Source organism: Rissa tridactyla, chromosome 18 (assembly GCF_028500815.1).
Source record: "Rissa tridactyla isolate bRisTri1 chromosome 18, bRisTri1.patW.cur.20221130, whole genome shotgun sequence".
NCBI lineage: Eukaryota > Metazoa > Chordata > Aves > Charadriiformes > Laridae > Rissa > Rissa tridactyla.
In genome coordinates, this window is record NC_071483.1 from 2,377,781 (window position 1) to 2,659,871 (window position 282,091).

General features: G+C 52.7%; 4 protein-coding genes across 10 annotated transcripts in view; 1 reads left to right on the top strand and 3 right to left on the bottom strand.

Annotated features, from left to right (window-relative positions):
- Positions 1 to 15,047: 15,047 nt before the first annotated feature.
- Positions 15,048 to 134,358, bottom strand: GRIK3 (glutamate ionotropic receptor kainate type subunit 3). Of its 2 annotated transcripts, none has more exons than XM_054223932.1 (16): positions 134,239 to 134,358; positions 67,550 to 67,726; positions 66,651 to 66,908; positions 65,111 to 65,292; positions 60,968 to 61,021; positions 56,606 to 56,779; positions 53,936 to 54,079; positions 50,616 to 50,723; positions 46,694 to 46,807; positions 42,127 to 42,330; positions 33,095 to 33,318; positions 27,025 to 27,143; positions 24,121 to 24,338; positions 16,758 to 16,980; positions 16,269 to 16,519; positions 15,048 to 15,242 (listed from the first exon to the last, which is right to left on the bottom strand). In XM_054223932.1, exons 1-16 carry the CDS (start codon positions 134,351 to 134,353, stop codon positions 15,048 to 15,050), a joined length of 2,760 nt encoding a protein of 919 aa, XP_054079907.1. In that variant the 5' UTR covers positions 134,354 to 134,358. The 2 variants fall into 2 exon arrangements, with proteins under 2 accessions (XP_054079907.1, XP_054079908.1); XM_054223933.1 differs by lacking the exon at positions 134,239 to 134,358 and adding an exon at positions 71,275 to 71,366.
- A 124,588-nt stretch (positions 134,359 to 258,946) lies between these two features.
- ZC3H12A (zinc finger CCCH-type containing 12A) lies at positions 258,947 to 267,870 on the top strand. The gene is made up of 6 exons (XM_054223866.1): positions 258,947 to 259,067; positions 259,207 to 259,737; positions 262,921 to 263,060; positions 263,839 to 264,073; positions 264,632 to 264,738; positions 264,843 to 267,870. The coding sequence occupies exons 2-6, from the start codon at positions 259,250 to 259,252 to the stop codon at positions 265,865 to 265,867; spliced, it is 1,995 nt and encodes a 664-aa protein (XP_054079841.1). The 5' UTR covers positions 258,947 to 259,067; positions 259,207 to 259,249; the 3' UTR covers positions 265,868 to 267,870.
- Positions 267,871 to 271,353: 3,483 nt separating this feature from the next.
- Positions 271,354 to 276,007, bottom strand: LOC128919016 (uncharacterized). The gene is made up of 7 exons (XM_054223961.1): positions 275,942 to 276,007; positions 275,586 to 275,718; positions 275,165 to 275,221; positions 274,847 to 274,943; positions 274,561 to 274,727; positions 274,354 to 274,456; positions 271,354 to 271,640 (listed from the first exon to the last, which is right to left on the bottom strand). Exons 2-7 carry the CDS (start codon positions 275,709 to 275,711, stop codon positions 271,354 to 271,356), a joined length of 837 nt encoding a protein of 278 aa, XP_054079936.1. The 5' UTR covers positions 275,712 to 275,718; positions 275,942 to 276,007.
- A 2,014-nt stretch (positions 276,008 to 278,021) lies between these two features.
- MEAF6 (MYST/Esa1 associated factor 6) overlaps positions 278,022 to 282,091 on the bottom strand; it is a 7,378-nt gene continuing 3,308 nt past the window's right edge. The window contains exons 6-9 of one of the 6 annotated variants that reach the window (XR_008469777.1): positions 280,138 to 280,167; positions 279,977 to 280,034; positions 279,302 to 279,335; positions 278,022 to 278,831 (exon numbers count right to left, since the gene is read on the bottom strand). Coding sequence is in view for 3 of the 6 variants with exons in the window: in XM_054223814.1 (XP_054079789.1) it covers positions 279,233 to 279,335 (103 nt within the window). In the remaining 3 variants the exon portion in view is untranslated. The other 5 variants (XR_008469778.1, XM_054223816.1, XM_054223817.1 and 2 more) reach the window with 5 other exon arrangements.

Here is a 282,091-nt window from a genome sequence, read left to right on the forward strand (position 1 = left end):
TGAACAGGTAGAAGCAAAACATACCCTAATTAACAATACAGCCGGATAAAGAGAGCTCTGATGTGGCCCTGGCAGCCCCCGCAGACACGGCAAACCGAAATCTGGTGGGTAGGCGGTTGCGTGAGCCGAGGGTAGGCAGACGCAGAAGCGATGGCACGCGACAGGGCTTGTGTCAGTGCCTGCTGGAGAGACTCAGGTCAGTCTCTGGTTGGGAAACATGATAAAAACTTGCAGGAGAAGCATAATTGTAATTCTAAAATTTATGAAGTTGTTACCTGGTTGCCTGGTCTGGACGTGGCTCCTGAAAACATCCTGCCTGTGCAATCCCAGATTCCTCCGTTGGATACAAGGACACGGCATCTACCAAAAAAATGTGTTGGGCTTTGTAGACATCCAGCAGGACTTGTTATGAGGACACCGCCATCGCCCCTGGCCCTCCTGTGGGCAGCATCTCCCTTCTGGGCTCCTGAGTGAGCCGGTATCAACGTGTGCTCGCTCTCGTCCCAGACCCTTGCACCTCCCCATGGCTAGCCAAGACCTGCTGCTGCTATTCCACAGCTTGTAATGGACTGCAATCAAATACTGAAGCAGCTCGAGAGGGAATTTCAGTTTGTATTTGTTCAGATTCTGGATTATTTCCCTCCCCCAGCTCCCCATACTATTATGAATGATTTTTCAAATTCAAGCTTACTGTTCATGTGAGCCTCATCTGTGAACTCTGCAGTAGCTTGTTTCACAATGCGAACGGTAGCATGAAAATAACCTTTCCATAAATAAATGCTGAATGCCAGGGAGCACCTGCAGCATGAATGAAAAATCAGAGGCGATAGGACTATTTCAAATTCCAACCACCCTCTTTGCAGTGGAGGAAAATGCTCTGTTAACACCTCCCCACACTGTGCATTTGCACGGGAGAAGGATCAGCGTTTGCATTAAGTTCTCCAAAGTTTTGATAACCTTATTTCCCCCGAGGGAGTTTTCAGGCAGGATAATGTATAGCCCCTTGTTGTATGTTCCGGATTCCATTTGCGAGAGACCAGTATTTTATTGCCAGACCAGCATTTAAAAATTGCTCTCTATTTTCTTAGCTTTCTGTGAATTTATGGACCCCAGAATGGAATGAAAAGGACTTTTTGATAAGATGTAGGCTTGATTTTTATTTGTTAGTTTTGATGGGAATCTTTACCCTATGGATTAATCTTGCTAGTTACAAAAAGTAGTTATTGAAAATGCCCGCTTCTTGCCTGCAGAGGTGAGGGAGCGGAACTGGCGGCGTGTGGCCCGGTTCCCCAGGCACAGACAGCCTTTCTTGACTTGCAGGTGCACGTCTGCAGAAACGCCTGGTGATTTGAGTGCCCAGCCACCGGCGTCGCGAGGCAGGCAGTTCCAAAAGGCGAGTGAGTGCTCAGCTTTTCCTAAAAATAGGACCTCTTTGAGGCGTTTCAAGTTCCTTCCTTTATTCCTCTCTTTATGCCGTCCTTGAGCAGTTGCCGGGGCCAGCCATGTATTGTACTCTAATACTTCCCTGTAGGCTGCCTTTTGATTGACGATACAGTGCCTTCAGATCCCTGCTGCACCTTTCTGCTGTTCCTGCTATCCACTGTCCCCGCAGAGCTGGCTGCTCCCAGAGAAGCAGCCGGATGATGAGCCCAGAAGCTGGAATTGCCTCCTCCTCCTCCTCCTCCTCCTGTCTCCCACCGCCGCCTTCGCCCTGGCCCTGTTCCTTGCCCCTCATCAGCTCTTGCGACTTAGCTGCAAGCTGCTTTCTCTAACCCGGGATTTCCAAGGGCTGGCAGCCTCTAGGATCTGCGTCCATGCCTCGGTGAGGTCGGGGAGCCCGAGTGCCCGAGCAGCCACGTGCCACTGGGAGCAACACTCCATCCCGTGCTGGGGAGCCCCGTGTGTCCTGGTGGCCACCAACCACCTCCCTGCCGGGCTTTGCCTTCCAGCTTGAGAAGGTGCATCAAATTTGCCCGCTGAGTTTTCCACTTGTTTTTTATTTACTGAAATATCTATTAAAGTGTCTCCCATTCACTGGTCTCCTGAAGGATTGAGGCTTTGATGCAGCCTGTAGAAGTGTTTCCTGGGGTAGCGGTTTGGGCTGTGTGCCACTCCGACGCAGCTGTGGTCTGAGATCCTTTAAATGCATGGGTTCCTTTCCTGAAGCGTTATCAGAGAAACTCACTAATTGCTAATTGCTGCTAATTAATCCTGTGTATGGTTTATCATCTTTATGAGCAGATGAAGTATAACTTTCTTCCCCTCCTCGACAACTTGAGAACATTTAAGTCTTTTGTGTGGCTTGTTATATTGTCACATTTCAAACCCCACAGTTACTGAAATACTTAGTAATTAGCTTATATCCCTGGGATTCTTGATAACTGTATGGGTTTTTTTCTAGTCCTGTATTACTCTGTGTATTTTCATGTCATATGGCAAATTAATTCCATTTTAATTTCTCGATTTTTCTCTGAACACTTTCAGAGTCATGGTCCCCGTGAGGCTGGTCTCTGTGGCCTCTGCCCCCCTGGGGTGACACTGCGTTGCCGGTGCACACGTGCACGCTTGGGCACGCTGCCGAGTGGCTTTCCGTGAGCGTGGAGCTGCCACCACGACCTGCTCCACCGTACAGCGAGGGCTGGCAGGCGGTGGCCGCTACACCACGTTGCACTGAAGGAGTTTTTGAGGTCCCTGAGCTCACCCTGGGTTTTTCCATGCTGGGAACTGGGTCAGCTCCCTTGTAGCCGGCGGCCGGCTTGCGTTAGACAGCAGTTGTAGGCTATACTGTTTGTTACTGCTAATTGTGTGTCTTTGCCTGGAGATGTCTCTGCTCATCTTTGTAGCTAATTCCAAGCAGACTCTCTTTTACACTCTGAAAAGTTTGGCTAAAATAAAGCTAACCAGAGTTTTGTGCCTGCTGTGCACGTGTGCTGTGGCTGGGAAGGAACTGCTGGTGCTGGGACTGATGAGTAAAAGCCTCTTCTGCGCCCAGCCTTCAGCATTGGTGGTACGGTTAGATTTTTGGACCTTCTGAAACAAAGCTGAGTTCTGAGGTGTTCTTGTGGTTAGTAAATAAAAGGTATACACATTATTATTTTCGTTAGCATTCTATGATCTTAACTTGCTGTCTGCTGGCAAGGTAAAAAAACCTTTCAAGAAGTCTTTTAGTCCAGCCCTTCTCCCCCAAAAGCTCTGCTGTTCTAAACCAGCCGTGGAATAGCAGCACTGGCTCTGCAAATGTCATCGTACTTGTTGCTTCTTGATAGCAACACTAGATAAATGGATCTTCCCTTCCCTCCAGGGGTAATGACAGTTTAAAAATGCCCTGTCCTGCCTCCACGTCCTTCATTTGGCAGATTTTTGGTAGTTTATATAATTTGGCAGCGATCCTCTGTCTAAACCATGTCCAACATTTCATGCAATAAACTTAATGGACTTTTCCATCTTTGAACAGCTGAATTCTTTCGGAGCAGCTGCTCTGGGTTATTGATGGCCTAATTAGAGTGCTGCCTTAGGCCTGCCACCAGCCTAGGAAAGACTTTTTTATATATTCCAGTGCAAAACACAGAAGCGAAGTGTTTCCAAACGCTCTTGCTTAAAGGAAGGGAGCACCTAAGCTTTGGGTTGCGGGAGCGCAGAGGTGGAGGCTGGGGAGAACAAAATGGCCAGAGTGGGGAGAGCTGTTGCAGCAGCTGATGGGCAAGGTCCTGAGACATTGTCAGCCTGGCAGAAATCCTTCTGAATGGCTGCAGCGGATTCATGCAGAATTTTTATCTTTTTTGGAGCGGAGGTCTGCCCATCCTGCCCGCTGCCAGCCTGGGGATGGCGTGGAGAGGCCGAGCTGCGCGTCAGCGGGTCCCTGCAGCCCTGCCAGGGCAGGCGGCATTTCTCTTACCACAACAGTTTGAGAAAATCTAAACAATTTTAGATTGTTTTTAAATTTTCATTAGAAGTTTTGTAATGAAAATGATTATTTTCCCCCTGCCCCCCGAAAAACAATAACATTGCCCTTTCCACCCAGCTTTGTTGTTTACTTCATCAATCATCCTTGCTTGGGAGCTCATTTCACAGGAGTGCCACAACAACTTTCTTGGGTGTGAAAATTGAAATTGCAGTTCTTGTGCTTGCATACAGAAGTCACCTGGCATGTGTTCATTGGTGAGTTAGTCCAGACTCTCTCATCAGATCTCGATTCTGAGGGGAATAAAAATTACAACTTTACTTTCTGGGACCATTCTGCAGCATCTGCCTAAATTGCGCTGTTCTAGAAAACATTTGGGATTGTAAATTTGTTTACCAGACCTTTCTAGCTCTCAGCATCCACTGGAAAAAAGCCTAAAAAGGGAGTAAGAACAAATTCAAAAGGCTTCCAAATCTCATATGTAACATTCATGGTCATTTAAATAGTTCTTTAGGTCCAAGTTTGGAGCACTCGGACCTCCCCGACCAGGCCTGCCTTTTGCAGACAAGGCTGAAAGAGATGAGAGGGAGCGAGAAAACCCGACTCAATTAGTCTGGAAGGGCCAGGTCCTCGGAGGAGCCGTTTGGAGTGCAGTCTTTAAGATAATCGTGGGTTTGTGTTTGTGTAAGCGGATGCCAGAGGGCTGCTCTTTCTAAACTGCTTTTAAACCCAAGGTGCCCATGGTGTGCACTGTAAATCCTGCTGGAAATAAATAAATAAACCCACCGACAAGCGATTCAGCCGTCAGAATCTCAGACGGTTTTGTTTGTGTTATTTTTATTTGCCTGGGTAATCGAATTTGTTGGAATTAGGGGTTTGTCTGGATAATAACATTTTCTAACCCTCTGGAAGAGAAGAGGGCTGTGGTGAATACCGATGTACGGAGTGCTGTATTGATTGGAATAAGCTGGCCCTAGATAGCATCAATTACCCACTTCTGATGGATGTTCGCTTGCCAGCTGCCAGGTTTGGATTGCACAGCATTAGCCGCCATTTCTGTTGGCTAGAAATGCTCTAAAGAAAATGTGCCTCCGCCTTTGCTGGGGATCTCTGGCACAGGGAGACGACCCGCAGCACCAGTGTCCCCGCTAGAGCCAGCAGCTCGCCCCAACAGCCCGAGCGCTGGCAGCCCGTCCCACCACCTATTGATGGCAGCCTGCAGCCCGAATGTCTGTGGCTACTCTACTTAGCTAATTGCCTCTTTTCTAATGTTCTTTGGTGATTACTAAAGTCAGACTGCCGGATCTTTGGCGACAAAAACAAGGTAATGGTTTGCAAAGCACCTTAAAGGCTGTTCCTCCGCCTGGTTCTCCGGGGTGAGGCTGGAGAGATGAGAAGAAGGGGCTGTAGTTTGTGAGTACAAGTGTAGATGAGAGCTGAGCCATATCCTAGCTGAGCCAAATCCTGCCCTGTTAATGGGTAAGGATGTATAATGTAGATAGTTTGTGTTCTTGTATAGCTCTATGTAGAGGAAAAAAATGCAGCAGCTATATATAATTTTTCCAGTTTCCCCGGTGTTGTTCAGCGCAGAAGCAATGTGGGTGATGGTCCCTCGTGCTCAGGTGTGTGATGGGGCCGCGCCGGGGCTGTTCAGCCCTGCCAGCTCTGCACACACCGAATTTCCACCCAGGAGGTGGGCAGGGCCTCTGTGCTGGCCACGGTCCCTCACCCCCATGGTCCAGCCACGGGGGCTCCCCACGGGCTCGCTCGTGTGTTTGGGACTCTCCCCATCCAGGAGCAGCCAGGGATGGCTGATGCTGGCAGGCTCAGAGCCATCAAGGAGGTTTGGGGTTAGAGACAAAGTGTGTTTTGGGCCACGGAAACACCAGGGCAGCAAGGCAACACGGAATTTTAGACACATATGTATGAATGAGCTCTAAAGCTAGAAATGCGAATGGGGCTCTGAGGTGTGACTGTGTTGCAGTGCATCAAGAGGACAAGAATTCATCCTAAGAGACAAACTATTCCAATTGTATTACCTGTTGTAGCTGCGCGATCATCTGCAGGAGAGATTGGGATTAGCAGTGTAGTAACGACCTGCTGCGTAACACGCAGCTACTCAAACCTCTCTAATACTTCTGTGAACTGAAGGAGCCCCCCCCCAAGCTCTGTTCCCATCTGACGAGAGTGGCAAAGCCATTAGCTTGGAGCATATTCGTTAATGTGGCATAAGCAGCTAAAGAAGATGTATTTATGCTCCTTCATTTGCAATTGATAATCTCAAGAGTGAGAGGCTGGTAATAAATTTTCTTCACTGGGGCTTCTCTCCCCGAGCAGCCCACGCCGCAGAAGGGAATCGACAGCTCATTTACATAAGATAATGAAACTGCAGCAAAATAGTAAAATTGCAAAGCAACTTTGTTTTAATAATGACAGATGCTTCTTAAGCACTTTAATTATGTCTCTCAGAACAGTTTTAGCTAGACCACAAAAAGGGAGAGCAATATTGCTGAAATCCTGGGAATAAACCCCATTCCCTTTCCACAACGTGAAGTCTCCTCCAACCCAAAACTTGTCTGCTTTGCTCAAATGCTTTTCTGGCTCAGGGAATGCCTGTTTGGGGTCCTGAGGGAGGGCAGACGAGTCTTCGCAGGCAGATACCCCCCCGGGCGGGATGGCGGGGGTTGCAGGCAGTGGGATCCCAGCCCGGCCATCACTGGGGGGGGCTGCATTTGTTCCAGCTCAGAGCAAGAGCCGGAGGGACGAGGCCCGGGCAGGTCTGTGTGCTGCAGGCACCAGAGCCGGGGGGACACTGGGATTTCTTGTGCTGTCCCACTTGACTTTATGGAGGTAGCTGGGAGCAGTGGGGCTCTCCCATGGGTTTGCTGTGGTCCCAGAGGGGCCAGTGTCCCCCCCCTGCTCCCAAACCCTGCAGGCTCCCACTGCGGGAGAGCGAACCGTGCGGGTACCCCCATGGGCTGGTTCCCCCCGGCACCCCCAGCCCCTCCGCTCCCCGGCTATGAGGAGCGCAGAGGCTGCCACCGACTGTAAAAATGGTGCAGATCTGCATGGTTAATGATACCCGCCATAACAACAGTGCGAGCAGCAGCCTAAACTTCCCTGAGCAAAATCCACTGTCAAAGTGTAGCAGCCACTTTGCCATAAAGAGGCAGTGAATGGTGCGTCCAACAAAGCATAGGGAGAAAGATAAACACATTAATAGAGAAAAAGCCATAATGTGAGTAAACAGCATGCATGTAGAAAATGGAAAGACATCCTGGGCAGCAGGGGAGGATGAAAATAAGCTGACTAGTGCTGAAGGGTAAAAAGCCCTAGAAGGGTGGGATGGTGCCTGATGTGCCTGAAATCTTTCTGCAGCACGCTTTCAGCCTTTTCTGCAATGATTCATCAAACCCTGCACTCTGCCATGTGCCCCCTTTCTCCCTGTAATGATCCCCCTTTCCCTCCTGCTGGAGATCATCTTCTGGTTCCGCCTGCTTCCCTTTAGTGCCCACAAAAAGAAGCCACTGCAGCCCTGGTCCTCCTTTTAGCCAGGCAGAGTGTCTTTGGGGCTGTGAAGTATTAGCTGTATCACAGTCAATTTGCTAATCTACAAAAACCATTTCAAGGCACATTATATACAGAGCCCATATGTTACTTCAGTGCTGCCAAAAGAGTTCTTGTTTACTCAGATGATGCTTTCAGTCGGTGTTCGGCGTGTACTAAATAGCACCATTGATACTACTTAAAATAAAAGGTGTCAGCACCCTGTCTGCCCCAGCAAATTGCTCAGCGCGTTCAGCTCTGACAATGTCCCTGGGCACTAACGCCTCTGGCTGAGCTGCTCCTGCTCACTCGGTCGGCAGCGGGGCCTGATTCTGCTCCGGTCCTGACCCATCCTTGGTGCTCTCTCGTGTTGTAAAGACCATCCTTGTGTGCTCCCCCTCTCCCTCCGAACAGTTCTCTGGCACCACGGGAGGTGGCCAGGCAGGAGCATCCTTAGGAAGGTTGTTCTTACCTTGAGGCAGGGGGATGGGCTTTTTTATTTATTTTAATACTTTTAACATCTGGAAAAGCAGAGGAAAACCAAAGCCATATGTCCAAAGCTGCTGATGCTACAAGCATCTGGCAGAAGAGCAGCTTCTGCTGGGGTGAGAGGAGCAGGCACAGAGCCTGTCCCTGTCACCAGCCCCAGCTGGGAGTGCAGTCGCAGCCCCATGCAGTCCTGTGCTGTCCCGGGGCTGCCGTGCCCCTCAGCCCCCGCTTCTGCTGACAGAGCCGGTCTCCTGCTCTCCACCCTTTCTTGCCCCTCAGGGTACGACACGTCTTTCAGTTTTCTCGTGTCTTCTGCTTTGTTTCTTTTCCTCTGTTTACCTGAGCTCTTGCGAGATGCGCAGCTTTCCAAGCCGGAATCCCAGGTTTTTCTAGTTAAAAGTAGAACATTAACATACACCACTGGCCCCATGACTAGTTTGAGATTTCAGTTCCTGGGTGAAAATATCTGATACAGAAATTGTACAGAAATTCTTGAAGGAAAATATCCTTCCAAATTCTTCCAGATGTCACGAGCAAGTTTGGATCCAGACCGGGTGTCCAGCAAAGGCTCAGGATAGGTTCTGTTTTGTGCCGGCTGCTGGCGAGCTCACTTCCCTGCTGGGTTTCACCCCTCATTGACGTTCCCCTCGGGTTCTGCAGGGCCCAGCCTGCCCTGCTCCCACTTGGTTCCTCCCGGAGAGGGACAATGGAGTGGTCTCTGGAGGAGGCTCCGTAGCTCAGCCGACGACATCCCCTGTGGTGCCATTGCTTCAGGTTCTGCCCCGCGGAGCAAGAGCTGGCAGTGGTGCGAGCCGTGCTCACCCCGGCACACTCAGCAAGCTCGCTCGGGATGACGATAACGCCACTTCGGAAAATCGTATCAAGAGCCTGAAAGCCTCTCGATGCCTGAAAGGCCAAGGGCTTTTTCAAGTGGAAAGTTATTTTATTACCTGTAGTTAGAGCTCCCTGTTTCCATGGCTGTCATGGGCCTGTATGTTAAGGATGCATACCCAATTCTTCCCACATACAGTGACTGCTCTTGGGCTGTTAAACCGACCGCGTGGTAAAATAGAGGAGAAGCTGGATTCTCTGCTGCCCTCATTCTGTTTCTTCACCAAATTTTCTTTAAGGAAATCAGATGTATTTTGCTTATGAAAACATTTATGCCCCAACTTGCCTGAGTCCTTCCTGAGTGACAAAGGTTTGGTTGGAGGGAGGAGGAAAGAGCTGGTGTTGGTAGTTGCTGGGTAGAGAGCAAGAGGAGCGCGAGGGAGGAGTCGCGGTGGTTCTGGTCGGCTGTCCTTCCCCGTGAGCCGGCACAGGGATGCATCAGAGCTCTGACATCCAGGGTCAGGAAAACACCTGCTCGCAGATGTACAATTACCGCTTTAAAATGGGATTTTGCTGAAAAAACTGGAGGTTAAAAATTGTTCTCTCTGCTGAGCTGAAAATCTAAAATGTCTAAAGGTGCCTGGATGGAAGAGGGAGGTGGGAGGTTGGGCAGAGATGCTTCTCACCATTTCCCAATTTTCTCCCTCTTTTGCCCAGAGGGACTAATTGGCACTCAAAGGGAACCGATCTCCTTTTTTATGAGTGAAATCTGTTGTCTGATTAATTATTCATTTGTAGCATGATTGGCAGCTTTGAGGCGGTGGGTCCACAGGCAGTAAAGGGTGATCCGTTGACTGACAAGGTTAATTGCTGCCTTGTGTTATTGGTGATAACGATTTATGTTGACAATTGCTCACATTTCTAGTGCAGATGGGGGTTTGCCGCGCAGGGTCGGCCGGCGCTGCCCTGTCCTGCCCTCTGCTTTCCTCAGCAGACAGGAGCAGCCGTTCCCTTGTGCCACCATTGGCACGTGGGAAGGGATTTCGTTCCCAGAAGCTGGTCTCACATTCTGTGGGCAATGTAGAAGAAGCTTTGCAAAGGCATCAGTTGCTTTTACCTTTTTTTCCCTTCTTTTTGACGTGTTCTCTGCATATTGATCAGGGCTCAGAATATAAAAGTGAGACTCGGCTCTGCTCTGAAAGTCCCTCCTTGGCAGGAGCGTCAAAGCTGCGGTTTTACAGGGGGCCCGAGTGAATCAAGATGAGAAAGATTTATGAGGGTGACCCTTAAAAATAATTAAAATGGGAAGGAATTGTCTTTTAAATCTCAGTGTACAGGAAGTGGCAACTTCTGGGGATTGTTTAATAAATGCACAATCACAGTGCCTAAAATGCCACCCTTCTACCCCAAACCCAGGGCGATGCCCATCTCTCACCGGGGAGGAGAGGAGGGCTGTGGGGACTGAGGCTTGCCAGGCCGGCCCCGGGGCTGTGCCTCTGCCTTTAGAGTTTGTTTTATTCCAGCTTCCAATAGCACAGCTCAGGTCGCTCTCATCCTTCCCGTCCTGGAAACCGCAGACATTTTATCCCTGCCTCAATACAATAAAGCAGAGTCATAAAGATTTCAGACTAATAAACATTGGCCTTTAGGGTGCTTTCAGCTTTTATCAGGCTAATAAGATTTTTGACTTACATCGAAAGGGAAAGCAGGTAAACAGAGCTTTTATGAACCTGGAAGCCCGCTGGGGACCCGCTGCACTGTCGGAGCTCTGGGGCTCAGGCACCTTCCCGTAATGAAAAGCACACGCGGCCCGCGGGCGAACCACACCGGGAGAGTGGTTCTGCAGGTGGCTCTTCATGGAGTACCTGGGCTTAATGATTTGTCTGACACCAGCCTTTCCCTCAGTCCATGGGGCAGGGAGAGTTTTTCTGTCTGAGCCTCCTCAGCTGTCCTACCCCCTCTCGCCGAAGGTGAAGCAAACCAGGATCTTTCCTTCCTCCCCGTGGGCTGTGGCCAAACCCATCATCATCGCTCCTAACGCGCACAGATCCCCTCTGCCCAGCAGCGCTGGCAGCTCGTCTCCCGACAGCAGGGCGTCTAGTTGCGAACTGTTTTTTTTTATCACTAGCTTTTTATGGCTGATTGTCAGGAGAGATGGGGGATGTCGTTCAACAGCTCGTTCTTAGGTATAAAATTTCCACAAGGAAGAAAGGAACTGCTCAGTAGAAACAGGCGTAAACTTCATTATTTTCTAGAAATTATTTTTATTTAAAATTTAAAACCATATTACTTCATACAGCAAACTGTGCACTTTGATATATCACAGTGTCTTAAAAAGGAAAATAATCAGAATTTTTTCTTTTTTTTTTTTTTTGGAAATTTTATTTACATCAGCCTAGAATGATCAGCAAGTAACACAGTTACTATGAAACCAAAATTGTTACAAAATGTTTACAAAAAACTATATTCATAGAAATTCTGCATGTCCACAAAGGAAAATCCCCTGAATGTCACGGAGACCATTTTTTTCCTTTTTTATCCACTCTTTTCTGTTTTTTTTTTTTTCTTTTTCTTCTTTTTGTCTTTTTTTGAGAAATATGTCAAAATAAGGTACAGAGAGCAGAGGGCTTGCTACGCCAATGCCCAGGACCGTGACTCCCACGCAGGGACGTGCCGTCACCCCTGCGGTCGCTGGGTCTCCGCACGGTTCGGCTGCACGTGGCTCAGGCTGGTGAGCGCCGGGTGACAGCTGCCAGCACCTGTGGGGGGGACCCTTTGTGGTGACATTCCCAGAGACCCCCCCCGTGCTGGCGCCCGGCCAAATCCTGCTCCGCAGAAGCCCCCACCGAGGGGAGAGCGGTGGGTGCCCGGAGCTGGAGCTGGTTCCCTTGTGCACGTTCCGTCTCTTTGTGGGTCTCTCGTCTCGCCGTCGTACCCAACACGCTGCTGGTTAACTCCAAACAGAAAAGCAACCCCAACCAAAGCTACCCACTGTGCCCCTGCTCTGTCTCACGGGAGAGCTGGAAGGAAAAAGCAAGTGATAAAGGGACAGTGAACTGAGGTGACAACAGTTTAGATACAGTTTAATAGCCCAAACCTGGTTTTCCTTTATTTCCTCCTCACTTTTTCAGTCCTTCTGCCCACCAAGCGAAGAAAGGAACTGATTGAAACACAGCTGGAAGTCAGATGATTTCTAAGACATGAGTTGCCGACAGTCACAAACAGGTCCCAGAACGGCTGGCAGGCAGCTTTGAGGCTTTGTGGTCAGGTCTGTCCCTTCTGGAGTCTCCCAGCGCATCGCTGCCAAGAGTGGGGCTCCTTCTCCTCCTCTGCCATGAAACATGTGTGGCTTACGGGCTCCCACGCTGCCCGGGACGGAAGCGAGGAGCACCCAGGGAATAACAGGAGAGATTCCGGTCTCTGCCGAGCGCTGTAGCCGCAGCTGAATTGCCCCTCGTTCCACTGGAGCTGCCCCCGGGCGGCAGCGGGAAGGCTGGGGCTGCGACCGCCAGCTCGTGGGGAGCAGGAGCTGGGGGGGAGCGGGGAGGCAGCGGCTCCCACGGCTCCTGCGTTGGTTTGAGCGGTGCGGAACATTTCCGTGTTGTTAAATGTCAAATGTTTTAATGATCAGGATTTAAACACAGAGCCGTGATGTAGATGCATGAGGTTAGCTGCTATTCCATGGCTGGTTTCTGGGCAGTGCGGAGAAGGACAGGAAAGGGTTCAGCTGCAGGGTTTGGTCATGCCGGCAGATAGCACCGGGCATTCCAGATGCTCACCTGTCACTCCGGGATGTTTGTGCATAAAATCAAATCAAACCGGTGTCAAAAATGAATAAATGGGGTTTATGGCATTAGTAATGTTTATTTATTTATTTTCTAAAAATCTGTCAAGAAGAAAAATGAATGCTATTTTCTGTGGTATTTTACACTCTGGACATTTAAAGCCCATTTTGCTTTTCTCTGCCTTAATTGTAAAAATCTCTTTCTAAGAGCTTAGAATTCTGCAAGGGAAACAAAATCTACTGCTCTGACAAGCCTATGGGTTTGCAAAGAAATGCACAACGTCAGTAGCTTTGGGAAGCAGACCCATACTTCCACTCTATCCTCTGCCATAGGTATTTAATCAGCAAACCATTGAGAATGTGATGCCCATTGAGTTGGCAGCTTTCACCCCTAATTTTTCATGGTTTCTATGAAAAGGTGAAAATTAACGTAAATTCTTTGCGTACCTTTACTTGAGTCAAAATATGACAAATTCATTTTTTTGTTTCGGGTCACTGTGTTGCTTCTTTGCACCGCAGAAAAAAACAAATTAAGGACAAATTCTGGTCTGTGATGGCAGGGGGGAGCAGCTCTCTCCCCTTGAGCTAATTTGCTAATTCTCATCAGCTCCACAGATAACCTTCCTAACTGAGCCTCTGATAGAAACAGGTGGGAAAAAAACGTGAAATCAGCTACAAACAGGTTTGTTCCTTTGGGCGAGGATAAATTTCCAGAAAGGCCTTGCAGCTCGGGGAGGGCAAACTGGGTCAGTTCCGCTGCTGGTTCCTGCGGTGGCCGTGGCACCTCGCTACGCTCACGACACGGAGGGCCAAGATTCGGGATGCAGAGCTCGAGCGCCAGCTGCTCCATCGCTGCCCTGCCCTCTGAACCGGGATTTGGGTGGTGGGTGCAGGAGGGGTTTCCAGCAGAGCACGAGCTGTGGCAGGTCACCGTCACCCTTACGTGTGCAAGGGAAGGAGGTTGCTCTTTTCTTCAACGCCAGTGTTTAAATCAGAGCTTTTAGGCACGTTTAAGCACCTCTCCTCGTCATGTTCTGGGTTACAATGGGCAGAGCCATTTCTGTTTGTTTCATTTTGCAAATGAATCCGCAGAGTGTCCCACTGGCCACCCGTGTGGTTCCCCGTGGAGGGATGGAACTGAGTGACGTTGCTTGAGCGTTACTTTAGGTCAGCAGAGGGGTCTTTGGTAATTCTGGCTAAATTCATCTGCAGGACCAGGCTTCTGGGTTATGCAACCTGAAAATAAGAACACGGTTCGTGGAAGATTTCTTAAAAATGTTTTAGTCTATGTTTGCTTAAATCACGTGGAGATGCTGCCTGAGGGGCTGCGCTTCCCCGGGCAGAGCAAGGGGGGTGTCAGGCTTGGCTCCCACAGTGCTGCGTGTCCCAGGCCAGCCCTGGCCCTGCAGGCTGAGGCTTCGTCTCTCAGGTCTCTGACGCCGTGGAGAGCGTTTAGTCCTAAACCAGACATAGGGTCCTCTCCTGGTCTGAGTGCGGACACGGCAGAGCTGCCGTTCAGCACTGCTGAATTTCATGGAAACTGATACCGTTTGGCTCTTGGAAACAGCTCTGCTCCTGCAAAAGCCTGTGGACTCGGCCGCTCACCACACTTCTTCAGGAGGGACTGAGCTTTGTGGGAAGAGCGAAGGAGCTGAGGACCTGGAGATCAGGGTGTCACCCTGGGCGCGGGCTGGAGTTTGGCAGGGGATGTGTGGGTGGTGGCACTCAGAGATGGCAGTAGCTCCCGCCCGCTGTCCCATCCCTGGCCAGGAGTTCGGCTCCGTTCAGGTGAACTCGCCCCTTCGCAGTCAGCTGTCTTGGATCTCCTGATGAACGTGGGTGTTGCCTTCTTCCCCCACACTCCCCGTGCACTTCCAGCTGCGGGTGGCCACAGCCAGCACAGCCGTGAGGTAAAGGGCCACCGTGAGCTGCTTTGAGAGAAGGCACAGCCTTGACCACCATGGTGCTTCACAGATACCTTTCCCTTTCCTGGACAACGTATCCTAAATGTGCTGTGTATGTCAGTGGAATAGATGCTCACTCGCGCTGCACCCGACCAAGTGTTTCTTTTTATTGCCATGCTAAAGAAGCCTCTCTCGGGGGCTCCTCCGGACCCGCCGAGGGTCAGTTTGGCTCAATCCTGTTTCGCCTCCGTGTGTTTTCAGTATGTAAACATCAGACTCCTGGGTGGTAGTGTGTTTGGACTCCATGAGGCCTGTAGGATCTAAGCGTTAAAGAAAAAGGAATGAAAAATAACAAAAACAAAACAGAAAAGCCCCAAGACCCATGTTACAGTCCGTGCTTTGAAGTTCTTGCTTCTATGCCGGTGATCGATGCAGCTGTATTGTAAAGGCCTTGTTCTTGAAATGAACCAAACCAGGCTTTTTTTTTTTCCTGTTTTTTTTTCTTGTTTTTTAATCCTTTCTTCCCTAGTTAAGAGTGCATCCAGCCTTGTCTGCTGCAATTCCTTCCCTCCCGCCCCCCCGTTCCCATTCCCTAGGGAAACACAGGTGTCAATCCAGTGTTGCAGGTCATGTTGTCCTTCCCTGGCAGCCGTCGGTCGTTGAACGTGTGCATGTTGATCACGGCGTCCGTCTTCACCATGACGGGGGGCTGGGGCTTGTGTTTGACCCGTCGCTGGCAGGTGAGGGACAGCCGGATCTCATCGGCCATGGCGCTGCAGAAGGAGCGCTGGGGAGAGCAGGGACAAAAGGCACCGTTACTCCTGGCAAAACGCTCTGCTAACCTCTCCGTGAGCAGGAGGATGCTGAAACTAGGCTCTGCAGAGGGCAAGCACGAGGGTAAGGCTGCATTTAAGGCATCAGCTGTGCTTAGTGGGACTTCAGTGACGCATGGGCGTCTGGTTGACCCCTCTCTCCTTTGGCAAGAATTACAGCTTTGACAGACTAAATCCTGCAAAAAGGCAGAGCTACAGGCGGCTGTCGGAGTGCCAGTGCTTTGTGTGATCCCTGCTGGGGGCCGGTAGATTTATGTGCTGGGAAACAGAGGGCTATCGAATCCTGCTGGGCTTGCTAGTGGGCAGTTTTCCTTCATCTATCTAGTCCATCACATGGGCAGCTCGCTTTGATTCCTGGTCATGCACACAAATGCACTGTCCACTTACCATACCATGACACATGAGGAAGAGGAAAAAACATCAAAGCAGTCCTCGTTTCATGAGCACTAATCAACCACTGCGGGTGGGAAGGGCTGTTTGTTATAAGTGTTGGGAAAAGTTGATAAAATAGTATGAGGCTTCCTGGTGGACCCTGGCAAGTTTCTTGAGGCCCTTTGAACAGGAGTGGGGAGAAGAGATGGAGACTTCATGCGTTACGCCCGGAATATGCAACACGATTGCATGTGATAGTGGTGAGTGGATGGAACAGCTCAGAAAGGTCCCTTCCCAGGGACCTATGTCCGTATTTTTATGACTTATGTGTTGGCTTGCTCAAAACTACCCTACAAATGTTTACTAGTCTAGTTACTGCAGCAGCAGATGACCCTGATCAGAGCAGACGTGATTTACCCCCTCACCTGAGGCTGTCGGAGCGGGACAGACGCAATGAGCCTTAGGGAAGGGCATTTCGGGGGTGCTGCGTTTCAGCCCTTGCAGCCCCGGATCCCTCTGCCCGTCTCCCTGCCTGTCTCTGGGGCCAGCCTGTAACATCCTTAATGGCTGGGCTAGTGGTGGCGCAGGCAGACCGAGGAAATCAGTACCTGCTCGCGCTCCGCCGTTTTGCGCAGCTTGTAGATGAACTCCACCATGGCCACGAAGACGGACAGCACCAAGCCCGCTGCCAAAACGATGAAAATCCCACCGATGTTTTGGATGCCCAGAGCGCTGGCCTCCTTGTTCTCATCCTCAGGGCAGCCGTTCCCTCGCCACCACTTCTCCTTCATTACGTGGAGCTTGTCCTCCTCCTGGAGCTGGAGGATGGCAATGGTGATCTTGTCCCTGTACGGTGACCCTGGGGAGGGGGAACACCGTTACACACAGCGGGAAAATAGGACAAAAGTCACATAAAGTAGGGAATGTGTCTGCGCTAAGCAGGGCTGTTCAGGCCGCTCTTCAACAGGCAGACAGTATAAGCTTTGGTATTTGGAAACTCGCTGGTGGGAGTGGACTGTCTTAATCCCATCTGTTGTATTTGGGGTTACCAGCCCCGCTCCAGGGCTACCTGCAGGAACCCCACCACTGTCACTTACCCATGGGAGTCCCAATGCCGTAGCCTTTGGAATCGATGAGGCCCCCGATCTGAGTCAGGTTGCAGTTCCTCTGGGTGATGTATTCGATGGTGGTTGACTCCATCAGCAGGGCGTAATCGGCTGTGAGGGTTCGCTGGATTCCTTCCTCGTTGTTTTTAACAAGTGCTGTGGGTTTGCTGCTCATGAAAGCCCACATTTTTTCAAATGTGGAAATTTTGGATTTCTGGAAAAACAATACCCCCCACCCCCAAAATAAGAATTAGTCATCTTTTTGCTGAAACCTTGTGTCTTTACAGTAAATGCTAGTTTGAGAACAGGTCACATAATGGAACTATTCCCAATTTGACCTTGTCTTAAATATCTCTCTGCTTTCACGGCCTAACATCGTTTGGCTTCGCGTTGCCGTAACGAGAGGCAAAGGTTCCAGCACACGTTGTGCAGACATTCAGCAGAAAGTCAGCGCTCCAGAGACCTTCTCCTGCAGGTGGAACCGAGCTGTTCCTTCGCGTCAGTCAGGTACGGCGAGGCCCTGCCTTGATGTGCTGCAGAACTTGCTGGTGTGACAGGCTATCAGTATGTCTGTTTAGATGTATTTGTTTCCTAACCAGAATTCTGTTTATCCTGTAATGTTTCTGTACAATGAGAGAAGACAGAGAACATTTCAGAGGGCATGTTTTTCTCTTTTGGACACACTCTATTATATGTTTGTCTTTCCTCAAGCATTGCAAGGAAACATGTCTCCTCTGAGATATGTGCAACTGCCAAACAAATTTAACGTATCCATATAAACAGAGGCATAGAAATATTCAAGATGATTGTCTTACGGCTAAAAATAAACATGGCTATTCTTTCACTATCAGCAGGCATTCTGTTAAAAAAGGAATATGTTTTCTAACTTACTATTCACATGAATGTCTTTTTCTTCTTCTATAAAATGTGTTGGGTGAGAAGAAATGTGGTTATTTTATTTCTTTCCATAACATTTGAAACACAGCATTTATCTACGACCACCTTCTGAATTGTCCCTATGTAGGTTGTCACAAAAGACATAACCGGCTTCAGTCCAGAGAGACTCCCCGGGAAAGGCACATCCGCGTTCTGCTGTACCCCCTTCGCTGGTGGCCGCATTCCCGTGGGTGAACGTGGCTCTCGTCAGCCCAGCTCTGCGCACCCAGCTGAGTGCTGGAAAAGCACTTGGATATTGAGGCTTGTGTTCCTGCTGCTGCCCGCTCCTTTATGTGCCGTTCTTCTTCTCTGCCTAATTTCTTGGTTTTCTGAGATCTCATTTTGCCTTCTTATTTTATAAGAGGCAGCTTAGTCAGCCAAAACCTCCTCCTCCACAGCACTACTTAGCAAGAGCCTGAAGCTGGCTGATAAGTTGGAGGGGCTGATAAGTCTTTGTGCTTTGCTTTGAATAAGGGGAACTGCTCACCTGCAGCTGCACGAGGAGTTGCTGCGCCAGAAGCACTTTTCTGGTTTAGCTGTTGTTTATCTCTGTTTCTGGTCTCTGTCCTTCCATAAAAAAGCAGGAGATGGAGCCCCAGCCCATCCCAACTGCTGCTATCACATCTCCCCCTCGTTTTTCAACATCACCCAAAACATGCCAGCATAGGTACTTCTCAGAAAAACACTATAAATAAGGGTAAATTAGCTAAGAAAAAAGTGTCCCCCATGATGCTTCATATTCCAAATGCTTCGCCTGTCCACCTCCTTTATTTGGCATATTTAACAAAAGTTGGCACGTGGCTTAACACCCCGAAACTGGTCAGTATAGCACCGTGACACAGGCTGTTCCTCTGTCTTTAACCCTGGGGGCTCATTCTCCTGCCTGAAATAACCACGGACTCATTTCTTCTCACTTAAAGCTCGTGCTTGTTATAATCCACTTGATGAACGTGCAGTAGTGGATGTGCCACAGCAAACTCCATTCAAGAGGCAGGATAATCTCCCTCACTTGAAAATCTGGGCCAGTGCCTGTAAGGTAGATTTGTGCCATCTATCAAAGCTCAAAGAGCAGCAAGAAATGTAGCCTCCAAAAGGATTATTAAATATCTGTGCATTACAATGGGTAATTGAAATGAATAGCATACTCGGCTTGCTGATAACGACTTGTTTAACATTTATATAGTTCACATCAGAAGCCTCTGGGTTCACTGGCTCTCCCTTTCTCTCCTTCTCTTCCTGCATTTAATGCTCCTTGGGTGTTGACACAGAGCTCTTAAACAACATCAGTGTTCTCCCAGTTTAAAGCATAGAGCAAAATAAACTGGCAAAAAATCAATAGGCTGCATTTAGTGAAGCTAATAGGACTTGCATGAGGCATTGTAGCTCTTCAGGCAACTTAAATTACATGAGACAGGGCTCCCTGGAAGAGAAAAAACACTTTTCTCTTCTCCTCTTAAATCACCGCTTCTGACCAGCTGAAAGGACTTAATTGTGTTTTGAAATGCCAGGAGGAGCCCAGCTTTCTCGGGCTCCCGGGCGCGCGGGGTGGGGGCACCCACAGCAGGCAAGCACCCTCTGGCTGGAGCTGGCCTGGGTGAGGGCTCGCCGCAAGGCCGGAGCTCCCCGTCGCTGCCGGCTCCTGCTAAAGAAAGAGCCGAACCAGAGACCCGTCACCACAGGGCCCAGCCCCTCCGCGGAGAAGGGCTGTCTCCCCGCAGCAAACCCCGCTGGTGCCACAAAGACAAGGCTGTGGCAGCGCTTTGGGGAGGGCAGCCCAAGCCCCCGACGCAGGCAGGGCGCCTCGACGCGCCTCTCTGCTCAAGGCAATCTCCCGCTCTGCCCGGACTCTACAGCCTGCCACCTCCTTGCTGGAAATTTATTTCCTATTAGTTTCTTTAACTTAGCTACCATGAGATAAGAACGCTCCTTTTCCAAGTGAAAACGCACCAACTGTAATTCTCAGCACAGCACTAGCGGTTTGATAGACCTGGCTATTTGTTAAAAGTCCAATTTAGAAGCGATTGTCAGTCATTGTGAGAGCAGTCATCAATCAAAAATTGCAGGAGCGACCACGGTGAGGAGCGTACAGTGCTCCAGCTCATACCTAATTCTGGGGAGCTTTCACCACTGTACATTTCTTCCTATTTGGGGGAAAAGTTGTTCCTTCCTCCCTTTCCTCCTCTCAGAATACTTCGGCCACACTGCAAAGGTGGTCGCTTATTTATGGGAATTTGGGTGGCCTCACTTGAGCATGCACCATTCAAATAAGCAAAAACATCTTGGTAGTAATTTAATAGTCAGTAAGGAATGCACATAAATTATGTTCATTTGTTGGACCTTTTCTGTGTGTGTGTACGTTTTGTTTTGCCGCATCTCTGATTTTACAGCTTAAGTAATCTACCTTAAAAAATTTTACTGGGATTAATTACAGGTTTGAACTGATATTTGCTGGGCTGTGGCTAGACGCAAGTTTCTTCTCTGTGGAGTCATCATTTACTTTCACGGGCGGTATCAAAGCAATGCGAGTTGGTGGCAGGCAGAGACCCTCCTGTGCCCCTGCATCCTCCGCGGGGTCCCCAGGGCCCCCTCGATGACAACTCTGCCTTGCCACCAAAGGTAGATGTGGAGGAACCGCTTGGGTGCTCTGAAGCATTAAGATAAATGGCCTGACACTGACTTCTTCCGGGCAGAGAAATTCCAGAGTCGGGAACTCTGGAATGTTAGGAATGATGGAGATTATGGCTAATGAAGAAAGGCGGTAGTTTAACGCTGCTGCTCAGCGCAGCCATGGTTCACACCAGGGGGATCCTGTCTCCCCTCTTACACCTCTCCCACCCATTCCTGGGAGTGGAGCTCCTCCTCATTTTTGTGGGGATAAATAGCATCAGAATCTGCTCTGCCGTCCTCTGCATCTTAATCAAACCCTGCGTTAGTGCTAAATGAGATGCACGTATGAAAAGCTGAGTACCAGCCCCTCTGAATGCTGCAATTGCAACAGCGCCGACAACGCCTCTGAATTCATTCTTTAGAGTCACAGCTCAGAAGCTGCATTAATAACCAATGCTTCAAGACCAGTCACCCAAATAAATTAATGGAATAGTTTAGAGGAGCCACTACAAGGCATCTTGCCAAGACATATATGCTTTTTTATCAGTGAAATTGGCAAGAAAGTAACTTTCAGGCTTAAGATTTTCAATTCCAGCCTGTATGAAAAAATAAATTGATTTTCACCATCTGAAGATACTTACTCTTGAGGATTTAACATTTCTGTACAAGTGAATATATATATGTACACATACACACGCTCTCACACTCGTACTCCAAACTGCACGTTAGACCCGACATTTGTTCAGAGAGAGACAGCATCCTTCGCAAGAAGGACGTGAAGGATTTCTGGCATGATTTATAACGAAAGCTAGGTGCCGCTCCTAAATTAATTGATCCATGTTGATTCCTGTAACTCGATCTGCATTGCCAGGGAATAAATAGCTTCTCAAAAGTTCTTTTTGTGAAGTCAAAATCTGCCAATCTGGTTGGTGGAACTCTCTCTTCTGCTCGCCCGTTGCCGTGGCCGGTTGGCTCGGCTGCGCAGGCAAACCCCTTTGTGGGAGCGAGAGCGCTCGCCGTGGGTCTGCCCCAGAGCTGTGGTCTGGCTCGGCTCAGTCAGGAACTTCTGCAGTGACTTTGCTGAGCTGTGTGGGACCCTCGCTCAGCCTGGCCACGGGCACAAATCTGGTCGGCGTTTGGGAGCTGTGGCAGCACCAGTGTGCAAGGCGTTTGCCTTCCTCGTCCTCCCACTTCCCACCACTCCCTTGCTCAGCTCTGGGACGCCACTCTCCCTCTGTGGCCCTACGTCCCGCTTTGTCACAACTCCCCGGTGCCGGGAGGGCCACAGACCCAGACGAGGTTCAGCGAAGGACAACGATGGCCACAGCCACCAGTCACAGAGGATGGGGGCCACAGGGCCCAGGCTGTGGCTTGTAGGGGGCAGTGTGTGTGGTTTGCAGCTTCGTGAAGATGGAGATGTGGAGAAGTGAGTTCCTAACGTGAGGGCAGCTGCTTTGGGGAAGAGTCATACAAGGAGTAAGGAAACAGTTTGGGCTAAGTAGTCCTAGTGGATAATCCACAAAATAGGTACGATGGGGGATCCCCGTCAGGCCGCTGCTATCAGTCTGTTCGGCAAACTGGAGGGGGGCTCGGCCACCAGATCTGCAGGCACGTTCCAAGAGCAGCAGTCGCACAGCCCGCGGGGGCCGTCTCTGCTGGTCACCCCCCACTGCAGCAGAGCAGGGGACGGTGCGGGAAGCCTTGTGCTGTCGGCCGTTCCTTCAGTCTACCCATCTGGAGGGAGGGCAGATCCTCAGCAGACACTGGAGGGGCCCATTGCTCTGTCCCCAGACCCTTGTGCTCTTTGACAGACGTCGCTGGGAAGGTGGCACTGGCAGAGCGGCCCTACTGAAACCACGCAGCGTTTGCCCAGTCGTTTGACCTCGCTGGGCGGTGGGAGAAGTCCTGGCTCTCCCGTGTTTCTCTGTACGCGAAGGACAAGCGAACAAGGCGTCATCCCACACGAGCGCTCTCACGGCTCCCGTAATCGAAGGGCTTGTCAGAAGGGACATCTCCAAACGACAGCAGCAACAAAAAAGAAAAAGGAAAGTGCACTGCATTGATAAACCCTGCCAAATGCCCGTTAGAAGACTGAAGAATGATTCTAATGGCTAATGATATGAAGTGATAAATATACTCTGTCCTTGATGATTTTTAAAAAAGACAGTTTCCTTTTATTCCCATGTAAAACTCTTCTTGGAAAGAGTAGTTAAAGCACAGCGGTAAAAGTCTGTCTTTTCCTGATAGCCGTTGTAGGTTTATATTGCTTTTGGAAGGTAACGTAAGGCATCGGACCATGCCAAAGACAAAACTGCATGCACCAGCTCCACTGCAGAAAGCAAACTAGCCGGCAGCAACCTGCTATTCTATGCAACATTTTAATTTCCCAGAATTAATTAAAGATCAAACCAAACAAAATCCTCCATGTTTCTTTACCAATCTGTGTTTCTGCCTGTGGACGTAAGCACAGCGATTCAGAAAGTATAGTGGCTCCTTAACCAAATCATAGCCAAGAAAAGTTGCAGAAGGATGCTGCTGTTTCTTGTCATTAAAATTCAGCACATTGGCTTCCTTTAATGAGTCTTGGCAATTAAACTGCTGACAGCCCGGTGTAGCTGCCTTTACACTGTGCCTAGGCAACTTGTTGCAGTATTCCAGGCACAACCTGCTTTTTAAAGCATGAACTGTGTTTGTCACACTTTGGCCCATGTATTTCCTTCTGAATGAGGAGGCAGAAGGACTATTCCCCGCGCTCCCGTGGCCGTGGCTCCGCTCTGCCCGCGCTGACCCCGGGCCCAGGAGGGCAGCGCCAGCCCCCGAGCTGTGACTGCTGCTCCCAGGGCAGCCCAGAGGACTCCACACCTTGCCCTGAAAAGGCGGCTTTTTGAGTTCGTCGGTGAATTTAAGTTCCTCTCCAAGCCACAGTGATCATTCCTTAGATTAATCACCCCTCATTTCTATCCCTTTATTCTCCCACTCTTTTTTTCAAAGCATGTTTTTACAGGCTGGCTGTGGTTTTAAAGATCTTTTTAAGTCCCTCAGTTTCTTTCAATTTTTGAGGCAACAGTGAAATATGAATACTCTTAGCAACCTCCTCTGCAGTGTTGGCTAACTTCTGAAATTAATTATGCTTTAAAGAGAAGAAATTAATGTAATTCTACTCTGATGCATTGGTGGTGTTACCTTGCACTGGATTTCAGAGGTTAATAAAACTTGACTACATTAATGTGAGTACCTGAAGGACAAGGAAGATATTTCAGCTGTAAAAAACCCCGGGCAGGGAGGGCACTTTGCAGCACCTTCCAGGTTTCGGTCGCATTTGTTCCCTGTCCCTGGAGGCTGGCGGGGTCACCCTCGAGGGCTCTGAGGAGCCGCTGATGTAGAGACAAGGAAGGAGCTGCCAAGGGGGAGATGTGGAAATAGGGAAGATACTTCAGGGAACATAAGATTTCTCTGTAGGGCTTTAATCTAAGATAGACCCATCCTGTTGTGCCTAAAACGTGCCTCCTTTTAGGGTGTCTGAGCCAATATTGGGTACAGTCTCCAAAGCTGTAAAATCAATATAACTTTGTAATTCTAACTTCAATTAGCAAGAGGGAGAGGGGGATTTAGCCATGATGTGAATCTAGGTAAGCTAAACTGACAGGGGTCAAAGTCTTGACAAGGATGCGAGGCTGAAACAACCTGCATGTAAGGAGAAGGCAGTGGTGGCTTAGGAGGCTTTGTCTCTTTGGTTCTTTGTTCTCTCTCCCATTGGCCTGAGAGCGTCGCATCTCTGCCTGGATGGCAGAAAGCCTTTGCCTGGTCTCACCTTGAAGAAGGTCATAGTAGCTCCATCCTTCACTGCTCCGTACTCTATTTTTGTCTGCTTTGCCAAGTCATCTGCTGAGTCGATGGGGGATTCCATCCTCTCCACCGTCAGGAAGGCGGCAAGGTTGGCCGTGTAGGACGAGATGATAATTAGGGTGAAGAACCACCATATGCCACCAATGATCCGTGTAGACAGTGCTTTGGGCATCAGCTCAGAGCCTGGGGTGGGAGAGGGCGAAGGAGAAGGAAACAAAGAGAGAGAAAGGCCCCATTTTATATATACGTACATAGATTATATACACACACGCATATATATAAACGATTGGGTTTCACTGTCAAAACTGTAACAGCTACGTAATTAAAGCCAACTGGTTTTGAGGCAAATTATCCAGACATCTTGCACGCAAGGAAATTGGTGGGTTTTTTGTAGCATTTGCAGAAAACCCTCTCCCTTTATTGCTGACCTTGGGTACAGCGCACAATTTACAGGAAACATTCAAACTGAAGTAATTAACTAGGCTGCTTTTATGAGATTTAAATAGCAAGCCATTTATGAACTTTTATGAGTGTTTTGTTCTGCCATTTAAAAAGTGCTTTGCTTTTATATGGATTACTTTTCAAAGGACTCACTCTAGGGAGTGTGTTCAAATACACAAGGTTTAAAAAAAAATCAAACAGCGAGAGAAAGGAACTATCAGGGCCCAGTACTTTGAATACTGGTTAGAAGTAGGGAAGCAGGAGATGTTACAGCAGAAAAGGTGTAACAGGTCTGGAATGACTTTTATTGAGCAGACCTGAAGGATTAAATGGGTTGTGCTATTTTTGTAATTGCCCAAGACACCTTTTAAAGCCAGGAAAGAGCTTTGGGTTTGAAACAACTGCATGCAGAGGATAAATCCAACCTGGAATTTGCAACAAAGATTGGGCTTTGCAAAGCAATTTTAAGCAGTGTGCCATCAAAGCATAGCATGGAGTGTAGCTTCTCTCCTATCTGAATGCAGCAAGGAGGCACCAGGGAGCAGAGGAGCCTTGGATATGGAGGGCTGCTTCGGTTCTCCTCAAGATCCTGCTTCTTTCCCGTTCCACCTCTTGCCCTTTGATGCATTGGACGGTGTGACATAGCTTTGAAATATTATTTTTTCTTAGATGCATAATAGAGTTAAAAAGAACACAGCTCTTTTCATTTATCAGCATCTGATAAGAGGATGATTCATCCTGCCAAACCACCTTGCTGGGAACTGTCACTGTCCGTCAGGGCAGCTGAGATCTGGGAAGAATCTGTGTCACCCGCTGCAGCAGAGGCGGCAGGAGGATGGAGCAGTAGCACCGTGCATGCCACCAAGCTGATGCTGTGGTTCTTTTGCTCTCTGGCTATAACTACTGATACACGGTAAATTAAAGTGTGACAAATGTTTGACATTTTCCACTTATTTCTATTCCTGGATTTTCTGCAATTAGATCACAGCTGAATTTCGTTCTTTATTCAGAGCTGCTCACAAGCTCCCCCTCTGCTGTCTTCCTAACAGATTTACTCTATTCATTCCATCTATATGTATTCCACTTGCTCTATTCCATCCACATATATGAATGTAATTCCATCCGTATCCCATTTCTAAGGTTCATTGTGGTATCTTACACCAGTAACACTGAAAGCGTTTGGTCTCGTGGGCAGTGGCTGCCAGGCAGAGCTGCCTGGAGGAGCTCCTCGCCACCGTCTGCCCCCGCAGCCTTTGCCCTGTGCCCGCGGGAGTCTCGGGCCATTGCACAACGTGCAGAATGACCAGGTGAGGATACAAATGGAGACAGACCAGAGGGCAAGACGCCCTGTCTTCTGTAAAAGTTGATTTAAAACCGAGCCAGGACAGAGATCCTGAAAATACACAAATTGCTTGAATTAACAGAAGTAGGAATTTACAGAATCTGTGGGGTGCTGCTGAGTTTGCCAAATTAAACAGCGGAGGGAGATGAAGGCAGTGTTCCTCCTGGGGGCACGCTGGGTGGGTGCTGCTCTGCGCACACCTGTGCGAACATGCCACCGCTCCATCATCTGGCTGTGTGCTTCCAGATGGCAGGCTCCGGAGCTGCTCCTTCTGACACCTGCCAGAGCGTGCACGCTTCATTAATAGTAATTATTGTTACGCGGTGGCACGTGTGTGCCGGCAGCCAGCTGCAGCTTGCAGAGCTCTGCCTCGTGGGGCAAGCAATGAGTCTGTCCCGGGAGCCCCGGGGCGAGCTGTTGGGATGGGGCTTTGACCCCGCAGAAGGTGGAAAGTACGAATAGGGGCAGGTGTCAAAAAAAAAAAAAAGATTGGCAAGCTCCGGCCTGCTCTGACACAGGGAAATCGTACAACTTTCTTGGCATAGAAGCCTTGGACCTTTTCCTGGTGCCCCAGACAGGGCTCGGCCCTGGCACACGGCCCCCCCGTTCCTCCATGCAGGCCCGGCGTGGTGGTTTGGCTCAGGGGGTGAAGTTCAAAGTGAGAGAATCACAACAAACGCAGTCGCCCAGAGCTCCTGAACTACAGGTCGCAGCTGGTCCCCCCTGACGAGATTATTGCCGCATTAGCCCTTTGCTGGCCATGGTCCCAGCCCAAGACTGCCCGTGGCTCCCCGGGGAGGCTCCCTGGGGTGCTGCCATGCCCCAGGGCACATCCCCGTCGGGAGCGGCAGGCACCCAGCGCTTCCAGCACAGCGGGTCCCAGGAGGTGCTGGGGGAGCTGCCTCCCCTCTCCCACACCTCACGGCCTTTCGGCGGGGAGCCGGTGCTGACAAGCGCTTCTCTGCCTTTCCAGACGTTTTATCTGGTTCCCATCACAAACAAAATAAATCTTAAATTTAAAAAGCCACGACAAAAGGCCTGTGCTGGAGCCGGTGGGGGGGTGTGGGCGGGGAGGCGCCGCCGTACCTTGCTGCATCAGTGCTCCCATCCCAAACCAGAAGCTGTTCAATAGGGTGAAGTTATTCTCCACGATGTCTGATCCGGGGTTACAGGGGTGAGCATCGTACCACTCGTACGGGCTGAACCTGCGGCGGCACATGGAAAGCGAGAGCTCATTAGTCGGGATGTGGCATGACAAGACCCTAAAGGAACAGGAGAAAAAGAGCCTTAATGCATCTCGTGCTGCTGTGCAGGGCCTGCTGACCCCTTCAGTTGTGAGGCTTATTACAGAAAAAGACAAATTCAGCCAAGATTTTCAGAAGTGACCAGCACGGCTGTAAGCCCCGTGTCCTGCATTGCGGACAGCAGGGAAACCTGGGAAGCCAGGTCCTTCTGAGGGATCTCAGGTTGCTTCCCCAAAGCCTTCAGTCACTTCGGATCATCTCTGCAACACTACGTCAGACGACAGCAATGGAGCACACGACTATGGGATGGGATGCGGTGCAGACACAAGACCTCCAGCCCAAGTACGCAACAATTCCAGAATGGGGGAAAAATGGCATTTCTGGATCGACTGAGGAGAGATGCTGCAGTGGTTCTGCAGCGGTAGCTGGGACAAACGGCAGTGTTTGCACGGACTGTCCTGCTAGTGCCCATGGCAATCGGGGGGGTTTAGCGAAGTGAGAAGCAGAACTTTCCACCGTCCTGACAAACAGGAATCCTGCACGGTCAGGGCACCGGCACAACAGGGGAAACTGGGGTGGGTTTGCCGCGGACTGCTGCGATCCTCGGCCCCGATGCAGATGGTGGGAGAACATTTATTCCCTGCAGGGGCATATTTCCATGGAGCTCCCTGTAGTTCTTGGGCAAAACCAAGAAAATTTTTTATGATAATTTCTGCAAATCCTGCCTAGGATTGGTAGGCAAGCACCGCTGTGAACATAGCTCTTTTAGGCAGGAGCTGGGGAGGATACTCAACAGGAGAGGTGCTAATATTTTTAGAGCTGTTTATTTACATTTTCTAAGAGTCCCAAATTTTGCAGAGATTAAATTAAAAACATAATTGGTATAATTGCTTTTGAACCAGGCATTAATTATCATCTCCGCTTCCTTCTGAAATCTCTGTAGCTTTACAACAGCCCTTTCTCAAAGCCCAGCCCACAGTTTGTATTAGGAGCTATTTCTCTCTGTAATTCTCTGCCAGCCGCGCTGCTACCCAAGGAGACGTCTTCTTGCTTCGTTTCACAGGCGCCCGCAGTCAGACAGTTGGATATACTTGGAGAAAAGAGACACAGCTCTTTCACAGGTGTCCCTCAGCACAAAACAACTCCCCTCCCCGGGGCACACACCTACCCCAGCCTCTGCTCTACACCATGGCGCCGTGAGACTCCCTCAGAGCCCCGCGCACGGAGACGTCTGCAGCCACGGAGCCGCGGTCCCTGGGTGCGTGAACGCAGCAGGGCAAGGCACAGGAGGGTGCCCGCAGGGAAGACCTCACCACGGGAGATGGACTGGGTGCAATGCACAGGACTCGTGGTTTTAGAAAAGTTCATCCTGGGTACATCTGTCCTCAGTTTTGCTTCTATTTTCCACATGCAAGATAGAGTTTAATGACCTCTCCTTTTATCTTGCCGCCCTGCAGCGGGACCGTTGCCCGCTCTGGGTTTGCAGGGTGCACCCTCACAATCCTGCTCGTTCGTCCACGTAACGGCTGGGCCGGTCTTACTGCCCACCTCCCCCTGCTTTTTGAAATAAGAGAAAATCAGAAAGGAAAACAAAACTCAGGCTGAATTCAGACGTGGCTTTACATGCTGCCTGTGTCTTTAAACTTGCTGTAAATTTCTGCCCGAGGTGCATAAAGGATGGCACCTAAACCCCTTCTGTTGAATAAAGCCAGAGTTCAAGAATTAGATGAAAACTTTCTTGGGCTGCCAATGAAAGGATATGAAACAGAAAGGGACTAGGTAAGATCAAATGAGCCTGACAAGATGACACGATGAAGAACTTCAAGGTCTCTGAGTGAAAACCTACTGGTGCTGCTCAAATTACAGAGAAATATTCAGAAAACTGCAAAGCAGCAACAGAGTCTTCAGTGCTTGAAAAGCGAGTGGGACCATTAGCGGCAACAGAGGGGTAATGAAGGAAGAAGCGAGCGGAGCTCGTTGACCCCATATGGCTGGAGCCACAGTAAATGGGGGCTGCTCAGGATTCACCGCTGGCTGGCTTCCCTCTTCCTCAGGTGTGGAACGGTGTCTGAGAAATATTCCATCAAAACTGCGATTATTTTCTTGTCTCTTCTTGGCCTTTTTGGCAGGGAAACAGGGGAGCATTTCAAAGAAGGTTTAAAGATCTTAACACAAAATACTTTTGAGTCTAAATTGCATCTCCAGGGACATTTCTTATGGATGACCCAGTCCTTGTTGCAATTAAGATGAATATTAAACCCACCCGCCCTGTTGTGCACCCAAAGGTGATTAGCTGTAATTTGAAGGCTGTGTGAGTCTGGGGACGGGTGACAATTCAAGCCAGCCAGCTGCACGGCCCCTGCAACCCCGCACCAGAGACACCAGACAAATTACCCCCACAAAGCCTTATAAATTGCTAGTGTCTATAGCCCTTTTGGGGGCTGGGGTGGTTAGGAGCAGAGGCTCCATCAATAACTAAGAAAGACTGATTAAAAGGGGAGATGGATCAAATACATCCTTTGCCTGCCTCTAAATAGTCCCTAAGTTGGTTTTAAGTGGCATTGACCTATGATTATAGCGTCAGCAGAGGACTCTGGTGCCTAGTTCAGGATATTCGTGTCTCTGAATTAAGGCTTTGCTATTTTGACTGTGGTTTTCTCCTGAGAATTGAATTTTAGAGGCCTTGCTGGGGTCAGAAGCGGATATTGTTTCCATTACTTCTGAAAGCAGTAAATATTTTCCCCATGAAATCTCTTGCTCTTCATCTCTATGTGTTGAAAGATCATTCCTGCAGAACCTTAATTACACTGGATACTTGGTGTTCTTGGAAAGAACCAGAAGACAGAAGAAATGTCAGGAGCAAAACATGTGAAAAAGAACCTGTAATTGCAGTATTTTATAGGTTTGATTTCAGGCACAAAATAGCCTGATAGGGAAAAATTGTTGTATTATATCATAACTGCTTTGATGTAGAGAGATTATGAGGCTCATTTCAGGTTATCGCGGAACAAAACCAGAGACTTAAAGCACGGTTTTTCAGGTTTTTAGCCCTCAACGCCAGCCCCAAAGCCCAGCACAGCAAGTGGTTGTTGTGTTCGTGGTGCCAGGGCAATCGCCAGAGGGGCGTCAAAACAGCCCCGCGGTTCCTGAGCGCGGCCGCCGTGTGTTGGGGCACTCGAGGGCTCTGGCTCAGCCCAGACCCCACCTCCAGCACCGGGCAGGGCAGGGGGGTGTCGGGCCGGTACCCGGTTGCGTGCCTGGGTGCCCGGCTTGGTGGGTTGGGGCAAGAGCTGCGTGCACATCGCTGCCAAGGGCAGGATGGGGTGCCCTGGGTGCCTGGGGCTGGGCAGCCCCGCTGCCCTCTGAACAGAGCATCTTCATTTTCCTCTCTGTAAACAGGGGTGTCAAAGGTGTCCTCACCTCGGGGCCTGTCCTCGCATTTCCTTCTACCTTTCCTCAGTATTTACTGTAATGAACTTCACGGGCAGATTCAATTTGCACATTTAGCGTGCTTTGAAAGTGGGATCTGGACAATTTGGGCTGGATTTGGCCATTATATGAGTTGGGAAAAATAAACTCATAAATGTAAAATTGTATTTGAATTGTCATTCCAAGCCGCGCAAGCAGTCTAGTACTTTATGGCATTAAAGCCAAAGACGTTACGGCAGCAGAGCCCATCTAGCTATGTTCTGCGTGGCTAACAGGGACATAAAGTGAAGGAGTTCTATAAGTCATCACAATATTTTTCCTTTTCATAATTACCTCAGGCTCATTTTCCCAGAGGAGCATCTTTTCCTGCTGAGAGCCTCTGGTTCCTCTCTGACACAAAGCAAAACCACTAAGGACCTGAAAGGACCTGGTCCTGCCCCACAGGATGCCCTGACAGTCATCCCTGGGCTTCAGATGGGGCAGGACGGAGCCGGCGGCAGAGTTTTGCCCAACTTCCCTGTTTTTTGCGTGGCCCCTGCCACTGCCAGGGGTTCCGCAGTGCAGAGCTGGTGGGAAGGTGGAGCCGTGTGTTAATGGCAACGCGCCTCTTGTCCTCTGACAGTACAACAATAACAAGCGCGACCATTTCAGTGCATCACCCCACCTGCTGCTGAGATGAGCCGCTGGGTTGTTTTTATGAGTTGCCGTTTGCGCTGCAGTGCTGGGAGCGCCCAGGCCTGGGCTCCCTGTGGGCACCGGGCAAACTTCCTGCAAAGCCGGCCGTGCCCAGGCGGCTTCTGTGGGACCTCAGGAAGGTGCCTGCAAACCCCGTGCGTGGCCCTTTGGGTAGCGGTGCAGCGCTAAGACTAGGATGGAGGATTGCAGTTAAAATCTTGAAGATGGAGGGCCTTCTGTGTCCTCTCCCCTCTCCGCCTCTGCCCCTCTGCAGGGGGAGAATGGGGCGATGCAGCTGCTTCTCCGTCCCAGCTGGTTTGGAGCACTAACGCTGGCTGCTGAGCCGAGTTTACTTTGACAACTGCTGTTATGTGTAATTAGGATATTACATAGTAAACTCAGGAAATCATCTCTAAATGCCTCCGTGGACCTGAGGGATGTTGAAAATTGCAGATTTGTTGTAACATGAGGGTTAATGGATTCTGGTTGCTGTAGTTTCGTATTTAATCTTTACTTTGACTATCTGATTGATGTCGGTGGATTCGATAGAAGCTGGTTTCAGAAGGATGCCCTGAGGAAAGCGCTGCACAGCAGCCTGGGGGACGGGGTCTGCGCAGAGCCCCAGTCCAAGGTCAGCGGGGAGGTTTCTGAAGGCACTACTGGCATAACTGGAACAAATGGGAACCGCGTCTCTAACTGCAGATTGTACTTAGGACATTTCCCTGGGCTTGGTGTTCACACAAAACGTTTAACCATCCAGCGAGGGCTGTGCGTGGCTGGGGAGGGCGGCTGCCCGGCAGGAGGGAGCCAAGTGCTTTGTTTTGGTTTGAAAAGGTGGAATCACACATTGAGAGCAGCTCTGGACTGTGCGTCTCATCAAAGACTCTGTGAAATTAATAACACATGCAAATATATGCAAATTCTGCTGCCTTTAAATATAGAGGTTTTAAACATGCTAATTAGATGCATATTAATTTTGTAAACAGACACATTGTCTGATCCATGGCAGCGAGTTCTCCATTCTTTTGATATAGGGAAGGGTTTGTGGGAGCTTTGCTGGTGGGAGGGTACAGAGAGAGGAGCTGGAAGTGGTGCTGGACATGGGAGCTTTGTGTGCGGGATGCAGCGGAGAGGCTGGGCTTCTGTCAGGAGAAGGTGGCTGAGAAGCGACCGAACAGGAGCATGAACGGTGAGGAACGATACAGAGCAGAAATATCAGATTTCCCATTCCCCTTCATCATACCAGGGAGATGCCAATGAAACGACAAGGCAATGAAATTTCTAAAATCACAAAAGAAAGTGCGTTTTAAAATTCTTTTGTACTGGAAGTCTACTAAATCTGTGGAACTGCCTGCCCTGATACAGCAAAAGAGGCTTACGGGTTTATGTTAATAAAGCAAACAAACACAAGCGCATTTGGTATGGTAAAGCAGTACAAAGGATATAACACAGGCTGGAGCTAGCGAAGAAGAAAACAAATTTCCCCTGTGGATAGCTCATCTTCAGTTTTGACCACAGGGTTTGCATCACCCCTACAACCACGCTGAGATAGAGGTCTGAGAGAGGACAGAGCCCTGGAGCCTGACAGTGGTGAGCAACCCCACGCCAGGAGACAGCCCGCCTTTGGGTACCGGCCAGAGGTCATTCCATTACTGACAGGGGTTTAATGCTGCAGCTCCCCCTGGGTGTTGGATCCCTGCGACACACCAGGCAGCAAAACGCATCTGCGCATGGGGAGGACGTCATGTCACATGGCAGCAGATGTGGCGTGATGGCAGTCGGGTGGGGTGGCACCCGCGTCCCCTTACCTGGCTATGACAAAGAGCACGCAGCTGACCCCCAGGTAGGCGAGAAGGATATACATCCAGATGTCAGGAGACAGGGGGTTGAGGAAGGAGAACACGCTGGGGTTGGTCCCGTTGGGCTTGCGGTACAAGATGCTGACCCCCAGCGTCATAAAGGGCTTGGAGAAATCTATCGCTTTCTCCCGAACGTGGGTGATGGTGAGAGGAGCAACGGCCAGATCAGCTTTCTGTGCACAACACAGAGAGAGAAAGAGGGCATCAGAAACCAAGGCGTTTCCACCCCCTGAGAAACACCCACGGCACTCACACTGCGGTATTGGGCCAAAACCCCCCAAAGCCCCCCCGGAGCTCCCCTCTCCCTTTGTGCATGGGGCACGTCTGCCTTGTGCTTCTGCTGGTGCCAGGCTGGGCGTCCTGCCCCCTCCCCGGGCACAGCCTGGCGCCGGGGAACCGCTGCCGTTCTCACCCGCAGTCTTGCTGTGCAGTGAGCACAGAGCCATCGTCAGAGCCGCCTGCGTCGCACAGGATGGGGTTTGGGCAGCTTTCTGCGAGCTCTGCTCCAAAACCCTGCGGGTGAGGGGCAGGGACGGCTCCGTGTGCATCGGGCACAGCCGCACCTCAGACAGGACAGGCGGAACGTGGGGATGCTGTAACACGGTCCAGTTATTGCAAAGACTTTTCATCACCTAGACAAAACCCCAACACAGATGCAGGGTCTCTAAAATACGTTGGGCGAGATTCTGGAGGTGGTGGTGTGGATATATTTATCATCTTTAAGAGACCCATTCCTGACTGAAATCAGTGGTCTGGAGAACGAGACGTCGTCTGTTGTTTGCTCGTTATGTTCTAGGAGTTTCATTGTCTAGGTTTTCAGTTGGTATTAGCTGGCAAAATACAGCACAGGCAACAGCGAGATGTTACCAGCTCCACGGTTTTTGCCTGTGTGCAATGAGCTCATTTTGACAGGCTCTTCTAAGATGGTCAGAACGATTGTATCTTAAAATGGTATAAAACATCTGGGATCCTCGCTGCGCTTTCTTCTTGCCACAGAACTCTTTACAACAGGGAGTCTGCTGTGTGCAGATCCCACCGTTAGCAGAGATGATTTGGTTTTGTTGGCCTTTCAGTGTTGCTGCGAGAGGAGAAAGTCGCGGAGGGAGGCCACTCCGGAATGAAGCTGCAGGAAGCAATATTGAAGCAGCGTGAGGTAAAAGGTTCAATTTCTTTCCTCTCAGTCGACTTCATGATAAAACTTGAAAGGCTGGTTCCGAGGGAGCCGTGGCACGGGGCAGGAGTGCTGCCGTTGGGGAATGCTCGCGGGCTGGTGGGACTGAGCCAAAGCCTCGCAGGAACCCCTTGGGTCTGTCTCCCAGGGAAACGCTTCTGCTAATTAATGGTGGACTTCACCGCTCATCAGGCTGGAACTTGCCTGAGTGGCACGAGGAATTTAGGCTGAGCATATCATTCATCCTGACTTCTTGTACAAATTGTGTTTCTTTCTGTTATTTCTGTGATTTAATGATTTCCATGCTAGATTCAGTGAGCAACCACATACAACCTCTTTGTGTGGCTTAAGAGCTGCGTTTATTTCCTCTCGCTAAACATTCATTCAGGGGCTTAAAAAACCCTCCCATAAATACATCCAGGGCAGCGTCAGGTGCCTCGCCTGCGGCTGGCGAATCACTCTTTTGGTGTCACTGACTTCAGAGGAAACGCAGGCACAGAAACCACGTTTCTCAAGTGGAACGGTACCTCCCCCCATGCCAGGTGCCGAGCATTCCCGCGCAAGATTTACTTAACATCTGGTTCTGAAAATTAAAATTCTAAATTAACCATGAGTGATAATTACGTAGAGATATAGTGGATTTCTCATTACTTGCAAACTTTAAATCAATGTTAGCTGTCTTGCTAGAACATGCTTTATTCCAACAGAAGCTATGGGTTCACTGTCGAAATTGGTGACAATCCCTGGCCTGTGTTGTGGAGGAAGGTCAGACTAAGGGTCTCATTTGACCTTGCAAATTTTGTAATGAAAGTCAGTGGAATATTTTTAGATAGAGGAATCTGGGCCTTTTTCTATAAGAACAGTTTCTCCATGAGCTTTTATCCATTGCATAGGTATATACGTGTGTGTATGAAAGGGTCTCCTCTCCAAAGGATGGAGCTGTAGAGGTCCTGAAGAGAAGAGTTTCACGAATCCTCTAACAAGGGTAAAAATATGTATTTTTTTCTAACATGGTTCTTTAGCTGAGCCCTGGGTTGGTTCCCTTTCCTCGTCACTTTCCAAATGTGGAAGTATATTCTAAAATCAGCTTGGTACAGAAAATGTCCGTTTCAATCACTGGCATTTCTCAAAACTTGGAGAAAATGGAAACAATATGTTCCCAATGAGCCCTTTTGTGCCGGCTGTGGTGACATCGATGAACACGGAAGGACAGTGGTTTCGGGGAGTGGACGGGCCTTGGTGGCTGCCCAGCTTGAGATGGGGGTCTGCACCTCGGGCGCAGCGTGGGACCGTCCCGGCAGAGGGGACCCGGCGGGTTTGGAGCTGGGCTGCTCTCCCCACTTGAGAATTTTGGCGCAGCCATCTCCAAAGTCACCAGGCAAAAACGACAAAAGAAATACAGCATTTCAGCTGCTCCGTCGCTGCTGCGGGGGTGTCCTGACTCACCAGGGAAAACCGAAGGAGACGCTGAAGGATTTGGCTACGGATTTTTCTGAAGGAGGAAACAAATGAGCAGCTCTGTGGTCAGTGCTCACTCGCAGCTGCCTGTCTGAAAGATCCGAAGCCACATTTGTCGAAATGATAGAGCAAGCTAAATAACAGCTAGGAGTTTGTGCTTTACCGCAGAAGATGAAGAGAGAGAAATCTGCATGGATGCCTAAGGATCAAAACGCTTTTAGTGCAGAAATAAAATTTTACTGTGTCATTTCAGCAGCTCCTGTGATGTGATCGCAGCCCCGTGTCCTTGGCAGTAAACGTCACGCGCGGGCGGGATGGAGCATGCATCAGGGAGCCCGGTCTGGTGCCGTGTCCTGAGCTATTAAAGGCAGGACGGGGCTGCACTTCGATATCCTTTTTATCAATGCAAATTTTTCTGAAGGTGGCCTCTAATTAAGGGTTTGCTGACTGAGAGGATCTAAATCAAAACCCGCCAAGGGTGAAGCTTTCATTTGTCGTGCTCTGACATTACAAACCGGGAAGTCAATTACCAGGCCCTGGCTGCTTCTCTCCCTCAGCCCCAACTTTTATGCAGTTGCACAGTAAGATGGGTTTTATTAAAAATGAGGAATTATAGCAAGTGCCAGTGGCTTAAAGGCTCTTATCCAGCAAAACCACTTAAGCACACGCTTCTGTTTTACTGGAGCTTGCACGCCTTCCAAGTCTTATGTATGTTCCTAAGTGTTCTGCTGAATTGAGGCCAGAAAGATGAATGTTGCCAAGGCAGCTACACACCAACTGCAGCCGCTTCTCTAACACACCTTGAAGGGTTTGAATCTCCTTATTCACCCAGCGTTACAGCATTTTCACTTGGCTGGAACTGATGTGGGTTCACCAGGCGTTCAGTGGATGGAGGATAGTATTCTCTGAAGAGATATTTGGCTTTTATCAGAAAATGCTAAGTCTTATCTTCAAGTCCTCAGTTATCACGGAATGTGGCCTGCGGGTCAGAACAGCTCTTGCCCGGCCGTGGTGGAAATCCCGCGGCGTCCGCCCTCGGCTGGAGGAAAGCTGCGTGTGACGGCCAGTCACAGCAGAGCCCACGAACAGCGTAAGCACCAAGATAAATATTTATTCAAGAAAATAAGGTGTCTCTGTGCTTATTTTGCCAATCTGAGTTAGGTATTTACATAAACTAATTATGCGTGTGTTGCCTGAGAGACAGGTAAATAGTGCATATTTTACTTATTTAATTGTTATTCAGGTGTCTGTCTGGCAGCATCGACGCTTTCATCCCTCAGGCTCTTCTGTCCCCAGCTCTGCCAGCGCTGGGGCTGCAGCGCTTCCCTGCTCCTCTGCTCCCACCGCCCCGCCGCAGGGCCCATCTCTGTCTCCTCCTTTTGCTGTGCCGCCGTGCCTTGTCCCAGCACCTTGTCCCAGCATGGCCCGCTCCGTGCTGGCCTCCTCCTGCGCCTTTCTACACCGTCCCCTGCAGCGGGGCCAGCACCCGGGCGTCCATGGGCACAGAGAGCCCGGAGGCAGCGGGTCTGCCTTTGCCTTGCAGCCCCCAGACGGAGACAGAGGGGCTGCGGCTTTAGCAGGCGCCAGAGCGCGCTGAGCGCCCTGTGCCCGCAGCCCTCCCCTCTTGCTGGCCAGGGGTAGGAGAACATTCAGCCTGAGAAGTGATGCTCGAGGGAGAAGTGATGCTTGAGAGAGAAGTGATGCTGGAGGTCGTGCCCGGCAGCATCCCAGCTGCGCCTCGCCCTGCCACTGCGTGCATCCTGTGCAGGGGTCAGCCTTAATTGTCTGACTCCGGCTCTTAATCGCTGCTCTTACAATTTCAGTCCTAATTTAGACATCATTTTTGTCAATGAATATATTTAATATCAGTGGTGAATTAAGAACAGATGTCAGCAGGGAAAACCTTGCTGAAAGCCGAAGAGGAGAAATGAGGACCGTGAAGTCCCGTTGGGCCTCTTGTAATCTTTTCTCTAGGGAAGTTCCTCAGAGACAGAACTACCATTAATTGTACCTAAGAGATGTCAAAAGCTGTAGGGTCCCAGGCAGAACGGCCGTGTTTTCAGAGTCAAGCCCTATGCTATGAATTACTGGCAGGTGAACAAGTCAGGGGAGGGAAAGGCAGATCCAGAGAGACCTGCAGAAGGAAACGGGGAACTCGGTGCTCCCAGTGTACAGCTCGTGCGCTTCCAGCACTCGGATCACGGAATGTGATAAATATGAATCCACCCACTAACGGTGCTGGGCACAAAAGGAGAAGGTGCTGCCAGCTGTTTTGGTTTATTTCCATCCCCTCCTGAACGCTGAGTTCCTGCAGTGTCTAAACAAGAGATGGAGGACACTTCATCCCACAAAATTGGTTTTTTCCTGTTCCCGGCCCAGTGGCTTCCAACTGAATCCCCAGTTCATGACACTTGAAATAAACATCCACCAGTGCAGGAACATTAATGGCAATGGGGCAATGCGGTGCAGTATGAATTTCTGCCAGAATTTACTGTCAATAAATGCCTATTTATTGTGAAAGTGTTAAATCAACTGTCATAAATCGTCCCTAAGGATAGACATTATATCTTCTCTACAGTTACCATTGGCAGGGATTTCCATTAGAAACCCTATTATTTTTCATACCTTTTTTATTCCCACATGAAGTTTCAGACTGAATGGAAATTTGATATGCACTGTCTCAGCAGAAGACAAGTTTTATTTGTGAACAAGTTTGTGCAAAATGTCCAGAACAACTCATTCTGCCGGTTTTATGTGATTCTGCCCACAAACAATAGGGAAGATTTGCAGGCATTACTTTGCCAGACAACTAGAATTTATAAATCATAATGGACGGGCCACAATGCATAGTGTAGTTCTGCTTGTATCAATAACAATTTCTATGAATAAACATCAATATCACCTCACTACAATGAAAGGAGGAGATCTGACAGTTGCCGGGTTCCCTGTTTATTACGGACGTGGGGCACAGCCGCTTCTGTGTGTTGCCTGGGTGCCCCCAGCCTCCCCCAATGCCAGTGTAGGCGAGTGCATTCAGCTTTCATGGCCCCTCTGATTGAGGCCGGAGAGAGTGACAATAAACAGCAACTGCGGTGAGGAAAGAGTCTTGTTCTCCAGGGAATGGACTGAACTCCCTCAAAACAGGGATTTTTTTGTGAGAAAGGAGGGGCAGCGGATGAAAGGCAGCGGGGCAGGGCTTTTGGCATCTACCCGCGTGAAGCTGTCTTCTCCAGATCTGCTGCTGGCGACCTGCAGGACAGGGTCATGCTGTGAGCTGCTCTGACTGCTGTTGCTTTTCCTGTTTATGCTTAAGGCCAGACTAGAAACAAAGCAATTTTACAAAGAATCGTAGCCTAAGGCATTGCTGCCTATGGCCAGGCATGTCTGGATCAGAGCGGAGAGGGGAAGGAGGGTGACGCGAGACTCCAAAACAAGCCATGAGAGCTCGCTCTGTGTAACTGTGTAAACAGCTCATCCTCCGTCACGTGCGCTGGGATTTACACCTTGGCGTGGCAGGCACCATCACCCCTGAAACACTATAATTATGTGCCTCCCTGGGCTCCCCTGCCTGCCGCCCGCGCCCGCCTCCTCTCGGGCTCTATTTCTCAGCCCCAGCAGAAGGCCACCCGCGTGATGCACTGCCCCTTGCTTTGCCCATCTCCTTTTCACTGAATTTCAGCCTCGGATCAGGCTATTCCTGGTACATCTGCTGCTCCCACAGCTCTCAGCCCTTCCGAATGATAACAATTACCATTTTAGCCTCTTATTGTGCCTCAGAGCACCCTCTCCTATGCATAGGAGAGTCAACCAAGCCTGCACATCAGCCCTCCGGCGTCTTCAGCAACGCGGAGACTTTCTGCAGAGAGTTAATCCTGGCCGGGGTGTCTGGACCTCACAAAATCCTCCCTGCTTTATGCTCCCACCTGACTGATCCCGATTCTCTTCTGGGAAGGAGACACTGAATATGGGGGAGAGCCAGCCCAGATTTCAGACTCACAGTGTGGGCAGCCCTGTTTTCATCGCTACAACTTTGTTTGAATGCTGTCCCCGACACTTTTCCTACTAGGTGTGAAATAAGTTTGAACTTTCCCATTGCAAATGCCAATCAATTGTTCCTTTCCCCACGCAATTTGAAGATGCTTTGCTGCTGAGGAAGGGCCCCATCTGGTTGCAGTTTCACTTTTTAATGCTTTACATAAACACTGCTATAAAAAGCAATGACATGCAGATAAAGAAAATAATGGCTTCATATGGGATTTGGGCAGTGGTTATAAATCACTCCAAGACGTGCACCCAACCACGCCTGTGAGAAAGCAGAGCTCAAACTTGATGCTACGGTAAAACTTGCAAGAAGAGAGGATTTGGTCCTTTCCTGTTTGCTGTATGTTAAAATTGCTTTTTAAATAGGTTGCCAAGAAATACTTTAATGCAGGCTGACCATGAATGTCATGTTACTTAATGAGGTTGTTCCCCATACCTTCTCCTCGGTCTGTCTCTTAGCTGACCACAGCTTTGGGAATGGCTGAAAGCCTCCCGAGAGCCCTGTACCATCTTGCAGGATGCTGGAAGTGCCATGGTTTGGACTAAATGACGGTCTGGCTTTTATTCCTTATATCTTATTTCCTGCTTCGGAGAGATTTACTTCTTCAGAGCCCTACGCCACAGACATGGTGCGGTGAGAGCCGCAGAGCGGTGCCAGCGGCGGGTGCGGAGTGCAGGCCGTGTCTCCAGCGTGCTGCCGAGTGCCGCAGCCTGCGCTCTGCGTCTCCTCTCTGTGTCACACATCACTCGGAGCAGCAAAGCACCAGCCTCTTCTGCTGGGATGCTGAGTGTCACTTGTCTAACTTAGCAAGGCTGTTGCATAAGAGACTACGGAATCTGTATTTTGAGCTGTATGGAGTTTTCTGGAAGCAAAAATACAAAGGCAGGTTTGCACAGCCTGCGGTGTATTCCCCTGTGAGACCCAGCGTCCTGCTCCCCCGGGGGCTGTCCTTGCCTGCCCTTGCCGCACTTCCCGCTTCTCCGGGGTGAGCCATCTAAGGACTACAGCGCTCTTCGCAAACTGATTAAGCATCACTTTGTCCCTATAAGGGACATAATCATTATCATCTGCATTTTACAGATGGAGGAAGCATTGCACAGAAGCAACTTGTCCAATGTCATTTAGGGCAGACAAGCCAAATCCGGAAACACAACCTAGATCCCCGAGCCCCAGCGCCGCAGTCTCACCGCCAGACAATGCGCCGTTATCTCTTCACAGCGCAGCCCATTTAGTGAAGTGACTCACCCAGCAAATACATTCTTCTCACATGAACTGTAAGAGCATCACAGCTGCTACGTACGTGGGATTATTTTTGTCTCTTTTCTGCTTAGGCAATGTTTTCAAAATGCAGCCAGGAACTTGAGAGGTGGTCCAAGGGCTGCTCCACTTGAGCAGGATGTTCAGGAGAACGGAGCCGTGTTACAGCTCTCGAGCTGCTTGTACCGCTGCCTGTGCTGCGGAGATCAGAGATTCATTTTGTCCTGATCTTTTCTTCCAGAGACCTTTTCTGGGAACCAGAGATTCGTAAAAACACAGCTTTCCACACCTCCCTAACTGGGCTTCTGGGATCACAGGATGTGCTGGAGGCAAAATATCTAATTAGGAGATGGAGCGACCTCTGGCTCGAGTGGAGGTTTCAGACTAGGTGACTTTTTGGTGGCTGCGAGAGTAAAGCTGTCGCAACAGTTTTACTGGTGTTTAATGGGCTTTTAGAAGTGGCCGCGGAAGGAAAAGCACAGCTGCTGTGTTGCAGGGGGAGCTCGGTGTCCCAGGAGATTTTAGAAAATAAGATGTGTTTATAAAAACATAAAATATGTTAAACTGTCCCCTCTACACCTGCTCTTGCAGTCTGGATACATCATCTGGATCCAGCCGAGCTGTGCCTGGCACGCGCCTGGGGACGCTGAGAACCCGGGTTTGTCCAGGGCAGAGCAGCAGCGTGCCGGTGGGTGAGAGCAGGCGCTCCCCGCTCCTGCCCCGCGGCAGAGCCAGCGTGCGCCCGGGCTCCGGGAAACCTCTTCCCCCTCTCTGAGCACCCAGCTCCAGCAGCCCGGCGGGGAGGGGTTGCGGCGGGAGCCACGGAGTCCCTTTCGGTGCTGTGAAAATACCCATTTTTAGAAACTCCAAATGAATATTTGGAAAAGTCAAACAAAGGATACTCTTCTGACAAACCGTGCAACACAGGCCGAGCCCAGGCGGGGTCAGGAACTCGCTGCGGGTGTCCCGAGCCAGGGAGCACCCATCCCAACCCAGGCAGAGAGCCTCGGGGACAGCCCTCGGGTGCCCGCGCCGCAGATGCGCCGCACTCACGTGGTCGATGAGCTCCTTGATCATGCCGTTCCACTGCCCCTTCTCATCCTGCGCCCCGTATTTCCCATCCTCCACCAGCCGGATCTCGTAGGTGAAGCCCAGGATAATGGCCAGCTCCTTCAGGAGGTCGATGCAGTAACCCTCAAAGCGGTCGTTCCCGAACAGGGCCGTGTCGGACTTACGGAACATGACAAAGGGCTCTTCCTGCACAAGGGAAGGCAAAAGGTCTCCGTTAAGGCTCAGCTGCGGTCCCAGCTCCCACCGGAGACAGGGCCACCCCCGCGGGTCAACCTGAGCCGCGCAGCGCAGGCTCTTCAGGCAGGGTTGGCACCGTGACATGTTGGGAATAAATTAACTTTGCACAGCACATCAGCTAATTAGCAACCTTGTTTACCCCACAAAATTTAATTTTGTCTCTTCTGAGCAGCCAACTGTTTTCCATTTGGTAGGATTTCAGGGAGAAAAATAACCATTTCATGCTCTGAAAATGAAGAGTGTTGAGAAACAATAAAAGGGGGGAGGACAAATTCAACCCCAAGTCCTGCAGAGCAGAAATGCAGCCGACCTGCTTCGCGGTCCCTGTCGTTCGCTGCAGCGACCAAGAGCCTGGTGGGTTAAATACAGGGCGAGGGAGCCGTGTGTGGCTGGTGGCCATCCCAAAACATCCCCCCGTTTAGCTTGCTCTCGTCTTGGCCAGTACTAGCTGATGGGAGATGGGGCCCTACTGCTGCCCAGAGAGAGTTTCTGCCGTCTGCTCCAGCTACGCGTGGCGTGGGAAGGTTGGGGGTGTCTTTAATCACAGCCATGCAAGCACCAGCACAACCAAAAAATAACTAATAAAGTGCTTTACAGCAGGCTTTGCCCTATGGATCCCTGCCTCTTAGCGCAGGCTGGCAGGTGAAGCAGCAGCCACCCAGCAAACCGCACAGCCCCTTGGCGAGTATCAGCCTCGGGCAGCCACCGAGGCCGAGGGACACTGGGGAGCCCCAGGGAGAAAAGGTGTAGAGGACAGATGGAAATGGCAAGAGATGGTGGGCAGCAGGCAAAAGCTAGAGGGCAAGGGGAGGATGGGATATCAACAGCAGCTAATGCATGGCTCGAGTCGAAGGTATCTGCGAGGCTACTGTCCCTGCCCGCAGGGTGGCCGGGGAGGGCTCCCGCTTTGCTCTGGCGAGCCAGCCGTGTTGCTGGTGTCCCTGCGGTATTGCAGGGGGACGGGGAGTTGAGGTCGCAGGAGGGAAGGTCTGGGGTCCCGGTGAGAGCGTTACTGAGACGCCCAGTTTGGTGGAGGAGGTATCTGCTGAGCCTCAAAGCAGGGTAGGGAGAGGATGAGAGAGCACCTGAAGCTCCATTTGCAGAATTATAAAGCAAAACTGATAACATCACGCCTATAGAGTTTAGCTTGGCACGCGCAGCTCGGTTAAATCCTGCTCTCCCCGGCCTCCTCCTCAGCTTTCTTCTCTGGAATTAGCGCTTTGTTTGTGAATCAGCTGAATCTATGGATCTTGATATAAATACACCGGCTCCAGAGCAGCCATAAAGCACTATTAATTTTGGGAAGCGCTGTAGGGATTACATACATATTTAACAGCCGAAGCACTGAACATTAGGACGCCACTCGCTTCAGTAATGTATCTCCAGGTCTCAAACATTTCCTAGGGGGTAATTCTGAACTCTGTGAACCACTTATTCACGGACTATTTCACAATTTATTACTGAAAATGGCCAGACATCCAATTCACAAGCTCTCTCGGTTTGCTAATCGATTTCTCAGTGAAGGTGCCCTCAATTTCATAACTTCACAGTTCCCATATTGCTTGGGGAGAGTGGCGCTGGCTGCTGGGGTAATATTTCTCTTCCAACAAGTCACTGCAATATGAGCAAAAGGGGAAAAAATAACCTTTTATGCTTTTCCTTTTAAAGGTTCCTCCTATGGCTTTTCTACAATCATTTACACCAGTGCAAAAGTACAAAGGGGTGTTGCAAATGCAAATAAAATTCAGGGTTGTATTTTCTGATTAGAATCCAGTCTATGAAGATGCAATTATTGCAGAACTTGGGTCTAAGCACATTTCATCCTCCTGCAGGCAAGAGAATTGCAGGACAGCTGTGGATTCGAGGTAGATACCCCGTGGCACGTGTGCCAGGCCCAAGGAAGGGCACAATTAATAGGAACTGATACCACCCTTGTAGATGATGTAATTTGTATGTGCTCGGGAAGTGCGAGATGAAAATTTTGCCCAAAATAAGCATGTCAAAGGCAGGCGGCTGACAGGGCTCCTCCTGCCTCCATCATTTTGCATTATGCCGTGGCCTTTGAGGTACAGTGATTATCGCACCCTAGACCCAGACGTTTCCACAACTCTGGCCATGCGTCTCACCCCTGACAAGATGTATCTTCTCTGGTTTCCCTCAGTCCTGTCCGTACGGCTCTCACTGACATTCCAGCCCTGAACTTACCTGCCTTCTCCCCGTCCCTCCAGCCTTCCCCCTGTCCCTCCAGCCTTCCCCCAGTGCTACCAGCCCTCCCACCCCAGGAATTGTCCCCGATGTGCGGCGCACAGCTCTAATTAAAGAGAGTGGGGGGAGAGGAATCACGGTGTAACTTGTGGTGAGTTCTGTCCAGCCACAGTACGGGACGAACAATTCCCTTCGAGCTGATCCTGAGCCTCCCCCTAGCAGTGACGGGGTGCGACGTGTTATTCATGTTGCCCTCAAAATTTGCATCTCTCACATCCAGGCACTGGCAGCACTTTAGGTTACCTTGCTGAAATGAACTGAACCTGGCATGGCAGGTCTCTCCATTTGGCCTGTTAGAAAACTGCTGCTTAAATTTGTGCTTTCTGAACACACCGAGAATGCTTAAATGCAACAGGAAAAAAAAGAACAAAGAAACAAAGTGTGTGTGCATCACGCCTGAGTGCACGCACACTGCTGCAAGGGTCTCAACAGGCGCAGTCTTACAATCTGATGCATGTTGAATTGTTAAAGTGCCTTTTGCTCGGTCATTTCTCCACTGCTGCTGCAGTAACTCCTGAGGGGACCATTCCCTTCAATAACCGTAGCCGGTAGGGAACCGTTGTGGCCGCCACCTCTGCCAACACGCGTGGCACAGGGACACTGCCCCGCACAGGCTGCGCTGCAGCCGCGACCCGTCGCCGTCTCACAGACTGGCATGGTAGAAAACTTTTGGACTGGGAAAGGAGGGAACTTTTCCAGTCTCCCCTGTATGTTGAGACATGAAAGAGCATGTTACTGAGCGCAGCGGAAGAGCTGAGCCTGTCCCTGACTCTTGGAGAGAGGGACTTTAATGTATATGTTCCATTGGAACAAATATTGAGTGATGAATGAGAAGTTTGTTAGGGGTGGCTAATTTGCAAGGAAAGCTGCCGCAGCATCTGTATCCGGCTCACATTCTGCCTGCTTCCATTCTGCTAACCTCCTGCCGAGTGATACAAGACCTTTGGTTCCGGTCCTTCGTCTACCCCGGACCAAGTGTTCCCTTTCTCTGTTCTGCTCCGTGCACTTTCTTGGTCCCGTTTCTCCTGTAATGCCCACCCCACTCTGGCAGGTCCCGTCCCTTTGGGAAGGCACAGACCCCAGAGGGAGCGCACTGCTCCGGGCTGGGGAATGCGTCCCCAGCTGTCTCTTTAGCATATATGCCTTTATGCTCCCTGAAAATATGGAACATAAAGGGGCCAGAAAAATTTCCATTGGCAAAACCTTTCCATTCAGGCCTAATTGTGCGTAGGCTGTCCAAGGGCTGATGCTTTTTGTTGCTGCCTGGTGACACGCCATGAGCCTGCGCTGTGTAATACAGCCATAGAGAAACCAATGCCACTAGTCATAATTCATTAGATAGTAAATAAAAATTCATTCTGATCTGATGCCTGCCGTCAAATCCAATAGCGACTGTGAGAACAAAATGCAGCGTGACAGTTGGAAGCGGAGGAGACCTGTTAAGCAACCGTGGTTTGCTGGATAACGGCATTACTCTTAGCTAGTTTATCAAATACGTACTTAAGAGGGGGAAAGAAACGGGATTGTCACAGCTAAGCCAGAGCGTCTGGTTGTTCTCAGTATTTTCTGTTTTCTCCTGTAACAGACCACTCCTATCTGAGGTAGCAGTGCTGGCCATCTCACCGTGCCCGCCGCTGCCCGCCCGGGCGCTGGTGGTAAATGGGCAACTCAGAGTTTTCCTGGAGCTCAGCACACACAAAGCCCCCGCGCCCGCCAGTGGGGAGCGAGGGGACACAGGGGACCTGCCGGGCAGCTGAAGTGGAGGAGCTCGGCCGGGATGAGCGGGAGCCTCCTGGGCACGGGGAACGTGCGCGGTTCCAGCCTCACCGACCGCCATGTGCTGGCTGGCAGCCGCTCGGGAGCGGTGGCATTGGAGGGTGTCGCCGGTCACCTTGGCGCATGTGCCTGGGCATGGCGGTGCCCTGCGGAACCCAGCCCATGTGCCGGGGACTGGCAGATCTGTGCTGGGGTGCTGTGAATTTGCAGAGATACCAGATATCCCTGAGATTTGCGGGTGGAGGAAAAAGACAGGCTTGCAATCTCCTACCAGGACAGTGGTGACGATCAGAGATCTGTTGCTCAGCGAGTCGGTGACATTAGGCCCTCGTCCTTTGGAAATTTCTGTGATGTTCAAACCATCAGAAGGGCTCCACGCTCCAACCTGAAACGAAGCAAGCAAACGACCGCATGAGCACCCGCTTACATTCCTCGCTTCCTCTCAGCATCCTACCCGCCTGGAAAATGGAGCTTGCTTCTTTCATCTACAGTAAACAGAAGCAAAGCCAAAATGATCAGCTCATATCACCTAAGTAGAAAATTTACATTAACCCTTTGGTTGCAGGTCACTCCAGCTGCGCATGTGGAGTAAACAACCCTTCCGCTGCCCTCTGATGCAGGTGCATGGAAGCAGATGACGATGACTGGAATTTAGGGGCCAAATGAATAATTTGCAAAGGTACGGTGTAGAGCAAAATAATCAAACCGTGCTGAAGAGTCAACTCTGGGCAAGCATAAAGCAGAACAAAAGAAAACAAATACGAGGGAATTTTCTTTTTTATTTCCCCACCAAAGCAAATTGGTGGGGCGAGTTAAAAATGACTTGACCAGCTCTGCAGATCCCTGGTAGGGACCGTTCCTGTCCTCTGTGCTGTGGCAAAGTAGACGGACATTTTGAACAGGTGCCCTTGGAAGGGCCCTGGTGGCCCCTGCAGGGAAGCCCAAAGCCCCCGGCAATGGGAGGTCTCGGTGCCGGCAGCAAACCCGGAGCAGGGAACGGCAGCAGCTTTGCTCGGGCACGAGCACAGGCAGCGCAGCTACGCTCCTCATCGGTTTGAGGTGCTCTGTTTTTCTCAAGCTCTCCATTTCAATAAATTATTAGACTTTGAAGAAGTCTATTGACCCAGAAATAGCAAAGTATGCCCCTCTCTAAGAGAAGTCGTCTGAGCAACTCTAAGCCTGTTAACCTGATCTCTGCGGCCCAGGGGAGGCCTTAGAACAAACTTTGAAGGCAGGATGGGCTAAAGGACTGTGACGGTGAGATAAAATGTCAGGAAAGCTGGAGGAACGTGGGCTCGCTGCCAACAGATGAGCAGGGTGGCCACACAGCCAGCCTGACAGCCAGGAAAAATGAAAACCCCACCTGGAAATGGGAACAGAACGATCCGTCTGTAGGGCCAAACTGTGAGACAGGACGCAGGGAGAAACCAAAGGCAGACACTCAAACCCACTGGGGAGCCAGGAACTTCCCAGATTTTATTTATTGCTATTTTTAAGACTTGTCAACCTCTTCAGCAGTCCGAGGGGAGGACTGGGTTTTACTGCATCCCCAAAAAGAGCCTGTGTAATGAGCAATGCTGCCTGGTGGGGGAAAAAAAACCAAAAACGTAATAAATTCTAGAAGAGTTTCCATGAACTTTGTGAAAGGCTCTAAATATTTCAGGCAAAGTGCGAGCAATCCCCTATAGCTCCTTCGATCACACGAGGGCTGCGATGTCAAAAGATTATTATTGTGCATAGGAGAAGAGAAGCGAGTCTGCGAGGCCCCTGCCAGCAGCGCCGCAGACTCGGTTAGCTATGCCTTGCTAAGTTGTCTTTAAGAAAATTAAATACATGGCACTTAAGACTGAATTAATCAGTTTAAAATATTAAAAAAAAAAGGAAAGAAAAAGAAAAAAAGTGCATTAAGAGACCTGCGCGAGTCAGATAGTCAAACTACATGTAATTAGGTTTAGTTAATACTCCTGTAATCCCTGGAACATCCAGGAGTATAAGGATCAGGAGTTCAATCCTAAAGCTCAGCAAACATAAGCTATTATACATAATGCACCATCCGTATGGGATTTGTTTGTAGTTTGGCGTTTTGTTATTTCAGATTAACTATTGACAGAAACCTAGCTTCAACAGAGATTTGACATCGATACTTTAAAACCCCTCTAGAGTTGACAAGAAGCTTTCAAAAAAATAATAGTGGGAACTGTGAAATCTCTGAATTGTCGGAGACAAAAGTTGAAGGGCTGCACAGAGAATGCATCAAGGTTTGGCGGCTTCCTATGGGCTTTGTGTGACACACAATAGCAATAAATACGGCTGGTGCCAGCTATTCTCCAGTACACCTGAGGAGTGTTAGTTTGACAGACAGACATTGCAGCTGCACTTAAACATTTAGATTCACATGGTAACCAAATACTCGCACATTTTTTTGTTATTCTACCAACACAGCTCTCGGGCAGTCTGCCGGTGCCGCTGTACTCCAAAAAGACACGTCAATTTTTTTTGGTTTTGACTCTATAAACGAAATATTTTGTAAAAAACAAGAGGTCAGGCTACAAAGATCGTCTCCTGCTCAGTTCTTGTGAGGAGGTGGCGTCTTCCCCTGCTGCCCTCTTGCCTCCTCCTGCCCGGGCTGGGCTGACGGCAGCTGAGACTGAAGGTCACTGGGTTTATTTGAAATGTTTTCTTTAGTCTGTATTTGACACCAAAACCTACTCCTAGTGGGGAGTGCTGTGGTGACCTTGAGATTTTTTACGTGCAGCGCAGAACTACTGCTGTGGTGTGAAAGTGTGGCAACAACTTGTTTCAAAGCGAAGGAAAAACAAACTGTAAAAAAGGGGGATGGGGAAGGCAAGCTGTTTGGTCCTGGGGAGCTTCACCGCGCAGGATCCGTCCCCTCCAAACTGGGGGGGGAGGAACAAACTGCTGCCTCCCGCCTCCGGGGGCTGCCTGCTTGCACCGTTTGATTAATGCCCCAGCCTTAACCGGAGAAGTCATCTGTGCGTGTTGGGCTGCTTGCTGCATGGCTAATTGAAAAACTCCTCGCTCGGCTCCCGGCGGCGTGTCCCGCGGCAGCAGGACCTGTCCCCTGCCCCAAGGTCCGGGACCGGGTGCTCGGCCCTGGCTGCCGCAGGCACCTTCTGCATGTCCAGGAGCAGCCACTGCGCTAGAAAAGGATTTGCTGCCCCGTCGCCAGCGCTCTCCTGTCAGTCTGCGAGAGCGGTAGCGGAGCGGGGACTCGGGATCACTCACAAACGGGGTCAGGCTCTGGCAGCCCTCGGCGGCCTCGAAGGCCGTTACTGGGCGCCTGGTTAGGGCACAGCTCCCTGTCGGCATCAGCTGTCTGCTGGGCGCCGCTCGCGCCACTTCAGGCCACTTGCTGCTCTCTTTGGTCTTAAATGAACTGATCTCACCTTGAAACCCGTGTTCTAGGAGCTGTAATGCTTTGCATATTGCCTTTTTTTTTTTTTTTTAAAGTAATTGAAGAAAAGGAAATGAAATCCCCATGAACACCTGGGAATCAGATTTGCACATCAGCATTGCCTCTCTGTGCCTAGAGATTTGCACTAATTAGGAGGATCTGAGGCTGCAGCCTTTGTGCCCTGGCGCCTCTGGGTGGCCACCAAACAAAGCCCCTCCAGCCAGCCAGGCAAAACCACGCTCCGCTTTTTTTCTTAGATAACACAGGGAAGAAACAAACAAAACGACACTGCATCCTCCTCCAAAATCTAGGCTGTAATAAGCTGGGGCCATTTCTAAGCTTGAGGCAATTTTCATTGTGGGAAATCACAGTGAGATGATGCTTTCAAGAGCTTTTGCCTCCTCAGGGAAAAATCAATGTTTTGTAAGCGAGCCCAGGCAGATGGGGGGTGGGACAGGCTTTATTCCTTCCCCCTTTGGCCCGGGCAAGGAGAGGTTAACAGCTGCTCAGAAAGTTTCTTCTGCTTCCACTGTCCCAGGAAAGTGCCACAAGCACTTCTGCAGCTAGTGACTGTAATCCCACGCACATTGCACATCGCTTCAGGGGTAGTGAGTCATGGTTGAGGCATGGAAAAGGATCTGAGAAATCCCACAAAGTAAATATCCTTTCATAGAAAAAACAGAAAACATGGAAACAATACAACAGCCAACCATCTTCTCTGTTGCCTGAGTATCAGAGTTAGACTAAGCCATACGCAGACTAGACAAACCCTGCCTACCTTTTCGAGACCGTCTTCTTTGAGGCTGATGATATCCAGATCAAAATCTGTCCGTAAACCACTAGTTTTGTTAAAGACAATTCGTCCTGTTAGTCCTTCCCACTGAGCCTGTGGAAGGGAGAAGAAGTAGCAGGGCTGTTACTCGGTATCATAAATAATCTTTTGCCCTTCACTGTATGTGCTTGTAATTAGTCCTTATACTGGTTCTTTCTCCCCAAAGAGCATGATTAATTAATAATCACCTCCGTCACTGTTCAGACTGCAGACAGAACTGTAGATTTTCTTAACTCTCTTGCAGTCCTTGCTATGATTTTTGTTCGCACCTTTTGTGTTCACCAGCTGTTGCAGGACATGATGACTCAGTAGAAAACCGCTTGCATTTATCACGGCATCCTTGTGTGCTGCATTTATCCTTGTAGTACTGATAAATACCGGGCTGCAGGGAGCCTGGGTTTGGGACAAATCCAGTCAAGCTCATAAATAATCCTTTTTTGCACGAACCTGATGATGCTTCCAAGGTGTGTGGAAGCTAAAATGTCCTGAATGCTTCCCTCCTTCCTTTCAGATGGAGAGCGGAGCGGCAGAGGCTAAGGGCTCGTCCGTGCTAGCGGGCTCGGTCATTTTGGAATGGGCCTGGGAATGTGGTGGGCGCGTGCTGTGGGGGTACCCCCCTTCAGCTCTGGCACTGTAAGCACGGGGCTGGTGCCCAACGGAGCCCCATCCCTGGAGATTTTACACCTGACTGGACGAGGTCCTGCACAACCTGCTGTGACCTGGGCAGTGGTCCTGCTCTGAGCAGGACCTTGGAGTAAAGATGTCCAGATTCATTTCAAACAAAAATATGCTGTGATGCCGTTTCTTTTCCACCGTACACTTTGCAGCACCATCAGACTGAATTCCTCTGATTTAGGAGGGGAGAGTGCCCCAAATATCGATGCTAGCTGTGTTAGCAGAGCAGGTGCTAAGGGACACATGGTATACGATGCCTGCTCTGCCCGGGGACAGTGCTGGGACGTGCTGTAAGATCTCTCCCAAGGAGGATGCTCCCGGGAGGGTGCCAGCCTGCCGACATGGTTTGCTGCTTTGCGATCGCGTCTCAGCAGTGGAGAGCTGGGACTCGGGCTCTTTCCCCTGAGCAGGGCAGACCACGCACGCTCCTCCCTGACGAATGTGTTTCCTTTATGGGTGGGGGAGCTTGAAATATCCCAGGGTGGTGAAGGTGGCATAATGTGTTCTCGGGGGGGAGCGACTGGCATGTTTCCCAGTAAATACGCTCCTCTGGCTCTTCCTCATTAATTCCTGAGGAACAGCCTCCTCCCGGCCTCGCCACCCGTGAGTTTTAGGGGCGGCTGTGCTCAGTTTGCTCATTTTGGTGTGCAGGTGCTTTGCCTGTGGGATGCGCAGCCTTGCGGAGCCCCCCGGGAGCCAGGAAAAACATGGAGTGTTTAACGTACCCGACTGGAGCAAACACAGCTCTGTGCTGAGCACCGAGGGGCCGCACGGCTCACGGGACCAGGCTGGGGGCGCAGGGCATTGCTGCGGTCCCCCATGGGATCTGATCCCGCCGGTGTCAGCCCCGACTCCGCAGGCAAACTCCGAGTGCCCGCCTGTCCCCTCGCCTCCTGCCCCGGCGCTTGGCCCTGTCCCCCTGCTTTCTGGGGAGCCCTGACAGCACACGGGGTGAGGGTGGCCTCCCCGGGGCTGGCAGGACCACCGTCCCAGCCCCTTTGCCCCTCGGCAAGCTGGAAGAAGCAGGGCTTCACCCCAGAGGGGCAGCTCTGGAGCCGTCCCGTGCCGGGGGGGCACCCAGGGGCAGCGGTGCTGGTGTCTGGGGGAGCCCGGGGCCGAGGGAGCGGGTGTCCGCGGCGAGGCTTTGTCTTTCCGGGAGGGCAGAGAGAGCAATTACTGTGTGTTCTGATTGCAGCGGGGAGGCAGCTTATCCCTGCAACAAGCTGACACGGTGCCAGGGAGGGAAACAACAGGCAGGCACTGGAGTGTGAGGCGCTGGGTAATTTGCAAAAGGAGCCAACCAAACAAATTATTTACACTCTCTTTTGGCAGCCAGCTGGAGCGGCTTTCTGCAGAAGTGAACAAAACACGAAAAAGGAGAGAGAGAGAGAGAGGCAGAGAGAGGAGAGATATCATCTTCAGTGCCTATTAAGAAAAAAGCTCATTCTCCCTTTGCAATGGGAATGATTCCTCCTCCCTCGCAGCCGCGTGCTCCCTGCGGCTCGGGCAGCGCCAGGGGTACGTGCGCTCTCACCGCACTGACGTGCCTGTGCTCGGGGTCCGTGGGGGTCTGCAGCACAAATCATTAACAACGATTAACAACGTACTTCTACTCTTTTCTGTTTAAAAACTTTAGGGGATTTTATACCCAGACTTTTAAATGTGGTCCAGTCGCGTGTCCTACATGGCAGCCTGTTCTGTAACTCCCCGTGTGAAGTGCCCCAGGCACAGAAGTTTTAAAAGGCCTTAGGGTAAATAAGGGGGTTTTATCTCAAAGATGTATCTGGTAGGGTTTGCAGTATCCTCCTGACGCTCTGCCTCCATTTTTTTCCTACGTGAGGGCTCCTTTTTGCAGAGAGAGCAGAACGCGGGGGGTGAGTGCAGGGTGCGTGCGTGGGGGGGTTTGGGGAGGGCTGGCCGCCTCTCACAGCGCTGCGCTCCCTCCGAGAGCTCACTGCTCTTGAGTCTGCTTGCGTGCTTAAGCCAGATGCAAACAAACAATTACGTGGGCTGAACAGAGAGAAATCATAATGACTGAACCCAGAGAGGGAAGGAAGCTGCCTCCTCGCTCCCCTGGCTCCCCACTTGCTAAAGCCACAGCTCTGCCAAAGCCGTTCATCAGCACACAGGCAGCGACGCACGGCGCTGCCAGCGCTGCCACTGGGATTTAGCGGCACTGAATGCCCTTTGTGGACCCCAAGCAAATGTTCCTGTAAAAGGCAAATGGCTATTGCTCTGCTAAGAAACGGCCTCGGAGAGGGAGCAGTCCAGCTGCTCCTGACGCAAGAAGGGGCCAGGGCAAGTCTCAGTGACCGCATGGGAGATTTCGGCTTGTTTTGGACGTTTTGGCGTGGCTGCACGGATGTTGTTTTGAAGGCAAAGACAGGATTTTTCCTTTCTGGGTGCACCCAGCAGCCTGGTGCTGCTCATCCAGTTGTACCTGCCCAGGCGGGGGGATTTTTTATACCCCTGTCCCTGCCAAGTCTCTCTGCCGCGAGCATCCGTACCTGCGCGCTGAGCAGCTGCGCTGCTCCTGCTGGGGAAGTTTTGCGTTAGTGGGAGGCAATCATGGTTGCAAATTGTGCTTTTACCTCTTTTATAAAATTCATGAAGCGGCCACCGAACCTCCAGGCTTTGTGGCGATGGCACTGCAGGGAGTTCACGGTCATCTGAGGGGCGCGCTGGTAGCAGACGGAGACCACGTGCACTGCGTCGTACAACAGGGCAGCGTCTGTCTAAAGTACAGGGGAACAGCATTTGTGTTGATAGCGGTCCCAGAGCAAGGAAGCACTGGGATGGCAAAGCAGCCGGGACGCCCATTAAGTGTCACAGGAGACGCTGCAAGAACCCCCTCTGAGTTACCCCCTGCCCAACACCCGGCGGACCCAAGGGTTTCTCTGTCCCGGGCCCCCGCCGACCATCCCTGCTCCCGGGTGTCCAACCCTGCACCCAGCGCTCCGAGGGCAGGGCTGGGCTCTCGAGAGACCCCCGGCACCTCCAGAAATGGCCGTAAACGCGTGTGCTTTAACGCAGGGCTAGTCTAAACCTCTCGGCTGACCTCTCATGCTCAAAACACCGAGTTCTGCACGTGACACAGCCTCACAAGCGTGTTTTTCTGTTATGGAGCCCTTTAGACTGAAAGATCATAGTTCTGTCTTAAAATAAGAGATTGTGAAAATGTCATTTGTCTGCGTGCATCTGTTCTGGTTATTTCTAGCGCATTTACTACTGTATTGTCAAACAAGGAAGCTAGCTATTTCTAAATGTAGAAGATAGTAACAAAATTTTCTTATTTCGTCTGTTTCGTCTGAGTGTAAAAAAACCCTATACGAGAACATACAATCCACACTATTTCATACATGGGGAAATAAGAAACAGAGAAGTTAAATGGCTTGTCCCCGGGCATGGAATTTTCCAAAATGACCCAAACCGTCACTGAAATCAGGACCTCGCAGATTTGTAACGTCTTCCCACATTTCAGTGATTTGAACTAGGGAGAACTCCTTTTTTTCTTCCATATAATGTGATGGGTTTAGATTCAATTTGAGATGCCCCATCTCATCTCCAAACACTGATCAAGAGAATTGGATTTATTTTTCACTCTGATATGGTCAGTCCTTCTGGTGAAAATACATTATTTGTTGGCTTCACAAAGCTACAAAACAGATGTGAGTGCAGCAGCAGACTAATAAAACACAATAAAACAAAATAATACGGCAAATAACAGGGCAAATATCTAACAGGACATGGCCATGGAGAAAATCCTCCAGCGTTGGCAGCCGTGCCCGTGACCTTCCCTTCCCGCAGCACCCGAGCACGACGAGCAGGCACCGACCCGCGTCCCGTGGGCTTGTATTCACAGCAGCAGGGACGGGGTTTGGGATTTGGGGCTGGGGGAGAGGGGGTACGAGAATATACGTCCAAGCAATTTCATGGTGAATTACATACTGTAATTCCCAGCTGAGATCGGGGCCCGGCTGGGACAGACAGCAGGCAAACACAAGTGAAAGGCAGGATCCCCTCTGGAGAAGCGAAGAGAGAGCAGGAGAGGAGCGGGCTGGGGGGGCAGCACCCCTGCAGGCAACACGATGCTGCAGCTGTGGGCAACGCTGCGGAGAAGCAGAAGGCTAAAGGAGAATGGGGGGACTCTCCTCTAAGACCAAAAAAATAAATGAGGGATACGAGGAGCCATTTCAAGGTGAAAGTCTGGGAGGCTTTGCCACTTGTGGGGGGGTTCTGGCAGATCTAAAGGGAGAGGGAAGGAGGGCGCCAGTCAGCAGTTCCGGGGGTCGGAGGCAGCCTGGCAGGGAGGACAGATGGGCGAGCAGGTGCTGTACCTTCCGAGCAGTAACTCAGTGGAGCAGAGCTGCCATCAGACCCTAAAAGGAGTCATCAAAGCTGCAGCAAAGCCCGTCTCTGGGCACAGCTTTGGCTCTTTATTCCCTGCATCGATCTCAGCGAATCGCCTGGCCCAGCCCCGCGTGTGCTGCGCTCCCAGCGCCCAGGAGCTGCCGTTTGGCTGCTCTCGGGGGCTGCGGGGAGATGGTGGGAGCCGGAGCCCTGCGAGCCCCTGTGGGACAGGCCCCGGCTGCCCGGCTCCTCTGGTGGGACAGCAGCGTTTGTGCTCTCCAGCGCTGCTCCCAGGGCTGGGCAGAGGGACCTGGAGGTGACGGTCCTGCCCTGAGCCGAAGCAGGACTTGTGGAGGGCAGCCCAGGGGACAGGGCGCCCTTCCCCGCCTGCCCCGGGCTCTGGGGCACACACAGCCTGGCCCCTGCCAGGCCAGGCGAGCACGGGGAAATCCTGCTGCGCCTCAACAGGGGGTACAATACCCTGGTGGCAGCTCCTCTCTTCTTGTTCCCAGCACTAAAGAGCCAGGGCGCTTCCCCATCGCGCTCAGCCCTTGCTGGAACTGAGAGCTTTGAGTTTTGCACGTCCTGGGGGCAGCTTTTTACTGGCAGGAAGGGCGGGGAGGGAAGGATCACGGTCTCTCAAAACTGGAAAATCTGGGGGCATCTGGGCCTGCAACAGCAGAGTGTTAACGCAGCAGTGGGCTGCAGGGCATCCACCAGCCAAAGGCTGCATTTGAGGGGCAGTTATTAAAGAATGCCAGTAGCTACCTGGGGAAAGTACCTGGGATGAGTTGTTACTAGTACAACAACCAATAACGATAACCTTTAGCCCTTAATAATGTTCCTGCCTTCCCTACCACTCCAAAGCTGCTTCCCAGACTTCACCTGTGCTTTGTTTAAACTTCTCATACCATCATCACGCCATCGAGCAGTCCCAGCTCCGCCTTGGGCGCCGACTGCAGCCGCTCCATGGACCACTTCTCGATGATGGAGGATACGTGCGGGTTCTCCACATTGAGGATCCGGAAGCCAGTCAGGTTCACTCCAGAGTAGCGATATGGTTCTAGGTCTAATGCATAAAGATCCTTAAAAGAGAGAAACCAGTTTAAACATTTTGTTTAGCTTTGTTTTGTTTGTCTTTTCTGCATCGATTCATATCTGTGTGTGAAGTGAGAAGGCAGAGCCCCCAGAAGGTGGGAGGTAGGACGGTGCCCTCGTGAATTTGGTGGATTGTGCTGTCTGGAGCCGTCAGTCGCTGCCTGCAGAGACTCGTAGGTGTCAGTGGAATTCGGGTGTCGTATGCGCAGGTTCACCCACACACAGCAGAGGGAAACTCCTGCCAAAGAACTCGTTCTGTGCATAAAAGAGGCAAGTGAATTGTGGGGAGAAAACCAGAATCGCTATCTGTAACTGTGAAAAAAGAGGCTTGTGACTGAGGCAGAGGGGACAAGGCAGAGTTCCTGCAGCCGAAGCTCCCTGGGGCCTTTCCACGGAGGATTTGCTGTGAGTGCTGAAGCCCGCGGGGTGCTGCAGATGACAGAGTAACTCTGAATGCAGAATGCCAATTTGCAGACGGCTATCAAAGAGGAACTAAGACGCGTTTCTTGACATTACGACCAGCCTACACAGTCTGCAATTGAATGAGAGTGCCCTTTATGCGATTTAAAAAAACCCCAGCCAGGCAGTCCTCAGCTCTGCTGGCAGCCAGCCCGCGAGCATCACTTGGCAGGCGGCGAGGGGGGCACGCGGAGGCCTCTGCACTTCTTTAATGCATCTCTTGGCTCCGCCGCACGCCTAAATATTAACTTCAGTTCAGGGATTAACTTCAGTGCTCGGTAACTAGTCCGAGTAGTCTGGGGTTAGACAGCATGGCAAGAGCATTCCGCAGCTGAGTGTCTCAGCAAAACCCCAGGGCAGCTGACCTGGGGGGGGTCATCAGTGAATATGGAGAATGGCAGTTGGGAGGGGGCTTCATTAGCAGGATGAGACATACTTAATCAGAGTTTATCCCGAACAATGTCTGCAAGTGATCAATGGTAGTAAAAACGTGGGGAGGTGGAAAGGCAGCACCACTGTCTGCTGTGATAGAGGGTGGGGGGCGAATATGGGAATGATGCTCATGGCTCTCACAAGGGATTACAAAAAAGAGTTTAAATACGGCATGAGATTACGTGGCTGTACCGGCAGGACATGGCCACGCTGCGGGTTCACCCAGACACGGCGTCCGTCAGCAGCGAGCTCTGCTCTGCCCACGGGGGAGCACTGGCCCTAAAACACACCGCCCGGAGCAAAGCATAACAACATCAGCTCTCGCCAGCAACCGCGACTTCACTCGCAGTGGGAGAGCTAGGAATTCTTACAGCTGTTTTGCTTTAATAAGCTTTGGGGGTTTGATCTTTTCCGTAAGCGCTGGCCTCTGACTTTGCGCCCCAAGGCATGCTGCTGATGGATGCCGGGTTTTAATCTGCAGGTGCAGCCGGGGAGCGGGTCATTAATCACACCCACCGCAGAGCCCAGGGTCTTTGCTGTTTGGTTGTGCGTTGTTTTTTTTTGTAATGAAAAAAATGCAAGTACAAACCTCTACGTTCTGTTAAAGGGCATTGTGAAAACCAGGCCATAATGTTGACTTTTAAATGACTTATGGTAACTAAGGGCAAATACAGTTGTTTAACCTCAGACAGATGCTTATATCACCTGGACGTGAGGGTGCACAGCCGTCCTGTGCCTCACCTCCTGGGATAGATTTATTTTTTCAGGATTTGTAACTTTTTGTCAAACACTTGAGTTTGTATTCTGGAAATTGCTGCGGGGAAATAAATTTTGGTGGCAAAAGCAGATCATTTCCTCCTCAGAACGTGACCACACGTGACAAATCCGATCCACTGAGCTCCAGACCTCCTGGTCTCCATCGCTCAGCTGGCAGAGCACCAGCCCTGGCCTCCTTTCACATCCTACCGGCGTTTTGGGTGCCCTCCCCGTCCTGCTGCTCTCCACTGACCCTTCGATTCCCCCAGTTCCTACAGAAGCCAACTCCCATCAGGCCCCTCTTGGTTCCAGTTTAAATCTCAGCTGCACCCTGATTTATCATCTCCTGGAATTACAGGATAATTGAGAATACAAGCTGAGCGTCAGAACATGGAGACGTGGTGGTGGTGGGGGGATTCCCATATCAGTTTCGTCTGGATTTTCTGCTCCTGCACAGCCGCAAAATGAAACATCTGGTTCTATTTTCCACCTCATCTACATTCTCTTTCACTCATTATTTTCCGTACTGCAAATTAATTCTCCCCTCCATCCTACTACCTTTAAGGAAGTTTCATTCTGGGTGTTTCTGTGCGGCTCTTCCCCTTTCGTACACGTGCTCTCCCCCCTCCCCAGTTCAAAGCCCCCAGCTTTGGCTCATCAGTCTCAGAGGCAGAGCCCTCGCCAGATCCAGCATCCGCAGGGGGAAGCTGCAGGAGGAGGTGTGCGGGAAGGACATCCTCCGTCTGCTGCCCTGCAAAGCAGCTCGGGGTGATGTGCCAGCTACGGATCGCCGAGGATCCTGCCTGGGCATGGATTTGCTCGGGCAGCCGTCGCTGGGAGGAGCGGCCATGGCTGTGATGGGAGGCGTGGAATAACGACCTCTGAGGTACTGAGACACGTGCACGCTCGTGTCGTGTCACAAGCCTCAGGTACACTGAGTTTAACAAGAGTTAACGCCTGTGGAAGGCTGGAGTGTTTGGTTTAGTGCCTAATGGGGAGAGGGCAGGGCGGGTGTCTCATTTTTGTTTATGTCGACTCCAGGCACGGGAAGAGATTCCTGGTTCTGCCCCTCTGTAGCTGCTGTAAGCGGCAGAAGCGAGAGCAGGCAGTGGGGAAACTTGTGTATTTGCAAGGACTCATTTTCACATTCCTGCAAGTGTTGAGTTTTGGGGGTTGTTGCTGCTCGGGACCCTGCAGGCTGTAAAAGCTGAGAGCTGTGCCTGCGTCAGGCTGAGGTCTCCTCCTCCTCTGGTAGAAAAGGCTGATGGGGCTCTTCATGCTGAAGTCAGTGAAGTGTAGTCTTGCTGCCTAGCAAAATGTTGAAGCGTTTCATGCCAAGTGTTGATACACTGTACTCAGTATTGACTAGGGACCTTTTAGAAACATTCAGTATAACATAATAGACTAATTCATTAGCACCCCATGGGTCTAGTACCGTAGAAGCTGAAGCACATGCATTGCAAGCTAGGAAAACATTGCCTTAAGGAACGACAGATTAAAATATCTTTCCCATGATATAACTGTTATTTCAGGAAAGTGGCATTAATTGTGATTGCTTATCTATTAATTTATTATAATTCTTCTTTCCCCACCTCCAGGCTGTACCTACACATGAAATGTACTCTAGGCTCAGCTGGGGCTGATTAATAGGAGGTTATCTGGGAAATGCTTAAAGCTGCCTGGAATAGATAATGGCAGCAGGGGTAATTAAAATGTCTTTTGCATTCAAAAAATAAATTTTGCAGTTTTTAAGGGTTAGTTTAGTCTGCTTCTTTCCTAAAGGCAAAAAGATAAATTGGCTTTTCAAAATCACACAAAATTCAACAGTATATTAGACAATAGCATCCTAAACGGAAACAAAAGTGGCATGCCAAAAAACCCAAACGCCTCCTGGAGTCAGAGAAGAACTGGCCCGTGTTTAATGAGAGCAGAGTTAATTTCAAGCTGGGCTCTTCTCATGCAAAATAAACCTGCAGCCCTGAACTCCTGACCGCAGCAGGGCTGCTCCTGCCTTTCAGGGAGGCTTAGGCGAACACCCAGAAACACACATCCAGTTCTCACTGAAACTCGGTCCCAGCAGATCCCGTCTGTGGGACTGCAGCCTCCCAAAGTCACACGTATGCTCGTCTTTCCGTGCATGGGCAGCTGCACTGAAATCAAAATGACGGGGAGGGGCAATAAACCCGGCCCCTGCGTCTGTGCAAAGCCGAAGCAGTGAGCCGGCCCGAAAGCAGCCACAGGAAAGACTGACCTCTCTCGGAACGAGCCCCCGGCAGCGCTGCGGGTGCGGAGATGTTCCAACCAAATTGTTGTGGGCTGATTCTAACCTGAAGCTAAGTCCAGCCCTGCTCTCGCCTTCTGTAGGGTACCAGCCTTCCCTTTCCCCTGCTTTTCCCACCCCTCCGCGCCCGTGTCCTGCAGCTGTGTGATGTGACAGGATGGGACCCCAGCCCGCTCTCCTGCCTCCTCAATTCCCGTCCCGGCTCGGCAGTGAGAGTAAATGCGTTTGCACAGATGAGATACTTTACCAGAGTGGTGAAGATGAAGTGGTAGTATTCTGTCATCATTCCCATTGCCATGGCCTTAAGAGAGCAGGGAAAGGAGGTTAGTAAGAGCGGATACAAAAATATACCAACAGTCATGCAACATAGAACTCCGCAGAGCTGATCTGGTGGCTGCGGCAGGAGGCAGACCCAGAACCACAGAAGCTGGATTCTGGATGAGTCCCGTGAAGCTGTTCAGCACGTACTTAGCCAGCGGGAGGCACGTGCTCAGGTGCTCAGCTGAACAGTGGTCCTCGAACAGCTGAAACGGCAGCAAAGCCTCAGTGTCCAGCTCTCGCGGAGGCCGGTGGCATTTCTGGGTGCCACAGAAAGCTGGGACACTGACTGCGGCACACCGCTGTGCTCCCAGAACCTTGCAGGGACACAGGCTTGCTCCTGTCAGCACGGCTGGGAGCGAGAGGGTTGCTTGTCCTTCTCAGGTACTAAACAATGAGCAACCTTACATAAACCTGTGCAGAACGACCATAAGGCAGCCTGTCCTTATGGTTACAAGTCCATGTACTGGCTGAGAAATTAAGGAAAAGGCTTTTTATTTGTTAAAATCATATTTCTGATGCTCTGCATCCCCTCCCCTTCAGTGTCCATTCATATAACGGTACATAGAGCTCTTCTCTGTGTGTCCCTCCTTCCCGCATACACCAGCCAGACTCCAATGCAGTGCCGGGTTTAGAAATGCGTCGGGAAAAGTAGAGGCACATGGATGGGGAGTGGGGACATCTCCCGTCCCTCCGCCCTTGGAGACGGTGGGCCAGCCGCGAGAGCTCTTGGCCAGCGCGAGCGCTGGGTGTGCCAGCCCCGACACGAAGGATGGTTTGTGCAGATTGCTGGGATTTGCATAACTGAGCCGTGGAGAGAACATGCTGTTCTGTGAGGTTTGTCAGAGGGACTGCGGGCTGAAGGAACCTCGGCTGGACGACCTTGTCCATGCCCTACGCAACAGGAGGGGAACGCGACTGTGTCCATGAGAAAGGTCACCTTGAAGTTGGTGGCAGGCTACGGGAAAGAGACACCCGTGGTTTTTTGAGTGTCATGCTGAATCTGTGAGCAAGTTTTGTGGAGAAAACATGCAAGAGAACTTTAAAATCTCCACCGGTGGGAAAGCCACTTCAAGTCCCTCCAGGAAATGTTTGATTCCCTTGGGTTTTGCTAGAATTACTAGGGCAGAATTTAGCTCCGAGGAAGGAAACGACAGTTTGAAAAGAAGCGAGATGTCAAAAAACAAGGGAAAAGGAAAGGACCTAGATCATAAGCCTAGATACTGTAACTCTAGAGTGTGACTTTATCCCACGTTTTCTGGCCTGGAAATACCTTTGGGAAGCCTGGCAGCTGCCTGCGGAATGCGCCGCCCCGTCCCCCTCCTCCTGCCTGGCCGGTGGGGCTGTGGCACGGCCGGGAGGAGCGGGGAGCCGGACCTCAGTGCGTGAGGCATCAATTAGATGATGTGAAACCAATCGAGAGTAAATCGTGAGATTCCAGTTCAGGTTCTACAGCCGGATCAGTGGTAGATGAGAAGTCCAGACCTGCTGTAAGAAGGGAGCCCCAGCTTCCCAGTGCTGGCAGCCTGTGTGCAGGATTCGTCTGGGTTTGTGGGGAAATGAATAAATGATAAACCTGGTGGATAAGCTACAGGCAATCGCCAGGCTGAGAATGGGAGCCCCATTAAAGTTAAGACAGGCACATCTGTGCGCGGCAGAGTGCAGCAACTGTTCAGAGGCAGCTGCCAAGGAGAACAGAGAAGCTGGGAAGCCAGAGAACAGATGTAAAGCGTTAACAAGTCACCAAAAATGAGCAAGTCCAGAGAAGCTGGGGTCAGATGGGAAGGTCTCACGAGCAGGCCCGGCTCTGTGATAGGTTTCTACAATGATTTGTTTGTCCAAGAGGGTAAAATAATGAATGGTTTGATGTCTCAGTCGCTCCAAGGAACACAGACTGGAGCAATATGTGGCAATGTCATCTGTGCATCTTTGTGCCAGCTCTTGTGTTGTTATCCATGGATTACTAACCCATGAGTTTTTTTACTAATGCGGTTTAAAAAAGCCGCCCGGATTATCAGGGACCTGCCTTTCTGCTCGTGCGCTGTGGGAGCGTCTCGCCTTAAATGACTTGGGAGCAAGATGTGGGCTGGCTGGGTGCTGGGTGCTTACTCAGAGCTCCCTTAGGCTGTAGTTGCTCGAACCGTTTTATGTTACCTAAAGATGCGCAGTTAAAATCAGAACCAAGTGGTGGAAATTTTAGCACGAGTCTTGAGAGAAGCCTTTTGCCCCGGGGCGGGCAGCGCAGCCGAGAGGCTCCAGGGACGTTCCCTGGAGTTACCAGCAGCCAAAGGTCTGCAGAGATAACTGGTGTAGTTACCCAAATGTTACAACAGGCAAATAATAGCAATAATATATCAACGTTACTGTTTCTGGGACAAACAGAAGACTGGGCCATTCTTCCCTGACATGTTTTGCATGGTTTTTTTTCTGTATGTTGCTTTTCTAACACTGCAAAGCAGAAGCAGAGTCCCCTCTTCCAGGAGAAGGCTTTGGCTTTACCCAGCTCCACCTTCCAGTGAACGTGTGGAGCAGAGCGTGAGGAGGGCACTGTGGAGTGCTGACCGGGACCCTCTTTTTCTACCCGACCCTATGGAAAAGAGCCGTTTCACAAGTGAAGGTGACACCTCAGGGTGTGCATTTCTTCATATGGGTAGAAAAACTGGGAGAAGATGAGGTTTCTGAACTCCCTAATTCTTCAGCAAATGGGGGTGCCAACAGCGGGAGAGACGCGTGGGTGGCAGTGCCCAGACCCCCCCTCTGCTGCCCACTGGAGCGGGCGAGCGTGCAGAGGCCAGTCAGGGGATGGCTTGGGCTTGTGAGCCTGCCCAAACTCTGAAAATGTTTAACAGTTTTTTCCTGAGTAAAGATACACGATATAATATTGCTAAGCTCAAATCCATGGCTTTGGGTCCTGAAAAAACCCCAACGCACACACAGAAGCAGCCAGAAGGACTTAGAAAGGCTTCCTTCCCCCTAGTCCCCCCTCTCCTCCATCTTCCTCACTCCACACTCGCAGTGATGAGCAGAGCAGATGGCACAATAAACTATAATAAACTGCATAATAAGTGAACAGCACCAAACACAGCCAGCATGTTAAAATAATAGGCAGGAGACAATGAGTCCCTTATATTGCTTTCTTTAATAATCCCTCCCAGGCTTTCTGATTTCTCTGAGCACTTCCCTTTATTTTGCATCAAGCAGGCTGCAAGAGAAGTCTCTTTCCGTGCGCTTGCTTTCTCAGCCCTTCAGGGGATTTATTTAATCTATGTGGTAGTGTCTTGCTGGGCTGATATGCGCAACACTTCCACTGGCTGGTTTTTAGCATTCTGTGTGAGAGCATTTTCCTCTGCCTCATATTGACCCTGAAACCTAAAGGCACTTGGAAATGAGGAGCTGGGGTGAGCAGCAAACCTGCTGGTCTGCGAGAAACGCCAGCGGAGGAACTAGGGGAGAAAGGAGAGAGACCAAATGAATGGAAAATCACTGACATCTGGCTTAAAGTCCAAGAATTGCACATGGAGCTCATGAAGGGACAGAAGATGCTGTCCCTGCCCGGCTGGTCCGGGGCTGGCTGCCGGCAGCGAGACACCAGACCGGGCACAGCTCGGAAACAGCGAACTGAAACTCAGCGTTTTATACCCTGCCCTGCCTGGGCACGTAGAACCAAACCCGGGGGCATGAGGTAGCACAGAAGGGAAAGAAGATATTGGAAGTCGTCAAGCATGAAAAGCTCGTACCGGGCTCAATGAGCAGTGACAGCGGTGGCACAGAGAAGGGACAACAGCCTGGTCTCAGCGCTGCCTTCGACACAGGCCTGGCACTTTCTGCTCCCGTAACGTTTGTCCTGTGGTACTTCCAGTTTTTCAGTGAAAACTACATTTTCTGTAGAAAACCAACAGTATCCTTGAAGGATGTACATGTGGTAGTTTTTAGTGTAGCTGCGGGTTGCGGACAGAGGGAAAGCCGCGGGTCTGCACCCCTGCCTGCAGGGCTCTCCCCGCAGCACGGCCACCCCGTACGCCGCGTCCCTCGGTGGCCACTTCTGCTTGGCCTCCATCGCCCCCCCGCTCACCTGCTTGAGGATCTGAGCCGCCATCAGGTGGCTGCAGTCGAAGATGATGCGGAATTCCCTGCCCCGCTTCATCTCCTTCAGCAGCGGCCGGGCGTCGTCGGTGTCCAGCGGGAGCTGGCGGATTTTCAGGCGGATGTTGTACCTTGATGGGGCCATGATGAGCTCTTGCAGCCGTATGAGCCCTTCAGGCATTGCACAAAGACAAACCCACAGTGTTACAGGAAAGTCTGCCTTCGCCCTGCAGGCTGGGTATCACCGCAAGTTATTTCTTCCTAGGTTATTTTATGGAATGCAATCAAGACTTTCCTCCCTCCCTCAAACGGCCGGTGCTAAAGGCGTATCCAAGCCAAGGTGTCATGTGTCAACCATTAAACCCCCAGATATTTCCAGAGCGGTTGTTCTGGGGCAGCGTGGGTTTCCCTGCCGTTTCCCTGCTGCCCCTGCATCCGCCTCTGGCAGAGCTGGGTTCCCTGCGCCAGGCAGGAAAAGAACAGCAGATCGGTCCTAACCTTTGACAGCTCTGGCATCACGACTTATTTTCTTAAGCAAATGTGCCCTTGGGAAAGGACAGAATATGATAATCAGCTATGCAACAAATTAAAATCCGCAGTATTTACCATGCACAACAGCAGAAGAAAAAAAATTAATATGGGCTGAGATTTATGAGTGGCATAGTTTATAATGGTCACTTAATCACAACTTGTAACTTTCTTACTACCCTTAGAATTCATTTCTTTTTTTACGCAGAAGGTAGAAAGCCAGGCTGGATGCAGCTGAGCAGGAATTATTGGGATCTAATGTTGCAAGAAGAAATTCAGCAGATGCCGATTGCAAGGAGGAAAAGAGAAGCGTGTCTCTCTGCATAGTGGAAGAAATACATTAGAATACGCCACGAAGGGAACATACTGTGACCCACATTTGCAAAACAGGAATGTCACACTGTGTTCTCATCAGCCCTCCCCTAAAGAAACCATTTGGTTTAGTGGAATTAGGTTGGACAGGCTATCCAAAGTGTCTTTTGTTTGGGGTTTTTTTAATCTATAATGCTGTGCAGTGCTTTGCTTTGTTTAACTGTCAACAGCTTGCTTTATGTGAAAAACTTTGTCAGCTATGTTTTAGAGAATTAGCCAGAAAACAAAAAAACTTTCCAGACCTGCTTTTGCATTTAGCTGGGAAACTGCACCCTCAATGGCAGCCGCAGAGCCAGGTCTTGTGCTGATGGGCACCGCGGTGCCAAATCCAGCCGGGCTGAGCCAGATCCCCCAGCAGACAATTAATCCTGCCCTGGACCCTCTGTCGGCCAGGGTGGTGCTGGGGGTTACCCCCTTCCTAAGCGCTTTGGGAATGAAATGTTTCAGAAAGGATCCCAGGGCCTTCTACAATGCGTGCCTGAATGCCGAGGAAGCGGTGTGTCCCCGTGCACCGATCACCGCACGGGGGGTCACTTTGCTTCTTAAAAGGGTTCATTAGAAAAGCTCCTAAATGGGCCCACAACAAATAATCCCCTGGATTCCTCCTTTAAAGCCCCTCCTTTACCTACCTGTGCTGTCATCGTAAACCACAGTGGCTGACCTCCACTTCAAATACTGCACGAGGTCCAGAATGGCGTGGCTAAGGGAGGCGTAGTCGGGATACAGGTTGACATAGAAAGTGTCCTTGTTATCCAACGGGTGATGCTTCCATCGAAGCTGTATGTGGGGGACTTCCAGGGCATTGCAAATAGACTGGACGGCATTGGTGCAGGAGCCTTGGGAAGGTCCAAATATTGCTACCACCCCCAGAGCGAGCTGGTCACAGGCTGGAAGAGGAAGGGGAGGGAAGGAATGATGGGGTCAGTGTCGGACGGGGAGGGAAGGAAGGATGGGGTCGGTGTTGGATGGGGAGGGAAGGAAGGATGGGGTCAGTGTCGTACAGGGCACTGCTGCGGAAGGGCGAGCGTCAGGGCAGTCTGACCTGCAGCAGGGGTCAGCGGATGGACAGACAAACTTCTGGGCATTAACAGCAGCATGGATATTAGGTAATTACAACAGTGAAGAGAGGCAGAGGAATTCTGGCAGGCACGGGTCTGGACCAGTGGTTAGAGGCACAGGGACATTTCCAGAGGAGGGAACAATGGCTGTGGTGTGTTAGAACAGAATTTCTGCACTAGGGATGTTAAAACTGCCAGGGATACACTAAAATAAACAAAGGCATGGCCTACACACCTTCGTTCAGGATTAGAAGCAAACACTGAGAGGAGTTTTGTGAGGTTTGCAGAGGAAAAAAAGAATAGTTGTTCCCCTTATATTAAAATTCCTCTGGAAGGTCGGCTCCCGGAGGAGTTCTCATCTCCATCACTGGCTAGAGCAGGGCACAGTGAGCTGCTGGGTCTTGAGCCAGACCGTGCCTTTTTTTAATGACTAAATGGCCGCAAAGCTGCTAAGTGTGCTGCGCTCTTACCTTTCTTAGTTGCTTCAAAGCTGTCGTGGAAGTGTATCCTCTGAATGTCGTAGGTTAGCGTTGTGTTAGGCAACAAAGTTCTGTTTCTATTAATAATATTGGCAGAAAATCTGAAGGCTTGCTCCTCAGCACTCATAACCTGGGTGTTGGGGCCATCTGCATACTCAAAGATTCCTCCTGCAAGACAAGACAAAGACAGCATTAAGCCGCATAAAGTTTGATTATTAATCTTACATAGCAAGGACGAGAAAACTCTTCGGCAGAGCTGTAGCACTTGCAGGCTGAACAAAGCTTGCTCCCAGGACATTTCCTGGACTGAAATAGAGACGTGAAAACATTTGGGTTTTTGTTATATGCTGGTCCATGAAAGCATTCAGCATGCCAGCTTTGCAGGGCAATAGGGGACAAATTTAAAGACTCGGAATATATTTACGAGGCAGATGAGTGTCTTCCCATAGAACTTTAGGAGCAAACCGTGGAAATTGCGGGCAGGCGTATTGCCCAGCTGCAGAGATGCTCCAGGTGGGGGCTCCGAGGAGTCTCTGGGGTACGAAGGGCACTGCCCTTCCCTCCGCGCCATGCTGGACCCCCTGCCTTGTCCACCCATCTCCACGTCCTCGCGCAGGAGGCAGGCGGTGCAGCACTGCTGCTTGCTATTTTTAGTGACGTCTTTTACTGTTCCTTGTGTTTAGTTACCCAAGTTTTTAATTCAGACCAGCAGAGACTTCTGAATTTGCCTGCCCTACAGCTTATCTGCTCAATAATGCACATCTTGAATGCATGCTTTCCTGTGTTCAAAAGTTGTTAATGCCATTACACCTCCCCAAGGGCAGCAAGCTCGTGTCACAGTATCGCTGGCTTTCTTGGCTCTGTGTCTGTGAGTCTTGTCCCCGGTTCCCCACTGACAGACACTCTAATTGAAGTGACTCAGTGCGGGCGTAAATTATGTAATTGCGTGTCCTTGTCTCGAAGATGTCGGCACCGTCCTGCGCCCGTCCAGAACCACGGAAAGACACATAAACCTCGCTCTGTCTTATTAAAAAGTAAACCAAAATAATTAATGGATGAGCGAGATAAGCAACCGCAGTTGGTAACAGATGGCCTCTGGGTTCATTAGCAGAAGGAAAATCTTCCTCTTCGATTTAAGGTAGACCTAAATGTTTTGTTCTAGACAACAGATGTCTTCTCAGCCCTCCTAGTTTTCAAGCAACTGCATGAATCCTCCTCCAGGAGCCAGAACACATTATCTATGGGGTTTGTGGCAATTTGGTGTAAGCCAAGAGCGCCGCTTTGGCAAGAGCCAAGCTGATGTTTCTGTTGACAGCCATAGTCTGTGTGTCCTCCCAGGAACCCGACCGAAGCCATGGGCTGAGGAACCGCAGTAGCGACGCTTGGAGATTGTCACAGCAAGGGCACGAAGGAAGTTGCAGAAGGCTCTGACTTCTGCTCCCCATGATTGTGGCAAGTCACTTCCCTCCTCCTGCAGACTTTGGCATCTGCGTCCCCAGTTGTAAAGTGTGTGTGCTTAACTAATTTACAGTCATAAACATCCAAAGCCATTTGAGCTGTTCACTGCATGTCACTGGCAGAAAAAAAAAAAAAAATTACTGATCTCAGTACTAACTTGGGTAATAGGGGGAGGAATAAAGAAAAAGAGGCCGAATGCTCATTCTGGAGACCCATTTCAGTCCCATGTGGTTGCCAAGCAAGTCACTTATGCCCAGGTTATCAATATAGAATGCCTAGCAGTACAGGCAGGAGCCTAGAAAATGTATCCAAGCGCCTCTTCCTCACGGGATCACGCCAAAAACATTTGGTTATTGACCTGTGCAAGGAAAATTATTCATCCATTGCAAAGTCTGCACATGCTTGTAGCTCAGTCTAAGTTTCTTAGGGCAGAGAAAGTTCATACAGAATATTACAGCTGAAACAATAAACAAAACTAAAGCGAGCGTGAGATTCATCCCTTGTCTTTCCGTTGAAAGCTTTACTGTCCAGAACATTTTAGCAAAGGATTTTTTGTTTTCTAGCATCATCCTGAAATGATAACTGGGTTCGTGTTACATTGATTATCAACTAGCTGACATTAGGCTTTCTCCTAGCCTAGAGCTTTCAAGGTTGCTTTGGAGCATGTCTTATTATGATAGAATATAGAAGGACTGGGTATGTGGATTATTGGTGTTTGATCCCAAATAAATTCACGTTCCAGACATCCAACTGGATATAATAGGCTTTTTGACAGAAAAGAATTTTCTGTGCAGCCGCCCAGTACCTTGAGTTTAGTGCCAGGCAGTGAGAAAGCAGACAGGCAGAGGTGAATGGATTTCTGGTGATACTGCTGGGTGCCGAATATACTGGGACAAGGGGGAATCTCCCGCAGGTGCCAAGGTGTTGAAGAGCAGCCACCGCATGCCACAGCCTGCTCTTTCCTCGGAACGCTGGGGGACGGGGAGCGTCGGACGCGGGTCTGCAGCCGAGCACAGCCCCGGCCCCGCGGCAGCTCCCGGCTCGCGCTGCCGTCCCTCGTGGCTTCTGCGCCTCTCCTTCAGAGATGCTCATTCCGATCATTATTTAAAGAGCCTAATAACCAGCTTGAAACAGCTGATTAATGCATAATCTTCATCATGATTACATAGCATAACTGGCATTAATTTGAAAAGCCAGATAATTATGAAAATAATTGTTGCAGCTTTTTCATTTGAGCAAAATGGAGAGTATCAGCTTGTGCTATTGAGGGAACGAGGGGTGTGACATCGGCCGGCTGATCACCGGGCTGGGGGGGACCCCTGCGGCCCCGCGTCTTTCCTCAGCGGGAAAGGCGAGGCAATGCAAAGCTGGGCAATCTGCTGCAACGGGGTCGGACGAACCAACCCGGCCAGCTCTCCCCGCGCTCCCCGGAGAGAGTGATCGCGTGCGGGTCTTCCCCCAGTAACCTCCCCAGGACTCTACTCTTATAAAAAGACAGAGAGTCAATGGGCTATAAAAAGCCAACAACAGAATAGTTTCCACTTTTATATACTACCTATAAACAAGTTTCATCTGAGATAGTAAACCAAATGTCCTTTAGCGTTGCTGTCTGTCACTAAACCATTGCTGCCTCCACCCTATTTTTTCTGATATTAATCTCCAAATGTCTTGGAGATTAATTGATGCTGCTCACTTGAGCCGGCGCTAATGACCTTTTCCCAGTATTGCCTCTGTCTGTTCAGGTCCCAGCTTCCCCTTCCTTCTTTCTTTACCTCCCGTAGCTTTGCAGCTGGATAAAAGAGGGCCGTGCTGAGGTCTGTCACGATTTGCAACGTCCTCCTGATGTTCATGAGAGAATTCGCTTCCAGATGTACCCAGGAAGGGACGGCGCCTGTTCCTTGACCGGGCAATGCAGCCCCCAGAGTCCCTGCTGCAGCGCCAGCTCTTGTTCAGCACAAACGGAGGTTTAACAACTCCAGGTTGCCTTTGTTTGCATATACATTTCTCCCTGAAAACCTTCTTTTTATGCCATGTTTGTACGGCCTTTAGCGCAATGGGATCCGGGTCTGGCAATCAGCCTGTAGGAGATGCCTCAGCACAAACCGTCGATATCCTCTCAGGGAGGACAGGATCAAACGCTATCAACTGGTATCACTTACTTTTACTTATTTTTTGGCAGAGTCATCCATTATTACATCTGACTGGATTTTAAATATCAATCACCAGGCAGGTTAAATAATCGCTCAGTTGTCTCTTACCTTTAAAGCAGGCTAATGGCTCTCCAGAGAACGTCAATCAGCAAATGAGAAAACACGCCAATTAGGATCAACTTGCCCTCTTATTATTTTATATTATTTTATTTGATGACCACTGATGTTGTTGCTGAGGTGGGGGTTTAAAAATTCAAAATGAGAATCCAAAGGATATGCCTGAAACTCTTATTTTAGACCCAGACCAGCGGAGCAAGAGCAGGGCAGGCCCCGGGAAGGGGCAGGTGCTGCGCGAGAAGGGAGCTTTAGCTGCAAAACACAGAGGATTTCGCTCTAACTGAGTAGCAGAAAATTAGCCTCTCTGTTCAGGGTAAAATCTGGATCCCACGAAACACCCCAATCCCGCGGATGTCAATCAGAACAGGCCCAAGTCTGTCTGCGCCAAGCGAAGACGCGCTGAGCTCCTCCCGCCCCCAGGAGCTGAGGCTGGAAGAGCTTTGGATGGGCCCCAGGAGGAGCCGGAACGGAGCTGGGTCAATGGGATGGGAATCCTTTTCCAGTGCTTGGGCTCATCCCGAGCTGCGGCTGCGCAGGCTGAACGCAACCAGAGTTATTTTTAGCTTTGTCAAAAGCTAAGTCAAGAAAGTCAAAGTATTTCAGGTTTTCGCTTTCTCCCCTCTTCCCCTTTTTAACAAAACAAACAGCTTCATTCTCAGAAAGAATATTCCAACAGCCCTCAGTGTGTGGTGTGATCTCTTATCTTTTACTCCTTAGAAAATCACTGAGTTACTTAGCTTTGAAGAACAACTATTTCTGATAACACTTTTCTCTCCCCCGCTGACAGTGTTGTTAACACATTTAGACAGCTTTCTGACAGTCTCCTTCCATGTGACATCCTGGAGAAATTCTTGTTTTGAAATAGCTCTTAGTGAGGCTGGAGCCAGCCTGAGCTCCTCCGGCGACGCGGGAGCTCTCCCCTCCCTCTCGTGGACCTCTCCTGCCCCAAATTTTGTGTGTTTTTTCTCCAAGGTCACAAAACATCTGTCTTGTTGAACAGCAGGGTTGGCTGTGGCGAGGCAATTTGTCCTCTTCTGATGGGCTCTGGTTGGGGGACAGCATCGGCAAACGGGCCGATGAGGACCGGTACCCATCGTGTAGCACCTGCTCCTCCAGGCAGGTCCCCGAGGACGGGGGACGGGAGCAGAGCCCTTCCTCACAGCACCTCAGAACTGCTGCTTCTGCTTGTCTGACCAGTCCAGGGCAGAGAATTTCTCTGTCATGGTCCCTCCGGGGCCAGTGTTTGTATGGATAAAGAGAAATGGGACAACACTGGTGGGAAGTAAAAGAAAGTTCTCCGGGGCTGATGTTTGTATGGATAAAGAGAAATGAGACAACACTGGTGGGAAGTAAAAGAAAGTTCTCAGGAGCATGAGGTTGTGCGCTGGGAATGGAGCTAGAACTCCCAGCGACTGCCCGTCGGCGTGGGGCTGTTACAGTCTCAGATGTGATAAAACTGCAGAGAAAGCAGAAAATCCAGAAGGCAATAAATATCACCCAAAAAAAAAAAAAGGAAAAGCAATGACAAATTTGTTCCCAAGAATCTCTGCTTGCACTTTCCCCCAAGGAGCTGCTACTATAAAATGCTCCACAAGTAAACGCCGCTGAAGCTGGAGTCGGTCCCTGGCTCAACCAGGCGTCGAGTGGAGCCCGGGTCTCATGTCGATCCCAGCTGGTGTTCTCCTAAAGGAAACAAATTCATCCTATAAATTGTTGGGGAGCTCCCGAGGAGTGTTGGGGGCTCCCACCCTTCAGCACCCGTTCCGTCGAGAGCCCTTTTCACTGCCCGGGCAGCCCTTGCACCCCGGAGGTGTGTGGGAGCCTCTGCTGTGCTGCTCCTCCCCGGGCTCCCGTGGGGTGTCTGTGTCCATGTCCGTGTCCATGTCCGTGTCTGTGTCTGACGGCAGCAGCCCAGGCTGTGCTCCCTGCGGCAGGGCCATGCATGGGCTCGATGCAAGGGCAATAAACAGAACTTGCAAACTTATTGAAACAAACCTTCTGAGAAGGAACTGGAAACCATTTCTTAGGTCTGTCAATCCGTTTCTGACTTTCACAGAACAACGGCACGGCAGGATCTGAGTTCTGTCCCCATAAACTGCTGCTGATCATACATCAGCCCTGTCACTTCAGTGTGGCACTGCTTAATGTGATGCAGCACAGCCACAGCTCCAAAGCAATTTCAGGCTTCATAACCACCCCCGACGCACGGGAGCCCCCGCGCAGGAATCTGCTGCTGCTCACAGGCCCTCGCTGGCCCTGCCCGGGGAGGTGCTCCCTCTCTGGATGCTAATTGCTAAAAACCCCAGAGGAGGATCTGACTCCGAACACGGGACGAGGATTAACCTCCGAGCCGGTGTGTCTGCATCGCTTACACTCACACGCTGCCTCTATCCGTTATGCATCTCTCTTGTAAGAACTGGGAAAGGAATGGGGCCTGTCTCCGAGCAGACAAACGTGTCTCTCCCGGCAGTTTCTCTGGTGCCCAGGGTATTTCCAGATGTATTTTCCGAGGGCCCCTGGGTTCACTCTGCCTGCACGGACTGACGATGCCCATCATGTACCTCCCCCACTGGAAGTGTCCCCTGTGTCCCCGGTTCCCTGCAGCCAATGGAGCCATGCGGGGGCTCAGCGCAGCCCCGCCATGCTCTATCTGCCACTCAAAGAGCCTGGTGGGGGGGTTCACGTCTGCCCCAGCTTGTATGGCCAGATTTGCTCCCTCACGGCCTTCAGAAGAGGCGAGACCTGGGGCAGGGAAGGCAGCTCTCGCCGTGCACTGAGCCCCCCGTGAGCTCAGAGGAGGGAGAGACAGAGGGGAACCGCCGGTCCCCGCGGTGGCCAGGAGCTCCCTGTCCCCATCCCCACAACATGGTCAAAAGCAAACGTGAAAATTCAGATTTCCAACCCTAATGGCAGCCCCAAGGCACCAGCAGCTTCCGCCAGGACAACCGCCACTGTGAGACATGGGCACAGGGCCCAGCACTGGGGGGCTGGTCCCACGCTTGGCTGCTTGCCCCCAGCCATGTCCCCCGCACTGCTTCCCTCTGGGGGGGTCCTGGGGACCCACTGCCGCTGGCGGGGGGAGCTGGCAAACCCAGGAACACCCCCAGGATCTCGGATTCCACCACGTTTCGCAGCAGAGTGAAAGGCCAGGTACTTGCTGAGCAATGCCAAGAAAATGAATTCAAGCAGAAAATCAGATCTGCAAAACGTGTGTGTCCCATACGGAGGGATTTTCCCCCTGCCAGGACAGACACCCGGCACAGCAGGTTCAGCCCTTCCCAGGAGACGGCGTTTCCCTCTTTTCTCATTTTGATATTGAATATGCGAAATCCTATTTCATTTGCACTGTATTAGGTACTTCATGTCGCAGGGGGTGACATTCTTGTACGTATAAGCTGTTTAACAGACGAGCAGTCAAGTGGCAAAGAAATGCATTATTAATGCTTCTGGTTAAATTAACTGATTAAAAACACTGTAGCTAAAATGTATATATCAGCACTTTACTCACACTAAATGAGAAATTAATGGAATATGGCGGCTTGTTTTGTTAATGAAGAGTAGATAGGGATGCTCTGGAGAGGGATGCGGCCTCTAATGGAAATTAGCGGGGGGTCCGTGGGCCACAGGGTTTGGTGTTTGGGCCAGGAGTTGGTGTCCTGGCCAGCGCGTCCGGGCGCGGGCACGGCTCGTCCTGCGGGGCCGGGGCACGGCGGGGCACACGGAACCAACGCCTTCGGGCTTCTGGAAACAAACTTTCTCCTCGTTTGCGGCTCCTACTGGCTTGGCCTAATTGGCAATGTTTCCTCTGCCATTTCTTTGAACGAGCTGTTCTGGTGGTGCATGTTTTACATCTGAGAAAGAGCGTTTACCGCAGCAGCAGCACGTAACCCTGACCAAGGCAGCGGATCAAAGCGCTAATCTGAGATCAAAGGCCTTCAGCAGTGCTACAGCAGAAAGAAATTAACTTAGCAACAGATTTCTTAATGATATTTACATTTTTAATTTGCATAATACATGATTAAAATGAAATGGGCATTTTTATTTTTTAAGCAGGCTCAATTAATTAAAAAAAAAAAAAAGCGGCATCATAATCTCCTAGGAATAGATCCCCAGCAAGATAAGGGCGATGAAAATGCCAGGAAACTTTCAATTTACCCAACCCACAGCTCACAGCATAACGCAGATCTCCACAAGTGACCAGTGAGTTGCAGCCCAAGATGCCCCCGAGAGGCAGAGAGCCAGAGGGTGCCCAGTGGCACCCCGTCGTACCGGTTTCCCTCACTGGTGGCTGGGAAAGGCTCCCAGGGGCGCTGCAGTTTAGCGTGAAGCTGGCTTCTTTCTCGGCAAAAGGCAGATCTTGCAAGCTCTGGGCTACTCGCTCTCGAATCGTTCTTACTATCGGGTACATCACCGAGTACTTGGGCTCTGGAAAGCTGGGGAGGGACGTTTTACAAGGCATGTAGTGATGGGGTGAGAGCTAATGGTTTTACACTGGAAGAGGGGAGATATAGATTAGATCTCAGGAAGAAATTCTTGGCTGTGAGGGGGGTGAGCCCCTGGCCCAGGTTGCCCAGAGAAGCTGTGGCTGCCCCATCCCTGGAGGGGTTCAAGGCCAGGTTGGACGGGGCTTGGAGCAACCTGGGCTGGTGGGAGGTGTCCCTGCCCAGGGCAGGGGGTGCCACTGGATGATCTTCCAACTATTCTATGATTCTAAGATTCTAAGATTCGTTAGCAATTCAGACTTTTTGTGCGTGGGCTGCCAGAGGTGTGGAGTGAAAGCGCCATATTCATTCCTGTCCCCACTTTGGGACCCTGCGCTGCTGGGGGGAGCACCCAGGCTGGCCCGTGCCCACCAGCGCGGGGCCAGCCCCTGACCAGACCTGCCCAGGGCCGGGCCCCCGCCTGGGCTGCACCTGCTGCGACCAGCCCCCTCCCCAACACCTTGCTGAGACTGGGGAAACTCAGCAGACTTGGCCTGGAAATCACCGATGGCCGAATAAATCGGGCATGCTCCGATGTCATTTTTACGGTCGTGCTTTGGGCTATAAGCAAGTTTTAAACTGTAATATATGGGAGAAAAAAAAATGTCTGAAAGCTTAAAATTATTCAGGATCTGTAATATAGGGTTTAGGCAACACAGCTGTAAGTATATTTTTCTATTGTGTTTTATTGGCCTGTGGAGTAATCTAGTGTTGGGTGTGATGTCCATCTGGCGCCCGGCTCGAGTGAAATACGAAGCGGAGAAGCAATGCCACAGCTGGAATAAATCCCGGCTCACGCCTGTGATTGACTGGGCTTGTAACAAAACCTGCGGGATGATAAAATACTTCAGGTTTGTCTTTATTATGTACTGCAGAGCTCAGCGCTGGCGCCGTGTCTCCCTGCACACCCTCTCCGGCTTGGGCCCCCCCTGCCACCGCCGCGCTGTGTGTGCACAGAGGTTAATTATGGGTGCTACACGCGCAGAGATTAATTATGGGTGCTACAGCAGAGCCTCCACCCGAGCCGGGAAAGGCTTTTCTCGCTTATCCCAGTGCAAATCGGGTCCCACTGGCTAATTTGTGAAAATTCATGGTAAACTGAATACAGGGTGTTGAAAACCCGAAAATGCTTTTTGGGGGGGGAAATAAATTGCCTTCTGAGTTAAAGGGGAATTTGCAAATCTGTGGGCTGCGCACCAAGGGAGCTCGTCCCAGGGGCACGAGAGCGCTGGACCCCGGGGGGTCCTTCCCTCCCGGCTCCTAGCTCCTCTTTTACCTGGAAATAGAAATATACCTGGTAGAAATACAAAAGTGTCCTGCAATGAAATGAAGTCTTACGTAAAAATCCAACCCAATTAAAATTACAATTATTGCGTGTTAATTAAATTCGTCTTAAATATTCATTGCTAAGCCCCAGCTAATAAATGTTAATACCCACCTGGCATGTAGCGTATAATATTAGACTTAAGAAATCTAAATTAAATCCTACACTTCATTTACAATGTAACCAAATACCGGCAGTCAACTGATTGTTTCTCATTCTTGTGTTGATGCTTCCAAAAATCAGGCCTTGAAGTAAGATGATGCATTGAATAGCAAATGCAGTTCTGCAAATATTATGACATGTTGTTTGTCATCTGCCCTAAATATTTAACGGTTCAGTTTTACAAGATTTTTATGCCACATGCTGAGGATTTGCTCCCAATACATGCTGGATTGGATTGACGACATGGATTCCATTCAGGAGCTGACAGCCCCAAACCCTCGTCGGGGTCTTTGCTGTTACCAGCTTCTGGTTTTGTCCCCCTCTTTTAAAAAAAGAAAGCAGAGAAAGCGGGGGAAAAAAACGCTACGGAGTTCTCTGGAAAAATTGTTTCTGCTTAATCCCATCTACTTTCTACAGAAAAACCTTTATGTAGGAAAAGATCAAAGGTCTGTAATAGATTTGGGCAGATTTGCGAGGTGCGCGGTGCGGGAGGGAGCGCAGGGCTCCCGGTGATTAAACCGCCTTGTGCTGCTGGCGCTCAGGGGCAGCCAGAGATGGAATTGGGAGATTTAGACACCTATTTTAGCCTTTTTATCTTCCTATTTTAATGTAGTTAAACAGAGAGAAAGCCCAGCCTTTGCCAGGCTGTCGTGCGTGTGGGTGCTTGAGCTGGGGGCGGTGGGGAGCGGGGGCTGCTCCCAGGCAGGGTTTGGGGACGGGACCTGCCCCCCGGCTGCCCCGGCCGGGCTCCAGGAAATAACTCTGGAGCCCATTTTTGGTGGGATGGGGTTTTTCCTATCGATTTCTAGGTGGTCGCTGCGTAGGGAGCGAGCAGGGAGGGAGGAAGAGGAGGGTTCCTGGCAGCGCGGCGCAGGGAGCCCCCAGCCCCAGCACACCCTGGGGAGAGGCCAGTGCTGCCTCGGCACCATCCGTGTCTCGTGGGGAAAAAAGGCTCAGGAGTTTCTAGATATTCCTTTACAATCTGCCTTGCGCGGTGGGAAAGACCTGCCTAGGGTAGGCATTTTGTAAATGCACAATGTTCAAAATTTTTTATGAATGGTTGTTTTTCCTTTTATTTTTTTTTACCCCATTTCTTAATGGTTAATTCTGAATGTCCAGGGTAATTACAGCTGAAAGATTTGCTGACTTAAAAGCAGCACTTTATTCTGGGGAATGAAAGAAAAAAAAGGGAATGACAAAAGGGCCTGCTCTGAAAAATGCTTTCATTATTTTCCTGTCATCTGTACTCTCGATTTACAAACAGCTACACACGGAGCAGGGGGACGTGCTGGAACTGCCCGGCAGCACGACCGCAAAGGAATTTTAAATTCCCCTAAATGATCAAAATCGGCTATTAAAAATCTTTTCTACCTCATGAAAATGAGAACGATGCACATGAAAGAGCACGCGCCTGGAGCCGTGATGGGTGCCCTTGGCTGAACACGCGCTCGCTCCGGGCTGAGCGTGGCCGTACCGCGGGGTCCCCATCGCGGGGCTGGCACCTGCCTGCGTCTGGCCACGCGTCCTGGCTGCCCAGGAGGTTTTATTGTGCTTTTGGCCCCGCTGCCCAAGGCCAGGGCTTGGCACGTGGTGTGTGCGGAGCTGGTTTCACACCAGAGCGGGGTCCTGAGCGCGTCCACGCTGGGGTGGAGCAATAGGACGAGGGGTAATGGTTTTAAACTAAAAAAGGGGAGATTTAGATTGGATATTAGGAAGAAATTGTTTGCTGTGAGGGCGGTGAGTCCCTGGCCCAGATTGCCCAGAGAAGCTGTGGCTGCCCCATCCCTGGAGGGGTTCAAGGCCAGGTTGGACGGGGCTTGGAGCAGCCTGGGCTGGTGGGAGGTGTCCCTGCCCAGGGCAGGGGGTGCCACTGGCTGGGCTTTAAGGTCCCTTCCAACCCGAACCATTCTATGACTGTGGGAAAACGGGGTTGGATGGTGCAGCGAGAGGGGACCAGACCTGTCGGAGAAGCCAGGCTCCGTCCCGCTCCGCACCCAGCTCCGGGGAGAGCAGCACCGGCCACAGGGCACCCTACGAGCACCCAAACGTCTCCCACCACCTCCCCTCCTGCCCCCAGAGAGGTGACAAGCAGCGAGTGCCACCTACAGCGTGTCCCCGCTCGGGGCTGGGAGCTGCTCTGCCGGGTGATCCCACTGCCGCACCGACAGGGCTGGATGCGGTTCAGTATGAAATGAACCAAATGTGCGCTAATGAAGCTGAATATTCATTATTATGACTAAACAAGCTAAGTGAATCACAAAGTGAGTAAATTATTAGTTTGGGAGCTCAGAAAAGGGGAAATTTGAAGACCGTTCCAATTATAGAGGAGGTGGAATAGGAAAACTTTATTAATAGGTTCAAATCCAATTAAAAATGCATGTTAGTCATGGTACAGTGCTTCACACCTTTGTCATAAGTGACAAGGGAAGTAACTGTACCACTTGCCTGCTCAGCAGTGACCTCCCCACTTAATTGCTCACACCAAACCCCAAAGCTTTGATGTTTTGTGATAATTCCAAGATTTATCATAGCGATCACTGTTTATTTAATGCTAAGGACACTGTTTCCTCAACTACAGCATTATGAATTACCAGGGATTATGTGTTCAGTGGCTACTATTGATTCATGCAGAGCTAATTAATGAGATAACATCACCCAATCATAAACATGAGCAATAACACATGCCTCGTTAGCACAAACGAGCAAATTGCTACAGGGAGCACGGAGGGTGGGGGCAGGTCTCTGTAAGGGTTAATGGGGTAATATCTACTGATGGAAGTAAAACTTCTTTTCTGAACTCTTAAGCAGCCCATGACAAGCAGCACCTGCCTGCGGCTCTGTGGGCAGCTGGGTTATTGCTGCCCCCTAATTGCCCTGTGGGGTGGGTATTTCTGCCCTGGGGGGCAGCTGGGGCTGCTCTCAGGAGTGCTGGGAGAGGCTGAGTGACTGGAGCATGAAGCAGACCTGTGGAGCTTAAGGTATGGTTGTTGAACTTTCTTTAGATTAAAAAAAAAATCCTTTTTTGTTATTTGGAGCCTCTCCTGTAGGTGATATGGGAGCTAGCACCTTCTGCCAGCTCTGGAGCGCGGCGTGGCTGAGGAGGCCTTTGTAGGAATGGGGTTTTGGCCAGGCAACTGGTGAGACTGGGAAGGCGGCTCGAGTCTGGGAGCTCCCTTTGCTGCCGGGAGCAGAGCCCTGCTCAGGCCCAGGTCTCCCACCCCTGTGTCCCTGCCGTGGTCCCAGGTCTGTTAGCACAGGGTAAGGCACTGCGGGTGAGACTGAAAGGTAAACGGACTGGTTCCCGTGGTGTGTTAAATAACTGCTTACTTTCTTACTTTTTTCTGGAGTTGGTTTTGGTTCCCCCCCCGCTATTTCCTTCATTTTAGGTGAATCAGTATCTCCTGTGTGATGGCTGTATGGAGTAAACTAAACTGGGAGATATAAGCTAACGGTATGATGCATTGAATGGAAAAAATTATTTGTTGTAAGTTCGGCAAAGTCAGGAGGAAGGGACAGTTGTGAGCGAGAGATGCAAAAGGAGCTTAAAATGCAGCTGAGCTGAATTTGACTGTGATTATAAAGTGTATTCAAGGAAGAGATTTCTGACAGGAGAGCTGAGGAGTGAAGGTTTCCTATTTCCCACCCTATTTATAAACCTGTGAACATGAGCTGGCATCTCCCCTCCCCGCAGTGGGGTTACACTCAGCAGACTGTCTGTGGGCAAACAACGTGAAGTTGGGCAAAACAATCCTCCCCCTCCTCCTCCCACGCGTGGGAGGCGCAGCCGTGGGGCAGCCCCACGGGGGTTACTGCGGCCATGTCTGGGCCGAAGACCTGCGTCAGGGACAGTGTCCCTGAGTTATCCACAAATTTACAGATGACTGGTGCAGAACTCAAGTAATATCTTCCGTTTCAAAGAGCTAAGTGAGGAAAAAACCAAGATTAATACGTGGAAGGGTCCATCCAAAAGCAAACGTGGAGAGGATGCTGCAGACACATACCCTGCCATAGTGCCGAGCATCAGGTTTATGTATTGCTTTCTTCCTGATGCGTGTAATATATTTAAAGGCTATTTGGAAAAGGTGCTTCTAGCATCTTCTAGCCCAGCAGTAAGTGGGACTTTGCTGGGAGCAGCAGTGGATCCGCTGAACCGAAGCGTCGGGTCACTGCCACGCGCCCTGTGCAAAATGCTGAATTAAGCGCCTGCAGATGCGTCGGTCCCAGTACTGTCCCGAGGGCGGCTGGGGAACCTGCAGGGCGCCCAGCCAGCTCTAGAAGCTGTGGAATTGTGTATCGCTCTGCCCCGTGCCGCCTGGGATGGTTCCGCATGCATGGCCATGCTGGGCACGGGGGGAACCTGTGCTGCTGCAGGGCGTTGGGCGCGAGCCCCCGCCGCAGAGCTGTGTCCCCCCCGGTGCCACTGCGCAAGCAAAGCTGGTGCCCAGCGAGGTGGCTGGGCTGGGGGGCACGGGGGGGTGGCGTTGTGCGTGTCCTGCTCTGTGCCAGGCTCTTTAAAGCCGGTATCACAACCCCCTGCTCTGCCATGAGCGTGTACGGTCCGTGTGCTTCGTGGGATTCCCTTAATTAAAATCAACTAGTAACATATTGGGGCTGTAATAATGAAAATACTTGAGTTAGCATTGGAAATCAATTGCGTTATTTCTGGTTGTGCTGTGGACCTTGCTGTTGAAATGTAGAAACAATGAGGAAAAGACCTAAAACTAAAACATGACGTGAGCTATAAGGCCCCTTCATGCTGGTGTGCTCTTCCCTTTCCTTCGCCCCGTACAAGTGCAGGGGCGGGTGCAGCAGTGCCCCGGCAGAGCCCCCCCTCCCTGGGGCAGGAGAGGGGCAGCTTCTGGGATGGTCCCAGCTGTGGAGATGACCTTGCCCTCCCCTGAGCGGGGAGCAGTGCATGTCCCCTGGCTTTGCTCGGGTCCCTCTTGGGCAACTACTTGCAAGAAATGCAGTGAATTATTTTACTACTTAAATACTGTTTATGGAAACACTTCAAGGCCTGACCTAAGTCACATCTCGCCAGACAACGAGTTGGAGTAACGCTACTGCTCAGTGCTTCGCTTGGCTTTGTAGTATAAAGAGAATACTACAGCTTTATAGTGTAAAGTGAAAAACCAGACACCAGCCAGAAGGCAAGGGGCGGGGGAAAAAAGATGTGACTTTTAAAACTGGTAGGTGGTGAATGCTGTCCCTCCCACCTGGCCAGCAGGTCTGGGGACTCACTGGGGAGCTCGGGGCCACACGACGCCTGCCTGGCCCCTCCTGCTAGACAAGAGCTGTTTAATGCCCGCAGCGCGGTGTGCGACGCGGGCTCTGACCGCAGGGAGGAAGCCAGCCCAATTTAACAGCATGTGGCAGCTGCTCTGGGTTTTACCCTGCGGGCCCCCCTGGCTCCCCGAGGGGGACAGGACCCAGCTCAGCGAGATGAGGACGGCGGCGAGATGTGACAGGGTCTGCAAGTGGTGAGAAGGCATCAGCTCTTATTTGCACAGATCCGGGGGAGGGTGAGTGGAGATAGTGAAGATCAGATGGAAATTTTAGGCTGGACTTCAGAAAGAGCTTCCTTGCTGCAAAGCCAACAGACTGAGGACGCAGCCTCTTAGGATGGAAACCTTCCTGCTGTCGCAGATGAACTCCCACTGCTGTCCCCCCACTCCTGGCCTGTGTCCTCAGGAATGTCCTCCCAGAGACCTTGCAGGATAAATGAGGCTCCTGGGAACTGCTACAGCCAGGACAAACTGTTTTTGGTTGACAGACAACCCCAAATAGTGGGTGTGCTGCAGTACTTGTGACACGATGAGGAGCAATGCTTCAATTTAGACGCTCGCTTTGGCAGAGCTGCGTAGGGAGGGTGGTGGAACAAGAAACCCACAGGGCAGCAGAGTCCTGCTTCTTCCCTGGAGACCAGGCAGTGTCCTGGGCTTCTGCAGAAATCATTTTGGATGTGCCACGTGCTTCACAACCATTCAATAAACCAGCTTTCCCAGTTGCCCCTCTTTAAACCGCCTGTGACAGAGGATTCCCCGAAGAGCCAAGCTGGCCACGCTGACGGCTCAATCACAAAGCAGGGGATGGCTGTGAGCTCTAAGAATTGCCTCCTCATCCTCCTGCAGCCACCCAGCTCAGATCTCTCCTCTTTCTGCCCCTGTGCTTTGAGCTGCCCAGGACAAGCATCACCTCCCCATTGCTGGTCCGCTCTTGCAGGCGGGAGCAGCTCCTGCCAGCGCCGCCTGCGCAGCATCTCCCCGGCTCCGGCTCACAGCCTGCTCCGCTCCCTCTTCATCTCCTCCGTCCCCCCTGCCTGAAAACTCCCTGGCGATTGCGGGGCTGCAGATGGATCCGGATGGACAGACAGCGCGGGTGGACCAGCAGCTTGTCCTGCTGACCCCTGTCCTTGGCTCTTCTTCGGTGTCCCCCCCCCCCCAATACCTCGCTCTGCTTCCTCGCCCTGCAGCTTTGCAGCGCTTTGCGGGGGGGGACACACCAAAGGGGCTGTTTGGGGAGGCACCTATTTTAAAAAATAAGCTGTCGCTTCACAGTGAAAAAGAAACCCTCACCTTCACATTTTTTTAAAGAAAAGGAAATGCAACTGTTAAATGCTCTCCTGGTATGTTGTCGAGCAAATGGAAGGAAGTGTCTGGAAGCCGTGCTGTAATGGCTTGTGATGCTTTCCCACCCAGGAAAGCACTTGGAAAATCACTGGGAGGAAAAAAATCTTAGTTTACTCTGCAGGAACCCTGGGTTTTATGCCACTTTTGAGTTAGTGTGAGGAGCTTTAGGACAGTGAAAGCTCCACTCGGCTGAAGAAAGGACAAATGTTCCCAGGGTGGAAATTTGCTCCAGTTATTGGTATTAGGAAATTTATAGCTCCCCTCCTTGTATTCGCTGTGACCTGCCAGCAGTGACTAAAAATTCAAGGTAGTGTCCATGTCCCCACGAGCCAGGTCGAGCCCTGCTTGCTGGGGGAGGGCTCTCTGGAGAGGGTTTAGCTCTGGTTTGGCTGGAGATGAATGACCGGCAGTTGCAGGTTGCAGCAGCGCAGCTGGGGGGTAGATGGAGTGAGAGCTTTCCCCGGGATGACAGGCACAATGCGGCCATGTGGGGGTTTTCTGAGCCGTAATTGCTTTTCTTGGATGAAGCAGCAATGGGAACTGGGAATGAAATTGGTGCCGTGTTCGCACATTCACAGCTGGGGGTACCCCTTCACGGCTGAAATGCAGGAGGAGATGAGGAGATGCTGCCTGGGGCTTTCCCCAGGGCTGTGCGGGGTGAGGTGTCCCCAGGCAGAGCGGTCACCAGGGGGTCTCCGCCTGGCCCCTGCTTGCTTGCAAACACTTTTATTTTTAGACAAGAGCTGTTGCTAATGGCCTGGTGATCTGTGGGTGTTTCTTACCCTTGAGGAGAGGCAAACGTGGAAGGAGAAGCTGTGCTTGATATTAAACACCCCCAGTTCAGGGGTATTTCCTGAGGAAAAATGACCAAAGGTGGTGAGCAAGTGATACAAAGGGAAACTATCGCCTGAACTAGCAAAACAGCGCTCAGTCCTACAGGGCTCTGACGCTGAGCTGGTTTGCAGCTTCGCTCTTTCAAACAATCCTTTGGGATGTGCCTGCTTTCTGACAGGGTCAGGAACGACAGGGGCTTTGTACACACGACAGGTAACTGGATGGCAGCATGATGAGCTGGAAAGGGATGTAACCGAAAGCATTAGGAGATGCATTGGAACTTCCATAACTTAATCTAAACTTAAGTGCTGAAATCTGGGGAAAATCAGATTTTTCTTGTCCCTTCTTGCTGGCTTCTTAGCAGGAGCGACCTATCTTTTGAGGACGTGGAAAACCCGAGCGAGGGCTTGCGGTTTGATGCTGTGTTTGTCCATCTCTGCTTCGCCTGGGTGAGCCTGGCCCAGCCCCAGCTGGGTGGAGCAGGTCCCGTGTCCCCCGGCTGTCCTGCAGGTCTGGGGGAGCTGCTGCCCCTGCTCCTCACCCAGGCTTCAGCACAAAAAGTGACTTGCAAATCCTCCTCCGGAAAACTTGGGCCACATCCCTGACGGTACCCTACCCTGCTCACTTCAGGGATTTTAATTGCCATAATCCTTTTCCATGTTGTAGTAATATAGCGCTCGCTTCCCCAGTAAACAAGAGTTAATTTGGGTGCATTCAGTTCCTTGGATTTGGGAGGCTCTTCCTGAAGCATTCATGTTGAACTAACAAATTTTTATTAATGCTTTCAAATGGAGATGCAAATGATGTGTTATCTCAGATGTCAGGCTTGATGAAACCAAAAATCCCTGTGGTTCAACCTCTGCTCCTCCCGCTTTGTGTGGCGGAGCCTTAATGCAGTAATGATATTGCAATACCCTCGGAGATGAATACAGAAGCCCTAACTGGATTAGCATGCTGAACTGTTTATTCCAGCTGGGCTTTCTTGGCTCACAAGAGCTTGTCTGAACTTCATTCATTAACGTGCTGTTAAAACAAGTGAATGGGTTTGAAATGTAAGTTTGGTCTTTCTGCTTCCCCTCACCTGAGCAAGCGCACAACCATTGCTTCCTCCTGCAGAGTAATCCAAGCACAAATCCTTGGAGCAGCCAGGTTAATCTCTTCGGCAATTGCAGCCGGTCAATAGAATCCAATGGAAGGGTGAACATATTGGATTGGGAGGCAGAGATAACCCGGTTATTTCCTTTATCCCTTAATGAAGGGATGGCTGCCCAGCGCTCTCATTCTGAGGATCGCACAGCGGCGTGGGGGCAGCCGGCTTTGGCTGCTGAGGATGCAGCAGCTCCTGCTTCATGCGTGTCCCTGGGTGGCTGCTCTGCTGGGGACCGCGAGGACAGGTCCCCTCGGCTGGTGGGCAGTTACGGTGATAGCTGAATGTGCTACGGAGATGTGTGCGGCCACCTGTGTGCTGAGGTGCGGCTTTTTTCCTCTATGCAGATTTTACTGTTAATAATGCTATTTTTAGCTTCTCCTTCCATAACTCATACAAGCATGTATTTTTGTTCTCTTTCAAATATATCTTACTAGCAAATCTGAAACACATTCTATTGCATGCGTATAAGAAACTGATTTTTTTTTTCCTTGAGAGTTCTTCAAATAATCCTTGCTTGTTAAGTGCTGAAACAAAGATATGTGAAGGTCTATTTCTGCAGGAGGGACATACATTAAAGGTCACAGGGAGAAGATACGAGGGTTGCCTATGGAGCTAAAGGGATAAACACAAATGCCTTTCTCTCATCCTCTTGATGCTCACCCGCCACCAGTGGCAATAATGCAGCCTTTCCCGCAGGAGAGGAGCGGGGGGAAAGGCACCTTAGCTGTGCTGAGGAGCTACGTCTGCTGAATCTCTTTCTGCGAATTTTCATTTTTTAAAATAGTATCAGATACTAATAACCAAGCCTTTTCCTGGTTTAATAACAAGGAATCTTCCCAATGTCAATGGCATTATTAGAAACGATGGGGCCAATTAACTCCCAGAGTTTCCCTGTGACCTTTGAAGTCTGCGCTGAGATACCCTTTGTATAAATAGACTAAAATAATATTGAAGGATGATGGTTGTTTCTTCAGTTTAGTAGCAAAAAAAGGCTTTCCTTAAACAAATATGGCAAGCACATGGAGAAAGGTCAGCAAACCGAGTCCCACAGCCACTGCAGAGAGGATGGTATTTAAACCCCAGCTTGGCTCAAGGCTGAGCACCGCTGTGCTGGGTGTGATCCCTCTGGCAGCGTCCCCAGGTGTGACATGGGGAGTTTGTCCACGCTTCTGTGCCTGCAATGCACCCAACTATCTCTGGGAAGTCAGGTGTCGGTCTGTGCCCCTCTGAAGGGCTCAGCCCTGCTCGCTGGGGCCAGACATCCCAGAAGGAGGAGAGGTTTCTCCGTGGAGAAGGTCTATGGTGAAGTAGCCTTGCAGCGGGCACTTTACTGAAGTCCACGTGACCCTGGGTATCTCGGTTGCAGCCCTTCTTCCCCAACCATGGAGAAAGGATGCAATTACGTATCAACAGGCAGGAGAGTTGGGATGTCCACACTGCCATCTCAAACTGCCCCAGCAAATGGGGGCCAGCCCCGGTCAGTGTTATGGCTGCAGCATGGACAACATGTGGCACCTCCCAAGCGTTGGCCTCTGGGGAGAAGCTGCCTTAGGTTGTGTTTTGCCCCAGCTCTTTTGGACCAAGGCAAAGCCCCCTCATGGCACTTGGGTGGCTCAGCTGAGCAGGAGCAAATACTCGAGGTCTCCATGAACGTCTGCCAGGCGCCTGCTCTGCACCCTGGGGTGGGACTGACCCAGCCAGGACACCCCTCCACCATGGCACAGCTTTGTCCTACTTGTGTCACCGCTGCCCGTGTGCTGCCTGCACCGATTAATGAGGCGGCATTTTAGGGCAGAGCACTGGGGAGTTGGTTTAATTACCAGGTTACGAGGTATTTGTGCTTAAATTAACTGTGGCTCCGTTTTCCTCCTGTTACACGAACTTAGTGAAAACACCACTGAATAGCGCGGGTTCTCTAGTGAGTGGCTGTGGCTTTATCATCTGATTAACAACCACAAGCTGGACTGAAGGTCACAGTATTATGTTCTCCATGGGTGTATAAAAATAAACACATAAGATGTCCTTTCAGTATTTCTGTGCAGGGGCCCAGAGCATAAACATGGCCATAAAATCACTGTAACATCACACAGCTCAATGACAATATATTGTCTAATTATGGAAGGCTCAAAGACAACCTCAAGAAGATATAAAGTGGAAGTGTAGGTCTGTGGATGGATCCGAGATGAAACTGGGTAAAAGAAATGGGCATCAATGAGTTGTGCAGAAACAAGGACTTGAGGAAATTCAACTATAAAAAGATGGGGGAGAAAGGGTTGTCTGTATAACTAGAAAGCAGCTAAAACAACAGACCAAAAGGGAAACGTAAAGCTGGAAATTGGGTAATAAATCTCTGCCCTCATCAAAGAAGAGACAGTTCTATTGGAAAATAAAAACAACATTCTAGAACACAACAAAGTGGAATTTATAGTCCAATTAAAAATGCATGACTAAAAAAAGAAAGCCTCCAATACTTTTCTTATTTTAGGTAGAATACAATGAGAGCAGAGCATATTGGGGGGGGAGGAAGACTATTGGTAACGGCCGGAAAACAATAGCTAACATGTGCGATTGATGACAGACTTCTCTCTGCCTCGGAGATGCTCTGCGAAGTCACAAGCTGCTCCGGAGCTGCTGCTTCCCCTGGGCTTTGATCCATTTGCTCTAGGGCAGCGGAACGTCTGGCTCTGGTGCTGCAGCCTGAGGTCGAGAGACCAGGAGCAATGGAGCCCGGGGAAGAGACGGCCTCACTTGTGCTGGGCCTCTGCTTGGGCTACGGGGGACAGCTGTGCTGTGTGGGAACCTTGTAGACATGACTTCAACCTGATGCTTTTAAAGTATTGGGAGATGCAACTGGAGTTCCTGGGGTGGCGTCAGCAGAGGAAGCTGTAACAGGAGTCAGGAGCAGCCATATGGCTCTCAGCCCCTGGAGGAAATGCGATGTCAGAGCACTAATGTGGCTACAAACCTAAAGAAACAGCCCACAGCTCGATGGCAACAGATTGTCTAATTATGGAGGCCACAGAGACATCTTTAAGCATCATATAAACCAGAAGTGCAGATCTGAGGGTGAATCTCTAACTCCCAAAGAACACGCAAAAGGGGGAGAAACACTGCTGTGCTGCACAGGGAGGACGCTTCCCTCTTGGCCACCACTGGTGTTGGCACGGGGGAGGAGAGAGGGGCCCTGGTAGTGCCTCCGTGGGGACGAAACGGCCCTGGAGGGAGGGAGAGAGAAAAGCAAACAGCATTACTATCGCAAATGCTCCTGAAAACTCAGGGCAGCTTTTGCATGAGCAACAAAAGCCGCGCTAGCCACGCAAACCATCTGGAGCTCCCTGTGGGGATTCAATAAACTCCCTCAAATTGCTTTAGACATTTTCCACTCTCTCCACTCATTTTATGCGCAGAGTTCAGCGAGACTCTGTTTCCTATTCGAACACCGCTTGTCACTTATATTCGGGTCATTTTTGTTCTCTCTGCCAATACTTTGTTCTCCTGGCTCTTGAGTCTCTCGTGTCCTGCCCAGTGCCAGCTCTGGGTGCGGAGGGGCCCTGCGCCTCAGCACAGTCAGCCCCGTCGCGCCGTGAGGGCACAACACCTTCCCTTGGACTGTCACAGCGACGAGGTGATCGCTGGTAGGTTTGTGTACCAGGGAACGACTCGGCTGCCCGCCCCGTCCTTCCTCTCCAACTGCTGTCTCTCTTCTCCCCGCTCGTCACCAGCTCCTGCCCCTCTGTCCCGCCTGGGCTCCAGCCCCGCTGCAATGCGCGCAGCGGTGCCAGCAGCGCCAGCTGGTGACCACGTTTCTGTCTGTCTGCTGCTTATCAGGAGTCAAGCCACAGCCCCGCTCGCTCCAGCGCTGAATTATGATATAAAAATAAGCATAGGCCTGATTATTGGCTTTGTCTGCTTTTTGCAAACAGATGCTCCATTGTTTATTGAGCCTGTTCTCTAAATCCACTGACATGTACATGGTGTTTTAGATTTGCAGCCACTCTTGTATCTTAATTTTTGAAGTGCACCCTTTAAAATGCCCAACAGATGCGTTTTGCGTGTTGTCTGGTAGCATGACCTTCTCCCACAGGACGGTGTATTTAGCAGTGACCCCAGGCCAGAAGAGCCTTGTTTCCCAACCCTATCGGAAAAGCAAATCCCCCCACAACCTTGATCTAAAGAAACCGTACATGTGTGTATCACAGCCTTCCCTTGCTGATGCTCACTCATTCATCTCGAGTAACGAGAAACTTTGGTGTGCTGGAGCTGACCCCTGGCTCAGAGTCTGATGGTTTTCTTCTAGAAAGGCTATGAAAATATGCTGAATCATGTAATTAATCGCTGATCGTTCCATCTCACAAGGTATAGAAAGCTGAACTCTTAGGAAGTTGCCCAGCACACGTCCTCTCCTCTATTGGATGACCAAATAGGTACTTCTGGTGCCTATATAGACTTAATTTACTCAAATACCAATTTTCTGTGCATATATAAGCTCTCATGATGATAAAATTAGCTTGCGTCAAACATTCTTATCTGTAAAATGCTGCCCGTTTTCTATGTGCAGACGTGGTGTGTACATGGCAAGCAGTTTCATTAAAGGAATCCATTTTACATAGGGAATATTCTGAAATATTATGCCTGCCATGGTTGTTATGCACGTATTGGATAGAAAAGAACCCCCTGTTCATCATGCTGTTTGGGACCTTTTCAAATCTCGGCCCAGTCCTGTCTACCACTATTGCAAGAGTGTGCCCTGAATAAGGGGATTTGGTGAAGCTCTGCAATACTCAGCAATTTCAGCTCCCAGGGATACGCAGGAACAATTTTCCTCATGCTCCTTGGCATTTCAGGTTTCATTTCTGAAGAAACTTAAAACTCAGCCCAAATTACTCTGTATTTGCCTCCCATCGGAGCAAAACGATATGATAGCATTTACTCTGTTTCATTTCATTGTTTTCATTTACCCTGTTTCTCACTCAAGTAGTTTGTGTATGTGTCCTGCTAAATAAGAAGGAAAATGCAGGTGCTTGAAAGGGTAAAGCCCAGCCTTGAATCACCGACTCTCAGCAAGCTTTGCTGGCTTCAGCTCTCCAGCCAGAGGAGACATGGGAGGAATCTCCTTTCCCGAGTCCTTTCTCTGGGTCCGTGCTGGCGCGGAGCGGAGGTGGCCGTGTGGTGCCCCTGGGTGACGGCAGTGCCACCCTGCGCTGGCTCTTCGCCGCCGCGGCAGCCGGCGAGGCTGCACATAACCAAGGCTTTTCTCAGCGCCTGCATTTCCAGTGGGCTTTAATGGAAAGACAATAATTGCTGCCTGAAAGTTTTGATGCTGTGTAGGTGAGGACAAATGTTTCTGCTGTGGTGCTGGGAGACGCATGTGCAGAAGAGCCTACCTGAATGGAAAAAGCCCACAAAGAAATACTGACCTAGGCCAGATGCTCTCTGCTGATGATGCCAAATCGAGGTTTGTTCTGCTTCTAAGGTAATAATAGAGCAATTTTTCTCAGCATCTCAGTGACAGACATCTCTTCCCGGAGTCCTTCAAAGTAAAAAGCTCCTTTTTTCAGACCTCACAGAGGTCACTTAGGCTATGGTGCAACAACACTACATGGCTTTCAACAGCATTTTCAATTAACACCAAAATCTAATGAGAGTACATCATCACAGGTATTCGACTGCCACGGGACAGATAAGCGACGCAGACTTCAAATGCAGTGTCTTCAGAAACCCAGCTAAAAAAAGCTTTTTATGCCTATTAGCCTGATACGTGCTTTTTCACTTGTGCGTTGCGCCAAGGGGATGAGAGTTAGTTAATCCTGAGAGAAGGAGAAACCGCTTTGCCCCGTAAGGACTCGGATTGGTCCCAACAAGCAGCGGTGAAATGGGACGGGTGGTGAGCAGCAGCAGCAGCAGGCGCGTCTGATTAAAGACTGGGCGCAGAAGCCGTTCTGCCATCGGGACCCTGAGCAGTGGACAAGACAGGATGATGTGCCCCCGTAGCTGAGACCTTGCTATTAATTTTTTCATGCCTTGCTCTGTTCGTGCATCACAACCGCACACCCGAGTCCAGCCTTCGGTCTCCCCCCATCCCTCATGCGGCGACTCTCCGGGCCCCGCTCCTCAGCTGCCTTGCATAGGATTGCAGTTCTGTTTTTCTGCATTAGTGCATCTTTAGGATTGCGTTTATACTCCTGGTTTTAAAGCGTGCCCAGACCCTCAGCAGGGCACGGTGTGAGACAGGTCGCGCCCTGGGATGCTTTGAAGCCCTTATTCATGGGGGATGCAGCGGGGAGGGCAGGAAGGTGAGGTGGGGACCAGCGAAGGGTTGCACGGATAAAACTCTGAGGTGCTTTGGCAACCTTGCTGGTCTCTCAGCGTGTTCCAGGCATTACTGCGACCTGCACGTGGTTTTAGTTCTCCCAGTATCAGCCAGTGGCAGCCTGGTGCTCGTGCTGCCCATGGCCATGCCCATGCCGGCGCATGGTGGGCACGGTGCGGAGCCACCTGGTCATTCCCGCATCCGACCACAACCCTCACCCCACCTGGGGACCGGGGCAGTCAGCCCCTCTGCTTCTCCCTTGGTCTGGAAGAGCTTGACCAAACTGAAGCGCTTTAAATGAAGTACAGGTCTGCAGTTATCTCTGAGCACAACTGGTGTTTCTTAGTGACTGGGAACAACTGGCTTGGAGGGGGAAATCTTTGGCTCCTCCAAATAGCCGCAAATCACCTGAGTCTGGGGCCACTTTTGTTGCTTCAATAGGCAGGAAAAAAGTCAGTGCAAATTCAATAGGGACCCGAGTTTAGAAGTCGTATATTAGATTTGTGCCCTAGAAAAGCAAGTAAAGAGGAGGAACCTTTATTATTAAGTGTCCCTATAGCACAGACTATCTGAGAGTGAATTCGCCTGGCAGATTCAATTGGAAATAATGTTTTCAAAAACAAGATGCATCTGTTCTCACCTCCCCTAATGAAATTATTTAGCACACTACTATTATACTGTTTCAAGAAATAAGATTCACTGGATGATAAAAATGACAGAAAAAATTGATCCAGGCAGAGGAAGTATGTACGGAGCGACAGTAGTACCCTGAGCAGCTGTGCTGTGCCAGTACACTTCATATAAACTTCTTTTTATAGGAGAAGCACTAACTGCTTTAAAAAGGTGCTGGCTCCTGTTTTATTCACAGTTAGCTACGGACACGCGTTGTTTAGAGTCCTTGGTTCAGGAAGGTGTAGGATGTGTTACTTCCCAGTGATGGGAAGGGTTGGAGCGGGGCAATGATTAAACCAAATAAAGAGGAGAAAAAATAGCCTTTGGGATGCTTTTCTTCCAGAATCAAACTTCAGATTCTGGTGTCCAAAAGCATGGTGGTGGTGACAGTTTCAGATATCCACTGTAAAACACAGAGACCTTCGTCCCTTGCTCTTAGAACAGCGTGAACTCTCTACTCCTCAAATGTGTAGCCCTCCGAGGGGATGCCTCCACTAGGGAGGCTTCACAGGAGGCTTAGAGTGATTTCCCTCCCCCCTCTAAAATTTGATGGGAAAGCAAGAAATGCCAACCTCCGTCTTAATGCCCGTGACCTGTGCCATGCAGACCCCTCCAGACGCACCTTCCCAGCTTCTGGGCCTTTTCACCATCCTCCCAAATGGCTTCTCGGGTTAATTTATGCCGGTCGCTGCCTCTGGGCTCCGCACAGCTCGGCCCCCATTCACACCAGCGCCGAAACCCAGCGCTGATAAACGAGACGGCTTTACCACCCAAACCCCAAACCTCATCACAGAATGAAGTCAGACTTACATGACAACTGTTTCCCATGAAAATGTGTTGAGAAGCATTACATTAGCGCTACTGCTAAATGCTTCATTAATTGACTTTCCTGCCAGCTCTGCCAAGCTCACATTAACTGGTTTATCCTGCCCCCGCCTCCTGTGCACCGCTGTCTCCCCGACTGCTGGAACCTCCCAGCTCTTACACGTTTTGTTAAAATCAGGCCGTGATCGCCCAGCGCTGCTCTCCCAGTGCTGCACTGGGAGCTGCGGGGAAGCTCTTCTGGGTTTTGAGTCTCTCCTCACAACCGCAGTCTGGGAAGAAATACAACTCAGCAGCCCTCAGTGATACCAGATATCGCTTTTCTTTTCATGTCAAGATCAGAAAATATGTATGAATCCTTTCTGTGTATTACTCTTTTGCTGTTAGCAACAACTACATTGTATTCATCTAATAATGTCCCGTTGATTTATTAGCATTTTGTAGGATTTCACCTGTTCTCCTCTGCCTTGCTAACCATGGATATTTTACCAGGATGTCTTTAGATTTTCTTATAAATTTTCTACTTTGCATAACTTCTAATTTATCTTTATTGCTATCAATTTCATATTTTTCCTTTATGCTTTTTGTGTTTTGTTTCTGGCTTTTCATTTTATTGCTGGCTCCAGTTCAGCAATAAACTGGGATGGGCTCCTAGCCAAAGCTCTCTTCTTCTCCGATTTGCCAAAGAAAATGTATCTCCGTATTCTGGTAAATTCTCAGAAGCTGCCTCGTCGCAGCTCCCTCCTCCTGCCGGTGCGAGGGCCGGGGAGGCTTCCCGGGGGCTGCCGGCCAGGATGCCGGTGCCAGCGCTGCGTGAGCAGGTGCCAGAACCAGAAAGTTACTTAGAAAGATGAAAGGACTCGGTGTGGTGCATCTCCACCCCCTCGGAGCATCAGCTGTGACACAGCTCTGGTTGGCACAGACAGAGCCCCGAGTGCTGCACTGCAGGGAAGGGGGTTTTCAGCTCCGGCCGGGCAGCGCCTTTTCCCAGCGTGCTTGTCCTTCGCTCTGGCATGGAGACACAGCTTGGAGGAGTAGAAGGACGCTCCCTTGTTGCCACAACGGAGTAGCTGCTTCTGGGACTCTGAAGCACCTTATCCAGGCGCTTCCGAACAGGTTTTTCCTTAGTCAGATAGGAATTGAGCCATGTCCACCCTCGCGGGTGTCTGACCAGCCCGTCTCCAAGTTCTGTGGGTGCTGGGGATGGAGCCTGGGGAGGGCGTTTGCCCCCGGCGCGGGCTCTGCGGGTGGGGAGGTGGAGAAGGTGGCAGAGCTGCTGCCAGATCCTGACTTACGGTAACGAGGAGGGCGCGCAGAGCATCGGCTGGCACGCGCGGCACTCCCACCTCGGCATATGTCCTCCTGCCACTTAGCATCAGCCAGGTTTTGCTAATGGGAATTATCAGTGCTTTCATCTGCGCTGCTGACTGAACTGCTGCACGATCCCCACCGCTCTGCGGCCCGGCGAGGAGCCGCTGGCACAGCCTGCAGCGAGACACTTCCCGCGCTGGCTCCGGTGGGATCCTCCTTCCCAGGTCCCCTCCAGACCCAGCCTGGGGTCAGAGGAGGGCTGCAAAGCGCCCTCTGAGATTCTGCAAAAGCATCTGTTGGGGTCCAATCTCTCCTCTTTTAAAACCTCCTCCAGGATGCCTACAGCATTTCCTGCTCTTCAGTGGGAGCTGCAGAAAGCTTTTCAACAACCATGGTAAATTCAAAGTACTGGGATTTAAAACCAGCGGTCGTGGGGGTCCTGATGTACCTGGCTAAGAGAAGGCTCCATTTTCTTTGCTCTCTGCAAGCCCACTCCAGCAGTGCTATTCTGAATAACGCACCAGTTCCTAGAATCTCAGGCATAGGCTGAGATTGCAGTATTTTTAAGACATAATGAAAAAGGTAATTTTCCCAGCCTCCCTGCAATCTTCATCATTGGGGAGGTATTTTGTGCAATTTTCGGTACTAGCTATAATCATGCTCCCAGAGATGATAGCACGCTGCTGCATTGCCGGGGGTTCTTTGAACCCTGCGGTGCTTTGGGCCCCCCAAGTAAAGGGAAGAAAGAGTGAGCACAGCCATATAGGTGCCATCGCTGCTGGAGCTGCTCACGGATAAAGCCCCCGCGCCGAGAGCACAGCGTGTCGTCCTGGCAAAGGTTGGCCTAATACCCAGATTTGAATCTCTGATCATGAGATGAGAAGCTTAAAAAACCGGAGATCAAAGGTGAATGAATCCTTTGAATGTGTTAGCACGCAGAACATATGTCCTGTGAAAGGGACACCAACGTGTCCCTGGCGACATACTACTGTCTGTCACTCTTGTGCCATGCTGTCGCTTCAGGGGAGAAACCCACAGCACTGAAATTATGATGAGCGTCATAATAATTTTGGCAGGATTAGCTGCTGCTCAATGGAAGGGACATGAGGTTCATGTGATGACCAGCGCATTAGCCTTTGGAGACATGATGGGACTTGGAAGAGCTTCTGGATTGCCAGGGACTCGGTAGCCCTCGCTCCATCTGTGATGAATTTGCTGAAGCCGAGGGCGCAGGGGGAAGCGGAACAGGCGTTACGGAGGAGATAAGGGCCAGAGCAAGAGGTGCAGGTCTGAAGGCAGCAAAGTTACGTGGCTGCCATTTCTTCCCTGCTCCCGGGAGACCCTTTGGAGGCAGGTGTTGAACCCGGCTGGGGACGGCAGGGAGCAGCGCTGTGGCTGGGGAGGCTGCCATGCTCTCACCCCGCCACGTCCCCCTGCCCCGCAGAGAGGGTCTGTTCCACCAAGAGACCCGGCTTCGTGGAAGATGATGTTTCAGAGTTGTGGGACAAGATGTGAGGAGCGTGTCGCTGATGTCTGAATATGTAGATACGTGGGGTACTGGGAACAGGCCAGTGCTCCCGCCAGCGGCTCTGTAGTCGGAGCGCTCCCAGCAGTGATGCTGGTTGGAATGAGCTCCATCTACTGACGCAGCAGCACTGTCACACAGCACCGTCACACAGCAGCACGGTCAAGGGCAACGCTGACTTGGAGGCTGCGTTTCGCTCCCCAGCTGCTTGTACCGGAGGAGTGGGACGCTGAGGGGTCACAATAGCACGGGGTCCGCAGTGCCCTCGCAGCAGCAGCTGATGGAAGGAAAGTGCAAAGCTCTGTCACCGGCAGAAGGGAGCACAGGAGCCCGGGCAGCAGCCGCCGTGGTGCTCATGAAATAAAAACATGTCTCTTGCGCTACATGCCAGAAGCCATTATCCAGAAAGCAAATCATCTACTGAAAGGACTGTGAGGAGAGCACAGCTCCAAGGTCTGCAGGGGTCTTGCACAGAGCAAGGGGTCTGCAGCAGCTAATCTGCAATCATTCACTTAATCAGGACGTCTCTGTCACAGCCTCGCTGCCTTGCCTTTCTGGTGGTAGGGCTTGTGATATATATTTGTAGGCATAGGACACAAACAAGCTGTAATGCTCCATCAGATGATGTTAGAGATTTCAAGGAAAAGAGAAATGAAAATGTCAAACCTGTTAAGCTTTGGAGTGCTTTCACCAGAACGTGGGCAGGAGGGACTCCAGGAGGTTGTTTAAAAATAGGAGCCAGAGGGAAACTGCTCTCACAATGGTGACATTCTGGTGTTGATGCTCTGCTGGAGCACTGCTCACTCTGCTTTTTATAGATCACAAAAGGGGAAAAAAAAAAACCCAACACAGAATCATGTGATGCTTAATTTATGAACCCACTCAAAAAGCAAGGGCTCAAAACTCAGCTCAGTCATCTGAAGTTCAGCCTTGATGGTGTCTGTGTCAGAGCGCTGAGTGCTGAACAAAGAGGCAGAAGAGGGTAGGAGAAACACAGTCAGTTGTCCAAGGCTTGGGGCCTCTTATCGTCGTGTTCACTTGTGCGAGGGCAGCACAGGACACTTAGACCTCGGGAAGGCGGTATCTTACACCTTCTTTGCGTCTCTCGAGCACAGGTCCCTACTCAGTGTGGCGCAGCAGAGCAGCTCCGCTGCCTGCGATGGCTCTGCGTGCTGCTCCGCTGCGCTGGGGCTCCCCTGCTCGAGTGGGGCAGGAGCCAGAAAGCCAATGAAAGTGGATTGCCTGAAAGCGCGGGGGGAGGAATGAACACTAGGAGGAGTCTCAGGAACTCTACGTATTAGGGTAACGTAGTTTTTTCTCCTCTGTGAGGTCACTGTGCACTTACAAGATCAGGCAAAGGTCACCGATCAGGATTTTAGCCTGCTTGTTGCAGTTAAAGGCCATTTCATGCTGCATGTAACTCAGGCTTTCGCTCCACTGAAACGTGCATATGTGATAGCGTAAGTCTTTTCTTGTGATTATTTACATGTAAGCCTTTGGTTTATACTATGTTGGATAGGGGAGAGCGTTACTAGAAAGCTTTTTGTTAGCTTGAAACCAGTGCATGGGGAAAGGAAGCATAAGATGCACAGAGGCTGATGTTCCTCCCTCTGCGGTCCCTCCTGCAGCCCCCGACTGGCTTCGCACCAAGAGCAGGGAGCAAAGGATCGGGCCCACGGCATCTGGTGCGGAGTCCTGTCCCTCCTTCCTCCCTCCCCTTCCCGCACAGGGATGTCTTCACTTGCCACCACAATGCGATTGCTCCCGTGTGCCAAGGAGGAGCTTGGCAGGGCTGTGTCTGATGGCTCTGCCAAGAGCTGCTTGGCAAACGCGCTATTGATAGACTGGGAGAGCAGATATCGGATCTGCAATATGGCCCAGCTCCGACGGTAAGCAAACAAACTATTGTGCCGACCTGCGTCTTGCTCAGCTTGTTGAATCTCCCCTTCGTCTACCGGACCAGAAGTGCCGGTGCCTGGCAGTTGCTTTGGTGACAGGGGCACCCGTGGGTGCAGAGAGTGGCCGCAGGGCCTGCGGCTCTCCCGGGCAGCATTCCCCCCCGCCCCGGGCAGCATCCCTGCTGCAGACAGACCCAGCATCTCCACTGAGGTGTCACATGAGCTCGGGGGAAGGTTTCTTTTTGCAGCAATTCTTTAAGGCTACCAGGATTCCCTAATGGTTACAGCTGCTCTGTTAACATAAAAGTGATTTGTTCTAAGCCTACAAATACAGAAACATTTTGCCCACCCCATTTTTCTTCTTGTCTGAGAGGAGGCCAGACTAATACATCACAGGGTCCGCAAAGCGACATCACAACCATCAACTAACGTGCAAAAATGCTAGGAATCCTTCTGTCCGTATCTCCTACCAGACCGGGGACTCCCGTTGTCCCTGCCCTGCCTGTTCTCCATCACCCTGTATCCAAGGCTCAGCCACGCAGGACGGAGCCGGGGACCAAACCGGTGCCTCCTCAGTGCCTGGGGGGTGAGGAGTGGGTCTGCCCCGGTCCCGCTGCGCTGAACTGACAGATGAAATACTGCGCTCCGGGAAGTCTGAAAGAAGGGGTGGATTCCTGCGCCCCTTTTCCAGCTCTGACTTTGTACGGTGCCGTACGCCGTCTTCCCTGTCCCCACGCTCCAGCCACTCTTTACTCCATCTGCATCATGCAGCTCCCACCCTCCCTTTCCTTCCCCTTCCTTTGTTTTCCTCGGCTGTTCACATCAGAAGCTCTTCACCACTGGCTTCTGCTCTGCGGTTGCAAAGCCCCTCTCGTGATAGGGCCCCTTTGATGTCCCAGCCTCCTCGCGGTCCCCGTCCCCGCGCTGGCCCGAGCAGCGTGCCGTGAGTCGGGCGCTGGGCACGGCTCTGCCACAGGTGGTCTCCGCTCCTTCCTCTGGGCTGCTCGGCAGCCGTCCCTCCCTCGGCCCCGCGCGGAGTAATCACAGCAGTGAAGAGACAGGGAGCCTGCACATACACCCAGCAGCGTAAAGGGCAAGGCAGAAATAGTGAGAATAGTGAGTCTCATCCAGACATTCGGGTGTAAGATGACAAAAACATAAACAGCACGCTCGTGCCTGTAACCGAATTGCAATTCATAGCCGGGCGAGCGGAGCTGACGGGCAATGACAGCTCCTCTCATCAGCTTTTCAATTACCTGCTGAACAGGGGACCTCACAGACGGCAGGGAAGTCACCGGCCCTTATAGAAAGCGGCTGAGGGATCAGCAGCTGGCCCTTCCCTCGAAGAGGGGAGGAATAAAGACCAGCTTAGAAGGTTTCTAAGCCCTCAGTCAATCCCCCGGCGGTATCGATTGCTCCTGCACGAGGGTGGGAGGGAGATGGCCCCCGTGCCCCCCTGCCCCACCGGTGCTCCTGCGGGGCGACGTGCCCCCATGCCGTGGGGCTGTGTCCATCCCCGGATACCTGCGATCCCGGATTTCTATCCTGCCAGCGGGGAAAGGGCTTTCCCGACGGTGCGGTCAGCGGCTGCTTTATGCAAAATTAGTATTACTACACATGAATGCAAAGGATGCTCCCCCGCCGCCGGCGCCTGGGAAGAGAGCCGCAGTGAGCGGCCGACTCCGGCTACCCGGCGGTCACTGCCTGGCTTTGGGTCAGATAAAAAGCACCTCCTTTATGCAGAAATCCCGACGGAGCAGAACTCCTCGGCCCCTGTGGCCGCCCAGGAAAAGGGAGGCAGGAGCCGCAGCGGCTGCAGAACCACTGGGGCCGGGGGGAGGGAGTGGAGCTGGACTCCATGGGCTGGAAAAAGCGAAGCAGGGAAACAAAGACTTTGGTCACATAAAGAGTCGTAACGTTCACCTGATAAAACACACAAACTCAGTGATTTAAAGGGGGGAAAACTACTATTTGTTTCCAAATTTACAGGCAATAATACTTGATTTAGATCCTTGTCTGCCTCCTGTATAGACTGCAGTATAATTTAAAGGACAATAAAGTCTGGGACCATAATACCATCACCACGATAAATCAGGCTAGCTACCACTACTCAGAACAGAAATTATTAATCTGTGTTCCAAATGATATGCCTGCATATTGCTTATTTTAGCTGTTTATGCAGCAAGCTGAGATAGCACTTTCCCCCGTTATTATTTTTTACTTTTGCAATGAAATACTGTCTCCTCCTACCAAAGGGGCATTTATTACCTGATATATATGGGGGCAGCCTAGCGTGTTGCGCAAAGCATCTAATATCAACTTTACAGCGTACGACTGCGCTGTTCAGTTCTAGGATGTTCTTCTCCATGCTGAGGGCACTCATTCATCCCTGCCGGCAGCAGCCGGAGCGCGGCGGTGCTGGGCACCGGGCAGGATCAGCGGTGCTGGTGGGCACCGGGCAGGCTCGGTGGTGACGGTGGGCACTGGGCAGGCTCGGCGGTGGTGCTGGGCACCGGGCAGGCTCAGCGGCGATGCCACATGGTAGGGAAGGGAGCGGGCCGTTCGGAGAATCCATCTGTGGCCCGGAATCCGGTGACACTGTTAGTGCCGCCCCCGGGAATACCCTGGCCCCATTCTCCTCGCCTGGGAGCGTCTGTGCCCTGCAATTACAGGCCATCAGTGGTTTTGGCAAAGTGTATTTACAACACTAAGACAGAATTTCACTTTTAAACATTCAAATTTAGGGGAATTTTTAATAATGCAAGGGAGAGAAGCCTGTTAAATTTGGAGGGACAAAAGGACCCATTTTCGTGACAAAGTACACTGAAGAGCCGATCCAACTTTGACTAGTTTTCCATGGCTGTTTGGGCCCTGGCTGCACGTGCTGCTGGGGTGGGCGCGTGTGTGGCGGGTCCCCAGCGGGTCCGGCCGAGCCGCCCCGTGTCCCCGCAGGAGGGTCACAGCGTCTGCCCCAGGCACAGCTCTGCAGGCTGCTGCCAGGCGGCCACACTGTCATCTGCTGATTGCCATGACTTCAGGTAGATATAGAATTAGGTAGATATAGAATCATAGAATCATCTAGGTTGTAAAGGCCCTTGGGATCATCGAGTCCAACCATCAACTCCACTCTACACGGTTCTCCCTTACACCATATCCCCCAACACCACACCTAAATGAGTCTTAAACACATCCAGGGATGGTGACTCCATCACCTCCCTGGGCAGCCAATTCCAGTGTCTGACCACTCTTTCTGGGAAGAATTTTTTCCTAATGTCCAGCCTAAACCTACTCTGCTGCAGCTTGAACCCATTCCCTCTTGTTCTATCACTAATGACCTGTGAGAAGAGACCAGCCCCAACCTCTCTACAATGGCCTTTCAAGTAGTTGTAGAGAGCGATGAGGTCTCCCCTCAGCCTCCTCTTCCTCAAACTAAACAGTCCCAGCTCCTTCAATCGCTCCTCAACTGCCATCTGACAGTTGACAATTTGAGCAAGGGAATGATTCACCCAAAGCAACAAAAGCAAGAATGAGACTTTTCAATCCTCTTCCCTTGGGATAGAACCTAATTAAGCGCAGCAATCCGAGGTCCTGGCTGAGCCAGGCACTGCTCGCACGCCCCGCTGGCCCTGAAAGGGCGGCAGGACGAGCATCGCCGCAGACGTCTCCCTTTCTTCTTTGTAAAGTCACAACTATCATCGGGAATTTCCTCATCCCCCCCGACTCAGCTGAACACAAAAAGCCATCCCAGGGAGCGCGCAGGAATTGCCGCCTTTTCAGACCCTTTCCCAGTAACTCCGAAGCAAGGGAGTGAAAATCAAGAGATTTTAAACTCTGTACGGCTGGGGACCACTCTCGCATCTTTACTGAGATTTGACCATACGAGGTCTACCTTCCTCTACTGAAAATGACTGGCATTTGGCTTTCTGTTAAGGAGTGATGAGACTGGCCCTTGAGTAGAGAACACCCTATGTGGGGCCTTAACCTGAACGCGAAATATTATGAGCTTTGTATTTAAAGTTAGCAGAATTGACCACTCTTCTGAAATCCCTGGGACTTCATGAGAGGAGAAGGTACCCCTGTCACCGGCAAACCCGCGCGCGGCTCTGCTCGGGAATTTGTCTGCATTATCAAGGGATGAGCATTGTGTTCATTTGCAGGAGTGATCTGTTTTCATCTGGAGTAAAACATTAAGATGTTAACATGAATTTCAACATGCTCCTCAGGACTACTTAAAAACTTGTGTTTTTAATAAAGTACAATTTATTTGTTAAACAAATAGCGTATTTAAAAAAAATTTTGCAGCCTCCTACATTGTCTGCAAACAACGTTCTGTCTGAAGCAACGGGCTGAAAGTTGCATTTGTACATAATGAAATATTCAGCACTGAAATTTTCCCCAGGAATGTCCCCATCTGCTGCTAGATTTCTCTTTCATGCTAATTATTAAATGTATCTATCTGCACAGAAATAAATAATACATTTCCTTTAAAGAAGCAGAAGTAAAATTTAATGAGCGTTCGGCGTTGGGGTGTGTTTTTCCCTTTGAAGTTGTAGTAGCCTTAGCGCATCCTGAGCCCTGGGCGTCCCCACTCCCAGCACAAACCAGTAGCCTGTGGAGGAGCAGCCCGCTGGCTCCCAGCCCGGCTCCTCGCAGCCCCTCTGTCTCCTCCGGCAGCCTCGTGCTCCTGTCGCCTCTCGTGAGCAGCCCAGCTCCTCTCCAAACCCAGTCCTCAGCTCATAAATACAAATTTTTACAGCTATCGCCAAGCAAACCGCAGGACCTAGCGCCGCGCGGAGGCAGCCTGTCCCCCGAGGAAGCCCTGGTCCCCCCAGAGCCTCATCAAACCCCAACTGGAAGAGCTCCAGTGACCTTGATTGTTTCGCTTCCTTGTGAGCTAATTTCAAACCTTCATGGAAGGCTTGTTCAGGAATAACGGCAGAGTTTAGTTCACAAAACATCTCGCAATATGGTGCCCTTTCCTGGTGAGGACCATGCTCTCGCAACTCAGCGTGTGGCATGAGGTGTAGGAGTTACACCGGCCAGGGCCAGCGCCGTCGGGGCACGGGGGCGGCTCCCGGCGCTGTTGGCTGAGCAGCTCCAAACTCCTCGGAAATCTTTTATTTAGCATGAGGAGCCTGAGGTTCCTCTGGTGCCGCTTTGGTAGAGCCTGATGGAGTCAGGTCTTGTGAGCTGTGGGGTGAGACGGGACCCGGGACCATCCTCCTCTGGGGAACGTTCTCTCTTCTTATCTCGCGTTAAAAAACGTAGTGAAATTTTTAAGAAATATGAAGGAATGACAGTGTTACGCTACAGATACAGAACATGCTTTGTGGAAGAAAGCATGAGAAAAATTCTCTTTCCTCCTCGGCGTAATTACCGACGCGCTTATAGAAATGTTGCCCATTTTCAAAAATAAGCCTGAGCTGCGACGGTCGCCTGTGGGACCCGCCATCGCCTCTCCCATTACACACCGGTTCTGGGGGCAGCAAGCCTGCTCTCTTCTTCAACAGGATTCCTGCCCTTTTCGGTGACTCCTCCAGACCACGGCAATACAAATAACAAGTACCAGTAATACCATTTCTCACAAGAGGCCTCGCACGGCAGCTTATCTGCTCCCTGCTGCAGGAGCACCGCACCGCGCCCCCGCGGCGTCCTCCATATCCGCACATCGTCTCTCTTCTGACTGGAGGCAAATGTGTCCCTAATAGTGCAAACTGCTGCAGAAGCGTTAATGAAACACGTCGCAACTGTAAAGTAGGAAGAAATCTGTTACTATAAATTGCGTTTCGATTTCCTTACTACCAATTAGACTAAGGGAGTCAACCAGGTCATATTTGTGTACGGCTCCTCAGGAACGAGCTTTCGCAGTTAAAATAACAAGAGCAAGAGCTGTTTAATTGTTTACTCTGCCTTTCTCGAGGGAAGGGTCGGTGCCCGGACACGGCGAGGTCTGGCTGGGGATGGAGACGCTGAAGGGCATCTGTCCCTCTGTCTGTGCTCTCCTCATCAGCCGATTTCCCTTCCCACAGCCCGACGTATCCCTGCTCTTAAACAGGGGACCTCTGCCAGCGGTTCCATAGTCCTACCTCTAAGACGATTTTCTTAATCCATAATTTATATCCCATGTGTTTCATGTTATATTGTGGTTCTGAAAATCTACAGAAAGGCGTCTTGTTGATGACAAATTTTGAAGTTAAGTACAAATCCTGTTTGCACCTTCCCTCTTTATGCCACAGGAACTTTCTGAGCAGGAAAAGCGAGAGCCACAGATGTCAGGCAGATTAAAAGATCTCTGTAAATGAGGTTTGATTCATCCTTCCATCATTCCTGGAAGAAACACATTGAACTATACTCCAGAGTTTGCCGTTCAGGAGGCCTTCAGATGAAATCTTGAAACACTTAAAATCTGTATGTTTGGTAGAAATGGCAGGTCAAATGGTTGTGCTGAAAGAAAGTATTTTTAGTTTGTCACCTGGGCAAAAAGCTCCTTTGATTTTTAAAAAAACCCCACATATTCCTGATGTGGAGATGAATGGTAACTGTGTGGTAAAACAATCTGGGATCCCTTCGCAGGCAAAGTCCGCGTGTGTCTGATCTCCTTCCTCTTGGTGCCAGTGGAGATGAAAGCTTTGTCTCCTCCGACGCTGGAATATTTCATTCCTCCTCACATCTGTTTCCCCCAATTTATTCCAAATGACAATGGAATTAACATATATAATGGCAAGCAAAAAGCTGACTTAAAACGCTTTCCACAAACTTTCTGTCCAAAAGATTCCGCTCTGTCCCTTTCAATTAGCCGTTCGGTTTACTCTCAGTTAATTGCAAAGTCATTCTGACAGTCTGCTGTAGAACAGGGGGAAAAAAAGACTGAGGCAGAAGCCAAAGGGTGTAAATTATTCAGAGATGTCATGCATTTCTTGAGGGGACCCAGGTGACGTCTGTTAATGCCCAAGGACTCAGAAGACTCGGAAAACTTGGGAGTAAATTCGAGCCTTGCCAAGCTATCCCAATCCGAGGTGACATCTTGTCCATTAGCAGCTCTGTGTACCTGTGCCCGAGCGGAAGCAGCACAGACACGTGTGACACCTCCTGGGTATTTAAAAGCTGCTTCTCTGCGTCACTCGTCTTCCCCCTGTGCCCAAACCCTCTTGGGTGCCTCCACCTGCACCCTCCCACCCCGGTCCTGCCCCGGCTGCAGGCTCGGCGGCTCCTCCTTGGAGAGCCAAGTGTCAGTGGCCCTGGGGACACGGGCCAGGGAAAGCCACCAGCCGGCGGGAGCTGCCTGGGGGGCGGAAAGGTCCGTCAGCCCAAGGAGCTGCTGTACCCTGGGGACTCCCAGCTGGGCCACCATGGCTCGGGGCCCTCACTGAGTTACAGGAGGGGATGGAGGCTCCTCGGGGGGTCATTCGAGAGGAAAACGCGTGGTAGGAAACCGTGTTTGCACCTGGCAGGGTTTAAAATGGAAGCGAGGAGAGGAGAAAGGGGAGGAGAGGAGAGGAGAGCTGTAGGGACAGGATCGGGAGAGCTGCAGGGACAGGGCCAGGAGAGCTGTAGGGATGGGACTGGGAGAGCTGTAGGGACGGGATTGGGAGAGCTGTAGGGATGGGATTGGGAGAGCTGTAGGGACGGGATTGGGAGAGCTGTAGGGACAGGATCGGGAGAGCTGTAGGGACGGGATCAGGAGAGCTGCAGGGACGGGATCGGGAGAGCTGTAGGGACGGGATCGGGAGAGCTGCAGGGAGGGGATTGGGAGAGCTGTAGGGACGGGATTGGGAGAGCTGTAGGGACGGGATTGGGAGAGCTGTAGGGATGGGATCAGGAGAGCTGTAGGGACGGGGCCAGGAGAGCTGTAGGGACGGGGCCAGGAGAACTGTAGGGACGAGATTGGGAGAGCTGTAGGGACGGGATCGGGAGAGCTGTAGGGACAGGGCCAGGAGAGCTGTAGGGACAGGACTGGGAGAGCTGTAAGGACGGGATCAGGAGAGCTGTAGGGACGGGGCCAGGAGAGCTGTAGGGACGGGATCGGGAGAGCTGTAGGGACGGGGCTGGGAGAGCTGTAGGGACGGGGCCAGGAGAGCTGTAGGGACGGGATCAGGAGAGCTGTAGGGACGAGACAGGGAGAGCTGTAGGGACGGGACCAGGATGCAGGCTGCTGGCTCCTCTGCCCAGCCCGGTGCCACACACCAGTACGGGCCAAACGGATGCAAAGCGCTCCTTTGGCAAAGCAGAGCAGGCGGGAGGCGAGCTGGCCGGGCTGGTGGGGAGGAGAAGGCGCGCAGGGACGGGAGGGAGCCGCGGCTGCAGCTCGAGCCGAGTCTCTGCACGTTTCAGTAGCCAGGTAGGGGACGACGCCGAACCCCATCTTTTCTGGGTCACCTGATGAAGCAACCGCGGGGCAGCGTTCCCTATTACAGCACAAACTAACGCATTATGTCTTTGTTATGCTAATGTCCCAGCACTGCACAATTTAAATAGCACTTCCAGAAAAATTAAGTATGTTCATTGACACAGTGAAATGTTTTCACCCTCCATGTAACCTTCACAGTTTCTGTACAAAATCTATCAGTCAGTAAACTATTCATCTGCGAATGCTTACCAATTATTATGCTAATGTATTACAATACATTACAGTGAATTCTTTTTAAATGCCAGGAAATGCAGCTGTCTGGCAACCTACCTCGCCTGCATTATGGAGCTATCAATAAACAGCACAGCATTTGCAACTGGATTTTGACTGCTTTGTCAGAACTATGCAAAAAATTCCTTATCATTTAATATTACGAAGAAATTCAGGAATTAAAGCGGTGTAATGTATTCTCCGTGCAGTGGACTCGAGAATGGCACGTAAATACAACGTGGATGGCTGGTGCGTGGGTTTGCACCGAGCCAAACTTGTGTGCGAACATTAGGGCGTGCAGCACAGAAAGAGTACTGTCTGTCCCCAGGAGCCAATACACACACACGCACGCTCTGATGTGTGACTGCTCCATAAGTCATATCTCTTTTTTGGAACTGAGTGATATTGAAACTTAGACTAGCATATGTAGACTGCAAATGGAGGTACTAGGTTATATATGGAGTACAGCACATTAATAGCTCACGCTGAGATGATTCCTTCCCCAGATCATGGGAACTGCTTCCAGGTACCAAAAGGAACTCTCTCTTTTGTTGCCTGAGAGAGGAAATATTCAATGTTAATATAAACTTGGCTGTACTCTAAATCACTGAGGAATGATACGATAAAAATCCTAATTTATTATCTAGAATTAATATCTCTTGTTGAAAAGATGAAATTGCTTAGTCCGTGTATTTTAAATTCCGTTGCATTTTTAACGCGCTGCCTGTGCTGGGAGGTGTGTGCAGAGGGTGACCAGCCCCGGCGTTTCTCTCCCGGCAGCCCTTTGCGTCCCCGTGCCCGAGACCCTGCACATCCATGTACCGGCGACTCGCAGCATTCGCTGTACGCTGTTCCGTGGGCTTACATAAATGTACATACTCGGTATTTTTAAACATTTGCCTTTGCATAATATTTTAATGAATTCGCTTATTTCTCTGTAGCACGACGCGGAACACTGGGGAGAGACTGTGCATACGTTAGCGGGGCAAAAAACTCGTGGGCTGCGAGGAGGCCCCCGGCGACCAGGCTCGGGAGCGCCGGCCCTTTGGCCGATCCCAGAGGACATTGTCTGTCCTGCGGGATGCGCCAAGCCTGGCTGCACACCCGGCTCCCTCAGATAAGATAATCACACCTTGGAGGCAGTGGAAATCTCCATTTTCTCAGAGGAGGTGACGCCTGGGGCCACGAGAGGCTGCCAGAGCCTGACGTCCCAGTGGAGCCGAGCTGGCTGAGCCGGGAGCTGGCCCCCGGCTGGACCTGCCAGGTGTCTCCTGGCCGGCAGCGGGTGGTGTGCGGGGAGAGCAGAGCAGGAGCCCGGCATTTGCCACCCGAGCAAACCCTCACCCTCTGTGCCAGCTCCACCGCTGCAGCCAGCCCTGCCTCCTCCCTCTGAGGCGCCCAGCCTGGGGGTGTCAGAGCATCTCCTTTTCCTCCTCCTCTTCCTCCTCCTCCTCCTCCTCACACCTGGAAACTTGCCCAGCATGATGGGGGAGTGCAGCTTTTTGGTCCAGGGGCAATCTCGGGGCTTTGTGGCTGGCCGGTCCCTGAACGCACGGCTCGCTGCAGCACGGAGCGGTCGGGACATGGTTCTGCCGCAGCCCGTTTCTCCGTCAGCCCCGTGGCTCGTTAGCTACCTAGCCTTTGTAAATTAAGGTGCGGCAGATGTTTGAGAATTTTTAATCGAAAATGCAAAGAAAAATAAATACAGCTAGAGGCATCCATCAAAACTTCTCTAGTTCCCATATTTGTCTTTTCTCAGAAGCTAATATCCATGAATTTGGCTATTAGAGTCATAATGTTATAATTATTTCATTTAATACTCTAATTATCCCTTGTGATTAATCCTGACCATAACAGAAATGTTTGTGAGTCTGGAAGGCATGTTCCAATAGATTTTGCATTATGAATGTTAATTTGAGTTAACAAGTATGATAGCTGGAGGAAAAGAAACCAAAGAGCATGAGGGCTCTAAGCTTCTGAGCAAGCACAGGATCTTTTCCTGCCTGTTTTTGCTAGTAACTGGGCCGGCAAGCCCGAGTTTCTGCTGGCGTGGGTTCTGTGACTTCGGGGGAGCATCGGGCAGTCGGGGTCGCGTGGGGGGGTGGGAGCTGGCTTTGGGCAGCCCCATCTCCAAGCCGTGTATCGGCACGTACAGCCCCGCTGATGGCACGCGCTCACGCTGCCATGGCCACGCGGGTACAATCTTCGCCGGCTTTGCCCTGCTCCCCTTGTCCAGGTTTAGCTGTACGTATTGTAGGGCTTCGCTTCGGCCAGGCGGTATTTTGATGCATATTTGAGAGCCATCCTACCCCACTGCCAGCTGTATTCAGCTACAAAGTCGCGCTCAAAGACGGTAAAAGTATCTTAAATTCCTAAGTATCTTCAGTGCAGATGCAGCACAGCCACAGCGCACCCCTGCGAATAGAAGCACAAAAGCTTTTCGGAATATCCTGTCTTCAGGTCCCAGGACCTTGGTGAGGGAGTTCTGCAGCTGCCAGCTATGTATTGGATGTTATACCCACAAATATCTATTTACACACCTTTAGACTGCAGCTGTACCGAGCTGAAAATGCGCTGTCTGGGTCAACACCGAACCCAGCACCGAGTCTGGCGGTTTCGTTCACTTCTCGCTGCAGAGGTAGCACAAGTGCTCAGAGCCGTGCGCACGCGGGCTCTCTCCCAGACAAGTGTGCATTCAGATGCACACCCAGCCCCACACGCGCCCTCACAAACCTTGCGTGCTGCCTCCCGGGACCGGCCATCTGCGCCTTTATGTACAGAGGCAAGAAACGTATGGGCAGAGGGAGGCCATGCTGCTGGCACAGCCCTGTGGGGACAGGCTTCTCTGATCTTGCTGAGAGAGTTGGGGGGGTTCAGCCTGGAGAAGAGAAGGCTCCGCGGGAGACCTTCCAGCCCCTTCCAGTCCCTAAAGGGGGCCTACAGGAAGGACGGGGAGGGACTCTGGATCAGGGAGGGTAATGATAGGACGAGGGGTAACGGTTTCAAACTGAAGGAGGGGAGATTTAGATTGGGTATTAGGAAGAAATTCTTGGCTGTGAGGGGGGTGAGCCCCTGGCCCAGGTTGCCCAGAGAAGCTGTGGCTGCCCCATCCCTGGAGGGGTTCAAGGCCAGGTTGGACGGGGCTTGGAGCCACCTGGGCTGGTGGGAGGTGTCCCTGCCCAGGGCAGGGGGGTGGAATTAAATGAGCTTTAAGGTCCCTTCCAACCCGAATCATTCTATGATTCTATGATCTTTAGAGAAAGACCTTCCTATAAGGCAGGTCTTTAAACAGCACCGTGTCAGAAGGAGCCAATGGTATCCTCACCTCACGGGCTGAGACAGCGGCTGTAAACAAACCCCCATTCAATACGGAAAAGCGAGGGAGAAGAGAGACTTCTGACCCTGTCGTCTACACGCAGGACTCGGGCAGAGCCAGCTGGGCCCGTTTCACTGCGCTCCTTGCCCGACGCTTGCATTCAGCAGCAGCCCCTCTTGCTCCACCTCCACACAGTCAAACCAAACACTACATAGATTTTTTTTCTTTGTATACACGAACTATGAGGTTGCAGAAAACAGCCTTTCAAACTGAGGAATTATTGCTGGCTTCTGTGTCCATCTATCAAAATAACTGCTGACAAAGGGAGAAGTCTTTGGCCTTGCATGCACTGAAGGATGCCCAGCAAGAGAAATACGTATGTGAGGAGAACCTTTCACTGCACGGGGATATTCCTGCGGCCTTTACATTCCCGTCACCAAAACGGTCGGTCTTTGGGAAACCAGGAATCCTAAAGATGATGCTCCTGCTCCCGTTGTCCGAGGCTCCCAGAGCCCCGGCGGTTTGCCGGCCCCACGGGTGATTTTCTGCCCCTCCTCCCCAGCCAGCGCTGTGGGGTGGTGGCACCAGAGCTCTGCAGGACCAGGCTCTTTCTCCATCCGGGGCTGGGCTGTACGCGGGCTATTCACTCCCTTATATGCTACTGCTTGGAAACCATCACCGCTCAGAGAAAAAAATAATTAAAATAAAAATTGCTAGTGGTGACAACCGTTTCGTCCACAAGTACAGCCCTTATTCTCTTGAATCCCGTCGCTTCCGTTGTTTCCAGAAGAGCTAACAAGCTGGGTGTCTCCAGCTTTCCTGGGTGCTGTCGGAACCACCCGGGAGGTGCGGGGTCTCGGGCAGGGAAGGCAACGGTGGCTGAGAAGAGACAAAATCCTGGGATGTGAGCAGGTCCCTGCGGTGCCGCTGGCAGGGTCCATGTTCAGAGCCATCCTCGTGTACCCGCTGCCGCAGAGGCAGGAGCGGCTGGCCAGGATCCGCTTTGTTTTGCAATGAGAGTTACCAGCAATAGACCAATTACCAAAATTTACTAAACAGCAGCAAACACCTGCATACACAAACCCGCTTTTCCTGTAAACAACGGACCACCTGGCAGCGCCTAACTTCCAGGGGTTTGCAAATGCTGTTCTTGAAATGTTTCTTCAGGGGCTCTCAAATGTTTGCAAGTCGGTCTCTCTGAAGCCAGCACTGCACTGACACGGGGATGGAGCTCGCTGTCTAATTTTAGGCACTGAAATGGGAAAGACTGAGCCAAACGTGGCAAAGCCGCCTTGACAGCCTGGAGCGGAGAACAAGGCTGCGGCAGAACCTCCCGAGGGCTTCTGGTGTCTCCTGGATGGCTGGGGGCAAACAGGGAATCGCCCCAGGCTGAATTATAGATAGGGAAATTAATGTCACCTGGTTTCTTCCCTACTAGTGCACAGCCCACACACTTGTTCCCATTTTAGTTCACCCTGTAGTAAGTCCACAGCTACTGGATTTGCCACCTCTGCCCCGTTCGCTGCACTGCGCCCGCGTTCCTGGCTGCCTGGTGCCACACGTCCGAGACCCGCGTGCCCTGCCCTGCCCCGCGTGCCTCTGCGCACGGACGCAGCCCCTCAGTGAGCCGGGACGATCCAGATGTTGAGCAGCTGCAGAGGGCAGGCACAGCCAGAGGGGGCAGAGGGCTCTTCTGCGAGAGCGAAGGGGCAGCTCCTCTGCCTATTGCCATGTCGCGCTCCAAAGGTGGCTGCCACCGCGCAACGGGGCTGCGGCCTTCAGCTGATGGAAAGATGATCTCCAGTCCACCGAAAAGTTCCCCTCTGGCAAAATACTTCTGCTGGGCTGTCGGGGGTATCCGTGTGCTTGCGGAAATCACGGAATTTCAGAGTTGGAAGGGACCTCTAGAGATCATCTAGTCCAACTCCCTGCTAAAGCAGGATTGCCCAGAGCACATCACTCAGGGCTGCATCCAGGCGGGTCTTGAAAATCTCCAGAGAAGGGGACTCCACACCCTCCCCGGGCAGCCTGTTCCAGGGCTCTGTCACCCTCACCGTAAAGAAGTTTTTTCTCATATTTGATCGGAACTTCCTATGTTCCAGCTTGTGCCTGTTACCCCTCTCCTGTTAGTCGGAACCACTGAAGAGAGTCTGGCTCCATCCTCCTTAAACCCCCCCTTTAGATACTTGTATGCCATAATAAGGTCTCCCCTCAGCCTTCTCTTCTCCAGGCTAAAGAGTCCCAGCTCTCTCAGCCTTTCCTCATAAGGGAGATGCTCCAGTCCCTCCATCATCGTTGTTGCCCTATGCTGGACTCTCTCCAGCAGTTCCCTGTCTCTCTTGAACTGGGGAGCCCAGAACTGGACACAGTATATTCCAGCTGTGGCCTCACCAGTGCAGAGCAGAGGGGGAGAATGACCTCCCTCGACCTGCTGGTCACACTCTTCCCTACACAGCCCAGAATTCCGTTGGCCTTCTTGGCGACAAGGGCACATTGCTGGCTCATGGATAATTTACTGTCTACTGCTTGGACGTCTGCTGCAGGACGTGGAAGGACGGGTGGAAGCACTCGCTGCGCTTTACGGAGGGGTTAAGGACGTGCTGCGCAGCACCACCCAGGGATGTGCTTTAGACACTTTTCAGACGGAGCCACATTAAATTTCCCAGAAGGAGCAAACCCTGTCCTCTGTCAGCAGAACCATCCCCCAGATCGCCCATTAAAAGCCGTTTGGGTGTTTTATAGCGAGGAGCAGACGCAGGGGGCTGCAAGGACACAGGCACCCTACGCGGGGTCACCCTCGCCCCAGCTCAGTCTCCTCCTGGAGACACCCTCCCTCGGGAAAGTAGCCCAAACCTCCTTCAGATCCGAGGGAAGGAGCTGCAACCCGGAGCTGCCAGCAGGGAAACGCTCGTCCAGCATCTGCTGCCCCGTCGCGATACCCGGGCAGGACGGGCAGCGCACCCCCAGCGCCCCGAGCAGGAGCCGGCCCCGCGGCTGCTCCGGCCTTCGTTTGATTAACGAGCGCAGCCGGCTTGGCTCCAGCGGGAGCCCCGTTTCCAGAGCAGCGAACAGCAGCGAAGCCAAGTCCCCCTTTTCTGTGTCTCCGGCAGCCAATTACTCATTTCCAGTGCGACAGTCTGTGCTTAATTTGGCAGTTAGGGGGTTGCCGAAGGAAATAGTGCAGCAATGTCCTCTTAGTGGGAGTCTCAGAAACAATATTCTAAGAGACAGGAGAAAATTAATGCGAAAATGCGGTGTTTACAAGCCCCTGTCGCTGCCCATGCTTGAAGGACTGACTATTAACACCTGGTCAATAACAAGATCTTTCTCTAAAGATTTTTTTAAAAGGCATCAAGGAGGATATTGAAGAGCATGAAAATAATCTGATTAATACGATGTCTCCTTGAAACATTTCTGAAACGTGTGAAGTGTTACTTTTACTGCAGTGTACTTTTCCGTCACAAAGTGAAAATCAAAGTGCAGAACAACACAAAATGCAGAGATCCTTACTACGCGGAATAATGAGGCCATAAAACCAAACAATAAAGTTAAATAATTTACCATAAATATCTAAAGCTCTGAAATTATTCTCTACATTAACCGCCTATGTTTAAAATGATCTTTGCATTCACCATGTCACAGATGGCAACATCAGACAAGAGAGTCCTTGACAAAATCTCGCTGTAATTATTCTTTCCACAGCTGCAGTTATTTTAATGCCTTTTCAGTTAAGCTGAAAGAGACGCACACATTTTATAAATAAGGGCTTTTAACCAGTTTGACAATGAAGCATTTGAAACGTACAGTGCGAAAAAAACAACCCAAAAACTTTCGCTGCATCTTGAAACCTGGGAGAGCAACTGTGCAGGCTCAGGGCAGGAAGACAACTGTTCTTTCTACGGCGATATTCGGCAATTAAAGCTAAAATTACGTTGATTGTAATGGCCTGAGATAGCTGTTACTAGCATCTTTCGGAGTTGCTCAGACGGAATCTATTAATGAGTTTAATTTGGGCTCGCAGCTCAGGAGAGCCCTGTCTCCGCTGAGGAGCTGCCCCTCGGGGACAGGCGGGAGCTGAGACCCACGGCCAGGAGAAAATGCGGCGTGAGCGAGGTGACGGTCACACACTGCTCAGGACCGACGTGTGCCTGGCACTTTTGATCGCTCAGAGGAATTTGGGAGTTTGGGATCTACCTAAAACCACAGCTCGTGGCTCCGGACGGCTACGGAAACTTGAGCTGAAGCACCGAAACCTGGGTTCCTGCAGGAAGGAGTCTGCGAAGGTGCTGCGGAGCTAACGCCGCGTGTGTGACCTTCACTCGTGCCGCCAAATCTCTTGAAAGCCTTCAGAACACCTCTCCCCTACGTCTACGTTTCAGGAGCCCGAATGAGCAGCCGTATTTTTTAAAGCGCTGAACACTCCACGGCTCTTGTGAAAAACAAAAGAAGCCGAATCCTCCTCAAGAGAAGTTCGCTCCGCTCCCAGCAAGTTGCAGCTGCTTCTCCCTCCCCCCATTTAAGCTGTTTATTGGTTTAAAAGAAATGTGTGGAGACACAACTAAATGATGGTGGCTGCACTGGGAGGACACTTTCCCATTTAAACCAAATAAAGAAAAATGAAAGAATGGAAGATCGGTGGGAGGTTTTTCAGAGCGTAATCCTCGCAAGCTTCGACGTACAAAGAAGACATCGTGGTCCCCGACGCTTGCAGACTAGGGAAGCCTGATTAATGAAGATTATTGCCGGGGAGGCCTGGCTTTTATGCTCAACACTGAAAGGCACCAACCCTCAAAGTATTCAGCATTATACAATAACAGATTGTGTGCAGTTAGCCTTAGAAAACAAATGTGCTCGCTCATATAAGATTATAGAGCATCCATCACTGGCTGGCATTAAATACCACCCAACACCAGTGTCTGTAATTAGCAATACGTGAAATCCAAACATTATTTTGAAGGAGTTGGAACAACAAAACCCATTGGAGTGGGTGTTCATATTTCCCTTCCCTTTCCCTTTTCTCTCCTAAGCGAGGTCCCGGGGAACAGACTTCCCAGCCGGCGGAGCGGGGCTGGCCTGGGCTGGGGGGGGAGGTGTTCGGGGTCCCCGGGCGGCCGCCGTAGCCAGCATTGCCGGGACAGGGACGGTTCCCTGCCACCACCTCCGCTGAGCCTCTGACTGGATTTAGACTGCAAATGAAATACAACGGTAGAGCTGAAATGGGGAAAATGGGATTTTTTATGAGCCTCTGTATGCACTGTGTTAATGGGCTGCTCATAAACCATGGCTTGCCTCGAAATCCTCCGCAAAATCCAAAGAGCTGCCACATCACAGATCTCTCTGTACTTATTTCATCTGCCTACAAAAGGAACCCAGGGCATCACTTCTCTCTATGGAGAAATGACACCACGGTTGTGAATCGGGCTGGTTTGTTCTCTGGGTCACTACCCTGAGCTGTGGCCCCAGGCGACGCTGCGAGGGCCCGGACGGTGACCAGAGGGCAGAGGTGTCTCGGTGCTGCTTTAGGAGCCCTTGTCCCCACCTCCCCTCTCCTCCTCCCGCGCAGCTCCACTGCGGCCGTTGGCGGTGCGGGACAGGCAGGGACCCCCCATGCAGCACACACGCTATATCCGCCTGCGAGCCCCCCCTCTCTGGAAGCGTTGGGATTCGCAGTGGGATGGAGAGGGGCAGTTACACACCACGGGGCAGCTCCTTACACAGAAATACAGGTGAAAGTGTCTTTTTTTGTCCCGTGTCACTCATTGGCATCCGTGTTGCCCAGGGTCTCCGTGCGCAGGCGTCACAGCCCGCCCGACCTGCGGGGCCGCGAGGACAGGACAGACGTGAGGAGAAACAGGGACCATCGGCGGGTGACCCAAAGCCCCCTGAAGTCCTTCCATGCTTTCCAGGGAATTCGGTAGCGTTTACTCTCTCTCGCATCCTGCCCACCATATGCAAAGTGGGAACAGTATTCCCCTTTCGTGTTTTGCCTAAGGCTACCCAGGGTCTCTGCCAGAGCTGGGGTCCGACCTGAGGCTGCTGCATGACAATCTCTTATCCTGCCTTTTTTTTTTTTTTTGCACTGTACTGTAGTATCAGCCACACAATTAAGAGATATATTTAAGCACTTGAATGAACAAACAAACTCCACCCTTGAAACAGTCGAGCATGCCTCGTGGGGTCCCCCTGTTCCTCGGTTTCGAATCTCAGGCCGATAATTAAAAACAAAAAAATCACTTATACAAATTAACATCACATCATGCTGTGGAGCTAGCACAAAGCTATTGTCACTTCCTATTTCAAACATGCTTGAATTCAAGGGGGCTGGGATTATTTATTTTTTTTTAAAGCGAGGCAGAGAGGAGTCACTTGGCTGGATGGCAAGCAGCTGTCTGCAGACGGCTGTCCTCAGGGCTCCTTCCACCGCAGCCTGCCCGGGAAAGCCTGGCACAGGACAGGATAACGACACGGCACGGCACTGGCTGACGGTTTTGTGACTCCCAAGCGCAGGAGAGACCAGGGCAGGGTGCTGTGCAGACACCCAGCAGGGAAGCAGCCGCGCAGGATTTCCAAGGTTCCCATAGATGTCCTGCAATATTTTGGCCTTGGGTAGACCTTCCATGATGGCTCTGTCACACCAGGGCTTCTGGCCAAGCGGGGCTCCCAAGCTGGTGGTGTCTCCTGGGGAAGGGCTGACGGTGTTTCCCGTGGCGGCGGTAAAGCCAAAGCTGCTCTTTGGGGCTGCTGCTTCTGAAGAGCATCCGTGACCTGTGGGCCGCCGTCGGCGTTCCGCTCCCTCCAGAGCTCTGGCATCCGGCAGCATAAAGAACCCATGGCCCGACCTCTCCCGCAGCACCCTGCCTCTGCCGCCCCCCAGCATGGCAGCCGTCCTGTCTGGGGTAGGGGCTGCCCCGGGGCCGAAGCACACGGTGGCGTCACCGTCCTGCTGCCCCCCAGCCCCTGGGACACCCCAGCGCTCCCCAGCACAGCCCTGCTCTGGCACCAACGCGCGGCATCCGTGATCGGATGGATCTGGCTGGGGAGCCAAATGATCGGGAGCTTATTATAGCCTCCTTTTTAATTAAGTGTCTCAAATAGGGATTTAATTGGGATGTAATAGCACACACTATTGTACGTTAGTTAAATACCAAGGGATTATTAAGAGTATGTTTTTAAGGCTTTACAGTCCCATATTGAGTAAACAGTTGTTAGATTTCAATAAATAACTTTTTAAATCTACATTAAATAAGCAGTTAAGCATATTTAGGATACTTGTGTTTTTCAGAATGACTTCAGTCAGGAAGTCCCGGGTTGTAATCTCAGTATTTCACTAGTTTAATAGGGCTGCGCCTGCTCATATCTATTTGCTCTGCCTCAAAGCCCCTGCCTTGGCGCCGCAATCTCAGCTGTTCACATCCGCGTGTCGCAGCCTTTAGAACCCTCCCCCTTCCAACAGCCCAGAGGAGCAGGGTATGCGTTAGCCCTATTTTACAAGTATGGAATTAAGGCACAGAAGAGCAAAGTCATTTGTTCAAAGCCACGCAGGGAGCCTGTACCAGAGCAGAACAGGAGCTAACGAAAGATCAAAAAATACTTTTCTAAAAATAAGGCTTTGAAAGCCTGCAAAGGAAATGTGCCTCTAACAAACTGCTGTATTACGATCAAAAATGCAATTAGTCGTATGCTGCTTTTGTCACTGACATTGGTAATGAATATACAAATATCCCGCCATCCCCAAAATCTAATGGACATTCCCAGCCATTTGCTACTTGTGTCCAGGGCATTCCAGGCCGGGGTGAAGGGCTCCAGGAGGGCAGCAGTAGGTGATCTGTCACCAAGGCTCCAGCCTGGCAGCTCCCACCCGTGCTGCACCAGGAGGCCCTTCCCAAGCCGGCACATCAGAAACGAGAGGTGTAATCACCCCGTAACCATGGCAGGGGGTAATTTAGGACTCACTTAACCTTCCTGTTAAGGTTGATCTTGAGCTTCCCGCTGCTCTGGGCAGCCAGGGTGTTCTTACAACTGATCCGCGGATCCTGAGGAGGAACGGGATAAACTGCTGCTCCGTAAAGCGGCATCCGCGGCACCTGCGGCCGGGGTGTCTGTGGGAGGGAGGGACGGAGGGGGCTCCGCACCCCTTTGCTGCTCCTCCAAAGGAACCTGAACTCAGCGCTCCTTCCTGGAGCCACTTCCATCCCCCCGTGTTGTTGAACAGGTAACACTAACGAAGAAGCCAAGAAATCGGGAATCTTCAACCAAGTGCGCTGGAAAATTAATGAGAACCTACTGAAGAACATAAATAATCCGTGCTCCCCATTAGAGGTAGTTAGCACCATTAAAGCAATCTGGGGAAAAATCTGCCCAGGCACCACCAGCCATTCTCCCTCTGAAATCCATCACTGTCAGGGAGTTTTTGTCAGCTGGAATCAGAGGATGGTTAACCCTTTAACACCCAGGCTATTTAGAAACAATTATTGTTATTATAAATCAAAAATGATGGCTTAACTGGTCGCAAAAATGTATATATAAGAAAACAAAATGAAGTAGCGTAGCCGCAAAGGAAAAATCATTAGCTCCCTAGTGGGTTTACAAGTAATTTGCCAGCAATAAAAATGCAAAAACACATTTTGGTGTGTAATGATCATAAATAATCCTTGGACAAGAATTCTTTCCAGGACTCACAAGCCCACTCCCTTAATGGCAAGTTTTATTACCCTGGTTTCTCTGTGTTTTCTTTCAAAATGCTGCTGTCACAACAATTTACGAATTACAGTCCCGTTGGCATAAACTTTCATAATTCATATGGAAATAGGTTTCCCCACAAACACACACAAAGCACAGAGAGTCACGTAACCACACAGAATGACCTTAATAATGCAGTCAAAAAATATAGATCAGCCTCCTGGGCCAGTACTAAATCACAGAATGGTTTGCGTCGGAAGAGACCTTCAAGATCACCTCGTCCCACCCCCCTGCCCTGGGCAGGGACACCTCCCACCAGCCCAGGTTGCTCCAAGCCCCCTCCAACCTGGCCTTGAACCCCTCCAGGGATGGGGCAGCCACAGCTTCTCTGGGCAACCTGGGCCAGGGGCTCACCACCCCCAGAATAAAGAATTTCTTCCCAATATCTCATCTAAGTCTCCCTTCTTTCAGTATCTGTGAAAGTTTATAACTTATGTTAACTTCTAATAGGTTTTGTACTGGTCTTGATAAAGACCTTTAGACTTTGAATTACGAGGCTTTAAAGCCCACGCGTAAGTTCCACTGAAATTCAGAAGCAACTTTGGAATGTCTTTATATAATTTGCTGCATTCATTGCTGTAGTTATTGACAAGGGAAGCAGCGAAACAAATAAAAGCTGCAGTTGAAGATTGGCACACGTGTCATAGATGTCAAATACGTGTTGCGTTACCAGTGTAAAACAGTGGTGTGTGTAAAACAATATGTTTTGCATAAATAATACATTATCAACTCAACAAATTAATTATCCTGAACAAGGAATTATTATTATTATGATGTCTTCTGAGCTGTTTCAAGGGAATGTGCCTACATACAGAGGGTCACCAGGCTGGGGGAGGAGCTGCCAGGTGAATCCGTCGGAGAGGCTGCGGTGTGGGGCGGTGTGGCCAGCGTGGCTGGCGGCTGTCACCGGCCTGGTGGCACCTTCCAGCGTCTTTAGGAAACAAGGGAACACACTGAGCGCTTTGTTTCCAAGCACTGGCAATAAGCGAAAATCCCAACCAGCTGCTGAGGAAGGCTGCGAATGCAGTTTTTTCTTAAAATAGGAGAGAAAGTACAGCTTGTTCAAGATTTAAGCTGTATGAATTTCTTCCCTCTGCTTTTGAGGCCCGAGGGTGAGGAGTGGAGCTCAGCGCCCGCAGGGAAGGGGGTGTGGGAGGAGCTGCAGTGCCAGGGGACCAGGGCTGTCCTTCACGGAATCACGGAATGGTGGGGGCTGGAAGGGACCTCTGGAGATCATCCCGTCCAACCCCCGGCCAGAGCAGGGTCACCCAGAGCAGGTGGCACAGGAACGCCTCCAGGCGGGGTTGGGATGTCTCCAGAGACGGAGACTCCCCCACCTCTCTGGGCAGCCTGTGCCAGGGCTCTGCCACCCTCACAGCAAAGAAATTCCTCCTCGTGTTGAGGTGGAACTTCCCATGTTCCAGTTTGTGCCCGTTACCCCTTGTCCAGTTGCTGGGCACCACTGAGAAGAGCCTGGCCCCATCCTCCTGACACCCCCCCTTTCAGTATTTAGAAGCGTTGATGAGATCCCCCCTCAGTCGTCTTTTTTCCAGACTGAAGAGACCCAAATCCCTCAGCCTTTCTTCATCAGAGAGGTGTTCCAGTCCCCTCAGCATCTTGGCAGCCCTTTGCTGTCCCCTCTCAGCAGTTCCCTGTCCTTCCCTGTCTTCGGGCGAGACTGAGTGGCAGGTCCCATCTGCCGTGCTTAAATCCCAACAGGGATTGGGGGGGTTTCAGGGGGTTTCTTGTGGCTCATCTGTGGGGCTGAGCTGTTGCTTCAGTCCAAGTGTGTGCATGGGATCCTTGGAGTAAGAGAGTGAGAAGGAGAGTGAAAATTAATGAGGTCAGAATTGCCTCCAAAAAGTACTAGAAGCAAATGCGAATTCATAATGTAGAGATAAGGATGTGCAAATCCGGCTGGGTTTCAGATTTTAGTGTGCCATCGCTCTCCCTCTAGTTGGAGGAAATGGATCCAGCGACTGAAATTGCCATACTTCACATATAAAGTTACTCTGCAGGCAAGAAAATAGTTCACGTTTTCCCTCAAATAACCACCACTGCATTCATGTATAAGACAATTAAGTAAATATGGGTGTAACTGTCTTTTCACTGATCAGTTTATAACTAGATGGGCACATGTGCAAAGTCAGCCTTGTCTACCGAAACGCACCCCAGGGATGGCGGGTAGCTGCTAGGACAACAGAGGATTGTTTATATTTGACACTTTTACTTATAACTTTACTCTTAAGTGAGGTTGATCGTCTGTGCAAAGACAAGCTCTACGTTTTAAAAACTGTTATCGGCGGCGTCTAAGATCTTGCACCATCCTTTCCGGATAACCCTTTCCCCATGATGTAGATGAATAGCAAAAGAAACTAAAGATCCTATTTCCATTCAAATACTATGAGCCAAGCCTGGATATCACCCTGAAGCTAAACGTCCAAGGACTCATTTTGAATTTCTCCTAAGTAAAGACGACAAAAACTGATTTGCCAGAAATAAAAATTCGTAAGAAGAAAAGTGTGTAAAATGAGGAAGAAAATGGTTTTCTTTCCCTATAAAGGCAGAAGAGATCTTTAAGATTTTATAGACCAGAAATTTAAACCGAGAACCTCCATTTTACAGGCCCCTGTTTCAGCTTAAAATGGTAATGGCATCGCTGCGAGGAAAAATGGAATCGTGACGGCATCCCGGGCTGCGGAAGGTGCAGGTGGGCTCCGCAGGAGAGGAACGAGGACGCAGAGGGTTCTCCTGCAGTGTCTCCTCTCCCCTCCTCTCCCCCCGGTGCGTGTCTGCCCCTGGGTTGGCAAACTGGGGGCCGAGGTGCCGAGCACGGGCTTTAGAAGTGCCCCGTGGGCGAGCTGCCATCGCCGGGACGGGAGGGACGATGCCGCCGGCGGCTGCTCCCGCTCCTTGGGAGCTCCAGGGGCTTTGCCACGGCTCGAGGTCTCCACTCTCCAGCAAAGTTTTCAACTTCTGATGAGATGGTTCAAATCAGGAAAATCTTGTCTCTGTGCCAGACGGTTAAAACTGAAAGCAATTAAGGCAAAATCTTTTCCTGCACCAGAAAGTACTGAACATGTGGAGATAGCATAATAATCAGTGTTTCTGCCATCGTAAGCCCACAAAACAAATTGGATTTTGAATGAGGCACATGGAACGGTGACCTATGTATAAAACTTATCTTGACCTCAAAAAGTAATGACATCTTGTCTCCAATTCTACTGCTAATTACAAATGCTGAGTCCTGAATATTCACATTTGAGGAGGATTCATTGCTTGATTGTTTAAGAAATCTAACAACAGCAAGATGCCGTGAAGTTTCTCTCTTTTATGGAGGGTCACTTTGGTAAAGCTGCCAGTCCTGTTCTCAGCGGCGGTTTTCTGCCCAGCTCCAGCGGAGCAGGCTCCGGCAGCGAACACCCAAACTGCAGGAGACTGAGCCCAGGCTCTTCTTCCTCACCCAAACTGCCTGTGAGCTTCAGACGTAGTAACTGTGATTCCTCCTGCTTCCTCCCATGGCTAATTCTCCAGATCGACCCTTTCCTAGCGCACAGGGAACAGCCAAACCATCCTCCAGCCCCTCACGCCCTTGAACTGCACGAGACCGTGGTAGCACATAAGTGACGGGAATCACATCGTCCTTCAGCGGGGTGACCCCCCCGCGGGCAGGGATCCCAAATGAGATTAGGAACAATTTGAGCAGCCCGTAATGCAAAGCAGAGCCAGAGACCAGGGCAAAAGTGACCCGACGCATGATTTGCAGTGAACATCTTTTTCTCTCATAAATAGGAGAGACACCGTGGGATGATTATCCACCCAGATTTATCTCTGCAGCTCCCTGTGTATCCTTCTGCGCTTAAAAATGTCTCACTGCCCTTTGCATTATTGCATTGCCCTTTACATTCATACCGCATAAACCTCTCAAGTACCGTAAAACTTACAAGGTGTAATATAATGTCGTGATTTTCTTTTACACGCCATAAACAAAAGTCACTGAAAAGGGAGCACAGAAAGGGAGACGTTATTTGCCCTGACAATGATACAGGAGGAAAAAAATATATACAAGTACACATGCATACACTCTCACACACTTAAAATCACAAGCTGGATTGATTATCTGGCATTGATGGATCACTTTAATGTATTACGTAGATAAGGAAATTGATTATTCAATAAATCACCATCTGCGTTAAGAATCCAGTGTTAAAAAAGAAAGAGAAAATATTATAAATCTGTCTCGCGCAGGCAAGGAAAAAGCTTATACTTTTAAGGTTAATCATGATGTACCTTTTGCTGCGCATCCCACGGAAGAACAGCATCTTGCGTTCCTGCGGAGTTACGTGGCCAGGTTTCCCCCCCAGAGCTCTCCAGGAGTGACCCGTCCCAGCGGGAACGGGGACCCGGCGGGGGGACCCCCAGAGCCCCGTGGAGCAGAGGTGGGGGGGGCACAGAAGGTGACCAGAGAGAAGAAAGTGCCCCAAAGTGCTGCAGCAGACAGGAGGCTGCTCTGATGCCAGCCTGCTGGGTGAAGGGTGGCGAAGCCTCCATGAGCTGTGCTGGGGCGGGGGGAGCACCCCGCACCCTCGGCGTACGGGGGGGGAACCCGCCCGCGCCCCCCCCCACCCCCCCCCAGCCTCCGGCAGGCACCCGGGCATCCCGGCGGGAGTGAGAGTGGAGCGAGGGAGCGGCAACATCACAGGAATCAGAGCAAAAAGAGAGAACAAAGGGAAACCAAAATGAGAAATGGAACATGTAGGACTCGGAGAAACCACCCCCCTCCGTGTCCCCCTGGAGACCTGGCCAGCGGGTTTCTGGGCCTGGCTTGGGCAGGTTTGTCTCACGGTTCCTTCTCGACCGCAAGCTCACTTCTGCTTCCCAAGGAAAGGAGCAGGAACTAGGTGCTGAGAGGCTTCTAAAAAACCCAGGCAAAGCATGTCATTGAAATGCCTTATAGCAGTATTAATAAAGAACAGCAAAAGCTAAGCTAACAGACATGCTTTAGAGAGGAAATACCTAATGGCTGGATGCTTCCTCTGGGGAAAACCATTTGAAATGGTCTGTGATAAACTCCCTGTAACAGGAATCTGGAGGAAAGAATACAAATATTCCTGCAAGTTATGACTATGATATTGCCAAGCTGAGTTATTTCTAAAAATCTCCAGGTCACACCACGGTGCCGTCGCGTTCCTGCGACTCCCAGCACAGAAAACAGAGCAACTGCTCCAAGTCATGTGTCGGTGGTGATGGAAAACTGCTGCCAGGCGTTGTTTGCCGAGCGTCCTGCAGGTCTGACACTGCCCCAGAAGGGTAATACACGGATTCTTGGGAAACCACCTTCCTGCCCAAGACACTGCTGCCTGAGCTGCAAAGTGGAAGGCAAGGAAGGCAAGGGGATGCCGCGCTCTCCAAGGACAGTTTGTCTTTCATTCTCCATCACAGAGGATCCAGCCCGTGCGGTTGGACGCGGCGAGGTGTCACCCAACCGGCAGCAGCCCTGTTCCACCGCCAGAGCTCGTCCCGTGTATATAAACATGCAAATGGTTATAGAAACCTTTAGGAAACGGTCTTGATCTGCTCTAATTTTCACTAGAAAATATATACCGGCCACCCTGGTGCAGAATATGAGAAATTAATAATTCCCCTCCAGTGAGGCGTGAATCAGAGCGAGTCAGACCACGCAGCACCTGTTTGCTTTAAAGAAAACCTTATTTATACGGCAATGAAAACACCCATCTTTTTTTTCCAACTCCCAGACACCGTAGCGATACAGACACAGACATTATTCTTCGCTGAGGACGTAAAGGCCAACTTTCCAGCAGAGCGGCTCCCTTTTGGCAGAGGCTGCTCCCGACTGGCCGTGCAGGCGGAGCAGCGGCATGCCCCGGCAATGGCGCGGGCAGCTCCCGAAGCAAAGCCTGGGGCCGTCCGTGTAAAAATCTGCTCCCGGACCCTCTGCTAAGCAAGTGCTGCGGCCGTTTGCTCCCCTCGTAACAAAAACCGGCCCCTGTTTGTACCGTACGCCTTGTGCCGCAGCCGGGGACGGGCTCCCCCAGCCCGTGGAGCCAGGCAGGCGCCGTGTCTCCCAGGGGGTGGCATTTCAAATCCCTGCTGGGACTTCCTTCTGAGTGCTTCGAATTCACTACAAAACTAACCAGCAAGTCTAACACTTCAGTCCCAATAGACAGCCGTAACTCAGCTAAATTTGTGGGCTATACCAGATTTTATTTACTGTTTCATCCGGGGAGACAAGCACGAGATGACAGCCATCTATTCATTAAAGTGGGGGAAAGCCGCCCACAGCCGCGGCTGGTTCTCTCACCATACACTTCCACGTCTTTAATCAAATTTGGATTTTGCAGTCCCAGCTCTGTTATTTTAAGAACGGCTTACGTTCCTATTCACCTGGGTACTAGTGAGTTCAAAGAGCTGGTCTGTTCACCTCTAAGTCCCCACTTCGAACAAAGGACATGCTGTAGCAATCAAATGTCATTACCAGCTAATGAGTATCCAGTGGCCTATGTAAGAGCAGTCAATGGCCTCTTCCCATTCCTTATTGGACATGGGAACCACCCTTACAACCCCAACTGCTGCCGTGGCACTAATGAACGCTTCTGAAGCTCCTGTTTGTAGATGTCAAGGATGGAAGGCTAATTTAAATCAATCAGTCTCAAAAGCCTTTGTAATGCATTTAGTGCTCTGGTACCTGGGGATCTGGGTACCCCCAGGGGGGTCCCTGCGCTTCCAGAGTGATGAGCAAAGTGCAAGGCCCAAATTCAAGCATTCATCTGAACAGCTATGTGATTCTAAGTCTTTGGTTTATTGCTTTGATATCAGCCGCTTTCTTTGCCCGCTTAAAAGCTTGCCTGGACGGGGCTGTTCTTCTGACTCAGTAACTACACAGACTGAACCCGTAATCCAAGGTGCACACACTCTTTATTTTGGTGTACTCTTTGGACTTGGTGTGACTTGAGCCAAAGGCCAGACTGTACCTCAAAGAAAAAATGCAGCCTGGGCGGTGTTTGCGACCGAACCGTGTTGTCCTCCTTATCTTCCCCCCCCTGCTCCCGCCCAGAACCAACGGAGCGCTCGCACCCACATTTGTGTATGTAGCACAACGTCTTGCTACAGATTTCAAGCGCAAGGACTGATGCTGCCGAACACTCGGGTAACCCCCGGCACGCTGAGCGCATGGCGAGCGTCTCGCGGTGCGAACCTGAGAAATGAAGGCGTAGCGCCGGGGGAAGGCTCCCTGCGGGGCAGCACGGCGAGGGGGGGCAGGAGGCGAGAGCAGGAGGGGTTAACGGAGGCAGCCACAAAGAAAAGCTGGTGCAGGAGCAAAGACAAAGCAGTGAACTGAGCCTTCCACCTGCTTTAAGAGCTCTTGCGCGTGGCAAGGACCTGCATTGGTTTTAGGTTGTATTAGAAATGATAAATACCAGCATATTCTCCCTGGTTTTGCTGTTAATGAACAACAGTAGTTATGTGTGAAGCCCCGTCACATCTGAATCCCCTCTCCATCAACCCAAACCGAGACAATCCCTGCCTGGAAACACACACTGGGGGCTCCGAGGGGCACAGAACCCCCAGAACCCCCCTCTCCCACAGCATTCCCTGCGGAGCAGCAGGATCCCCCGCGCAGTCACTGCACACAGCAACATCTGCCGTCACGCCAACGTCAGTCCTCACGGCTTTAAGACGACCAGCTCTCCTCGTTTCACGTCTATTCCCTTTGGCAACGTTGCCACAGCGCAGGTTTTATCCTGGCGTTCAGCCCTCAGCTCCTCTCCGGCGTTTGCCCCTCTCCCCCCCGCGCCCATTGAGTTCTGGTGCTTTCAACTCGTTATCTGCCTCACCCAGAGACTGCCCCAGCCCGCCGCCAAGCATGCAGAGGGAAAGAAGAAGTCTAGACGGCATCACGTTAAACCTCAAGCCAAAGTGAGGGAAAGGAGATTGCACGGCGTAACTGGGGGAGAAACGCAATACATTGGATTAGGAGGCTTAGTGCTTGCTACAAACAGACTGTGCAGCGTCGGGTTTTATTTGATATTGTGTCTCCGGGAGAGACTCCGGCATCGTAGCTACTCTGGCAGAGCTCCTCCATGCAAATGCTCAGAAATTAGCCATGCTCGCTACCAGAAGGAAGCGGGGCTGGGGAGCGGGAGGGAGGAGGGTGGCAGCGCCGGCGCGGGTGCGAGCGGCGAGGCAGTGCCCTCTGCTGAGCTGCCAGCCCCGGCCGGCCGCGGGCATGGCACCCACGGCACGCCGGATTGCATCTAGGATTATTGCTAATTTAGTGAAGTTGCTGATCTGTACCAAAGGAGCACTTCATTTGCCAGAACGAGAGAAACCCAACTTTGCTGTAGGCTGGATTACTTTTAGTATTGTTCTGTGCATGACTGCGTCGTGAAGGCTTTATGGAAATCTTTTCATAATATCAACCTCCATTTAGTTTCATCAATAAAAACATCCAGAGATGGAGAAATTACGTTTGAAGCGGCGGCAGTGGATCTGCACCTGCTGGTGATAAAACCAAAGGGGACGATGCAGCACGAGCAGGCGGCTTTCATCACCACGGCGTGGCCCCCCCAGTGCGGGGGCAGGCGCCAGGCAGAGCCCCCACGTCCACCCGGGCACACAAAGGCCACACAAGGCTCCTTCACCGCTCAAACGCTGCATAAATCTGCCGAGGCTCAGCCCCCAGGGGGGGATCAAGGTGCTGGGGTGGGCTGTGGGGGGGAGCGTGCCCGCTGTGGGGACCCAGCCCAGCACCCAGTGGGGCTGTTCGTTTTGGCGGTACGACTGCCCTCTGATGAACAAAGGTCTATTTTTTTTTTTTCTGGTTTGTGGTTTGATCTTAATTTCCTGTATGGAGATCTCAAGAGGATGCCAAGATCAAATAATTAGACTATTCTGCGATAAAGAGGTAGCATTGTTATTCAAATGTATTCAGAATTAATTTACCACCAAACAATTTACACTGCCACCCTTATATCCCGCTGAAATTACTAGAATATGTTATCTGACACACAAAACATCTCATGACCTGAAATAACTTTATCAACCATTAAATGCTTGAGCAACGGGTGCGTGGCCACAGAAATACCCTTGGAAATGCAGGAGAAGCCACAAAGGCAATAGAACAATTTAAACCCGAGCAAAACAAACCAAAAATAGCACTTTTACTTGCAACGGTGAAAAGGCAGGGGCAGAGTCAGCGTGCGTGGCCGCAGGAGGGGCGGGGGCCAGATCCTCATCCCGCACCCCCTGTGAGGGGTCACGGGAGCCGCTGCAGACCCACACCAGCACTCGGGGCTCCCTCCGAGCTCAGCTGGGTGCCCCTGGGCCCCGGGAACCCCACTCTGCTTTCTGTGTGCTTATACTCCAAACCGGGGAGCAAATGGCAGGGACGCAGGAAGATTATTCCCCCGGTTGGCGTTTCCCAGCCCGCGGGCTGGGCCCAGGTGCTGCGGAGCTGCGTCGCCGAAGCGATTTCCTTCAGGGAGGGGGAAGCGTATTGATCTCGGTTCAATTTCTGCCGGCTCCTGCCCCGCCACATTTCATCGCCTCACCACCCCCGGGGAGACAGTTCTCATTGCTGCACACCCGGTGACCCCCAGGCGCCGGGGAGGGGGGGGCTTGGGCTGGCTCCGCTCTGGTGTGCCCTGCAAGGTGTGCCCTGCATGCTGTGCGCTGCATGGTGTGCACTGCATGTCATGCACTGTGTGGCGTGCATTGCAAGGTGTGCGCTGCATGGTGTATCCTGCAAGGTGTGCGCTGCATGGTGTGTCCTGCAAGGTGTGCACTGCGTGGTGTGTCCTGCGTGGTGTGTCCTGCAAGGTGTGCACTGCATGGTGTGCGCTGCATGGTGTGTCCTGCAAGGTGTGCGCTGCGTGGTGTGTCCTGCGTGGTGTGTCCTGCAAGGTGTGCACTGCAATGTGTGCACTGCATGGTGTGCCCTGCATGGTGTGCACTGCGTGGCGTGCACTGCATGTCACGCACTATGTGGCGTATGCTGCAAGGTGTGCGCTGCATGGTATGCACTGCAAGGTGTGCGCTGCATGGCGTGCACTGCAAGGTGTGCACTGCAAGGTGTGCGCTGCATGGCGTGCACTGCAAGGTGTGCATTGCAAGGTATGCACTGCATGGCGTGCACTGCAAGGTGTGCGCTGCAAGGCGTGCGCTGCATGGCATGTGCTGCAAGGTGTGCATGGCAAGGCGTGTGCTGCAAGGGGTGCGCTGCAAGGTGTGCGCTGCAAGGTGTGCGCTGCAAGGTGTGTGCTGCATGGCATGCACTGCAAGGTGTGCGCTGCAAGTGTGTGCTGCAAGGTGTGTGCTGCAAGGTGTGTGCTGCATGGCATGCACTGCAAGGTGTGTGCTGCGTGGCATGCACTGCAAGGTGTGTGCTGCATGGCATGCACTGCAAGGTGTGCACTGCAAAGGTGTGCACTGCAAGGTGTGCGCTGCAAGGTGCGTGCTGCATGGTGTGCGCTGCAAGGTGTGCATGGCAAGGCGTGCGCTGCAAGGCGTGCACCGGGGGTGAGAAACGCCCCCGGCAGCGGTCACTGCGTGCGGGTCACTGCGTCCCCTCTCCCACCCGGCTGAGCCGGGCTGGCCCGTCCCGCCACCCCCCCGCGGCGGACCCCGGCAGCTGAACAGAAAACACTCGACCCGCCTTTCCGAGCGTCCCCCCCCGGCATCCCCTCACCCCGCAGCTCCCAGCCCTGCGGGCACTGCCTTTTTCAGCCCATAAACGCCTGCTTTTGCCTTTATTTTTAAAAATAAAACTTCGCTTGCAGAGTGTGGGAAGGTGATTTCAAAATAAAATTCCAGACAGGCATAATAAGCCTCAGAAAAGCCAATCACACAGAGGAGGATAACTACCCACAGAATTTGTTTTCTACATATTTATATAAAATAATCAATGATTGTTTTTCCACACAGACTCCAATCCAATTTGATTGTTTTTTCTGTGTTACTTGCAAATCATACAAACAATCGATGCCCCGACCCCTTCTCTGCGCAAACACAACTTAGAAAGAGACTACAAGAAATAAAATCCAATAAATTCCTCCAAGCAGGACTGTTTGTTTAAAAGCTCAGCCAGAGCCTGATCCTGTCCGCAGCGACTTCAGTGGTACAAGAGTGGGACTCTTAAACATGCCTGAGGAATAATTACTGCCACAAATATCAGCAGCAATAGAACCTTAGTTAAAAAAAAACAACAACACAGAACAGGAGCAAGAACCCGGAGGTGAAGGTGATTCCTTTTCAAAACGTAGAAAGCAAAATGAAATCCCTCCCAGGCCCAGCGCGTTTCTCCTGCAGAGGACGGGCATGGCGAGCGTGCGGCCGGGGTCTGGGGGGGCAGGGTAGGCTGGGGACCCTGCCTGTCACCACCCGCCCGCAGAGGGGTAGCAGGGGGGATGGCAGAGGGATGGCATGGGGGGTGGCAGGGGGATCACAGGGGGGTGGCAGGAGGGGGGCAAAGGGAGTGGCAGGGGGGCTGCGCGGTTTTGGTGTCACCTCCCCAGCAGCGCTTGCATACAAACAAACCCACTAACCAACAAATGCGAGTGCTAAAATTGGATTGACGGCTCCTGTGGTCTATTTTTTACAATTACTTATTAATCTCAAACTGTTGGCATCCATCTGATCCGCACGTATATCGTGCTAACACATCATCCATCAAAATAATCACCCTGAGTAATTTGTGACGGGGCTTCGGCAGAGCACGGCAATGGAAACCCGTCTGCTACGACACGCCAGTCCTTCGGCTCCACGTGCGGGGCTGCTTCCAGTCATCCCGCATCGCTTTGTTAGGGCCGGGGCCACCAGGCTCTACAAAATGGCATCAAGCTCTCGTCTGTCGCTTTGAAGGGGTGCTACTACTGCTTTTTAATCGAAGGGAAAGGTTAGATAAATAGGCTACCTGCGATAGCTTCATCATCTTGCGCTCACTGCTTTTACCATACGAGGGGCATGATACTGCAAACACTCGGCTGCTCAGTGCGGCACTTAATAACAGGGATAATCTCTCTGATCTCATCCCAGCCGCGCCGCCCGGGGTGCCAACGCGCAGTGACTCCGCTCGCACCCTCACGCCTGTCTGTCTCTGGACCGAACCGAGCACCTTGAGCGCGCAGCGGAGCTGGATGGGGCTTCCTGATACGGCATTTCCCAATATTTAACAGATTGCACAATAATTGAACAGCTGTTGAATAAGCTTCAGATACAAATTCCAACTTACTAAAAAAAAATCCAGCAATGAGGCACAGGTCTTCTTTGTGCGTGTATACATATAGATTATGTTTAGATATGTAGATTAAATATTTATATTTTACTTGTGAGGGAAAGAGTGCTTTTGGCTTATCCTACCCTTTCTTAGATATCTCTCCCTTTATTTTAATAGTCAGCTTCACAGGAAAACAAGAGAGCTTTGAAAAGTTACCTGTTTTCTCTCTGTTTGATTTTCAGTTCTAAAACAATACTTATTTAAGTTTTCTCCACTACTCGGCATAACCTAATAATTAAAAGAATTACTTGAAAGCCAGGGCAGCTCTGCACAAATTATTGCAGGGGGAAAAAGCTGCAATTTTCCAGTGGGCTGAAAAAGAGGTCAAAATTACGCCAGTTTTAGCTGAGAGCGAAGGTAAACAGACATCTCCCTCCAGCCCTGGTTAAAGCCTTTTTCTGATCTTTAAGTTTCATATTTTACTGATCAAGAAAAAGGCTAAATGATGTGCTGAATGTCAGGGTGTTTCTCCGCAATTAAAGCAAGGCCGTTCCTGCGGAAGGCACGGCGGCGCTGGCAGAGGCGGTGCACAGCAGTGCTCCGGCAGCGGACAGCCCTGCCTGCCCTGCCTGCCCTGCCTGCACTGACTGCCTTGCCCACCCTGCCCGCCCTGCCTGCCCTGCCTGCCCTGCCTGCCACCTCACTGTGTTTGCACCAGCCCAGCGCCAGTGTCCCCTCGCCCAGCTCGTGGGGCGGCCGCCGAGCGGAGCCGGGGAGCTGCGGGGAAGGGGGGCAGAGCCACAGCAAAGGCAGCTGGTGTCGGTGAAGGGCTGGCAGCAGTTTCTGTGTTGAACGCTCCTCTGTCCTTTTGTGCGATTGCTTTGAGCCCTGTCAACAAAATCCATTTTCAGCACAACCGAGGCACCTGGACTTGAGGCTAAATGTCTCCACAGAGCCGCAGGGACACTCCTGGGCCTGAACGTCCCCCATGAGCCACGCTGGTATTCCCGGGGGTCTCGGCAGCCCCCGCCCTGGGGACTTCAGCCCGTTCCCCTGCGAGCGGCTGCTCACGCAGCAGCAGCCCCTGCGCGCCGCCTGCGGAGCGCCAGCCTGGCAGCGCGCCCGCTCTGCCCGCCAGAGGCAGGCCCGCTGCTGCCAAGCCGAAAGCAGGACGAGCTGCACGCCCAGCACCCCAGCTGCAATCAGGGCCCCCCCGGGCGCACGGCTCACAGTCCCAATGGGGGTCTGTGCCCTGGGACCCGCTGGGAAGAGAAACGCTGCGGCGGCACTGCGGTGCTCTCGGTGGGGACAGGCTGGTGATAGACAGGGGGGGCTCTGCCATGGCACAGTGGGACGCCGCCTCCCTGCGTGCGCGGTGGGACTGGCGAAGCCCCGTCAGCAGCTCAGGGAGCTTTTCTGGGACTGGGCTTCAGTCGCACAAAACACTTCCAGCTGTTGCGGCTGCGGCGGAGCACACCAAGCAGCTTGGCTCTGGTAAAAGTTCAGCAGCCAGCAGGGCCCAGGCCCCAGAGGCAGGTCCGTTAACCTTTTCCACCAACATTTCTGGCGCTCCAACATGCACAGGAGCGCATCTGCCTGGAATGCCTTGTTCACAGAAGCGCAGGGGAGAGCAGATGTTCACCCTGCAGGAACCAAACCCTTGTCCATGAGACGATCTGGGCCATGCAGTCGCTCAAAACTGTTCTGGAGGTGACAGTGTTTCACTTGAGAAAGCGGGTGTCCCTCAGGACTAGCATTTTTCTCTTCCTGGCTTTCTCATGCAGTTGCACTGGGATAAATAAGACGCATTTTTTTCCACTTTAAAATATTCACAAATCTATTCAGTTCTCACTAGTTCCTCTGGGTTAGAATTTGGTCCCTGAAAAGACAGGTAAACCTGTCCTTATAATTTTTACTGGGCAGACAGCAAATCCCTGGGAATGTGTACTGATAGCAAAGTACATGGGATGTAACAGAAAATCAGTGCTGTTCTTTATATGACACACTTAAAACATGTATCTCGTTTAATTAGAAAAAGAAAGATTGTAGACTCTTTCCCAAGCTGTTATCTGTGCAATTACTTTATGTAACATTATTAAAAATTAATTTTCCCCAGAATCTCAGCAATTTAATGAAACATGCTTGGCCCTCAGCAGCGGCTGCGGCGCAACGAGCCCACTGGCATCCTCCGGGCAGTGGGGCTTGGTGCTGCAGGCCGCCCCCCCCCGGCTGCCTCTCCCTTGGGCTGAGCACCCCTGGCCCAGGGTCAAGGCACCTCTGCACAGCACCCCGACTGCAGCAGCCTCAACGCCTCTCCTCACAGTGGCACGGCACCCCTCCTCACACCGGGCACCACAGCCCCGCTCTCCGGGGGCAGAGCATCCCCTTCTCCAGGGGCATGGCAGCCTTCCTCGGACCAGGCACCGCAGTCCTCCTTGTAGCAGGCACAGCATCCCCTCCTCTCCGGGGGCACAGCATCCCTCCTCTCTGAGAGTACAGCATCCCTCCTCTCTGAGAGCACAGCATCCCTTCTCTCCGGGGGCACAGCATCCCTCCTCTCCGGGGGCACAGCATCCCTCCTCTCTGAGAGTACAGCATCCCTCCTCTCTGAGAGCACAGCATCCCTTCTCTCCGGGGGCACAGCATCCCTCCTCTCTTAGGGCAGAGCATCACCCTCTCCGGGAGCTCAGCACCCCTCCTCTCCTCGTTGCATCGTGCCCAGCACCCCCATTGCACCGTTCCCCGGCGCGCTACCCCCTTGGCAGCGGCACGGTCCCGCTCCGTGCCGGGACACGGCCCCGCACCGCTCCGCGCCCGTCGGCAGCGTCCCGCCCGGGCACCGGGCACCGCATCCCCCGCCCCGGCACCGCGCCCTGAACTTCGCCCCGCCGCCGCCGCCGACCCGTCCCCGCGGGGAGAGGTGGCCTTACCTATCCGGATGACATGCGGCATCCCGTGCGAGCACTGGCCCCAGAAGCCGCCGACCAGGAGCGCTGCCCAGTATTCCCAGAGCACGCCGCGGAGAGCCGGCCAGAGATGGGGCATCGTTGGGGAGGGCGCGGGCCGGCGCGGCCCTACGGCCCCAGGGGCAGCGGGGGAGCGGGCGGCTGCTGCCCGGGGCTCAGGCGGAGCGGCCGGTCGGCGCCGAGGCCGGACCGCTCATGGCACATCTTAGTGCGGCCGCGCCGGCCCGTCCCGCGGCAGCCGCCCCGCGCCGAGCCGAGCCGTGTCGAGCCGAGCTGTGCCGGGCCGAGCCGAGCCGAGCCGCCCCGCTCCGTGCCGGGCCGTGCCGGGCCGTGCGGTGCCGGTGCCGGTCGGGCGGCACCTGCGGAGCCGGGGCTGCCGGTGCGCCCGCAGGAGCGGCTCTGTCCCCTCCTACCACTGATGCGCGCGGCTCGCGCAAAGCCCCGGAGTGGAGCGTGCCCACCCTCATACACACACACACCCTCACACACACACACACCCTCACACACACACACCCCCTCACACACACACACACCCTCACACACACACACACACACCCCCTCACCCCCCCACACACCCTCACACACACCCCCCCTCACACACACACACTCACATCCTCACACACACACACCCCCTCACACACACACACACCCCCCCCCTCACACACACACCCTCACACACACACCCCCTCACACACACACACACCCCCTCACACACACACACACACCCCCCCTCACACACACACACACCCTCACACACACACCCCCCTCACACACACACACTCACATCCTCACACACACACACCCCCTCACACACCCCCTCACACACACACACAACACCCCCTCACACACCCCCACCCCTCACACACACACTCACACTCTCACACACACACACTCTCTCTCACACACATCCCCCCACCCACCCACCCACCCTCTCTCACACACACACACACACACACACACACACGCACACACGCACGCACTGACACCCACCCCCGACGCCCCCCGGCCCCGGCACGCTGCCGCCCGCTCGCTCCCCCGGGGCGAGGGCACGGCCGGGGCGGCGGGTCGTGCAGCGCCGGGACAGGAGGCGGCCGGGGACCCTCGGCGGGGAGCGCGGGGCGGGGCCCGACGGCGGCGCCGCGGGGGGACCGGGAGCCCGGCGTCCCTCTGCCCCCGACGGCGCCCCGTCCCGCAGACCCCGGGCTGCCCGGTGGCCTCCGCCCTCCCGCGGGTCCCGCTGACCCCGCTGTCCCCTATGTCCCCGGGGGCCCCGCTGTCCCCCGTGTGCCCCGAGTCCCCGACAGGCGGGCGCGGCGGGGCGGCGCGGCTCGGGCCGGGCCCGGCCGGTTGCGGGGCGGCGGGCGGTAGCGGGGCCGGGGCGGCGGGAGCGGCGGTGCCCGCGGGCGGGCGCCCAGCCCGGGCTCGGCAGCCGGGAGTTTAATGACCTCGGTGACAGAGACAAAGGGCTGCACATGCAGCAGATAAGTAGGCTGCTTTGTCAACTTGCTGGGCTAGGCTAGGGCGAATTTATTTTTTCTCATTTAAATAATTTGATCTATTCCATCATTTCCAATCGCTCCCATTTGCCAGCTGTCTGCTAACTACATCGCCTGGAACATCTGAAGAGCAAATCTTTAATTTTCTTACAAACATGCTGTTACTCCATATCTGATCATCCTTTTAATTTTCCTTGTCCGTCGCTTTCCCCAGCAGCAAGCCGGGCGGGCTCGGCGCTGGGAGAAAAGCCCATCGCTGTCCTGCGCTCGGGCGACCCATCCCGGACCAGCCTCCATCAGCCTGCGTGTTTGAGCTGGAGGAGGGGACATACGCAAACCATTTTCGGTCTAAAACTCAAAGAAAAGTTCCTGGGCGTTGCATCTGGCAGCAGGCAGCGAGCACGGTGCCTGCTGCAGTGAGGCAGAGCCATCGGGGGGCATCCCCCCTGTGCCCGTCATGGTGGTGTCTGGTCTCTGGTGGTGTCTGGCCTCAGGCTATTTGGTGCAGCGGGAGCAGTGGGGATTGGTCAGGGTGTCTGATAGCTGTCATCAGCGTGGCATCGTAAGGAAAAGCTGGAAGGGTCTCTGGGGGATCTGCACGCCTGTGGCAGGACCAGCCCCTCCCGGAGACGCTGGTGTAGCTCTTCCCGCAGCCTCCCCCATGGTTTAACTCGTGCTTTGTTTGGGGCGATGGGAGGGTGTCCCTGAGCGTGACCCGGGCGCCCAGCATGGTGTCACGGTGTCATGGTGGAGGGGGCTTTTGCATACTTCTACCTAAGAGTCAGGCCAGAGAGGCGAAGGCTCTCCCCAGCACCCCCAAAGCACTGCGCAGAAGTTGGGTCTCAGAGATCTGTTGTTAGTGTTTATTGTGGGCAGGCTGAGGCTCAGACTTCCAGCAGGAAATCTGGCCAGTGTCAAAGGCAGTTATAGAACAGGGTCTCTCATGTTAAGGATATTTTTATCCCTCATGACACCACAAAGCACAAGATTTAGCAAAAGGGCACGGGAGACATTTTCTTTACTTATTGCTTAAATGAAGGACAGCTGTTTCTGTGAACTTGTTACAAAATTAAATGTCACAACCTGGTGAATCTTTGCACCTGGAGACAAAAAAAAGCCCCACAAACCTAGTGGGAGAGAGAGGACTTGCTCTTCTGGGGCTGTTCTTTGCAGACTCCAGCATGTAGAGAAGAGAGTTTGATTTTTCAGTAACTCAGGACAAGAGGTTCAGGTTTTGTGGACCTTTTAAATTCCAGTGTGGCTAGGATGTTCTATTCTGTTAGTTCATTAGTGCCGAGATGCTGCATCTTGCCTTTTTGCTGGCACCAGGCACTGATAAGGCTCTAACCTTTGCTTCAGCCTCTGGATCCTACTGCAGTACCAGCACAAATAGTTTATTTCTTATTATCTTATTTGATTAGTATCTGATGGAGGTCATGAATAGCCCTCGCCGTGTATGTAGGTCAGAGAAGGAAGTCTGCGCGGCTCAGAAAGGCCGGGCAGGAGCATTTCTCAGCAGTCAGATGGCAAAGCCAGCCAGGGGTGCCTGGGCACCGGCAGAGATGCGCTCTGCGGCGGCGCCTCTCCTCGCTCGGGGCTCGCATGGCCTTTCCTCCCCGAAGCAATCCGAGGGGCATGCAACAGAACAGCACATCACCGATGCGCTTCCCCTCGTGTTCCTGAGCTCCCACGCTGTCCCCCAGCCCCGTCCCTCGCCTCTGGCTTGGCGGGGCTCCTCTCTCCTGGCAGCATCCCAGGGGATCCCAGGGCTGCTCTGTGTTGTGATCAAAAAGAAGATATTTTTGAAACTACTCTTAGATGTTGCACCATAGTTGCCTTAGATTTTTTTTTACCCCTACAAAGACTGTGTGACTTTGTTACCTGTAGATGCTGCCAGGATCCACACCTGCGAGCAATGACCCTTATCCACCAGGCCGAGCTCTCCGTCAGCTGTGGTGGAGCTCAGTCGTTAGCATGTAATTACAGCAGGGACAAAATGGCTGGAAGAAAGAGATGTATCTGCAGGAGGAATGGAGCCTCTTGTGGGACCAGAGCCCTGTCTTGGTGCTGTGACATGGGTAAGTGTTGCCCAGCTCTGGGCGGCGGGGGGAGGTCCGTGTGGGCACCCGTTCCGTGGGAGGGAGGATTTGTGTCGGGGAAAGTGAGGACCTTTTTTGGGACTCTGTGGCTGTTGCCTCGCTGAAGGACAGTCAAAGGTAGCAGAAGGTGTTCGATGAGTTGTTACAGGGATGCTAAAAATACAAGGTATTTGCCCAGTTCACAACTGCCGTGAAAATAGTTTTAATGTGGTAACTCACCATTTTATAGCATATCAATTAGTACAAATTCTGCTGTATTTATAACTTATGAACACAGCGTTCCATTTAGAAGAAGTCACTTGGTTATTCCTAGTTTGTTATGAGGATATTTGGATGTGTTAGACTTTCATGCTGCCTTTTTTATAGTGAATCAGTGTGGTACTTAGGGCTCCATTTATCACACAGATAGGACTCTGATAGTTGTGTCCGTTTTATGGGGTTTTATATACATAAAAATCTCGGTTCTCTCACCTACAAATAAAGCTGTATATTTATGGATGTTCCACAGACCATGAATGTAGGGCTTGTTATGTATGAAAAGGAACTGCTTGCAAAAGTGGAAAAAAATGTTGAAATTATTAATATCTAGGGGAAAATGCTGATTGACAAAGGACCTTTTCAAATAAGATTCATGCTTCAGAGCAGCAGCAGAGGTATGAACCTTGCAGAAAGAGACACAAGCGTTGCTGTAGCCATGGCGTTTTTCCATGCTAATGAAGAAAAAGAGGCTTCTCTTTATTTTTTTTAATGGTGTCTAAACTGGTTCACTTGAATTAGCTACATCCACATGCATTTTGTTTAGATTTACATGCATCAGGTGTAATATAACTACAATCAATGTGAGTTATGGGGCCCAGTGCTCACATTACCGAGATTCATGTGCTGAAGTCGGCTCCTAAAATACCAGAGAGTAAATATACCGGGGCCGGCAAATGCAGATTTCTGGGACTTGAGTGCCCTCTGCTGAAACCGTCCCAGCCAGCCCTTAGCTCTGACACCCGGCAGCTTGATTGATGGGCTGCTAAATTAAATTTAAGCCTGCGGTTCATGGGGTTCGCCCTTTATGAAGAATCCCTCCTTCCTTTCCTCTCCTGATGGTGCGCTCGCTTCTTCTCCCTTCTCTTCTTCTGACGCTCTGGTTCTAATTTTCTGACTCCTCCCGCCGCTCTGCCTATGCCACAGTAGATTTTTCTGGTTTTAAATGGCAAGTTTAGATCCAGTAAGGATTCCTTCCGAAGTAATCATCCGGGGAGCCGTGGTCGCACTGGTGAGCGCCGTGGGCTGCGTTGGGCTGGGGAGCGGCCGGCTCTGCCCCGAAGGGCTCGGGGCCGTTCAGTGCTGTGTCCCTCTGGAAGGCGTTGGGCCCTCGCCCACAGCCGGGGTGAGGTGCCGGCACTGCCCGTGCTCTAGGAGCTCCCGCAAAAGCAAACAGCGAGAAACCACGCTTGCCCCCACAAACTTACTGTAATTTTTGTGTTAGATTTCCCTCGTCGTGGAGGGGAAGAGGAAAAATTTCCGCTTCCTACCTATAGCGTTTCATCATTTAATCTGTCACGGGAGAAGCGCTGTGTTTCCCCCGTGCTCGCTCGCAGCCTGCGCGGGGGTTTCTCCGAGGCCGCAGAGCGATACCCCGCTCCCAGCGGGGATGGAGGCACCGGGGGGGCTGCTGTCCCTGCCGCAGGGTGGGGGACTGAGGATGATGCCAGAAACCGCTCGCACGTTGTACCGCGTGGTGCTGGACAGATGATTTGAGTGTCTGGAAATTTCCCACTTAAATTTTCATCAGGTTTATTCTCTCTAGATGATGTGCCCGGCTTGCTCTGCCCCAAAAGCCCTCGCATGGCGGGGGGGGGCGGGCAGGGAAAGGGGCTTCTTCTGCAATCCCTGTTACAGAGTAATACTCCTAGAAGAATTGTTGCTGCACTACGCTGCATATATTTGTGTTGGAACATACCGTGGTGTAATAGCTGGTTTGAAATGTATCCAGTTCTGCTGAATATATTATCGTGGAAGTCAGGCAACTGCGCAGGGAGAATGCGAGCTCCTGTCAAACCAGGGAGCAGAAACGCTCTGTGGAAGCTGTGAAATCGAGAAGGGAGTTGGGACCAACTGCTGCTCTCCTCTCCTCTTCTGCTGCGGGGATGTTTGCAGGGGGCCGGGGCTACGGGAAAACTCTGACCAGAGCCGTGCGGGAGGTCGCGGGAGGGGATTCAGCCGCTCCGATGCTGGGGTGGCCACGTCCATGCCAGCTCTGGCCTCAAACCCCGCGCAGCAGGACCCTGGCTGGGCACCCCCTTTGATCGGCCACCTCTTTAGAAGAGCCCTTGGGTCTGAACCTGGAGATGGGCTGGTACTTGCCCTGAGAGCCCAGGCCGGGCGCTTCCCAGCACCCGAGGCAGCACAAACGGGAGATGGTGAAGGGCTGCCCGGCCTTTTGGATGCGGTGGGGTGAGCGGCGACCGAGCTGTCCCGGCTCCCCCGGAGTGCGAGGGTCCCGCCGGGTGCGCGGAGCGGAGCCACGCGTGGCCCCAGCTGCTCGTCAGCCTCACGCAGCAGCAGGCGGCCTGTACAATTGTAGTGTGTCTTCGAGGCTGAAAAGGGCAACAGGGAAAAAATGAATAAGACCAGTTTAAATTATTATCTTTATCACACCACATGTTCATGCCCCGACGGGAGAGAAGCTGTTCTGGCCAGTCAGCTCCATCAAGTGCTTCCTTTTCTGAGTTGCAATATAATCTTTTGAACTAGGCTGAGTGGAAATACATATTCGTGTCAGACAGCCTTTGCATGTATTTTTCATCCTCTTTCTGCAGAGGTAGGAAATAATTTTTTTTACAAAAAAAAAAAAAATAAAAAGCCTTCTATCTTTAGGATTGGTGGGAGAAGCCATTTGCAACTGATGGGTGTAAATTATGCCTGCTTAGTCAGACAAGAAAATTAGAGACTGCAGAATTAGACTCTGCTTGCAATTATCTTTATGTGGAACCAGTTTACAAAAAAACTTGGTATGCTCCTTGGCTTTCTGATAAATTCTCATGTGGTTTATTTTCGACCTGTTGGCTTCAAAGTGTGGTCCATTGTATGAGACCCAGGAAGGGTATCTCCGGTTTTCTCCTGTACAAGTTACCAACTGGCTGAGCAGAAGGTTGGTCACCTGCCAACCTGTGAGTGCACAGGGCACTTTACTACCCACATGTCTAATTACCCATGCAAAGATTTGGAATGAGTTGTTAATACCTTTTTTTTTTTTTTTTCCTCTACACATGCAAAGGGCAAGAAAAGAGCACATTATTTCAAATGCCTGTTAAAATCGGACTTCAGTGGAATTATGCTGGGAATTAATTTGGCCAGCTGCAGCCAGCCTTTTTTCCCAGTCCCCTTGCAAACTCAGGCCTGTTTCCAATTCACAACAAATTTCTCGGTTGTTCCAGCACATTCGGAGAAGGTTGAGATGTTGGGTGGGGAAGCTGTGGCTGGATCTGGCGGTACCTATTCCGAACAAAATAAGGCACGGATGAGGCATCGCTGATGTGCCGATGTGGAGGAGCCGAAGTGCTGGGGGTAAGGAGGCTTCTGCATCGGGAAGGGCATGGAATGTCCAGGAGAAAACAGCTTTCCCGTAGCAGTGGGATGTGTGCGATGCTGTGAAAGGCTGAGGTGTGTTAAATGTGTGGAGGCAAAAAGGACGTGCCTGGGGCGGGGGGTGGAAATGTCCTGGCCCTGAGCTCCTGTGGGAGCCCACCTTTGGGAAGGGGCGTAGGAGAGCAGAGAGGAGGAGGAGCAGGAGCTGCCACATCATACTCTGAGGAGACTTGGGGTAGAGGCAGTCGGAGCGGGGAACCCCCTCCAGCAGCGGCTGCCGACAACCCTTGGGCCCGAGGTGCGGGACCTGCCTCCGGCACAGGTGTCCGTTGGCCTTGTTTTAAGCTGATGGGAGACTCCTTTTCAAACCGGTGCGAAACCAGACCCTTGTGCTAGTTAAACACTTGTTATTCACGGCTGTCAGTGCCTGGGCACAAGGTTAATTTTGACGTTTTTCAGCTTAGCAAGCAATCAACAGCTTCAGGCTTTATCCTGTTGAAAGGGGACGGTGCAGCGCGTTGTATTTATGGATTGAAAGGGGAGTGTGGGAGGCTTCCCGCGTACGCCGCCGTCCTATTCACAGGAAGAGAGAAATGCTGCTTTATAGTCTCTTTTTTTAAATCTGATGTTTATTTGGTATTTTAAAGGTGTTAAGAAAACAGAGAAAACGAATTCCAAGAGATAGAAAACAAATTGGGTTTTGAAAAGTAACTTGTAAGATGCTCTCTGGTTTTCCCAGTTCTTCCAAGCTGCACTCGTGACGGTGGTGACGGACGCGGGGTGGCTGTGCCGGTGCCCGGCTGAGGGGAGACACCACCTTTGGTGGCCGGTGCCACCGAGCAACTTCAGCAACTGCTGACTTTGCCACAGAGAAGTTAAAGCTGATGCGCCTCGGGCCGTGCTGAGTTTGTCTCTTTTTGTAAACCATTTTCAGAGCTTTCCTTTGGCTGTGCAGCAGATGCAGGGCTCCAAATTCACCCTGGGGTTCCAGATAACTCGGTTGTGCTCGTACAGCGGGAGCTGGAGGTGTGGGAAAGGTGCAGCTGGGAACAAAGGCAGGGGGAGAGACCCGAAGCCGGGTGTCCTCCCAGCTGGAGAGGGCTGCTCTTCCCTTTGGTCCTGCAGCGCAAACCGAACACAAGGCACGTGAGACTTAGATGAGATATAAGAAGAAATGTTTTATGCTGAAGGCGGTGAGCCCCTGGCCCAGGTTGCCCAGAGGAGCTGTGGCTGCCCCATCCCTGGAACCATTCCAGGGCAGGTGGGACGGGGCTTGGAGCAACCTGGGCTGGTGGGAGGTGTCCCTGCCCAGGGTGGGGGACTAGATGGCCTTTAAATGTCCCTTCCAACCCAAACTATTCGGTGAGTCTCTAAATTCATTAATGTTTTATCTCCAAGTCTTTCTTGCATCTGGAAAGACTATAAAATTAATCTATTCTATTTATTGGTAATTCGCAGGCGTGTCCCATTTGGTGCCTGCAGCATCTCGTGGGCGACCACTTGCTGGTTTGGCTTCTCCCCCCAGTTCAGCCAAGAGGCTCCCAAGTGGAGGTGGGGGAAGAAAGTTATGAACCCCCCTGTGAATTTTTGGTGGATTTCCCGCTGGGGACACCCGGTCCCTGGCTCTGACGCCCAGCGGCGGCTCGGGAGGTGCCTCAGTCAGGATTGAGTTATTGCCTTCTCATGGCTCTAAACTTGAATCTGAAATACCCTGTTTAAGTTTCATCGCTGCTGTTTCTGTGTGTCTTTTTCTCTTTGGCGATGAGACAGAAGAATCATGTTTTTAAGCAGGTCTTAGTACAAGTAAAACGGAGCTGATGCGGCTTTGTTTTAGACAGTGTATGCAAAATCTTCCCTAGATTGTATCTGTGCTCTGCCCGGCCTTCACGTCATGGTGGGAACATGACTTGCATGTTGAAACCTCATATGAAAAAAAACCCAGGAAAACTAACGAGCCTCTTTATAGTTTATTTCCATAATTTTCTATGGGAAGCTTTTGCTTTTTTCAAATGTAAAGGGGGGGGGAAGAGAACAGTGCCCAGCAAACATTAGATATTTAAAGTGTTTGTATATAGAGAAGTATTTTGTGTTGGCTTTTTTTAAATATGAAAGCAAAAAGTGAATAATTTTGCGTAACTGTATTTTTGTTTTATGATCATTCTCTGGGGGACGGGAGAGCAAGATCTTGCCAAAATTATGTGTTCTCTACAATTTTTATTTGGTGAAAATCCTATTTTTATTTATTTATTTTTTTTATCCCGAAGCACTTCATTGCATATGAGACTCTGGTTATGGTGGTACCCCACCTATGTGGGGGGGCTGATGCCGTGATGCTGTGTGACCGCTTTTAATAAATGCGGGCCAAAGTTGCACAAAATCAACGTCTGCGCGTCATACCTTAGGGAACAGGGAAGCCGGGTGCCTTTTATTGTTTTGATTGGAAGCGAATATCTGTCTTTCCCGGAAAGCGATCGCGGTTCTCATCTACGACTTTGCCGTGTCTGGGCGAGACGCAGCCGGGGAGCGGGGGAGAGCGGCGCGCTGCGGCTCTGCCTCCGGCGCCCGCTGGGCTCAGACGCTCGCTGCAGGAGGACGCGGCCCTGGAGAGACGCAATTACATACCCTCGTGGTAACGGTTTAAAGATCAAGTAAGGAGTAGTTTGACTAGAGATTAAATATAAAGATACCCATTTATGAATTAGGGGAAAAAAAAAGAGGAAAAAAAAAAAACCAACCACCCTCCAAGTAGATTAAAGTCTTGCAGAACTGACTAATAAATCAACTGCTGGTGAAGCGTGGCAGCCTTGTCTGCCGCCCTGAAGTGGCTAAGGACGAGTTTAATAATGCTTTACAACTGGGAGGCTAAATGAGGAGCGGGCAGAGCGGGCAGCACACCCGCTGGCTCGGTGACGGCGGTGGGAAGGGCTGGGGAAGGAGCACACCGCGCCGGCAGCGGGGACCCGGGGACCTCCGCTCCGCTGGAGGGAGAACGGCGAGGGGCCACCCCCTAAAATAGGTACCGAGTTTGGGCTGAGACCTCCGGGTGAAGGAAAGAAATGCTGGAGGCATCTGGGAGTGCAGGGAAGAGCTTGGAGCTTCGCTTGTGTGCGGTCGCTCGTTATTTGTATCGCAGTAATGAGCAGCAAAGCTACGGCACCATCACAGATCAGCGCTCCGGCAGCTTTTATCCGTGCACAAGGGAACGAGGCGATGGACACTTGACTGTCTTCTATAACTTCAGTGTGTTAGCTTAGACTGAGCACCTCGCTGAGGCATAAGCTGCCTTTTGGTGCTGGGCTTTCAGGACAGGGATGAAGGGTCATTCCTCTCTCCAGGCAAAATCAGAGTGCGGTGACAGGTCAGCGATGGGGACAAGCTTGGGAAGCAAACGCTCCCAGAGTTTCTTGGGAAAACTTGCCCTTTACTGCAACCGGTAAAGTAAATATTTTAGGAATTGTGCTCTTCTGGAAAAAGCCAAAATGCGCTTCGTTGTATTACTGCAATTAGTAGCTCAAGGTAGCTAAGCAAAGGAATCCCTCCCAAAGGCTTTCATGGAGAGAGACGCTGCTGGGAAGCTGTGGTGCTCCTAGGAATGAAGCTTCTCATGTGCATTAAGTGAAGGGTCTGTAGATGCTGCCTTGGCTTCTCCTTATTGGCATCAAAGCATAACCCGCGGCCCGCATCACTTTCATAGCAAGACAAAAGTACCATAATATGAACCTGGCAGAGGATTAGGACCCGTCCTTCAGGGGAAGCATGTCTCCTTGTCCAGAAGAAAAGGCTTTGGCGATCTTGGCTTGCGTTCACGTGCCATGGCAATGCGGCTAGCAGTGCCTAATGGGATAGGCTGGCGTTTTGATCTGGTCCCTCCTGGGCAATGAATTACGTATGTCAGGGAGTCCTTGCAAATACACAGCAGGAGTGGGTTCTATGATTACCAACACAGCAGATCCCTGGGATTTTTACAGGTTTGTTGTGTTGCTCTGCATTAGACTGGTGGGGGAATGGACCTTACAGAACCAGGTGCGGCTACCGCTAGAGAAGAGATGTCGCTCACCTGAGCAGCTTTTATTGGGTGTACATTTTACCAACTGAGGTTTAGGGGTGGGCAGGCAGTGGGATTAATTGCTGACTCGGGGAGTAAACAGCTCGAGGTGAAGTCAAGGGTGATCAGCCTCAGCCAGAGAGTCGTTTCCCAGGAGATGCTGTGTGCCGAGGGTACCTCTTGCTATAAATTGCTTTGGATGTTTGAGTATAGACCTTTTATAAACTCAAACACTGCACAGGACACTCGTGTCCTTGCACTCCTGTCGTGCCCTCAATTGCTGCGAGTTGTTCAAAGTCAGGAGAAGAGCCGGCAGTAATCCAGAATTAAATCCAGTTTGTTCAACTGCTGTGACTTTGTCTTATCTTTGCACCCAGTTTTCCGAATGCTTTTGTCCTGCGGGGCGCTCCCGGGCCTGACGCTTTCCTGATGCATCAGAAGCATCTGGAGCCATGAGCAGACGCAAATGGGTTATTTCTGCAGTGCGCTCTCCCAACCTGCTAAAAGACAAAGAGCACGGCGCTGAGAGCCCGCTGGCAAGCAATGCACTCAGGCCCCTATTAAAAACAGCAGAACAAGTTTAATCTCTGGATGGTGGGGAATTTTGCGTCGTCAGCATTGTTTGATCCAAGTTTTAAAGGCAAAACTGAAATCATTCTTCACCAGGCTCAACACATTGATCTCCAGAAAAGAACACTTGTAAATAACCTCCGTGAGAACGTGTCACCCTCTTTCTCCTCCAAACCATACTCCTCTGTGATAAGGGCAATCCCCAAGGATGCTCCAAAAGCAAGAAGGAGAATAAGCAGAAATGGCTTCAGGGAATTTCTCTCTCTCATTCCTCCTTCTCCGGTCCACCACCGAGTGCACACATCACATGCTCCAGATCACAGGCCATTAATAAGGAAGAACACTGGCACTCGCGTTTCCCCTTTCCCAAAAAGGGTTCATTCACTTTCCGAAGTGGTTCATCCCCAGCAGCAGTAGGGCTGCAGACCCGTGGAGGATGGATGGATAGACAGACAGACGGGCTGCTCCGTGTGTGCCGAGTCCAGCTCACCCCCGAAGAGCGCAGGCTTGGCTGGACTGGGGTGCAGGGTCTGTCCCGGGACCGCTGGTAGCGTCCCTGCCCTCCCTCTCTCCGCAGTCACGGTTTCCCATGTCCCGCTTTGGCAAGGCGTCTTTGGTGCTTCCTGTAACTCGAAGGAATCTCCTCGTTTATGCCGTGTTTGTTGCTGATTTTATTCCTAGCCCTCCCTGCAGACAGCCCTAAGGGCTCCGTTCTCCCTCCCTTATTCAGATCAAGGATTTTTCTTTTTTCCACCTTGTAAAACAAGAAGCACAACGCGTGACCTCTGCGCTCCACCGCTTAAGTAGAGGTTAATCAATGTTTCCCCTTACCTAGCAGCAGTCCCAGCCACCGCCACCTCTCGTTTCCCGAATCCTTGTCCCTTTTTGTGCGCCCCGAGGAGCCGCAGCCCCGTGGGTGGCACATCCCTCCTCGTGCTGCGCGGGAATGGGAGGGACCCGTCCCCTTGGCATCCACCGTGGTGCTGGATGCGGTGCCGGGCACAGCTTCACCTTCCCTTTGGCGCCGATCAAACCTTTCCCACAGACCTCAGCAAGGTCGCTTCGGCGCAGCCTTTGGGGGAGAACAACTGATCCTCTTCTCTCGGAATCAATAGGACATTTCTGGGAATATCCTCGCTTGAGAGGAAAAGCAGCTAAAGTTAGACTTGCTCTAAGCACAAGATTTCCCTGGCAGGGTTAGATATATTTAGGGCATTTAACTGCCAGAGAATTATAAAGTGACTTTTTTTTTCTTCCTCACCAAATGAGGCGTAATGATCACTCTCAGCATTTGTAAATTGCACTGAAAATGGCGAAGTTTGTAATTGGGAGCTTTAAAAGTTGTTATTTTTGAATTAGGCCGCAGTAGTTTGATGAAATGTCTTGTGGGGGGGTGCGTCCTGTCTCTGCGGCTGGGGCCGCTCCCAAGCGGGGCTGTCGGAGCCACCGGCACTGAGGTGACCTCTCGTGGGATTTGATCTTGCAAGATGCTGAGTGCTCCAGATTTGATCTTCAAGTATCGTTTGACTTCAATGAGTTGATTCATTAGCTTCAACTTAAGAACATGTTTAAATGATTTGCAGAACTGAACTCAGCCAATGTGATTTTCAAATTAGATATATGTTTCCGTGGGTGGATATTTATTATTTTTTTTTTAGTTTTATTGGATTTTTAACAGGTTTGAAAGGGATACTGTGGCAGTTGCTGTGACCTACTTCAGGGCAGAGACTGGGCCAGTCCATCCAGTGGCTCTGCGCTGATTAACAGTGTCCTTCTAAATACGTACACTTCCACTTGACTGTAATTTTCCTGTAAGGAACAAAAAATAAATCAGTGTTAAGTAATGGAACAAATTCACAGGAAAAGCATCTCTAACAGTGACAGGCGTCTAATTCCTGCTCTCCTCTGAACGAGGAGGAGGAGGTTTCCTCTCTCACCCGCCTCATCTGGTACAGACAAATCTGCCGGAGCAGGGACAGAGCAGGACTGTGCTCATCGAGGGATTTCAGTGGCAACACGTAGCATTTGATTACGTGTTGTTCCAAAATTAATATATTCTGGCTTTCCTATTGACCTGGAAGGATTGTCTGAGATGGATGGGAGGTGGGGGGGGAATCAAATCTAATTATCTTTTTTTTTTTTTTAAACCAAAGCTGTGTCTGTATTTGGAAGTGAAAACGGGAACGGGCTTGCCCTCGTCTCCCCAGGCTGCGTTGCCGGGGCCGGTGGGTGCTCTGACCCCCTCCGGTGCCACCTTGGTGGTGGGGGAGCCCCGAACTCACGGCATGGAGGGCAGTTGGGGTGCCAGCCCGGGGCTGCTGGCCGTGGCCCGAGCAGGGTGGATGGAGCCCAGTGGGCTTTGGCCAGCGCCCAGGGCCAGCAAAGCCCTCGCCTCTCCCGGGAGCCTTTGGGAACCCAGCAGAGAAACACCCTGGGGCTGTGGGGCCGTGGGTCCCGGCGTGTAAAGGCTGGAGAGAACAGAGCCAGGAAAAGACAAGCAGGAGGTGAAAGAGAAGAACGCATGATTTGGAAACAAAATGAAGTCATCTTTAATGAAGCGCTTCAAAAATAGCATTGTCACTTTTACCCACAAAGGAAGTTATTGTGGTGAAATTACATTATCATCTCGTGCTGGTTTTAAAACCCAAGCTGTGCCTCCTGGGGAAAAATGGCTGTAAAAAGCTCTTTGTTTTTGCCTTGAAAAAACCCCAGTGCTGTGAGGATGTGTGTTTTCAATCAATGGGGGCTCATAACTAATGGATCAGAAAAGTTTAGGAGCCAGCAACAAACTGAAGGCATTAATAACTGTTGCTTTCAAGTCGATGGAATTGATCAGCAAATTCAGTTTATTTCTGAATGATCATTGTAGAAAAGTGGAAAGCAGACCAATATTTAAAGATGTACCTGCAAGCAATAATACATGATTGCGGGCTTTGGCAAGCTGGGTAGCGGAAAAAAGGGCTGGATGACATAACGGATCATTCATAATTGTCAACCAGATTGCATAGCTGGTATTGAGCTTTAAAAAAAATGAACCATAAGGAGCATTTCTGATTGATTTTTGTTTCGTTAGAAACAATATAAGGCTGCCTTAAAGAACTGGGAACAGGCTGCAATTGATTCTCTTTCCTTTTGAGCAAATTCCAGGAGAATTTTGGATTTTATTTTAATTTAGGATTTAGTAATGCTTTTTTCTTTCTCTTCCACTCCCCTCTTACTATAGGAGAGGTTGGGAGTCGTGGGAGCTGAACTGAAACTTGGGGAAAGTTTATGCCAAAGGGCACGAGCTCCGTTGAAACTGGATATTTCACAGATTCTCTAGAGAAGGCGGGGGGGATAAATCCAGAGTCCAATATGAATTTTAGAGGCCGGAGACCACTGAGTTTTGGCAGGTAGGCAGGGCGTGCTGCCACCAGCTTCCCAGTGCCTTTCTGCTCCTCTGCCAGATGTTGAGATCCTCGCCCGTTCTTACTCGCTGTCCTTCCTCCGCCGCGAGGATGCTGTGAAATATCAGGCCTGTGGCTGCGAGCGCAGTGCTGCCTAGCTCAGAAGTGCAGTTCTTCCTTCTGAACACATCTATTCGCTCTTCCATCCCTCCGTTGCTAGATAATAAATACACAGCTCCTCATCCATGAAGGTTACACATCTGTTCCTCTTCCTCCGAACCACGGGCAAAGCCTGCAAGACCCAATATTATTTAAGGTCCTTCTTACATGAGAAAGAGATGTAATCACCCTTCACAGGTGAGATACTCAGGGGATTCATTTCACATTATTCTACGTTAAACTGGTTTGATTTAAATTTGTAGTGCCTGCCGTTAGGGGAAGGCAGGGGGGACGCGGTGGGGCTTCTGTGTGCTCTGTGCTGGGACGTGCCGACACAGGGATGCAGATTCCCCAAGACCATGGAAGTGATTCCTCACTTCTGCCTGTACTGGAATTGTTTCTTTGATGAAATAGAAGAGAACGCTACAGAAATGAATAGTAATCTTCCAGAGGGGACAGCAAAGGGCTGCCAAGATGCTGAGGGGACTGGAACACCTCTCTGATGAAGAAAGGCTGAGGGATTTGAGTCTCTACAGTCTGGAAAAAAGACGACTGAGGGGGGATCTCATCAACGCTTCTAAATACTGAAAGGGGGGGTGTCAGGAGGATGGGGCCAGGCTCTTCTCAGTGGTGCCCAGCGACAGGACAAGGGGTAACGGGCACAAACTTGAACGTGGGAAGTTCCACCTCAACACGAGGAGGAACTTCTTTGCTGTGAGGGTGGCAGAGCCCTGGCACAGGCTGCCCAGAGAGGTGGGGGAGTCTCCGTCTCTGGAGACATCCCAACCCCGCCTGGAGGCGTTCCTGTGCCACCTGCTCTGGGTGACCCTGCTCTGGCCGGGGGTTGGACAGGATGATCTCCAGAGGGCCCTTCCAGCCCCTGCCATTCTGTGATCTACCCAGTCACGTGTGTAATCTCTTCCCCGAGATCACAGATGAGAGGGTGCCTGAGCGGAGGCTCACAAGGGAGAGTCCGGGCACGGGGGCTCTGCAGAGGCTGTCGATGTTGGTTTCAGTTCATGGGGATGCTCTGCTGACTTAGTCCCCTTTAGCTGCTGCCTCTCTGAATCTGGGTGCCATGGGCCAGAGAGCTGGTGATGAGCAGGAGCTGGCCCACGGGCCGCCTGCGCGGGAGGGACCCGTGTGTCCCAGCGGTGCCGGCCGCGGGATGGGCACTGGGCAAGTGCTCACAGGGTGCGAGTTCCCCGCGTCCTTCCCCCTCTCTCCTTCTCTGGCCTCCTGCAAACGCTCCATCGGGCTGGAGAGAAGTGTACAGCATGGTGTTGGGAGTGAACTGAAACAAATAAACCCCAGCTCCACAAAGCACCGGCTATTTTAGACTAACTTTGAAAGTGTTTATATTATTCTTTATAAAATACTTACCTGCTGCCAATAGGAATATGATGGGAAACCAGATATTTATTCTTCCTTGGCTTTCCTGGTGTCACCTGCAGAGCGATGTGGCCTTAGTTAAGGGGAAGAGCATCTGCTGTCATGCCGGTTGTCCAAGGTTTGACCTTGGGGCCAGGATGACCATTACCAGGTGCCATGTCCAGGGCTGGTCCTCAGGGGTCCGGCTGTCGGTATCAAATTCCAAGTAATAAGGCAAAATCTAGAATAATGTCTCCATGTTTCTGTTTTCTTAAAATAACAGGGGTGCTTCAGCTCAGCCCTCCAGAGGATCCGGCTTCTCTTAAAGCACTGATTTGTAAGGGTTTATTATTCAGATCCTCCTGTAAAGTCAACAGTAAAGATTCAAAACCGCAAAATAATTGCGGGATCAAAATTACTTGCAAACACGTCAGGGCCTGGAGCTGCTGCAAGTTGGTCAGATTTACATATATCATATGGCTAAATAATTCGAGTTAAATAGATTAGCGTGTTATGCTCCTGATGAAATGATCCTTGAATATACCACGGCCTCGTGCCAGGGCCATTATGAGAGGGGATAAAACCCTGTTTGCTGCCAGTGACTTTCAAGTGACAATGAAAGTGGAAAAACACCTGGAGGTGTTGCTTTTATAGATATAAAAAAAAAACAAAACCAAAAAAACCCAACATAATTCCAGCTGTTAGAGGCTTACCACGAGCCAAGGAAGGACAAGCGGAGAAAGGTGCTTGTGGCTTTGATTTAAGCTCTGTCCTAAGGAGAAGGACCAGAGGATGCTCAGCAGCTCTCAGTGCGGTTGCCCTTGGCCTTTGCAGATGGCCGGGCTCAGCTGGCACTGGCCCCGAACCCCCTGGGGGGGACGCTGGGCAGGAGCCACTGCCATGCTGAGCTCACCCATCCCCACTCCTGCAAACAAACCCAAATCTGCCGTTGGTCCCCCTGTGCCAATACCCAATGCAAAGAGCTCCTCACTTACAGGCTTTAAGGCCAAGTGTGTGCTTCTGTGCTTGACTAATATAAATGACGATGCATGCGATTCGGGCACAAAGCCTGCTCATTTGTCATTTAAAAAAATACATAAATAACATTTTTTTGTTGATTTTTTTCATGAATGTCATTTTGTTGGCAATGCCTGTCACAGATGTTGCAGTTAAATAGCTCTGTATACACAGATATTGGGTTTGGGTAGGCTTGATTTGGGCGAGATAGTGGATCAGATAAAGGGATGTTGCAGACCTCCCAACGCCACCAAAGGCAGTTATTGCCTTCTCCCAGTAGATGGAGGCGACTGGGAAACTAAGGCCACTGGAACAGAGGAGGAGAGGAATAAATTCTGCATTAAGGGTGGGAGGAAAGTGCCTTTGCTGGTCACCATCCTCGACGCAGAGCGTGGCGCTCTGGAGTGCGCTGCTCCTGGCAGCTGTTATGGGGGGATGGGGTTGAGAAAAGAAAATCTTGTTCCTCAGGATCTCTGTCACGCTCTAGAGGTGGGTGTGCGGGTGGGACTTGCCCCAGAAGTGATGTTCCCAGCACGGCATCTATATAGGTGGTGGGAAGAAACTGTCTCTATTTAACTTCATCTGGAGGAATTGCTCGTTCAAGTAATGCTGGGGGGGACGCAGCCTGCGGTCGGTCAGTGTATTGCCCACCTGTGCGGGCATCTGAACGCCCCCCGGACTGGGAACAGGCAACCTCGGCCTCAGTCTTTCTTTTGGAGGAGACAAAATGTACAGATTTAAATTGTCTCTCAATTGCGTGGTTGAGAGCCGGGGGGGGTGGGGGGGATGCGTTTTCCCCCTGGGAGCGCAGAACGTGATGCTGCAGGTGATCCGGCTCCGGCGGAGGAGCTCGGGGCAGGAAGCGCAGCCGGTGCCAGGGCTCTTAAATGCAGGTGGGCTGCTCTTGCTTACCATTTTATTTTACACCGAGGTTTTTTGCTGAAATGTTCTCCTTTCAGCACCATAACTTTAATACATTTCATAGGGAGCTCTTTTATGTGTCAATAAAAAAAAAAAAAAGCAATGCTGGCTGCAGGTGTGATGGAGAGCGCGACCGTGGCTGCCAGAGCGGGGCTGGATCCTTCCTGTTGGGAAGAAAAGAAAAATCTCCAAGCGCTTACGGCATGTTTTGGGCTCAGGGAAGATTGTGTGTGGACGGAGGGACTCGGGGTAGGTGCTGCAGGATGGTCACGGCTCTGCTCGCCGTCGCGGGGCCCGTGGTAAAAGCACTGATGTTCCTGGGGGTATCGTGGCACCAGCATCTAGACAGATGTGGAGATACGCATAGAGCATTAGCGCAGAAATCTATTAGCATAAATTACTGATGAATTCGCCTGAAAAGCCGAGCCCCAGCTCCATGATTAAAAATAATAACAGAACTTCAAAGGGGCAATAGGCATGATTTATTTTTAAGATAATGTGGATAATTTCAAGTACCAAAGGATCTTGCTTATGTTGCTTTCCTTGATATTCTGCATAATCTGCTGTGTCCAGCTAAGATTAGATAAAAGCAAAAGCAGGATCATTTTTCCTTTCCGACATTAACTGTTTTGTTTCTCTTTGCCCGGAGATGGGGTCTCAGCGCCTCGCGTGCAGGATGCTCCTCTTGGCTCCACACTTCACTTCCAGATAAAACTCTTTTGGTTTTTTTTTCTTGCTGCGTTGCGCTGCTCGTGGCGGACTGTGGGGGTGCCCAGCTGGTGGGGTTTGGGGGGAGCAGGACCCTGCGTGTGGCCAAGGGTGCCCGGGGTCGGGGTCCTGCCGACCGTGGGTACCCCAGATTCATAGTTCTTGCTTGGTTTTAGCTGAAACTTTATTTACTCATATTTAATGTAAATGAGCCTTCCACACAAACATTACCCAAGCTTATTTGCAGTATGCCAGGCAGCTTTAAAAGCCTGTTTGTTTCATCAGGCTTCTAATAGTTTGCAAGTTGTTATTACTCAGGCTCAAAAAGGAGTAACCACTTCTATAAAACTGACATGATCTTGGCGTCGCTTTTCCTCTACTCCGATACTTAATTTATTTTTATTACTAATGTCATGGCAAACTTTCTTACTTCAGGAGCCCTTGGAAAGTGCTGGTTCCCCCACCAGTACCCCCTCGGGGCTGTGGGGTAAGTCGCGCTGACTCCGTGTTTCCTGGCAGAACGTCTCGGGCAGCGACAACTCGTTGCCCAGTTCCTGCAGGATGGTCTCCAGTGAGGATTCCCTGGGCCGTGCTCCCACTCAGACCTTGTGCAACGAATTTTTTTGATCCTATCCACATGGTAGAAATGTTGTCTGTGTAAATGAGTGGGTCGAATGGGTCTGTACCGCAGGGCTCGGTGCGACGGGGACAGACGAAGGGCTGGCCAGGGGGGACCTGCCTCTCACTTGCGAGTGTATGAGTGCCATGGCAGCGGCTGGCAGAAGGAGCACAAGATAGAATCGTAGTATGTGTTGGGTTGGAAGGGACCTCTAAAGGCCATCTCGTCCAACCCCCTGCAGTCAGCAGGGACATCTGTAACTAGATCAGGTTGCTCAGAGCCTCATCCAGCCTGGCCTTGAATGTCTCCAGGGATGGGGCCTCCACCCCCTCTCTGGGCAACCTGGGCCAGTGTCTCACCACCCTCAGTGTACAGAACTTCTTCCTCATGTCTGATCTGAACCTGCCCTGCTCTAGTTTAAACCATTGCCCCTCGTCCTGTCGCTACAGGCCCTTGCAAACAGCCCCTCCCCAGCTTTCCTGGAGCCCCTTTAGGGACTGGCAGGGGCTCCAAGGTCTCCCTGGAGCCTTCTCTTCTCCAGGCTGAACCCCCCCAGCTCTCTCAGCCTGTCCCCACAGCAGAGGGGCTCCAGCCCTCGGATCATCTCCGGGGCCGCCTCTGGCCCCACTCCAACAGCTCCACGTCCTTCTTGTGCCCCCTAAAAAAGAAATGGTTGATCCCTTCAAAGTTCAAAACTCAGCAAAATCAGCTCTTGGGGGTGATGACGACACCTGGGCTAAGCGCAGTCTCCGCTGCCTCGCCAGCGTAGGAAACCCAGCCTCCCCCGGAGCCGCCTCTCGCACTGTTCGTGGCAGTGGAGGGAGGGCCGATGCTTTCGGTGTCGTGGCGAGACAATGTCTGCGCGTTATTGCCACGATATCGACAGCTTGGCTGCTTTTGTTGTATCAGCTGTACTTCATTTGTTGAAAAGTGCTGTAATTATTCCCCAGTAGTCATTTTGGGAGTGGTGTGCAACTTGAAAAGGAATCAAAATGGATACACCTGATTGCGAAGAAAACACTTTAAATGTTGAACAATTTTTCTAAAGGGCTGAATTTTCTATTGGCTTCAACACTTGTGCAGCCATTTCATGCAAGCTTTAACAATGGACACTTTACATCAAGGGCATTTATAGTAATAAAAATGAAGAAGGGTTCATCTCCCATACCCTTTCTTGCTATTTTGCATCTCTCCTTCAATGTACTCCCAGGCAATTAAGAAAACCCTTAAATGTGTCTTTTTCTGCCACCCCCCCCCAATCCACGCAGACTTTCCCAACCTAATTGTCAGTCTATCTTTCATTAAGCCAACTGCAGACTTTTGATCTACTTCTTTGGAAGAGCTTTTGTGTTCAGGATTTGAACGAGCTAGTCCCCTGTTTACAAGATTTACATCAAAATAAGGTTTCTGGAAAAGAGAATGCAGCTTAGCAAAACAAAAAAAAAAAATGTGCAAAGCCCCGAGAGAACTAATTCATATGTATTTCAGCAATAATAATAAAAAAATAGCAGGAGACAGGCTGGCTGAGCTGTGCGGGGATGCAGAGGGAAGGTGGTTCTCCACCTCCCGGGAGCCTGGGGAATTCTGCACCAGGCTGGGAACAGCCCCGACCCTGCGGGGCTGGAGCGCCGCACTTCTGTGCGTCCTCCTTAGGGTAACCTTCTGTGAAACCTTTTTGGAAAGTTTGTCAACCTGAAACCAGCTCCTTAGGTTTTGTATCCAAATCGCTCGGTGTCCTGGGGTAAGACGTTGTGCTTAACGCAGACGGGGATGGAGCGCAACAGCCCACGGTCCATGGGCCGGTGGCTCCGGATGCTCTGGTGTGAGGACACCAGCCCGTGGGATGCTTTGGGCTCTCTGGGGGGAGGATGTGCTGCCTGTTTTCCCCAGCTGCTCTCTTGTGTTATACACGCACCCCGTCGCTCAGAGAAAAATCAATTTAGGAGCTGACAGAAGCTGGAGAAAACTGCAGCGGTTAATTAATAGCCCCGTGTCTTGTGCACTTGGCTCCAACAGCAATCTCCCGTATCGGAGCTAATTGGGAAGTCAGTCTAGATCGTATCCTACAGAACGTGTTCATGTTAATAAGTGATTTCTGTATTCAAGGGTAGTTTTTATTCAATTTCCAGTCCTTTATTTTGACTAGCGAGTCAAATATTCTTGAAGTATCAAAACAATCTTTGTAGCTGTGTAACAGGAGCATAAGGATGTCATTAAAAATGAACCCAGCTTGATCTGGATGCTGGCAAAACAACTTCAAAAGTCTCCTGGTTATTCTGGGGGAAAGGGAGCTCTGTTCTCTCAGGATGAAAGGATCCGTCGGAGGGTAGTTTAAAGGCAGGATGGGTCCCAGGCGAGGGGAAGGCTGCCTGGTGATCCTCCTGAAACGAATCGGTGAAAATCTGCCTGTGGATTTTGGAGAGCCTGTAAATAACTGTGGGGTGCAGCCCCTGAACAGACCCCGGTGTTGCCCCAGGAAGGAGGGAGCGGGATCAGCAGTATCCCGTGCGATGCTTCCCTAGCGCCGAGCCTGGGTGGGCCAGTCCTCCTGCGGAGAGGCATCCCCTGACCTCGTTGGGCAGCTGGTGTAAAACCAAGGGAAATGCTTGTTTTCAGAGCCTGAGGTCATTGCTACTGCGCGCTGGATGGCTCGGAGTATGACGGGGTAGGGAAGGAGATGCCCACGGGAGGTGGGATCACTCTGCCAGCCCCATCGGCCAGGGAATGCCGGAAGCTCTGCCAGACCTGGAAGGGCAGAGAGTGGGAAATGTCACTGCGTAGGTGACAGCTTTTACCCTCTCTATACGTCCACTTCAGCACCTATTGCAAGTCGGGGTGCTAGGACTCTGATTTAGCTCAATCTTTTTTTTTTTTTTTTTTTTTACTTTTTTTTTTTTAACTAAGGTTGTAGAAATGACCCTGATGATTAGAGACAGGGGAATCCTGGTGGTATCTATGCAGAGGCCATGTCGCGTCTCTCAAAGCCATATCTTCCAGAGCTTGAAAGAGCAGGGAATGAGTAGAATAAAAAAAAAATTAACTTTGATGTTAGGTTATTGATACTTTGATTGCCTGCGTTCCGTGGATATTTTGGGTGGGTTGGTTTGTTTGCTTTTCTTCCTGCAGTGTCGCATGGATTTAAGCAAGGGCAAGGGTTTTATTGAATGCTTTTTCTTACCCCAGCAGTACCTTAGTGAAAGAGAAGAGGAATGTCAGGGAGGCTAATTCACTGCTGGAAAACAGTTAAGGAATTTGGGCTTAAATTTCCTCATTCTGAAATGCTTGTCTAGCAACATTCCCGTATCCTTATAGACATGAGCAGGTACTAACTGCAGACAAACATGTCTTTAATTTTGCTGTTAAGGCAGTAGAAGCGGGTCAGGATGAAGTGCTTTATAGGTTAATACTACCTTCGTTTATGAAGCAGCGGAGCAAAACCCCAGAGGTCTGAAAAGTCGATGAAGAATCTTCATTTCCCCAAAAATATTTTTCTTACCACTGTAAAACCTAGTTTGCATCAATCATGAACAGTTGTGCAGTTTTCCCAGAAGGTCACTGTGCAATGAACATGCAACTGCACAAACTATTTCTGCATATTAAAAAAAAAAAAGGAAAGAAAGGGAGATATTTTTCTCTTTGCATGCAATTTTTAAGAAGCGGAGAGTAAAAAGCCATAAAGTTTCCTTTTATAGATGTGGAAGACAGCAGCAGAGCGTGCTAAAGTGAGCGAGGAAAACCCAAGGTGACATTTAATTTTAGCGATAATAAGCTATGGCAAAACTCCTCTTATTAAAGACCTAAGGCAAAAATGTTCGGCTGGCATATTCTGGAGCGGAGACACCGCAAGGAGCAAAGGGAGACGGGGTAAGACACCTTGAGCAAGATTCAGAGCCAGGCATTAATTTTAGGGATGAAGAATTTGAGCACCTCTGCGAAGCAATAAATGAATAATGCCCGTTACAGCCAGACAGAACTGTTCGACTTCCCAGCTCCACCCAGCAGAAATTCTCCCCTGGAGAAGGCCAGGCTGCTGCTGGGGCTGGGCTGCAGCCCCTGGAAGAATGTTCTCCGGCTCAGGTACCCTCAGCATCCCTCTCGCAGCAGTCAGAGCCGATTCCGACATCAGAAAGGCACAGGGAGCTCTGGTATCCAGGGGCCAGTCCGGCCAAATTATCTTCCACGCTTCCGGGTACAGGATCTGCCACCTCTCATCTGAAAACCTCACAGCTTCTGGATTTGGGGGAAAGGCTGAGTCAGAATTTGAGTTGACAGGTAGAAAGCGTCCAGGGGGAGGTTTTTCTTTAGCGGATGACGGGCCAGCAGGTCCATACCCCACCTCCGCCTTGAGAACACCCATTGAAATGGGAAGAAATGCCCATTGAAACCCCAGCTGTAGAGCATGAAGAGACGGAATTTGTTTGCTTTTATAGATTTAGGGGTGAAGCCCTGTAATTCTCGCCTTGCGCCCTGCTCCAGCGCCCCGTGGTGCAATGGCTGGAGACAGGGCTCTATCGATGGAGGGGGCGGCACGTAACACCCCCCTTCCCCAGATAACGCCAATGCTCTGAGCGCAGGGCCCGGGGTCTGCCCCGCTTGCTGCGGTCCTTTCATTTGCCGTGAATTCTGGTGACTGAACGGTTTCAAAGGGAGGAGGGCTCTTTCGATAGGTCTCTTCACAGATGTTTATTCCTGGTGGCAGCTATGTCCACAGATAACTGCCCAACACTTACTTTGGCAGCACTTTTCTAGAAAAGGATTAATAACATCTAATGAGGCACTTAAAAAGTCATGCAGCTTCTCTCGCTGGCTGCAGGCCCAAGTGGGGAATGCAGCGGGATATTGAGCCTCTGCTCCTTAAAGGGCTCCCACATCCCAGCAGCTGGGGCACAGCGACCAGAGTCTGCGCTGGTTGGTCTGGCGAGGGCACTCCTGGAGCTGCACCTCGCAGAGGAGGCGCCCAGCAGTGGTTTGCTGGTATGTTCCAGGGGCATTTGTTAACATGGATGCCTCCAATTATATGTAAAATAGATTTAAAAGGCCTGGTGTGGCTGCTGTATGGGAAGAAATTTGTGGTTTCTGCCGTCTCCCTGTGCGCATTCTCCGGTGGAGCGATCCTGACATGCTGCTGAAAGCCATGGCAAGGCTTTGGGTCAGGATTTCAAATCTGGTTCGTTTCTGCTTCGTCTCAGGTGTGTTCATGCCGCAGGATCTCTCTGTGCCCTTCAGTAGAGGAAGGAAGATGTTGTTGGCACCCATAATAAGTTACCTGCACAGTAATCGCATTCACTAATGGGTGAGACGGGCGCGTGAACACCGAGCAGCTGCTCCCAGACGGTGCCTGCAGTGGTTTTCCCTCCAGAGCTCTGTGCCGGTGCCGCGCTGGGAGCGAGAAGTGCTGCGCAAAGCTGCTGGTCCCATCGGAGCAATCCTCATCTGGCTCCACGGCTGTAGAGAAAACAGTGACGCACACCGGTACTTGCAGCAGAAGCCTCTGGCTGTGTCAGGTGCGATTCTCACACTGGTCTCAGCACATGTGCCCCAGTGCCCGGGAGCGTGCTCCTGACCTAAGGCAGCCCCGCATCTGCCTCTGGGGCTGGGAACCGGCTCCCTCCTGGGGCTGGCAGATGCGGATGGGGCAGCAGGGCACAACCTGAAGGTCCCCCGCACCTCCCAGCCTCGGGAAGCCCTTCCTTCCCTTCTCCAGCTGGGAGGAGGGAGGGGACGGGCTGGTGGGACCAGCAGCTCCTGCCCGGCTGCCCTTGGAGCCGCGCTAGGGAGGGGAACGGGGGAGCAAGGGCAAGCGCTCCCCATCTGTTCCTCAATCTCTGTGTTATCCAGCTGGTCAAAGCAAGGGTGCCTGGCCCAGACCATGGCTCTGGATTTCTAACAGTAAGCTTTTTTCTAGCCAGTCTGTGAAAATCAGTAGACGGCAGGAACGGGCAGCCTGCTGACCAGCGACAACTTAGTTCTTGGCTTTCTGTGGAGCCAGATCGTTCTCTGCCAGCGCGGATGGGGATATAAATAGCCGCACAGAGCCGAGGTGATGAGTGGGTTCGACAGTGAACCTCAGCGCTCACAAGAGCCAAAAATACCTACGGAAATGATGGGCAGTTCGAATGACATTTGCAGAATGCTGCTAATGGCAAAAAATTGCTGCCGTGTTTAACACAGTCCCCTGTCCTGCTGGCGCGGGGACTTGCACCCCCCAGTTCAGTTAATGGTGGCCCCTCCGTCACCTCCTGCATCATCTGCTCCCTCCCCGGCGCTTCCCTGCCCGAGGAGGGACGGGCATCGGCAGACAAAAGGCTTCCAGCATTTCACGGCGTCCTCGGCCTCACAGCTCGGGTTTCAGGTCAACGTTATTTTCCTCTTCCATTTTGCAAAATGACAGGAGAACTGATCGCGCTCACCTTGGCGAGGAAGCGAATCCTTCCATTGTTGCCGTATAATAAGGGACAATAATTCTTGGAGAGAGAGAGAGAGAGACAGAGTTTTTGTGAGATGCTCCCATTCTGTATATAAACCTATCTCTATTTTTCAATCCCAAATGGCCCTTGTGTTGAAGGCCCCGTGTATGAGCTGTCTCTATTCAGTGTGAAAGCTGCGAAGAAATAGAAACTGTCCGGAATTGCTCAGCCTCTGGGAGAGGGGACACTTTTCTCCGTGGATGTTTTTAGCTGTGTCTCGCTGCAAAGCTGTGATGATTTCATGGTTATGAGATGGGGACTAAGGGTACCGAGCGTCTCGTCCGGCTCTGCGGGCACCGGGACAGGCTGGGCTGGGAACGGTGGCGTCTCGCGGGTGTCTCGTACAGGGTTTGCCTCCAGCCGTTTTTGCTAACAGCAAATGGCAGATGTTTCTGTGACTCCCGTGTCCCCAGGCCCTTACCTGTTTACAAACAAACCCTGTTATTGGACTTGTCAGAGCAGAGTGAGTAAAGCAAACCCTTAGTGCGAGTTGAGATGCTCGGCGTTCTTCCGGAGGCTGCAGAGAGCTCGGTGACACCTCGCTATTAGTCAGTAACTGATGGTTGTTTGGGATTAACCGGTGATAATCTATACCAATACTTAGTGCAGCCAACATACAGAACAGCTCTGGGCATGTACTGCACTGTCCCCCCATGGGGCTGGTCTGCCCGTGCTGTTGGCTCTGTTAAGGAGAAGCTGTCGGGGTGCTGGGGCAGCCCAGCTCTGATTCCGGACCGGGGCAAGGCTCCCCCTTCCGCCCACAGGGGGTTTGGTTTCCCCAGACACCGTTTTTCATGGCAGATGCTCTGCTACCGGCAGCCCCGTCAGGAACAAATGGCGAAGTCCAACGCTCCTTCCCAAAGCACCAAGTTCTGGTGGTGGCTCCGCTCGCCCTGCAGACAGGGGTACCCGCGTCGCACGCGCGGGCTCGTGGTGGCGTTTGAGAATGCTGGTGTGCTTGGCGCTGGAGCAGAAGAAGCGGCCGCTGGGGCTCGGGCGAGCTGCGCTTCGCCGCGGTTCTGCGTGGAATTTCCATCGTCCGCGGTTCCTGGAGGTGTGGGCTCAGGGTGAGGGGGGACAGATGGCTCCATGCTCATCCTCTCAGGGTGACGCGTCTTCCGCACGGGATGTATGCTCTGTTGGAGGGAGCATGCACGGCACGAGGAGAAGGAGGGGTGAGGCTGTGTCAGTGGGCATTGGGCCGTGAGGAACCCCCAGACATATCTGGTGTTCAGCTGACTCTGGGAACGTTCTCCAAAAATCCTGAAACAAAACTAAGGATGGGAATTGCCTTTCCTTGCAAGGAGGGAGCGCCCAAAGAGAACTGCCTCCTCGAAACACACACCTCAGTGGAACTCCAATATCCTATTTATTTTCCTCTGATTTAGGGTGCCAAAAGGCCAGTGGGCTCCCTTGCTTGTACCCATACCTTTGCTCGAGCTCCTTTAGAGCGCAAAATCAGCGACGTGTCCCTGCCTGCTTCCAACCCTGGGCTCCGCTAGACGTATATTAGTAGTTGTATGACTCAATTGTATTAATTGTTGCATTAAATTATATGGTATTACTCAAAAAGGATGTTAATTTAGTTTTCCTACAACTATGTTCAACTTAATTTTTAATCAGATCTGACAGCAAAAATTTAAATCAAGTGCTGCATCTTGGCTCCAAGAGGACGGAGCACATAACGAATGCAGGAAAGCCATCAGGACCATTTGCCACACTAATACCCATGAAGCGTAGGCAGGCTGCTGAGCTGTAGACAGTAATTATTCCTTCTCTCCCACCACACTGAACTTCATGGAGCCGAGCCGAGCTCTTGGGTCGGGGTCTGGAAGGCCCTTCTGGGACTGTTCGATGCCAACGGCCAGACCTGGACGGACACAAACTGGTTTGTCAGGGGCTGATGGCGAAGCCCCAGCAAACGCCTGCTCCCAGCAGCAAACATAGAGCTAAAGTAGATTAGAAAGCGGGCTTCAATCTTTGTAATTTAGACAGTAATGCAGGAAGGGGAGGGAGGGAACCGAAAGCAATTTACAGTGGCAGAACGAGCATGTAACCGCATCCTAAGTTGGAAGCGAGAGTGGAGTGTTTTCCAGGCGATTGCAGCGTTACTGAACTCCACCAAATGAAAGAGCATCTCCCGAACTAGGCCAGGTAGCAGCGTGGTTTCTGTTCGGCGTTTCGCAGCACTGCTCTGCATTCGGGAGATCGGGTCCTGGAGATAAAGAGCCACTAATCAGGAGAGCTCGGCTAATTAAAGAAAAAAAATAAAACGCTAAACCTCTAGTAAGCCACTGGTCTGTTAATCACAGTAATGTACTGGGGGGAGTTCAGAGAGCCATGCAAGTCCTTAAAAATCCGAATAGAAACGTTACACTTCTCCTCCTCTCTTGCTTTATAGGAACGTGGCATTTAGAGTGCGTTAATCCGCTGAAAATACCCCTGGCCCCTCGTTCCCCCGCGCGGGAAGGCGCATACGTGGGTTCGTGCTGGTGGGTTTCTCTCCTCGGCGCTGATCCCATCCCCAGGCGTGAAAGGGTTTCTCTTTTCGAAAGCGGTGTGTGCGTCGCTCTGTGTCTTCTGTTAGGAAAAGCAAGATTTGTGTAAATTCATAATGGCTGCAGTAATCTTTCTTTTCCGTGAGAAGCTGGTATTAATAAGGAGTGTCACAAACTATGAATTTTATTGTGGTGATATTCATTATATGTGATGTACAGAGAGAAAACGTGATGCAGCAAGTGCAATGAATTGTATTTGTTGCAAAGACTAGAGCTAAGTGGAAATAAATTACGCGTGATGTGTTTTAGGAGGTTCTATGTTCTGTAGCAGGTACAAAAAACTGCCCAAAAATGTTGATATAGAAAAGATTTCTAAGGTGCAAACGGAGATACAAAGAAAAATAAATCCATTTTGATGCAGAGAGATGTATCCTTAGGAGAGGGCTGCAGAAAAAGCAAATATTCCTTCTGTTCTAGAAATTTGCAGAACCAGGATAATTGCTACCTGTGGTTGCTGTGGGAACCAGAACTTTTCAATTCCAGATTTTAAGAGCATAAAGCCTCAGCCAAATGTGCCACATTAATGTGACTGCTGTCATATTACAGGAAATCAGCCAATTTGTGGTTAATATAAACACGTTAGGAAGGGAGAATTTTGTAAAAGTAGAGAATCAGTTGGTGGTTTTGTGGTTGTTTTTTTGTTGTTGTTTTTTGTTGTTGTTGTTTTTTTTCTTCAAAGAAAGACTGTGATTTGTCAGTTGGGCTGGAGCCACGGGTTTTGTTCAAAGGCAGAGCTGTTTGAACCCAAAATTGCCTTTTTATGTGCCAGGAGCAGAGGGGAGGGCTCGGGTCCCTTCGCCCCCAGCCGTGCCCCCTCCCCGGGCAGCGGCAGCCCTGGCCGGGTGCCATGAGGCTCCCGGGTGCTTCCCTGGGTCAAATATACCACTTGAACCTGGGTCCGTGACAGCTTTCGCAACTTCCCTTCGTGACAATAACCGCCCCAGCGACCGGCTCGGGGCAGCAGCGCCGCCTCCTCGCGCCGATGCTGCTGCGCTGAGCTTGCTCCTTCCCTATGAGGTCGAACAAACCCATGGCCCCACGGTGCCTTTTCTCCTCTGGGCTTTTGCTCCCTCCGGCGCGGGGCCGGCAGCGGGCTGGGGGGGCAGCGTGGGAACTCGCATCCCGCTCCTGGGGGGTTTGTCCCAGCCAGCCGCTGGTGGGAGAGCTGGAACAAAAACTCCTTGGGTTTGGAGATGTTTGTGCTTGGCTCCCAGGATGCTTCTACACGGCGAGGGAGATAAAATACGTGTTTGATGGGAGGTGTAATTACTCCCTCTGCTCTGACACGGCTCCCGGTGGATCTGGGGACAGGACGCCTGGCGGGGAGCTTTGCTGGATTAATAAACGTTTCTCAGGCAGGGGGGAGAGCATCGCTGCCTCCCAGGCAGGGCCCCGACTGCCGAGCTCCCCCCGGGGTAACACGGGGTGTCTCTGCCCCACAGACCTCCAGCCCTTCCGTCACAGCGTCGTTGCACCCAAGGGAGCTGCTCCCGTGTCTGACCCGAGGGGGGGCTCGGTGCCTCCCCTGGGCTGCAGCCGGGGGAGCGGGATGGCTACCGAAGGCCGGCGCTGGTCCAGCCCCTGCGAGGGGACATGCCCGCAGCAGCCTGCAGTAGGAGCCGTCACCGTGGCGCTGGGCACTGCTCTCGCTTTTAGAACAAATGCACGCTTACGCATTTTATTTTTCTCTCAATTACCAAAGGCAAAGCAGCGGAGAGGTAGGTCAGGGACCTGGCCGTTGCCAGCCCTACGACAGGGGCGATGGCTGGTACCGGCTGCTCGGCAGGGGAGCACAGGGAGGTTTTGTGAGGGAGAGGAGCCAGCGGTGATGCAGCGGGGGAGTGGATCCAGATCCATTTGGAAGAGCGGAGGCACCACGCAGCCCCACGGCCCCACGTTGGTGGAGACCTGGGTGCAGCTCCGACCTGCAGGTCCAAGGCAGAATTGATGCTCCCAGGCTTCTGGGGTGCAGGCGCGACCGAGGGCCAGAGAGCGCTTCATTTATTATATGACTGGAAGAAAGTAATCGGGATAAAAGGACTCCCTAGTTAATAATTCAGTCCTGGCGTCTGGTGTTTTTTCGTGTGTGCGTTGATTGTCGGTGCTCACTGGGGCTTGTCAGCTCCTCGCACAGGCAGCACCGCACCTGCGGAGCGGAGGCTGCAGGATGCTCGCCTGGGGCCCGGCCAGGATGGTAACGCGAGCAACGCACCCTGCCAAACCCGCTCCCCCTCAGCACACAGCCCGGAACCATGGCATACATCTACAGTTCCAGCGTCACCGCCCTGGTAGCGATTTATTTTTAAGGGATACTTTAAAAGAGCCTGTGTCGGCTCCGGGGGGGAGGAACCAGCCCCCATGGCAGAGGAAGCGTGGGGAGGATCCCAACAGCGTGGCCCGAGCACCAGCCAGAAACTGGTTGGAGCCCTGGTCGGGAAATGCTACCTGAAATGCAAAGCAAAGGCAGCTCTGGCTTAGCTACATCTGCAGTGATATTTTATTGATTGCGTCGGACCCTTAAGGCAGGTTCATTAGAGCCCGTAAAGAAGGATTTTGGGTTTGTTCCCCTGGATGCCGTTGTTTCCTGGCTCCTGTGCTGCCTAGAAAAGCCCTCCTGATTTCTTTTGTGCGGTGCTACAGGCTGCTGGAGTAATTGCTTTCAAATTCGGGCTTGGCTTTCTAGAAGCAGCTAGAAGGAACAGAGCAATTTAGCTAAAACCAGTATTCCTCGCATCAACGTTGCGTTTGTGACTTTTATGCTTAGGTTTTGCTGTGGTGGCGTGTTTAGGCTGTGTTTTAGCAACTCTCTCTAACTGGGACTTCAGTAGATTAAGAGCAGACCCAAATATTCGTGTACAAAAACTTACTATGGCAAGTGTAGTACGGTTTATGCTTCCTAATTCTCCAAGGGTATTGCTAAGTGCGGTGGGAATAGGGATTACTGTGCGTAAATGGGACAAATTAGAGGGAACACTTAGCTGCGCCTGAAACTCTGACGCAGAAGACAAGGCAAATAAACTACATTTAAAATAGAAGTGAAGCGGGTCCCCAGGGCCATGGCCCTGCCGGGGCCGCGGGTGAGCAGCCCCCGCCGGTACTGGCCGCACCAGGACTTGGCCTGGGCCGGGGGCTCCGGCGGTAACAAGCTGCGTCAGCGCAAAGGAGTTCCCGATGCTCAGGAGAAAATTTGGATGGTACCGTGTGTTATTTTATGTTCTTTATGTAAGCAAGGGTTAAAAGGTGTAGCACGTCTATTAATTTTTTTTTTTATGTGCACAGCTTTGCTAGAGGTATTTTATAGAGAGAGTAAAACAAAAACTCATGGACTATTTGATTATTTTTTAAAACTTTTTACTTTTCAAATCTCTCAAGCGTACACAGGAACTTCTTTGCTGTGAGGGTGGCAGAGCCCTGGCACAGGCTGCCCAGAGAGGTGGGGGAGTCTCCGTCTCTGGAGACATCCCAACCCCGCCTGGAGGTGTTCCTGTGCCACCTGCTGTGGGTGACCCTGCTCTGGCCGGGGGTTGGACGGGATGATCTCCAGAGGGCCCTTTCCGCCCCCGCCATTCCGCGATTCTGCAGAACGCCTTCAGTCCAGCCGGGCGTTTCAAAGCGCAGTCGGTGTCGCCGGATGGCGAGCGCCTGGTGTGTCCGCATCCCTGGCGCTGAAGGATGGGCTCCCTCTTGGCGCCAGCCTGTTGCTGTTTGAGCTATGGAGGGATGTTTGCTGCCTAATGAAGGCTCTAATTAGTTCTCTGAGCTGTTGTTTTAGTAACTGGTTAAGAATCTGGTACACACTCATATGGCAATGCTTCTTATTAGGTTGAATGGGGAAGATTTTTAGGCTTGTAAGTTCATAAACAGACAATGAAAATCCCCAGTGTATCAGTAATACATCAATGTTTGCATAAATAGCAGGAGTTTTTCTAGTAAAAAAGCAATATTCTTAGCATGGTGCTAGGCAAAGAGGGTGCTTTTTTCTACTTTGAATAAAAGTTCTCGTTTGAAAAGGAAATAAGTCCGTGAGTTCTTGTGATTGCTTATGAAAGATCCTATAGTACAATTAAAATACCGGCTTTTACTTAATCTTACCAACAAATGATGAACTGTTTATTGAGAAAAGGAGATGGCAACGAAGCTTGATGTTACGGTCATTGGGGCATTCTCATTTTCCAGGCAAGGCAATGGGAAGATGTGGGGGCTGCCGCCTGCTAGCCCCCCTCCTGACGCTGGCGAAGGCTCCTGCCGATGGCCAGGGCTGGCTGGAAACCCGCAGCCTCCTACCAAAAACGTTGGGAGAAAAGTTTTCCCAGGCTCTTTTTTCTGGACAGAAACAATTCCTCAGAGCAGAGATGTTTCTGACGGGAGCCAGGAAGGGCTTTGTGCTCTGTCCCTGTGGCCGCAGGTGACAAACGTGCCCGTGCACTGAAAACGGAAAATGGAAAGCAAAGATTTATCCTGAGATCATTTAGGGTGGAAGTTGATGGGTTGAGTCAAAATGGCTTTTTCATTTCAAACGTCTTTTACTGCAGAATTTTAAGAAACTCAGGCTTGATGTTTCCTTTAACACTTTCATTAAACACTTTTCTTAAAAACAGGTTTTGGGCCAAAGCAAATCTAACCAGCTTGGGTTTGGAAATCTGGTTTGGATTTTAAACCTGTGATAGTACAACTCTTTCCAAATTCCAATTAACTAGAATTTTTTCTTAGCTTTTTTTTTTTTCCCCCCTACAGAAGCCTCTATTCTCTATGCATTTTTAATAAGCTTTATCCTGGGAAAACATGAGAGAGCTAACTGCAAGTGAAAAGAATAAAGGCAGTTGCTGTGCAGCTCTGAAAAATCTGTTAAGTACTGGAAAGCTCGTAGTGAAAAGCAAAGCAATAAAGAAATCTCAGCTCTGTTCTCATTAGAAACTGTGAATGAAGATAAAACCTTTCACAAACTTCGTCTGGCTGAAAAAAAACTGCAGCGTAACAGCACTCGATAAACCTGTGACAGTGCTCATACGTGTTGCTGGTAGCGGGACAAAGAGCAGCAGACGGCGTGTCCTCGCTCTCTTCCCAAATTCCAGAGCTCTGAGTTTTGGGACTGGCTGATCCCTCCCGGAGGAGCGGGGAGAGCGCGCTGCATCAGTGTGAAACGTTGAAAGCACACAGGAGGGGGAAAAAAACCACAGAAACCCAGACTGTTAAGGAGAAAGTAGTTATACAGATGATCTTTCCAGAATGTATAATTTTTTTAAGTGTTTCCCCCCCTCCCCGAGGAGAGCAGATGGGCGCGGGGTACCCAGCAGGCAGGTTCCTGGCTGCGGTGGGTGCTGCCGAGGCTGGTGGCGGCACGGCAGTGAGTCACCCACAGCACAGACGGGGCGGCTGCCCGGCGAGCGGAGCCGGCGGGTCCCCTGTGGCCACTGCGGCTGCTGGCCATGGCCACTGTGAAGGGCGAGCCCCCGTCGGCGACCCTCACCAGGCCCTGGCACTCGCCGGCTGCTGCCACGTGCCGTAGCTCTGGGGCACAGAGCGTCAGCTCTGGGCTCCCCAGCTCAAGACAGAGAGGGAAGCGCTGGCGAGAGTCCAGCGGAGGCTACGGAGATGGTGAGGGGGCTGGAGCACCTCTCGGGAGGGCAGGCTGAGAGCCCTGGGGCTGTTTGGCCAGGGGCAGGGGGGGCACGGCAGGGACAGGCGGGGGCTCCCCAGCCGCTTGCTGTTTTCCTCCCCACCCGCTCGTGTTTTGGAAATACTAAGAAATAATATTTAGGGTGTTTAAATAAAACATATTCCTGATTTGAGACTAAGCATTTGCAATATGTGGCTTGAGCCTCTGGAGCGGGTGCGCGGGGGGGTTGCTCTTTGCGTGCGCTGGCACAGGCATTCGTTTACCTGCAATTACACAATTCCAGATGTTTCCCTCAAATCCTGTCTGCTGTTTGCTGCTGCTCCCATTTAGTGCCCGCTCCCCTAGGCACACCGCCGCCTCCGCCCTGGACCCTCTCGCTAAACCTGGGGTGCTGGAGCCGGGCCCCCAGGTCACCCCAACCCGCCTGGGGGACGCGGGGCAGGAGGGTCCTCGTGCTGCAGGGGGTCCCGCAGATGGGTGCTGGCCGCTTGCAGCAGGGAGCAGGTGGGTCCTGCTTGGCTCCTCGGCCACCCCGGCCAGTGGCCGGTCCCGTGGGCATCCCCAGCACCAGTTGCGGGAGCCACCAGGCCGGGAAAAGCTGCTGACCAGCCCTTTCCCCGTCAGAACTAATCAGCATCAGACAAGCTAATGGGGAACACAAAACCTATTTAAAAGCTACATTTACCACTTGGCTGATTCCATTACATCGTGTAATATCCAGGTGTCACGTTTCCTCTCCAAATGCCGGTTTTAATGTTTTCCCAGCTCAGCCGTGTGATGGGGGGTCCTCCCGCCCGTCCATCCTTGGCTCCGTGGGACCTGGGAGCTGCCCGGAGGAGAGGGGACACGAGGGGGGTGACGGGGTGCTTGGCTGGGTGCTGCAGAGATGGGGTGGGAATGTGTTGGCTGAGCTGGATGTGACCCTGCCAGACTCGAGTCCCCGCAGTCCCTGTGATGAGGGACATGCTGACGTCCCTCGTGTTTCCGAGTTTTTCCCTGGATGGGGCCTGCGTGTGCCGGCTGGTCTCTGCTCCCCCCGGCAAAGGCTTTGGAGGTGATGGCTGTCGGTGGGAAGCTGCCGCTTGGTCAGCTCTGAGGCGTGAGGGCCGAGTGTGTTGGGTTTTTAGCGTCTCCATGTAGCCTCCATTATCACCGAATTATGCGTGATCATTTTCATTATGGGAATGGGTTTAAAACTATTTGCGTTTATTTTGGTTTCTAAGGGAGACACCTATCCCTGCCTTCTCTGCACGGTAAATAGACAAAGTGTTGCTTTCAGCCAGCGCTGTGACTCCAGCACAGGCTGGGGCTGTGGCAGCCGAGGGTTTGTTCGCTCCCAACCCCACCACGGAGCGCTGCGCCCCCCCTCTGGGAGCCGGGGCTGTCCTGCTCGCCCGTGCCACTGCGGGTCCCCCGCGCACATCCCCGGGTGGCTGCGCACCCCATCGCCGCAGGTGACATCTCCTCCTTGGGACAGGCTGTTCCTCTTCCAGGGACGCCGGGTGTCTGGAATCACCTGGAACGAGGAATTTTCTGTTTTGCAGTAATTCTTGTTTTAGAGCAGATATTTTTGCAAGGATTCAGGTGCTTAGTGAAAAGTAAATATCATCTGTGCTGCTCGCCCCGTTTCCCACACTGGGGCTGTGTCATGAGCGACTTTGCGCAAGCACAAAAAGCCAACACAAGATACATATGCCGTACAAGTTCTGCTGGGGGACTGGAATAGGCTTTGTGCTGCTAAAAGGAGATGATTTTTTTTTTTTTTTAAGTCGTAGCTGGCGCTTCCGCTGTGCTGGATTTCACCCAAAGTGGAAAAAAAATATTTTTTTCAGCAAAAGAAATGCTATGCACATAGCTCCTTGAGTTTCATCTCTTCCCCCTAGTCATAAAGCTGAATTCCTTTCTTAGCTTTTTCTTTTCTTCTGTTTTGCTTCCCCTTTGGGCCCTTGAAATCTCACAGATCTGCAGTCGTATCAGTAAATGTATCTAGAATTAGAAGGAAACCTTATCTTTAGGCCTTGCTGGTATTTTCTGTTCTTGGTACACAAGTGCCAGAAAAAAGCCGGTGAGTTTGCAGCTTGCACTCGAGCTGTCTTAGAGGGATCTGAAATTTTAGGGACTTCTGAAGCTCCTTTCTAGGTGTCTTAAGTCAGGCATCAAAGATCAGATGTCATTTTTACTCTTTTGTTTTGTGTTCGTGCTACAGCGTGTGTTACCCGTGGTGGTTTTATCTGTAGCTACAGTTTTATAGAACAAGATTAAGGATGTAATTGCTTTCTTTGATTCTTAACGAGATCAAACAGAATGACAGAAATGCCAGTAAAAGGTTTGGCGGAACGCTCGCTGGTTTGAACAGATGCGTGTATCTACCTCTCGCGCTTCGAAGGGGCGCTGGCCGCGGGTTACGCCCTGCGCGGAGAGAACAGACGGCGTCTCCAGAAATGGATGCTGATAAACAAATGTGGCCGGAGTGTGGGGGTTTCCCCCGGGGCTTTTGCAGGGTCAGAGGCTGCACGGACACGAAAGTGCTGGGATGGCCGATGGGGCAGCACAGCCCCGGGTACCAAACCCCGGGGCAGCCTCCCCTGGCCCCGCGCAGCTCGGGGACCCCCGGCACCCAGTGCGGTCCCCCAGCCCTGGGCACCCACGCTCTGTGGCGGTGCCCGGCTGGCCGGGGACAGCCACTCCGGCTGGGGACACGCGTCTGGCGCAGGGAGAGCTGTGTGCTCTCCTCCTGCCTTTCCTTGGGTCGTGTTTTAGCTCAGCGTGCCGGTGTAAGATAAAGCAGGTCAAGTAAATGAACAGACGTAAGTCTGCTCAGAGTAAAGGCAAGGATGGCAGAGTAACGATGTTTAAGCACGACACAACTCATCGGCAGCATAACAGGGGTTGGCATCTGATCTCTCGCTGTACAATTACTCAAGTGCTGCATGCACAAGTAGGAAGCGATCACGATGCTGTATAATTTAGCCTTGCGTTATGTGTGATTCCCTGGCACTAATGCTAAGTACGGGAATGATTAAATATATGGAGCTCTCCGTTAGTCTGCGAGGCAAGAAGAGCTTGCAGAGGAATTCGGCTCATGTGCGGCCAGAGGAGCCTGGACACAGAAGCAGAGCTATGAAAGTGTATTTCATGCCGTAGGTATGTCCAGAACCTGTGATCAGCTGGACACGCGTCCTGTTGGAGAGGGACGTCAGGCGGGAGGATTTAAAGATGCTATTAAGGACAAAAAACAAAGCTAAACTTTTATGTTTTTAGGACAAACTGTTAGGATACTCTTAGGATTGCTTTGTGGTACGTTCTTCATTCCTGCCAGAGGAGTAAACTTGGCAAAGAGGAGGTTGTTCCTGCGGGTTCCCAGCGCGGGGGGGGTCACCAGGAGGCAGCACCCTCAGGCTGGTCCTTGCAGAGCTTTGTGGAGCGGGCGCAGGCAGCCGGACTCCTCTGGGCTTCTCCTGCAGGAGATGTCCCAGGAAACACCCTCTTCATTGCAGCAGGGGAGTCCATTAACCGGGGACTGGTAGATCTGTCCTTTGTGGATGCTGCTACCATGGCCAACCAGGAGCTGCTGGAGGCAGGGGGACACGAAGGCAAACGTTTGGGATGGGTGCTGGATTTGCTCCTCCCTGGAGGCAAACGTTTGGGATGGGTGCTGTGCTCGCAGCCGAGCACCGGCTGCTGATAACTGTCCTGACGAGGCTGCGGTGAGGAGCGGGGCAGGAGACGAGCTGAAGCGCTGTGGACGGACCGCGCGCCTCTGCTTTGGCTGTGCCGGGGGAGAGGGGCTGTGCAGGGGGGTGCCTGAGCTCGGTTGGGCTTGCACCCTTCGAACCTGTTATTTCTGAGATCCCCAGCCGAGGCAGGGGTGACCCACAGCTGTCCCACCTTCCAGCCCTTTGGCTTCTCTTCTTGCTCGGAAAAGGAAGCAACAATGAGATTTTGAAATAATAGAATCATAGGGTGGGAAGGGCCCTCTGGAGATCATCCCATCCAACCCCCTGCCAGAGCAGGGTCACCCAGAGCAGGTGGCACAGGAACGCGTCCAGGCGGGGTTGGGATGTCTCCAGAGACGGAGACTCCCCCACCTCTCTGGGCAGCCTGTGCCAGGGCTCTGCCACCCTCACAGCAAAGAAGTTCCTCCTTGTGTTTAGGTGGAACTTCCCATGTTCCAGTTTGTGCCCGTTACCTCTTGTCCTGTCCCCAGGCACCACTGACAAGAGCCTGGCCCCATCCTCCTGACACCCCCCCTTTCAGTATTTAGAAGCGTTGATGAGATCCCCCCTCAGTCGTCTTTTTTCCAGACTGTAGAGACCCAAATCCCTCAGCCTTTCTTCATCAGAGAGGTGTTCCAGTCCCCTCAGCATCTTGGCAGCCCTTTGCTGTCCCCTCTCCAGCAGTTCCCTGTCCTTCTTGACCCGGGGAGCCCAGCACTGGACCCAGCGCTCCAGATGTGGCCTCCCCAGGGCAGAGCAGGGGGGGAGGGTGACCTCCCTCCACCTGCTGGCCACACTCTTGATGCCCCCCAGGATGCCATTGGCCTTCTTGGCCACAAGGGCCCATCGCTGGCTCATGGGCATCCCATTGTCCCCCAGGACTCCCAGGTCCCTTTCCACCGAGCTGCTCTCCAGCAGGTCACCCCCAACCTGTCCTGGTGTGGGGGGTTATTCCTCCCCAGGTGCAGCACCCTATACTTGCCCTTATTGAATTTCATAAGGTTCCTCTTTGCCCAACTCTCCAGCCTGTCCAGGTCTCTCTGTGTGGTGGCACAGCCTTCTAGTGTGTCAGCCACCCCCCCCAGCTTTGTGTCATCAGCAAACTGGCTGAGGGTGCTCTCTGTCCCCTCATCCAGGTCACTGATGAATATATTGAAGAGGACTGGACCCAGTACTGACCCCTGGGGAACACCACTCCTCACTGACCTCCAGTGGCTCTGAAATTTCCTGGGGGGTGAAGTCTCTTTCTGGACCAGCTCAGCGCTGTGTTCTCCACGGTGCGCGGTACGGAACGGCACTTTTATTAAGAAAGATGAAGTTCTCGGGCTCAGCTAGGAGAGCTTCCGCAAGGCAGTGCGGCAGGGTCACTGAAACAGCAGTGGTCGTGAACTTAACATAAAGGTACTGAAAAATAGCATTAAAATGCTGGGGGAGTGCAACAAAGGTATCTTACTGGTACAGCTTAAACACAAATATTCAAATAAAGAGAAGAAGAGGAGCATGACAAATGGATATTGAAGAAAGCAGGTCTGGGTACAGGTGCAGAAAGGAACAGAAGGGAAGGCGCAGGATTTTGTTTTCCTCTTCTCTGAAATATCCTCCGTTCCTCTGAGATACGGGAAAGATAAGTTTCTGAGAAAGAAAAACGTTCCTCTTGGTGACCTTATGGATTTAAGATCTATTTCTAAACCAAATTTTCATAAAAAACCTGCCACACACAATCTCCAGATTAAACCTCTCTTTATTTTCAGACAGACGTGACCTTTCCTAGCTTTGGATATTAAATATCACAAAACCTGCTGCAATTTAAGCTGAGGGATTTTACATTTAAATAAATGTAACTTAAAAGCAAAACTAATTTCTCTGCAGGAGAAGGGGAGGGGAGGGGGGGCGGGTGCGTGTCCCTGGGGTGGGCTCCGCTCCCCTCGCCCAGCCCCGGGGAGATGCTGGTGATGGGTCTGGCCGGTGGGCAGCAGGGACGGGCAGTCGCGGTTCTTAGCGTGGAAGAAGGAGTTTTGCACGTTCTGCTGTCAGTCGCCGAGCTGTGTAGGGTGCTGGGAAGGGGAGGGTGCAGCCAGAGCCGTTCCCAGTGGACCATCAGTCCAGGCCGGCGGCCGGGGCCATCAAAGTGGCCACAGGGCAGGACTGGATGGAGGGGCAGGCGGTGGGTTTTGCAGAGAGAGAAGAGAAAGTAACAGTGCCTGGAGTGAAAATGGTATTTTTGTTACTTTCACCGAAAGATGCATCGTTATGGGGGGCAGAATGTCCCGATATCAGCAGATTTCGCCTCTGGCCTTCGGTCCGCTGGAAAACATGCACTTGGTTGTGAAAAGAAATTTGTCTAATTTGCCAGAACTTTAAACTTCAGCAGGGTTTTTTTTCCATCCTTCCCTTTTCAGCTGGAAATGCCTTTTGGTTAACAAATGCTTTGCGACAACAAATCGATGGTCTTCTGTGTAACAGAATTAACTCAACTTGCACAGCTACAGATTTGCTCTTTGATTATTGTCAATAACTAATCTCTTCATGGGTGAAATGAAGGATCTCGGCTCGTTAGTATGTGCTTAACTAAATGTCTTTTACCGGCAAAAGGAAGTTCAAACGTCCAACAGGGTGTAGGGGCAGTTTCATGAAGGTGAATGTTAAACAAAGAAAAATAGCGATGGACGAGGCTGGGGCAAAGTAAATAATCTTGGTTTGAGCTGGGAGGGCAATTTTGAAGGCTTCCCCAAGGTTTTGCTCTGTTCTTTTTTTTTGTCTTGCACTGGAATTTCGTGATTTCCCGTATTCCTGCTCCACCAGCTGTATCCTAAATATCTCTCCGAGGAGGAGTCATTGCCCTGGCGCTGTGTGCGTGGTTACACGGGGCTGGGGGAGACGGGGGCGGGAGGAACCGCGGCTGCCCACAAAGCCGGGTTCGGCAGCAGAGGCTTCACCCTGTGCGTGTTGTGGCGCTGCCGCTGTTTTCTGCCGTGGGGTAAAGGCAGTGAAAAGCGGGGGCTGCTCATGGGCCCCGCTCGGGTGAAGGGACTGGGGAGGGGAGCAGGGGCCGAGGGGCAGCTCCAGCTGCCGCCGGCGGCAGGAGGGAGACGAAACACTAAAAAGGGAATGCAGAGCATCAAATAGAGTATTTCCCCCCCAGATGGATCCGCGGGCACTGCCTGCAAGCGGGGAATAGCGATCAGCCCGGCTCTGGTGGGAGGTGGTGGAAGATGAAGGCCAAGGGGGGGTCCCGGTGTGCCCCATGTCCCCTTCAGACTGTCCTGCCCCGGCTATCACAGTCTGCATCCCAGATTTGTCCCGGTGCTGCTCGCCCCCATCCCACCCACAAATCCGCTCTTCCTCCCCAAGATACCCCCCTGCCCCAGAGCCCGCCGTTCTGCTTTATTTGGGTAATTTCAGCAAAACGGAAGGCGGCGGGTCCCGTCGCTGCCCCCCGAGGCCGCGCAGCCGGCTCCCCCCTCTCTGCACGGCCGCAGTCGCTGGGGCAAGGTCTGAGCAGACGGAAACACCCCCGACGTGCGGGCGAACCCCGAATTTCCCAACGCGTCTATTCAGGCCAGAGAAGCGAGTTGCCATGGAGATGTGCTGAGCGCGGGCACGATGCTCCAGTGATGGAGTCTCACAGCCAGAGGCATCTGTTAATCTTATTTTTATCAATTTTTAAAGAGGGTATGATGGTGGTATCTCCCCCACCTTCCCCTCATCTCTTGCAAAAGCTTGGCATTTGCACTTTATTGCGAGCACGGGCTTCAGCGACTTTGAAAATGAACCTTAACGAACATGAAGGGCTGGCTTGGGGAACGTGTGCTATGAGGGATGGAATTTAGTAGCAGGGAGCTGCCACCTTTGACATATTGCTCTGGCTTTAATGAGGGGGAGATTGACAGCCCAAGCCAGAGGTAGAAGGGAGACGTGCCTTTGCCTTCACCTCGGGGGGGCACAGCTACGCCGGGGCCCGCAGCCCGGTCAGGAGGAGGAAACAGAGCTCTTATTTATGAAACGTCGACTCGGTGGCCATCTGCAAATGGGTCTTTTAATTGGGTTTTGCTTCCCCTTGTTCTGGGTGCGTGGGCTCCGGCTGCCTGCCCCCGCTCCGGTAACGCCTTCCCGGGGGAGGTGGGTTGGTGGTTCCCCGTGTTCCCATGGGAGGTGGGTCGGTGGGTCCCTGGCCAGTCCCCGGCGGGGGCTGGGACCATGGTGGGGGTCACAGAGACCTCGATTGAGGCGTAGGGGGACATCCCAGCAGAAGCACTTCTTTCATTGAACATGCGCGTCATGGGCAGAGAGGTATTGAACGTGCACCAGCATTTTTGACGTCCTCACACAATAGCTGCTGTAGGAGCATATAAATGCAGAGTACTAATAGCCTTCTGAGGAAGAAATAATTATTTATTTTGAAGTGAATATCTCTGTTTTCCTCATTTTTTTTTTTTTTACCTGATTTTATTTAGCTAAGTGCCATGCAAGCCTCAACAATGGGAAAATTTCCACTTCAGCTGCAAGCGGACAAAAGCGAGCCTGTCTCTCTCAGAAGTAAATCACGGCTAACTCCGCTGAGGCTATTATAAGTCACTATAAAAATGACACAAAGAACCACATAGGGTGTGAGCCAAAAACAGCATGGGGGGAAAAATAAAGCAAAGTTATGGCCCTTATCACTCACAAAGTACACTTTCCACAGAGATTCCCAAGAGGAACAGCCTTGAATGCCTCGCTGCGAATCAGGCACCGATGATATGGTGATGTTACTGCTCACGGATTACCATGAGTTTCAGCATCATGGTGGTGCTTGAAGACGTTGATTAGGCTCTGGCTTCATTAATCTTGGCAAACGTGTAACGAAAAGCTGCCCTCCCTGCAAAGTCTGGTGCCCTGAGCTGCGAGCAGAGCAGGTGGCAGACGGCTTTAGGAGCGGAGATGGAGACGGCAACAAAGCAGATGTGGTTTTTAGGGAATCGGTTTGTGTCCAGGCAGGACCGTGCTGGGTTGGGCACAGTCTTTTTTTCATGGGCATAACCACCATCAGGGCAAGGAATTATTCTTTACTCGAAACGAGGAGGGTCTGCAGCACCCAGGATTATCCTCTGAGGGGGTGTCGAGAGCGGTACCCAGGCAGGGAGAGACCACGACCTGCCGAAACCCCCGGCCGTGCCGCTGGAGCTGCTGCTGGAGCTGCCCTGAGCCCGGGCGGTGGCAGGGAGGCGGCAGCAGCAGCGCCGGGCAGTGCTGGGCTGGGATGCTTCAGTAATTAGCACACGCTGAGCCCTAATGGCCGTTCCAGAGGAATGAGAAAACCTGAGCTGAGGCATGGGTCTGTGAAGGGGGGCTCTGTGCTGTGCCCGGACACAAGTTATTTCTGTGTCTTCACTCGCAGCTGTGGGCAAAAGTGTTTCTGGAACCCGACGGGATTCACTCGGGAACACATAATGCAGAATTATGAGAGTCGTTTCCCTGAGCATTATCTAATCGTGGAGCTAAACTGAGCTGTGTGATGATATGGGTACATTTTTTACATGAGTAATCTGCAAAGAAGATGCTCTACATAAATGTCACCTGCTTTTGTTCTGATTTAATGCCATTTATTTATTGCACTGCTGTACCTGTTTATTATTTGCAATTTCTCTTCCTGGCGTTTTACCTCTCTGCACCTGCCACTGCCGATCCTGCAGCAGCGCCTCCAGGTGAGGACAACGAGGCACCTCCGTGTCGTTCTCTGCTTAGGCATGGGACTAAGAGAGGGAGTACAGAGAAAATAGATGCCAAAAAAAAAGCCAAAACACGTGTTCTAAAAATCACGCTGCAGCTGCTTGCGGGGCTGGCAGCAAAGCAGCCTGCAGGCACCGGCCGTGCCCTGGCTGGGGGGGAACCTGCTTCTTCCCCGGCTAGTCCGGCTCTGCTCCAGCGCCAGTGTCACAGTGCGATGGCAAGTGACCCGGCTGGCGGGTACGTGGCTCGCCAGAGGCTGCCCGGGGTGGCCCAGCACAGCCCCCCCCAGCACAGGCGGAGGGGTCGGGGGCTCATCCCCCTGCCGTCCTGGGGCACCAGCCACCCCTTCACCCGGGACGGACGTGCCCCGGCACTGCGGAGGCGCCTCCGCTCTGAGCAACGTTTGCTGTTGGCAATTTATCAGCCGTAATTATGCCAATTAGCCCACAGATGCAGCTCCGGCTCCAGAAAGGCTTTACGACCTGACAGTATATCTCTGCTGGGCAGAGAAGCACAAACCTTTTCCTCAGATTATCGCAAACTAATCAGCCTGGGTGAGAAGTTTACAGTTCAGCACGCAGCTCGGTGGTTTGGTTATAAATGCTTCAGTTTGTTGCTGTTTTAGTGGCCCTGCTTTGCAGGACTGATATCAATCCTCATTCAAATCAAAGTCCTTTTCACACATGCTCCAGTGAAGTGGAATTTTCTGCAAAATAAGGTGTTATTAACCTAGCTCCGCTCTTCCCGGCGAGGAACGAGCCCTGCCACTGAAACCATTCCTCACCAATGAACCCTGCTTAAATAGCGATTAGCAGACCTTCCAGCAGCAAGAAAAATGCAAAACCTGTGACCTTTCGAGCACTTAGCTGCGGTGACTTTTAATATGTAAGAGTATTTTCTATTTCTCTTTCCGGAATTTCAGCAAACAGTGATTTTTATAGCTCTTCTCGTCAGTGCACCGCTTTTCGACGTCTCCATTTCTGTTTATTCTACTTCTCCGCTCCCTCTTGAAGGGATGCTATTCCGGGACCAGCTCGGGTCCATCTGACAGCCCAAATTCCCACCTGGCGGAGCTGGCACCAGGCACCCCCTGCAGCCCCGATAACCCTGGTGTTGGCCATGGGTCAGCCCGCGCTGTGCTGGCGGTGCCGTGTCTTGAATTAGGGCAGTAATAGTTTTGTGCCGAGCCCGAGTGTGTTGGTGGAGGGGTTTGTGGTGGCCGGGGCTGTGCTGGGACCCGTGAGAGCAGCCCTGAGGAGAAGGACTTGGGGGTGCTGGTGGATGAGAAGCTCAACACAAGCTGGCAAGTTGCGCTGGCAGCCCAGAAAGCCAACAGCATCCTGGGCTGCATTAAAAGAAGTATGGCCAGCAGGGCGAGGGGGGGGATTCTGCCCCTCTGCTCCGCTCTGGGGAGACCCCACCTGGAGTCCTGCGTCCTTCTCAGCACAAGAAGGACATGGAGCTGTTGGAGTGGGTCCAGTGGAGCCCCTCGGAGATGCTGGGAGGGCTGGAGCCCCTCTGCTGTGGGGACAGGCTGAGAGAGCTGGGGGGGTTCAGCCTGGAGAAGAGAAGGCTCCGGGGAGACCTTCCAGCCCCTTCCAGTCCCTAAAGGGGGCCTACAGGAAGGATGGGGAGGGACTCTGGATCAGGGAGGGGAGCCAAGGGATGAGGGGTAACAGTTTCAAACTGAAGGAGGGGAGATTCAGATTGGGTATTAGGAAGAAATTCTTTGCTGTGAGGGGGGTGAGCCCCTGGCCCAGGTTGCCCAGAGAAGCTGTGGCTGCCCCATCCCTGGAGGGGTTCAAGGCCAGGTTGGACGGGGCTTGGAGCCACCTGGGCTGGTGGGAGGTGTCCCTGCCCAGGGCGGGGGTTGGGAACTATAGATGACCTTTAAGGTCCCTTCCAACCCGAACCATTCCGTGATTCTATGCCAGGGTGCATCTCCAGCCCCAGGAGAGATGCACCATCGCCTTCGGATGCGCAGAAGGGCAGGAGATGAGTAGAGGGGAAGCGCCGCAGCGTTCAGTGTCCACTGCCAGATTTACCCCAAAATAGCGGGAGTCACTGGGGGGGCTGAATGGACTGACGTTCGGTGGGTTTATCTGCACGAGGAGCCTGCCGCCACCCCGTAGCGCTGGCTGAAAAATAGAAATGTTGGTGCGTGGAAAAACATTTGTAATTTAAAAATTGTTCCCATTTCAGAAAGTTAAAAAAGAAACAGCATTTTTATTTTAAGATTTGTCAGGATTTTGTTGGTGATGATTTCCCTCTCTTGCCACAGTCTAATGTAAAACGAATAAATGCTTTCTCCTGCCTTTTTCTCCTACTCAGTGACTTCTAAATTTGTAGAGAAAAAGGAAAATGTGATGGGAACCCTCCTTTTTCTCTCTCTAACCTTATTCAATGTGGTGTATTCTTTCAGTAATAAACAGAGGGGAAAATTGGGGAGAGCAACATCAAGTTACAGGGTTTTTTATTTTTTTTTTTTTTTTTCCCAAAAATCCAAAAGCAAAAGAAAATGCTAATTTCCATCAACGCTCTCAGACTTTAATCCAAAGCAGTGTTTTTGTATGGAAGAGGTTGCTTTCAGCTGGGACCATTTTTTTCCTCAGGGAAAAATGTTAATTAGCTCTCTGTTTTAACCACCGAGGAAGAGGGGAAGGAGGCATTCTGCATGGGTGAGGCTGGGGCTGTGCGAGTGCAGGAGCAGCAGCAGGTACTGGTGTGTGTGGCATCGCCTCCGCCGGGATCCTCTGCCCGCTCCTCCCCGAGCGCTGGGCACAGCCCTTTCCAGCCACGAAACCTAACGCTGTTACCCCCAGGGGCAGGAATGACGCTTTGCAGAACATACTGCAGAGAGAAACTGTGCTTTTGTGTGTGCGGTTGCTAAATTCAAGGATAGAAAGCAGAACGCGTGCTGCCTGCAGCGGGGGCCGCTGCCCTCCGGAATTGGGGGCAGCATCTTTTCCTGCTGCTGCACCTTTCCTCCAAGAGCGTCCTCCCCGCTTCTGACAGCACAGCTCTGCCCTACACCTTGGTGCTCTGCGCCAGGGGCAGCCCCCTGGAGCTGGGAAGGGATGTCCCTGGAGCCAGGCAGGATGCTCAGGCAGCCAGGAGGGATGCTCTGGGAGGGATGCCCCAGGAGCCGGGAGGGATGCTCTGGAAGGGATGCCCCAGGAGCCGGGAGGGATGCCTCTGGGGCCAGGAGGGATGCTCCAGGAGCCAGGAGGGATGCCTCTGGGGCCAGGAGGGATGCTCTGGAAGGGATGCCCCTGGGGCCAGGAGGGATGCTCTGGGAGGGATGCCCCTGGGGCCAGGAGGGATGCTGCTTCCCCTGGTCCAAGCTGCTGCTTTGTCTCCCTCTGCTTCATATCCTGGTCTGCCAGAGGGAGCTTTAATTACTGACAGCGTGGTTTCTGCAGGGCAGGGAGGGCTGGGTGCCGGACTGGTTGGTGCCTGGGGGTTGTGGGGAGCCAGGTAGCCACGCAGATGGGCCAAAGCAGGCAGCTTCAGCAGCCTTTCAGGAGCCATTGAGATCCGTGATGGGAACAGCCAAACACCCACGTCCCTGCATGGAAGTACGGGGACAGGGACACAAAAGAACATGCCCCGAAGCCCCCCGCCCCTCCCTGCACATATACGGGCTCTTTCACAGGTTTTTGGTAATTCTGAGCTGACCTGAGCTGGTGCTTTTTGCGTGGGTAAGTTACCAACAGACCTGGCTGAGGAAAGCGGTGTCAATTCAGGTACCTGAGCTGTTCTTGTGAAGAAGAGCTTGCATCAGAGCAAAGAACTAACAGCTGTAATTATTAGCTTTAAAAATTCTAAAACTTTAAAGGAAAAGAAAGTTTCAGCATAAACCAGAAATCTCTGTTGGAGGCATTGACACAGTCCTCACCCTTGTGCGTTGTCATAAACAAGGACATGATAATTAGATATTTTTTAAGGGACAAAATTATTTTATTTGCTTCCCTGCCAGTTTTCATGAGACCATCAGTCATCCCCTGCATAGATAAGATTTCTTATGTTCACTGACAGGGTAAATTATATGGTTCTCACCCAGCAAATCAGCATTACTGTGCAACATTATCTCTCGCAAAGCGATGTCTGAGCAAATCATAAATTCTGTCCAGGTTTATTAGACCTGTCTTTTATTCACATATTTATTTTATCCCAAGCTGAGGTGTGTTTTTTTCCCTAATTATTAATCATATTAATAAGGACGGGGCGGGGGGAGATGTGGTTTTCTGTAAAACAAAACGGCTGCTGTGATGCTCAGGTGTCCACGGACTTTTCATTAGAGGAAGTCTGACCGTGGCGATGCTGTGGCCGTCGGTGTGGAGATAACGCGGTGACAGCCCCGGTGGGAGTGCTCATCAGGGGAGGTGACGGTGATGATGATGAGGGTAACGAGGAGCTGTTCTGTGTGGGGTTGGGCTGGAGAGGCGATGCAGCCTCGGCGGGTGCGTGTGTGGCCGGGGGCTGGCGGAGGCGGCAGGAGCCGGTACCCGTCCACTTCGCCTGGGCAAGTGCCGAGCATCCACAGTGTCCTCCGCGTCACCAGGCCTTGGGCAAAGCCTGGAAGCTGTTTTAGAAAATCCCAATTATTGAGGTGGCTATTAATGATTGGCTTCCAACACTTCCCCCAGTGATGACCCTGACAGATCCCCAGAGATAAGCTTTGCTGTGGGGAAAGAGGGGAGTTTCTCCCCGCCATCTGCTATGGGCCCTTTGTTATCGAGGAGGAAGCTGGTGGGTCCTAGAGCTGATATCTGAGACCACCAAAACAAACGTCCGTGTAACGGAGGGGTGATGCTGTGGAGAGCTGTAAATGTCCCGGTGCGCCAAGAGCCCGCCGTTAAGTGAAAGGCTTGAAAATGAGATCGAGAAGTGAATTGGGAACAACATTGGCATTTAGCGATGGTGAGCCTCGTCGCCAGCCCGGCCGCGCTCTTCTGCCACCCCCGCGGGGCTGCTCTGAAGCCGGGTGGCGGGGGCAGAAATCGCTGTCTGGCCAGGCTGAGGATTTCTGTCGAGCAAAATGTTGCTCGGGCCGAGCCTGGGGACCACAGCGGCTCCTGCGGCAGCTGGACACCGGGTGTGCTGAAACACGGGCACCGCCGCGCGTGGGGGATGTTGCCCCCGGCACCCTGCGCTTCTCGCCCCGACGGAGGAGCCGGTGCCTCCTGTCAGACATCTGCTCTGACGGGGGAAACAGCGGCTTCCCGGCGGGCTCCGGCACTCGCGTTGAGTGGAAACCACCGCCGAATTTATTGACTGAGCCACAGCTGGGTGCCACGGGGGTTTGCGGCATTTTCTACACCGCTTACGTATAATGCGGTTGGTGTAATTCAGCATCCTTTCCTTCTCCCCGACTCATCAAAAGCCAGCGCTGAGAAACGACACTGGGTATGTGGGCTGGAGTGAGCCAGGCTGAATTATTGTGGACGTTATTGATTGAAGAGTGGGAGAAATAACATTAGAGCCTGTGTCCCCTTTTATTCTGTTAGAGAGAGGAAACTAAATTTTCTTAAACTATGAGTTGATAAATAATTGTTTGTGACTCTTTTTATGTTTTCTGATGATGGTATTGTGTAGCTCTGAGGCATTTTTGGAAGGAGTGTGACGTTCTTGGCCTGTGGAGGGGTAAAAGCTTTCAGATCATCAGCTCGGTTAATAGGAAAAGGAGGATCCTGGATGTCTTTAAAGAGAAGAAAATCTCTTTAATGGGACACAGAGGACAGAAGTGATGGGGGCCACTTGTCAAATGCAAAAGTTCAGAGTGAAACCAATACTATATTTCAAAGAAACGGTGCAGGGCAATTTGTAAGGTATGGTTTATCCAGCAAATCAAAGTTTTCCTCTGCAGAGATTTCTAGGAAGGAAAGGATTATTTACTCCTTTGTTCGGTCATATTAAACTGATGAGTAAGGAGCAGGGACAGCCTTTCAGGTTTATTGAACGCTCACAGATTTTCGTTTTATTTGATGCTCGCTGTTCCAGGAGCAGGTTCTGGGACTGGCAGCCCAGGTACCGCGAGGCTGTTTCCTTTCCATGGTTGGTCTCCTGACATTTTTAAGGAAGGCCCTGCATCTCCCGGCACCAGTGAGTTTAATTTTGTAATTAAATTAAACTTTCACTTTGTGCCAAAAATTTGCTTTTCAAGAACGTAACTCAGAAAAGAACTGATTTCCCTTATTTCATCAATTTCCACAAAGTGAACAGTGGAACCATTTACTGTGATTAAATTAATCACTGAGCAGGAATTTGCGTGTAATAGTCTGCCACCAAAGCAGTCACTAATGATTTTAAGCGTTTTACTCTCGGGGTCAGCAATTTCTCACCCCTTCGGGCTGGAATGAAGGGGCTGTCAGGCTCCTTGCGGCGAAGTCTCTCTCATTAAATGAGAGAGGGGTATTTTAAGGATGCCGGGGTCGGAACAGGTCAGAACATTTCAACAGCAAAAAGCTGGGGCAGGCCCAGGAGCTCGGTAACGCTCTGGCTCCGGCGTGTCTCGCCCGGCAGCGCAGCCTCGCCGCGCTCTGTGCCCGGCACGGGGATCGGATGTGCCCGGCACGGGGATCGGGTGTGCCCAACACGGTGCCAGGCATGTGCCGGGGCTGGGATTGTGTGTGCCAGGGCTGGGACCGCGTGTGCCTGGCACGGTGCCACACCTGTGCAGGGGCAGGGACCACACGTTCCCGGCATGGTGCCGTGTGTGCCGGGGCTGGAACACATGTGCCCAGCATGGTGCCGCATGTGCCAGGTCTGGGCCTGCACGTGCTGGGGCTGGGACCGTGTGTGACCGGCATCGTGACGTGTGTGCCGGGGCTGGAACGTGTGTGCCCGGCACGGTTCCATGTGTGCCAGGGCTGGGACCGCATGTGTCTGGCACGGTTCCGTGTGTGCCGGCACTGGGACTATGTGTGCCTGGCACGGTGCCATGCATGTGCTGGGGCTACGATCACATGTGCCAGGGCTGGGACTGTGTGTGCCCGGCACGGAGTCATACGTGTGCCAGGGCTGGGACCACGTGTGCCCGGCATGGTGCCACATATATGTTGGGACTAGGATAACCTGTGCCAGGACTGGGACCGTGTGTGCCCAGCACGGTGCCACGTGTGTCGGGGCTGGGACCGCCTGCGCTGGGGCTGGGACCACATGAGCCTGGCACGGTGCCACGTGTGTGCCGGGGCTGGGACCGCATGTGTCCGGCACGGTGCCGCGTGTGCTGGGACCGCGTGTGCCACCGCTGCAGCCCTGCCCAGTGCCATCTGCTGCTCTTCCCTGTGCTTTGCTGGAGCAACGTCAGGGCATGGAGGGGTGCAAGGCAGGAGAGACGGGGACCATCCCCAGCTGGGGACTGGGACACATTCTCCCCAGCGGTTTATTACAGCCTCTTCTGTGCTTACAGCGAGTGCTGTTAACATGAGCTACGGAAAGACCTGTCATCTCCTTTTCGAGCAATAATGTTCTCCTGCTTCTTCTAACGAGCGTAGCTGGAGATAAAATTTTTTCTCAGAAACGGGCGCGAGATTTGAATTGACGTTCCCTGAGAAGATGAATTCTGCGGCTAATTTCCCAGTGTACAGGTTGAGCTGAATAGTAAATGGATGATGCTAACTACGGGGAGAGCCTGAGTTTTCATTAAGTTCCAGCTTCAGTTGCTTTACTGGGCTGGTCTCGTGCCCAGACTGCAGAAAGACCCGACCTCGGTGCCCGGGGGAGCCCGAGGGGGATGCGGGAGCTCATGGAACTGCAGCCTGGCTCGGTTTTGTAGGCGTTTTGTATTGTCTGGTTATTTACCAAAATAACGAACGTTTTTACAAGACACCACAAGCGCTGCACATGGAGAAGGGGAAGCAGACCTGGGCTCTGCTCCTGGTTCTGCCGGGAGCTGCCGGCGCCTGGGCACGGCTGAGCGCCAGGAGGTGCTGGAGCAGCGATTGCTTCACACGTGGCCTTTTGAGGTACAAAAAATAATGTCATTGCGTCTCTCGTTATCCACTTCATCAATCTCAAACTGCCGCCTAATGATGCTCCCCTGCTCTTCCTCCTCCCCGCCGAAGTTAAATCACAAACAGCTGCTGGCACTCCGAGGGCACCGGCCCTCTCCTTGGGGAGACGCGCATGGTCGGAATGGCCTTTGGAGCTGGCACCGCGTGGTTCCCGCTCCCTCGGCTGCAGGGGGTTTGGAGGGGACGATGCGGGCGCAGGGTGCGGGCAGATGGGTGCTGGGGAAGACGTGGAGCTGGTGCAGCCCCAGTCGCGAAGGGAGCAGAGCGCATCTTCTCCTTCCCGTGTGACGCCGACACGGGAGTCAGGGTTTGAGGATCAAAGCGGTGCCTGGCCTTGATCTGAGCCAGCAGCAGGAATTTCAGCAGCGCAAAAGCAAAGCGCGGGGGGTTTTCAGGCTCAAGAAAGACTCAAACCCATGCAGCGGCCCAGATGGGAGGGAGGGAAGGATTTGTGCTCTGACAGCATCTTCTGCCTGCCCTGAAGGCTCTGGTGCTGGTGGATCTGCTCATCCATCGCAGGGAAATCCATGGGAGCTTGTGTCCAACAGTTTTTCTTCCTGGTACTTTGTCTACCTTTTCCATGTGGAGACCGTGAGCTGCTGGGAGGGGTGACAGTCCCTGGCCAGGGGTTTATACAGCACTTAACACGACGGGGCATCGTCTCTGTTGGCATCTCTAAGCTGGGAGAGGTTTGTCCCACACCCCGCTGAACCTTCCACAAACACCTGTGCCCAAAGTGTCCCTCGCAAGATGTCGTTCCCATCTCAATGGGAAGGGGGAGCGAGGGATAACAGAGGCCGAAAAGTCCCACAATCCGATGCCTTTACTCAGCTGAAGGAAATAAGTCATTCTCTAACTCGGGAGAGTCATGAAGGTCATTGCGTTAAGTATAGAAATAAATTCTCATGTATTTTATTGTTTCCTATACCTTGTTTATGTTATTATTACCTGTGCGGTGTGTTTTATTAGTACCAAGTGCCTAATCTCTTGGTGCTTCATTATTTTGCTAGGTTTATATGACTGACAATAAAAGTAATTATTTTAAAGTAAGTAGCCAATCATGAAATCTCTGGATACTAATAGTGAAGAATTAACTCGGCATTAATGTGAATGCAATATGCCATTAGTGTGGGTAGAGAAGTACACTGTGAATCACTAAATAAAGCGCAGGGGATCGGTGTGGAGGATGTACAGAGAGGGAACAGCTGTATATTAGCGCAGCTGGAAAATGGAAATTCTTCCGAAGCACCCGAGGGAGGTTCAGTGCGAAGGACAGTGGGTGTTTCCCGCAGCCCCCAACGCCAACATCTTGTGATTTCCGACACATTCCTGTGTAGTTCCTCTTTGTCCTGGCTGAACCCAGGAGCTGGCGCAAAAGGGAACTGTCTGGAGGAGAAATTGCTTCTGTGGATCACTGAACCTGGATATTTGCACCCTGGAAACTGCCCGCAGAGCGGGAGCAGCTCTCTGCTTTTTGCAGGCAAAAAAATCCTGTATTTTCATCATAATGACACGCTCACCTCTTGATTCTGTCCCTAATGTCATCCCCCATCATCATGTACTCCTCATTGTGCTGGAGCATAATCAAAATTTCAAAGGGCTCGGATGAAGCTGATCGAAGATGGATGGGGAATGTTTTTCTCCCCTGACAATAGGCGTTGTTAAGGCTTTTGTGTGCAGCTCCTCGGCTTCTGAGAAATGAGCGTGTAATCTCCATCCTGGCATGCAAAGGAAATAGAAAAATCCATACAGGCCATTTTAAACCTTCTAGATTTCAAACGCTTCATTCCCCTAGGGGTGCTGAGCCAAATGCTTGTCTCCTGTTGACAGCCGGGCACGACGCTCCCCCCGCACGAGGGACACGACGAGGGGTCCTGGGGGCATCCGCAGCGGGGAGGGGGGTGCTCGCTGATGGGGTCCCACAGCAGGGAGGGGGACGGTGCTGGCTGATGGGACCAGTCTTGGAGAATCTAATGGGGTCTCTCACCCTCAAGCATTGTGCAGGCTCCAAAAGTTGTCAGGGAATAACCCAAAATCCTTTGAAAGGATCCTTTGGTTTCAGCGGCCTTTCTTGAGGCACAACGTTAAGCCCCAAAAGGTGGATGCTCTGAGCTGGTAACTGCTGCTGCTCGCAGGCTGGGGGTGGGACGGGAGCTTCTTTCTGACCTCTAGAGTTTGTCAAAATCTCCAACGTGCGTGTTCTTGGGAAGGTTTAATTTTTAAAAGAAACTGATGAGCGGCACCATTTCGCTGGCCTGTTTAGGTAACAGGTAAATTGTTCTGGACAAGAATATAGGTCTCTATTTAAAGAACATCCTTACAGAAAATTAATAAAAACTGAGGAAGAGAAAGAAAATTTTCATCTATTTGTTCATTATGATAGAATTATTTAACCAAAATTAGAAAATAAAGTGCAAGGATCAATTCTTAAGACTTTTTCTAATGCTTTAGGTAAGTAGCGTAGAGTTTTCTTCCCTTTCTGTTTATATTTAGATCAACCTCGTGCGACAGAGATAAAATAATTTTGCTTAATTTTAGAAGCCCCTTAATTTCTTTATTACTTTACTAGCATTTCTCATCAGTGCCATGGCCTTCAAGCCCAAGACAGTTGACTAAAGGCAAATTAGAGCCCGTGCTTCCTTTGTTCTGCGTTAATGAGTGGCTGCCATTACCCTTGAGATGCTTCCAGGACTGTGAGCTCTTAAATGCCTGTTTTCAATAAGGAAGATATAATTTTAGTTTTTAATGTTTAACGATTAATTGCATAGTAGCCCCTCTGCAGATCCTCAGCTTCCTTCCCCTTGTTTGCGATTTGATGCTTTAACATAGTTCATGCAGGGGGCGAGGTGGGCTCTCGTCCCCCCGAAACGTCCTTGGGGTCCCCCCTCGCAGCCGCAGTCCGGGCACATGAGAACGCTTATGGGCACGTTAGTCCTTGTGCAGCGGGATGCCGGGGCTTTATTTGAGCTTGTGGTTTTCACATCTCCCGAATGCCCTGTATTTTCCCTCCCCACCTCCTCTCTGATCCCAACTGCCCGACAAAACCCCAGCAGTTTGAGCTCCGGGCTCACGCGGATTTCACAAGGCAAATAATCCACGTTAAAACTTGTCAACATGGATTTGTGTTAATAGAAGCGATTTTAATGCTTAAGACGGTGCATTTTTTAACAGTTATTTTAAAAATAATAATGTTTTGCGTTTGGCAACCTTCACATCACTCCTGGATACACACATTTGCTGCTGGTTGATTGATTTCAGCAATTTCACTATTCCAGCAAACCCAGGCCATTCGCATCGCATTCCTTCCATGTTTGTGGCAATGAAAAAAGCAACTCCGATTTTAAAAATAATTTTTAAGCGTTCCTTCATGACCGGCCAGCTGCAAACAAATATGTTAAATCAAAATAATGAGGTTTCTACAAGTGGGTTCTCTCACCTGTGCCGTCAGTAAGAAACAGTCGAGACGTTCCCGCTGGCCTCGCTGCCCTCCCCGGGGACCCTCACCCTGTGTTCCTGGGCACCCAAGGTCTCTTTCCCTGTGTTCCCGGGCACCCAGGGACCCTTACCCCGTGTTCCCGGGCACCCGGGGTCCCTCTCCCCCTGTTCCCCTCCACGCTTTTGGCTGAACACAGGCCATAAAGCCATTTACCGGGGGCTCCCCCATCAGTGCAGGTGGCTCTGGGGCTGGTGCGGGGATGGGAACAGGGTTCTCTGGAGCAAACTCGGAGTCTTCCCACCTACTATGGTAATGAGTTGTTAGAAGGAACAGATCCTGGAAAACCTCAGTGCTGTGACCTTCCTCCTCCAGCTGCGAGAGCAATTAAGTGGCTGTTGGAAGTAGCAGATCCTTCAAAAGGACGGTTTGGCTGGTCATAATAACAGTCCTCGGGAGAGGAGAGAGGGGCAGACCGCGCGGCGCTGGTGAGTCACGCCAGATAATTGCTCTCCGCTCTGTCGCTGGCGGGAAAGGACTCCCAATTTCCACTGAGTTCCAAGGGGTCAGACCCGTGTGCCCAGGCACCGCTGAGCCCCCAGCAGCTGCAGTTGCCCTGCGGCCCCCCCGTGGCATGTGGGCGATGTGTTATTGCTGGGACGAAGCCTGGAGGAGCCCTGGTCCCTCTGTGACCGCGGGTGGCAGAGGATGAGGGGGATGCCCAGCCCACACCCCCCTCTGCTCCCCACTATGCTGCTGAAGGTGGTTCTGTTCGGAGCAGGACGGAGTGGGAAGCGGTGGTGTGGGACCATGCGCCAAGGGGAGGATGCGTTGGGTTTCTGCCTGTGGAGCATCGGGACTTCTGGAGTGCAGGAGGATCCGGGGGCGGGCGGGGATGCGCAGAGGTGCTGCAGGATGGGGGCTGGATGCGGCACAGACGGGCTCTCAGGGAGCTGCAGCCCCAGGCTGAGGTGGGACGCAATGAAAACGGTGTTCTCTCAATGTTGTTCACGGGGAAAAGTGTTACTCTTCCTTCTGGGGAAAACCAGGCAACTGGAAAGAAGGATTGTTGGTTTCTGCAGAAAGACTAGTCGGTCTGCGGAGGTTTTACACGTTGCCTTCTGCCTTTTCTTTCCTCCTGGAGCTCTTAATCCAGCACATGGGAACGGCATCACAAAAACGAAGCTGCCTGCACCCAGCGTAACCTGGCCACTTTGCTGGCAGATGAGCTCAGGGTGGCAGCTGAACCCCCCCGGCAGCGCTGTCCCAGCGGGAGCTCTGCGGGACGTCCCTGGGGTGACCACGGCCGTGGCTGCCCACCCCGGCACAGGGAGCAGTAGGTGTTGTGACAGCCTCATCCGAGGGAAAATCCGACATACAGTGTAAAAGGCTAAAAATAGGTAATGTTTCCCCATCTGTTCTCCTTGCATTAAGAGCAGAGAAAGCAAGCGAGGCACAAACAGCTCTGTCTGCGCTGAGGTGACGGGGCAGGAGGAGGGAAGGGAAGGACTCGCGTCTCCTCCCGTGGTGGCCAGGGCTGGAGGGGCCGAGTGCTCTGCAGGACACACAGCTGGCCCAGTGAAACCATTTTCGTAGAATCATAGAATCGTTAGGGTTGGAAGGGACCTTAAAGATCATTTAGTTCCAACCCCCTGGCCATGGGCAGGGACACCTCCCACTAGATCAGGTTGCTCAGAGCCCCGTCCAGCCTGGCCTTAAAAACTTCCAGGGATGGGGCTTCCACCCCCTCTCTGGGCAACCTGTTCCAGTGTCTCACCACCCTCATGGTGAAGAACTTCTTCCCAACGTCCAGTCTGAATCGACACATCTCTGGGGTCGATTGTTTCATTTCATAGAATCATAGGATGTGTTGGGTTGGAAGGGACCTCTAAAGGCCATCTCGTCCAACCCCCTGCAGTCAGCAGGGACATCTGTAACTAGATCAGGTTGCTCAGAGCCTCATCCAGCCTTGAATGTCTCCAGGGATGGGGCCTCCACCCCCTCTCTGGGCAACCTGGGCCAGTGTCTCACCACCCTCAGTGTACAGAACTTCTTCCTCATGTCTGATCTGAACCTGCCCTGCTCTAGTTTAAACCATTGCCCCTCGTCCTGTTGCTACAGGCCCTTGCAAACAGCCCCTCCCCAGCTTTCCTGGAGCCCCTTTAGGGACTGGAAGGGGCTGGAAGGTCTCCCTGGAGCCTTCTCTTCTCCAGGCTGAACCCCCCCAGCTCTCTCAGCCTGTCCCCACAGCAGAGGGGCTCCAGCCCTCGGATCATCTTCGATGCCCCCATTTCGGGGGCCTCATCCCATTTCGGGGGCCTCATCCCAACACGTTGCCCCGAGATCGTCCTCGGGCCCTGTGAATTCGTCCCCAGCCCCTGGTCCAGCGGCACTGAAGGTCCCTTTGGTCCTGCGCCCTCCGGTCTTTTAAAGCCACCTCTGGAGGGGGCAGACAGGGTTAGATTTGCAAATACCTGGAGCCGTGGGAGAAGCAGGGTAATAGATGTGATTATTTTTATGAATGATAGGCAGGAGCCTTGATTTCCGTGGGTGAAGCTATATAATATGCCAATTCCTCGCAAACCCACCAAATAAATCTATATTCTGTATACAACTTAATTTCAACTGCATAGCTCGAATGTATGTGTTTATTCCTGGGAGTAAGCACTATTTGTAGTTTCCAGTACAATGCAGATCATAATTTTTTCACACCTCTCAGAGCAGGTGACAGCTCGCTTGCAAAGTCTAATTCATTCTCACACTGTGCGCTAAGCTGTGTTTTTAATGCATGCACAAATAACACATCAAAATAAGCCTACAAACAGAAGGATCTGTCCCCATCCCCAAAAACACCCTCTTCTGCGTCCAGAAATAAGGACGAGGCCGTGCAGCAGCGAGCCCTTCAGCAGCCCCACGCTCGCAGCGACAGAAGACCTCACTCTATAATTTCCTCTTGGACAGGGCCCCTTTTTACTTAATTGCAGGAAGGATTGTTATGCTAATTGCTATTTTGCATCGAGTTAATTCTGCGGTGTTGGGCGTCTAAATTAAGCTCCCCGCGCTGAGGGGCCGGTGCTGGGCGGCGCTGACGGGTGCGGGGGGACGTTCCTTTGGCTCGTAGGGACGCCGTCCACCCCCTGGTCCCCCCCGGGCACTGTCACCCAGTATCTGGCTGCTGGCTCCGTCCGGCTGCAGGGAGCCCAGGCCTGGGATTCCAGGTCCGCACCGGGCGGTCTTTGAAACCCCTTAAGCTGTAATACTCTTTGATGTGCCGTAATTGCATTTAGTCAAGTTTTAGGTGTATTTTAATGATATTGATTGTTAATAACAAAGCTGGGGCTGCTTAACGCTGAAAGATGATTCATTGTCAGTGGGAGCAGAAAGTCCGGGGGCAAAGTATTATTTCTGACATACAGTAATTTCTTCTAGCAGGATTTTTTTTAAATTTTTTCTTTTTTTTAGCAGCTCTGCATTTTGGAGGCTGATGAGCGGGTGGGTTCCCGGGAGCATGGGGCTGTGGGCGCCCGCACAGCCGGAGTGATGAGGGGCTGCGGAGCCCCACTGCCATCCCGCCGGGACCCAGGCGCCGGCTCCTCCGGGAGCCGGACTTTGGCTGGAGCTGGCGCAGCTTTAATGGGGAAACACCATGGAAAAGGGACTGCCTGGGACCCTCGAGACTGGGAGCTGTCGGAAGGGGGGAGGAGAGTGGGGCAGGTGGCTCAGACCTGGGAAAAGCCTTTGCAATTTTAGTGGAAAAGCTGGGGAAGCGGAGGGTGGGCGTCGGGCAGAGCCGGGGGCGGTGAAGCGTGGTCCTGGCGTCGGGTGCTGGGGAGGGCGTTGGGCTCCTGAGCAGGGTTCAGCTCTGCCATGGACGTGGGACACTGATAACGCAGGTGTATGGACCTTCCACGTCTGCAGTGAGGTGCTGTGAGCGAGGACTCGCGGGGACTTGTCACATAAATAATAGTAACGAAAAACCGCTAGTTCCCTCGTTCTGCATTTCCCTATAAACGTTCCCTTTATTAGTTAATCCTCACTGTTAACAAAATAGGTGTTTCTGATCAGGTTTTAGTTTGCAGATTGCTTATGTGCAATGCAAAATGTATTAAAATGTAGTATACTTTTTAAAATTAGATTATTTTTTTTTTGTGATGGGCCATTCAGCTGTAAATGCATTTCAGTCACACTGAGAAGATGAAAGAGCCTGAGCCACCATATTACTTTAAGTAATCAGGCTCGAGGCTAAAGGTAGCTTTCCTTTTAGCTGACAAACAGAAGGAATAAATAACCTGGACACTAAAAGTTGCATTAGGCAAATAAACATTTCCACAAGAATTATGTGTGACATTCAAGGGAAGGCAAATAAACCTTGACTTATGGAAAGCTATCAAACCTCTTGGAGAATTAAATAACGGAAAATCATTATGTAGCATTCGCAGCAGCTATTAAAGACTGTCTGTTCTTTCAGGCACTACTGTAAATAAGGTGTGTTTGTAACCCAGCACGCGCCGTCTTCATCTGCTATCTGGTTCCGAGCATAACAAGCAATTCGGTTTCATTTGAAATGCCTTTTAATTACGAGAAAGGGGGTTTCCCGTACCCCTGCCTCCCTGCGGGTGCCAGTGCGCGGTGGGGGACCTGTCCTCAGGGACCGTTTGCCCAGGCCACCCCTGGGCCAGGTCTCGGCGGGGGTCCCCCACACCATGTTCCAGCTCCTTTCGGTGCGGCCATGGAGCATCGTGGCGCTGCCACGGTGGCCGGGACGGGTCCCCGCAGCGCTCCGGGACTGACCCCTGCACCCCCAAAACCAGGGTGTCGGGCGGAAAAGCCAACAGGTTCATGTCGGAGGGGAAGAGGGGGTGGTGTTAAGCCCTGTGCGACAGAAGCAGCCCCTCTGGTTTTAATTAAACCCTCAAGGGACGAGGTGTGGCAACAGCTCTGCGTTGTTGGGATGCAGCCGCACGCCGGGGGTGCCGATCCGCAGCCCCCCCCGAGAGAGAGGCCAGTATTTCATTTCTAGCTTTGGGATACCTGGGTACGAGGGAGATTTCACTCCAGGACTTGGCACACAGACACATCTGATGGTAATAATACCCGCCAATCGCACAGCCCTGCTCTGCGGCAGAAATAGCCGCGCTCGGAGCCTGGCGCGCTCTGCCGCGGCAGCAGATTGCACGGGCAAAGCGGGGTACACAGGGAAAACAATCTCAGCTCAAAACTAAAACATGGTTTCTGAGACCAGCAAATGCAGTTCTGCCGAAAATGCAAAAGTCAACGCTACATAAATGGCAGCCAGCACCGCAGTCAGGCAGCTACTGCCACTCTGAAGACAAAAAGCCGCTTTTCAACTATGCTCAAACTTCTCTGCCCATGATTTATGTGCTGGTAAAATCTTGGCAGAGGTAGGAGCCGCCGCGGCAGCAGGTTTGCCAGGCTGCGGTTCATGGGCGCCTTGCGGAGGGCACCCTGCGGACCTGTTCACGCTTGTCCCTAGAGCCGGTGCCCTGCGATGGGCGCTTTCAGCCCGTTCCTTTAGGTGCTGCTCTGCACTACCCGAGTCCTTCCTGGCCAAGCAGCGAAACCCCTGATTCTTCGTGATTTTCACGCACTTGCTTTATCCTGTTCAAAGAGCGGAGGGGGAATGCGCAGCTGGGGGTGTGCGTGTCACACACCCGCTTCTGCGCTCCTCTGGCCCCCGCTCCCGGGGGATCCCCCAGCATCCAGCTGATCCTGCTGGAACACCTTGCCAGGATCTGCTGGGCAACAGAGACTTGTTTTGGGGGTCTGCGTTTGTTTCTTTTATCTTCCCTGTGGCTTCACTTCTTAGTAAAATGACTCCTTTCTTAATCCGATTATAAGAAGTTAATCAAATAACTTAAAGATGATGGCAACACCCGGCTAAGCGAGCACCCCCGGGGGTGTGGCCGCAGCAGAACGCCACCTTAATGTTCGGTTCGAGCAGCAAACATTACGGTTTTCAATTTAGCGGATGATACTTATGGTTAGTTATCTGTCATATGTGCTATATCGCGCTCTCTGGGTGGTTTCTCTCATCAGCAGCAATAGCATTTTGCCAGTTATAAAAAAAGACTATTTGTCTCTGAGAGCACTTTCTATTTACTGATCCAGTGAAGCAGCATTGGGATCAAAATCATGTTCTGAAAAGTAATTGATATAATCAGCTACGCAGAGCTCTGTGTTCACGATAAAAGTTTTCTCTGGCAAGCCATAGAAGTGCAGCAAGACGGCATTCAATTAACGGGAGTTTAGCCCCGAGCGGAGGAGCATCAGGAGGAATTCCCTCTCCGCTGCCTTCTCCTGCAGGTGATGTTTCCCCTGGCATCTCCAGGTAACATCAGTGCCCTCCCGGCGGCACACCTGCTGCCTTTCAAAGTGGTGGAAGAAGTCATCCTCTCCCGTGAAGAAGACAACCCTTTGGGTTTCTGACATCCTCCTGCAGTGCCTGGGCTCCAGCTGTTGGCGCGGCGGAACTGGGACGGCAGCCTGGGGCATCCGCACGCAGCCACTCTCCTCCCATTCCCATTCCCCTGCCCTGGCAGCGGCCCCAGCAATGCAGGCACGAACCCCCCGTGCCCTGGCATGGGGCTGGGACTGCACGGGAGCACCGGGAGCCACGGGCAGAGGCGTCCTGCAAGACAAACAGAGCTCTGGTGGGACGGCGGCGGCACTCGTCCCTCCCCTCCGGCACCCCCGGGTAGGATACCCTGCAGACTGGCCGCCTGATGCGCTTCGCTCCTCAAACCATTGGCAAATGCTCGGATCAAGGCAGCGCCGAGTTCACTGGTACAAAACCCAAGGAGAAAATGAGAGCAGCCCCTGAGCAGGCAGCAGAAATCCCCGCAGCGCCCAGAGCCCCACAGTACCCGCGGCTCTCCCAGGGGCACCGGGGGCTGCAAAATGTGCCGGCGCCTTCCGTGACTTGGCAGTGGGGAAAGGGCAGGAGGCTCATTGAAAATGTCACGGAGGGAGCTACAAAGGAGCAAATACTGCAGGAAGGTGCCGCGGGGCATTAAACAGGCCGGAGCTGTCACCTTCGCCTTCCCCGTGCCGCAGCCCCGTGCAGCACCTGGCTGCGTCGTGTCTGCAAGCAAAGAGCCATCCCTCTCCAAAACGCGCCGTGAAAGGGCAGAGGTCGGCAGCGAGGGTATTTCTAACGCGCGCTCGGCTTTGAATCGCTGCAGGAGGAGGCCGAGGGCTGGAGCAGAGCCGCAGAGCGAACGGAGGCGGCTGTTGCGCTGAATTGTCCCTGCGCTGCCGGCACTGGTGCAGGCCAGGGCTCCTGGAAGCGTTTTCCTGGCTCTGGGCGCACGGTGCTGTGCTCCGCTCTGCCGGGACTCGAGGAACGCCGCCTCGTTGCTAGCTGAGAGCTATTTATTTTCCCCATGCGTGGGGTGAAAAGGTCCTGTGCCACAAAACTCTGCGCTAGAGATCGCTTTAAATTAATCAATTAGGAAAAATGAGCTGTGTGATGTAAAACGTCCTTGCTCCATACAAGTCTTTTGAACTATTAGTTCTCTTGAGGAGATTAATTATGAGCATACAGAGCTAATGCCCTTTTAATGGAATCAGTTATTCAGTTTTAAGGAGTGCCGGGTACCGAGTGCGTGGCATTAGATATTCATTGTGTGAGTTCCAGATCAAACAGGAGAGGATAAAGCTGATCAAGGAAGGGCTCTTTATTCTCGGAGAGCTGCGCTCCACGTGCTGATCCCATGCAAGGCACGGGCTGGGAGTTGCTTTAATTGTCTCCTCTGCATGTGATTCCAGAAACCGGCTTTTAACCTGCAGTAAAAAGGGTTGTTTACAAAGTGCATACATTTGCATCTCAACTACCTCTCCTTGGCTTAATGAAACTTGGAGACAAGCACTTGGCTGCCGCTGCTGACGGGTTGCAGACAAATTCCTGCCCGGCTCCTGCACAGCTTTCTCTTTCTCTGCCTTCTCATCCTGACTCAGAGTCGTCGGTTTTTAGTATCCGTAGTTTTAGGTGCCCATTCTAAGGTAGCAAAGGCCTGACGCCGTGCAGCTCCCACCAGCCTTGTTAGCAACCGGGACAATTAAGGATGTGATGCGCAGATGCTCCAAAATGGAAGCACCAAGAGCGAATCCACTTATTCAGCGGCAAATTGCAAGTGGAAAGCCAAAGGAAACAATCTCTGAAATATTTCTGAGAGGGAAGAAGAGGATCTTTCCAGAATATCTGAAGATTCTCTTGGCCACTTTCTGAAAGGCAGCCTTCGAGCAAAAAGGCATTATTAGTTGGGGTGGTGTTGGGAGAGGGAGAGAAGGGCCGTTAGCTTGGGAATCTGATTAAAGTACCACCTTTCTTGAACGAATTCAACCCAGAAAGCCACTTCGCAGTCTGGCCCAAAACACAGGCTTCCCAGCAAGTCAATACATGTTTTTTTGCCGGCCAGTCTACTCAGACTTATCAATTATGGATCTAACTGGTAGCACAGCTTTCTCTACATGGCAGCCAGATTTTTCTCCAATGTTATCCTTTTTTCCATGGTGGAAACAAAACATTTGCTAAACTGGAGAACATTCATTAGCACACGATGGAAATGACCCAGTATTTTGGTTTCCCACTCGCCTAATTAGTTTTTGCAGATTAGCAAGTAGAACAGCTGAACAATCAATTGGACATATTAATCAGGCCTATTTTGGAAGCTCTAAATAGAGAATATGTTTCTTCTCTTCTTTCATTTAGGATATAATGGCTTGTAAATGGACACACACAACATAAATTACATCCTTTAACAAGATGAGAGGAGAAAATGGTGAAGTCTAAATAAGGAAAGCTGGAGCCTTTATTGGCAATTCAGTGGGCTTCGTCCTCTCAAGCTCGTGAGCGAGGGATGCGGAGCCCCAGCCTCGTCGCGTGACTTGGCCCGGGCATCGCCCCGCTCTGTCCTCCCTTCACCCCCCAGCGAGGGCTGGGCAGGTGGAGCATCCAAGGGCTTCATCTCCCTCTTGGGGAATGAGACAAGTGGTGGGGAAATGACCCAGCAGGGGAACAAGAGAGACCTGATGGGACGGGACGGGACAGGACGGGAGGTTTGGATGACCATACCGTGAACAGGTCCCAGCAGAAAGGTCCAGATCTGCACCTCTAGCATGAAATACCTCGAGCTCTGCACAGGAATGAGTTTCTGTGGGGGGATCCCATCTAGATCTGCTCCCACCTCCTTTGATGGATGCTGGGGAATAGGCAGGCATGGCTTATTTCTCTAATGCGTTTCTTAGAAAAGCCAGTAGTATCCTCGCCAGGTTTGCTGACAGCTCCAAGTGGGGAGGGGATTTGGGATACTTTGTTCTGCATGTGGCCGTGGCACCAGCAAAGCCTTCTTTAAGGGGCAGAATGGATGAGCAGGACGGTCTGGTGGTCATTGTGCGACTCAAAGTACAACTTAAGAGTGAGGTCCCCGGCTTAGGCGGGAGGGAGGGGAAGCAGACGGCGACTGTGCCCCCAGCCGCCAGGAGAGCTCTGGCAATCAAAGCAGCAAGGTCAGATGAGAGAGATCTTTTGTAGCTGAAAACCTCTTCTATCTGATCCTGAACGCTGCAGCTTGCTAATATCTGAGCAGTGATGCTATATGTAGGTGTGAGGCAGACATATAGGTACATTGGATACATTATTCCTCTTTGCAAAGGTTCAATAAAAAATGTGTGGGCTGTTGCAAATTATTTCTACCATCCTTCTTGCAATGAAGTTAACAGCTGACTGCGTTCAAATGCATCAGTTGTATAAATTCATAGGGCATTTTCATGTTTCAATCTAGTTATGTATTTCTAGTTGACCAAACATGTTCAAATTACCATTAACTGCAATCCTATCACTTGGTTCACTGAGCAGAAAGGCAATATCTGTGTTTTAACCGTTGCAGGGCTGAAGCCGGAGGCAGAGGGAGGGGAAGGTGGCGCAGGGAGGGATGGGCGGAGGCGGGGAGCACAGAATGTGCCATCACGTTTTGACACCCGGGGCCGTGCCGCCTTGTCTTGTGCCAATGGTGACCTGCATCCCTGCCACGCTCAGCCCACGGCTCGGCCCCTCTCCTGGCCCCGCAGGGGCTTTGCTCCTGCCCCAGCCATCTTGCAGCAGGTTTCATCCCTCCTTTCCCGGGTCGGGCAGGGGAGATCCCTGGGCATTCCGTGCCGCACCATTCCCTGCCCCGTCGCCTGCAGGATGCCCGGTCCCAGCCATCGCACCCCTCTGCTCCCACAGGGGCTGCAGCACCGAGCGGGGTCACGGCGGCCTCTCGGATCCGCCTGCTTTGTCAGGAGGACTGAGACTGCTTGTGTCTCTTCGCGCCTTCAATGCTGGGAACAGCTACTGCCTTTCCCAAGCTGACATCCCGGCTCTCGGGCCGTGGCGGAGGGCTCCGGTGGCTCTCCCAGCTCTGCCGGCTTCTCTCCCTTCTCTCGGCAGGAAAACTCCTCAGGAGCAGTACGTGAGGACACATGTTTTTCCCTGGCTGCGGTGATGCTCTTAGCAGATCTTGCTTTGCCAAATGCTGCTTGGTGTAAACATATGAATTGGGTAGAAAACAGCTTTTCCTGAAGAGATTAACATAATCAGGAATAAGCCCCAAAAGCCAATTAAGAAGAGAACAAGGGTCTGTAAGCCAAGGTCTGTAGGACAGGAGGTGGTAGAAAAGGCATCAAAGGCAGCCCCACTGCGATGCCATCCCAGGGTGACGAGGGGCACAGGGTGGTTGGTCTCTGCTGGTCTGGGCAGGACAGACCTTCGGCAGGTCCAAGGCCATGTCCAGCCCCAAGTGACGGGGGGACACATCCCCCTCTGTTCCTTTCCTGGCTGTAGCTGCTGTGTTGATCCCTGTCTGACTGGTGAAGGGCTGTAAATGCTTTTCTGAACTGCTTTTTTTCCCAATGTCCTTCCGAGGGGTCCCACCGCGCTGCTGGGCACTCAGTGAATTATTCAATATGCCACTTAAGTTTTTAAAACTGCTGCATCTTGCACCAGCAGAGCTTAAATGAGACTCTCCTGTGGATAAATGCCTCTGCAGAGGTGTCAGATCTGCCCGTGCTTTCCAGAAAGTCACAGAATCACAGAATACCAGGTTGGAAGGGACCTCGAGGATCATCTGGTCCAACCTTTCTTGGCAAAAGCGCGGTCTAGACTAGGTGGGCCAGCACCCTGTCTTAAAAGTGAATTTTGAAAGTCGTTTCTTTTCTTTACACTTGCAGGAGCTTCTTTAACCCTCACCCTCTGCCGTCCTGCCAGCTTCGCGTTCCTCATCAGGCCGATGAATCTCTTACTGACGCCAGATGTTTTATCTACTCGCACACATGTGCCCTCGCGTCCGCGGGGCTCCTCAGCGGGGATATCCCTGGCCAGGGTAGCCCTGGGGCAGGGCCATTCCGGCAGGGCTGAAATCGGGGGAGGGATTGTGGCGCCAGGGCAGGAGCGTTTTCTCCTCCTGCGCTGAGAGCAGCCCCAGCACCGTCCCCCGGGCGCTGAGAGCAGCCCCAGCAGCGCTGCCCGTGCGTGGTGCCCGGCGTTGGCTGCGCGTCCCGCGGGGCGTTTGCGCGGGTGGCGCGGTGGCGAGGTGCAGCCCTTGCGGCAGCGAGCCCAGCCTGTGACACAGCACAGCCGTGCCGGGCTCTGGCCAAGCCCCATCAGGCAAACGAAAAGGGAAGAGAAATGGATGGAAATGAATCTTAAAAATCTCAGCGTGTGGCGCATTTGAGATATGCCTGAATACTGTTTCAAGGAAAATGAGGCATGGTCCGAAGTCAGCATGAATGACGTAGAAATTACCTTAAAAATTCAGCTGATTTTAAGAATGTGATGTGGAAGAGGCTTTTTTTACCTGCAGTTTTGCATTACTTTCTTGGCTCTGCAGGAGAAGCTCGCCTCTGCTGCTGGCGGTCCATAGGGCATTTTTCATTCTAGAGAGCAATTTTTTGGCAAATTATTGGTCAGAATTCTCTTTTTATTGATAATGCAACTTGATGCTAAGCAGAATTGTTCCGCTCCAGCTCGGTGGAGGCTCCTCCAATGTAAAATAAAAGCCCATTCCTGCAGTGTGGGCACGCGGGATGTGTTCCAAACTGGCGGCAGAGGAAGGCGGAGGCGGAGGAGCGTGTCCCGAGGCACAGACCTGGCACCTGCCGAAGGGACAGGAGGGAGGCGGGGGGGACACGGGAGGGAGATGGCCGGGTGGCTGGGGGGGATGCAGGGAGATACGCGGATGCGGATGTTGGTGAAGACAACAGTGGAGGTGAGCCAAGGCAGATCAGACTCGCCTGTTTCTGATTCCCACATAAAGGCTTGCAGTATAGAAAACGCAGGCAGCAGTAACCCCCCAGTAACGGCCCCGACTACCGTACGTGTCAGCTAGGGCTCTCAAAAAGCTGGAGTAATAAAAAATAAATAAAGGAAACATTCCAGCCGGCTGCAAACTCCCCGAATTACGCTCCTGACTTTTAACACCCCATCTGCTGGCTGGTGCTAAAATATTAATTTAGCGCAGCTGATGAGGAAAGGCGTGTCCGGAGCCCAGCGTCAGCAGGATGAGCCCCGCAGCCCGGCCGGGGCTCAGCGTCCCCGCGGGCAGCCGCATTCCGGGGCAGGGCGCTGCCGACGCCAGGGGGGGCGGATCACGGAGCGGGAGGGATGGGGCGAGTTAGAGTCCGTGGCGTCAGGCCAGCCCCAGGGCTGGTTCCAGGTACTTTGGAAGAGCAGGAGGGAGTTGATGAGGTCTGGAACAGGAGTGGGTGGTTGGATGCGAGACTGAAGGTCAGGTGAGCTGGAAGGCTTTCTAGCACCTGGCTGAGGCTCCGCGGCATAAATACCTTCATCAGAAAGTATTTCACCTTGGTGATATTCTCCTGCATCTTTTCTGGCAACTGGCTAAGATGCACCCTTATAGTTATTTTGGGAAATGGGTTTAATGTGGGCTTTTCTCTCGTTTGATGGGAAGTGGTATATCCCTCCCAAGAGACCGCTGCCTTTCATTGCAGGGACCATAATCAGATTCTTCATGTATTAGTAATTACCTGGGAAGAAGCTATAAATATAACGAAAATGCCAATGCTTCCTAAAGGTACCAGTAGTTACTTTCAGAGAAATTAATTATCTGTGAAAATCAGGTCAAATAAATAACGTTCTCCTGGAATATCCGATATAATTCATAATTTCAGAGAGTTTAAGGCTAGGGAAGACCACAGATCATCTACCCTCACCTCATTTATAACGTGGGCCATCAAACTCCGGCCAGCCACGTGTCTCTTGTGCGGTGGAGTAAAGTTTAACCGGTGTTTGGGTTGGGCTCAACCAGCCCTGGAGAGCACAGCCCTTCCCTGGGCAGAACGTTTGTGTGGAGTAGGGGCATCCGTCTCTTTTCTGCCTAATATGAACGTTTCCCCTAATTCCCCTTCCGTCTGTCACCTTGTTTTGCAGATGCTGCCCAAGAGCGGAGCCACTGGCCGCATCCGCAGGTGAGTGTCGGAGCCCAGAGAGCGGGTGGGAAAAGCCACTGGGTGACGGTGTTGGCTGTGGGTCCTGCTCCGGTGGGTCTTGCTCCTGTCTCACCCTTCGAGAAAGGGAAGAAAGGACCTAGCTGCTTTCATTTTAATTAGTGTCTAGTGTCTGTTGCAACTTGACATCTTCATTTAATTTTGTTTGCAATATACATGTAGGGGAGAATGATAATGTAATATAGTAATGATCATTCCTGAGACAGTCACTTATTCAAAATATTACTCCTGTTTAATCAGTGCAGTCGAGTGATTTATTGACTTGCATAACCAATCTTGCCTGGCGTTTCACTGTAATTAAAACAACTACATTCCCAGAGTCCATCTGCATATAATAAATTGTAAAAAACCGTGTCGGGGCAACATTAATACTGATGATTCGCATGTGTGACAGTCGAGTCCCCGAGCGGGGGCCCATTCTCTCCCCGCTGGCAGACGGGTATGTGGAAACTGGGGCTGGGGGACCGGGGGGTCTGGGAGGCTGCAGGAGCAAACCCGGACACTTTGGTCGTGTCCTGCTGAACCAGAGAAGGGGCATTTAGGGCTTTTCCCGTAAGCGCTCTGCGGGGATAAGGCTATGGCTTTATGGAATGGAGCTGCCCGATGCCTTTTCAGTTTCTGGAGGGTGCTCAGTGCGAGGAGGAACTCGGCGATGCCCGGTCAGGACCAGCGGAGTCGGTGATGCCCGGTCAGGACCAGCAGAGACCCCGAAACCAAGGCAGCAGCTGAGAAACCCGAGTCAGGCCCCCGCTTCGTTCCAGGCCTTGGCAGGAGTCGGTGAGTTCTCAGCCTCAGAGGGAGAAGGCGACGGTGACGCAAGTGTTTGAAATGCGATGAGTAAATCCAGTTCTCCTGGCTGAGCTGTAAGGAAGGCGAAGGTTGTGCTCTGTCCCCCGTTCCCTTTCCCCATTGATGTCTGCCCGAGCTCTCCCGACAGCTCCCCGTGACCGGCTGCATTGGATCATCCTGGACCCACTGATAATTTCACTTGTATTATCGGGGGGTTTGTGAAAATCAGTTTCTTTTTCTTGAGTCAAATTCCAATAACCAAAACTCAGAAGTATTCTTAAAAAAAAACGTAGTGGAAGATGTCAGCTTGTCGTTGAGAAAAGAACAACTGTCAAAACCCAAAGATTTTCTGCCAAAACCCACTGAAAAATGTTGGCTGAAAACTGCAGAGAAGAGAGAGAAGACGGTCCAATAGAGTCAGTTTGGGTGTTGTCAGCCTTTTTTTTGACAAAAATTCTAAATATTTTGAAGAAAAGGGGACAGCTTCCAGGAATTTCTGTTTTCAGCAGCTCCATTTTCTGTGAGTTCTGACCCAGAATTCCCCACTGGAAGCCACGCCGGTGTCCTTGACCCATGGCAGCGCTGGTTCTGGACCTGTGAGAGCCACGTGGGAGAAGATCCTGCCTGGTTTCAATGGAGCTTGTCCACTCCCCACTGCTGGGACGCTGCCCTGGGGCCTCCCTGAGAACCGGGCAGGTTAGCTGGGTGATCAGAGACGAGGGTCTTCGGTTCTGCTTCTACTTCTGGTTTTTTTATTGGTATGACATTTTTTTTCCTCTAATTTTACCAAGTGCTGATTTTCAAGCGCTGTGGAAAACTGCCGACCTGAAGTCTGGTTTTGGCCTGAGTCACTCCGAGCTGAGCATTGCCAATGCCGAGTGCCGTACGGAGCCTGCGCGCGTTGGTGGCCATGAGCTGAGACACAAAGGAACGCAGCACGGTGCTGGCGCGGAAGGGAGTGATCTGGGCAGGGATGGCTTCGGGTCGGCACCACCGCCAGCCACCGAGCCCTGCCCCGGAGGATCATAGAATCATAGACTGTGTTGGGTTGGAAGGGCCCTCTAAAGGCCATCTCGTCCAACCCCCTGCAGCCAGCAGGGACATCTGTAACTAGATCAGGTTGCTCAGAGCCTCATCCAGCCTGGCCTTGAATGTCTCCAGGGATGGGGCCTCCACCCCCTCTCTGGGCAACCTGGGCCAGTGTCTCACCACCCTCAGTGTACAGAACTTCTTCCTCATGTCTGATCTGAACCTGCCCTGCTCTAGTTTAAACCATTGCCCCTCGTCCTGTCGCTACAGGCCCTTGCAAACAGCCCCTCCCCAGCTTTCCTGGAGCCCCTTTAGGGACTGGAAGGGGCTGGAAGGTCTCCCCGGAGCCTTCTCTTCTCCAGGCTGAACCCCCCCCAGCTCTCTCAGCCTGTCCTCACAGCAGAGGGGCTCCAGCCCTTTGATCATCTTTGTGAATGCTCGGGGCCGGTACCCAGCCTTGTCCACGGCCGGCACCTTGCTCCCAGGCAGGGGGGAGAGGCACGGGGGCGGTAAACGGGTTCCTGCTGAGGAAATGGAAAGCAAAAAGCAGCTGCCTGCAGTGAACGCAGCAGCCCAAGGCAGTCAGCTCGGAGAGGGCTGGGGGTGAGGCAGGGAAAGGGCAGGAGGTGCTGCAGGGCAGAGAAAATCAGCTGGATGACACTCGACTCTCACCCGAGGCTCTTATCCATGTGTTGAAGTGTTGTGATGCTATTAAAATGCTAGGAAAGGACTTAACACCCTCCCCTGCCTTTGCTGCTTCACGCTGGCCTTGTTGAGCTGTAACCAGCACGTTAGGTGATAAGATCTTCATATCCAGCATTAACAAATCCCATAGGATTGCACAGCCCCGACAGAGGGGTGTCCCATGGCTGGAATGGCGATGCTGTCCTTGGGAGGCAGCTGCCACCGATGGGCAGGCATCCCCGTGGCCTGCTTTCACCTCTCCGCTGTTCGCCAGTAAATGAAAGAGCCGCCCCAGGACACAGATTTTTATTCCCAAACGCTTCCGCGCTTTCAGGCCGCGCCGGCCGGGACGCAGCCGCGGCTGCTGTCAGCTCTCCGCTCTGCGCCGCTCCTCCCAGCCTTTCTGTCTCCTCTCTCACACGTGAGCACGGCGCTGCTGTCGCTCACGGAAGATTTTCCCCTGGCACTTTGCCAAGCCAATATTTTCCGTAGCAGCTTTCCCCTGCCTCGGAGATACAGAGGCTTGGGCGTTTGCTTTTCCCTTTAGGTTCAATGTCAGTCCTTCAAGATAAAGGAAGGAGAATGAAGAATTCAGGGTCTCTGGCCACCTGCTACAAATCATTTCAGAGGAAATTATTTTATTTCTCCTGTTAGGTGTGGGAATGGGATCAGAACCAAAGCGGGTGGCTGCTGGCCCGTGGGCTGACTCGGCATGGCTGGTGGCGGGGCTGCGATCCCGGCGGGAAGGGGTGACCCTGGCGTGGCGATGGGCATCCCACTGGATGGAGGAGCAGCAGAGCAGAGTCTGGCTGGAGACGGGAGCCGCAGGTCAGCTGCCTCGGAGCCACCGCCAGGCTATTTCATGCTTGGGGAGCTTGACAAACAGGAGTGATTTATAGCTCCTGGGTCTGATTTCCATTGCTGCTGAGGGCTGTGCGTGCCTCTCCAGCGGTGGGATAACCCAGTGTAAGCCACACTCAGAGTCATCTGGGGTTTCCATTTTTGAATTAATGCCGTAGCTGATGAACTGTGCCGTGAGGAGAAGGAACAGGAGCTTGAAGGGGAGTAAAAGCTGTCAGACCCCGGCGGTTCCCCTGCAGCGTGTGTCTGTGCCAGGGCGGGAAGCAGCACAAATGCCACGTGTGCACGTGAGAGAAAGCACGAAGGTGTGAGAGAGAGCAGGCAGAAATCAGGACTGATGCTCTAATTGCCTTGCTGTCCCTCTGGCAGGCAGCCAGGCTGGCTGGACCCATCCCGGGGAGGAGGCGCCGGGGGCGCACGGAGCCATCGCAGCCCCCCGGGCGCGCGGGGTCAGAGGAAATTGTCACTAAAAGCCTGTCACCAGCCTGCCTGCTCTCACAGCTGCTCTCATCGCTCCCAAAGCTGTCATGGCTACAGTGCTGTGCTGAGACGGGATGGCACGATGGAGCCGTGGGTCACGGCCGCAGGAGCACTTAGGTGGGAAATGGCCACGTGGGGAGAGAGCTGGTGCCACCGCGGCTGTGCCAGACCCTGTTCCACGCGCTGCCCCAGCTCAGGCACTGGCACACGTGGTCCTGCCCAGCACGTGCCATGCAGAGGGGTCCTGGCCGTCCCCAGCCCCTCTCTAGGTGGGGCACTGAGGTGGCAGCTGCTGGAAGGTGGCAGCGAGAGGTGGCCTCCAGCAGTGCTTGGTAACAAGGAACTGCTAAACAACCTGTCTCCTCTCGCGTTTTCTACACCCTGCTCCCTGGTTGTCACGTTTTATGTGTGCTGAACACCCGCGGTTGCCTCTGCCGACCTTATCACAGTGCCTTCAGCAGAGACACTGGTGGCCCAACCGTGGGTCGTGGGAGGATTGCCATGTCCTGACGGGGACCACTGCCAGCTCCACACCCGCTCCCGGGAACGTCCCGGTTCTTGGCAGTTTCACGTGTTTGGTGATCAGCTGCAAAACAGGAGCTGGGAAGGGAACTTTGGCTCCTTCCAGGCGTGCGCCTGCCTTGCACACGCGGTGTCGGCGTGCTGCCCGTGGGCGAGGACGGAGCAGGCGATGCTCCCAGCCCGCTGCTCGGGGCTGATGCGCCTCTCGCTTCTTAGAGGCGCTGAACAAGGCTGTAGGATTTAGCACCCAGGTGGGTGAATAATATTTCTTTACCTTTGCCGTGCAGCATGACTGTGCTATAGGGACAGGCTGAGAGAGCTGGGGGGGTTCAGCCTGGAGAAGAGAAGGCTCCGGGGAGACCTTCCAGCCCCTTCCAGTCCCTAAAGGGGGCCTACAGGAAGGATGGGGAGGGACTCCGGATCAGGGAGGGTAATGATAGGACGAGGGGTAACGGTTTCAAACTGAAGGAGGGGAGATTTAGATTGAGTATCAGGAAGAAATTCTTGGCTGTGAGGGGGGTGAGCCCCTGGCCCAGGTTGCCCAGAGAAGCTGTGGCTGCCCCATCCCTGGAGGGGTTCAAGGCCAGGTTGGACGGGGCTTGGAGCAACCTGGGCTGGTGGGAGGTGTCCCTGCCCAGGGCAGGGGGTGGGAACTGGGTGGTCTTCAAGGTCCCTTCCAACCTGAACCATTTCATGATTCTATGACTGAATTGGTGCTGTGAGCATCGGTGTGGGCTGCGGTGAGCGCGGCTGCAGAGCACGCAGCGGGTCAGCCAGCACCAATGCACCGTTTGTGCGGCAGCCCCCGCGCAGGGAGGGGGCTCCTGTCCGGCACCCGCCTGCAGCTGCAAAACAGAGTTTGTACGGGCTCAGCCTCAGGAGGGAAAGTTATTCCTGTCTAGAAATGACTCACTGCTGAGGAAATAGCATCGGGTCTTTTTTCGGGCACAGCAAGCATGCAACAGCTGGCCAGAGGAGAGTGTCTCCCCACGGCACGCTGTGAGCAAGCAGGTGGGCTCGGGGGGCTCCCCCGGCAGTGGAGCCCCTGTCCCAGCCCCCTGCCACAGCACCCGCTGCCCTCCTGTGTGCAAGATGCGATTGCCACCTACAGTCCCTGCTCCTGCATTTCTGCTCGGCGGCGGGAACTCCCGCAGCCCCCGCGGGGCCTGGGCCCCGCTGGCTCGCGCGCTCGTAGCTGCCCTGAGCTGGGGCAGGCAGACAACGGCACAGAAATGCAGTGATTTTGGCAATATTCGATCTCCCCTCAGAGGACCGCCGGTGCCTGGAAAGGCATAAACCGGGAAAGGTAGAGACAATTTGTTTAATCTGTCCTGACCCTGATCAATTCACAAATGCTCCGGAGTATTTGAGGCACAGATCAGCAGAAAATTTCTGATTCAGGTGATAAAAATACCAAATTAAAGCTGTGCTGAAGTGGAAATTGCCTTCACCTAGGGGAAGAGAAGTTACGTGGATCATTGCCTTCAGCCCCATAGTCAGGCCCTCAGCACACTGTAGAGTTGGGCTTAGTTATAGCATTTTTTTATATTTAGTATTTAATCTTTTATTCTAGGCTGTAAAAGAACTAAGATTCACGTGCTGTTTTTTAGTTTTGTGAGCAGCACTGTGCTGCGGTGCGAGGGGGTGATTTGCTGCCAGGGAGAGGGGGACAGCTCGGGTCCCCGGGCAGCCCCGGGGGGACCCCGGCCCTTTGCTCCGTCCCCGCCGGTATTTTCCTCCTGGCGCATTCCCACACCCTGCCGGCGACGGACGCAGTGCCTGCTGCTCCTCCTGCAGCCTAGTTACACTGCCTATCCCCAGCTGTGATTACAAATTAGCAGACTAATCCTAAATAGCTTGTCTAAATCTGATTTTTAATCTGCCTTTACCAGCTGCTCCTGCTGCTGCCCTTTGCAATTTATTTTGCATGTGACTTGCACTGGATAAAAAAAAAAAATCTGTCTAATTTTCTCCAATGTCAAACATCCTTTTAGCTGGAGAGGGTGTTTTATGTGTTCTGCAGTCTGAGGGGAGCTCTGCCAGCGTAACGGTCTCTCCTGCTCCTTGGGATTTATGGACTACAGCGAGGTCCTGCTCTAATCTTCTCCTCTCACACCCTCTTTCTTTCCCTAAGAACCACTAAGCTCCTTGAGTCTCCCGTATCATCTCCATTATGGGCAGAGCTCGGCACTGGCTTATACCCTGCTCAATCCCATTGAAGCGCAGGGCAGGGCTGTGCATCCGAATCAGCACAGATTTTTTGCCGTGAATAGCCTGTTTTATGCATGCTCTGGGGAAGAGAACCAGCCTTGCTAAAGACTAAAATCCTTCCAAAAGGGATTTTAAATACTTCAGATAAATCTCACTAATGGTAAATGTAGCTATTCACTCCTAGCTCTTCATACATAGGATTTGACCCTTTATTATGTTAATGCAGGCGTTCAGCGGATGCTGTTCGCAGCCCCCTTTGGCTTCTCCATTTCCCCTATTGTCTGCCATCAGCCGTCCCCAGCCCCGAGCTGCAGGTCCCCAGGTCCCCAGCCCCAGCCCTGCCTGTGCCCGAGGGCTCACCCCTTATACTGGGAGGGGGCGACTGGGGGGACCTTGGCCTCTGGGAGTTGCTGGGGATGGCAAGTGCCAGGTGCGACCAGCAGCACCCGCTCCCTGGGGCGCAGGGTTTGGTTTGAGCCACTGTGGATCCATCTCTTCCAGCTAAAGGGGAGAGGAGGGAGAAATTAGCCCCTTTGTTCGGGGCATTGCGACTGGTCACTGGTCCTTATCCCACGGTGCTCTGCTCTGGCTGCGGGTGGGTTTCCAGGCTCGCCGGGTGCCCCAGGGCCGCTGGCGCTGAGCGGTTTCCCGTGCATCTGTTGGCACACACGAGGCGGTTCCCGGAGCGCGGTGCGGACACCAGCCCCAGCCTCCCCAGCAGATCCCTCTGGGTACGCGTCTGTCTGCTCTGGCGTTTCAGGTCGGTGCTGTTGTGCGGTGATAGATATCCTGGGATCCAAGCTAGGAGATGAGCAAAAAATTACATCAGGGTCTTAGTGAAGAAAGAAAAGCAAGGATGTAAGAAGCCTCAGAAAACGTTCTGGAGAAATTTATGTTTTGGCATTCCTCCCTCCTGCCTGTCTGGGGCCTGTCAGCAGCTGACAAGCAGTAAATGAAGCGGGCAGACGTTGTCGGCTGCTGGAGGGAGCGCCGGGCTGGTTCTCCCTCTGCCACTCAGCTCCGCCAGCCCCAATGGAAGGTGTAAAGCAAAAATCTGCGAGCTGCTCCCTCCCTCCCCCCTGCTGCGGTGGGAAGCCCAGGGGAGCACCCAGCCAGCAATTATCCCATCAACAACCCGGGTCTTGCTCTCTCTCTGGAGGCAGCTGTTAGCAGCGGGTGCTCTCGCCTGGGGCCGGCCCGAGAGCCATGCATCCTCACGCGACTTCATCCCCTGCCTTAAGCAAAGCCCACGGGGCTTCCCGTTGCTCGCAGGTTTCTCGAAGGGCCTTTGGGGTACCCAAACTTTCCATTTTCTGAGGACGTTTCTGCCTCTCTCTGTAGGAAGTGGGTTCCCACTCTTGTGGAGTCCTGCATGGCGCGTGCGGATGCTGCCCCGGGAGCACGGACGTGGGCACCGGTGGGAGCAGAGCTCGGCCCCGAAGGCCCCCCCATGAAAAGCAGCTGTCGGAGCTCAGCAGTGAGCAGCGTGTCTGCGGGTAAGTCCCGCAGAGCCGGAGTGGGACTTCATAATCCCAGCCCCAGTGGTCCAGCCGGGGTTGTTAGGAGCTCGCTCTGGAGCAGGGATGCCTTCCCTGATTGCTAATTTAGATTTTCCTGCCATCCTACACAGTGGAATCAGGGGAAATAAAATTACAGAGTTATTCACTCTTTTTGTACAACTGATGTGCTGATTACCTGTCAATCACGGAATTGCATTAACATCTGACAGTGTGTGCATAACAATTACCCCCATCAAATTAAGGAAACCTTTCACACTCAGAGACAGAGAGAGGGAGGAAATTCAATCAGCATAATTAGCTCAATCAGAAAAGAACTTCTTTTCATCAAGAAGGGGAAAAACGCACAGCAAAAGCAGGGTGGGAGACAGGTATCTCTCAGGGCTGAGAGGTGGGCTCGCGCACACGCGCTGCCTGGCACGCTGTGGCCGAGGGCTCGTCACGCGCCGTGCTTCCTCCCCACCCGCGCTCCTCCTCTCCGGCCTCCCGAAATCCTTTTCTGCAGTTTCTGGGCAAGCTCCTTCCCAGAGGCTGGGGGTGCGTGGGGACGCGGGGGCTGCCCCAGCTTTGGAGCGGGGCCGAGCGGCGCGGGGGCGGCGTGCTCTCACGGGAGCCTTTGTTTCATATTGCCCATGGAGGGGAGGGGGAGTATTAACGCTAATTACTAATAGCAAAAACAAGAAAGAGGAAGAAAAGCTCAATTAGCAACAACGCAAACGAAGCTGGACTGGCGCTGCTGAGCGGTGGCGAGTGCGCTGCCGGCCTTTCCCTGCTGCGCGAGGGATGTTTGTGGTGCCAGGGCTGGGCTGGGCATCGCCGCCATCCCTGATGTGCCGAGCAAAAGCCGCCGGCATCACCGTGCTGCGCTGGGAGAGCCAGGGCGGAGGGGCCGGGGGAGCCTGGGCTGCTGGATCCGACCCTTCTGCCATGTCCCTCCAGTAAACCCCGGGGACTAAAGGCACCAGATGGTCGCTGAGGCCGAAGATGGCTGAACCCAAGGTCAGAACTGGGGTGGGTTTATCCAGCGACTGAGAAACGTAGCGCAGCTGGAACGGGAAAGGGAAGGGATGCGGAGCTTTATGACTTCTCAGCACAACTAGCAAAAGCCAGCGCAGTGACTAAAGGAGGCGCTTGCAGTAGCGTATGAGACAGGCACACACGGCAAATGACTCCTGAATTTTTGCTGAGTTAATTATTTTGTAATGAAATTCAAGTTGAAAGGCAAAAGCGTTCCTGCCACTGGGAGAGCAGCTCTGTGGGAGCGAGCTGTAGCTAGGTCAGGTACTCGAGGCGGTTTTGCTCCAGCATCAGCTGTGTGTGCTGTGAAGGTTTTACCCAGAAGAGGCCGTTGTTGTGGGCAGATCCCGTTGAACACCAGCTGTGAGCGTTTCGGGGTGTGCTGTGGGGCCAATCGCCCTGAGAGCACCTGGGTCGCCCTGGGGTTTGTGTGGGATTCACTGCGTCTGGGCTCGCTCTGCTCTTTTGGGAAGCCACCGGTGCTGGAGGTGAGGTTTAAAGCAGTTGGGGGGTGGGACAGCGTTTCCCCCGTTGGGGATATTTTGAGGCATAGAGGAGTTACTGCAGAATGAGGTGGAAGGGTCTTGCCTGCGGGCACAAGCCGAGTGGGGCTTAAAGACTGGGAGAGAGCAGGATCCCAGCGAGTCCTCGCTGTAAGCGCTTGTAACAAAAGAGATTTTCAACCGTAAGGACAATTAGTGTGAGAAGAGGTTGCTGGAGAGGACGTGGGATTCTTGATTTCTAAGAACAGGGTAGCTAAGCATCTCTAGGGCCGGCGTAGCAGAGCTGCTCTCGCCTGAGGCAGGCAAGTGGCCCCTCGCAGTGTGTTTTCCCATAGTTCTGCGATGTGCTCGTTATTAGTTTTCCCATCTCAGCCCCACTCTAGGATCAGGCCCAGCGTTGCAGAGCTGTGCGGGAGACTGGCAGGGCCCGATCCCTCCCCACCAGCCTTCCTAAAGGGCAGATAAACAGGAGAGAGCAGGAGCCCACAGCGGGAGGAACGGGGAGAGGCGCAGGGAGCCGGGGCCCGTGCCTGTGCCTGCTCTCTCTGAGTGCAGGTGGGTGGTATAAAGTCAGGTTAATTTTCTTTTCCCAAAATATGGTCTATAAATGAATAAGCAAGTAAATAAAGCAGTCCTCTCTTAGCAGTCTTCCTGCCATCTGCTTACCATTACCAGCTGGCATCCACCCATGAGTTTATATCCCTTTCGTTCCGGAGGATCCAAAGCATCCTGCAAACTTTGGGCAACGTTTGGCGCTCACTTGCACCTGCGTATGTCCACAGTAACTCAGAGCTGAATTTGTCCTTTGGAAAGCTGGTATTAGGAATTATTTAGCTGTCCACTGAAATGCAGACACCCCTGGCAAGCAGCTGCTCGGTGGAGGGTGGAGGGCTGCCGTGAGGACCAGCTCCTGTGGGGACCGGCTCCCGTCCCCCCATGGGGCTGTGCTGCGGAGATTCATCCCCCCCCAGAGAGAAACGGGTTCTCCCGTGCTGGGCGCGAGGCGGTTGCGGTGGGAATTTTCTGCTGCACGTGCTCGTGCTCTGCGCAAGAAGTTTATCTCAGCTCTACGGCCAGAGTCAGACAGGGAGGAGCGGAGCGAGGAATTAGAAACAAATTGTGAACAGATGTCAGGCAGAATAATCAGAAACGTACGGAAGGCCCACCAGGAGAGACTGATGGGGCACAAAAAGCTCTGGGCTCGCTCGAGCAACAGCTGCCGTCCGGGAGGGGAAGGTGCGGGGAGGGGGAACGCGCTGGCACGGGGTCGACGCCGTCGGCAGAGAAACCCCTGGTGCAGGTTGTCCTCCCGCGGGACGGCGGCTCGCAGCACGCCTGCTGCTCTGCCCTGGTTGCGCAGCAACATCGCATTAGGATGCAGGATTTAAACATCTTGGCTCCGGTGCTTCCACTTACTTATCTGGCAAACTGGGGAGATGGAGACAGGTTTCCCTCCCCTTCCAGCTCGTCTGCGGCTGCAGACAGAGAGGGAGGAGGGCAAAGTCCCTGATCAGGACGGCTCATAGAAAGGGTGAAAATTCCTTGTGTAGCGATAAAATCAGTAATTTGGTTCTCCTGCTTTGGCTTGCTTTCCGTAACCTTGGTTGGAGTGAAAACTTTATTGCGTGAATAGCCTGCGCGAGTCTTGCTTGTCGCTGTGTAGAAACTTAAAGCCCTTTTGCAGACAAGGTGTCACACCACCCCGCCGCCGACTCCCCCGTCGGGAAAGGTGATTCATTAAAAGAGCCGCAGAAGCAAGGGGACGGTGCTCCCTGGCTCTGCGGCTGACGGGGACTGCCCCGCTCTCGCCCACCCCAAGCTTTGCCCTCCCGCGGTTCGTGGGATGACGGGAGCTGGGAGATAGCGTGTCCCCGGCAGCGGTGCTGCTCGCTCCGCCTCCAGGAGAAGCAGCCGAGGTTTACCCTCGGGGCTGCAAGGTGTCCTGCACCTCTGCGGTTGCGAGGTTTCCAGCGGGGATGGGGCTGCAAGGTTTCCCGCAGGGACGGAGCCCAGCGCCCTGCCCAGCGCGTAGGGCACCACATCCCGGCTCCGGCTCACAGCGTGTGGCCCACGGACATGGGGTGGGAAGAGAAAAAAACCCCTTTTAATACCCCAAAGAGATGTTTCTTTATTTACTCATAAGAGTAAAGATCAAAAAGGTATTTTTTTGTCAATAGCACATTTTAAAATAGGTTCTAATGAGTGAGTCATAGAGGAAGTGCTGGGGGAGGGAGCCGAGCCTGTCATTCAGCACATGAAAGGATGAAAAATCTCTTTGTCTGACTTACAAATTAAAGTACAAAGATTGGAGATTACTACAGGCGCAGAAAATGACGGGCCAGATACAAACCTGGAGCAGCGGTAAGATGCGCTCTTGACTGCTTCCCTCTGGGCCTGAAACAATAAAGCTCGTGCGTTTCAAGCTGATTAATGAACGCAGAAGATGCAGAGCTCGAATAAAGGCCGTTGCGGGGTTTTGCTCAGCAGGGCGGCAGGGTCCGTGCCCCAGCAGGCGGGTACCTTTGGTCAGGGTGGCTGGTGGAGCAGAAAACAGGTGCCTGTGACATAAGATGGAGATCTACGTGTGTCCCCCGGTAGCAGGTCGGTGCTTCCCTGCGCTTCCCCCGGGGCTTGTTCTGCAGCCCCAGGGACGTCGCTGCAGCGCCGCTGTCACTGCTCCCTGGAGCATCCCTTCCCACAGGAATGTCACGGGGAGGAGATACGGGCTGGTACAGGGGATAAGCCAATTCCAGAGCAAACATCCCGTGCCACTCGGGTAAGGGACGCCAGTGGCCGAGTGCTCGGCACGGATAACGAGCCTGGGGTTAGCCCACACGCCAGCAAATCTCTGTATTCCTGCTGTTGCCACCCATCAAGCAAATGGGCCTGAAAACACTCCCTAGGAATTATTCCATTTTATGTAAGAAAATAATCTCCAAGAGTGAGGATCGGGCCCCTCGTCGGAAGCCGGGGGGGTGCAGGCAGGGGGCATCAGCCCGGGGCAGGGTCGCGGTGGCCACGTGCGTGACCCGAGCAGGAGCCCTGGCCCCCGTCTGTCTGTCCCGGCATGCCGTCCTGCTTTAAACGGGTAATATTTTTTCTAGGAAATACTTCTTGTAAGTGATAATGTTGATATTTAAGAGTGTTTCTTTTTAAAGGTATCTTTAAGAAAAATCAGGCTTTAGCTGTGATTCATTCCCACTTGACAATCAAGCAGACACAGATAGGCGCAGATATTTCTGCATATATATAGATATGTGCACACACAGACACACACATATCTGTTCAAAATTGGAAAGCAATCAATTCTGAGATGTATTTAATGCTGCATTGCACAAGTTTGATAGCTGGGCTGGTTAATTGCCGCACTAATAACACCCTTCGTCAGAGAGACTTGCGGGCAAAAATAAAAAAAAAAAAAGCTTAAAAAATTAAAATGGCAATAAATACAAACTCCTGCTAACATTTTTTCAAACCAGCATCTAGATAGCAAATTAGCCGACGCTGAGAGGAGCTGTATTTTTTTTCCGGTTCTGTTCCCTGCTTTAGCAGTTCTAAAACCTCAATTTTTATTTTATCGTTAAGAACCTTTCCCAGTTAAGCAACAAGCACCTCACGCTCGTGTGCTCGCATCCTTGGGCCCTCGAACAGCAGCTCGGGGGGCCTCTTTTTGGCAGAAAATTGGGCTTCGTTTTTGCCCCCTGGGCAAGGACCTTCCCCAGGGCGGTGGCCGGGCAGGGGGACGCTGGGGACCGCAGAGCCCTGGAAACGCTGGGCAGGACCCCTCGCTTTTAAGCCAATAATCCCAGGGCCGAGCGCTGCTGTTGGGCCCCCTCAGCACCGCGGATGGGTTAAGGATCGTGCCCTCTCCCCACCAAACGCGACGCGGCGTCGCTCCCGTCTGCCGCCGGCAAGGTCACTGGGACTGCAATTCCCCACGGCGCCGAGAGCGCGGGCGAAACCTATCAGAACATAGGTAATCTGATTAGAAATTAATTGGCCTACATCAGAGCCTTAAAAAAAATCTAACAGATTTGCGGCTGATAAAATTAAAATTAGAAACTGAATTGATTAGCCTGTGCCAGCAAAGGAACCAAAATGTCAAAGGCACCAGCTGCACATTTGCATTTGGTACTTAACAAAGTTCTTACCAAAGCGAGTGAGAGATGTTTGACATTTCCATGATTTCTGCAATTCTAATGTATCTTTTATTGATATTAATTAAAAAATGCACGGGAATAATGAAGTGAGAAATGACAGAAGGGAGTTTGGCCATTCCAGCTCGGCGGCTCGTACAGAGCGTGGCGTGCGGTTCCTGCTCCCCCGTCATTAGGAGCCATTAGCATCGGGCAGTTCCTCCTCTGCCTTCCCCTGGGCCGGGATGGTGCTGGTGCCAGGTGCTGCCCCGTGTTTGCTGGGCGGATGCTGTGCAGGGTCCCCCGGGTCCCCTCCTGGGCCACTGGCGGCTGCGCAGGGGGAGGTGGCAGGGCAGAGGGAGCAAAGCTGCGGTTCTGTGATGCTGCAGTTCCGCGACTCTGCGGTTCCGTGACTCTGTGGTTCTGCGACGCTGCGGTTCTGCGGTTCTGTGATGCTGCCGGGTGCGTTGGGCCATGTCCATCTCGGCGCAGAGCTGTAGTGGGATCGCAGCAGCCGCCCTCGCCCCTCTCCCAGGCAGCCTGCCCACAGGATTCCCTGCCACGGGCAGGAGTTGCCACCGGCACGTGAAAACTGGGGGGTGACGTGCCCTGACTTGCCGCGCGGGGTGAAGGGGTGGCCGCAGTAAGGGGCTCTTTCTGGCCAGTTCACCATGGCCCCTTGCGTGCCCTGCAAGGGAGGCATGTCCAACCACCCCGTGGCAAAGCAGCTGCTGAGGGCTGGGTTTTGCAAGCGCTCGGAGAAGGAAAAGCATTGCGTTTTCCATCCCTCAATCCAGATGGCACAGAAAAGATGATTAAACATCGCTCACTTTTCCTTCCTTCCCATTTGCTCCCCCTGCGCAGGCCGGCGGGAAGCACGGACATTCTGTGTCCTCCTTCAGTCTGGCTCTTTCCTCGGGGAGGGGGATTTTGCGGAAAAAGCCTCGTCCTGCGGTTGCAGTGGGGCCAGGCTGCCGGCGCGCGGGGGCTTGTGCATCCCCCTGTGTGCCCGATGGCGTGTGTCTGGCCGCGTGTGTCTGCGCTTGCGTGTGCCCCGTGCGCGTATGTACACATGAGCCTCCCATGCACTGCACGGGTGAGTTTCCCAGCAGGAGCGTGTGCCTGCGTCGGTGCGAATCCTGCCGGCGAGGGGAAGGGGGGGCCACGTCCCTGGGGCCCAGGTTTTAAATAGGCAGAGTGAATAAATCACTTGATTTACTGGCTCATTCTCATTGGGGGGGCATGTGTCATTTTTATGCTTATCGCGTTGAAAAAAAGACTACTCGTGGAGTGTAAACCCTGGGTGAAGTTTTAATTGGGAACAGTTATTTTGAAACATTTTCTTCTGTAATTTATTTTACCTTGGGGACTTATTACTGTGGGAAAATCCTATCAGGTTTATGCAAAGGTTTCTGACACAGTCTATTGGGATATTTTAATTTTAGTTTCACAATGAGATATTCAGGAATATTGTGAATAAATAATTGTAAAGACTCCACATAAAGCGATGGGAAACTATTAAAACTTTCACCAAAGGGTGAAAAAGTTTTGCTTTTTTTTTTGTTTTTGACAAGTGCTCCAAAAGTTATCTTTCCATCCTCAACGACAGGGACACTTCCAGTGTCCCCTTTGGAGCCCAGCCCACGGCCAGGCGCTGGTGACGATGCACCAGAGGTGCCACGGGTGCTGCCGGTGTGGTGCCCGTGGCTGCGGGTGCCCGTGGCTGCCGGTGTGGTGCCCGTGGCTGACGGTGCCTGTGGCTGCTGGTGTGATGCCCAGGGCTGCCGGTGCCCGTGGCTGCTGGTGCCTGTGGCTGCCAGTGCGATGCCCGTGGCTGCTGGTGCCCATGGCTGCTGGTGCCCATGGCTGCTGGTGCCCATGGATGCTGGTGTGATGCCCGGGGCTGCCAGTGTGGTGCCCGTGGCTGATGGTGCCCGTGGCTGATGGTGACAGTGCCCATGGCTGCCAGTGTGGTGCCCATGGCTGCCGGTGCCTGTGGCTGCTGGTGCCCATGGATACTGGTGCCCATGGATGCTGGTGTGATGCCCATGGCTGCCGGTGCCCATGGCTGCCAGTGTGGTGCCCATGGCTGCCAGTGCCTGTGGCTGCTGGTGCCCATGGCTACTGGTGCCCATGGATGCTGGTGTGATGCCCATGGCTGCCAGTGTGGTGCCCATGGCTGATGGTGCCCGTGGCTGATGGTGACAGTGCCCATGGCTGCCAGTGTGATGCCCATGGCTGCTGGTGCCCATGGCTGCCAGTGTGGTGCCCATGGCTGCCGGTGCCTGTGGCTGCTGGTGCCCCTGGCTACTGGTGCCCATGGATGCTGGTGTGATGCCCATGGATGCCAGCGTGATGCCCGTGGCTGCTGGTGTGATGCCCATGGCCACCGGTGCGGTGCCCAGCTGCTGCCCCACAGCCAGCCCGGGGCAGAGCCGCACATGGCCATGGGTTTCCAAGCTCTCTGCCTGTCACCCACGAGGCGTCTGTGTCACAGGGGGTGACAGCATCCCCTGGGGAGCCGAGCCCCCTCCCTGGGGCTGGGGCTGCTGCCTTCTCCCCTCTCCCCCCCAGCAATCCCTGGCCGTGGTTTGCTCCCTATCTGTCCCTACAGGCTAAAATTACAAATACCTCAGATGAAAAGCTTAGTTCTCTCAGAGTGAAGGTGAAGGAGAGCCTATAAATTTTGCAGCCTCTCTCTGAAAATACAAAGGACAACTTAAAATTCCCTTTAAAAAAAAAAAAAAAAAAATCCCTCCTGCTTTATAAATATTAATCGCGAGTATGTGGTAACGAGAGAGACGAGGAGCCTCTGGCTCTTATCTGCGATTGTTTGACTAATATTAGCAACAGTTTAAACACGACAGTTATTATTTGATATGACACTAAATTAGAAGGTTCACACTTCATATTAAAGATTGGCTTATTGAGGGTAGGGGAAATTTGATTCTGCAGGTCAGAATTGTTCTCGGCAGATCTGTTGATTAAATTACACACTGCCACGCGGTTCATTAAGATGCCGCCTGGTCCCTGGGCTGCCCCTGGGGACGGCGTGGGAAGAGCCTCGGTGCCCCCCAGCAAGGCTGGAGCTGGGGCACCCGCCTGCTCCAGGAGCTGAATCACCACTAAATCTTCAACCGAGGCACTGAAAATCTGAAAAAAATCGGAATATTCGTTCACGCCAGGGTTGTTTCAGCGGGAAGCAGGGCGTCTGTGGGGTGAAGCCTGTGGCAGCGTCGCGGGAGGGGGTGGATGAGCTGCAGCCCCCGTGGGAAGGAGAGAGGTCCCCGTGCCATGCTCCCCCCGAAGCCCCCGGCCGGGCACGGGGCTCCTGCGGTGGCAGCAGCCAAAGGGTGGGTGCCGGCGCGGGCACCCGGTCGACGGCGGAGGTGGGAGCTGGTGCGGCGCTGGGGGAGCCGGCAGCGGGGTGCAGGAATCAATAGTCATTTTTGTGGTCCAGGCAGAGCTGGATTTCATCCTGCAGCACGTTATTGGGTGTCGCTTCTACACAGTTGCATTACGGGCTTTGGGAAATACCAGGCATTATTTCTTTTCAGTGCTAATTAGTGAATCAGCTGCTGGTTGGGAGCCTTGTTGGGGTGACGGGCGAGCTGTCGGCATCCTGCATCCCACGTAAGGCGCCGGTCCCAAAGCGTGCCTGAGACTGAGCAAAGTTGTGTGGATCCCTCGTGGGGCTTTAACCCTCGGGAACAGACTTACCTAGTAAGCTACGATAAGCTAACGCTAATCAGAGAAAGCTCAGCCCGGCACCCTCCCCTGGATGCCGGGGACCTGCTTGCACCCACCCGCAATTAAAAGCCTGAGCCAGAACGACCCCGCGCAGCACCGACCATTTGAAGTCGGTACTATAATGCTTCTAAAATTACCAGCCCGCGCTGTACTTAGGAAGTAGCCGTTATCAGGAGCTACTTTTATTACCATGGAAACGGAAAGATAACAGAGAAAAGTCCGGTCCCGTCTCTGCGCTGAAGGAGGCGGACATGTATTATGTATGGATTATGTTTATGTATGAGGCGGCAGCGATCAGCGCTGGCCCTGGGCGAGACGGCCAGGGGGCTGAGGGGTGCGTGTGCGTGTTTGTACGTGAATACACCGACACAGACGTCAGCACTTCCCTGAATTTGTAGAAACAAGATAGAAGAAGGGAACCCAGGCATGAATTAGCGGTTTAAGATCAGAAAAGCGTTCATATAACCCCCCGATCTGCCTACCCGTCACAATGCAGTAACGCAGAGGTCCCAAGGTGAGGCATCGCTCGCCGGTGGTCCTGTCCGTCCCTCCTGCGGCCGCGTCCCCCCGGCACTGCAGCCCCGACTTCCCACCGCCCCCAGCCCGCGGAGCACGCTCAGGACGCAGAGGACAAGGAAAATGATATTTTCATTCTGGCTCCAGAGCTGGGGATTTGGGGAATTAATTTGTGTCAGCTGTTCTCTCCTTTTTTTTTTTTTTTTTTTTTCCCCCCTCCAAACGGCACAATTTATGGCCAGGGCCGTGAGAGAGCAATTGCCTCCTGCTCAGGCGGGGACTCACCGCGCGGGTTTTCTGTCGTGGCCGGGATGTGGGTCCCAGCAGAGCGGGTCTGGGTGGCCCTGGGCCAGGAGAGGGTCGCGGGGGTCTGCAAGCACCAAGGAGCGAAAAAAAAATCGTAAAATCTTCTGGGTTGGAAGGGACCTTTCAGATCATCGAGCCCAACCATCAGCCTAACACTGCCAAAATCACCACCAACCCATGTCCCGAAGCTGCACAGCTGCCGGTCTTTTAAAAACCTCCAGGGACGGCGACTCAACCACTTCCCTGGGCAGCCTGTTCTGATGTTTGATAAACCTTCTTGAGAAGAAATTTTTCCTGATATCCATCCTAAACCTCCCCTGGCACAACTTGGGGCCGTTTCCTCTTGTCCTATAACTTGTCATTTTAGAGAAGAGACCGCCCCCCACCTCTCTACAACCTCCTTTCAGGGAGCTGTAGGGAGCAGTAGGGTCCCTAAGGAGACCTGAGATGCTCCAGCCCTGCCGGGACCCGCTCTCCCGCTGGCCGAGGCTCGCGTTAGCACGTCTGAGCAGTACCGGCCCTAAAATATCCATTCGGATTTCCAGTGCTGAAATAGGAGCAATAACAACACAGCTTTTAAAAAAGTAAGAAATGAAGCTGAAGTAAAGAAATATGCCGGTGAGGGATCTGCGCTGCTCCAAACACATAGGATTTGATCGCGTGGAATTATTTCCGCGCAGTTTGACGCACACTGGGAATGTGAAGTGTTGCACAGGCGAGAAATCCTCGTAGGCGCTCCTTGCTGGTGTGGGAGGGCCTTTATGTGTGAATTCCTGTCTGCAAACACATTAACAACGTAAACCAATGTGATTATTACTGGGCCCGGCTGTTCCTGGCCATCTCGGGTGACATTTTCTGTTCTCGCCGGAGCGGGGGCGGCCGTGGCGAGGCGCAGGTCGGAGGGTACTTTGAGGGCACGGAGCGGACCCCGGAGATCCCCTTTGGCTCCAGGCAGTGTTTAGAGCCCTGCGTGTTCCCCCGTCACCAGCGCGCTGCGGTCGCTGCCCGGCGCTGCCGTGGGGAAGCGCGGGAAGCGGATGGGAAGCGGACGGGAAGCGCGGCAGAGCTCAGGAAGGAACAAAGCGGGGAGAACAAAGCAGGGTGAACGAATCCCCGCTATTTCACCACAGCGGCAAACTGGAGAAATAATTAAAAAGTAATTTAGGTTTAATGTGAAATCAAAGCTTTCGAGGCTCTTTGCCTTCAAGGTTTCTTTCCTTCGGTAAATATAGGAAATAAAGTCCCTAATCGTTTAATTTCAAAATGAAAAATTGCAACGCCCCCTTTAGAAGATTTTGACATCTTTAACGTTTAACGAAATTGTATGCTTAATTCGTCTGAAATTATGCATTATTTTGCGATGAATTTGGAAAATAATCCCAATCAACCGGAAGCTGCGTTTTTTTGAGTACTTCATTCATCGGATAAATATCCCTCAGCCCTGCGCAGGCATTTTAGCTTTTCTACCAGCTGTTAGAAAAACTCCTGTTATCGCAGGCAGAGGCAAACCAAGTCCCCTCCCATCCAACCCCAGGCTCTGAAGTTCCTTTATTAAATTAACGCGGTGGCATGGCAATCGAAAGAGCGTTACGGGGTTTATAATGGACCAGTGCGGCCCCTTGTATTTCGGGCCTGTTGCCTGCTGAAAACAAACCCTCCGTGTCAAAAAGGGGACGGTTTGCTCCAGAGCTAGTGGAACACATCCACCAGCATCCCAGAAGAAAAACCGGACCATCAAAATAATCATAGAATCACAGAATGGGTCGGGTTGGAAGGGGCCTTAAAAGTCACCTAGTTCTGACCCCCCTGCCCTAGGCAGGGAAATAATAATAATGGAAAATATAATAACAATTATTATTATTATTGTTATTATTATTATTAATGATACATTATGATACATTATGATACATTATAATTATAATTAATTATTTGATTATATATAATTATATTATATATTATTTAGTGTTATATTTAATAATTATATTTAATTATATATAATAACTATATTATTATAATGTAATAATAATAATAATATAAAAAAAGGGAAAGGCGAAGCAGCCCTGCAGCACTCGGAGCAAGGGCAGACGGGGATGTCGGCATCGCTCGTCCCCCGCCACCCGCCCTGTTCATTAAGGAAAAGGCTGTTGGAAGAGATTCCGACATTTCGGCTCCACGTCATGAAAAGAGCTCTCACATCCTCGTTTTCCAGATTCGAACAAAACTCCCCGTAGTTCTGGAAACGAAGGCAAAGCAGAGACGTGTCTGGCCTGCGGAGGCACTGGGGACTTGCAGCTCCTGCCGGGCTGGGAAGAGCAGGCTGCTGGCGTTTTCTAAATAATCCGGTAATCTTGGAAGATGGGAAGAGGGATGAGGTTCAAGGTGCAGCAAGCACATCCGTATGCCAAAGACGCTGGCTGTGGAGCAGCTGCATTCTGAAGCTCGATGTTCTAAAGGGTGTTTTCCAACTCAAATGATTCCATGTTCCCAAGCCACACAGTCCTAAACGTGCCGTTTGTTTTCCACCGAGAAGGCAGGACGAGGAGCCGCCAGAGAAGCCGGGGTCTCCAGAGACGATCAGGCCGACTCGTCCCCCAGGCTGCCTGTTGGAATGGATTACGTTTTGCTGATGAGGTGAAATTAAAGCAAGAAGTTTTCGAATGTAACTAAAGCAACGAATCCCCTTATAGGATGCTGAAACCACATTAGAATAAACCTTTATCCCGGGTTTATCCCCGCAGCCTGCCTCCAACGTGTACAGCAGCCGGACAACCCTGTTCACCCCGGTTCCTCCACACCTTCCCGCACCCCCAGCTGCTCCTTGTCCCTCAGATTTGGGCTGCAAAACTCAAAGGCAGGACGTGGAGCGGAGCTCGGAGGGGTGCGGGGCCCGGGGACGCGGGGGCAGCTGCTCCTCAACGGGGGGGAGCTGCACCATCCACAGAGCATCCCGCAGAGCTCCTCTTCTCCGCGAAAGAAAGAGGTAATGAAATTTTAATCAGAACTTCCACAAAGTGTACAGAGCTGTAAATAAGGGCCTCGGCATGTGGCTCCACCTACACCTTCATCCTCTTCTCATCTCACGCGTCGTCGTCTGCAGACCCATCTTGGAGCGTTTCATGGTCTGACTTTCCCCAGGATTTCAAGCTGCCCAATTTACGCTCCTTTGAAGCAAGAGACCTGCTCAATCTCTAATTTATATTTTTTAATCAGGGCACTAAAGTGTGAGAGAGCTCAAGGGAAACATGTCCCTTTTAAAAACAAAGTTATTGCTTTAATAAACATGGGATGAAGGCAGTAATGGACTAGGGAGCTTCCCCTGGTTAAAAATTTAGTAATCAAGCCCTGCTCTTAATGAAACTGAAGATTAGTCCTGTGGAACAGAAACTTGTTTCTTGGCAAGGCAATAGCGACTGGTGATGTGAACATGGGGAAATGCAAACGGCACGGCGAAGTCCCGCTGGCGCGGAGGTTTCTCGCCCGTGGGGACCTGCGGGGTCTCTCCTGGTGCCCACCGGGAGCCCCGTGGGGGCCAGCGCCCCGGAGCAGCCCGAGCCCGGGCTCCCACTCCAGCTGGCTCTCATCCTGGTGGCTGAGCTGCACAGTGCTTAGCTGGTCAGAGCACTTTGTCAGCATTAACTAATTAATTAGCTGTTGTGCAAGGTGTAACTGCAAGCTCTGTAATTAAGGCAGGCACTCTGAGCTATCGTACGGCTCGGGTTCTTGGAGCGCCGCTTTCTTCCTGCCGCTGGGCGCGTGCGGCCGCTGCTCTCTCGGCTGACCGACGGTGGCATTTTGGTAAAAGTTTGCAATCGGCCGGAACGGTGCCCTTGTGAAATGGCCAGCGGAGGGGCAGGGAGCCGGGCTGCCTCCCTGCTCGCCCTGCTGCGCTCCGCCACGGCTGGTGGAGTGGGAGATGGAGCAGGTGATGGAGCGGCTGGTGGAGTAGGTGATGGAGCGGGTGATGGAGCGGGTGATGGAGCGGCTGGTGGAGCAGGTGGTGGAGTGGGTGATGGAGCGGGAGCACCGTCCAGAGCACAACGCCGAGGACGTCTGTCCGTGACCGTGACCCTGGGAATGCCCCCAGCGTCCTTTGTGCGCTCAGAGTTGCCTCATATCGGTCTGGCCATCCCCAGCCCGAAACCAGGGTGCTCTCTTACAGCAGCAATTAGTAGTCTTCCCTCCTTCCTGCCTTCTCTCTTTCAAGCAGAAGTCTGCTCGTTAAAAATTAAGGAGTGAGCCAAGTGTAGCGGGCAGTAAGAGTACAAGCGAAGCAGGCTTTGCCTGAAAGGAAGACGCGTCTTTTGTGTTTAACTCAGGCATGCGGTAAAGCTTTCCTCACTGAGTGGTTTAACATATTGTCCCTTGATTGCTTTCATTATTTATGCAAGGTCAAATATATCATCATCATCTGCCTCCCGCTCCCGTCCCTGCATGCTGGAGCCCACTTTATCAGCTGGCCGGTGACCCACCTCAGGTCCTGGACACAGGGGACGGCTCTGGGGTTCACTCCAGACCCTGCTATGCTGGTTCCCAGTCAGCAAAGCGACACTCGGCACCGGCAGCGCATCCCCCGCCCCGCACCGGTGCTCCCGGGGAGGGTCTCACCCCCTGCGGGCACCGCTGACCCGGGCGGCAGAACCCCCTGCCAGGGGCGAGCGGGGCAAGAGGCCACAAGCTGCCAAAGGCGAAGGCACAAGGGCAGGAAAGAGCAGCCACGACCCAGGGCCTGGGAGTATTCCAGACTGGGCTCTGGTGGGAGAAACTGGTCCTAGGTTGGGTCAAGCAGAACCAGGACTCAGTGTCTCCTCCGGCCCCGTGAGTGCTGGGTCTGTGGGGCCGGGGATGTGTCGGTGACGTGACGGATCGACCCACCCCACAGGCACTGCCCCACGGCTCGGGGCTTATGGGGGTTGGGAGCAGCCGAAGCCAAGCCGCATCCTCAGCTGGTTCCGATGGTTAGGCTGAGCCTGAAGGCGGCAGCTCCCCACGGAGAGGGAGAACAGCTTCCTGCACGGCCGGGCTTTGAGGTGGGACTGCCATTAAATTACTCCTTATTGTTCCCCCCCTGGGTTTCTGGTTTTGCAGCGATGTGGTAATTTCATTTTGGCTGCAGGCGGATGGCTGGAGCGCCGTGCCGGGGGCTGGGGCAGGGGAAGCCAGAGCCACTTGGGTTATCAAAGGTTGCCAAGAACATATTTCAAACCCGCAAACAACCCACTTTGGAAGGAGGGTTGGTAGAGACGGCCCCGCCACTCCTGCAGTCAGTGCCTCGGAAAAGAGAAGGTTTAATAAAGCTCGCCCATTTTCTTAATAACAATGTGAAGTTATAGCGCAAAGCTGGTTCTTGAAAGTAATAGAGGCATTTGCTTAACCCTGTTCTATTCACTGTAATTTAATTTGAAAATAACTTTAAGGCCTCGTTTACTCCGTGTTTTCCTTCGATTGGTGGTTGGAGCACGGTCTCTGCATGGAGGCGCTGGCTGCTGGAGCACGGCAGCGCGCTGAAGGACGAGGACGTGGCTCACGTCCTTTGAGAATGAATCCGTGGGGCCGGCGAGCCCCTGGCAGCACAGTGCATCCGCAGCGGTACCGGTGAGGCCACGGCAGCTGCACCAGCCGGGGAACGGGGCACGTCGGGGTGCCCGCGGGAGGGGGCAGCGATCCATCGGTGCCCCGCACGCCGAGGGCGCTGCCTCTCTCAGCGCCGGGTTTCTGAGCTGCCGGCTCTTGCACAAGGGCGTTACAGCTCTGGGGGCTGTGTCACTCCTGGCAATGCCAGAGGACTCGTCCCCGGGCTGCCGGCGGCCGCAGCGGCGCTCGTCCCCCCTCCCCTCCATCTCGGCAGCGGGAGATGGCGGAGCAGACGTGCCGGTGGGCAGCGGGCAGCCGGCCGCGCTCCAGCCGGGACTGGAGACAGGCGGACTCCCAGAGAGACCTTTAATTGCTGCCATTTGCCTTTCGGTGGTGATTTATTGCTCCCTGTCTTTTCCCAGTTGGAACAGGAACCGGGACTTTGGGAAGGGTTTTCAGTGGAGTCTGAGCGTAACCTTGAGGGGATTTTGAAGTTGGCTTTTTATTTTCCTTTCTCTTGTAATTGGAATAAGTTCCAGAGCAAAATATAAGACATGGTGGGAAGCCGTTCATCGCTTGGCTTTCTCGAATGATGCGCTGTAACTCAGAGAAACAATAGTGACTTGCAAAACGCAGCAATTTCCATCATGAATCTGAAGGGCGAGGTGCACCGAGATCCTGGTTTCTGGGGTTTAAATTGATTTACAGCGTATTCAGAGCAGCTGTCCTGCTCCTTCACCGCCCTTCCTTCCCTCTTGTGCGCACAGAAGTATGTGCCGGAGATCCCTACTGTTATTTCTTTATTTTTAATTGTGGTGTAATTTGCTCCCGGAACGCACAGACCTGCCTTCTCACCCCCTGGCCCTGCAGCTCGGCTTCTCCCGTCCCTCTGAGCCCCTTGTGCGTCCTCTGAAAGTCTTTGGGTCCAGGGCACGAGGCCAGGCTGGGGCAGGGGGAGCAAAGGGGCTTCTCAGCCCCTTCCCTTCCCCTTCCCCTTCCTTTTCCTCTTCTTCTTCCCCTTCCCCTTCCCCTTCCTTTGTTTCCCTTCCTTTCCCTTTCCCCTTCCCCTTCTTTTCTTTTCCCCTTCCCCTTCCCCTTCCCCCCCTTCCTTTCCTCTTCCCCTCCCCCTTCCCCTTCCCTTCCTTTCCCTTTCCCCTTCCCTTCCCCTTCCTTTTCCTCTTCTTCTTCCCCTTCCCCTTCCTTTGTTTCCCTTCCTTTCCCTTTCCCCTTCCCGTTCTTTTCTTTTCCCCTTCCCCTTCCCCTTCCCCTTCCCCTTCCTTTTCCTCTTCTTCTTCCCCTTCCCCTTCCTTTGTTTCCCTTCCTTTCCCTTTCCCCTTCCCCTTCTTTTCTTTTCCCCTTCCCCTTCCCCTTCCCCTTCCCTTCCTTTCCTTTTCCCCTTCCCCTTCCCCTTTCCCTTCCCCTTCCCCTTCCCCACACGGGACCCGGACATGGGTGGCTTTAGTGTCACACAGGGGAGGCAGCGCGTCCCTCCCTCGGCTCTTACGGCCGATTTCTGAATATGCCTGTGTCCTGTCTAACTTTGATCTAGGTAATGACTCTGAACTCTCGTTAAAGCTCATTTCATGTTGTGCCTTTCATGGTTCCTTGTCATCTTGTTTATCCCGCTGCACACTTTGAAGTCCCTAAGCCGTACGTGCCGCACGCTGTACCTCGCTGCGCGGGGCTGCAGCGCTGGGGATTAGCCTTGTTATTTTTTAAGAGCACGTTTGCAGAACTACAGTAAGTCTGGCCTAGAACAAAGGGGCCCCGAAGCACCCTGAGACGTGCAAGGGCAGCGGGGGGAGCCGGGGGTGGCCGTGGGAGCCTCAGCACCGGGCGGGTGCCCGGGCAGCCCCACCGGTGACAGCGCGTGCTCGGGGACACTGGCAGCCTGGGATGCTCGATGCAGCCCCAGTGACTCAGCTTCGGGAAAGCTAGTGCTTGGCATCTGGACTTTTAAAAAACAGCAATAATACCTTTTTGGATAGCAGCATCCATCATTTCTCCTGTTCCTCTTTGTGCTCGGGTCAGCTAATTAAGCCATCGCGTCCCTGGGAACAGCCCTGTTTCAGGCAAGAGGAGTGCGACTGCCCCTTTATTCTGCTCTTCAGCTTCTCACTCCTCTGTTCATGTTTAAAGGCTTAATTCTCTGTCATATCTTGCTTGGCAGCGCGTCAGGAGCCTGTGCCAGGCAAAGTGGGAAGTGAGACTAAAGGATTTCCTTTACACATTCACTTCTATTTAAAATATTCTCGGTATTCACCAGATTGTTTTGCATTTGCCCTTGAAAATGCTCCTTGTGCAGGAATCCTGCGCCCATCTCAGCCCACCTGGTCTGAATCTCCCCGAGACCCGACACGAGTTCTGACTGTTCTCTGCGTGGCTCCTGCTCTGGGTTCGAGTAGCAGGTGAAAACCTGAGGGCAGCATCCCATGGAGAGCACACAACAATGAGACAAATGAAGTAGGAAGGGTTTTTTTTCAAAACGAGTTAGTATAAAGGGCGTTTATTCCTTCTTTATAGTTCATTACAGGTGAAACGAGGCTTTTCTGCTCAGAGTTCAGGTGCTTGGGATTCTTTCTGAAAGTGCTGCGAGCTCTTCCATCTCATTCTGGAAAGGAGATATATTCATATTGCTCCTGCTGCGCTTTGTTGTGTCCCAAAAGGCTGACAATCTGCTTTCAGAAATGGCAGGCAAAATGCTGGTAAACCCAAATAAAATGTTTCCGTAGGGCGGGCAGCGCTCGCTGCAGACCCGCTGGAGGTGAGCCGGCACTGAGCTGCTCCGTGGTACCGAGTGATGCCGGTGCGCACCGAGAGCCGGATCAGCCTCGGGGATGGGGGAGCTGCAGCTGCTGCGGGGGCTGCACCGTGCTCTGCCGGCAGCTGAGCAACCGGAGCCCTGCACCCAGCGCCACGCACTGCCCGCCTCCGGGCCGGCCGTCCCCAGCTGCCCACGCAGCGAGTCCCTGGGTGGCTGCTGCACCCTCTCCCCCTCATTTAAGGGTGATTTCTGCCAGTCACCCTGTTCGAGCGCAGCACAGCGCGTGTGGCACCACGCTGCCCTGCCAGGAAACCAGACGCGCCTGATGCCAGGCTCTTCTCAGTGGTGCCCGGGGACAGGACAAGGGGTAACGGGCACAAATTTGACCATGGGAAGTTCCACCTCAACACGAGGAGGAACTTCTTTGCTGTGAGGGTGGCAGAGCCCTGGCACAGGCTGCCCAGAGAGGTGGGGGAGTCTCCGTCTCTGGAGACATCCCAACCCCGCCTGGAGGCGTTCCTGTGCCACCTGCTCTGGGTGACCCTGCTCTGGCCGGGGGTTGGAGGGGATGATCTCCAGAGGGCCCTTCCAGCCCCCACCGTTCTGTGATTCCGTGATTCTGTGATTGGGGTCAGCTCTGCTGGGCAACTTCTTGCCCCTTGGCATCTGCGCTGTAAAATGTCCCCCTGACCCCTTGTGCTTACTGCTATGGCGTTCTGCTTTAGTTCCTTTGCACTATATATATATATATGTATATATTAGTCCTGCCTTAAGCAGTTTAATGAATCCAGGCCTTTAGGGAGAATTAACAGTGTATTAACACTGCATCTGAAAAATTAAAGGAATAGTCAAGCAAATTTCTTTTTATTGACTTTTAGTGAGCCATTTAATCCAAACATCTCGTTAACTGCAATATAACTATACTATATAATGGGTTTTGCAATAAGAACAATTAGCTCTGCAATTAGCATAAGAGTGAGCGCTCTGCAACTGCCTGCAATTGGCAGTGGGCCTATTAAAAACGTGTCCTGTGGAGAAAAAATAATAGCGTTTCAGATGGGTAGATTGGAACCGTTTGACTTTAAGCACCAATAATATTTCTTCTATAGATCCAGCATCCCGGATGATTTAGGGGTGGGGGCGGGAAGGTTAGCTGCTCGGGGCAATCTTATTTCTCCTCTGTCATTGGCGTGGCATCGATCAGCTTGATTTGCGGGGCAGACCATGGAGTCCTGCAGTAATTAGCCCATCCCGTTAATGCTCGGCCCGTCTGACCTCCCGTGGCGGTTACAAGATGGAGTTGCGGGGTCCTGGGCTGGCAAGCGGCCGGGAGCTCCCACTGCTGGCACCCGGCTCACCCCAAGGGATGCTCGGGGGGGCTGCAGCCGGCGCAGCCTCTGGGGCGGGTGACACGTCCTCGGGCTGGGTTTCTCCTCTGGGGATTTTCTGTGTCCCCGTGTCTGCCCCCGAGCCCTCTCCTGGGCGAATATCCAGCTGGGATCGTGCCGAAGTGCAGGATGAAGTGGTGATCCATCACCCAGGTAAGGACCACCTGCCTCTGCGTGGGGCTCCTCTTGCTCAGAAAACTGAAGACAACAAGGTTTGACATCTCAGGCTATTGAATAAATAATAACCATCAAAAATGTCAGCGTTTAGGTTTTATTTAAATCTCCTAGCCAACAACACTAACTTAAACTTGATGATGCACCATTACAGCCTCTGAGAGCATTCTGCCTGCCAAACAATATGTTCCGTGAAAACTGATATAATCTGCTTGTTATCTGCAGCACCGCCTTGTAGTGGTGCTTTATTGATTTTCTGCACAATCACAGTAAAAAGTCTTTTTTTTTCCCCCTCTGGTATCTTTTTATGATTCTGGAGGATTTGTTTCCGCTCATCTGTCATTTCTCACCCACTCATATCTTGGCTGTTTTATAATGGTAAGAAAAAAAAAACCACAACCCGCTATTGATTTGCTCAGCCACATTAACAAACATCAAGCTGCCAAGGGGGAGATGGTGATACGTGGACGGACGGAGGGATGGGCAGACAGACAGCCTCGCGGGGGGTCCCCGCAGCGGGGACACTCGCAGCAGCTCTGCCGGGCAATGCCGGGCGGCAGCACGGGCTCGGCCCCTCGCTGCGGGGGAAGGAAGCCCAAATGTTTTCTCAATTACCAGGAACCGCAAAAAGCAACGTTTCCCAACAGTCCTTTGGGAGAGGACGGGGCAGTGGTGACCCCGGGATCTGGAGCATTTCACCCGGGGGGAGCAAAGGGGCTGGGGGGGGGTTGTGCTGAGGAGCGGGGCTGGGGCTGCAACGTGCCTCCTGAACGGCCTTTAATAGCTTCAACAGTGAAAATGGAGGAGCAGAAACTTGCTTCGACATTTTTACTGCCTGTATAATTAAAAACTTAAGCATTCTAGTTGACAATATAAATAATTCCTCCCCGGCAATCGATTTACTTTGGAGTAAGGCAGTAGTGACTCAGGGCCAGAGAGGGGGTGGAAAGCAAGGGGGCACAGACGCTCTCCCTACACTTTGCTCCATCCCGAATTAGCTGCACGGAGAGAGCAATGCTGGAGACGCGTCGGGTTCTGCAGAGCCCGTCCCAACGCCTCGGGAACAGCAGCAGCCCCAGAAACTACATGGCTGAGTTGGAGAAATGGAAGCAAAGCGGACACAGGGCAGGCGGCTTCTTTCGTGTCCCCTCTCCCTGTGTGGCGTCGGCCACAACCCGTGGTGGATGCATCCCTCCATGGCGGGATGGGAGGTGTTGGATGTCGGGAGGTGAGGAGGAGCGTGGTGGGGAGGCTCTGGCACCTGAAGGGGGAATCGGGTCCCTGCTGAGGCTGGTCTGTCGCTGGCGGCCGGGTCTCTGCCACGCGTCCGGGACAGGGCACGGCTCTCCCGAAGCCACCACGCTTGAGGACCAGGGGAGGGTTGCGGTTCTCCCAGGGAGGGAACGGGCGTGCGAGGGGAGCCAGTGAGTGACACAGAGGTGTCATAGTGGTGGCTCTGATTCAGCCATCGGGTGTTTGACCCGTCCTTCCCACGGTGAGTGACACAGAGGTGTCACAGGGGTGGCTCTGATTTGGCCCTGGTGTGTTTGACCCGTCCTTCCCACGGTGAGTGACACAGAGGTGTCACAGCAGTGGCTCCAATTCGGCCGTGGGGTGTTTGACCCGTCCTTCCCGCACGGGTGAGCGTTCTCCCTGCGCTGGCACCCGCTCTGTGCGGGGAGCTGGAGCCCAAGGCCCCTTCCCCGTGACACGCTCCATCTCCTGCAATAATCTAAAGTCAATTTGCAGTAACAATTGAGAATATCCCCTTTTGATGAATGCCTGTTTGCCTTTAATTTGTTACAAGATGATGAGACTTAAAGGAAACGTTCAGCTGTCGGGAAAGTGCGCTCTTAAGACACTTACATTTGTGAAATCTCTTATCGTTTACTAAGCCATTTTCCAGGGACTCTCCGCCGACTCCCAGCATCGTCAGTGCTGGATTTTCTGTCTCTCTCACATTTTCTAATGCAGCAGGCTGAATATCTTACATTTAGGAAGCCTACCTGTGCCTTGGTGAGATTTAGAGGCTTTGAAATGTCACTTGCCATATGTTGCCATTATTACTATGAACAGCATTCAGATGAAGAGCTTTTTCTCGCAGCTCTGTAGCGCCAGACCTTTGCACGTCCCAGGGTGCCAAACGAGCCCCTCGTTTAAAGGCCAGTGATAATCCCAGCCCTGCCCTGTGAGGCACCTGCTTCACTTCCAGCCTCTGAGTCGGTCCCTTTGAGATCGGGTGGTGGATTCGGCCGGGGCCGGTAGCGCATCCCCAGCAGCGCCCACCGCATCAGGGTGCCCGTGTGGCACGGGGGGGCCTGGCTGGGCAATGCCAGCGGAGTCCTTCATCTCCACCTAAAGCCCTCCTGGAGCTCAGGCAAACCCCTCCAGTCCCCGCATTCTCCTTTGTAGCGGAGAGGCTCCCTCAGGGAGGATTCAGTCCTCATAAGAGAGAGAGAGAGGGCGTTTTTCCCCTGCGATATCACACGTTTGTAGGTCTGACTCGCTGATTTACTGCCTGCCCTGCCCTGTCCCCGGGATCCGCTCGGTGCCCGGCCCAGCTGGTGGCATCGGCTGAGGAACCCAGGGGATGCCTGGAAAAGGCTGGGCTGGGACCTGCTGGAGTTTGAGTCTCTTTGATCCACCTCTGCCTACCAGAAACGTCGAAACATCAGACTGAAACGGTGTCACGGTGGGAGGAGGCTGAACAAAAGCACACAGAGGCGGAAAACCCTCCTGGAGAAGGAAGGGGAGAGCTGCTGGCACCTTGCCTGCGCAGAGCGGCGTGGGGGGTCCCTCCCCGGCTGGAGTCCCCACGTCTTCGAGACGAGCAGAAATTGAGACAGGTTGTTCCTTCAGTGGAGAGGACAGTAAGCGTCGCAGCCTTCCTGCAGACAGCACGTCCCTCGGCTTGGTCACCGCCTGGCCCAAGGGTGTCCCGCTGCCGGGCACCGTGGCCGTTCCCATGCGTGGGTAAATGCGTGTGCAGCAGGATGGGAGCATCAGCGACGCACAACCCACAGGAGAAGCCGGAGCACGACAGCAGGTCCCAAAACCAGGATGTTTTTTCTGCTCTTCCCCCACAACTTTACTTCTACTTTCCTTTAAAGAAGGCAAAGATACAGAGGGGGGGGGGAAAATCTCTTTGCGTTTCTGAGAGCTATGAAATAATCATGCGGTGTTTCCCTTCATCACTACTAATCACAAGAGCAAGCTCTCACAAAGAATTAGTTTGCACTAAACCTTTTGTAAATCTCCGAAGCCACAGATGTGAGATGGCAGAACTGGAGATTATGACTTTTAAGTTCAATTCATTACCTCAAATTAGCATCAAACTACCCGGCCTCGTAAGCAGCGCTCTGGCGTACCCCGACCCGAGCCGTTGGCTGTTGAAACCCAGCGGCTCCGCTTGGGTTAGTCAGAGCAGGGTGGGGGGAGCGCAAGGCTGGAGAGGAACTGTTCGTATTGCATCGCGTTCAGAAGAGCATCTTCTCTCCTCCTAGAACGTATCATTGCGTTATTAGGCAAAATAGATTTTAGCATTGATTTACCACCCCCGTTGGAAAGAGGTTTGCCCGTGTCACCTCCCACGGCCGCGTGTCCTCAGCCGGGTGGTGAGGGAGGAAGGAAACCTGCTGTGAGAGCTCCAGTGGTGCCTGTTCTTGTCCCCTGACAGGAGCAGAAAAGGGGCGGGCAGGCTCCGGATAGCGTTATTATTGTTTGCACCTATCAAGAAAAAAAGTCTGTTGCAACCCGGAGACAGCAGAGGAAGGAGCTGCTGACAGGGCTGGTGGCTCCCGCTCCCCTGCTCCGGGGGGAAAATGCGTGAATACATTATTACGCCTCCAAGAGCAGCGGAAACTTCAGAAATCATTTCTGAAACTGATGACGGTGAAATTTCAAGAATATCGCTGCGGGATGCTGGAAGGAATCAGGGCAGTGGGAAACCCAAAGCTGGGCCACCAGGGCTCCCGCAGGAGGGCTGCAAGGGGCCGCGCTTCTGAGAGTGGGGGCAGGAGGGAAATCCGAGCCCTGGCGTCGGCGGAGCAGCACGGGGCCCTGAATCGGCCCAGATGGGGCAGGGAAACAGAGATTCCCAGGCACCCCGAGGATCTCTCTGTTGGTTTGGGAAAACTCAGGGCAGAATTTACACAAGGATCCCAAGGCCAGGCTGTTTCCATATTGCCTGTTCACTCAGCTTCCCCGTATTGAATCCTGGAGGAATTCTCCTTGTGAGGCTCCCCAGCGGAAGATCATCCCCAGTGCAGCTCCTTCACCCGCGGCCGTGGAGTAGCTGGACGGACCGAGAGTGCTCAGAGCACCAGGCAAACAGAGTCTCTAATTACCTTTACTCATTTTTGCATGAATCGGACGTGAACTATCAGGTCTCTTTTCCAAAGCACTTTCTGAAACTGCAGCAGCCCCCGAAGCTGCCTCCTCCCAGCCCAGCTGCTGAGGTTTGCCGGGGGGATCACCGTCTCCAGCAGCTGGCGATCCCCCGGGGTGCGAAAGGAGCCGGGAGAGGCCCAGGCTGGTGCCCGCGGTGGGACACCGGGTGCCACAGAGCCCGCCAGGAGCCGCGTGGTCCTGCCAGGAGCACCTCGAGCCCTTCTGGAGGGGCGAGAGCGGAGCACTCCGAGGACACGGCTGGCTCCAGCAGCCTGGGGAGACGCTGTGCCCCCTCCCTGTGCCGACAGCCCGTCTGCGGAGGCAGCTCATCACTCAACACACAATCCAGATTTATTTATACGTGCGCAACAGAGGGAAATGGCTTTGCTGCCGGGATCAATCCTTCAATCTAATGCCTCTCACTCCATTGTAACTGTATCTCATCACCTTCTCAGGGATTTTCAGGTTTTTCACTTGATGGAACAAGAGCTGTGGAGAGAAGGACGTAAGAATAAAGGAAAGAGCTCTCTGGTTTCCATTCAATACAGAATGACCCGGGCAGGAAAGGAAAACTCATGAGTTATGATGATACACAGTTTAGATCTTTGCTGCACCCGGTGATGCTCTGTGTTACGCCTTTGTGTTTTTTAATGCAGAGGTCGCCTACTTGAGCACCTTTTGCCACTCGTGAAATCCCCCCGCCGACACATCGCCCTCGCTCCAGCCTCTGCGCAGCCACAGCTCCTTTGCCGCGTTTCTGAGGGGATTTGTCGACGGCAGAGGGAGACCGTGAGGGTGCAGGAGGGCTGGGCGAAGGATCCTGGCTCCTCCAGGCCACAGTCACCAAAAGGCCCTGTCCTGGTTTCAGAGACAGTTAATTTTCTTTCTAGTGGATGTTTTGTTTCGGATTTGGTATGAATGGAATGTCAACAATGCATACTGTTTTAGTTGTTGCCAGGTGATGTTTACATTTTTCAAGGACTTTTTTCAGCTTCCCCTGGAAGCTGAGAGGAAGCCCAGGCGGAACGATGGAATGGCCAATAGAGCATTCCATACCATGGACGTCATGTCCACTATATAAAGGGGAGTTGGCCGCGGGGGGATCCACCATCACTGCTCCGGGTGATGCCAGTTCACCATTCACCAGGCAGTGAGGGTGACTTGTGTCATTATTGTTATTATTATTTTCCTTTTCCATTATGATACCATCTTTATCTCAACCCACAAGTTTTCTTCCTTTTTCTCTTTCCCCTCCTTTTCTCCCCTTTCTCCCCACCCTGGCTGGGGGTGAGCGAGCAGCTGCGTGGTCCCCGTTGCCGGCTGGGGTTAGACCCTGACTGACCTTTCCGCAGGAGCTGCCGGTGCGGGGACACTGCCACGGCTCTGCCGTGCCCTGCTCCCGAGCGCTCACCCAGCCGGAACTGAAGGCCAGGACGGTTCGGGGATTGCCCGGCCCTTCCTCCCTGCATTTGATCAAGGGATGCTCCAGTGAGCCAGAAACCGAACCGCCAAAGCCATCGGATCTCAGCAGCGCCACGACCAGACCCATCGCTCCCAGCCCACAGGCAGTGCTGTCTCCCCGCACGGACACCCGCGCCCTCCTCTCCCAATCCTGTTTTCATCCATTTTTCATCGCCCTGGCAGCGCCGGGGCCGCGTCGCAGCCGTGGCCGGAGCGTGGCTGGTGCAGGTTTTTCCACCTTGGTTTTTGAGCAGGCTGGCGTGGGAAGGGGGGATGCAGCCTCCCGCCCCGCCACGACCAGCCCCTCCGGCGGATTTCCAGGCAGGGTCCTGGCCGTGCCCTGGGCGGGGGTGCCAAGGACCAGGCTTGGTGGCTCCCAGGGCTGGTCCCCAAGTGCCGCCGCCTCCCCCAGAGCTCGAACCCACTGCACAGAGCCCTGGCACGTCCGTCAGCGCCGACCCTGCGCTGAGCATCCGGGAGGGCAACGGGGTCGGGAGCCGAATCCCCCGCTCCCCCCTGCCTGCCTGCACGAGGGCACGCGTCCCACAGCAGCGGTACAGTAACAGTCCATTAATTATGCCATTTAATTAGATAACGAATATTCATATTTCAGTAATGACTCTGCTGCTCATTCTGCATTTAGATCCTCGTGCTGCAGTGACGCAGCCTTTACCCGTTCGCTCACTCCTAATGAACAACCACTTAGAATTTTAAAAAGTGGAGGATATCTTTCTGAGTTAATTAGCTTGAAATTAGCTTAATCACAGCTCATTTAAACTTATCTAAACAACAGCACGAGGAACTCTAGGAAAACTTGGTCTCAGCCTTACTCAGCTCTCCACCCTGATGCTGGCTGGCCAGGGATGCCGAGCGCTGCGCCGCGGTCCAGCCCTGCTCTGGCTCCGCTGCGGTGGCCCCGACCCAGCCCCAGTGGTCAGAGGTGGCTCAGCACTGCAGTGGCCCCATCGCCCCCATTCCTTGGACGGGGCCAGGGCCTTGCAGCACCTCCAGCGGCTGCTCTTGTCCCCCAACAGTACAGGGATGGGAGGTCCGTGCACTGGCCATTGGGAACAGCCAGCACGCTGCCACAGCTGCCCAGGGGCCGGGACACAGATGCCATCAGTGCTGCCCCGGTGAGCTCGACCTCGGCACTTGGCACCTCTACTCCGCGCTCGTGAGACCCCACCTGGCGTCCTGTGTCCAGCTCTGGAGCCCTCAGCACAAGAAAGACATGGACCTGTTGGAGTGGGGCCAGAGGAGGCCATGAAGATGATCCGAGGGCTGGAGCCCCTCTGCTGTGGGGACAGGCTGGGAGAGCTGGGGGGGTTCAGCCTGGAGAAGAGAAGGCTCCGGGGAGACCTTCCAGCCCCTTCCAGTCCCTAAAGGGGCTCCAGGAAAGCTGGGGAGGGACTCTGGATCAGGGAGGGTAATGATAGGACGAGGGGTGACAGTTTCAAACTGAAAGAGGGGAGATTTAGATTGGGTATTAGGAAGAAATTCTTGGCTGTGAGGGCGGTGAGCCCCTGGCCCAGGTTGCCCGGAGAAGCTGTGGCTGCCCCATCCCTGGAGGGGTTCAAGGCCAGGTTGGACGGGGCTTTGGGCAGCCTGTTCTGGTGGGAGGTGTCCCTGCCCAGGGCAGGGGGTGGCACTGGATGGGCTTTAAGGTCCCTTCCAGCCCGAACCATTCTGTGATTCTATGATTCTATGAAATGGAGCGGCTCCAAGCCTCCGCCTGCCCCTTGGCATGAGCCAGGCACCGGCGCTTCCGAGGTCAGCCCTGGCCGCTGCCTGTCCTGGCACCTCGCTGCTGCTCCCTGGTAATCAGAAAAGCCGGCATAAGCAGGAAGACATGATATAATTTAGACTGTCACTGCCGCCGCAATTAAGCATGCTGTTCCTCATCCTGCTATCTCCAAATGCAGGCGTAAGGAGCAATAAACACCCTGCGAGGTCCCGCTCCCGCAGCCTGCTGCCCCTGCCCAGCAGAGCCACCGAGCTGCCTCACGCTGGGATGTGGCATTCCAGTTCTCTAACCACCGTAATCACTGGGACGGCAGCGACGCCAGGCAGAGCCTTGCACGGTGCGGGGCCAGGAGCTGAGGGGAGTGCAGAGCAAGGTCCCTGCTGCCAGCGGCCAGTCGAACAAAGACACCTCCTTGCTCTTCAAAAGTGGCAGAGCAGCCACTGGCACCTCCGTCCCCGGCCACTTCATGCTCCAGGCGACCACGGCTCGCGTGAGCTGGGGAAAGGTCCCTCCGTCTCCCGTGTCCCTGGTGATATGTCCTGCATTGGGACCCTGGCACCCAGACATGGGGCTGCAACACCCAAATCCCAACCTTGAACATTTAAATAAACAGCGGGAAGGCTCCTGCCAGGGCACACGCGGCTGCTGCCAGCACCGACGCCAGCGCAGGGCAGAAAAGGGGGAGTCCCCAGCAGGATAAGGCTGGGGACTGCAGCAGCGTGGGGAGGATTATCATGGATGGGACTGAGCGCCGGGAGACCCTGGGGAGGAGCAGGGACCCCCTGGGACATGGGGGAGGACACGGGATGGGAACAGCCCCAGGGAAAGAGCCCCGGGGCCGGGAGGGGGCAACTGCCTGTGCTGGGTCACCTGGGCCAGGGGAGAGCCCCTGGCTCGAGTGTAAACCAGAAATGACTTTCATTAATATGCTGTTTTCTGTGCAACCCGGTTCCCAATTCTGTAGTCACTTGTGATCTGCCACAGATCTATTTACTGCACCTGCTGCAGCTGCGGACGAGTAATTTCACTGCCTGTCTGACTGCGAGGAGCCTGAGACGGTCGTCCCTGGCTGGGCTTTACAAAAAATGACTCTAACTCTTAACAGTTCTGTAATTCTGGTCAGCTGAGGGTCCTGTTGGGTGGAAGGGGATGTCCGGGAGCAGTGGCTGCAGGTGGATGTCATCTCGGCCCCCTGCCTCAGTCCTCAAGTCCTCCTGGTTCCTCCTGTGAGATGTTCCAGCCCTCACTGGTTGCGCACAGTCCACAGACGTGAGACGCAGCCTGCTCCTTTCTCTGCCAGATTGATTTGAATATTAATTGTACGTGACCTGTTGACTTCAGCTCATGCAGAATCCACCCCACAATTAGTTTACTTAACTGCTCTGTCTCCTGCAATAGCTGTCAAGAATAATGAATTAACCCTGAATTTGATCCTGAACAGAGAAACTTTGCACTGGAACAAGGTTATTATTTCATGTGCTTTTCAGAGTCCTTGAACTCTATGTTAAGATCTAATCAATTGAACATCTGGGTTTCCTGGAGGCTGAGGCAGGATCATGCAATATTTACATCAATATTCTGAGATCAAAGACGGCTACAGGTCTTGGAAAAAACCTCCATGCAGAGGGATAAAACAGAGGGGAGGAAATCAGAGTTGAAATCCGAGTCCTGCCGAGTCCTGTCCAGACAGAGCGTGGCCAGGGGAGGACGTGAAGAGGTCCCTCAGCATCGCAGGGGATCTGTTGGGACCATCAGAAGGGCAGCAGGGAGGCAGCAGTGTTTTCTTTCTTCAAAGAGAGCAGATAACATTGCCAGCACCGCTCCTGCAGAAACCAGTTCCTATTTCTATACAAGTTTGGTGTTGGCCGCCGTATTGCTAAAGGCCTTCTGTCCCCTCCAGCTGAGCAAATGTCCTTGTTGTTCCATGAGGAGCATCTCTCGGGTTCCAGAGAGCCCTGCAGTCCTGGTGGGCTGCCGCGGGCCGGGCTCCCCTGCCGGGGTTTCTGCGCCTGACGCAAGCTGGGGATGCGTGGGGCGAGCGCAGGCCAGGGCGGCGCGGGAGGGAGCCCGTTGGTCCGGGGATCGAGCCACGGCACCCCTCAGGAGTTTGTTCATTCCTCTGCTCCCTCCCCAAACCGCCATGTTTCTCATCTAGCTTCAACTTCAAAGAGGAAGGAAGACCCTTTAAAGCCAAATTTCAGCTTGCAGAGCAAGTTCCGCAGCAAATTCCCCCTGCGAGCACCGGGGAGCTGCGTGGAGCAGGAGATGCTGATGGCAGTGCCAGCCCGGCTGCCGTGATAAATACGGAGGAGAGCGGAGAAAGGTGAAAGCAGAAACCCTCAGAGATCTCATTAGCGGGAAGCATCCTCCGATTGATGCCTTATGGTTGTCGAACCCCAGTCTGCTCAAGCGTTCAACCCAAAGCACGAGAGATGCGTACCCTGCTCACAAAGGGGGACACCGTGGCCGGGCCGGGCTGGGGAGATGCAATTACCTCCGACACGAGAGGTCTGGGCTGTAGTTTTTACCCAAGCACACGCCGAGCTGTGTCAGCAGCTGGCTGCCCGTCTCCTCGCTGCGGAGATGGAGAACTGCCCATCCGTACCCGCCGCAGAGCGGGGGCTGAGGCTGACCAGGGACCCCCGCCTGGAGGGGAAGGGGCTGTGCCCCAAGACAGCGGCTGGACGTCTTTATCCTGCTGTGCACGGTCCTCACTGATGAAATCAGAGGTGGAGCCCGGGCGGCCCCGTTTGCAGCCTGGTTACACGGGGCTGGGGCAGTTCTGCTGGAGGATAACGGGCGGCTCACCCAGGTAGGGATCCATCTAATTGCAGGTTTGCTAGAGGAATGGATTATTTCCGCCGTGCCGGTACTTACCAGGAGCAGCTCCCTTCGAGGACACTCTTATTTCCCTTATCGTGAAAAATTTAAGCACTATTTAGGGCCTGTTTTACCACTCTCATATTTGTGCAACTCTCCTCAGCAATAGGAGGAAGCGCTGTGCTGCACTCGGAGTGGAAGCGGCTCCTGTGTTTTTAAATCCGACACAATATAGAAATACTTCAGGGCTCCTTCAGAAGAGAAATCGGCACCGCTCTAACGACTGCAATGAGATACTCGGTCCCTCTGGCTTAGTCATTTAGTCCGCAGTTAGCAACAAGGTGAATTTTAATTCCAGACCATTTTTTTTCAGTCCTGCTGCTCTTTGTGTGTGTGCTGCTTTTCTAATAACAATGCGAGCCATATGGTGCCTCCAGCTCTGGGACCGCAGCCATGGGGTAACAGATGCAAAATGGCCCAAGACAATAGATTTAAAAGTTTGCCTTCTCACTTTTGAGGAGTTCGAAGAGCTACCAAACACAACAACATGAAATATTCAGCAAATTAAACATGGCTGGAGTACATAAAGTCCAGCCCTTCTGGAAATGATTTCTTCTGGGGACCCTTTCTAGGACACTTTGGAGGCACAGCTCCAGAAACCACCTCTGCAGGATGCCGAGCAACGGGGGCTGCCCAAGAGTGGCGAAAAGCTCCTTCATGGATCGCCCTGGAGCGGAGCGAGCAGTGAGGTGGCACCCTGGGCTCCTTCCCTTCCCCGGTTTTGAAATCCCCGGATTCTCTCGCCTTTTCCCACCCAGACGCTGGCCTTGCCTACAACATGCAACAGGGCTCTGCAGAGCCCTGCCTTATCCAGGCAGGCAAGTCCCATTTTCCAAGAACTTCCACTGGCTCAAAATAATAGAAACAAGATGAAAAGAAGGCTTTAGGGATAACTCTTCCAGTTCCTGCAAAGAGCAGAGTCAGTAGAGAACAAGTCAAAACAGTTCCCAGCCCATGTCAACACTCGGCGGAGACCTCACCGGAGCTTGGCTGGGCCTCCGGCTCCTGCTGGGATGCTGGTCCCCGCACGCTGGTCCCGGCCCACGTGGCTCACTCTTGCCTGAGGGAAGGGAGGGGAATTTGGACCCCAGGCCGGCACCCGAGGGCAGCTCTGGAGGGTGCTCTCTCGGGTTCACTGCGCTCAGTGCACGGCCCGGGCTGTACGGAGCTAATGCTGCTCATTAGAAAAGACATTAAAACACGAGTTACAAATGACTGCGGAGCTCCACAAATGTCACTTCCATCGAACTGTTATTCATTTATTGATTTGTATTAAACAAGTAGATAAATACTTAATCTGAGCAGCAACAGCGCTCTCATCATAGAGTGAATTAGTGTTTAAAGTGCGTCTGGCTCATTAGCAGCCTTGCTGCACTTTGTCACCGTTGCCAGCACTGCCAGCCAAACCTTTTCATTACCGGCGTCCTCGGCCGAGCCCATCAGCCGAGCTCCCCCAGGCTGCGGCGCCGGGCAGAGCTGCAGCGCGGCCACTTCTCCCGGCAGCGCCAGCACGGAGGGTCCGGGGGGCACAAAGGCTGGGGGGGACACACACGCAGCCCCCCTGGCCCCACAGACAGCAGGGAACGCTGCCAGGCCATGGCCCGCCATTCGGGGCAGATGCGGAGGGGTTTGGGGGCCGGGGCCAGCCCTGCCTCCCCCGGCGCTGCCATCGGGCTGGTCACCCTCAGCCCCACGCTGGGTTTTCCCAGCTCTGCCGCCACACGCGCTAGTTATCAGCTGCTGCCGCAGGGCTGGTGGCTTCCACCAGACAGTGGTGGCTGGTCGCCGCTCCTGCCCAAAGCCGCGCGGCAGTCGTTGCTCCCGAGAGCCAGAAAACGAGAGCGGGAGCAGCCCGATGGGCCGCGGCCATGCTGGCGCTTCAGCCAGTGAGAAACGCTCAGACCTACAACTTTTTATATTTAAATGATTGGAGAGTCGAGCAAGTTCAGGAGGTGAAGTTGAAACTCCCTCGTGTCCCCCAAACTCTCTTCTTTTGCGTGTCTTTCCCTCAACTCTCAGCAGCACGATGGCAAAAGCTCCTTGTCACCCACCACAGACCTGGGAAACTCTGGGTGCACATGGCCTCATGGGGGTCTCTGCCCCCCATTTTACATTTGGCGTGCCGCAAAATTACCCATCTTACGGTTGCTTCATATTTAGCCCCAGATTGCCAGTTTATATATAAACAAAGTTATTTTTAAACCCCCTGAGGCCAAGGCACGCATTCTTTCAACATTTTTCCTTAAGGAGATAAAATCTTTTTTCTCAGTGTTTTTCAAATACCATGAAATTCAAATCAATAACTTGAAAATGAAATTGCCCTCGAACTGATTAGAAACAAAAATTAACGCGACCAGACTGCTTCGGCTGAAGGTGGGAGCAGGGCACTCATAACCGGCCTTTGAAATATTGCCCTGGCCCTTCGTCAGTAATTAGCTGTGACAAAGACGAGACGCCAATAGAAGGAAAGGGCCGGGTCGCAGCCTTCTTGCTTCGTTTTGTTTTGCAGCTTCTCCTCTCCCCAAGTCCCTGGACGGATTTATGGCCCCTCACCACAGCGGGGCATCTCCACCGGGGGCTGCGCGGGGACGGGACACCGGGACGGCAGCACCCGCTTCCCCTGCGTCACCTCCCTGCTTGTGCCCTCCCGCCCCACCACGGCGCGGTCTGCACCCCCGTGTCACCCAGGGGCCACCCCATCTCCCGGCGTGCATGCGGGGAGTGGGGTTGTGGCCGTATGGGGGTCGCATTTGCTCGCCCAGGCCACGGGCATCCTCTCGGCAGCGGGTCCTTGTAGGAAGGAAGCCCGGGATGCACCTTTCTGTGGGCTCTTCGGAGACGGAGCAGAGGCACCTGGGCAGGGAGCTGCCGGGACAGGGCTTCCACGCTTCTGCCTGCGCGAACCCACCCCTGCGCCCGGGCACAGCGGGCACAGAGCCAGGCGGTTTGGGCCGGGTGGGTGTCAGTCCCCCACCTGCAATGGAAGCCCCGGGGCCAGCCAGCCCAGGGAGGCTGTGCCGGGGTGCTGGGGTGCTGGTGCCGCCTGGCTCCCCTGCAGCGGCTCTGCAGACAGATGCCGCGAGCGCCACGAGCCGCTCCCCTACTGCCCCCCCGCTGGACCAAACCCCCTGTGGCACTGGGGGCTGGCACTGGGGGCCGCTGAGGGAGATGGTGTGGGCACGGCTCAGGGCTGGCAGAAAGACCACAGTGAGGAGGCAGGAGAATTGTGAGTAGTTTTAAAAGGTAATTAAGACTTTGGACAACTTTCTCATTACAGGTGGGAACTAATATTGATAGTGTTCTTCCTGGGCTATTCTCCTGTGAAAGGAATTGCTGCAGAAAAGCAACTGAACAGAATATTAAAAAAAAAATCCATTCTCATCATCCCCTTTCACATCCCGTCTCCCTTCCCAGGGCACCTCCTCTCCTCCCTTCACCTATCAACAAACAGTTTGGCTCCAATTACGTAGGCCAAGCGTTAAAGCCAGGAGCTGCGGGAGCAGGGAGATGGATGGGCGGGATGTTCCTCCGCACCCCGGCGTTGTGTCCCGCCGCGCGGGGCGGGGAACAGTCTGGGCTGATTTACTTTAGATTTGAGCTGGGAGTAAATTGGAAGACATGAATCATCTTGACGCCTACGCTCCTGAGATGGATTACCTGGCTTGGCAGCTTGTTCCTCTCTTTCCACAGGCTTGCTTTTTTGTTCCTGTCAGTGAAAAGTTTCATTTCCCAGACACAGGAGGGTTCCCACTCAATGCCCATGCCCTGGCACGCCTGGGAGCCCCGTGCCGCTCTCCTGATGGTCCCATGGCCAGGCTGGACCTGCAGCTCCAGCGCCCTCGGGCGATTCCTGGCTGCTGCAGCTCTGCGGGGGACGGGCTGGGAGCCGGGGACCCCTCCAAACCCGGGCCTGTCGCTCCTAAATAGCTTTGGCTGCAATAGTGCTACGTTAGCTCTGTCGCCCACATAAGCACATCCCTTCCCGAGCTCTTCCTCCTAGGAATCTTGCAAGACGTGGAGCCGAGAGCGGCTCTGTGCAAGGAGAAGCTCCTGCCCGGGGCTGGGCTGCTGCCGCCCCTCGTTGGCAAGTGACTTCCACCTCCTCCCTTGGTCACTCTTGGAAACCAGAGCTGGAAGCACAGTAAATAACCCGGCTCCACGTTTTATTCACCAGACAGAGGGACTCTGTCCCACCGTGATCTCTGCCGCTCCGGCGAAGGGCCGCGCACCTGAGATAAATGCCGGACTCGCTCACTTGCGTGATGCTGCAAGGCAGGACTCAGTGCCTGCTCTGGCCCAGCAGGGCTAAATCCCTGATTAAACACGTCCAGACACCTTGCCACCTTAAAGCACTTCACCCCACAAATTACGTGCAAAGCAGGCAAATAAGCCCCATCCCCGTTTTGCAGTGATTGCAGCAATCAGTCCAACTCTGACTTGCTCCCAGGGACTGTAAATCTTGAACTCTGCAGGCACAGCCCCCAGGTCGATAAGGAGTGATTAGCCTTAATTCCACCTCTTCCCCTCTTTTAAGGCGGTTCATCTGGAGTCCCCCACGGTGGCATTGACCGCGCTGCTAATCCCAGCCCTGCGCAGGAGCCGTGCGGCCGCCCGGGCGATGCCGGCAGCATCGCTGCCCTCCTGCTCCCGCTCGGCCGCGCTCTTCCTCGCCACCTTTGTCTCCTTTTTGTCTCCAGCTTAAATAAATTCTGCTGGGACCCTTCTTTTTTCTACCCCCCGCCTTGGTGGGAGGGGATGTAGAAGCAGAGGGAAATCTGGGGAAGGAGGGAGCATGTTCCTGAAGGGTGTCTGGAGGAGCCTTGCACCTGGAGCTGGTACATTTTGGGAGCCGACCTCTCTCGCAGCATCAGAGCCCTGACTTAGGAGCTTCCCAGCTCTCTCCTGAAGCTGCCATTCCCAGACATTATCCTTGCCATTCCCCAGTGTTTCCGCCTGGTCTGTGGGGCTCTGAAGCCCATCTGAGGAATGTGAGGTAGGATGCAGCTTTGTTTGCATTTATTTTTTTAAGAGGTGGTGAATTTTCGAGAGCAGCCTTGCTTCCTCTCCTCCTCTCCGTCCCTTGCTCCAGCTCCTTTTGAACAAATCATTCCTTTTGCAGAGTCCCGTTGTTTAATTTTGCCGAGTGCTGAGTCTCAACCTCCTGTTAATTGGTTTTGCCCGTCTTTGTGCATTCCGTTAAATGAGAAAATGCCACACATAAAATTTTAATTTTGAAAGCTGCCTTGTTTGTTTTATATTGAAATTACCCATGCCGCTCCGGCCTGCAGAAACAGACGCTTTCTCATTTCATTAAAAACTCTTTGTGATGATAAAAAGCAGCAGAAATGAGATAAAAAGTGGTGTTTCCTTAAAGGCACATGAAAGTGAGAGAGATAAATCCCACGTATTGCAGGGGATGAAATGCAGCGCGACGCTGCAGCGCGGCGATACGGGGAGGAGGCTGCGCTGGCGGCCACAGCGCTGTCACAGCTCCTCTCCCAGGAGGGCACGGGCTCTGCCGCCCACCCCTGCGCCGCTCCCGACCCCCTGCCAAGCACCCAGCAGGACACGTGCGTCACGGCCCTGTGTCTCCAGCCGTGTCCCCAGCCCTTGCTGTCCCCTTCCTGGCAAGCAGGAGGGCTGGTGAGGGGAGACCTGTCCCTTTGCCCAGGTGTGAGGGCGCTCGGTGAGCCCTGCCGAGGGCCAGCACCATGAAGCCATCGCCACGAAGCCATCGCCACAGCCTTGTTGGTCCCAAAGCTGCCCTGGTCTTTTACGGGCAAGGGGGAAATCGGTGCCCAAAGCGAGAAGGGTTGTTTGCTGCTCTGCAGGTGGATACGGGGCAGAGGGACCAGCACCCTTCTCTCCAGCCCTGGTCCCCCAGCACCCACAGGCTCCTTAACCAGCTGCTCAGGGAGGACCTTCAGCAGGACCAAAGCCCTCAGCAGTCCCAGCCCTGCCGCTCTCTAAGGGCTGCTGGCCATGGCAATGCTGCCCATTAATTAAACTTTCTGTCATCACCTGCTCTGCTGTCCCTTGCTCTGGAGTAGATGTTCTGATATAAGGAACTGGAGGAGCAGGGGCTGAGGCCACTGGAGGTTCCTGTGCACTGGGAGTTCTTCACTGATCTCTTGGACTTTTAGTGCTCCCATACTTATTCTGCCCAACAGGATCTGGAAAGCAATGCAAATGAAGAACAAACTTCCAGCTTCACAGTTGATTGCGTTGCTTCTTTTTTTTTCTTTTTTTCCTTTTTTTCCTCCATCCCTTAACATCAAAGTGAGTTTTCTTCTTCTGGAGTTTCAATATTCTTTAGCAGTTGCTGAATTGCTCTCCAGCTTTACTGATTTTTTTCCACCCACTGCCATTTTAAAGGTCATTTAATTATTATTACAAAGAATTACAGAAAGATAGAGAATTGTCTAAATGCCTTAAGCTGCAACAGGTTATTAGCACGGATTTTTTTTTTTTTTTAATATTTTGTTTAATGGATTAGTGTTTGCGCTTTGTGCTCTGCATAGCTCAGTAGTCTGCCGCATCGGGTGATGCTCGGCGGGCGGCGGGGACACCGGGCAGCTCAGGGCCAGCGCCGGGCTCCGGCGGCAGCAGGACCGGAGAGAGACCCCCGCCGTCCGCCCCGACCCCCCCACGCCGTCCGCCCCGTCCCCCCGCCCGCCGCGGGAGGTGCCCGGGGCTGCAACACCGGGCTCGGGCCTCTAGGTGGGAGCCTGGCAGCGCGAATCCGGCGCTGGAGCCCTCCGGCTCCTCCGGAGCATCCCACCCGGAATCCCCCCCGAAGCCCCCGCTGCGGCGGCCGGTTCCCGGGAGCGGCGTCCGGGGAGTGGGGGGGGCTGTGGCTGGACATTGGGCTCCCACCGCCCGCCCGCTCCTTTGGCTCCCGGGCGGCATCCTTAGGGAGCGGGACTGGCCGGGCCGGGTTGGAGACATTCTCTCCGGAATCGTGGTCCCGCACCCTGCGCCCCCAGCCCGGGCTGCGGCTCCCCCCTACCCAGCCCTGCGCTGGGGGGTCGGGGAGGGCTCCCGCAGGACCAGTTGCCCCCGGATCCGCGTGGATCATTGGTTTGGGAGAAGCCCCAAGCACACGGCTGGGACCGCTGTCGAGGCACGATGCCTCCTTAGGCATTTGGCGGAGGAAAGTGGAATGTTCCAAGCGAGAAGTTCGAACAGACCACTGGGGCAATATTGTTAATATTTCTTAAGGAGCTGTTGCATGCACGGGTTTTTCCCGTCGTTTCAACAGCACACTAATGAGCAGAGTCACTGCTAAAGCAAACCTAAATGTAAGCCGCCGAAAGCCAGGCTGCTACTTTCATGAAAACATGTTTTCTACCAAAATGCAGTTATCGCAGGTAAACAGCCAGCTTCCCACCCCTCGCAGAAACACTGTGCCGAGATCAGGAAGGAAGAGCGGGATGTGCTGCTGTCAAGTCTGCAAACAGGCAGGATAGCAAACCGGGACCTGGGAGAGGCACTCCGGATTTATCTTCCGCTCTAAGCAGTCGGAAGTTGCTGGTATTCGCTGTACAGAGAATTCAAGTTTAAAAACCAAAGGAAATATTTCCATTTCTGCACGTAAGGTCAGACAGACAAGCCCAGAAATGCAACACGCATTTATCAGCATGGCTGGAAGAGGGCATTAACCAGACCTCAGCCTCTCAGTAACCTACTCTCTGTGTCATATCGTCCTTTTCATCCCAAGTGCTCATTCCACAAAGCTGGGGATAGTCAATCAGGAAGTTTGGATTAACTTGTAAAACCTAGTTCAGTCCTCTAGGTGGAAGGCTGAGAAAACAAACCCAGTTTTTAGAAAAGGGGTAGTTTGTCCCAAAGAGCAAAACTAAAAGCGCAATCACTTCTTTGCCCTCTTTACTTGATGTCAGATGTGAATCAGGGATGTGGGTTGGGAGGACGTTGTCGAAGGCTTGCGAGGGCTTAACTGAAATAGTCTGACAAACAGCCCTCAGATCCCACACGCTGTTCCTGAATATTGTGTCTCTTCTGCTCTGGCTGCTGTTTTGCAATAAATGCATCATTCCTTTTGTACGCTGTTGTGTAAAAGTGGAAAGACAGGCTGGGGCCTGGCCGCGCTCTGCCGCTGCGGAACATCAGCAGGAGGGAACGGAGCGGGGCCGGGGCTGGGCAGCGCAGGAGGTGGGGGGCCCCGAGCAGCGGCCGCAGCATCCCGCGCGTGGTGCCATGCCGGGGGAGCTCCCCGCGCCCCGGATGCTACAGAAACCCGCAGGTCCCCGGGGCTGCACCGGGCTTGGGCTGCTGCAGCTCAGCACCAGCGCGACACTCCTCGCGCTGGGGAAATCCCCAGCCAAAGGTAGCGAAAGCACGGTCTTGCCTCACGGAGACGGGCTGCTCTAACAGCAGCGTAAGTGGAGGGAGAGGCCAGCCCTGTTTGCACTTTTGCATTGTGTGCATTGCACAACTGCTGCGAGGTGTGTGAAACGTGGAGCTTTCCTCCCACACCGGGCACCTCGGCCCTTTGTCCGCGCTCGTGGCCGCACGCCAAACCTTGGGAAGGAGCTTTGCCACTGGTCCGTGGGCCAGTTAAAACCCTCTCTATGGTCAGCCTGAGCAGGTAGGAAAGAACCTGGCGGCCCCTGCCTGCCGGCTGCCACGCTGACACAGCCTGAGTCATATCACATCGGCAAACGGAGTGGCTGCCACTGACATCATGGGAGGCGCGAGGGGAGAGCTCGGCAGTCTGTTTGTCTTTCTGCCCCCGTGACACACATCCGTCTCGTGGGAGGACTTCGAGGCAGCCAGGGCTGTCCCACATTGCGCAGGCAGGCAGGCAGCGGCACAGCCCCCATGGCAACGCACGGCCCCCGTGTCTGGGGTCCGCGCTGACCCCACCGTCCTGGAGAAGGAGGAAATGAGAGTTTCCCGGCGGGCAATGTGTGCTCAGCTCGGTGCCTGTGGAGCCAGGACCTCCCACTCTGTGCAGCTTTAACAGGAGCACGGGGGTCACGATGAGCCCACTTAGCACAAGAGGTCCCAAAGCTGCTGTTGAGGAGTTAAACCCTTGGGTTTGTAGACTTCAGCAGGTCATAAGGGAAGGACTGGAGATGTCCTTCCCCGACCTCCTGCGTGCCCAAAGCAGACGCTCCAGCCTGGGAACACCTGGAAGTTATTCCCAGAAGGACAGTTTTCTTCCCTGTAACTCTCCCGCTGCACAGCGGCACCACCAGTGTGTGGAGCAGTTTGGGACTGGGTGCTCTCGGCTGGGGGAGCTGAGGGCCGGGCTGGGGTGGCCGGCTGTCCCTCCGCTGCTCCCTCCTGCTGCGGGCACCGTGGGCGGCCAGGTGAGAGCACGTCCCCATGGCGCAGGGAGACATTCCTGCTCTCAGGGCTGGAAACGCAACAGCAAGCCACAGGGCAGACAGCGCGGGGATGTGTGTCCCTTTGCTCGGGAAGCATTTGGCACTTCTGGTTTTTTGCTACGTGTCTCCATTCATCCCGGAGACGTGCCTACGATGACTAACAGCTCTGAGCCATGACACTGCACTGTCTCAGTGCCTCGCTGCGAAGCCAGCCTTGGTGACCCGGCTCGCTCCCGGCCCATGTGCTCCCACGCTGGAGGCATGCGATGGACACGCTGCCATGAGGCTGCGAGTGGGCACCGGGGCTCTGCCTCAGGACCTGCAGGGACCTCAGCCCTGGGCGGTTTGGAAGGTTTGTCCTCTGCCCCGACACGTGCAGGGCACAGGGAAAGAGCGAGGGGCATCCCCAGGCAGTTCTTCCGGGAGCTGTGCCGTCTCCCTCTGCCTGCCCAGCGCGGAGGCACGGTGAGCTCCACATCTCCTGCCCTGGGCCAGGTCTGCCCTGGGGGATCCGCTGCCCCTGGAGGGGAAGAGCAGGAGAGGTCCCGGCACTGCTGCCCGGCGCTCGAAGGTCCTGGACGTGCTCTGCTTTCAGCTCCTTAGAGCAAGAACTGCCTGCTTCCCAGATGGATGTGGCTTCTCAAGACGTGTTTGCTCAGCAATAGGCATAAATCCTCTGCTCTTCACATTGCTCTGGGTGGGATAAAATATCCTGTGACTGTCTATTTAAACGTCTTATGTTAATACCATGAAATGTTTGTTCAACTTACAATATTCTTTTAGCTCTGAAGTAGTAAGTGCTCCCAGGCATGTCAGAGTACAGCAAATCCGTGGCTACAGATGCTGCATCTGAACAAAACTCGGGCTGAGCAGGCAGGGATGTTTCTGGAGAAGGGGACAGCTGATATTTTCTGGCAGAGGGGGAGTGACTGGGAAGGGCTTAGCAAAACGGTAAATAGCTGCTGTCACAGGCACTTGCGTAACTGCTTGGTTTTCCCCATCATTTGTTGGTTGAGTCTGTTGCTTCTCTCTGCTTTTGACTCTGCTGGGCAAACTCAAGGTTACCCAGTAAGCCAGGAGCGCCGCTTCGGAAAGGAGAGGGTACTACCTAATTGCAAAAGCTCTGAGTACTTCTGTTAAACACTCTGCTGGGACAAGGTGATCACAGCAGGGAGGAATCATCCCAATATTCAGTCACTGATGCACCTGGGGCAGGGGCAGTGGGACCGATCCTCCCTGGCTGTGGAGCAGGGATGTGGGGGAATCGCTTCCCCAGGCCCAGGCAAGCCCTTTCCTTGCTGCCAGGATGGTCCGCGACGGGGTTTCTTGGGATCTCTCCTGACAGCAGCCATGGTTTGTCGGTGGGCAGGTTTACCTTTCACTGAAGGCTTCAGGAGATGCACGCTGGGCTGCACAGCCCTGGTCGGGGACAGATGGGGACAGGCTTACAGGAAGGACGGGGAGGGACTCTGGATCGGGGAGTGTAATGATAGGACGAGGGGTAATGGTTTCAAACTGAAGGAGGGGAGATTTAGATTGGGTATTAGGAAGAAATTCTTGGCTGTGAGGGGGGTGAGCCCCTGGCCCAGGTTGCCCAGAGAAGCTGTGGCTGCCCCATCCCTGGAGGGGTTCAAGGCCAGGTTGGACGGGGCTTGGAGCAACCTGGGCTGGTGGGAGGTGTCCCTGCCCAGGGCAGGGGGTGGCACTGGGTGGTCTTCAAGGTCCCTTCCAACCCAAACCATTCTGTGATTCTATGACTCACTTCACGGCTCCCTGGCAGGGTCCCTGCCCCGCCGTCCCCAGCTGGGCAGCCCAGACCCAGTGCTGCGCCTGGGACAGCCCGGGCAGTGGTAAGGCTTCTGCTGTCTCTGTCGCTTCAACCCTCAGCAATAACAGATTTACAGTCAAAAAGACCTTGAAAGGATGGCACTTTTCCTTGACGGAAGCACAAGAGAAAAAAAAACAGTCAGGGTGTGCCCGATCCGTCTGTCACTGGGGAAATAAGCCCATCCTTCTAAACTTAATGCCATCATTCACTAAAACCAAAGGTAGAGATCAAGGCTGCTTACTCGGAGTAGTACCTAAGGCCGTGTCTAGCCAGACGCACGGGCAGCCGCAGTGACAGCCAACTAAATGACTCTGGCGCAGTCCCTCGGGAGCATGTGCTCTCCTCCAGAGCAAGCCATCGCCTCCAAAACCGGGTACGCTGCAAGGAACCCTCGGGCTACGCAGGGACTAAGTTACTCTGCAGAGTGCTTACGAGGATCTCCTTAGAAGCCAGGAAATAAGTTCCACGAGAACATATTTCAGAGAAAAGACAGCCTATTTGTCTGCAGCTGCAAAGGAATCCCATACTTGTGGATGAAGACGGCGCTGAGAAGACAGCTAGCAACGTGACGAGTACTGTGGGCATATGGGCTCAGAACGCGAGTCAGTAAGTTCTGCAAATCCTTGTTTAGCTTCTCCTCTAGCCCTCCCTTGCTATGTTTTCCTTTTTCCTGAGAAGACTTGAGCTACTTTTCCTCCTCTTGCATCCCCGTGGCACGTAGCAGCAGGGCTGGGAGGCCAGGAGCTCTCTCCCGATGCGTGTGCACAGGAGCACGAGGGGAGTGACCTTCCCACCGCTGCCTCCGCTGGACGCGCTTCCCAACGTGTCGCCTGATGGGTTCTCACTCTGGCAACCAGCAATGCTGCTGCTATCAGTGACGTCTTTATTGAGGCAAGCAAGGGAAGCAGATGGTGTCTCAGTCAGCATCTCCATAAACGCGAGTGGTTGCGGCTATAAAAGCCAACTGCTCTGGAGGGATGTTGCTAAGCTTTCCTTCCAGCATTACTGCTCGGCTTTCCTCCTGAGGCACGGTGACCCTCTTCCAAAGAGAGGGCATAAATCATCACTTGTTTTTGCCTTTAATTCCTGGATGTGCTGAGTACTGCACAATAAATTATACTGCTCACTGTAAAAGAAAATTCAGATGCAGCTCTGCCAGCCTTTTGAAACCCTGTGTTGCAGGTGATGGGAGGATTCAGTTAATCATCCTGATATTGCCCACATCGCCCAGGGGCACGCTGGTAAATGCGGTGAGATGAGCCATTAGGTCACTCGGCAGATGAGCGGGGGAATTTGGGAGCACACAGACCCCAAGGCAGCCAGCCCCGTCCCCTCCCAGGGAGGCCACAGCCCCGAGCTCAGGCTCTGAGCAGGTACAGGTGTACCTCACCGCTCGGGGCTTGTCTACACAGGACTCTTAAGAAAGTTAAATTGAAGTAACTAAATCCTAAGTGGATTAAAGAGCATTAAAATTCTGCACGAAACTCTCATTCAGAATTAAAGCGGCCTTAATTCAGTTTAATTTACTCCCAAATGCTACTAAATAAGGCCATTTAAATTGTCCTCAATTAGCATAAGTGGTCCCATATAGGCATTTAGACATGCGGTTTAATTAGCCCATTTTTAAAAGCGAGATCCTCCTTGAGCTTCCGCGGGTAGGCAAGCCAGGTCCGCGGCCACTCTGCTGACACGGCTGCTGATTGAGGCTGGTTAGCCAGAATTCGGTAGCGTTAGCATCAAGGAACTGGCACGAGACCAGCTTCTTCCCCGCCAGCAGATAATAAGATCCTTGAATGCCACCTATTTTGACTGCGTTAAATGTACGAGTGGGAGATGAAAGGCTTTGCCAGAGGACGAGCTCTTCCTTTAAAATTGGGGACAAGGGAGTTGTAATCCCTAGAAAAATCCCTAGAAAAATGTGATGTCAGGGTTTTACAAGACTTGCTCATGAGCAAGGACCCAGACTGGAGAAAAGCTTACGCTGAGTCAGCAGAGACCTGGAAGGAGACGGATGACTGGGAAGGACTGAGCCCATCCCCGAGATGGGGCTCCCACTATCACAGACTGTCACCTGTCACCCCCACTGTCACCACTGCCCCAGATGCTTTTGTTGGTTTTTTGCTTTCTAGAAGCCCCGATTCAGAAAGAAAACCCTTCAGCAGGAGGAGACACGCTGCTGGCTGCCCCTGACCCCCCTCCTGTCGCGGCTGGGCACATGTTGGGGTCCAGCGTCTGGCCTCGCCTGCCCTCCCCCTCGCGCTCACAAGTTCCTCCTCAGGAAGGCCCCGTGCATGCGTGCGCTGCTGCCGAGGGGATTTCCACCGCTTTCCTGTGGGCGCAGCCATGTCGCAGCGGGGACGAGCACCACTCGGCAGCCCGGCAGTGCCAGCAGACAGCCCGGCCTGACGCAGAGAGGGGATGATGCGACTGCTGGCACGGCGCTGCCTCCTGCTCAGCCCCACCGCCCCCCAGCCCAGCCCCCCCAGCGATGCCCCGCCGGGCATCCCAGACCAAGGACTGGGACTGTGTCCCCTGGCATGCCATCCAACCCCATCCCGCTCCAGGGACCAGGACTGTGTTCCCCAGCATGCCATCCAACCCCATGCCTCTCCAGGGACCAGGACTGTGTCCCCCAGCATGCCATCCAACCCCATCCCATCCCAGGGACTGGGACTGTGTCCCCTGGCATGCCGTCCAACCCCATCCCATCCCAGGGACTGGGACTGTGTCCCCTGGCATGCCATCCAACCCCAGCCCAGCTCGGCAGAAGGAAAAGTCCGAGGGCTGTGAGCTGGGGGCTGGACCTCTGGTGCACAGCACAAGATCTAAGCACTGCAAGATGTCTGTCCCAAAACAACGTGGTGTTTGTTGGCACCTGGACGTGGAAGCAGAGCAGGCAAGCTCGGAAAGCCCTTCTGCAAAATGCCATTGAGGTGCTCAGTGCCCCTTCCGAAAGCCATGCAATGGTTATTGCCATGTTTTTGCTAGACCTGGTGCTAGTAAGGCTCCTCTGAACACTGGTCCCTTCCCTCCCCTCAGCCTGGTTCCCTGTTGTGCAGCTCCTCCGGCATTTCCCACTCCGGGACAACTCACCGCTCCACATTCCACGGCAGCGGGCTGCTGCGGCCATGGTTTTCTGCAGGGTGCTGGTCCCTGGGCAGTGGCATTACCGAGGTCCTGGGGAACAGGACACCCTGGTGAGCAGAGAGGAGCAGAGCCCTCCGGGCGTCTGTGGAGGAAGCGGGATGGCAGCTAGGTCCGGGAAGGCACTGGGAAGATGGCACAGCACAGTGCGTGGTCCAGGGACAGCAGGGCAGAGGTGTGACTGTCCCTGAAGACACGCCAGGCTTTTTTTGCGCAAGGAATTTAGCCGCAATACCTCCTCCTCGGTGCTGTGGAGCAGAGCGGGTCAATACACTTTCAAATCATCAATTAAGTGAGAGCTGGTTTCTTGCTTTGGACGAGAGAAGCCGTGCCGGCGGGCAGAGGCAGCAGCGTGGGACAGCTCTGCTCCTCCAGCCCCTCTCCCTGCGCAGGGGACCCTTCGTCTGCCTCCAGGGAGAAACATCTCCTGCCTCGTAGGGGTAGCGAAGGGCCTCGGTGCATCCCTGCTCCTGGCGGAGGCTTTGCTCTGGAAACCTTCATACCTTCAGAAGCTGCAGCCTCCCCAACAGCCCTCACCATGCTGAACAACTGACGCGCTCTCTCTTCAAAGCAGTTTGCAAATGTGAAAAAAAAAATAAATAAAAAATCAAAAGTAACCACTGGGAGCTGTGGGGTGTGGCCAGCATCTGACCCCTTTTGACTTTTAGGGTGGAGAAGCCAACAGCCCCTCTCTATGCCGGCTGCTCTCTTTACCAAATTAGAGCCGGCTGCGTGCAGTTGCTGTCGCTGCTTTGCATAAATCAGAAGCTCCAGCTTTGTGGCTCTTACTTGGGGTATTTCCTATAAAAAGCACATCTGTGGCCATACTTTTCGGTGCAATAGACTTTAGCCTGGAAGCAAAAGCACACAAACAATGCTAAATTCATGCTGACTGGAGTAGATTCCAAGGGAAAGAAGAGTTGGGAAAGCACCTACTTAACTACTGACTAAGGATATTATCTCTGATCTGAATCTAGCCTGTGTGTGTGTGTTACTGTTGAGTACACAGTGCGGTTTCAGACATGGCCAGAGACAAGAAAAAATGATTGTTTCAGGGTAACCACAAGGAAGACGAATGCAAATGTATTCCTGTAACTGGGAGAGTTCCCTCTCTCTTAAGTTGGGCTCTGGCACATGGCCTCAGGGAAGCAAATTTGCAACTACCTTCATTAAATTGTTTAGGAATGATTAATCAGAAGTCAGAGATGTAAAATTTTTGCACGTTGTGAAATGTTAGTTGAGTTGCTGCAGTTGCGTACAGTCTGTGAGGGTGGCTTTAGCCAATAGTCAGGGGACAGGCACCGGTGTTTGACAGATGCTTCCTGCCAGCTCTTATCTCCTCCAAAAGCCGGGGTGATAAGCCTCCACCGGCTGAATCACAGCCACCTGCATCACGCTGGGACCAAAGTGGTGCAAGAGACGTGTGTCAGCAGCTCCAGGCTCCTGCGCGGTGCATGCCCGGCGTGCAGCCGGTGTGGGCACCCTCCGGCTGGTTACCGCCAGCACAGAATGGGCCACCACGGCAGGAGACACTGCACCCCTGACCACGCGCTGCCGTGCCCACCCTTCAGGTGACTTCAGTGTCACCGTGTGCCGTGTCCAAGCACCGGCTGCTGGAAGCACAGCTCACACAGAACATAAAAAAATACAGAGCGCCGAAGCTTGTGGCTGTGCATTCACACCTTCCTTCTGCCAGAAGCCACCTACAGCCTAGGCCTGGATTGAACGGCAGCCGTGCGTTCTCAGTGACGACACAGTGGCCGCAGGATTGTCCCCGCGCCTGGCAGAGCCCACTGTCCCCTGCCCTCTGTCCCGTTTCAGCTGGCGGGGCTCCAGCTGGGCGCTGCCTACGCCGGGGCCGCAGCCGTGGCTCCCCGACCGCTCTTAGGCAAAGCCCGGTCCCTGACACGGTGAGGGGACGCAGGTCGGTACCACCTTCACCTGCACGGGTCAGGAGACGTCCCCTCCCTCAAGGAGCACCGAGCACCCGCTTCGGAGCTCTGGGACCCCGTCGGATTTGACACCCACCTCTGACGGAGGGGGAAGTAAAAAAAGGGCCAGGACTGGAGTTTTAATGTTTTTAACCTCGGAGTAACAGCAGCCAAGGACAAGCTGGAAAACCCCCTGAGGAACCAGCTGCTCTTCCGCATCGGCCGCTTTGATCCGGGCTTTGCCTGCCTTTGCTAACCGGGGGTTCGGGCGTCCCGGCCGGGCTGGAGGGCCGCTCACCAGCCGGGGGGAGCAGGGGCTGTCCCGGGGGGGCCGGGAGCGGGGTGCGTGTGTGTGTGTGGGGGAGCATTTCCCTAACGAGCAGCTTGTCGGGGCAAATCTGCCCGCGTTGCAACACGATTTGCATAAACCCCAGGTGTTTGCAGCAGGGACCTGCCTCTACATCTGCCGGGGTTATTCCGCATCGGCGGGGCTGGACGGGGACCAAAGGGAACCTGGGGGGGGGGAGCGGAAGAGGTCCCGGTCCCCCTCGACTCCGCGGGCAGAGCGGGGCAGGCCGGCGGCAGGGCCCCAGGCGAAGCCGCACGCTGGGGCCGGGCCGGGCCGGGCCGGGCCGCGTCGCCTCCCCGCCCCGGGGCCGCGGCCGGGCGGGGCGCGGGGCGGACCGGGAAGCGGCGGCCGCTCCGCCCCCGCCCGCTCTGCCCTTCCGCCTTGGCGCGGCGCTGCCCGAGCACCGGTATAAAGCGGCGGCCGCCGCCCGGCCCGCTCCGGCCCCATGGAGACGCAGCGGCGGCCTGTCGGCGGCAGGCCGGTAAGAAGGGGGGCGGGCGGGTGGACGGCTCCGCGGCGCGGGGCCTGGCCCGACACGCGGCGGCTGGGCCCCGCGGAGGCCGGGCCGGGAGCGCGGAGGGGGGCCGGGGCCCGCTCTAACGCCCGTTCTTGGCCCTCAGGTCCGGGGCGTGAGCGGAGGCCGGGAGTCCCCCGCGGGGAGCCATGAGCGCGGGCAGCCTCTCCGCCTTGCCGGGCTGGCCTGAGGCGCTGCCGGCCGCCAGCCCGCCGGCGTCCCGGCTCGCAGAGAGGATGAGCGGCAGAGAGCCGAGCGAGAGCCGCGGCCCCGGCGGCCTGCCCGGCGCCGAGCCGCCCGAGGAGGCGGGGAGCCCCGGGCGGGAGCCCTGCGACCCCGCCGAGATGCAGCTGAAGGTGGACTTCTTCCGCAAGCTGGGCTACTCCTCCGGGGAGATCCACGTCGTGCTGCAGAAGCTGGGCCTCAACGCCGACACCAACACGGTGCTGGGGGAGCTGGTGAAGCACGGCCCGGCCGAGCGGGAGGGCGGCGAGGCCCCCCCGGAGACCAAGGAGGCCCCGCTGGTCCCCCGGGGGGGTGCCGCCAACAAGAGCCCCGCACCTCCGCCGGCCCCGGAGGAGACGGAGAGCGAGAACCTGAAGCCCATCGTTATCGATGGCAGCAATGTGGCCATGAGGTGCGTTGGGGGGTTCTGGGGGGGCGCGGCGGGCCGGCGGTGGCCCGGTGAGGTGGTCACCTCTATCGATGGGGTGTGCCGAGCGCTGAGAGCTCAGGGCCTGAAAAACTCGGGGGGTTTCTCACTGCAAACAGCCACGGCTGCGTGCCCTGGTAGCGGCTGGTAATATTTTCCAAGGCACTTCAGCAGTTTGCACGGCTCTCGGGAGGATGAGCATCGCGTTTGCAGATGCAGTCTGCCCGGGTGGCCTCTGCTAGCCCAGAGCCAGTGGTCACAGGGCTCTGACAGGAGCAGGCGTGCTTCCTGGAAACAGAGACATTTCCTTCTATTTTCTAGCTGATGAGGAGGATAACTGAAGGTACATTGTCCTCTTACCTAATGGCTTTATGTAAGTTTCTGTAGCAGGAAGTTGCTCAATAAATAATTACAGATTTAATTAGAGAAGGCTTTTTAATATGGACCTGTCTCCTGCATTGGAGACTAGCCTTCAAACTGTGACTCCTGTATTTTGGTTGAATTTCCGCGCAGTGTAGAGAACGGATGAGGTGTCGAAGGGGCACTCCAGCCTGTCGTGTCACCAGGGCCAGGCTGTGGCGCACCCCCAGCATCTCAGGTGTCCTGGTGGCATGGATCTCGTCGGGCGCTGCGGCCAGAGGCAGCCTGCGCGGGAGTGCAGGAGCCCTAATATCCACGGAGCACCCGGAGTCTCTCGGCTGGATATTTATTGTCCTGATGTCCCTATTTCCACCTTGGCTTTTCTCCCCCATGCTGGCAAGTGTTGCCTGCCCCCAGTGCTGCACTCCCTACATGGGGGGGGGACACCACACCTGGGCCCTGTTAATGCACCAGGGTTATGAATTGGGCTCTGTCGTTGCAGTTCAAAAGCAAGCCTCCTTCACTGTGTTTTAGCTTAATGGGTCTTGTAGTGTATGTTTGTGTATATGGACTTTTTTTTTTACGAAAAATAAGCCCGAGTGCACACAGAGCCTGCTGTGTGTGTTACCGTAGATTTTTGCCTAAGGTGAAAGTGCTGTGTGGAGATTTGTTTGCAGGTGTGGTTTTCTTTAAGCTGTGGCTGACAATTCTGAGAAGAGGACTGAGAAAAGATGGGGTACGGTCTGCTGTGTGACTGACAAACAGAGCTGCCGAGTCCCGAGGCAAATACGGAATTCTGGTGGCAATAGAGCAGGGTTGGCAAGTAAGATTTGACCTGGGTGTCCGCAGGAGAGCACAGTCCTGTTCCCGTGGCTCTCCAGTGCCTGGGCAGTCACTGGAGGAAAATGGCCCATTGTGAGACCTGGGCTGATAAGTGTGGCTCTTGCGGTGAAGTTTACCTTAGATAAGTGCTCGGGCTGAAACAACAGACTTGGTTGTGTTTTTTGAATGAGGAGGCTCTTGCCTGAGAAAGTTATCCCAAAAAGCCCAGGAGAGATCATAGCAAATGTGACTCAGGGCAGGCCAGGCGGTAATAACGCTGCCGATAGGACAGAGTTTGACATGAGAAAAGCAGTCTGGCTTTTTTTAAGCAATTTGCTAGAAGGGGAATTCCATTCTGAAACTTCCTGTATTGATGGTGTGATGTTCCCTGCTGATTCATTTGCAGTGTGTACAGCGGCCTCCCTGCACAGCTCTTGACAAACACATGCAAATCATAGTGGAAATTAGCTTTTACTTCCTTCTAAGGGAATTTTTTCTTGGCTGCTGCCAAATCAGATCGGCCCAATTAGCTACCTTCTGCAGACCTGAGATTGGTAGAGGGACTCAAAAAAAAAAAAAAAATCCTCTTTTTCTCATTTATCTCTAAAAGACTATAGTGACCTGTGTCTGGCTATCTATAGCAAAACTGGTCTGGCATCGGAGAAAATTTTTAGAGCACTTTTCTCTTTAATGTTAATGTCAGTCTTTCTGTAATTTAGGATTTTTAATGAAGATGTGTTAGGTGTCTCTCTAGGTGTTAGCTTTGGTGTTAAATGTATGGTTCTTATAGAATAATTATTTTGGTCCAACTCTTCCATTTATTAATAGCTTCAGAGGCAGGTGAGGACAAGAGAAATAAGGTTTATGCCTGGTGGTGCAGCTGTACTCCAGTCATAGCGCTCCGTAGCAGTGCCTCTGCTGGGATGCCAGCTCCCTACAGAGGCGTTTGTTGGTGTTCCCAGTGGTGGGGGGAGTTGGAATGCTGTTCGTTCCCAGTGGTGGGAGGAGTCGGAATGCTGTTGAAGTCTAGATGGGAAGAGTAAGACTTTGGGGCAGGAGTAGTGCACGGGTGGGGAGAATCTTGCTGCATTATGAGACCAGTTATCTCCAGTAACTCCATCTTACCGGAGTGTCATCCTGAAATGTAGGCTATTAGATCCCTGGAATGACAAATCGGGCTGCAATACAGAAACATTGAAAGCTTGCCAGAACCATTATCAACAGAAGAGACGATTACACTGTAAATACTGGCAATTGTAAAACAGGAGTGGTAGTGTCCTCTTAGAAGTTCTGGAAACTTATTGATATGACCTAATGAATAACTAAGCAGCAGCGTTTTGCATTGGTATGTTGCTTCTGATGCTGTTGTCAGATGTTGCTTTTGAACTGACAAGTGCTGTTAAGACATTCGGCACTGATCCTGTTAACAGGAGATGTTGTTATTTTGTGCAAATAGTGCATTTGTAACTGACTTTTGGGGCCATAATATAATTAAGAAGTGTCTTTCTGCAGTGCTGATGTCCTTGAGGGCATAAAATGTCTTGTTTTCCTTAACTTCACAAGGAAAACACCTAGTGAGGGTGCAGTTTACACGGGCAGAGGCTAGCCACTGGTGCTAGCTGGCAGAAGAGGACAAAGGGTGTTCAAGATCACGTTGTACTCAGAGCTAAAAATAAAAATCTGGAGTCCAGAGTTGAAGTAAAGGCTGAGTTACAGAGGAGCTGCAACAGTTATGGCTGCCTTCTCCCTCCCCCTGTGGATTTGGGTATTTATTGGTATACTGAGGTGCTAAAAGCAACAGTAATTCTGTAAATATCTTAGCGTGGCTATTTACACGAGACGAGCTATGAGTACTGATTTTGCTACTGTAGACTCTTCTTCACTAAAGGTTGTCTGAATTCCTGGATCCACTTGCGTAGGGTATTGCCTGACTAGTCTGTACATAACCTGAATATTGAAATCCTTAATTTTTCTTCTTTGATGCAGCCATGGAAATAAGGAAGTGTTCTCCTGCCGAGGTATCCTTCTGGCTGTCCAGTGGTTTTGGGACAGGGGACACAAGGATATTACGGTCTTTGTGCCATCTTGGAGAAAGGAGCAGCCACGACCAGATGTACTCATAACAGGTGCGGAAATATGAAAACCAAAAGTAGCTTTTTAGGCTTAATGCTTTGTCACTTAATGAGCTTGCAAAGTTGTGGCTAGTTAGTGATTAACTTATGAATGGAAGATCTGAGTCGCAGGAGATCCAGTAAGCTGAGCTGACCAGTGAGAATTAGTCATTAACTTGTCCCCTAAGCAAGTTCTTGCCTGGATCAGCTGGAATAATTCAAAGAACAAAGAATGTAATACTACTCTGCTTTCTAGCTTCTTGTCTTTTATTACTTGCATTTTTTTTCCTCTTTCAGGGACACATTTTCATGCTATGTATTTGACTGTAGCCTGTTTGATGCTGTAAACTGTATAGAATTTCTGTATGCTAAAAGTTAAAGCTCTATGGGAGTTTAGTCATAATTACTTAAATTGAGGGAGTTTGCTCTGAACTTGCAAATAGCTGAGATTTCTGAGTAACGCTGCTGAGAAGTCTATGCATGTGGTATGGCACTACAAAAGAGACTGGCCTGCCAGTCTGAAACGCGAATGGCACATGCGAAGGATTATGTGGCTGGGACTTGCTGTATTACGGCAGCCTCTGAGTGTTCTCGGGTGCCATGCAGGCACCAGGGCTAGGAATCCACCTCTGACAGCCTGATGAATGGTGTACGAAAAGAGATGAGAATATAGGCTGGGCTGTGGAGAGATGAAATGACTGTACATGAATTTTGTTGTTTATTTATAATGTTACTTGACCTGTGCAAAGGCCTTTGGGCTGTGTAAGTATGTTCACGGTTGTGTTTGTTCTAGACCAGTACATTCTCCGTGACCTTGAAAAGAAGAAAATTCTGGTCTTCACTCCTTCCAGGCGGGTTGGAGGCAAGCGTGTTGTCTGTTATGATGATAGATTCATTGTGAAACTGGCACATGAGTCGGATGGCATTGTGGTTTCTAATGATACTTATCGGGACCTGCAGAACGAGCGTCCTGAGTGGAAGAAGTTCATTGAGGAGCGTCTACTGATGTACTCCTTTGTTAACGACAAGTACGTTCCCATTCTTTCTTTGCTTTTTAAAAAGATCTGCGTGAGCATGCTGTCTTGTTTTATTGAAGCAATGGTGAGTGATGCATGAAAAGAGCAAAATGCTGGGACAGACTGGGGAAAAAGAAAATCCTGTAGAGATATTCTTTTGATAGAAGGAAATGTGGTGGGAAGAACCGCCCAACTGCAGTGATGTACAAAGGCATAAGGAATTGGAGTCATCTTAATAGCTGTTCATGGTTGGGAGCAAGGAGTTCTGCTGTAGTGGAGTTCCTAGGAGAGCTCCAGGACTTGATTTCCTCACAGGGCGATCATTAGCAGGCCCAGCAGCAAATGCTAGTTCTGGTCAGCAACCGAGCACAAAACCTCTTCTGGGCCTAAAGTGAAGCGCTCCGTGCCAGTCTTTGCTAGGTGATGGGAGAGTTGTCACTGAGGGAAATGGGAGAGCTTTTTAGGGCTCAGATAGCTTTTAACCTTCAGTGAAATGGGAAACTTCTAGATGAAATGAAAGCCTGACCCAAGAAAGTGAACTGCTGCTGATTGAGATATATTTTTCTTTAGGTTTATGCCTCCAGATGATCCCTTAGGGCGACATGGCCCCAGCCTGGATAACTTTCTCAGAAAGAAACCTGTTGTGCCAGAACACAAGAAACAACAGTGCCCTTATGGTAAGACCTGCCTTCTAAATGTGAAGACTGAGGTGTCTGTGAAGCGTAATTCATGCGTTTCGTCAAATTCAGCTGCTCATTCCATGCTCTGCCTTTCCTTGCAGGGAAGAAATGCACTTATGGAATTAAGTGTAAATTCTACCACCCTGAAAGGATCAATCAGCCCCAGCGCTCATTAGCTGATGAACTCCGAGCCAATGCAAGGTTGTCTCCTACCAGAAGTACCAGTGCCAAGGAGGAGAAAAAAGGCAAAAGAGGTTCCCAGGCAGAGTTCTTGTGCTCTGTGCCCACAGAGAGTGATAAAAGCTCTTTGCAGAAGGTCTCTGCAGAAAGGAAAAGCTTGACCCACAAAGCAAAGCCTGGCGATGTTCCGCTTCAGGTCAAAGGCGGTGTGTCTGGCAGTGTGCCCCCTAACAGTGGGAACCACAGGGCCTCTGACAGGTACCAGCAGCCTCACATGGACTCTCTGTCTTATATATCTCAGGAGCATCTCGACTCAGGCATTGGGTCTCTGGAGAACCAACTGTCTGACATGTGGCCTTACAGATGTACCAGTCACTGTGATCATTCCCATGCCGATCAGGTGGCAGTCTGCACCTGCGGTAGGCAGAGACCTGTCTACCCACATTCTCCCAGCTTAGAGCAAAATGGTCTGGTCTCTTACAAGCATGGTTCCCATAAGTCTTCTTCCTCTGGTGCTAGCTTCTTGCAGTATAGCCCTGAGATATCTCACTCAGGACCTCCTCACTCTTTCTCAGGCTATGGAGTACCTGTACACCCAGCTAATGCTGGCCAGTACAGTCTGCCCAATGACTATAACACCCCTCCACCCCATTCTCGCGAGTACTGGTCTGAACCATACCAGATGCCGTCTCCTCAAGTGAGATCTCCGAGCGTGCGAGATCCTCGTTCGGTACAGAGAGCCCCAGGGCCGGCATATGGGGACTCCTGCCAGTGGGCTGTCTCTGACCAGTTTGCAGAGGAGCGGGCCAATGTGCACGTCAAGCTGTGTGGCATATTCCATCCCCATTTAGTTGATGCTGTGATGAGCCGTTTCCCTCAGCTGCTGGATCCCCAAAGGCTTGCTGCAGAGATACTAACGTACAAGTCTCAGAACCCGGGTATATGAGGCAGATGCCGAGGGCAGCCAGGCATGTGAAGAGCTGGAGGGACAGTGTTTGCACTCTGTAGCTGCTGTAGATGCCTTCTGAGCGCTCCTCCTTATTCCTTGGAAGTACCAGGCTCCGACTGGGGGCTGGATACCAGATGTGGTATGCTCACAGCAAATTCTGGTCTAGACATGAGCGTGCTCCTCTTGGAGAGGTGAGAGCACCCTAGGGTCCCGTCTTCCCCCGGGGCTGTTGAAGAAGCTTTGGGTGATGCACAGGAGCCGAGGCTGCAGCTTCAGAGCAGGGTTTTTCCTTTGGGATGTGTGGCGAGTCAGGCACATCCTAAATTCCTGCAGTTTGGAACCAAAAGTGACCTGACTCCTCCCATTAGCTGCAGCTTTGAGGTGGCTGAGTGTATTACTGGGCATGGGGGGGGGAGGGAGGACTCAGGGGGGCTTGTAAAGATAAGGGGGCACTGCCTTTGTAGTGTGTGAGGCTTATTTGTGAAGACTGGAATGCATTGTCGAGCCTGTTCTTAGCTCTTAACTAAGCCTCTTTACTAAATCCTACTATGCAGATCTGTGGAAAACGTTGGGTTATAAATCTAGTATGAAGCTAGGTTTAGCTGACTTTAATTTGGTTCGATTGGTGCACCACTTCAACGATGCTTTCCACACCCCTCCTGCTTGCCGTACCTTCCCGAGGTGAGGTGACTCTCCAGCAGGTACCACAAGTGCTTCGCAAGCAGCGCGGCTCCCAGAAAGAAGAGGAGCCAGGAGTGCAATCCTTCCGTGGGGTGAGAGGCCTTACGCTGCCCCACAGCTACATGCCAGTCGTGTGTCTGGCATTTGCTGAAAAACGCAGTTGTCGGGACGCGTGGGTGACCACGCTGTTGATGCTGCTCTACAACATTGACCTTGGCCGGTAACCCGGCTTGGGCTATCTCTGTGCAACGCCGGCAGGGAGGATTTATGATGTCGTGCCTTGAGTCTTCAGACAGCAATAGTTCTGAGCGTTTGGTAAAACAGCCGTAGTCCCGTCTGGACTGCTGCCAGTCCGGGTCCTGAGGATTCCTTCGTATTTTTCTCTGTAAAGCCCTTGCTTCATCTTCTTTCTTACTAATGTTTTCCTGTCCCCTTCAGATCTGTCAAACTATAGCAGCATCCAAAAACATAGAATAAGTCTTATTTGGTAAGGCTGTTCCCCTTTCGTTCCCTCTTACTCTGCAAGACGTTTTTTACTGTAGATACTGTAACAGATTTTAAATATGCAAAACCAATTGCTGTAGTAATTGGTTCTGGTCCTGGAATTTCATTGTGCTTAGAATGCAAAGATGTTTCTTGCACTTGCAGGCCAGAAGCAGTTGATTTGTTGATACACATTGTATCTGGGTTTTTTGTTATGGGTTTGTCTTTGTTTTTTTTAAATACATCCATCTTGTGGTTAAACCAAGGTCCTTGAGTGGTGAATTGTGAAGGGGAGAGAGAGGAGTCCAGCTGTTTCCGAGAACGGTTTTGTCTCTCGCCGTTCTCCCCTCTGACTGTCCGAGGCCTGACCTACCCAGACTGGCACCATGTGCCATAAAAACCACAGGGACGCAGAAACCTGTATACCTGGTTAATTATGATACATTACAGATTAGTAATGTTTCATGTTAGTAAGCAAAATGCTTCTTAATTTTAAGTAACCTGATACTTTGCATATTTGTAAATTACAGGAAAAAATGGTTTTTAATGTTATTGTCCAGCAGCTTGCTGCTTGATGCTGGTTTTAATTAGTACTGTTCTCGACTCAGCCATTGTGTTACTTGGCGCGGTGGTTTTTGTTTTTCTGGTGGAATGCTGATGTATGCTTCTTCTCTTGCAATCAGAAGACTAACATTTTATACTCACAAGCTGACATTTTACTGAACTTTTCTGTATCGTTATGCAGTATATAGTTTATGTACTGAATGGAGGCAGCCGTGTGAAAGCCATGGCAAAGTAAGAACTTGTGTTATATAAATAAAAACTGCTGAGTTGAATTACTTGGGCTCTGGTGGCTTTTTGGAAGACCATTCAATGTTTTGGCTGGCTTGCCAGGAAAGTCAGAGCAATGGTCCTTCTTCCCTGGGGTTCCTCTCCGATCCGAGCTCTCCGTACGCAGTCCAACGGCAGCAGCAGTCTGATGCCTGAGCATTGACAGGTTTGTCAATTGATGCAGTGTGACGGGTCAAAAAAAAAAAAAAATAGCTGTAGCGGATAACAGCACATCCAGTGTTTGGTGTGTGTTTGGCGTTAGTGGTGTGCCCGCCGCACAGGGGAGGCCCTGGGAGTCGAGGCGCCGTGAGGCAGCGGGGCGCTGGCATGTGGCTCCAGCCGCAGAGCTGTGCGGTGTTTCAGGCGCTAATGAATAGCGCACTCAAAATTATTTTGGAAGAAACAGCGTGGGCTGTGCGTCAGTTTTAATGGGCAGTTCCACAGTCCAGGCTGGACATAAATACGTATTTTTATCCAGTTACATAGCACAGCTGTGTCAGATGTTGAGCATGACAGTGTGATAATATGCTGGCTGTAACGCTTCAAGACTTTGCTCTCAAGCTTTGTTATGAACTGGGAAGGAAATGCAGTAGCAAGTTTGGTGCTCGCATTCCTCTATGAGAATCATCCCCTCCTACCCGCTATACTGCCGTACAGCGTTTTCTTATCTGACTTGTTAAATAACTTTATGGGCTTTATTCATATTTGTGCTCTTAATTTAATACAGGGCAATGACTACTTCTAGTTAATCAAAAACAAGGAAAGCGGGTGCTCCTGGAGATAGTGCCTGGCTTCAAAGAACAAATCTGAAATCGGAACGTCACAGTGTGAAAGGTCATTTCTTGGCCGTGGGAGAGGAACCCTCCCGAGTGGCGGAAGGGACACTAAGCTCTTGCGGCTCCGCACGTGTGTGATGGCGGGGTCTTGGGGAGGGGATTAAGTGATGTGCCATGGATTGGGTCAGACCTTTTAACGAGGTGAAGACTTTTCTGCTGTTTGTAGTGGGGTCTGTAATTGAAAAATGCTGCAGGATTTTAAGGCTGGTCCTCCAGTAAAATACATTAATAGATAATTTTAGTTTTGCAGGATGTGTAGATGTGGAGGGAATGCTTATTTTTATTTCTGTTGAAGCTGGACCGATACGACCGCAGGAATCGGCGCAGAAGCGCAGAGGTTCGATACCGTAGGCAGGAAGGGAAGAGCCCGCCTGTGATGTTAGCTTTGCTATTGCAGTGACAGTCCTGGCGGCACACAGCAGTTTGGGAGGGTCGGTCCCTAACACAAATCTGATCAAAATCCCCACAAGCTGCTGCTGTGTGCGCTGCTGTGCCACCCAGGAAACCCAGCCAAAATCCAGCTGCTGTTTCTCCGAACTCTCTCATTCTCTCACACAAGGCTTCTGCCTGAGTGACCCTGCGCATCCTGCCCCTGGAGCATCCTCTGCTGGAGTGCAAGTACCACTGTCTGCTGAGTCTCGCATCCCAGTGGGCTGGTTCTCCGTGGTGCCCAGGGCCTCGGGAAAGGTGGGAAATGCTGATAAAACTGTCACTGCTGCGGATTTCCCCCCTGCACTGGGTCAGAGGAGCTGCCTACCTGCAGGCTGCTGCGCCCGGGCAGGTGCTGGCCGTGCTGTTATTGTGGAATTTTCATGATGCGCCCTGTGGCTTACCGCTTCCTCGGGGTGCATCGGCAGGGGGGGACCTGTCACGACTGCTGTGCGTTTGCACTGTGTTTCTTATCTGTCTAAAATAAGTTAGATCTTCCTGTCAGCTCGCTGATCTGTTCGAGTTAAGGAGGTCACACGCAGGCACCTGTTGAAAGCTCCCTGTCCTGCAGCGGGGTTGCCCTGCCTTCGTGCTGTGAAGCCTTGTGCACAGCCCCCCAGGAGCCGGGCTCCTCTCCCAGCGGCTTTTCCTACCCGGGCAGGGTGAGGAATGGCTGCTGCTCCCCTCGAGCCCCCAGAGCGAGCTGGAGAAGGGGGGGCAGAACACTGAAAAGTGTCAGGGCACAACCACGGGAAGGAGGAGGAGGAGAACTGCCGCCATGACCCAAGGCTCGCTCTGTTGGACGGTGGAGCTCTGCAAAACGAGACTGCTGAGCCGGTCCGCCGCCAGCTCCTTCCTTCCAAACCAAGTGTGCCGTCCTTCCCCCTCCAGCAGCCACCCAGTCACTGTCACCGGCGTCCCTGCTGGTCCCTGCTGGAGCCAGGTGCCGGTGCTCAGCAGGAGCAGGTTGCTGTCATCGCATCCTCCCCAGAAGCGCGAGGGGGTGTGAGAGGAGCCAGGGAAGGGGGGGCTGGGGTTGGAAAAACCTCCTGGAAGTGAGGATGTGAGCGGCAGCGCTTGTGAAGAGGAATGAGGGGTCCACCAATGTGTTTTGGGGATGGAGAAGGAGAACAATCTCTTCTTTGCCTTCCCCGTTGTGCTAGAAATAGATGGGAAAAGGTAAATATCAACCAAGGAAAGGCTTTGTTTCCACTGCACCAGGGAAGGATGAACGGGCAGGGGAAGAGCCCTGCTGCAGAAGTCAGTGCTGCAGGTTATCTTGACTTTTTTTTTTTTTTTGTTTTAAATCGATACTCAAAAGAGGGAAGGAAGAAAGGGGAAGCTGTGCTGTGGCAGAGGTCAGGGTAGAGACTGCTCATCTCCTTCCCTTTGCGGTCGGTGGCCCAGGAGGGGCCCTGGGCGGTGAACGCAGCCCCCGGCTCCCAGCCCAGTGGGGCTCCGGCTCCCGGTGCCTGCGGGGCCAGCGGAGCGGGACCCCCTCCTCCCCTGCACCGGCTGCCTTTGCCCTTCTTGCTCCCGAACTTTCACTTGAACCCATCTGGTTCCCTCCCATCGGGGGATTTCCAGGATGTGGCTAGCTCAACCCTAACATTTCAAGGCATTTCCAGAGGCAGGAATCTGACCCGGGGCTCCCGGAGGGGCCGTGGGAAAGGGGCTGCACATGTGTGCGCAGCGTCACGCGGGGCTGCGGCCGGGCCACCGCCCGCCACAGGCCACCCTACGAGGAAGCAGGTTCAGCGTCAAACCGCTGCTGTCACGCAGCTCTGAGGCTGCAGGGCTGCTTCCCTTTCTCTCCCCGCAGATAGGAAGAGGCGTCCCGAGCGCAGCAGCGTGCTGCTGGTGGCAGCGCTCGCCCTCCAGCCACGCGCTTCTCGCTTTGCCTGGAGCCAGCCTTTCTCTGCGCCTTGGGGTTTAGGCCCTGAATATACCCCTGTGTTCCCTAAGGCCAGGGTTTGCCCGTGGAAAGTTTTCCCTTAAGGAGATGCCTGAGGGCAGCAGAAGTGCTTTCTGGCTTTCTCAGGTTCTCTGGGAGCAGACTGCCCCGAGCAAAGCTCAACCCTTTGCCGCAGCCACCGGGGCCAGCAGCCGGCTCAGCCCTCCCGGCCAAGCCATGGACCAGCCCTGAGCTTCCCCCCCGCGCCCCCAAAGCCCGCATTGCACAAATATTTTGGAGTAAATACAGCTGCCTGGTTGAGCAATAGGTCAGGAGGATTTGCAAGGCGGGTTGGCCTGGGGAAAGGTTCCCGCAGCTATTGCATGGGGGCTGCCCACCCCCGGGGCTGGAGGAAGAGCTGGGGAGTGCCGCGAACGCTGCTTGATTTCACCTCCGCCCCCTGAGCCCCGTCGGTGGCAGTCGCTGGGCCGCTCTCGGAGCGGGGATTTCCAGCACAGCCCATGGATCGCCGCCGGGGAGCTGCGCTGCATGGCTGCAGGGCTCCCGTCCTGTCGCCGGCGCTCCCGAGGTCTCTGCGCGGCTGCTGCTGGGATTCCTGCAGGGGAGGAGACGCCTGAGTTGGGGCTGGGGTTTCGCTGCAGCAGGGAGCCGTTCGCAGGACCTGTTTGATTTTGGTATTTCAGAGAAGCGTGGGGCTCTCCCACCTCAACCCCGGTGCCGGAGCCAGGTTGGTGCAGGCTGAGTCAGGCTGCTGTTATTTGCATTGCATCAGTTCCCTGGCGGTGCGGGGTGCTGCACGGGCACGTTGGGAGCAATGATCCCTGCTGGCTGCAGGAGCCTCTCCCCGGTCCCTGCTGCCGGGGCGGGCGCAGAGGCTGCGCAGGGCTGTGGGGACGGTGTCCGTGTGCTCCCTGGGTCCTGGGGACGGCAGCAGGACCAGGGTCGTGGCAGCCGTCCCGCAGCATTGCGGGATGAGTTTCCCAAGCAGCATGAGACAAGTCCGCCCGGCGCTGGCAACGAAACCAGAATGAAAGTATTCCCATAAAAGCCTTTGTGCTGGCGCCCAGCTCTCAGGGCTGCAGGACCACCAGCAGCGGGGTCACTGGCGGACCCTCAGCTGTGTGCCTGGGGGGCTCTTCACACTCAGCCCAAGTGGAAACTCCGGCCCCCAGCAGGCACCGGCTGGGGAGGGGGCAGGAGAAACGGGAGTTTCCTCTGGCCTGTCCCGGCGAAGACGCCGGCCTGTGCGGTGGATGGGGGGGACCAGTCCCGGGCATGGCTTTGTCCAGCACTTTCCTCTTGCTGTGGGTGTGCGGCGGCACGGCCGGCTCCAGTGGGCTGTGCCTGCGTGTCCCGCAGACCCCCCTGTGGCCAAGGGCAGACGCCCTGGCAGCGGTGGCTGCCTTCTCTCAGGGGCAGCCACAGCCAGTAGCTCCCATCCCCCTTTCTCTGGCACTTTTGGGGAGTTATTAAGTGCCAGACACCCATGGGGTCACCGCTGCCGAGGGTGCAGGCAGCCGGCGGGGGCAGACAGCGCGGTGCCAGGGCCTGCCGGGAAGGGCTGTGCACATGGAGCTGGCGAGACGCATTTTTGAGCGGTGGGAGCAGCGATGGAAAGAGTTTGCCCATCGCTTGGCAAGGAGCGGCTGGTTTGCGTAGCCTTCGCGCCAGGCAGGATTATCTCCCGGGCGGGAAGCGCCGCTGCCACACGCTCCCTGCCGCGGCACCTTTCACGTCTGCGGCGAACACTTCCCTGTCTGAATCACCGCCACGGCACACACCGCTGCGGCCGCGGGATGGGCACCGCTCCCCTCCCCGCTGCGGCAAGAGCTCGTCTGGGCACCCCCTCCCCGAAAGGCTGCAGGGGGGCCACCGGCCCGGCCCGCGCAGGGAAAAGACCAAGCAAAGGCAGACAACCGTGCGGAAAGCAGACACCTGTATTTCACAGCAGCAGAGCGGCGGCCACCGGGAGCCCACAGAAGGGTGGGAGCGGCACGCAGCCCCCTGCGGCTGGACCGGGGCTTGGGCACAGGGTGGCCCGTTGCCCCCGCGCCTCGCATGGAAGCCCAGGGCCAGTCCTGCTGTGTGTCGGGGCCCGTGGCCATGCCGGGTCTGCCCTCCTGGGGGTGGGATGCTCAGCGCCCTCCTCCAGCCGCTTCCTCGCCCTTCGCTGGCCGGGGGCTGAGGGACCCAACACCACACTTTGGAGGGCAGAGAGGGTTTGCCCGCGTGTGCCCCAGGCAGCCCTGAGCCTGCTTCCCTTGGCTGGCACTCCCGTGGCACAGCATCCCTGGTGGAGCCATTCTCCGGGGCCCCTCGGCCACCCCAGCACGGCCAGTTCCCCCAAGCGCGGTCGCAAGGAGCCGGCCCAGAGTTGCGCCACGTGTGCGGAGCAGCTGACGGAGGGGCCTGATCTGGCCAACGAAGAAGTAAACGGGGCAGGAGTTGGGTTTTGCAATCCACCCGTGGCCCCAGCGTCTCCAACTTGTGCAAGGCGGCCGGGAGCTGGTGGTGACTTTCCTCCTCTTTCCTGGAAGCTCCCAACACGTTGCGGCAGAGCAGAAAGATGCTCCTCGCTGGGCTCCACCCGAGACAACCCGCCCGGGGCACAGTCAGCCCCGGGGGTGGCCCCGGGCAGGGGGTGGCTGTGACCTGCCCTGGGCAGCCCAGGAGGCACTGGCTTGCCCTGAGCCGCCTCCCGGCTGTTCCTGCTTCTGGGAAACGCTGCAGTTCTGCTGAAGGGGCAGGACGGGGCAGGGCCCGGCTGGCACCGAGGGATGGAGGCACATACAGGGACACGGGAACACAACCGGGACCGCGCCAGCCTGGCCTGCGTCCTGCCGTGCCTGGGCAGGGAGGGACATGTGGCTCCTTCCCGGCTCCCCAACGCCCTGCTTACACCTTCACTTACATTTGCTGCCCGTCACGGAGCTGCTGGCCCCAAAAGGCTGCCCGGGCGCGGGGCTGGCTGCCAGCGTGGCTCCGTCCACCGGCGACCTTCAGCTGAGCGAAAGGGCGAGAGGGAAGCGATGGCCAGAGCTCTGCTGAGTCGGGGACGGCCCAGCCGGGCTTCCAGTGGCGACTGGTACAGAGGACTGGGAGCTTTCCTGGGCACGCTCTGCTCCCAGGTACCTACCAGGGCAGCCCATTGCTGCCCAGTGCCCACCAGTGCTGCCCAGTGCCCAGCTGGGAGCTGGTGGGCTGCCCACTGGCAGAGCTCAGCACAGTGCCCCATCCCCAGCCCTGGCTGCAGGTGGCAGGTCCCCGCTCCCCAACCCCCCAGTGCCCCCCAGGTTCCCAGCCACTACCTGCCGGGCTCTCTTCCTCGCTCCCGCTGGCACTTTGCTCCTCCGCTTCCCCCAGCAGCTCGGGGCTGTCACCACCGTCCCACCACCGCGGGCGCTCCTGCAGCTGGGATGGGAATGGGCGTCAGGGGGACCAGTGGGTCTGGGGGGCCCATGGGGGGTTTTGGGGGTGGGAGGGGTGGTGGGGGGGGTGGGGGTGACGGGACTCACCCGCTGGCGCAGGCCTTGCTGTTCCCGCAGCAGCTCCAGGAACCGGCTGCTCCACAGCAGCTTCTCAGCGCCCAGCTCGGTGCAGAGGAAGCGGACGTCGGCCTCCAGCGCCTCCAGCCTCCCCAGCACGGCCTCGCTGGCGTCACCGCGCCGCTGCCACTCCACCACTGCCCTGGCACCACAGCTCAGATCCCGCCAGCGCCCCGCGACTCCCGTCCCCCCCCCCCCCACCCTCTGCAGCAGGGACACCCCCCCCCCCCACACCACCGCCGAGCCGGGGACCCACCTGCCAGCCCAGGCTCCAGCGCAGAGGTGGCGTCCCTGTCCTCCTCCTCACTCCCCTCGCTGCCACTTTCCAGCCTTGACCGCAGCACCGTGCCCAGCTGAAAGCCACCACGGACACTGGGGACTGACATGTCCACGGGCAGCTGAGCCCAGGTGGCCCCTGGCACTGACCCTGACCGGGGAACCCCACCGTGCCATGCCCTGGGGACCTACAGCCCCGCTGGTGCCACCCACAGACCGTGTCACTGGGCTCAGCCATGTCCCGGGGGTTGGAGATCTCGGCAGCCCTCCCAGCGCAGGGGCATGTTGGGGGAGTTACCTCCTCAGTGACCTGGAAGGCGCCGTCCCAGCAGCTCTTGTAGCAGATCAGCAGGTACTGGGGGGGAGGATGGTGGCTGTGTGGTGAGAGCGGTGGGCCCAAACCCTCCCGGGGGAGCGCAGAGCCCGGAGCAATGTCCCCACATCCCCAGAGCTCTCGGTGGGCAGAACCAGGCAGTGCCTTCAGCCAAGAGCCGCCGCCTGCGGATGAGGCTCCTGATCCCCCCAGCCATGCTGCTGGATGGGGTGGTGACACCCACCCTCCCTGCCCCAGCCCCCCCCAGTGCCACCAGGACAGGTGATGAACCCCAGCAGTACCCCCGCTCCATGGCCTGACCCCTGGGTCTGGACACGTGCCACATTTGGGCTGACATGAGTGTGTGAATGGCCCCGGGGAAGGGGGGGGGTCCCACAGTACCGACCCATGCCAGCCTCCAGAGCCACCGCAGCCCCTGGAACGCCATCCCGGAGAGCCACAGGAGCCACCGGCCCCCGGCACGCAGGAGCTGCCTCCACCTCGGCCCCCGCGGGCCGCGCTGCCTGCCCATGGGGACCCTGCAGACCAGGAGACAGAGAGCTGATGTGCCGGCACCCCCCTCGGGAGCCGCCACCTCGCTCACCTGCCACGCTGGGCGCACCGGAGGGACGCGTGGCAGCCACAGGGTGCACCACCACACGCCAGCGTCCAGCCCGCCTCGCCGAGAGCCAGATCCCAGCGCGTGGGGCACGTGCCCGGGGGGACGACGGCTCCCCCCCACCAACCCCAGCTGCCCCTTACCCAGCGCTGCGCCACGCGCGGACCCTCCCCAGTGGCCGCTGCCCCTCCTGCCTGCTGTCAGCTCGCGGCCGCTTCCCTGGGCTCGATAAACTCCTGCCTAATCCTCTTGGTGACGAGGCTGTGCAGGGGATTAGCGCTGCTCCTGCTCCACCTTTGGTGGCCATAAGGACAGTTGCTGCTCTGCCACCCCTCATTTGCTCTGCTCAGGATCCATCTTCTACAAGAAAATGAGCCGCAATTTATTTTTAGCTCCTACTTTTAGCTTTCATTAGCATTTAGGAAAAAGCCCGTGCGGCTCTCTGTGCCCCCTGTGTCCAAGGCCAGGCACTGGCTCTCTGGATCTTTAGCCACGCTGGCTGTTTGGGAAGAAAAATAGAAGTCTTCAGAAATAAAATAGAAGTTATAGGCGCAACTGCCAGAGTCAGACTCCAGCACCCGTCTCACAGCCCTCTCGTAGGCGATGGTGCTTATGTTCCCAAAGCGATGGCAGACCCCGCACGCTGCCGACCCCCCTTGCGTTCCCCACCGCAGGGAAGCTGGTGCTGCAGAGCTGTGGCCATCAGTGCTGCTTGTGGGACAGGGACGGTTGGTTCCCTCTGCTGGGACAGGCCGCACGGAGCCCCGGCCCCTTCATCTCACCCCGCTCCTGGCAGCCCAAGGGCTGCGGGTCAGAAGGATGTGGCGGGGAAGGGCTGTGGCTCGGCACAACGAGGTGCCTTTATCTGGAACCATGCATTCGCCATTCAGCTTTCTGCGCTGATCGATGCGCTGGCTCCCCAGGGCTGCTGCCATCACACTGTCCTCATCCGAACAGGCTGTCCCCTTCCTTTAGTGACAAACACTGCCGGAGGCAGGAAAGGTTGTGTTTTCCCCTTGTCCCCGCAGCACCCCTAATGCGTATCGCAGGGAAAGCGGGGCTGACTGACACTTTGCCACAAAACACGCCTGAACACACAGGATTCCAAGCTACAGGAGCCCTTTGCTGCTTCTCCACAGGTGGATGTTCTGGCCAGAAAGGCACGGCAGCTTTGCGCGAGGTCAAAGTGGTGCAGCAGAGATTTTTACCCTCTGAAGTCCACGCGTTCTTGCAATTCTTGCTTTGGAACAGCAGCAGCAGGGGGAGAAAAACTGCCTTTGTACCAAGGCCAAATAATCAAACCCCTTCAGTTAAGACTTCTTTTTTCCAGAACTGTGTAAAAGCAAGGCCTTTTAGGTGTTTGTTATTTCCTAGATCTTTCACCCCCCTGTATTCAACCCCTGTAACATAAAACACAAAGCAGGAGGACAGCTCTGCAGCTCGCCCCTTGAGCCCTTACATCCCGACACCCCCCGAGTGCCAGCCGCTGGCCCTGCTGCGGGACGAGCCAGCTCCCACCCCCACAACCACGGAGCTGCCTTGAGCCCTGAGCCAGACAGGAGCACACGGGAGACCTTCGCTCCTGGCCGTTGCCCTTCACTCTTCGGTACGGCTCGGCCCGGGCCGGAGGGAGCTGGGAGAGACCCACGGCAGCAGGAGAGCAGAGGTGCAGCAGAACGGAACGAACTCAGCAGTGACAAGCACGCAGGCGGGCACGGGGGGGGCTGGAAGTGACACAGCTTTGCCCGTGGCGCACCCTCCATCGCAACGTTTAGGCAGACGCAAATGCATTACGCCGCTGGTAACAAAGGCAATTTACTGCCTCGGGGAAAGAAGGGCTAATTTCAACGTCAGCACTGGGATCTCCACCTGCCTGCCGGGACAGGCCCCCAGCACTCACCCCTCTGTGCGCCCTCCCGGTGCCAATCCCGACGGCTCATCCCTCACCTCCGGGCATCCCCCCACCATCGGCAAGCAAGACTTCCATCCAAGCCCTACCCGGAAGCGGGATTAGCTGAAGACAGCTGGAGATCGGTGCCTGGCCATCCCTGCAAGTACTCAATGTTACGTACACCAGAGCAAAGCAAGCACAACGGAAACCTCCTACGCGTTGGGAAACAAGGAACAGCTACTATGGAAATGTGGAAGAATTCCAGCAAAGTCCTCATAAAGCAGATGGAGAATAAAAAGCACTAGGAGTCAAATTTTGGACTGAACGAAACATGAGAAGAGAGACAAACATGTAACTTTATTGTTTATGTACAAATGACAGAAGTTTGTATTAAAAAGAGAATCCACCCAACCTCAAAGATAGCAAAGAGCGAGATGGCTTTGAGCTCCAGCCGTCCCTGCATCTTTAGATACTGTGTAAATTTTAGGGGATGGTGTTTAAGATTAAAATTAGAGAAAAGGGTTAACCACCTTCTTCTCTGCTTGAGGAAGAATCAAAATGAGCTGTTCCACACAATGAAGAACTTTCCACTCTACGTGGTGGATTAAAACAAAGCAACCAAAAGTCAATTTGTTAACTATACACTTTGGTTTTTTCTAAAAAAAATAAAAACAACTAAAAAAAAACCCCAAACCAAAACTACAACGCTAAATATCAGCAACAAAAGTAATCTAAGTCTTACAACACGGATGGGACATACTGAATCATACCCCAGTTCCAGTGGAAAAAGAAACACCTCTCCGAGGGCTGGCGGGTGACAGGGGTGGCAGCAGCAACATCAGCCAATTTTAAGAAGCTCCCGACTGAGGTGGAAGCACAGAATAGTCAGGAATTCAGGACTACTACTACTACTACTACTACACCTTAGTCTTCCTGCAACTCAGGTGATTTTAAAATGATGCAAAGTACATGGTCCAAGATTTTCTCCTCTGGTTAAGGTCTTTAGAGCGAGCCACTCCCGTCTGCAGACGCTCGGCCAGAGCTGCCGTCGTGCTCATCATCCAGTCGACCGGCATTTTTCTCAGCGGGGATTCACACAGACCTAAATCCCAGAAGCATCAGCACTGATGAGTCTAGTAGTCCTGCAGAGAAAGGAAAGGCCGGGCACATTGAGATCTTTCTACTTCCAATTCTGCTTGCAGAGCTGGGATTCTCAGCCTTCTCTCATTTCTACAAACCATTACTTGCAGGCAAAACAGAAAAGAGATTTTTCTTCTTGTAGCTAAACCTTCAAAACCTTAGTTCAAGAACGCATCAACCAAAACCAGATGCTTTTAATGTCCCAGATCATGACAAGGTAACAGGACGCAAACCAGCTTTTTTCACAGAAAATGCACAGGGCTTAACTGTGCCCTAGCTTCGTAACACGCCTACCTGGGCTTATTTATCGTTAAATCCACAAGACAATGCTTATTTCATCCCATGATATTCCTCAACCGTGAAAACAAGATGTTAAATTACAGCAGAGGGAGGCTTTTTAACATTAGGAGTCAGTCAGCCACTCAAGTCTACAGACGAGCAATGAAAACAAGGACAGAGCACTGATACTTACGGCTCTTGGCTTTTTGTTTAACTTGAGATCAATCCTGTGGTTGGAAAGATAAGAGAAATGTCCGTTTCAATACACGAAACCAAGACTAGAGTTCAAAGAACCAGCTACTGCATATGGCACAGGCTACAACAAAGACTATTTGGTTAATGCAATCCACATTCTCAATTGGGCTGAGCCAAATCTGTCCCAGTGTTACTGGACAAGAGAGCGGCAAAGAGACGGAGAGTGGATTCTTTATTATTTGCCAAAATGCATATTGCGTCCACTCACAAAAAAAAAAAAAAAAGAGTTAATCAAGCTTCATAACAAAAATCACAGGGCAGTTATGCAGCATAAAGAAATAAGGTTAAATACGCATGCTCTATGTTAATTTGTTAGAAGTGCGACTATGCCACAGGTAATTATTCAGACATAGTGGTGATGGTTATTTACTCAGAACAGAGAGAGGCCTTTAAGGTGACAGGGATTAAATGAGTCAAAGGTATTGAGTTTATTACATTTTTCCAGAAGGAAATATCCAAGTCTACACTAATCTCCTTAAGAAGCAAAGCCAGAAGAATCAGTTTTTAAACTAAGCTTTTAAGTTAAAAAGTTTATCTATTTAAAAATGAAACAGAAAGGTAGAGAAGAGTGAAGTTAATTTAATTTTGCTGAAGTTATTAAATAAAATGTTACCTCCATCACGCTTTTCTGTTTTTAAAAAAAACTTCCCAGCCTAACCTAATATACATACCTACAATTAAACAGATAAACTATGGGTTAGAAAGGTCTCAAAAGGCACATTGGTGTCTACACACTAACAACACAGCACAAGTACTAATTCAAGTCAAACTTACTCAAAGTCATAATCAAACATGCCAGACGGGCTGAGGGGCAGCATTTGAAAGGAAGAAAGCAATAGAAATTAATATACTAATGAATTAAATAAATTAGTTGATTAGCCACCCTAGCGAGATTACTAAAAAAAAAAATAAAACGAAATAAAATAAATAATAAAGCCAGTGTTCAAATGCCATAAAGTTCTTAAGATATCGTAACCAGAATCGGGCACAAATAGCACTCCAGACTTGGCAATCCAGAGTCCCCCTCCCCAATCGGATTTCTGGGAAAAAGAGGTGTTAGAAGAGAGGCACAGCGGTTTTCTGAGGGAATTTTAGGTGCTGAACAAGGCAGCTATGGGCGACTGGGAGCGCAGGCTGGCTCGCAGGCGGAGAGGAGAACGGATTTGCTGGTGAAACCGGAGAGCGGGCGGTGAGAGCGGTGGCTCCGGTTACTGCGGCAAAGCGAAGCTCGGGCAGCAGCGCGGGACGGCGCTCAGCGGCCAACTTTGCATTGGGGTATTCTCCCAAAGCACACGCGCACACGCGGCCCCTCGCACCCCCTGCCTTTCCAAGAGCCGCACGGAGAACACGGTCACCGGGCCAGCGCTAATGAAGAGTTTGGTGACATTCCACCCTCGTCTCGGCATTCACACGGTGGCACCGGCTCTAGAAGCGGTCCTGCCCCAAAGCTAACAACGGGATTTGGCGGAAAGGACGAATCATCGAATCAGCTGTAACTCAGCAGCTTTTCAGCGCTGAATTTCTAAGAGGAAACAGCGTTGTTTTCTCCTGAAAGACTTTTTAGCCGTGAAAATTGCTGAGCACACAGAAAATAATCATCTTCGCCTTCCTGTGGTCTCAGAGGGAACAGAGGATGACTGCGATAACGACACTGTAACTTCCATCTGATTCCCTGCTCTTAACTGTCTGCAGTTAAACTGCCCATTCGCACCCGTTCTGCCCAGTCTGAATCCAACTTTCCGCACCGCTCTCGGTGGGCACGAAGGAGAAAATCCGGGGGAGCCAGCGCGCTGTCAGGGTGAGCAGAACCCAAACATAACACTGGCAAACGGAAGAGCTTCTGATCAAAAAGAAATGCCAGTTATTTCTTTTCTATTTTTTTTTTTTTTTTCCATGACACCCAAGAAACAGACAGGCAGGTCCCTTCCTAAAGAGCACTCTGGGCTGCAGTACGTTTAAAACGCTTGAAGCACTTAAGTTCTACTTTTGGTAGGCCGGGACTGTTTTGTTGTTCGGGTTTTTTTAACCTAGATATACTTGAAAATTGCTTGGTCTTTTCTGCCAGAATTTAGGGGATAGTCAGTAACAGCAATCACAACTTTAACAGCGTTTTTATTACAGACAAACTTAATTATCATCTTAATTACTTATCTGGCCATGCTAAGCATTACAAAACAGTGAATTACTAACTGCAAAGGCCTTTCCGTACTGTAGCTGTGCCTGCCGAATCTCTTAGAGGAGAAGAATCGCCATACCGGATCAGAGCAGGGCTCCTCATGTCCAATAGTCTGTCCCCGACAGCGGCCAGCACCAGCTGCTTCAGCGGAGGGAACGCAGCAGAAACCCCAAAGCAACAACCTGGCAGTGGGGCAGTTTCTTCCTAACTCCTGGCGCTAAAGTTCGGGTTATGCAACGGAGCAAAAGAATTGGCATTATTTACAGCACCTGCACGGCACCCCGCTGCGGCTGCAGCGCGTTGGTTTGCCGCCCACGCACGTGTTGGCTGGAATACTTTATCGTTTGCTTGAAATAGCAATTTTCTTAAGCTGTATTTCAGCTTTACAGACTGTTTCTCTGAACTCATTACAGATGTAGTGTCTTGTGTTATTCCTGAACTTCTTTCCAATTGTCTACAGGCAAAAAAGACAAGAGTTTTGAACTGCTTTGGATTCCCAGCTCCTGAGGAGCCAAAGGGCCATCCAGTACTTTCGAATGTTTGCCCAATTAA

Bases quoted from the DNA above. Each gene is read 5' to 3' on its own strand.
- ZC3H12A (XM_054223866.1), top strand. From the start codon at position 259,250: ATGAGCGCGGGCAGCCTCTCCGCCTTGCCGGGCTGGCCTGAGGCGCTG. The intron at 264,074-264,631 runs GTACGTTCCCAT...ATTTTTCTTTAG, and splicing joins TACTCCTTTGTTAACGACAA to GTTTATGCCTCCAGATGATC. The intron at 264,739-264,842 runs GTAAGACCTGCC...CTTTCCTTGCAG, and splicing joins GAAACAACAGTGCCCTTATG to GGAAGAAATGCACTTATGGA.
- GRIK3 (XM_054223932.1), bottom strand. From the start codon at position 134,353: ATGCCCCATCTCTGGCCGGCTCTCCGCGGCGTGCTCTGGGAATACTGG. The intron at 27,144-33,094 runs GTAAGGGGACGC...GTGCCGCCGCAG, and splicing joins GTGCTCTTTGTCATAGCCAG to GTTCAGCCCGTACGAGTGGT. The intron at 16,520-16,757 runs GTAAGTGACAGT...CCCCCTCCCCAG, and splicing joins CGGCATTGGGACTCCCATGG to GGTCACCGTACAGGGACAAG.
- LOC128919016 (XM_054223961.1), bottom strand. From the start codon at position 275,711: ATGGGCAGGCAGCGCGGCCCGCGGGGGCCGAGGTGGAGGCAGCTCCTG. The intron at 275,222-275,585 runs GTCGGTACTGTG...CCTCCCCCCCAG, and splicing joins GGCTCTGGAGGCTGGCATGG to TACCTGCTGATCTGCTACAA. The intron at 274,944-275,164 runs GTAACTCCCCCA...GGTGGCTTTCAG, and splicing joins CCTTCCAGGTCACTGAGGAG to CTGGGCACGGTGCTGCGGTC.